Genomic DNA, 285,743 nt, shown 5'->3' on the forward strand with positions numbered 1-285,743 from the left:
AGTTAGCTTTTGTTTCTACACTTGCCTGTTTAAGCAGCAGTCAGTGCAAAAAGAATCATCAGGCCACTTCTTTGGCTATACAGATGAAGAAGACATTTGGACCATGAGGCAGTCAAGATCTTAGATACCCCAGTCTCTTGTTTGGCCCTTTTCCTTGATGCACAAAAGCATGCAAGGAAAAGGCCAGGATCTTAACCTTCACTGCAACTCAGCTGCATGGGTTGGTAAGTTGCTTACGACTCTCAACTTCATTTTTGCCGTTTTGTGAAATGAGGCTACTACTCGGTTACTGGAAGGATTAAAATAATGTAAAATTGAGTATCTTACACCTAATATGAAAATGAGGACCTTTCCCCCACAAGGTGGAAGCTTTGGGCTCTTAATAATAGTTGTGGAAAGGCCACAGAGAAATAGCCCCAAAGAATAGGCTTAAAGTTGCTGCAATCTCTAGCCCTTGAACATAATTTCAATCCTGGACCCAGGAGAAAGGCATTACTTGGGAAATAGGTCTAAAGAGCTCTTGAGAATTTCTATCCTTAAGGATACAGAACAGAGGAGAAACTGAACTGGATATCTTAGTCTTACTACCAGCCTTAGGGACTATGAAACAGAAGGGAATCAACCACTTCCATCCACCCCCAACTACCTCCCCAGCCTCCCTCTCCCTGTTTTGAGCTAACGGAATACCAAGTCTTTATCTTTAAAAGGACGGTAACTTTTTACATAAAATGTGACACAAAATAATGTGCAATTACTTTATGTGAAACCAACAACAGGAACTGTACAGCCAGCGGGTCAGGAGGGCTTCAGAGCTGCATTGCTTCACCAGGATCATCTTTGCTTGTTTCCAGTGGGATCTGAAGGGAGAAAAGTATGTCAGGTGGGTCATGCTTAGTGTGGGCTGAGGTCATTGCCCTCCTTGCCAAGAGCGGACAGGGGTAGCTGCATCCAATTCTGTCACCAAATGCCTCCGATCTCAGTTGCCAGAGGGGCTTAGCAGTATTGGAGCTGATGAGGCAGAGAAAGGCCAAATATCCAAGGTCCAACAGGAGGAGAGAGGAGAGAGACATGTGCCACCAGAACCATTACAAACCAGTGTTTACTTGAGGGAGAGTTAAGTGGGGTTCTTCGTGTGGGCTCGTCTAAGAAATGGTATTGAAGATGGCATACACAATGTCCCATGAGAACAAGACTAGGTCATCCTTTTCAGGCAGCTTTGACACTGGGCCTGAGAAATCTTGACCTCTACACCGCCAGTTTATTTGAAAGAGACTGAAAAAGAATAGAGGCTCTTAGGAAAATGTATGTAAAAGATCACATGAAAGACAGAGGGAAGTCTCCCAACTCTAAGTGGAAAGTGAATAGTAATAGAAGTGGGTAAGCTACATAACTTCTTTGAAATAAAGAAGAGGGTGTTTGTTTCTAAAGTTACTAGAGTTGGACTTTGATGCTTAATTCATTTATCTGGGGCAGTGGTTCTCAACCTTCCTAATGCCGAAACCCTTTAATACAGTTCCTCATGTTGTGGTGACCCCCAATTTCATTGTTACAAATTGAACATAATTAAAGCATAGTGATTAATCACAAAAACAATATGTAATTATATATGTGTTTTCCGATGGTCTTAGGCGACCCCTGTGAAAGGGTTGCTTGACCCCCAAAGGGGTCGCGACCCACAGGTTGAGAACCGCTGATCTGGGGGATCACATTTCAAAGTAGGAATAGAGAACAAAGTTGAGGGCACACTTACCCCTCCTGGGGGATACTTATATCCCTTCCACATTGTTCCTGCAATGAGAAGCATCCATAAGACAACAATCATTGTGGGCTTCTGGCTCAGTTGGTGGTGTGTGCAGGGGCAAATGGGTGTTTCTGAAAGGTGTGTTGTGTTCCCTGAGTCCTGGGAATTGGGCTGTCTTCATTCAAGGCCTGATGGTGGATGGCCCAGCATGATAGCTCCTGGCTGGAGCTTTGTGGTCTAGTCTGAACTGAAATGGCTTGCCATGGCCATTTTGGGGACAGGGCTCAGATACCAATTGTGACATCAGCTCCTGTGACCTTGGGGACCAGTCAGAGTGAGTATAGGATGGTTGGCCAGGATGCCAGATGTGTTGGGGCTAAAGAACCCTTATCAGGACGCCCCTGTTCCCTGGTGGCTGACTCTATGCAGTTGGGATCTAGCTGGCATCAGATCTTTATTAACTCATCACCTAACAATATTTTGACTTTCAGCTTTATGCAGTCAAATGAAAAAAAAAAGAATTCCTATGTAAAACACAAAACAAAAAATATCCTGGATTAACTGGAAGGGTTAATTGGCTAGATATGTTATGAGCAATTACTTTATATAAGATTGTTAGGACTATTCAAAGAAAAAAATTTTTTAATTATCGATTGATTTTTAGAGAGAAAGAGGAAGAGAGAGAGAGAAACATCAATTTGTTGTTCCATTTATTTATGCATTCATTGGTTGCTTCTTGTATATGTCCTGATGGGGGAATCTAACCAACTGGACTACCTGGACAGGGTGAAAAGTCTTGAATGTTGTGAACTAGCACAGTTAAACTTTCATGCAAGGTAAACCTCCTTACAATTTCCCTCAGAAGGGAAAAGAAGGAACATGGGCTATTACACTCAATTTATAGCTGGAGAAACTGAGGCACAGGATAATTTCAGCAGTTTGGTCAGGAACACAGTGTGGCAATGGCTCAGCTAAACAAGTGCCCAGGGCCTCCATTCTCATCCCCACCCCCACAGAGGTGTGACTGTGTTGTGCCAATACCCTCCTAGGAATTCTGGGGCAGAGGGAGGGGGGAAAAGCACCACCATCATGGCTTGCTCTTAGAGTATCTGGGGCTGGCTGAGACTCAATACCCCTGCCTTCAGCGTAGCTGCCTAGAAAACCTGCTCCTGTAGTCGGTACATTACTAAGACTCAGAAGTAAGTTTCTTTAACCGTGGTAACATCTTTGAAAAAAACAGGTCTGAATAGAATGGGTGGGGATGATTTGATTTGCTAAAAGGACACTCTTAATGCTTGCTGCAGGTAGGCTGGTCTAGCAGAATGAGTGTGAGAGGCTATTAAATCCAGAGATCTATGCTTACATCCCAGTTTCGCAAACAAGTTGGTCTGTGTGGCCTTGGATAAACAGTTGAGGTCATTGCCACAAGCAAATCTGGTTCATGATTGGTTGACTGGTTCATGATTTTGCTTAGTTTTTAAGTTAGCATTTACTAAATGCTAATTATCAAGCTTTGCATTAAATGCTTTACATGAATTCCCAAATATAATCCAACTAATAAGATCCTGAGATATCTCCATTACACAGATGAAGAAACTGCACTTCACAGAGATTAAAATTTCCCAAGTCACATAGCTAGTAAGTTGCACAGTTAAGACTTAACCCAAATTCACCTTAACTCCAATTCAGTATTTGCCAAAAGGGGCATTAAAATGCTGGTCCAATTTATTATAGAGCTTGTAAATTAATAGATGAGAACAGTTTTCAAAACTAATACCTTTCCTTTCAAAACAGACCAGAGTTGTTAACAAATCTTTGAACCTTGATCTGCTTTTTAGCAGTGCTCCCCAAATTCTAATTCCCTGCTATCTACCTCTAATCATTTCCCCTTCTATGGTTTATTATATTCTCCAGAGGAATACAAACTCTCCACTGAGATTTCAGGGTGTTTCCAAGTCCTCTGGAAAGGGAGGAATTCAGCCCAACAGACATGATCAGCACTCACAGTTGCAGATCTTCATCCAAAGCCTGGCTGTTCCGTCGGGCCTTGTTCTCCTGAACAGGCCACCTCTCTTTCCACCTCAGAGTTGGAGTCTGAGTCAGAAATAAATGCAAAGGCAGACATGGCTTCACTTGTTGGTCCAGTAGGTAACTGTCTCTGTATAGGACTGGTAGGATGGCTGAAAGTCCCCTCCAAGGCCTACCTTCCCTCTCCTGATCAGCAACTTGGCCTGGACTTAGTGAAATCCAGAAGGTGGGCACTATCTTTGGCAGAGCCCTTATAAATCCCATAATGCTTTGAAATAAGTGACGCTATATACCTAAGGGTAAGAGGGATTTAAAGATGTCCCAATGGGATGGGAAGTAGCCTGGGAAACTAACTTGGCTCCCATCACATCCTGACTTCTAATTCGTGGTGAGATCTCAACTATCTTTCCCATTTGGTCAGAAACCCCAGCTGGGAGGGTTAGCCAGAGCTAGGACTGACTACCAGGAATTTGCAGGCAGAATCATTACTTACCATAAACTCCGGAAACGTGCCCATGTAACATGCAAGGCCAACAAAAAGCATCCAGCCAAGCACGATCATGATAAAAGAATTTCTAAGACACAATTGCAGAGTGAAAGACTTTTCACCAAATCTTGGCAAAGGAGTGTGCTCAAAAAACCCTCAGTTGGTAGAGGTCTCGCATGTCAGTTCCAGTTCTTGGCTCCAAGGGATCCAGAACTCCCTAGTAGAGAAGTTGGAGTCTAGTAGGGCATTGTGACATCATTGGTCACATGACTCATACTCACTACACGTCAGGTCAGGTCATTCCTCTGTTCAAAACCCTCTCGTGGCTTCCTCTTTCAGAGTAAAAGCCTAACAAATAGAAAAGCAGCCCCTGACATTGGAACTGGTCTGACCCAGCTCTGTCTCAGTGTCGTTAGCTGACTTGGCACTCACAGCTAGGCTATGTGATTCTCCTGTCTCACAGAAAACCAACATCAGATGGGTCATTCAGACCATGACAAAATGAGACAAAACAAGGCCACTTCATAATTCTGTCTAAGTAAAAATAAGGTCACTGCATAACCCACAAAATACCAAACATCCTCTTCTCTCTGCAAATATAAGTAATTGCTGCTTTTTTTTTTTTTAACAAATCACAGCTCTATCATCACTCTAGGTTGCCCATTTTATAGATATTTTAGATAACCAATCATAGAATTGTCCTTTCTGACAGCACCCAACCCAAAGTGGAGCTTTGCTTTCTTACACGTCTCCCAAATCACCCAAAACCCAAATCCTATAATTATGGAGTCATCAACCCTACTTGTTTAAGTGTGAGTGTGTGGCTGCTGGTCCCTGGCTGAAGGGCATTGACAAGCCAGTCACAATTGTTTGCAAAGCACTCACGCTGGTTCTCACATTTTTTTCTTGCATTAGAATTACCCAGGCTTCTTAAAACAGACTGCTCGACCCCACCCCCCTAAGGTTCCGAGTTTGTAGGTTTGAGGTGGGGTCTCAGAATTTGTATTTTTAACAAGTTGTGGGTGATGCTGAGGCTGTAAGTCTGGGGACTGCATGGGGTAGAATCACTGCCTTAGCTCCCTCTTATTTCTCTGAGTTAGCCTATTTCTGCTTCCTCACTTCTTACTTCATTCTACTCCAGCCATACTGGCCTTGCTGTTTCAAGCCTCCCCAGGCTCATGCCTGTTTTAGGACTTTGATTTGAATATCCTCTATGAAATGCTTATTGTTTCCGCCCTCAAGGGGACCTATCCTGATCTCCTTATGCTGCCTTTTAAAATTGTATTTCCATAACACAAAATTACTTTATAACATGCACTCTCATTTACTTATTTATTGTATTTATCTTGCTCTCCTCCTACAAATAAAAGCATCAGCCTTAGGAAAGCTGATGTTTTTGTGTATTTTGTTCACTTCTGTATCATCAGACCTAGAAAAATAACTAGCCAATATCAATGCTTAACCAAAAGTTTGTTGAATGAATAAATGCTCCTTCTAGCCTTTCAACCTTCTTCCCCTAATTGAGTCACAGCATTCTTGCCTCTAGGTCTTACAATTAATACAATTACCCTACTGCCAGCCCAACCTCTTAATAGTTAAAAAGTATCTCCTGCTCCTGCTCCAGCTCCAGCTTCAGCCAAGAACACAAAGCAGGTAGCTCACAAGTCAAGATCACCAAACAAAGCCAGTATATTGCATAACTTCGCCTTCCTTCTTCAGGTGACCTAATCCACCAATCTACCGCCTCTCCTATTTTCAAAGTGTGTTGTTGTTTTTTTTCTTTCTCACCTGGCTGTTGCCTTTCTCTACCACCCATATGGTTACGGGACTCTCCCTTGATAAAAAAAGGCAACCCCTCCCCCGATGCGGCATCCTCCTCACAGGGCTGTCCCCATCTCCCAGTTCTCCACTACGCTCCTGCTGGCTTCCTATTCTAGGTCCCTGACATTCTGATTTTGAACTTTCAAGATCTCTTTCTTCCTAAATCCAACTACAATATTCGTCCTTGATCTTTTTCGATACTGAATTTAACACCTCTTTCTAGGAACTCTCTTCCACCTCCTTGACTGCTTCTCCTCAGGTCCTTGCTAGTCCTCTCTTCATAGATGTGCCCAAGTTCCTTTCCCGCAAGCTGGCCGCTACTTCCTTCGGAACCGCCGCGGAGTGTGGGCGTTGGAGGCGGGTTGACTTTCGAGCCGGGGGAGGGGCGGGGCCGTGCGCCTCCCGGGAAGTTTGGTCCTCGGCGGCCGCCGTCCAGGAGCCGGTGCGAAAGGAGGTCGAGGCGCTGGGGTCGCGGAGTCGGACTCGGGAACCCGCCTGGAGATGGAGTTCGACTGCGAGGGTCTGAGACGGCTGCTGGGCAAGGTGCGGGCAGCCCGCCGGGCTGGTGCTGGGGCCTCGGGGCGTTTTCACCCCCGGCCGGGCCGCCCCCCAGCGCCGTGCCCCCCTGCTTGTTGCGGGGCTTGGAGCGGAGGGGGCGCTGGCCTGAGGTCGGCTGCGGGGGGAGGCCTCGGGGAAGCCCCCGGTCTCTCCCTCCCGGGGCCGGGCTCCGGCTGCACCCGCGGCTCCGAGGCCCCAGCCTGCTGCGGTGTGAGACCTCCTCACGCCTCCAGCGTCTCTCGGCCTCTAGTAGCTTCTGGCCCCTGCCTGTCCCTGGAGCCGCTCCCTTTTCTCTCCGCTGAAATGGCTGGTTCCACCCACTCTTTGTTGACTTGCAGTGTTCACTCGGCCTCTGTAAGATCCAACTCAGATGCCAGTGCCTGGGAGACAGAGGCAGTCCATTCGCTCTGCTGGCTTTCGGAAATATCGATGATCCATCACATCGAGGGGTCATTGTGTCCCTACACACCGCACTCGTGCTTCTGAACGCCGCCCTCGCCCGTGCCTCCCCACGGCGGAGGTGCTCAGTGACCCTGCGGCGGAGGAAGGCCGGGAGTAGATTTAGGAAAGAACACGGGGCTGGAAGGCCCAGAGGAGGTCCTCTTAGCCCTGGAAGGTTGGCTGGAGGCCTGACCCACGAGTCTGACCTACATTTCTGGGGCTTGACTACCGCCAGTTTCCGGTTCAGACTCTCCGATTCCAAACCATTGGATAGTCTGAGGCAGCCCCTCTTCTCATCAGTTTTCTAGTTGTAATTCTTTTTTTTTTTTAAATACATTTTTTTAAATTGATTTTAGAGAGGGAGAGAGATAGAAACATCAATGATGAGAGAGAACCATTGATCAGCTGCCCTCTGCACGCCCCCCACTGAGGATCAAGCCCACACCCCTGGCATATGCTCTGGCCAGGAATGGAACCGTGAGCCCCTGGTTCCGCCGGCCAGGCTGTAGCAATTCTTTATTTTTATGACTGGATATTCCGTGTTATGGATATATTACATTTTATCCATTCATCAATTGATAGACATTTGGATTGTTGTAAATGATTCCTCAAAATCATTTTTAGAATGGTAATAGACTCTTAACATACTTGTTTTTATTTTATTTAATCCTCAGCACAAGTCTACAAGGTAGGTATTATTTCTCTTTGCAAATAAGAAAAATTCAAAGAAATTAGATGATTTTGCCTACAGGGCAACCAAGGTCACGTTTCTGGGAGTGCATCTGGATGAATGAGGAGACAGTTCACTCAGCCTGACTGCAAACCTATGCATGCTTTTTTTTTTTTTTTCTGTTCTCCCTTTGAAACCCAAGATGCAGTACCAGGAGGGTTGGAAGGGAAATTCAAGGTGTGTCAAGTGAATGAATGAATGAGGTATTCAAGAATAAGAGTGGATCTTGAACAGTGGTGACAGGAGTGATAGATACACCTGCCCTACTTCTTAAGCCTTTCAGCAGGTATTTGGAGGCAGTTTGATTTAGTGATTAAAGGCCCGGGTCCTAGGTTTCATCTCTGGCTTCCCTACTTAATTTACTAACTCAGCAGGTTATTTGTATTCTCTAGCTTTCATGTTCATCTTTATAGGGTTGTTATTACTACTCACGTTTGTAAAACTCAGAGCCTTGTACACAGTCAGTGTTCAGTTAAATGTTGATTGTAATTGTTCTGTCATCTATAGATTTATTCTTATTCCATGCTCATTTTTCTCTTTTCAGTACAAGTTCAGGGATCTAACTGTGGAAGAACTAAAGAATGTAAATATGTTTTTCCCACATTTCAGATATTCCATGGACACCTATGGTAAGAATTGTATTCTCTAGTTTTTGCTACATTATGTAAACTATTATTTGTTCCTAGTGAGCTACAAAATTATAATTTCTCTCTTTTATCCCCTGATTTTGAACTACACTTTGTGACCTGTGATTTCTGAAGAAATTCAAATGAATACATTTTACATTGTATTAATTTTCTATTGCTGCCATACAAATTAGCACAAATTTAATGACTTAAAACAACAAATATTTACTATCTTACAATTCTGTAGGCCAGAAGTCCAGCACAGGTCACTGTAGATGGAAAGTGTGGACTAAAATCGAAGTGTTGGCAGTTCTCAGTTCCTTTTGGAGGCTCTGGGAGAGAATCCATTTCCTTGCCTTTTTCAGTTTCTTAAAGTCATCCTCATTCTTTGGCTCCAGGTCTCCTTCCTCCATCTTCAAAGCTAGCAATGTTGCATCTCTCTCACCATCCTCTGTAGTCCGATCTCCCTCTATCTGCAGCTAGGAAAGGTCCTCTACTTTTAAGGACCAGTGTGATTCGATTAGGTCCATTCCAGTAGCACGGGATAATTTCCCACTCAGGTCCTTAATTACATCTAAAACGTCTATTTGCCAAGTAAGATGAGCATATTTAGAGGTCCCAGGATTAGGGTATTAAATATCTTTGGAGGTCATTATTCTGCTTACCACATACATGGTTGAAGTTTTAGTTATCTTGTTCACTTAATCCAGAGAGTCTGGCTACCTAAGAAAGATTTGATTTACTATCTTTCAAAAATTCTGACCACAGCCTACACTTGGAAATACATTTCATGTCATGAACCCATATACACATAGCTAAAATACTGTGGACTCTTTGGCATTTTTTCTTCTATTGAGTCCATTCCACTTAAAAACAAGTATAGTATAGTTACCGAGGTACTAAAAGGACTACATTCCAAGGCAGTATGATAGTTTGAAGCCAACGGTAGTCTTTTCTATATTTAGTTCAGAGATTAGGGCATTCATTCTCCATCAGTGTGTCCTAGTCATTGATGAAATTTCAGGGATGTGAAGACTGAATAAAGGTTGAGAATAATGTAATTAGAGAACCAAAGAAAATAATTACTGACCTTTCTAAAAGGTCACTTTCAAAAATAAAGCTAACATTTTTTTTCTTATTCTAAAACTTACAACCTGATTTCTGAAAGTGATTGTAACTGTTTTGTTACATGTGACAATTATTTAATAGTGTCCTCACATTTTATAATCCTTTACTTCTTTTTACATTATATCATTAGACCCTTATAACAACTTTATGATGCAGTCTTATTATCTTTATTTTATGGATGATCAAACTGAATAACCAAAAGTCACATGCCTTTAAGTGGGGAAGGTGGGCCTAGAACTTGGGATTTCAGTATCAAAGTCCTGTGTTTACTCACCCTCCTGCTCTGCTTTCTAAGAAAAAAAATGTAGTAATTTTCCTTTCTCAACATTTTTATTGATTCCTAGACAATGGTATTTAGAAATTATGTTTTCTGTACATGTGTATGTGCATATGTGCGTTACCTGCCATTGAGTCGACTTGATTCCTCTTCCTACTTCTGATTGCACATTTTGAGGCTTTTTTTTTCCCTTTCAGTTTTCAAAGATAGTTCCCAGAAAGACTTGCTGAATTTTACTGGTACTGTTCCTGTGATGTATCAGGGTAAGTGTGGATGTTGAGAAATTGTGGGAATTTTCTAAATGAGCAGTTCAATAAGAACTTAAATTTGTTTAGTGCCATAATATTCAGACCTGTTCTGCATTTCTTATGGTTAGATGTTAGAAAGAGAGGTAAGGAATTCCTACCCACCCCAAGGACTGGTTGATTGATTGAGTTCACAATTCTTACCATCCCAATAATTTCAAGGTATTTGCATATTAATGGAGGAGCTTGTGAATTTAAATAAATCATTGCTTAGTAGCATTTCAGTTTCTAAGACAATGTGGGAGATAACAGGAGGGCATAACAGTATCTTACTGCCATTGGTAAGATGCCCCTCATTGGCACTCTGACTCTCCTAGTGCCATGGAGTTATGTCATTGATTCTTATGCTGGCTGGGCCTTTCAAGGTAGTAATGGTACCTGCAATACCTTTTCATTGGAAGTACCTTTTTTCCCCTTTGCTTGTGACTAGAATTATATTAACTCAGCGTGATGCACACTAGTTACTTCTTGCTGATCAGAATGTCAGAATGTATTATCTTTCTCATTATCAAATGGGCCAATATAAATGGTTACTTTGTGGTGCTATGATCACATGACTTTATAATCACAGAGTTATCTACAGACCAATAGCTACTTCTCTCTATACCTGTATTGTAAATACTTAGGCACTATATATGGTGACAGATGTTAACTAGACTTATTGTGGTGACATACCTCAATAAAAACATTTTTTTAATAGACAAAAGTAGAAGAGGAGTATGGTTCTGGGAACTGCTAATATGAAATAGTAGACCAGGTATTAGGACATTTCTATAATGTACTAATTTTCAGTCCTAGCTGAACATCAGAATTACATGGGAATCTTTTTAAAAATGACATCCAGTCCCCATTCCATTGAATCAGAAACTTTAGGAGAGTGGCCTGGATATTGGTATGTTTTGAAGTTCCTTAAGTGTTTCTAATTTGCAGACACCTCTGGGTATCATTGTGCTTAGGGGAGCAGTAAGCAAGATGAAAAAAGTAACTTTTAGTGGAAGGAGGATTTCCTTAGTAAGAAAAGGTTGCAGTGGAAAAGAAAATATTTTTACTTATAATGGGCCTATTTTCAAAATGCAAACCCTGCCAACCCGTCATGGTTCTTACCATATCATATACTGTTCTAAGCATTTTACATACATTAATTAATTTTATCCTCACAATAACCCTATGATGTAGGAGCTATTTTCACATTTTATAGAACAAGGAATTGACACACAGAAGTTAAGTTGCCTAAAATCATGCAGCTAGTAATGAGTGAAACCTATGCATTCTTGCTTCTGAGCATCCATGTTCTTAAGTACAGCGAAAGACATATGCAATAAGGCTATGAAAGCAGGAATAAATATCAGGAGATAAAATAAAACAGCCAAGGTAATTGATGAGATTTCTAGTTGAAGTTTTATTTTTATACTTACATTAGGTTTCGCTTTGGGCTTCCTGACAACCAAGGCAGTCAGATTTTGGCTCTCGGTAGGCATGACATACATGATTACAATTGGAAGAACATACGTGCAACTTCCTTTCTCAGTACACTAAAATTTAAGAACCACTGGACAAGGTGACTATTAGGTTATTTTCAGCTCTAAGTTCTATGTATCAAAACTAGCTGGTATGTTATAGTACCTGCAATTAGTGAGCAACTTGAGGGCCAATATCAAATTCAACTTTACTCATTCATTTATTTATTAATTCAGTCATTCTTAATTATATAAGAGACTTGTATTGAGCAGCCAGTACGTTAGGCACTATCTTTAGTGCAGGGGTTATAGAAATGAATAATACATAATCCTCTCTTAGGAAGAAGTTTATAGTGTAAAGTGAGAAACAGAACTGTAAGCAACTAACTTCAGTGCAGAAGTATAAAAATACGTGTCCACTACCAGTCAAGATAGGTACTATAGCTCTGCTCGGGTAGAGTGAAGAAGATTACATATAGAAGATTGTCTCCTGACACAGTAGGTCCTTTATATATTTATTGAATTGAGTTGGATGTCTTAATTAAATTTCCTCAAATATTATGCTGATGATTTAACGGGAATATATTTCCAATATTAATGTAGATGAAATGGGAAAAATAGGCCTCAATTTACATAAGTCCTTTATATATAAACTTGACTACACATCTTAAAATGCCACCTAGCTATACCATACATAGTGTGCATGCCTTATTGTTTGAAGTATGTTTATTTTGTCTCAAATAGGTAATACATATAACATACCAATTCGTTTGTGGATTTTGGATTCTCACCCTTTTGCTCCCCCCATTTGCTTCTTAAAGCCAACTGCAAATATGGGAATCTCAGTTGGAAAACATGTGGATGCTCAAGGCAGAATATACTTGCCCTACCTCCAGAACTGGAGCCATGTAAGATCAATTTGGATTTTCTTTGAATAGTTCTTATTTTTCTGAGTATTTATCTTTGATCTTAGTGAATAAAAGTAACAAATAAGTTACTGAATTTTCTTTCAATGATATTTTTCATATGGTCATTAAGAGTAATTTGAAATTGAGCTCCCAGGGATACCTGAGTCCCAGAACCCTGATGACAGCAGCCTGCCTGAAGCTGCTCTCTTCGAGTCTAAGAGCCAGCTGTTGTTTGCTCCTGATCCTCCTTTATAATAAAAGGCTAATATGCAAATCAAACGAACAGTGGAACAACTGGTCGCTATGACACGTACTGACCACCAGGGGGCAGACACTTAACACAGGAGCTGCCCCCTGGTGGTCAGTGCGCTCCCACATGGGGAGCACCGCCCAGCCAGAAGCCCTGAACCAGGCTCATGGCTGGCGAGCACAGCAGCGTGGGGGGAGCCTCTCCCGCCTCGTGGGGCATTAAGGATGTCCAACTGCTGGCTTAAGCCTGCTCTCCATGGAGAGTAGGCCTAAGCCGTCAATTGGACATCCCCCCAGGGCTCCTGGACTACGAGAGGGCGCAGGCTGGGCTGAGGGAACTCCCCAGCCCCCAAGTGCATGATTTTTGTGCACCGGGCCTCTAGTCTTTTTATAGTTGTTTACTGCTTGATAAAGCACATGTAAAGTTACCAGCAAGTATTGGGCATTATTTCCTAGTCCCTCTCTATTGAAGAGTCTTATGTAATATACATATTTATTTGTAGTTTTGCCTGTTTTTGACCTTTGGTATATTAAATCAGATAATCTGTCATGTGCTTTGTTTTAACTGAGCATTTAAATGTTATCTGGATATGTAACCATTCTTTCCTTAGTCTTTTAGAGGGTAATGAGAGAGTTACCTGGAGCTTTGATATATATCCAGGCTTTGACACAGGACTGGAAAGTTCAAAAGTTTAGGTTTCCAGGCTCATTAAAACAAGAATAGAATAATTTCCTCATGCTTCAACTTACTTGATTTTAGTGATTTAGCAGCTTGACTACACTGACTCCATTTTATCTCTTTACTCTATTCCTCAGTATTTAGGATGAAGAGGTATCATATCTGCAGTTTACTCTTAATTGATTCAGAAAAATAAAAAGAGGGAAAGAGATCAAGAAAGCAAATGCAATATAATTTTAGTGATCTGGGTGAAAAGTACATGGAAATTCTTTTACTATTTTTGCAATTTTTCTTGGTTTACAATTGTTTCAAAGTAAAAATTTAAACAAAGACAGACTGCTCCCAAACATACGCTGCTCATAAGAACATTCATGTTATACCCTATATTTTGGATATGTGGATTTAGCATTTCTCCCTTCATTTTTCAGTTAAAAGAATTAAGTACTTTTTCAGTGAAAAGTATTGAAACAATTGAAGGTAAAAGTAATGAAACAGTTGAAGGTATAATTTCTATGGTAGTGTTCAAAAATGAGAACATAATACAATAGTTTGTTTTGGCTGACTATAACAATGTATAGATTAACAAGATAGTACTCGTTAGCAAAATTTTTGCATAACTCTTCCCTTTGTGTATATTCTGCAGCCTAAATCTGTTGTTGTAGGATTAATTAAAGAAATGATTGCCAAGTTTCAAGAGGAACTTCCCCTGTATTCTCTATCATCATCTGATGAGGCACGGCAGGTGGACTTGCTAGCCTATATTGCAAAAATCACTGAAGGTTTGTATTTTTATTATTCAGAGGGTTATAAGTTTATAATTTCTCACTGATAGCCTTTACTCTCTGCTACTTTATTTTTATAAATAAATACATGCATATGTACATATATACACACGCATATATACACACACAAGTCTGTATTGAATTAAAAATTCTTGTACATATATCATAGGGTAAGTATTACCTACTATAGTTCCAATTACCTAACTATACAGTTCTAAGGAATATGCTTTCTTAAAATGTAAAAGATTAGCCCTGGCCAGTGTGGCTCAGTTGGTTGGCGTGTTGTCCTGTAAACTGAATGGTCATGGTTTTTATTGATGTTTCTCTCTCTCTCTCTCTCAAAATCAATAAAAACATATCCTTAGGTGAGGAGTTTTAAAATATATATAAAAGATTACCCTTACACTGATAAATAAAATAGTTTGTATTTTGTATAAAACCACTTGAATATACAGGGCTGGGCAAAAGTAGGTTAAATTGCCAGCCATTATTACCTAAAAGATACATCGTAAATATGGATACAAAGTAATAATAACAACAATAACAATAAAAAGAATACAAATAAATATTACAGGGAAAACTCTGTGTTTCACGTACTCAAACCTACGTTTGCTGACCCCTGTATTAATGATCCCCAAACTTTTCCATTATATTTTTATGTATCTTTTTGCCTCATTTCAATATATTGGACCAGAAAATCTGTGATTCTCACTGAGTATAAAGTAAAATACCCATACTTGCAAAATTTTGTGAGGTGTTAAATATCTTTGCATTTTAAACCACAGCAGTAAGAATCAGAATATTTTCCAGAATTATGGAAATCCTGTTTTTAATCTTATTTAATATTTTTTAAATTTTTGGAAAGATATTTTCTTTTTAAAAGGGTTGTCTTTATTTAGTGGAATATTTAATAAGAGATTCCTAGCTTTCTAGTATACCATTTGTTTGACAGGTGTTTTTGAGTGCCTATTATGGGCTAGCACCATGCTTTCTGTCCTAAGTTATTGAAGCTTGGTGTATTTTTTTGAAAGATGTTAAAAAGGTTTTTGATATTATTTTTAAATTGTCATGATCATTCACTTTTCTTTCTAGGTATCTCAGACATAAATTCAAAGAACTGGGCAAATCATGAGAATAAAACAGTAAAGAAAATTACTGTGGTTGGAGGTGGAGAACTGGGAGTTGCCTGCACATTAGCAATTTCAGCAAAGGTATGTTAGTATCTTTTATAAGAAAAGGGTAATATGCAAATTGACCCTAATGGCAGAATGACCAGAATGACTGCTTGACCAGTCACTATGAGGCACACTGACCACCTCTCAGTCCCTTTCCTGGCCAGCTGGCTCCGATCGCCCAATGGTGAATGGGAAGCTGGGGGTGGGTGGCGGGGGACATGGGTGGTACCAGGCCATGGCCCTCGCCCCACCAGTCGCCCCACACACACAGGGCAACCCACGGCTGGGGCGGGGCCGGCGAGCAGGCGGGAACGGCCAACTTCAGTCCCTTCCCCCAGCCGTCAGGCTCCAATCACCTGATGGCGAATGGGGAACTGTGGGTGGGTGGTGGCGGGGGGCAGGGCCAGCTGCAGGCAGCCTGGGAAGATGGCTGTGATCCCAGGCCAGGCCTAGGGACTGTACCCATGCATGAATTTTGTGCACTGGGCCTCTAGTAGTAGTTATAAATATATATATCATATTGATATGCTTTTAGGTAGTTTATGTTTAATTTTTTCATGTGGAATAAACTCATTTTGCCTTAAAATATATTTAGTTGACAAAAAAATGGCTAAAAACTCATTAGGGATGTTGCCTCTTAATTAGCAGTTAGTCATGGAATAGGCTTTGAAAATGTGGTTTGAGTAATGGGGTCATCAACCTAATTCAAGGGAAACCTCAATTTGACATTCATCTAACTTGATCACAAATTCTTTTGTTTTAATTAAACTCTTATTTAATAAATTAATTTTAGCTTTTTCTAAAATTAAAATATTTTTTACAGTTGCCTTTTTTGTGTAATTACTCTGCTTTCTTCTATGATCGTAGTTCCTGAGTTGATAGTTTGAGATTTATTTTTATCAGTCCTTTTTTCTAAATTCTTTCCATATAAATTATTTTCAGAAAGGCATTTCAGTCCCTTTCCAGAGTGGTTCAAAAGACCCTCTAGGGCCCAGAATCATGGTAACAGCATGACTGTGTCATGTGAGGGATATAGCTCAGGATAGACTAGCTGTCCCTTCATATACTTATTTGGTAGTTGGCATTTGGTTTTCTATTCTATTAAAATTTGATTATTTGCTATCTAATTTCTTCCATTTAAGAATCACATATGTCTTGGAGGTAGGGTCTACTTCAGCAAATGATTACATTGTATCTAGGGAGCTAGAAAATTTTAAAGCTGGCTGCTCAGAACAATATATGCTAACTTTTGACACATTATAGTTTTATTTCCTCCGTCCTCCATCAGAATATACTGTTCCCTCTTAATTGGAATTGGAATTTTTTTCACTTCTTTTGTTACTGAATAGAATGCTTCTGTAAACATTGCTTTACAAGTTGCTTATTTTCTCATCTGAATTCTTTTTAGGTGTGTATAAAATCGTACTAGTGAGTCAGAGGACATGAATGGTTTTTATGGCACTTATTACATATCGCAGGATTGCTCTTCAGAAAGGCAGTACAAATTTATGCTGCTAATAAAAACGTGCATATCAACCAGATTTTTGCCATTCCTAAACTACTGAGTTTTATCAGTTTTCTTTGTTTTTGTTAAGTACAGGAAGGCCTCTTAAAGTCATGTTTCTTTAGTTGTTAGCAGAGTCTCACTGTCAGTATTTCTTTGTGAGCTGTCTAGATGGAAATTTTTTTCCATTTTTCTTTTTGAACATTAGTATTTTGATACAGTATAACAATATTCAAATAGTACAATAGTAGCCATAATAGTGACAGTAGTATGTAGCAGTGGTGGTAGCAGCAATAACTAACCTTTACTGAATGCTTAAGTAGGTGCCAGCACTTCACTCATTTTAAACACTTGACTCATTTTTACAGCAACTCTATGGCTTAGATACCATCATTACTGCCATTTTTACAAATGAAGAAACCAGGGCATAGGAAGGTTACCAACTTGCCAAAGTCACACTGTTAGTAAATGGAGGGAGGATTTGAAGCTAGGCAGTCTATTTATAGAACCTATATTCTAAAACCTTACTACTCAGATGTGGCTTTTAGACCAGCAGCATTGACATCACCTGAGATCTTATTAGAAATGCATAATCTCAGGCCCCACTCCAGACCTACGGTAGAAATCTGCATTTTAACAAAATCCCATGTGCTTCCCTGATCTATTAAATGTGATCTCTTAAAGCTTGAGAAGCTCTGCTCCAAACCACTATGTTAAACTGCTTTGTTGTTATTGTTGTTATTGATGGACACTTAAGTTGTTTCTAGACTTTTTTTTTTAAATGAGTTTATTTGAGCCAAGGTGATGACATATGCTGGAGGCAAGATCTCAAATGCTCTCTCTAGTCTTTAGAATATCCTTATATTTTTACATATTGTATCATTATCCTGCATGTACTAATAAACTTATAGGCTAATTTATATAAATGAGATTGATGGATTAAAGGAGTTATTGTGTTTTTCAATTTTGATAGAAATTGTCAAATTATCTCCCATGTCAACTATACCAGTTTATTCTCATACCCACCTTGTATGAAAATACCTGTTTTACAGTTGTTAAACTTTTGGATCTTAGCATGTATGATAAATTAAAAAAAGGTAACTCAGCTTTCTTTGCATTTCTCTTACCAGTGGTTAACAATAATAAAATTAATCGGTACAATTTAGAGGGGACTGCTCTCTGCCAGCCCTGTGTAACATAATTAATCCTCACACCGCATGAAGTAAGGCCAAGTTCAGTGACTTTCCCAGCATTACAGAGCGAATAGGTAGTACAGCTGGGTTGTTTTCTTAACTTCCACACTTCCTTCCCAGTAGTCAGGTAGATCCCTGGGGACTCTTGCCCCTGCACTCTAAGATAGGAGAGAGCCTTGAATCCCTTACTATTTTGGAAAAAGACCTTCCACAAAGGTAATCAGACTTTTAGGATGTTCCATGCTGTCATTTATAGTAATAAATGACAATAAAAAACACAATAACTCCTTTAATCCATCAATCTCATTTATATAAATTACCCTATAAGTTTATTAGTACATGTAGGATAATGATACAATATGTAAAAATATAAGGATATTCTAAAGATTAGAGAGAGCATTTGAGATCTTGCTTCCAGCATATGCAATCACCTTGGTTTCCAGTCAAGCCTAAAGGATCACAGTATTCATCATAATTTCTTGCTTGCATGTCCCTTTCATTATTATTGTGTTACTTTTGATTCCTAAGACAGCATATGACGCCTCTGCATTCTCCCTTAGCCCTCACTTCTGAGTGAATTTAAACTGAGTAACCGGACATGCCCCGTGTAATGCTGTTCTTTTTTTATTGTACTGTACAGGGCATTGCAGACAGACTTGTCCTCTTAGACCTCTCAGAAGAGACTAAAGGAGGGATGATGGACCTTGAGATCTTCAACCTGCCTAATGTGGAGATCAGCAAAGGTGTGGTTTCTCTGCTTAACAGATGTATGCCTCATTTGCTCTTGTATTTAAGTCCTGGAATTTTTAAATAAATTGTATTTTTTACAGCTGTTTTAGGTTCAGAGCATTATTGAGCAGAGGATACAGAATTTTCCCATATACAACCCCTGCTCCCACACATGCATAGCTTCCCCCATTGTCAACATCTCCTATCTAGTGATACAGTTGATAAACCTACCTGGAAACATTATTATCATTCAAAATCCATAGTTTACATTAGGATTCACTCTCGGCATTGTACATTCTATGGATGTGGACAAATCTATAATGACATGTATCCACCATTATTGTATCATAGAGAGTTGTTTCACTGCCTAAAAATCCTCTGTGCTCTGCCCAGAGTACTAGAATTTTAATACTGAAGGTACTTTAAAGATCACCTAGTCCAAATCCCTCAATTTACATATTTGGAAACTAAGGTTCAAATAAGTTAAGTGATTTACTCAGAGTCATACAGGGACTGCAACTGATTATATTAACAAGAGCCAAATAAGCAGATAATATTCAGATTGGTCAGAGGGATTTATTCTCTTTCTCTTTCAAATCACTTTAGGACACTGTTTAGTACATGGACCCTGGAGGTTGTAAGGCCATTTAGGATATGAGGAAACTGTTTCTTTCTATGTGTCTCACTTTAGTATGAAATATTGGTTAAGAATACTGGTCTTAGAGTTGGAAAGATGGAGTTTGCATCCTAATTCTGCCACATTATAGCTCTGACACTTGTCAGATTATATAATCTCAAAGTTCAGTTTTATCATCTCTAAAGTGGGAATAATACATACTTCTTGGTATATAGCAAAAGTGCTAAACCAATATTCTTTCTAAAAAGAATGCCCTCATATAAGATCCAAAAGTTTAGTTAACATTGCTTTCCCTAAAAATACATTGTTAAAATAAGTTTTAATAACAACAAAAAGGGTTTTGTAGCAATAGATAAAAATTTAACGTTAAAAATAATTTTATATTTTTAATGTGAAAATTTTGTATGTACTTTATAATGTGTGTAATATATTAGTGCAGACATATATCTTTAGATAAATGCTTTATTTGAGGATGTGAACTTAAAAATATTTTAGCCCTAGCTGGTTTGGCTCAGTGGATAGAACATCAACCCTCAGACTGAAGGGTCCCAGGTTTGATTCCAGTCAAGGACATATACCTCAGTTGCAGGCTTGATCCCCGGCCCTGGTCAGGGCCCATGTGGGGGGCAACCAATCGATGTGTCTCTCTTATATAGGTGTTTCTCTCTCTCTGTCTCACTTCCTCCCTCCACTCTCTCTAAAACTCAATGGAAAAATATCCTCAGGTGAGGATTAACAACAACAACAAAATAAAAAAATATATATACATATATATATAATTATTATTATTATCATCATCATTAGGGATGCATGATCAAAAAAATTGGAAGACCATTGAATTAAAAATTGTTTACTCCAACCTTCCAAATTTAGGTTATAGCAAAAGTCAGGTTGTAACATGTTGTAGTTGTTTGGCTCTCCTTTCCCTTTCCTTACTTGGGTCCCTTGTATTCCTTGACCATGTTTTCCAAATAAAATGTTGAGACATAATGGTTTCACAAGCTTAAATGTACTAAGAACAACAGTGGGTCAGAAAAGTTGATATAATACCTTTAGGTTATCAAAATTGGTGTAACAATTCTAGCAAGCCTCTAGATCCCTATAGGACACAATGAGTTAATTTTCCTTTTCTAGAAAGAGTAGAATAGTTGCTTTAATGATCCTTTTGTAGGCCTCATAAAGAGGATTCCTGGGGGAGCTGGATATTCTCTTGTGCCTGTCATTTCTAGGTACTGAAGTTCTTAAGGGACATGTAACTCTTCCAAAGTACTTTAGGGAACTGTTAGTACATGGGCCCTAGAAGTTGTGAGGCCACTTAAGACATGAGGAAATTATTTCTTCCTATGTATCTCATTAACCATCAATAACTATTGTTTTAGATCATTGAAAGTATAGAATCCTTGGAATAGATATATAGAGCATGGTGCTTGCTACCAAATAGGAAATTTTGAATGAGTATACACTATCTTGGGGCAAGTTTCATGTTGCCCATGTTAATTTTGGTTGCACATTCCTGATAATATTTAATTACTATGACATGAAGTAATTTAAAATACAATGTTAACTAACATTTCATAAATATATTCTATGCTATGAAAAAGTGCATTAATAATTTTGGGAAATTAAACTCATTTGGAAATTTTAGTAATGTTCCCGTCATAACCATCACTGATGATTGCAATTGACTGATCATCTTAGAGATGTTACTTTGCTCCATATGGATATTTTATTTAATTTTTGTTAATCCTCACCTGAGGATATTTTTTTTCATTCATTCATTCATTCATTCATTTATTTATTTTAGAGAGAGTGGAAGGGAGGGAAAGATGGGGGTGGGGAGAAACATTGATGTGAGAGAGACACCTTGATTGGTTGCCTCCCACATGCACCCCAATTAGCCCGGGGATCAAACCTGCAACTCAGGTACGTGCCCATGACCGGGAATCCAGCCCAAGACCCTTTAGTGATGGGCTGATGCTCTAACCACTGAGAACACCAGCCAGGTCATGTTGTTTGTATTTTTATGATTACAAATAATGCTTCAGAGAACATTGTAATGCAAAAATCTTTGTGCACTTCTCTGACTAATGGGATAAAGTAGGATTACTGGGTCAAAAGGGATGCATTAAAAAAAATTTTTTTTTAAGTTGGTACCTATTTATACTCTTACTAGCTGTGTATGAGGGTTCCTGTTTCCATTCTCTCATTTACTTTTGTTCATTGTTAAACACAGCTAATGGAATAATTCTCCTATGGTATTATTTTAATCATGTAATTTTCTGACTGAAGACACTATTATGCTTATTTCACTGCCATTATTTTAGGGAATCAATAACATGTTGATATTTTATATATATTTATAGTTTCTTACTCCTCTTACTTTATTTTATAAATGATTCAGAGAGATCGTGGCTTTGGTTACACAGTAAGGGGCTTAGCTTGGGTTTCAAACATATGTTTATTACCAATTTCTTATTTACTCCAGGAATAGTCTCTGCATATACAAGCATAAATATTTGTGTCTAGAGGTATAAGCATGTGTGCATGGAGAAAAAAGTGTTCAATAGTTCTAAAACTTAGCAAAGTAAAATTAACTCAATAGCCATTGATTCCTAAAACATGGTTTATGGATTGATAACTTGTGTCCAAATCACCTGAGGTGCTTTTTAAAATTACAGTTGCTTGGAAGCTTGACATATGAAGTAGGAAGCCTTTCTTGCACTTTTGAAATATTAGACAGCTTCTACTCTGTTCACTAATGATCAGCCTTGAGTATGAGGCATTTTTATCATTCAAAGTAGAGGAAGCTAAAGGGGGAAAAGAAAAGAAATGTTCCTGGCAAGGTAGGCTGATGCCAAATTATAGGATCATAAGTTGAACTATTTACTGATATTAATAATATTGACAAGCCACCTAATCTTTCCAGGTATCAATTTCCTCATCTTTATGAGGGTATAGGACTAAATCTGTAAATATAGCACAGTGCTAAACAGCACTCTGTAGCCAGACTGCCTGGGCTTAAATTCTGGCTCTGCTACTTACTAGTTCTATGACTTTGAACAAGTTACTTAACTTCTCTGTGCCTCAAATCTGTCAAATGGGGATCATATTAACTCCATAGTGTCTTGTAGCTTAGAGTAAATGAGTAAATATAGGGAAAGCTCTTAGAACAATACCTGACACACAAAAGTGGTAGGGAAGTGTTAACTATATCCCTTCCAGTTCTACAGTCTTCTAATTCTTGAGATTTTGACTGATCACCAGACACCTATTTTGAACACTAAAACACAGGAATTAATTTTAGTTTATGAAGAACCATAATTAAAATCCATGAGTCAGTTTTTGGAGCTACCATCCCCACAGTTGCATTAGATAATGAACTAAAATTGGGTAGTGCATTTCCCAGTGGACACATTGCACATAAACTTGTGTAGAAATATGGCCTTAGAGGCTTCATTAAGACTAAACCCTGGCATCTACTCATTGTCTCCCTGGGATGCCAGTATTCATTTACAAAGGTTGATTAAACTGATACCATTTTAGTTGCTTCATTATTTTTCTGTTGTATCTGATGTTGCTAATGTCTGGCCAATGTTTTGGCATGTACTTACTCTAAAACACACTGTGTTGTGCTCGCTTCGGCAGCACATATACTAAAACACAGTGTGTAACAGAAAGTAATGTTGTAAAATAGCATGTGTACGTTTGAGGATCATAGCAGTGAACTCCAAAACCAATGGTTGTTTTTTTTAAAAATCTCATTTGAGAACATGCTTAGAGAGAGAAAGAAAGGAAGGAAAGGAGAGAGAGGGAGAGAGAGAGAGAAAGAGAGAAACATCAATCAGCTGCCTTCCATATGTGCCCTGACTGAGGAGGATTGAACCCACAACCCAGGTATGTGCCCTGCCTGGAATTGAACCAGCAACCTTTTGGTGCATGGGACAATGCTCAAAACTGAACCACTCCAGGTGAGCAGCAGTGAACTCCAGAGAATAGCTTTTCCTAAGTCATAACAGTTGCTTATGCATTAAGTTCCATTGAAAGAAGAATCTAAACCCAACGACTCTGGGCTTCATTCAGTATAAGAAAAAGTCAGTAAAAAATGGGCCGAGACATTTTATCTTCATTTAAAGATTTTCAAACCATTTTTATCCCCTCTTTGGAGTAGAATCCTTCCTTAATAAATAAAATAGATACAGCAGAATTACTCTGCTTGGAGAAGTTGAAATAAATGGCCTGGAGCCATGCCTACCAGCCTTCTTTTCACTTATTCCCAGTCCTCCCAGATGGCCTCTGAATCACTTTTAAGGAACTTTAGGACACCTAAGCTAAAAGTTTAAAAATGAGTGATGTAATTGATTTTAAGTTTATTTTGCCTATAACATATTTATTTTTCCTAATAAAATGATGGATTAAATAAAAATTAATTCCTTTTTTGTGGGTTCTGGATCCTGTAATTTGTTTGGTTTATCTTTATTGCTCTCTTTCCCCCCTTGGAATACACTGTTGCTCTTAATTCTCTTTCTGGTGGCAAACTTCAGCACTTTGTATTACTTCCTATTGAGATAAGATTGATCTGGAGGTAGGTGTGCAGAAAAGGTCTCTACTTGGAGAGAAGAAAAATCTTCTTTATGAACACAAACTTGATTAAAACATATACCTTGAGCTCAGACTGTTTCTTTTTATTCATTAGATCTGTCTGCCTCTGCTCATTCCAAAGTGGTCATCTTTACCGTTAACTCTTTGGGTAGTTCTCAGTCCTACCTTGATGTGGTGCAGAGAAATGTGGATATGTTCAGAGCCCTTGTCCCAGCTCTGGGACATTATAGTCAACACAGTGTCCTGCTTGTCGCATCTCAACCAGGTAATAGGTTTCATTTTAAATGAATTTGATGATCCAATGCATCAGTAGAATTGCCATTACTGATAAAAGTCATAAAACTGGATTATAAAAGGATGACTAGTCAATTAAATTGCTCTTATAATGAACAATACAGTATTTCCATATCCTGTCATACAGTGACTTCTTATGACTAGCATTAACTAGAAGGTTACAAATTATAATTTTTATATTATACTACTATTATTATGTTCCAGGTTATTAGCCATGCTTTTCAGTGAGAAAATGGTTAAACTCCCAAGAGAAAAATGCAGTGGCTATGTGAAAGAGCTTTTTCTAATTCTAAAGTGTCATACAATGTTAGTGAGCATGCCAGAGTACATTTTTAACATTTTGAATTTAAATTATTTGAAACTGTTTTACTTTAAGAAAGAAATATTTTTTAAAGAGTTAGATGTGGTACTGGCCTCAAGTTGGTGAACAGATTTTTTTACAGGTTCCCCATGTAGGAGTATGGCATGCATTTCACTTGTTTTTCTTATAGTAATTGAGGAACTCTGGTCTCTTTAATTCTTGACATCCTTTTGGCATAGTAGAAAAAAAGTAGTTGTGTTTTTGTTCATAATCCTATATACCACATAGTGGTGCTATATGAATCAGTATTTTTTTTTTTAAATATATTTTATTGATTTTTTACAGAGAGGAAGGGAGAGAGATAGAGAGTTAGAATCATCGATGAGAGAGAAACATCGACCAGCTGCCTCCTGCACATCTCCCCCTGGGGATGTGCCCGCAACCCAGGTACATGCCCTTGACCGGAATCGAACCTGAGACCTTTCAGTCCGCAGGCCGACGCTCTATCCACTGAGCCAAACCGGTTTCGGCTATGAATCAGTATTTTAATTTAAAGATAGAAACTCAGCTTAAGATAGATATAAAAGATAACTTGATCAATGAAAAAAATTATCTTCTGGTTTTCTGTACCCGGTTTTTATCCTTCTTGCTTAACTATTCTAGGAAATTATTCTCCACTTTATATTTAGCAACAAAGTTATGTTAAATCATGCTGAAACCTGGTGGTTTTTAAAAAAATATACATTAGAAATATACCTTATAGTGCATTTAGGACCTAAGAAGAATATATACAAGTTCTAATATACTTATTAAAATAATATTTGTTTATGAACTAGGCTAGAAGTATGTTTTTTAAAATATTTACATTTTTACCTTGTGTGCAATATTTAGTGGAGATCATGACTTATGTGACATGGAAACTGAGTGCATTTCCTGCAAATCGAGTAATCGGAATTGGATGCAATCTGGACTCACAGAGGTTACAGTATATTATTACAAATGTTTTAAAGGCAGAGACTTCAGGAAAACCAGTGTGGGTTATTGGTGAGCAGGGAGAAGACAAAGGTAAGAAGTACATTTTTACTAGTTATATTGATAACCTAAATCACTAGTGGCCATGATATTCAGATATAACTGGGGACTCAAGAATTGTGGAGCTTAGTTGGGTTTTGTTCCACATTTGGGTGCCTTTTCTGTCTAGTGAATAGATACCTCAAATGTGTTATCCTACTTATATTTACCTTTCTGTAAGTTTACAATTAGGCAAGACTCCTTAGTCAGGTTTTATATTTCTTCAAAAGTATTTTCTTAAAATTTAAGGCTTCCTATATGCTTTGATGCCAAATATTAACAGCTGTTATGTCTGGGATAGAAGTAACTTTTAAAAATGTGTACTTTTCTGTGTTTTCTAATTTTGTTATTATGGATATGTGGTATTTATATAATTTTTAAGAAAATTATTTTAATAAAATACAGTAGTATTTTACATATGTCTAAATCTGCACTGGCTACCTAGAGAGTTCAGTGTTATAGAATAAGGTTTTACAAAGCCTGACAGTGTAATTCAAGCAGAAGTACTTTCCAGGTTCAAAATGCTAAATATTAATCAATAGGACCCTAGAAAAAGGTAGCAAACAAGAACTTGGAGCCAGATGTATTAAGAGTAATGAATGTGTAGGGATTCAAACAAACCCAAGACCTGAATTTTACTCACTACTCCATTTGAATTCCGGTCCAGATTGATCTTTTGCTTATCTGGTTATTGCAAATCTCCCAGTTAGTTTGCTCTTTCTCCTCTAGTCTGCCAAATTAATAATGATATTAGCCAAGAGCTGAAGACAAATTTCCATAATATTCCTTATGCTTTTATCCTACTTCCCTTTGGCCTTTCTCATAGGAAATCAATACTGCCTTCTATTACAGTCATTTCCTATATTATATGCTAAGCTTCCTAAAAACAGGGTCAGGTTCTTATACAGCTATATAGCTCTAACAGCAGTCAGCATAGTGTCTTAGGTTTACTTATTGTCACACCATCCTTTATTTTCTCTTTATAATTTGTGATATTAATGCAACCATATTTATGAAATGTTCTAATTCATCAAAAAATTGTAACCAATTAGAGGGACTGTTTAAATAAATTTTGATATATCCAGTAGTTAAAAAGAATGAAATGCATATATAGTAGTCATTTGCAAGTTATCAATACATAAAAGGGCAAGGTAGAGAATAATGTATGATATATATTTTATACATCTGCTTCTCTATGCACAGAACATTTCTGTAAGGTTACATAAGAAACTGCTAGCTGTGATTGCTTTTAGAGAAAGGTGTCTGGCATACAAGGGAGACTTATTTTTCACTGTATACCTTTTTGTACTATTTAAATTTTTTTGCGATGTGAATGTATGATTTTTTTTTTCAACTAGAAGAACAGCTTAATAATTTACACTTTTAATAAGGAGAAGGTGCAAACACAAAATTCAAACTGGATCAGAATAAACAGCAGTTTCACAAAAGAATAAGCATCGTGAGACAATATATGGTTAGTCACCATATAGCTAACAATAACTTTTAGCTCAAAAGACTGAAAAAAATCACTGTGGAGTGATGTAATCTGGAAAAGCTTCATAGTGTAATAAGGGGGGTTTGACCGAAATCTTGAAGGATGAGATTTAAATATGCTGAGAGAGGAGGAGAAGGGATTAGGAGGAGAATGAGGTGGGCAAAGATCCCTGTGGCTGAAGCAAAGCTGTAGAGTGGGTCTAGGCAGCACAAGCCCTGGGTTTTAGTCCTGGGTTTTAGACCAGGAAAGCTATAGGCCCCTGGGCAGGTCACTCTTACCATCCCTGTATCCATTTCTGGGTTCTTAAAACAAAGTGTAACTGATGATCCCTTGGGTTCCTTCCAACTGTTTAATAACATGACTACCTCCATAACTATAACTGCGAAGGAAAATTAGGGCATTCCTTGAATACTGTGGGACTCCTTGAATGCCAAGCAAAGGAATTTAATGCTTAGAGGGATGTAGGTACATGAGAATTGAGATTACTTAAGTATAATCCTATCTAATAAAAGAGAAACATGCAAATTGACCATACCCCTGAATGCTTCCCATTGGCTAATCAGCAGGATATGCAAATTAACTGCCAACCAAGATGGCGGCCGGCAGCCAGGCAGCTGAAGCGAACAGGAGGCTTGCTTGCTCCAGTGATGGAGGAAGCCAAGGAGGAAGCCAAGGTTCCCTGCCTGCCGCTGCCCAGCTCTGAGCTCTGAATGCAACAATGTTGCAATTATAGAAGCTAAACAAGCTCCAGAAACCTGCTTTCAGCCGGCAGCGGGCTCAGAGCTTAGAGCAGCAGTGATGGCAACAGAGTTTCAATTATAGAAGCTAAACAAAGCCCAGATATCTGCTTTCAGCAGCCAAGGCCTCAAGCTGGAGCCGGCCTCAGAGCTAAAGCCAGCTCTCAGCACCAGTGACAGCCATAGAAAGTAAATAAATCCCAGAATAAAAAAAAAAAGAAAGAAAAAAAGGAGAGGCTGGGAGCTTCAGTTACCCGCCAGCCTGAAAACGGCCCTCAGCCCCTCATCCAGACTGGCCAGGCACCCCAGTGGGGACCCCCACCCTAAAGGGGGTGCGGGCAGCCTAAAAACAGCCATCAGCCCGTCATCCAGGCTGGCCAGGCACCCAAGCGGGACCCCCACCCTGATCCAGGACACCCTTCAGGGCAAACCAGCCAGCCCCCACCCGTGCACCAGGCCTCTATCCTATACTACAGGCAGGGCGGGACAGCACGAGCTGCCATCCAGGCCCCATGTGCAGCCCTGGGCAGCGGGGCATAAGCTCCGCCCCCAGCCGGGACCCCTATATGCCACCTGAGCTCCCAGCCGGGACCCCCGTGCTGCCTAAGCCCCGCACTGCTAAGCCCACCCCCAGCCGGGACCCTATGACTATTGGAGAGCAGGAAAGTGCCGCTGGGCCCTGGGTCGCTGTGGTGATCCGGCCATCAGTAAGTAGAAAAGTGCGGCCTGATCAGGGAGCAGGAAAGCCCGGCCTGAGGGCAGCCCCAAGCTGGGCCTGATCCAGGAGCAGGAAAGCCTGGCTTGCAAGCAGCACCCCCATCCTGGCCATAGCTCAAGGGAGAGTACAACATGCAGTGGAGGCCAGGAGCCTGAGAGATCAACACAGAGGGGCTCCTGCTCCAAGCCTCCATGGTGTGGCTGGGGCCCCCAGCAGACACACACACACACACACACACACACACACACACACACGGGACGCCTGCTCCGAACTTCTGCTGCCAGACTGTGGCCATCAGTAGGACATCCACTGAGGGCTCCCAGACTGTGAGAGGTGCAGGCTGGGCTGAGGGAACCCCCACCACCCAGTGCACAAATTTCGTGCACCGGGCCTCTAGTATGTAATATTTGACACATACAAAAGTATATAATGTAATGTATATATATGTTTTAGAGCAGTGGTTCTCAACCTTCCTAATGCCGCGACCCTTTAATACAGTTCCTCATGTTGTGGTGACCTCCAACCATAAAATTATTTTCGTTGCTACTTCATAACTGTAATTTTGCTACTGTTATGAATCGTAATGTAAATATCTGATATGCAGGATGTATTTTCATTGTTCATGACCCACAGGTTGAGAACCGCTGTTTTAGAGCATGATAGAATAAACATTCCTAACTTGCAAATGACTACTTATATATATGTATCCACACTCAATGAATCCACACTTAATTATTAAGAACAGTACTGATACCACTGAAACTACATATGTACTCCCCAACCCTACCTTTCATTTAGATAACACTATCAGATCACTTTTTATCCTGTTTTCTATTTGTTTTCAGAGATAGTGATAGCAATGGATTGGTATACTTAGCTTGGCCCTGAAGCCAGAAATGGATTAGAGGCTCCCTCTGCTGGTTTTATAGATATCAACTGGTGATATTTTTGTATAAGTGATACTACCACAGTAATAGCATTTATAATTATACTAGAGGCCCTCACCTGGCCTGCACCCTCTCACAATCTGGGACCACTCAAGGGATGTCAGATAGCAGGTTTTGGCCCCATCCCCGCAGGCCCGATCCAGACAGGAGGGAGCCCAATCCTGTGCGTTGAGCATCTGCCTCATGGTGGTCAGTGCGCATCATAGTGACTGGTCATTTGGTTACATAGGCTTTTATATATATAGATTGAGTGGATACTATGTGTATTAAATGGTTTGCATATCTCAACTTAAGAAGGAGATGGTGGTTTTCCAAATTAATATATCAGAAAGCTTAACACTCAGGTTGACTAATTTGTTTGTGGTTACACATGTAGTAATGGCAAAACTGAGGTTTGAACCCTGGTCGACTCTAAAGCTGTGCTTTTTCTTGCTGTGACTTAATTAGATAATTTACTTAAAGCATTTAGTACAGTGTCTGGCATCAAGTAAACACTCAGTAAATAGTAGCTGTTATTACAGTAATCAGCAAGATGGTTATGAATAAAAAATTGGTAAAAACATGTAGAACTATGTTTTGCAGTAAAGCAACATTGGGATTTGGAAACATAATAATAGCAAGTGTGTAAGTAAAATTATTCTCCAACTATTTCAGAGACAAGTGGCAACTACAGCCTAGGGAGAAATCATATAACATACAAAATGCTTTAGGATCTGTTTCCTGCTTCCTTCCCCAGCTTCATCTTCTGCCATTCAGCCAGGCATTCTATGCTAGTCAGATGGTCAACTTGCAATTTCCTGAATGGTTCATGCACTCTTATGTCTCCCTGCCTTTGCACCTGATGCTTCCTTTCCCTGAATATTCATTCACTGGCTACCTTCTGCTTACCCTTCAAGACTGGGCTTGAGTGCCACCTCTCCCAGGAAGCCTTTCCTAATTATCCAGGTTAAGTAAGTTTATGCCTCTATTATAAACACTATCACACTATGTTATAACTGCATACTGACCAGTCTTACCCCACAAGACTATAGGTTCCTTGGAATGGTCTCAGTAAATGTGTTTTGAGATGAAGGGATGATTCTGACACCATCTTGTGGTCAAAGGTCATTCATATTATGCCACACCAAATTAGATAGTCAGCAAAACATGTACTTTGGAGCAGCTATTTTCAGCTGTGATATTGATATCATATGTAAACTGCAGGTAGCTCCTTCCAATGGTGTTCTAGAAATCCAAGGCTGGACCTCAGGACAGAGTGTTAGATCATCTGCTTTACGTACACATCCATCTTACCGAAGGGGAAGGTGTTATATGTAAAGGAAAAGTGCTGTCCCATGGTCATTTTTCATTCAAATTTTGGGCTCCAGAGGATTATTGTTCTTGAAGAATGGAACCAAAAAGATTAGGATTGATATTAGATACAATATTTAAAAGGGCTCCCTAAACTAGCATGGATTTACATTTAGGAAGTTTGAAATCTAGCCTAGAATAGATGGTGAAATTATTCCTCACCTGGTGAAAGAAATTAGTCTGTGTGGGTCCCAGCAGAACAAATACCAAGTGTTTGTAATACTTGAGAGCCTGTTATTCGCAGCCTGCTGAGGAAGGAAGGCTTTTTATTTGGACAGTAAAATAGTCCAGATAGAACTATTGTTGATGAGAGAGAACAGGTAAGGAGGCTGCAAGTAGACTTTGGGGGTCATGTGTTTTGGGGATTGTAGCTCAAAGTCTTACCCCAGCTGTCACTACAGCACATTTAGTGTCATTAGTGGAAAATGTAACTATTGCTAGAAGGTGGGTACCCTTGATGGCAAACAATCATTTATCACATCTTAATCCTAAAAGAGTTATTAACAAAATATAATTGATTTTTCACTTTTTAGTTACCAAATGGGGTGGCCAAGAAGAAGTCATGAGTCATAACTCTCAGGTGCAGCTGTCCAGCAGGTAACACTGAGTGTAAACTTACATTTCTCTAACTAACATTTACTTATCGGGCTCCTGCAGACAAAACTAGCTAGTATGGACAAATCCAAAAATACAAGGGAGCAATGTTTTCTATTGTTTCTTATCTGAAAATGAATCAGAGTGCTTTGCAAACTTTACTTCAGATACACACTTGACATTTCTTTAAATGTTGAACAGGTTCCTGATTTATAGACAGTGATTTACTGCTCCCATATCTAAACATCTAAGGATATTGACAATTTTCCTTTTTTAAAAATATATTTTATTGATTTTTTACAGAGAGGAAGGGAGAGGGATAGAGAGTTAGAAACATCGATGAGAGAGAAACATCGATCAGCTGCCTCCTGCACATCCCCCACTGGGGATGTGCCCACAGCCAAGATACATGCCCTTGACCGGAATTGAACCTGGGACCCTTCAGTCCGCAGGCTGACGCTCTGTCCGTTGAGCCAAATCGGTTAGGTCTTGACAATTTTCTTTAATGTAGATGAAAACTTCTCATACCACTTAAAATTTGAAATGTACTTATTAATCACACATAAATACATTTAGAAATTAGTCTAACACGAATGGATAAGCCATATTATAAGTGCAGGCAAAAACAAAGTATAATGCACAGATGCTTGTATCTTTTGCTTTATTCAGAGGCCTTCTGGGGGTATAGAGCTTATAGGTTGGACTCTACATATATTTTCACACCATTTGTTGTTTCACCATCATATAATGACATACTTTCCTACAGTCTGAGTGGTGGAGATTTTTAGCTTTTTAAAACTTCAGCATATAGTTCTTAACTGGAAAGAATATTCTCTTACTGATAAGGGGAGTATGTTGCACAATCCATTCTAACCTGATTCTTTATGTAAACCTGCATTTATAGCTTTTAAAAGGAAGAAATTCAAACATGTTTTTAAATTTTATATCATGTTTTATTAGTTACCAAAACAATGTGTACTATTATAAAACTGTAAATGCTGTTGATATCTATAAAGCAGGAAGTGAAAAGCTGGGGTAATTCCATTCTCTAAGAACCACTGTTAGCAGTTTAGTGCCCATATGTTCAAACATTTCTTTCAGTGCTTCTGCAAACATCATCTTTTATTATTTTTATTATAATAGATTTATGTTATTCATATTATCTTGCTTTGTTTTCTTTCTTTTTTAAAATATATTTTATTGATTTTTTACAGAGAGGAAAGGAGAGGGGTAGAGAGTTAGAAACATCGATGAGAGAGAAACATCGATCAGCTGCCTCCTGCACACTCCCCACTGGGGTTGTGCCTGCAACCAAGATACAAGTCCTTGACTGGAATCGAACCTGGGACCCTTGAGTCTGCAGGCTGATGCTTTATCCGCTGAGCCAAACCGGTTAGGGTGCTTTGTTTTCTTAATAATAAATCTTGGACATTTTCCATATTGCCCATATAAATCTACTTTATTCTTCTCTAGAGCTACATGGCACTATATTAGATAGAGATTTATTTAACTCACTTTTGATTAATTGTGTCCAAATTTTTTCTGTCTCAGACAAGGCAAACATAATTATATGTATATCTTTGCACATTTGAGCATATTGCTGTAGGACAAATTCCTGGAAGAGGAATTTCTAGATTAAATGTTGCCAAATCTTTCTCCTAAAAAATTGTATCACCTTATACTCTCACCGGCAGTTATGGGAATGCCTTTTTTTCTGTAGCTTCTCTAAAAGTAGTTACCGATTTTTTTTAATATTTGCCAATTTTGTTAGGCAAAACTGATGTATTGTTTCAACTCACATTTAGTTAAATAGTAGTAGTGGTAGAGCATCTTTTTATGTTAAGTTATTTTTATTGTCCTTCTATGAACTGCTTATCCAACATTTTAAGAAAACCTTAATCATTAGTTTATTTGTGGATTTTCCTAACAATTAGTGTATAACTCATATTTCTGTGTTATAAAAATATGTAACTAATACTTTAAATTGAAAGACTAAATGCATATTTTATTCATTTTCTGAATTGATTTTTTTTCCATAACCTAGAGCCATGGAACTATTAAAGGTAAAAGGTCAAAGATCTTGGTCTGTTGGACTATCAGTAGCTGACCTGGTTGACAGTCTTATAAATGATAGAAAGAAAGTGCATTCTGTATCAACTTTAGCAAAGGTAATTGCTATTCTCACTCTCTCATCATATGGTTAAACTTTTATATTATTAGCTTAAAACCTGAAAAGATGCTATTCATATTGTAATGAGGTATCTTCAATATTAGAGTAATACATGGAAGGGAAACAGTTTGGTCTAATCCCTCTCCTCTTGGCTATGGAAATTCTGCACTTCTATGTTTCTCTTCACCCCCATGTAATTTTGGGGAATTCCTAAGAAGCATTTATATATTCCATAAAGTCCTTCTGGTTGTCCTTTATCACCTTAGCCAGCCAGGTCACTCCAGACTGATGTGTCACCAGTCTTAGCTGTTCATCAGTTTGCACTCTCCGGCTCAGTTGTCCTTTACCACTTCATCTCAAGCACCACTAAGACAGGCACAAATGCTTAACCAAATCTTCTTGAAAACTTAGGAATTCCAGGAGAAATAAAACATGGAAAGGAGAACTTAAAACAGGTTATTACATTGGACTGTACCCAGAGCCCATTCTGTGCCACTTCCCTGGGAATCTATTCTAACAGTCTTTTTTCTTTGCCCCCAACTTGCTACTCATATTGCAGGGGGCTAGCTTCTCTTCCCATAAAGGGGATATCTTTGACCAAGTTCCTCCCATCTCACAAAAAATATTTTAAACAATAACTTGAATTTAGAAAATAAATGAACAATTTTTTTTCTTAAAGTTCAACTTTGTACTACGGCTATAAAAGCAAGAAAGTAACCATATTTATGATATTAACTTGTTTGTAGTGCTTTAGCTCTATTATAATCTAATTTTATTCATTTCAGGGATATTATGATATAAATAGTGAAGTGTTTTTAAGTTTGCCTTGCATCCTTGGAACCAGTGGGGTATCTGAAGTCATCAAAAGCACAGTGCAAGAAGACAGAGTGACTGAGAAGCTCCAGAGCAGCGCCTCCTCACTCCGTGATCTCCAGCAACAGTTAAAACTTTAAGTCCAAAGTTCACAGCTACCTGGAGGGAAGCGTCATTTAATTTTGCCAACATATATAGGGTTGAGAACTTCTGTATCTCATTATCCTTACAAACTGCTTGGTTAAGGTAGATGGTTTTTTGGTTGGTTTTGTAATTTGAATTCTTAGGGAGTTAGATAAGGAGGGGGAAAATCTGATTTTCTTTGTCGTTCTTTATATAACTACTAGAGGCCCGGTGCACGAAATTCGGGCCTCTAGTAGTTATATAGTTATATAGGGTCCCTAGGACTGGCCAGCAATCAGAGCCAGTCAGGGTCCCTGCCTCCCCGTCTCCCTGCCTCCTCCTTCCCTCGCTCCCTCAGTGCCCCGCCACTGCCACTGGTCGCCTGCCATGTTCCGCACTGCCCCTTGGTGGTCAGCACGTCATAGTGAGTGATCGAACTCCCAGTCGAACTCCCGAGGAGACACTTTGCATATTAGCCTTTTATATATAGATATTCTTTAAACCTATAGCGGAGATGAACTTTATCTGCAAAATGCATCATGTAAAATTATGTATCCTCAACTGGAAGCACATTCAGCACTTTGGGAATATTTTGAAAGTAATATATTTTTAGAAGAAAAGTACTCTTCAACTGTTACAGTAAACATACTAAGTCAAAGGGTCAGTATGGATTTGCCAAATCTGTGCTAGGTATATAGTCAAAGGATCCACAATTTAAGGTATAAAAATAAAGTTGGTAGTAATGGTAATAAAGCATTTTGTTTTCCTTCTTCAATTAATTAGCTACCAAACAATGGAAAAGAATTTTACATGTACTTTAAAATAGTAAAAGGGAAAGTGAATTTTTTTAATATATGAAAAAAAAGTATAGTTTACCTTCCAGTGGAACTGTCCTTTTTGAAATTTTCTATAACCTCTTTCTGGGCTATCAGAGTTCTAACATCTCATAAATTCACAGTAATATTAGTAGAATCATAGAGAAATGTGTATTTTCAGTGAAAATAGATTGTGAATGAAAGCCAAGCAGTTTACTTTTAAGCTAAAATATGAGGTTGTCATAAAAGCCATTGGTTTTAAAGGGGGAGAGGTTGGATGAACTGATTATTCTGAGCAGATCCTTTAACAATTCCTAAAGAAACAATCAGAGTACATACGCTTTGGTGATGGTTCAATAACAATATCTTCATATGTGAAAGATTGCATATCATTACTGAGGTGGCATACAACTAATAGTAACAACCAACATCAACACTTGATGTTTCAGGTAGTGTGATGAGCACTTTATTATTTTGTTGAATTCTCACTGTAAACCATTGAGGTGGGGATTATCATCCTCATTTTATAGAGGAGGAAACTGAGCTTTAGTGACCAAGATCTCATGGGTAAAGGGCACTTATCCATACAACCTCTACTTTTTCTAATTGCTAGTAGAGGGAAAAGGCCTAATAGCCAAAATAGTCACCACAGGACCCTAAAGCTGGGGTTCTGTACCTTCCATTCTCATGCAGGAGCTGACTTCCCCCACCCCCGGCCCCCCCAGCGTAGTTTTTAGAAAGATTGATTCCCTGACTTCCCAGATTTTCCCTCAGCAAATGGCAGAGAGGGGTATGCACTGCGGTAGGTGCTTATTTATTTGGTTATTCAGGTAGTATTGACTGGGAGCCCACTATACTGCAGCACTGCATTTTTAGGCACTGCAGGTACAGTGGTGAGCAAACCTGGGTTAGGTGCAAGCCCTTAAGGTCCTTATAATCTAGTATGCATACACAGTGATCGAATGTCACAAGTAAATAGACAATTGAAAATGTAATAAGTTCTGCGAAGAATTCCAGGTGCTTTGAAAGCGTATCATAAATAAATGGTCAGAGAGATAGGAGCCCAATGGTTTAAAGGACAGATACATCCTAGATAGAGAGGAAACCGTTGATCTAATGCTGATTTGGTACAATAATGTTTATAATGATGAGCTTAAATCATTAAGATGAGAGTATATTCAGTATATAATTCAGTTCATATTATATCCTCTGTTTAAAAAGTAGGAAAGTAATATGCTTGGAAAGATTCCCACCAGAATTAACTAGTATAAAAACCTTGGACATTTGAGAGAGATGAGCATTAGTTCTGGTGTAAGTTCACTGGATGGATAGATTATTTTGGTGTTACTCTAACAATGTATCCTCATTGTCCATTTGTATGAGATAGGAAAGTAAAACTGAAAGAACGATTCTTATGTTTTTTAGAAATACAACTAGCCTTTTCTAATATCAGATACCTAATGAGAAATTAGATAATTTTACTGTCTACTATGCTCTAAAACATAAACCTAACCACAAGATACTGTATTATAGATGAATTGCCAAGAATTTGCTACATTAATTATAGAAACATGACAATGCAACAGATATTTATTGAGCACCTATTATTATTCCAAGTACTATGTTAGAATCTGAATATTCAAAGATGAGAAACAGCCCTTGCCCTACAGAAGCCCACAGCATAGAAGTAATTCTATCAGACAGTTCCTTGAGTGTTGAATATTATCAGTTATGTTGTAAATTCCATATACAAGTCAAGAAGCAGTACCACCACCATCTCACTATGATTTGGTAATAATTTGACATTTGTGATGCTGCTATTAAGTTTCACTTTTTTATTTTTCCAAAATCATGCAATGTCTCTTGTTCTAAGTTTTGGTGATGCTTGGAGTAAAATGATTCTTTGATATTGTAGCAGAAATAAATATTTTATTTTTCCAGTTTTACATTGCGATTTTCCTTAAATGTCAAAAATTATGAAAAAAATAAACTTTGACTTTAAAATTACCGGGAGATGTTTAATTTATTGAATGGAAGGAAATTTATTCAGATTGAAGAGAAAGATCCTTTCTTATAATTCTATAGTCCCCAAGATATTTAGTTATTTCATTTTAAGTGGCTTAAGTGCAAAATGAAGAGACTGGATTTTGTTAATTGTTTGCAAACTTTAAAAAAATATTTTTAGCAAGAAAACTTTTTATTAATTGCACTCCCCTAATTAATAAAAGCATAGTTGCTCTAAATTAGGTGTGGGGAACCTTTTTTCTGCCAAGAGCCATATGGATATTTATAACATCATTTGAGGTCATGCAAAATTATCAACTTAAAAATTTGCCTATTATATGTGGTCAGACATTTAATTTACTCACCCCCAATTCCTTGGCAGGGCCAGACCAAATGATTTCTCAAGCGTTGTACAGCCCATGGGCGGGCTGGACGTTCTCTTTCCCTGCCTAAGCGAAGGTACTCCTGAGTAAGCTGTTTGAAGACCAGATTGCTTTTAAGCGACTTAAAAGAGGTGCAGTGGCAAGATAGACTGCTTTATAGTTTCCTTTGACGAACTGTATGCTTTACTAACGTATGGTGTCCATATTTTTAAAAGCAATATAGTTTTTGTGTGTGCATGCAACGATTTATAATGATGCTTTCACGTGGTTTCGATTATACCCTTTGTGTATGTGACCTTCACTTCAGTGCCATCTTGGAAGGGAATTAATACCACAACCTGTTCCTCGTTAGCACTAGGCTGAATCATCCAAATTACCATACTACAGTTTACAATACCTTGAATAACATTATACTTATAAAACTGGTAATGTTCAGTGACTAATATGACTATGAACAACTTTTATCCGAAGTAGAAATTCAGTTAAGATCAAGTACTCTTGTGCTGTACACAGTGAGCATCTGAAGACGAGCCTGCCCTCAAAGACTTGGACTTTGACAGTGGACAGGTTAGTATACAAATGTAGTGCAAAGTAAAATGCAGCCTGTGTTAGCATTTAGGTCTGGGCACAGAGAAGTTCTGACCCAGGGGAATGGTTTCCTGAAGAAATTACTGCCAGACTTCCTGTGAAGGAGGAATCTGCACTTGGCCCTTGGGAATGCAGTATTAAGAACTTCAGGCAAACACACACCCTGAGACACTGGGCATCATGTAATGCAAGCCGCCCGTGTTAGACGGTTAAAAACTTCGGCCCAGCCCTATCCGGTTTGGCTCAGTGGATAGAGCGTCGGCCTGCAGACTCAGGGGTCCAGGGTTCGATTCCGGTCAAGGGCATGTGCCTTGGTTGCGGGCACATCCCCAGTGGGGGCGTGCAGGAGGCAGCTGATCAATGTTTCTCTCTCATCGATGTTTCTGACTCTCTATCCCTCTCCCTTCCTCTCTGTGAAAAATCAATAAAATGTTTTTAACCCCCTCCCCCCCCAAAAAAAACACACAAAACTTCGGCCCAAGCCAGACGTGCACTTGCTATTATCACAAGGGTCACTGGCAGTTGTCTGGCGCACAGTCCAGTGCCCTCCCGTTCGATGAATCAGCCATTAAAGCTCGTTGGCAAGACCTTCAGTACTTGCCCTCCCTGCACCCGCCCCCCTAGTCTGAGGGCAACAGTGAAACACCTGCAGATCTGCCCCAGCCCCGGGTCTCGACCCTCGGCACCAGCGGCCCCGCAACACGGGCGCGACCAGCCGCACCTGAGCAGCGGGTGGGCGGGAACCACCCAGCTTCAGCGCTGACCTCGGAAGTGACGTAACGGAAGCGGAAGGTATGTCGTGGCGGCCGACTTCCTGTTGTTAGGGGCGGGGCGGCGGGGGTCTGGCTGCTCGGTGCTCAGTGCTGTGGGGCGGCCTGGGCGGCCCCGGCGCGGCTGACCCTCTACCTGCGGGGACGGGGCGGCGCGGTGGCCGCCATGGCCGTGTCGGAGAGCCAGCTCAAGAAGATGGTGTCCAAGGTGAGGCCGCGACGCGCTCGCCCCGGCGCGCGCCCACCGCCGCCTTCCGTGCCCGGGCCGGCATGGCCCGACCAGTCCAGCGAGCCTGCCCGGCCCACCGGCCGGGAGCCCGGTGTGGTCCTCGGGCGCCTGTGCGGCCCGGACCCAGAGGTCCCGGTCGCCTAGTCCCGTTCCCGATGCCGGGCCGGGGAGGGTGGGGGGCGGCGGCTGTCAACAAAGGCGCGGGCTGGAGGCCGTCTGCCACCTGCCGCCCGCCCCCTTCTCTTTGGGTTGAGTTTGGAGCAGTCTGTGGGGCAGAACAGTTTTCGTTTTCGTTTTTATAAACACAAAGAGAAGGTTGTATTTAATTGTCGATCTGGGGCAGCCCTGCACTCCAGTGTAGGGATCGTCAGCTCTGGCCCTTCCCTCGAAGCCCCGGAGATTGTGTCTCCCTGTTTTGTATTCCTCACGCAGCTCCGTCCCCGACCCGCGGGAGAGCAGTAACTGTTGGTGAACAGGCTCCATTTAGGCAAAAACGCCCAGAGGAGCCAAAATACCAGTCCCTCCCTACTTCGGGTGAAATAAAGAGAATTGCATTACCATGTCAGGGGCTTTGGTTTGCTCAGAGCAACTATCTTTTCATTTACGTTTTAAATCTTGTTTTTCAATTGCAGTTTACATTCTTTATTATTTTGTATTAGTTTCAGGTGCACAGCATAGTGGTTAGATAAGCAGATACTTTGCAAAGTGTTCCCTCTGATGGTATTTCCACCTGGCGCCATACATAGTCATTACAGTATTATTTGGTATGTTCTTTAGCTGCATTTGACATCCCATGACAGTTTTGTGACTACCAGTTTGTACTTTTTAATCCGTTCACCTCTTTCATCCAGCCTCCCAGCCCCCCTCACCGCTGGTAGCCATCAGTCTGTTCTCTGTATCTATGAGTCTGTTTCTATTGTTTGTTTGTTTTGTTCTTTAGATTCCACATAAAAGTAAAATCATATAGTATTTGTATTTCTCTGTCTGACTTATTTCACTTAGCATTAATGTCCTCTAGGTCCATTCATGCTGTCACAAATGGTAAGATTTCATTCTTTTTTATGACTGAGTAATATTCCATTGCGTTTATTCACTATATCTTGTTTATCCACTTCTCTATTGATGGACACTTGGGTTGCTTTCATATCTTTTTAAAAAATATATTTTTACTGATTTCGGAGAAGGGAAAGGGAGAGAGAGATCGAAGCATCAGTGATGAGAGAGAATCGTTGATCAGCTTCCTCCTGCTCACCCCCTTCTGGGGTTTGAGCCTGCCATCCAGGCATGTGCCCTTGACCAGAATCGAACCTGGGACCCTTCAGTCTGCAGGCCGACGCTCTGTCCACTGAGCCAAACCAGCTAGGGCGGAAAGTGACAGTTTTCAAAATATTTCTTCTCTTGGTTGTCTAGTATCTTCTAGTCTTCTCGGTTTTCTTTTGATAAAGTAGTTATTCTTAATTGTCGAGAAAGTTTTGGGGAGCCCTAAAAAATTGTGGCCCAGACCTATGTTGTAACATTTATATATCACTTTTTAAAAAACAGTACATTGTTTTACATACTGTGTGACTGAAGAGTGTCTGTTCCATGCAGTTTTTGATCTTTAAATTGATAACATAGTATTAAGTATATATGGACAAGAATATTCAGATATTGATTTTGAATTTTAAAACCATAATTAAGATTTCAAGGCTTCCTCTAGAGCAGTGGTTCTCAACCTTCCTAATGCCTCGACCCTTTAATACAGTTCTTCATGTTGTGGTGACCCCCAACCATAAAATTATTTTTGTTGCTACTTTGTAACTGTAATTTTGCTACTGTTATGAATCGTAATGTAAATATCTGATATGCAGGATGTATTTTCATTGTTACAAATTGAACATAATTAAAGCATAGTGATTAATCACAAAACAATATGTAATTATATATGTGTTTTCTGATGGTCTTAGGCGACCCCTGTGAAAGGGTTGTTCGACCCCCAAAGGGGTCGCAACCCACAGGTTGAGAACCACTGCTCTAGAGGAACCTGCCTCCCTCTCTGTCTAACCTCTCTTTACCCTAAGAAACAAAAAGGATGTAGGGGAGAGGTGGAAGAAGGCATTCTACCTATCTTTTAGTTTTTTGGCCCAATATCTGAAAAACTGAGTCTCCTACAAGTGATAATATTAATTCTGAGTATCAGCATCTTTTCTCCAGCCAATAAGTAGGTGGTAGGAATCTATAGCATCAATTTGTGAAATTTCATACTCTGGTGGAGGACTAGCTTCAGGTGTTATTCTTTCAGTTGGGCGTGGCTCCTGTAGGAATTGATAGCCAGGACCCTAGACACAGGTGATGGTTCTTGATTCTTTCTTTTTTTTAAATATATTTTATTGATTTTTCACAGAGAGGAAGGGAGAGGGATAGAGAGAAACATCGATCAGCTGCCTCCTGCACACTCTCCAATGGGGATGTGCCCGCAACCAAGGTACATGCCCTTGACCGGAATGGAACCTGGGACCTTTCAGTCCACAGGCTGACGCTCTATCCACTGAGCCAAACTGGTGAGGGCTGGTTCTTGATTCTTTGTCTGATTGGGGGACCCTGCACCCATCATAGTACTTTGCTCCACCTGTCTTGACCTATTTTATTTTGAGGTACAGTTGACATACAACATTATATTATCTTTTTATATATTACAGATCACTTTTTCCTTTGAACATTATCTTAGCTCCCAACTTAAATATAACTTTTAGTTAACACCCTCCTATGTCATTTTAGCAATTTATGGCGGTATATTTATACCATTAGTCCATCTTGCTTTATACAAATAACTAAGTTTTTCAGGCTTTAATATTAATGACTAGTCAGAACCATTGTACTTTTAAGAAGATTGCTATTAAAAAATAAGATTTGAAGAAAATTAACCTAGCAGTAAAATATGTACATTGGTTTTAAACTAAATTCTTGTGATTTTGCTTTTCAGTACAAATACAGAGACCTAACTGTACGTGAAACTATCAATGTGATTACATTATACAAAGATCTCAAACCTGTATTGGATTCTTATGGTGAGTTTACATAATAAAATATCAATCACTGTACTTTGAGTTTACTCCTTTTGTTAATTATTGTAGGTTTTTCATTTTCCTTTTAAGATTGTTGTTTTTTTCTATTGTAGGACTAAACCTCCACCTAATATAAGTGTTGGAGGGATAGAAAATTACAAGATCTAATAATAATGTCTTATATTTGTTTAGTTATTTTAAGTGTTAAAAATTTACTCTAAGATACAGCTCTGCAAATTTAGACCTAGCGAGGCTGTTAAAGATGTTTTAGTTAATCATTTCCCAAAGTATTATCCATAGTTGTGAAGAATGTTGCTGGGAGTTTGGGTTCTATGGTTAAGTTTGAGTAGTGACAGATTAAACAAAATTAAGTGGGCTTTTTTGCAGCAGTGTTGCAATGTTTCTCAGAGCCTTTAATATGCTACCTCACCAAGAGCGGGGAGAATATATTGTAGTGTATCCTAAAGTTAATTAGCTACTGACACATTCCTCCCTACTCCCAGCATCTCTGAATATTCTTAGGAAGACATTCAGCAACTATATGCTGGACTATCACTCATTTTGTAGATGAGGAAAACATTTTTAAAATATGATGCTTAATTCTGTAGAGTGCGTAGGTGACAGTTTTGTTATTGAGATGAGTGAAGTTGGGTTTTAAGTAAGAAATAACAATACCTAAAGTTGTTCCTTTTTAAAAAATAGTCTTTTTGGCCCCACACCTTATGTGCCAGGGCCAAGAGCTCCTGTCCATTAGGAGACCCTTGGCACCGAGGACAAGGAGCTGAATTTGTAGCTGAGACTCTCACTCTACACTCCCCTCACCCCTAGAGCTTTGAAAACATTAGGAGCCTGGTGAGGAGAGGTGGGAGGCAACAGAGGGACAGTCAGTCCTGAGTTTCCTGAACAACAAAGACGTGAACTTCAAGTTTTCTTTCAAACTTAGGGCACGATTCTACTTCATGTCCACGTACTGTACAATGGTACCTAGATCTGCAAAAAAAACTTGTATTACCAAAATTAGTTTATTTAAAACTGGCTTCAGTGGGGTGGGTGGGATGGAGGGGGACTGGAGCTAGAATTTTACTGTGACAGTTTTTACTTCATACTAAAAGAGTAACAAAGACTCCAACATCATTGAACAAACCTTACATTAGCGTTATATGGCCAGACCATGTCCAAACCATTATTATCAATATGCTTTTAGAATAAAGTAAGTCATAATTTAAATAAGATGTGTTTTTTTTAAAAAAGAAAACCAAACCACAAAATCAGAATAAATTACAGCATCGTTTATAATTGTCAGTAGTAAGTAAAAGAACTAAAGGTCAACAGTATTTTGTTCTTGTACTTCACATTACAGCCTTTTCCCTATGTGGTACAGAGTTAATACCAAATCATTACAAATAATAGCAGCCAATATAATACAAATGATGTGTGCCTTATTTAATCAGTCAGTTATAGTTAGAAAAACTTGTGTGATATGGTATGAGAAATATTCGTATTAAGAGGTGTCTATATTTCATTGTGAAAACTCTTTTTAAAAACTGGTTTGATGCTATGTTTGGGCTAAACATGGGGAATCTAAAATTTTATGATATTAAACTAACATTTAGTATGGTATTAGTTCATAGTGTTTTTTACATAATTTTATAATCGTGTTAGTTGGGGAGGCAGAGCTCATAATTACTGTGATTGTAGCACTCATATTCATTTTTCCAAGTAATTCAAAGCATCTTTTCTTTACTCATTTAAAAACTGATCGCATTGAGTGAATCAACAAAGGATACTCTGTTATTTGGCAAAATGGATGATACATTTAACAAGTTAACGCATTTCAAGGGTAATAATGAGTTTTAACCAGCACTTCTGAAAGAATAACTTAATGGGAACATCTACAATGCTCATGTTTAAATCATTATTCTTTCCTTTCAGTTTTTAATGATGGCAGTTCCAGGGAACTAATGAACCTCACTGGAACAGTTCCTGTGCTTTATAGAGGTAAGTATCTTATGTAATTTACGTTTCCAGTATAGATGCATTTTGATTCACATAATATATTGTCAAAGAGTTATAAGTAAATTAAACCTATTTCCTCATGATTTTCATGATGATGTAGAGATTTAACTTCTTTTGAAATTGAACTTCATTTGGCAGTAGCACCTACTATTTCAGCTTACTCTTTCCCTTCCTACCAACATACAGTATATCAATAAGTGACTCCTTGTCCTGACGTTTCATAGAATCAGAGAATCTTAAAACTAGAATCTTAAATGCCTCCTAGTTCAGCATCCCACCCCATTCAGACTTTTCTAACAGTGGTAGCTATAGAGTATAGTGGCTAAAATAGAGGCTTTAAAGTCAGATTTCTCAACTGAAAGAGATTCTATTACATAAAGCCAAGAGAACAAGATGACATCGTTGATTGAATAACTATCACTGAAAATGCCATATGAATTGGTCAACTTGTGGCCACCAATCAGCATCTGTTTGACTGTTGGATTAGCTTTGGCAACAGAATTTTATCACTTTCTGATAGGATACCATAATCCATGGTCTTCCTTGTATGACCCTTCTCAGTGAACATTATTAACTGAAATGTCGGGGGTCAAGTAGCAAAGAATGGATTGAGTTGAAAGATAATTCATGAAGAATGCTTTTAGGGCAGCAAGCACACACTTAGCAGAGTAGTGATCAGTTACCTACTGAATCCTACTGATGTATTTTACAAACTGAAAATTTAAGAAACTGATCTTAAACAGAACTTTGAAATATTAAAATATTTGTTGTGATTTTTAAAAAGTGTTGCTTACTTGTAGCTCTCTCTTGCTCGCCTACTAAGCCATTATTGAAAAATAATAAAAAATGGAGTAACTGTAGTTTCTTTCTCTCTCAGGTAATACATATAATATTCCAATATGCCTGTGGCTGCTGGACACATACCCATATAATCCCCCTATCTGTTTTGTTAAGCCTACTAGTTCAATGACTATTAAAACAGGAAAGCATGTTGATGCAAATGGGAAAATATATCTTCCTTATCTACACGAATGGAAACACGTAAGTATTAACAGTGTTCTGTGAATTTGTTGTATTTTATAAATTTTACTTACTGGCATCTACTTTTTGTTAATACACGGAGAGGATTCCAAGGAGGAGATAAGTTCATATAAGGTCACAATTGCTGAGCTGAGTAATCAGAAAAGGCTCTCCAGAACAAATATAGTCATGTGCCCTGTGACAACATTTCAACCAATAACATCACATATACGATGGTGGTCACAGAAGATAATGGAGCTGGAAATTCCTATTGTCCAGTGATGTTGTAGCCATCCTAACATTATAGCACAATGCATAACTCATGTTTGTGGTCATGCTGGTATAAGCAAACCTACTACATTGCTAGTCATATAGAAGTATAGCACATACAATTACAGTAGTAGGCGATTCCATCTAGGTTTGTGAAAGTGCACTCCGTGATGTTCACACAATGATGAAATCACTAACCACGCATTTCTCAGAATGTATCCCCGTTGTTAGGTGTCACGTGACTGTATATCTTATGTTTGTATAGAGCTTGGTAATTTACAGAATACACACAGTCACTTTTATTTGCTTGAATTGAACCTTTAAGAATAGGTAGAATTCACACAGTAGGAAGTGCATTTTAAAAAATAGTATACTGCCGTGACCGGTTTGGCTCAGTGGATAGAGCGTCGTCCTGAGGACTGAAAGGTCCCAGGTTCGATTCCGGTCAAGGGCATGTGCCTTGGTTGCGGACACATCCCCAGTGCGGGGTGTGCAGGAGGCAGCTGATTGATGTTTCTCTCTCATCGATGTTTCTGGCTCTCTATCCCTCTCCCCTCCTCTCTGTAATAAATCAATAAATATATTTTAAAAAAATAAAAAATAAAAATAAATAAATAAAAAATAGTATACTGATGACATATATTTGTCTAACTGTTCAAATCTCATTACTCAGAGTGTTCCTTTCAAGAACTAATAAGAAACTTTTGTTTCTGCCTCTGATGGTAAAGCTCTGGCAGACCAGTGTTCTTATCAAAATAACTAGAAAAAAAACAAAGTACAAACAACATCTCTAAGGCTTTGGAGAACTGTTGAGGCAATAAGACTTAAGGGACAAGAACCACTAGTGAAGAGAACTGCAAGGGATAAGCCAACATTCTGCCAATTTCCCCTGGGAGTATTTACTGATTTTTGCCACAGGGTAAGAGGCTGAGAATCTGGGCAGAGGGCCTTCGCTGAGAGGCAAAGAAACCTGCAGAGTTTCTAGCTATTTCACAAGGTTGAAAAGACAACAGTAGTTGTTCTGTATGCCAATACAGCCAATCCTTTAGGAACCAAAATTTGGGAGAAGGGGAAGTTACAAAGAAATAAACAGGCCCGGCCAGCATGGCTCAATGGTGGAATGTCGACCTACGAACCAGGTCATAGTTCGACTCCGGTCAGGGCACATGCCCAGGTTGTGGGCCCGACTCCCAGTAGGGGGCAAGTTGGAGGCAGCCAATCAGTGATTTGCTCTCATCATTGATGTTTCTATCTCCCTTCCTTCCTCTCTGAGATCAATAAAAATATATTAAAAATAAATAAATAAACAAGATAATCTGCATTTTCCCCTTAAGAGATATGCTGGATTCCTAAGCTTCAAAGACAAGATGCTAAAAAGCTAAGCAGCCCTGGCCAGTTTTTCTCAGTGGTTACAGCGTCGGCCCAAGAACCAAAGGGTCTCGGGTTCGATTTCTGGTCAAGTGATTTCTGAGATAGCCTGCCAGTGATTTCAGAGTTTATAATACTATCTTTAATAAAAATTAATCTAAGAATATGTGTTTCCAAGGTAACATCATCTTTTAAAGGCCTTAATATTTGTGACTACTGCTGTGTTCATTCCTGAATTTGTAACAGAGCACTAAATTTGTTCATTTGAGATATGTTTTGGTTAGCTCTATGGAGTCAGACGAATAATAATACTACCTGAATTTTGCAGTATATTCTTTTGGTTACTGCTTTTTTTAATATACTGTAGCCCCCTGTTATCCATTGGGGTTACATTGCAAGACCCCCAGTAGATACCTAAAACTTCAGATAGTACCGAAGTACATGTATCATGTGACTTTTTTCCTATACATTCATATTTATGATAAAGTTTAATTTATAAATTAGGCACAGTAAGAGATTAACAACAATAACTAGTAATAAAATACAGTTGTAACAGTATACTATAATACAATTTATGTGAACGTGATCACTTGTTTCAGAGAATCCCTTGATGAAGTGTTCAGAGAGGCTCAGTGCTTCCTGATGCAACATGTTACCGTCAGTTGGAGCACATTTTCTGTTCATGTCTTCTTTCCACAAATTTTATTTTTAAAGATTTTTTTATTGATTTTTAAAGAGAGAGGAGGGGAGAGGGAGAAAAAAAAACATCAATCAACTGCCACCTGCATGCCCCTCACCAGGGATGAGCCTGCAACTCTGGCATGTGCCCTGACCAGGAATCAAACCAGCAATCAACTAAGCTATGAGTCAGGGCTCCCACAAATTTAATGCCTTTTCCGTCTTTACTAAGCCACTTTATCACACACTGTGGCCATAACTTTTGCAGTTTGAAGTGTTGCAGCAAAACTAGCATGAACTTCTTTTTCTGTAGTTTCCATTTAATATTTAGGACCATGGGTAACAAACTGCAGACTTGAAACCTTAGATAAGTGGGGAATACTATACATGAAGCAGCAGACTTGCTACACATAAATAAGTAATACGTTTAAAAAGAAAATCACATAGCTCTATTAATTAAATGAAAATTTTGTGTTTGGGGGTCCTGTAAAGAATATTATCAAGCTGAGTTGAAAACTGGTAAGAAATGGCCAGACTTCCTTTTTGCTGAAAATTAAATCTGTAGCTGACTTAAATTTGTTTTTTGTTTTTAGCCTCAGTCAGACCTGTTGGGGCTTATTCAGGTCATGATTGTAGTGTTTGGAGATGAACCTCCAGTCTTCTCTCGACCTACAGTTTCAGCGTCTTATCCACCATACCAGGCAACAGGGCCACCAAATAGTAAGTAGAATTGAGATTTGGTTTTTAAACTCAGAAACAAAAGACAGAAAACCTTGTTAACAAAATGTTTTTAATGACTTCACTTTGCTTTCTAGCTTATCAAGTTAGTGGATTTTTTGGAGATATTCTGAGGCCTCACATCTGCATGTACAGATTCCCACCAAAGACTGGCATTTGGGCTTTCCTTTGTGGGTAGAAATCTAACTCTGGTGTGCTGCATTCCAAAATGGGGGAGAAAGAATGCTGGGATAGAGCTAGAATTTTTTTAAAATTATGCATGCCATAGAATAGCCTTATTTGGTCATTTATGGAAGCAGATATAACTTGAAAGGTAGTCTGAACTCTCCTTTTCTTTGCAACTCCAGGGTCAGTGTTGTAGATAAGAATCAAAAACAAAGTCATAAATCATTCACATTCAGCTATTCTGGGTATACACAATTGGACATCTAGCTCTCAGCTTTTTTTCTCTTTAGTACAGCCAATTCATGATTTTCCTTTGAGGGAAGGGCACGGGGGCATAGAGTCAATAACAATTCTCCCCCAGTTGGTGTACATTATCTCAACTATTTTTTTTTAATAATTCTTAAAATCACCCTGAATAATTGAGAATTGGTTGTACTTGTTTGATTTTAATAAACCTGCATTGATTTCATTGTTTTGAGTTGTGATTATATTTTACAAACTTTGCTTAAGATAATAATTACCCAGACTTATTTATCTTATAAGTCAGATTACATGAGCTTTAATTTTTCTGCTTAAAATTATTCTTCCTTTTTAATCCATTCTGTCTTGAGGAGTATCTTGACTCAGAAACTGAATGCGAATTTAATAGAAAGAACTTTCTGAACCCATTTACTTTTCCTTTCCTGCCTTCCCAGAGTAAGTTTGGTTTTAGAATTTAGTACCTCTTTTAATAAAAATTCTAGGTATTATTCATCTTAAATTCTGTTGTCTCCAGTACCCAAGACTATGTAATATTGCTCATATGTCTTTCAAAAAGCAAATATTTCTTATTTCATTATTCATGTTTATTTGCTCAAATAACATAGCAGTGACCACTTAAGATAAAGCTAGCCTTTTCAGAAATTTAGGCAGTCTCCTGAGCAACATTTTTCCCCTAAATTTTTTTCATTTTTATATTGACATTGGAAGCACAACATTGTAGAAAGAGACTACATTGAAGAGGGTACTATTGGAATTCAATTTTGCGAAGTGATCTAGAACTAGTTTAAGTAAATTACTAACTAAAAGACCAATTTATTGCCCATCCTCTCCAGTTTTAATATTTTTATACATTTAAACAATATTATTAGGTATAACTAAAGAAATTAAAGTTTGAATTTTGTTCCCCACATCAAGGAATAGCTCAGAAATTTGGGTACATACATAAATAAATATTATCTTCTAGTTGAGAAATCATATACTTCTTTATCACTATTATTATCTTTAGTCAAAACACTTTTTAGCCCTGCCTGGTTTGGCTCAGTGGATAGAGCATCGGTCTGCGGACTGAAAGGTCCCAGGTTCGATTCTGGTCAAGGGCATGTACCTTGGTTGCGGGCACATCCCCAGTAGGGGATGTGCAGGAGGCAGCTAATCGATGTTTCTCTCTCATTGATGCTTCTAACTCTCTATCCCTCTCCCTTCCTCGCTGTAAAAAATCAATAAAATATATTTTTTTTAAAAAAACACTTTTTAAAAAATACATTTTTTTATTGGTTTTGGAGAGTAAGGGAGAGGGACATATAAACATCAGTGATGAGAGAATCATTGATTGATTGGCTGTCTCCTGCATGAAAACACTTTTGATCTATTTTAGGATAACTTTCATGCTTTAAAAAGTGTTACGTTCAGATCTCGTTTTTGACAACTAACAGTCAACTTTTATTGAATGGGCCTGGCCAGCATCGCTTACTGGTTGACCTATGAACCAGGAGGCCACAGTTCGATTCCTGGACAGGGCCACATGCCCATTTTGCAGGCTTGATCCCCAGTGCGGGGCAAGCAGGAGGCAGCTGATCAATGATTCTCTCTCATCATTGATGTTTCTCTTCTCCTCTCTTCCTCTCTGAAATCAATAAAAAATACTTATTTTAGAAAAACATTTATTGAATGATAACAATGAGACACAGTTAAGCACTTCATATTCATTGTTATTTAATCCTTAAAATAACCCTATCCATTATGTGTATTTGTATCCCTTATATTCTGGCTCTAAAATGACTTCACTTCATTATATGATTCCCTGCCAGTGTTCACTCCAAATAGCATTTGTTTCCCAAAATCAAAATTTGAAGGCTTTAGTAGAATTGTTAGCTTTTCAGAACCTCAGAAAAGGAAAATTGCTTGCTTGTAACTATGAGGTGGTGGTTTATGTGTGTGAGAGAGAAACTAGCATGGGGGTATTAATTGATTATGTATGTTGCTGACACTTAATAGTGGCCTCATTCTTTGATGTTCATAAAGATCAACTGTGCTTTGCCCCTAGGAAAAAAGATACTTTATGTCATCTAGTAATTGTGACATTTTGGGAGGTTCTTATCTTTCTGAAATAGCATTGAACACCATTAGCTTCAGAAAAATTTTACTTAGGACATGGATAGATCCATCCTAACTAGAAGACTATGAACACTGGTACTCAGAGATGTATGCTCGGCAACTCTGATAAAGACTTCTGTGGTCCTGGGTCAGAGTCCAGCATACTTCTCCCACCTCTGTTGCCTTCATATACCATTCCTCTACTAGATCACTTTTGTTTACCCCACCTCCTAGGTTTAAATTACCTGCCTCCTATATGACTTAACACTTATCACTCTGTACTATTATTCCTTGCTTGCTTATCTCCCTGACTAGATTATAAGCAATTTGAGGCCAGGAATTCCTTTTTATTTTCCCATCAAATTCCCAGTGCCTGTCACATAGAAGGCACTAAAATACTGATTGGATTAAGGATAATTCACTGTTATGTTCAGTGAGAAAAATTTCACTGAAGACATTGATTCTAAGACAGCTCATTTCCATTTAACATCAAACTTCTGTTTTCTTCCTCTATGTTGATTAGCCTCTTGGCACGACTGACTAGTTCTGTCATTGGTTTTCTCTTTAAAATATATGTAAAACATTCTTTAAGCTTGCTAGATTTGAGCTTTTTTCCCCTAGTATTCCCAAGCTTTTGTTTTGTTTTAAACTATTCTAGCTGAATGTATGTTTTGTACAGGACTTCTCATAGTAATTTGAAGTCTTTTCAAGTCTTCAATCAAGCCAACAAAACCAGCTGTGCTAATCGGTCAACATAGTCTTAAAAGAAATATATTAAGATTTCTTAGATATAATACAGAGATCACTAAGAAGCTGACATTGGACCAGAGTTACCTTCTTCTAAATTCCAAATTAAACCAGTTCCTGTCTCAAATTGGAGACTTCTTGAGAGCTTGCAGAGCTGACCAGGTTGACCTATTTGCCAGTAGTCCTTGTTGGGATTGTCACCTATGTTGTCTTAACTCATGTTTAATGCTTTGAGAATTATGTGATTTACAGAGCATTATGCTTGAAGTAAAGAACTAATGTGGGTGAAGTGTTTGTTTTGTTTAGTGCTGAGATTTGGATTCTTTAAGTGTATGAAATTTTTGATTCTTTGTGTGAAATTTTGCTACGGTTTGACAGTGATATATCTCATGTGATCACTTATGTACCAGGACTATGAATATTATTTTAAAATGTTAAAACTTATTTTCAGCTTCCTACATGCCAGGCATGCCCAGTGGAATCTCTTCATACCCATCCGGATACCCTTCCAATCCCAGGTAATCAAAAATTCATTTTTTAAATAACTATTAGAAACTCTCTTGATCTAGAGTCAAAATAATAGGTGCCAGGGCATTAAACTAAATTTAGTTAACAATTTAATGAAAGTAAAATTGGGTGTATTGGTGGAATTTTATGGTATGTACATCGCTCTAAAGGAGTTTTTTCCATTTTAGAGAAACGTACCCTGTCCCATTTATAGAGAGGAAAGGGAGAGGACAATGACAATGATCTTTGATTGGCTTTGGACCTTGAAATTCTTGCTGCTTCCCTAGGGAACAGTGTAAGTGACTCAAAGGTTAAAGGAATACGACTTTTAACGAATTCAGCCAGGAGAATAATATTTTAATACCCTTTTTAAAAACTTAATCTTTCTGGCCTGGCCAGTGTGGTTCAGTGGTTGAGCGTTGACCTATGAACCAGGAGGTCACAGTTCGATTCCAAGTCAGGGCACATGCCCAGGTTGCAGGCTCGATCTCTTGTGTGGTCCGTGCAGGAGGCAGCCAATCAATGATTCTCATCATTGATGTTTCTACCTTTCTCTCCTTCTCCCTTCCTTTCTGAAATCAATAAAAATATTTTTTTAAAAAAACCAACCTCTTTAAATGTGTACTTGTTCCGTTGGAAATCTAGGAATAGTTTTGAAAGGTGGTCTTTGGGCAGACTTCAAGTGAAAGACTGGCATATACTGGTGCCTGAATGAGATTTCCAGCTACTCTAACAATTAACAAGAAGTTTTTAACCCTGCTAACTCTTCTTAGGGCCAGATAACCCTCACAGATAAATGCAGTCAGATTTCCTGAACAGATAACTGCTATGGCTAAATATATAGATTTACATATATAATATGTAGGATTTTATAACTTAAATTTAGCAAGCTTATTTATTTCTGGGTCTTTCTCTTAATCTCAGAGACTAGCTTTCTAAGGTAGTATGGGTTCTGTCACATTAGACAGGTAAGCAGAAATTAGATGAACATCTGTCAGGTGCAATAGAGAAGGATTCCTATGATTATAATATATAAGCAAGCTGTACGTTTTAGATTTTTTGAGGCCCTTAATTTTCTGATTAAGTTTTAGGTATGGAATTTTGTATGAAGTCCTGAAATTACAGCTTATAATTAGCAGTTGCTAGTAAGAAGGAACTTAAGATGTGTAGGGAATCGTTGTTGGAAGGACAAGAGGGAAATGGACTTCTGAATAATAAAGCCATTGCAAAGAAACTTGTCAATAAAAGTGAAGGCCGAAGATGTTGACAGAAATATAACCTTTACCCACTTATATGTAACAATAAAAGTGTGTTTTGTGAGGTTATTTGTAAGAAGTTTCTTTTTGAGACAGCTATTTTTCAAAGATTTGATTTTTTTTCCTATGAAACATAACTTTTCATCTCAAAGCATAACATGTTGATGATGTGTGAAGGTAACTATATCCACATTGCCATCGATGTCTTTCTGTATATAAGAAGTCTTGGCAGAAGAGCCAGAACCTCTTTCTCTTCTCCCTTTGTCCTGAAGGAGAATTAATAAATCAGTGACTGAAGAAGAATCTTTATCTTAAAACAATGGCTATGAGAGTCTTATTTTCTTTTTTTGAGAGTCTTTATTCTTGCTGTAAAAAGTTGGACTAGTTGATCTCTAAGGTCTCTTCCAAATCTTAAGAACTTTTCAGTTTTATTTAGCATCTGCAGGATGTATACAAGGAAACTAAAAGGTATGTCAAGCATGGTTGTCCCAGTATTGATATGTGTACTAGCAAGCATGTATTAAGAGTATTAGAAAACAGTTCCTGTGGTATCAGAAAAGACAGAAAATGGTAAGTGTTGTGATAAATAAACAGAGCTTTAAAAGAAGGTGTCACATCTTGTTTGGAAGTGAGAGCTTAGAGATAGCTTCATAAATGCAAGTACTGGTTTTTAATGATGACCTTAAGAAAATTAGGTGTTTAGAAGTAGATGGAGCAGCAAAGAGTAATAACATTTGATAACTGAGAGGAAATTTATTATCAAGTCCAGCCCACTCAAGTTTTATGCAAGCCAAAAAAAATAAAAATAAAAACCAGGAAAGAATAGGGAAACACTTTAGTGTGGCTGGAAAATAGTTATGAGTAGGGGAATTGAAGAGAATTAGGTAGGTACAACTTTCATAGGTATTACACATCTCCCAAAACCTTCCCTGATCTCCTCTAACTAGTATTGATTTTCTGCTCTCCTTCTCCTGAACTTTGATTTAGCATGTGTTATTTCCTTTATCCTATCAAGTTTTTTTTTTTTACAGGGATCTTGCCCTGTTTTAATTATTAGTAATATCTTGAGGAAGAAATGGATTCACATCTTAGCTTCTGCCTCAAGTACTGACACAGTGCCTTAAATATAATAGTAAATTTTGAAGAGGTACATAAAGAAAAAGGAACATAAAAATGTTGAAATTTTTTTTTAAAATACACTTATATCAAAAAGGGCTCTTTAAAAACCTAAAAGAGAGTTCGTACCTAGGAAATTAACAGTTCATAAGTTTTCAGCTGCATGGCGTTCTGAGTGCCATGATTAAATTTTGCACTGTCTCACTCCGCCTTGCCTAGGACATAAATCATCCCTTTGTCCAGTGTACCCATGCTGTATATGCTACTTACCTGTTAGTCACCTAGTAACCCTCCTAGTTATCAAATCAGCTGTCTCACAGTATCACAGTGCTTGTGTTCAAGTAGCTCTTCTTTTACTCAGTAATGGCTCCAGAATGCAAGAGGAGTGATACTATTGTCAGGGATATTGTAAATGGTATTTATGAAACAATGTTAGATAGAAAATAGGAGGAGAATGCTTCTAAGGAAAGTTCCTTCCAATTCTATGTGAATGCATGAATAACACAAAGCTTTTATAGAGTGAGAAGAAAAATTTTAAAACTATTTAGGTAGTATTTTCAGATCACATATTAACAAAGATTATCAATGAACCACAGGTAAAAACTAAATAGTGTAATTTCCCTATTTGATAGGAAATCAGAATGGAAAAATTCTCTCACAAAATATTTGTTGCTTCCCATTCTGATGCTGTTGAACTGCCCTTAGACTCAGCGGTTCTCAATTTGTGGGTCGCAAACAATGAAAATACATCCTGCATATCAGATATTTACAGTATGATTCATAACAGTAGCAAAATTACAGTTATGAAGTAGCAACAAAAATAACTTTATGGTTGGGGGTCACCACAACATGAGGAACTGTATTAAAGGGTCGTGGCATTAGGATGGTTGAGAACCACTGCGTCTAGTTGCTTTCTGTTGCTGTGAAGGTGACCTTCAGATAACCAGGGCCAAGCAAGAGCATTTTAACCATTCACTTTGAGAATAAAGCTAGTGTTATTTATGGAATTTTTTTTTTTAATTGGACATCCTTAGCCTCTAGAGATGAGGATGACATTTTTAAAAATATATATTTTATTGATTTTTTTACAGAGAGGAAAGGAGAGGGATAGAGAGTTAGAAACATCGATGAGAGAGAAACATCGATCAGCTGCCTCCTGCACACTCCCTACTGGGTATGTGCCCACAACCAAGGTACATGCCCTTGACCGCAATCGAACCTGGGACCCTTGAGTCCACAGGCCGATGCTCAATCCACTGAGCCAAACGGGTTAGGGCTCATTTATGGAATTTCTATAGAACGTTGCTTGAATAGACACCTGTAGCTCCAAAACTGTGAAGTCATGAACTAGTAAATGAATGACATGTCAAGTTTAACTTCCTGAATGGGGTTCTAAAGACACTGAAATGTTGGGTCATCTTAATATTTAATGTTTTCCGTTCTTCTCTTTAGTGGTTACCCAGGCTGTCCTTACCCACCTGGTGGTCCGTATCCTGCCACAACAAGTTCCCAGTACCCTTCTCAGCCTCCCGTGACCACTGTTGGTAAGTAGCCTTAAAAATCGTATTTCTCCACGTAAGGAGAGTGAGTCTCCTGTTGTGAAGAGTACATTTCACTTTTTTATTGAATAAATTTGACCTGTACCATTGTGTAAGTTAAGGAGTACAGCATGTTACTTTGATACATTTATATGTTGTAATATTGCCATTGTAGCAATGTCACTTTATGAAATTATAATACAATATAGTCCACACTAGATCTTTATGGCTTATTTACTCCTCATTACAAGTTTGTGTTTTTAAACACCATTAGTCTTATCCTTATCCTTCCCTGCCCCGCCCCTGCTTTTTATTTTTACATTGAAATGTTAAAATCCTCCTTAGAGAAAAAACTCTTAATTTACTTTTGAAATTATTTGCTTCAAAAGCCTCCTGAAAGGTTTCTCTGCATCTTCCTTGGCCTCCCACATCTGTTTATAACAGCAGCAAGAATGATCTTGTGAAAATAAATCACGTCACTTCTCTGCTCAAAACCTTTCATTGTTTTCCCAATTCACCCAAAGTTCAGTCCCAAATACTTAGGCCTACAAAGCCCTATGCGATCCTGACCTTATCTCCTGCTTTTCTTCTGTCTTGGAATTTGTTTACTGCCTGCTGTCTTGCATGGAGCAGTCAGGCCTACCAATCAACTACCACCATTACCACCAACCTCTGACACACACACACACACACACACACACACACCCCCATCATCAGAACAGTGTTTGATATATAGAAGTTCATTAATAAATATTTTGCCAAGTGCCTTAGTGAATGTAGGATCTTGTGAAGCTTATTTTTTCTGTTACATGTTCTGATAAATTATAACCATTCTGAAATCTGACGTAAATACTGCCCCCAGAAAGCATTTTCTTCCACTGTTTTTGTCATTGATACGTTCCAGTTGTTGAGATTCTAGTGTCATGGTTTTGATTTTTTTTTTAATGTTCTCATTTTACTGTAGCTCTTATTCTACAATATAATTTAAATAATGGAGTTAGAAACCCAAATGATGGGAGATCTTTCATCCATAAGCAAAGCACACTGAATCTTGTTACGCTGTTAATTTTGGTTCAGGCAGCATCAATAAAATGGGAATAGTGCTATTTTGTCACCCTATTTCTCACTGCGATGATACTGTATCCTTTGATTTGTGGAGGCCGTCAGTGTTAACTCATTTCAGTACTATAGGTATGAAGCATTTTATAGCTTAGAATAGATGATTACCATATATCCAAAAACAGGAACGTGGGAAAATGGCATATTCAAAGTTAAATCTCATATTTATGTTTTTAGAATAGGTTATCAAGTCAATATTTCATTGTATTTTTAAGAGTATTTTCTTAGAATGGCTAGAAAGAATTATTTTATGATAATCTAAGATATCCTTTAATGTATATCATTTTTCTAACCTTTGTGGCTTACCTGCTTGATTTTTTCATTATGTTTTAGTAGTACATTGTACAAAACATTGGTGAACTTCAAAATTGTAATAAAGCAAAGCAGGAACATTAATGTATCATTTGAATACCAGAGTTAACAAACAGTTACATTTTCTATCAGTGGTTATTAGGATTGGTGCTATTATTGTCTGTGCTGCTGTCGCCATGGGAAAGAATGAATGTGGTTATTTATCCTTCAAGTTTGTGGAACATGATAGTTTCCCTTTATAGGTTTTGATTTGATGGTGTAAAACAAACACCTGTTTAAAGGCACCATTAACTAACAAATGTCTTTTTATTGCTGATGGGGATGCCTGTGCAAGTGTTGTTTTTTTAACCATCTCCAACAATATTGAAGTAAATAAACCACTTAACAATGAAGTAATAGAGATGGCATCCTTATAGCAACCTCTTCTGAGAGAGTAGAGATGACTGAGGATGGATGCACATCTTGGGACTTAAAACAGCTCTTTCTGACTCCATTCAATGTAGTGTTTTGTTTTGTTTTTTCATCTTTATTGTTGAGAGTATTACATATGTCTCCTTTTTTCTCCCATTGACCCCTTCTAGCCCACCTCCTCCCTCTGCCCTGGCCTTCACCATCCTGTTGTCTGTGTCCATGGGTTATGCATATATGCATACAATTTCTTTGGTTGATCACTTCCCACCCACTCACCCTTCCACACCTTCCCTCTGAGATTCCTCAGTCTGTTTCATGCTTCCATATCTCTGGATCAACTCCGTTCATCAGTTTATTTTTTTGAACAACATTTAAAAGAATATCATATAATTTGTTTTGTCTCATCTTATTTTATAGCTTTTTTGTTACTTGGGCAGACAGCTGTCTAACCAGACTTAACATCACCTTCATGAGATTGGAGCTCACTGAGGGCATTGACCAAGCAGTGCTGGCAGCGTTGAATAATGAAAAACCTGTTGATGAGGCTTTTCCATCAGGCCTGGGCAATTGTAGTGGGGCTTAATACACTTGCATTATTTAAGGGAGGGGGAAGCTACAACCTGTAACTGAAATTCTTTCTTGAAGTCATTTTAAGACCAGGTATATTTTTTGGATGTCATCTTTGCAAGTGACTACCAAAAACATTTCTACTGGAAGATCAGTGGGAAAAGATGTGCAACTAGACAACTTTCCTTAGATTTTCTGTCCATTGCAGATATTAACAAAGGCATCAAAAGTTTACCACTTTTCTTGATAACAGGCTAAAACTTCAATTTTAAAAAACAAAAACATTTAAGTTTCTGTTTCTTCAGATTAAAGTATATATTTCTTTAGAGTGAAACATTTTTGTTAGGACTGGGCATATAACTTTGACGAAGTTGACATTGTGAAAACTGTAAGAGAACTTGAACTCTGGTTTTAAAGGTTTAAAACTACTTGGCCACTACCGAGTTATAGATACTAAATTTACAAGACAACATTAATACTTGTTTATATGTTCTCTCAATAGCAAGTGCTAGAAGAAAGCAGTGGCAGGTATAGATATGTGGTAATTCATAAGTTTTCAGAGTTGAAAAACAGGCACTTGAGAAGCTTTGGTCCCCAACTGGGCATTCCATGGAGAATGCCAAACTCCATTGGACAGGGAAGAGTGGCCTGATGTGGAATCAGTTCATTTCCACCTTGATTCACACATCACACCGTCTGAGAGATCCTGATGTGCTAGTGGTAGTAATCTGGGAGTGATGAAGTTGTTGGATATTATAATCCAAATTAAGAAAGATTTAAGATTTATCTAGCAAATGTTCAAGAATCTATATAAAAGCCTAATATGCACAGTGTCCCCTAACCAGGAACATATTTTAAATAAAATCAATCTAACTGGCAATATGTTTTAAATAAAAATATTTAATACAAAAAATAACTATATTTTTGTGGGTTTTTTAAAATATATTTTTATTGATTTAAGGGAGAGGGAGAGAGAGATAGAAACATTAGGTCTTTACTGCCACCACCAACACAACCCTGTCAAACAGAAGAGTTAAAAGTTTGGCAAGCCTTTAATCCCAATCTCAGCAAAGTGTGGAAGTTCTCTCTTGAAGGTTGATTTATTTCAGGAAGCTATGTAGATGTTGATTTATAATTCTGAATCCTAGGTCTTTAATGTACATACAGTATGATCTTTGGTTTGTTATAGTTTAATAATGGTAATATTGAAGAATGAGTACTTATCCCCACTTTTTTTCCCCCTGTAATCTTTCACGACAATCATTGGTTGGGAGCTATCAAGCAAGATGCTTAGGGAAATATATATTCAATTGATGATGCTCCTATCACATTAAGCTGGTACCTAGGATATATGAATAACTTATATGTGACAATTTTAAACCAAGATTTGTATTATAGCAAGGTCCACAGTAATACACCACCATCTTGTGTGGAATGATGCTTGAGTTTAATATAATTCTTTTTTCTTTTTAATCTTTGTCATTTTGTCTAAAATAACTAAAAGGTACAGCCTTGCCAAAACCGGTTTGGCTCAGTGGATAGAGCGTCGGCCTGCGGACTGAAGGGTCCCAGGTTCGATTCCGGTCAAGGGCATGTACCTTGGTTGCGGGCACATCCCCAGTGGGGAGTGTGCAGGAGGCAGCTGATCGATGTTTCTCTCTCATCAATGTTTCTAACTCTCTATCTCTCTCCCTTCCTCTCTGTAAAAAATCAATAAAATATATTAAAAAAAAAAAAAAAAAAAAGGTACAGCCTTAATTACTGGGTTGTCTTATGGTACAACACACCCAACAGAAGACAACTGGTTTCCATTCTTTTTTTTTTTTTTTTTTTTAATATATTTTACTGATTTTTTACAGAGAGGAAGGGAGAGAGATAGAGAGTTAGAAACATCGATGAGAGAGAAACATCGATCAGCTGCCTCCTGCACATCTCCCACTGGGGATGTGCCCGCAACCCAGGCACATGCCCTTGACCGGAATCGAACCTGGGACCTTTCAGTCCGCAGGCCAACGCTCTATCCACTGAGCCAAACCGGTTTCGGCTGGTTTCCATTCTTTACTAGAAAATTAAGAATGGTAACCCTAGTGTTAAAGCCAGTGCCTAATACAGAATTTCTCTTGGGAAATCTTCCTAAGTACTGTATATCTCAACCTCAGAGTTTAATAATGCGATTTTAAGATTTTGTTTCTAAATTCAATCAAAAACAAGAATCAGAAACAGCACGTTTGGAAAGGTATTATCAACAGACATTTGAAAAACCAGTTTTACCATTGAAGTCTTGTTTAAGGTGTCGGAGCAGAAAACCCTATAAATGCTGCAACTGAATTATTTCTTTTCTGTATGTTTCCATTCGTTGTTCTATACTTAATAATTAGAAAAAGAGCAGAGAAACACTGAAAGCTTCCTATTGAGTAACATTCCTGTGAGGATAGAAGCTAGTGAACATGGCAAGGTTTTCTTGACTGTCCTGTCCGATGCTATTCTTCCTTCTCTGGCCGCCCTGGATTAATGAGTTTGGCTTAACAGAAACTGTCCTTCCAGGGTATGGCACCTGGACACCCGGCTCATGTGGGTGGACTAGTGCACACTTGCTTGTGTGTGGGTTTGGGCATCTCATCTCCAGTCTTTGACACACTTCCTTTGGGAATACCTAACTCATCTTCAAGGTAGGTAGCACTTTCTTCCAGTCTTGGGCAGTCAGTAAATTATGAGTGCAAATATGCAGAGGGCTTGCTGTGCTAAATGTTATCTGCTTCAGTAATGATAAAATTTTGAAAGCTTTAAAAAAAAAAAGCCTTCATGTCATTTAACAATGGATTTTAGTTTTTTTAATCAACAAATGAAAGAAGGGAGAAGCTAATTCCTTTGGCTTCCTGTTGTTATTCCAATAGGATACCTCTAACATTGTAATTCTTACCCTATTTCACAAAATAATTTTAAGAAATGACTCTGATTCTCACTCATTTTTAAAGGATGGAATTTTACTACCTTTCAGATTATTTTTTGTGCTTATGCCTGCCAGTAGCATTTGTCATCTTTATGATGATGATAGTTGAATGATTTTGTAGCATCATTTTTTTTGTAGTTACTACTTTTATATCCTGTTTTAATAAGGTTCCTCCACTTTTGAAAACTTGATTTTATAATGTAATTTAAATCTTTCTTTGTGGTGTGTGCTTATTTTCAAGAAACGTAAACCTGCCGATGGCTTTCTATAAACTTTCTCATTGTGGTTATAGAAACTTTCCTGGGGCTTAATGAGTTAAGTTTTAAACTCTGATAGTGTTTAAAAAACAAACTGAGGGAGCCCCTTCTTTCTTTGAAAGAAGGTTCCATAGCCTGCACAGAGCCTGGCAATAGTTTAGAACTTACAGAGACTATAAATAAAAGCCTTTTGTGAGCAGCTTAATGAATTTGCCTGGTTGAGCTTAATAGTATGAATCAGAAGTGCTTGTATAGTTGTGTGAAATGTTCCTACTTCAGAGATTGACCTATTTTTCATTTCTGTTATAAAAGGAAATAGTGGGCTTGATCCAGTTTCTGAGTAGATGGTCAGTAAGCTACTGCTTGGGATTGCTTAGCCTCCATAGTTTGCTCTGTAGCATAATTGCCAGACCAAAGACTATTATGTGGGTCTAAGCCAGTAAGATCCTAAGTAAAAATGGTAGGCATGGGATTTGCTTTTGCCGGTTAGAGGTAAGGTCAAGAAAGTTACTATTTACATAGTTAACTTGTATTTAAGTTACAGGAAGTAGTGATCAGTAGTAAGTACTGTTACAAGATAAGTAAAACTGCCCTAGCTGGTTTGGTTCAGTGGATAGAGTGTCAGCCCAGGCAATGAAATGTCCTGGGTTCAGTTCCCAGTAAAGGGCACGCACCTCCGTTGCAGACTTGATCCCTAGCGCTAGTCAGAGCATGTGTGGGATGCAACCAGTCGAGGTGGACACATTGATAGTCCTCTCACTCTGTCTCTCTCTGTCTCTTTCTCCCTCCCCCCTTTCCACTCTTTCTAAATATCAATGGAAAAATATCCTTGAGTGAGGAATAAAAAAACAAAAAAAAAGATAAAATTGTTTAAAAATTGTTTTAAATCCAAATTGTGTGGTAGTGAACTTCGAAGATAATGACCTAAATAATTCATTGAACTATCATATTCATTGGGTAGAGTATTGGTTTCCCAATAGTAGAAAACTGTCTTATTTCCTAAGGACTAAGTTTAGTGATTGGATCCTGACATTTAAATGAGGTTTTTGCTTAGGACTTCCTCAAAATCTGTGTTGTTACTAATCTGGAATTGTACAAGGGCACTTGTGAAATCCGACTCTGCACGGGTAAAGGTCAGGATGTGGGGACTTTTGAGGTATGCTGGTTAGCCACACACAATTTTTTTTTTTTTTAATATATATTTTATTGATTTTTACAGAGAGGAAGGGAGAGAGATAGAGAGTTAGAAACATCGATGAGAGAGAAACATCGATCAGCCGCCTCCTGCACATCTCCTACTGGGGATGTGCCCGCAACTCAGGTACATGCCCTTGACCGGAATCGAACCTGGGACCTTTCAGTCCACAGGCCGATGCTCTATCCACTGAGCCAAACCGGTTTTGGCAGCCACACACTCTTAATCCAAGTTTTATTCTAGCACAAAAAAAGGTGGGGAACCTTTTTTTCTCCCAAGGGCCATTTGGATATTTATAACATTCGAGGGCCATACAAAATTATCAACTTAAAAATTACCCTGCTCGCCCTAACCAGTTTGGCTCAGTGGATAGAGCGTCGGCCTGCGGACTGAAAGGTCCCAGGTTCGATTCCGGCCAAGGGCATGTACCTTGGTTGTGGGCACATCCCCAGTTTGGGGTGTGCAAGAAGCAGCTGATCGATGTTTCTAACTCTCTATCCCTCTCCCTTCCTCTCTGTAAAAAATCAATAAAATATATTTTAAAAAAAAAATTACCCTGCTATATTTGGTCAAACGTTTAACTTTTACCCCTAATCCCTTAGCAGGGTCAGGCCAAATGATTTCTCGTGGGCCAGACGTTTTCCACCCCTGTTAGCAGGTATAAAAATACTAAAATTCCCTGTCCAGATTGTTCATTTGGTTAGAACATCTTCTTGATTCTCCAAGTTGTGTATTTTATCCCTTATCAGGGCACATAAAGAATCAACCAATGAATGCATAAATAAGTGGAACAACAAATCAATGTTTTGCTCTCTCCCTTCTTCTTTCTCTCTAAAAGCAATAAAAATGTTAAAGAATATTAAAAATTTTTCTTAAGATGTTTAAGGTGGCGGGGGGGTTGTTTTGTTTGAGAAGTAAACCAGAGGAGGAGAATCTTCCACCATATTTTTTGTTGTTTATGTAAACAATCTCTTTAAATGTCAGGGTTCATTGAATTTTGAACTTCAGTGTGGGTTTTCTCTTTTGGCATTTACATTTCAGATCTTAATTATAATTCTTTTTAGAAAGCAGGTGGATTTAAAGTACTCAAATATGCTGTATAAAATGGTCTGTGTGTGAGAGGAAAGGACTAGGTCTATCTTGGCATTTCTAGCCTCCACAGATGAATTGTGGCCTTTATAGAAAGCCAGGCAACTGCTGCCGCAGTGGGGTTCCCATTTTGAGTGTTAATGGCTTTAGCTAGAAACTTATTTGGTGCTATGTGGTAGCATTTGTCTTAACATATAAGAGAAACAGTGTAAATTCCAGGATTTAAATGTTTTTAGAAATGGCTATCTGAAACTTTATCCTAAGTATAACTTTTTGTAAATTAGAATGACCAGAGTTTGTTAATGGAAGAGGTAGAGCTGGTTATGGAAAAAAGCATCATCATCTAGCACAGCGGGCACCAGTCTTTCGGACCTCACGGACCACCGGTTTGGCGACCCCTGATCTAGCAGGTCGTTATTTACAGGACCTTCAAGAAGTTTGCCTTTCATAGGTTTTAATTAGCATAACTTCAGTGTTGTAGCAAGTGAAGATCATAAGTTTGGGAATGAGATTTGATGTGAAGGTCAGCAAGTAGAAGTTTACAGTAGCAACAAAATTTCTGGTAAAAATAAGAATTACAGATGGGTTATAGCAGTGTTTCTTAACCTCCGGAACCTTTTTAGACATTTTTTTCTTAATCATACCCCCCCCCCCCATGAACTGTTAATACCATAGTTTATACTGTATATCTGTTTATGTACTATATATCTCCAATTTATACATAAAAGGAGCAGGATTTTTTTTTATCTCCTCAAAGACAATTTTCATGAACTAGAGAAGCAATGTCACAGGCAGTGAGAATGTGCATGGATTACAGTGATGGTGGCTAAAAGTGGACTAGAACTCAGAGGTAAGAACTAGAGAAAATCGAGTTCAAAGATTATCTGAGGTTTGGGGTTAGGAAAAGAGGTAATAAATGGACCTTTCCTTAGCCAAGAACAGAGCTGAACCAGTGAACCAGAACAAAAGCAGAGGAGATAAGGCAGTCACTGTGCTTTTAGACTCGTGCAAATTAGAAAGAGGGATACATGAAAGCTTAAAAGCACCTGGTCCTTCAAAGGGATCTGGAAGAAAGCAAGTTGTCTTGCTGAGAAAGGTTAGTACTTTTGAAGTGTGAGGAATCAGGCACGTATTTAAAGGGGTCTGGATTCTTATTCCAAAGGAGAGGATAAGTGGAAGACTTCCATCTGATGGTTTCAATCTTCTTTGAAAATGTTCTGAGGATTTTTGTTACATTTTGGCAGGTGAGGCCTTTGGAGTTAGAAGTCCTGGTAATCTGATAGATCTGAGAGGGAAATAAGAAAAATTGAGTGAAGGGAGCCTAGATTTGATGCAGTAGCTGGTAAATTTTCCTGAGAACACTCTGGAAAAGTTAGGTACTAAGAAGCCATAAATAATAAGACCTCAGTTTTAACTGGGAAAATATGATTAGCCTCTAGCTTTACAATTCTGAACTCCAAAGCACAGGTTGTCTGAGTTAATACTTGTGTTTCTCAGAAAAATGAAATAAGCTGAAATACTTTGGTAAGATCAGAAATGAATTCTAGAAAGTATATACTATATGGATTTGTGTGTTAGTAATCAACCAAAAGCAGGAATTGCCTCTTGTAGGATGGATACTGTTTGGGCTCTCCTCAGCAATAAGTTTCTAGTGGAAAGAAGTCGAGACCCTGGTAGGTAGAACTAGGAATCTGATATTGGGCTCTTCCTTGTGCATAAGCAGTGTCCTTTGAACAGATGGACAAAGGACACTCCTCAGGAAAACCTGGCCATGTGAGACACTACTAATTTTCACTTGCAAGAGAAAGTCCAATTTAGAAAAAAATAGTTCTTCTGGGGTGGAAACAAGAGAAAGAGGTGGGGAGCAAAACTTTTAACACCCATGACCCCTGAGAACACCAAAGTCTCCCCATGTCATTTTCAAAGGCCCAGAAGAGCACTCAGGGTAACCTGGGCATGGAACAGCTTCTGGGAGAAGGCAACTTTATTCCTCAAAAACTAAAAAGAGAGAGACCGGTTTATGGAATAGTGGGAGTTGTGATCAAATGGGACATTGAAGAGCATGTGTGGAGCTGGTTGTGGTGTGGTTTGGACAGCAGGTTCCTTTTACATCTGTAACTTGGGACCGACCAGGAAGGGCTTGTAATAGATGGAAACAAGTGGTGAGAGTTTAGGTACATTCTTACAAACTAAAGAGGCTTTTTCCCTGATGAGTGAATTCATTGTCAAGGTGATAAAAATTTTCAGCTCAAAGTGGAGGTATACGTTCTTAGTCTGTAATCATTCCTATGCATTGGAGGCAATAAAAGGTAAACATACTTAGAGTAATTCCCCACATAGTATTCCATCATCAAACATAATTGAAAGTCAAATGCCATTTATACATTTGCTGATTTAGGACCTTAAGTGAAAAACATTGATAATTATAAAGAGAATCCTTACTTATGTTAAATGCAGGACATTTTGTGGGTGGTTGTTTTTTTTTGTTTGTTTGTTTTTTTGGTTTTAAATGTGTTGTTAGTGTTGAAAGTATTACAGATGCCCCCCCCCCCCCCCCGCCCCGCCCCGCCCCGTTTTTTTCTCATTGACCCCATCCACCCTGCACCCACCCTTCCCAGGCCTTCACCACCCAGGACCTTTTGAAGAAAATATCTGCAGCATTTATTTGATCTGAAATGTGCAAGGAAATTATTTAAGACACTGGTTAGGAAAAGTCATTTAGAAGAGAATAGTAAAGAATCTGAGAATAAGTTTATCAGCTGTTGAGTTTTTCTGGATGTCATTGTCTTGCTCATTGGTTCTGGTCAAGAGAAAGGAATAGCCCTGGCTGGTGTGACTCATCTGGTTGTAACATTGTCCCATGCACCAAGAAGTGGCAGGTTCGATTCCCAACCAGGGCACATATTCAGGTTGCCAGTCCCATCCCTAGTAGGGTGTGTATGAGAGGCGATTGAAGTTTTTCTCTCTCGCTTCTTCCTCCCTTCTCTCCTCCCTGTCTCCCTCCCTTCCTCTCCCGCTCTCAAAAAAAAAGTAAAGGAATAAAGCCTTGCAGAAGGGAAGCCTTATTAACCCGTACATTAGGGACTCTTCCTGGTCTCAGTCCTGTTACAGGCTTCTCACATGGGTTCCTGTCTCCTTCAGTTTAGCAGTGAGGCCTGAGAATGGTCTTGGCCTAAATAAAATGCTTTTCGTTGGTATAACTTTGTTGTTGAGAAATATATGAATTGATAACCTCTTGAAGGAAAAGTATTTCTGAATCAACTCAGATTTCAAAATTATTTATGGAATTGTAACATTTAAAAGTTTTTCTTTCCTCCTACTTCGAAAGTGTCAGCTTATACTTTGTCCTGTTTTTGAAGCTTCCTGTGAAAGAAACAGAAGGACTTGGGAAATAAGTGTTTTTTGCCCTATTCTCCTGCAGGTCCCAGTAGGGATGGTACAATCAGTGAGGACACCATTCGAGCTTCTCTCATCTCAGCGGTCAGTGACAAACTGAGATGGCGGATGAAGGAGGAAATGGATCGCGCTCAGGCAGAGCTCAATGCCCTGAAACGAACAGAGGAAGACCTGAAAAAAGGTCACCAAAAACTGGAAGAGATGGTTACCCGTTTAGATCAAGAAGTAGTAAGTAACTCACTGAATAGTTGAGATTTTTAGATTGAACGGTAGAGGCAGTGTTACCTCGTTACACTGGACGTTGTAGGATACAGTCAGTTCAGAAAATTATACATCTTCAAACATTTGAATATAGCTTCTGTATAGCTTTGTTTAAATGGAGCCTGTGTCTCATATCTGATTGGAAGGTGGATGGTATTTAGAGCATTTTTGCTGGCACCTTCACCCTGGGGGGGGGTGTTTTGACACAGAGGAGGACTGTGTGTTTTAGTGCTTGATTTTGCCAGTTACCAGGAAATAAGAATTTGAGAGCTCTTAGCCATGGTAAAGATCTGCAGACCCTGGTGCAGACCTCAGTGTTAGTTCTTTGTATTGTTTCCAAATGTTGTTTGCGCTATATTTAATCTCCATTGAGCCCTTCTGACTTAATTCAAAGATATAAATGTAGTTTTCAACCTTTAGTTCTTAAGCTTTCTTACATTTTATCAGCCTGTTGTGCCCTAGTCAGTCAGTATAAGTCAGCCATGTGACTTTAACAATGAAATAGAGGCAATAACATAATTTGAGTGCTAGCTTCACTCTCTACTTTCATCCCCGCAAGGGACAACTCATTCCAATAAATGTGCAGTTTTGGCTGAAACTGGTTTGGCTCAGTGGATAGAGCGTCGGCCTGCGGACTGAAGGGTCCCAGGTTCGATTCCGGTCAAGGGCATGTACCTGGGTTGCGGGCACATCTCCAGTAGATGTGCAGGAGGCAGCTGATTGATGTTTCTCTCTCATCGATGTTTCTAACTCTCTATCTCTCTCCCTTCCTCTCTGTAAAAAATCAATAAAATATACATTTTTTTAAAAAGTGCAGTTTTGATGAAAGGGTTAAGAGTTAGTGAATGTTTTGAGGGCTTTGGGGAGGTGATTTGTTATGTGCATATTAGTCTTACACAATGGTTCTAGTGTAAAGTGAGCTTCCCAGTAGCCAGCTATTTTCAAAAGTTCAGGAAAGTGACACCAGTACAATTCAGAGCTTGCAGCTACCACCTGTGATATCTTGTGACTTGTGTTAAACTGTGTAGGGTTCTGTCTGTTGAATCTCTGTAGACTGAGGAAGAGTTATCCCTTTGTGGCAGATGCCCACTTGTTTGAAAGAAAGGTATCTTTTGTAGTTTTCATGTAAAGAACCGCTGGTTGTAAAGTGTCTTGTCTGATGGTTTATTTTGCAATATCATTTGTCAGTGGTAAGTGATAAGGTTATCACTGCCACTGAAAGGGTTCAGCTCAAGATATTTCCAACATTATCCTGCTTTCACTCATCATACCTTCTCCTCTACCTTTGACCAATGTGCTGAATGAAACATTATTCTCATCCATGAGTTGAAGATATCTGACAAGCAGATAATTACACACAATTAGTATAAAGTCATCATGCTTGGACTGTTCTGTTTTCAGGCTGAGGTTGATAAAAACATAGAACTTTTGAAAAAGAAGGATGAAGAACTCAGCTCTGCTCTGGAAAAAATGGAAAATCAATCTGAAAACAACGATATTGATGAAGTTATCATTCCGACAGCCCCACTATATAAACAGATCCTAAATCTGTATGCAGAAGAAAATGCTATTGAAGACACTATCTTTTACCTAGGAGAAGCCTTGAGGCGGGGAGTAATAGACCTGGATGTCTTCTTAAAGGTATGTCTTCCTCACTCTGCTTTCCAAGATTTTGGAAATCTTAGAGACACTGATCTTAAAAATCACAAACCCAAGAGTTTCTCTGGAGGGTGTGGGTTAAAATTCCTCATTTTCCCCAAAAGAGAGCAAGTTGACATATATGGCAGTGTCTTCTCACATACAAAAGCTGAGGATCCGTCTGAGTAGGGGAAGAAAAGTGGACTAGTGACACCCCCCCCCACCCCACCCCCTAGGAGCATTAAACTGAATATCATTCTTATAGCTGAGCTTGGGTGGGTCAGGAGATACACTCACATTTCCATTGGTTATTTCTGGTCATACCATATAAATTGAAATCACTGACACCCTCCATCCCCATTATTTTTCTGATAATTTTCTTAAGTTTACATAATTTTAGACCAGTTTTTCCAGCCCTGCAAAGTTAGGGCTGCCTTGCTGGTACTAAAGCCCTCTGAATGAAGGTTGTTTCAGGCTTAATGCTGTTGTACAGGCACGAAGAAAAGATCCTATAAGCCAAATCTGACTACTGTTTTTGTTGGGTGATAAGCAGCATGGTTTTGGGAAGAGCAGTAGCCACACTTTGGATATTCAGTTTGGCTGCTGTTGATGGTTCACTGTACATGCGAGGCTAGTCGGGTCACTCGATGATCTTGCCTATCTCAGTGAGGGCCCAAACCACTCTAGGACCTTGTGCAAGCTCCTGATGGTTGGGTATAAACACGAGACCAAAGGGGACTCCCTTCCATATACTGTCCCCTGCTTAGGTGGCATAGCCGAGGGACAGATGCACATGGAGAGGAGGCAAGAGAGGTATGCTATTTGCTAAGCATGGGACAAAAGCTGGCCTTGTGTTGCTCATCCCTGCCCTTCCTAGCCAAGTGAGAACAAACAGTCATAGTTATCAAAGTTTTTTGTAACTTCATTAGGATCACAGTACAAATTTCCCTGGCATCTTGATAGTCTCAAGATGTAGCTCAAATTCCTGAGCTAGATTCTGCAATATGGTGCTTTTCTTGTGAAATGTATCTTTATACGGTCTCAGAAGATTACTTTCCTTAACACAACCTACCAGCATGAATCTAGTGGAGTTTAAAAAACCACATGTAGTGAAGTATTGGTTTCAAAGGAAGGTGATATAATGAGTTTAGGATTCTTAGGTCGCATCTATGTTACAGACTGTCTGATACTTTATACCTGGGCCAAAGCCATTCTAAACTGTTGAAACTTTCCCCCCACTTCCAGCATGTACGTCTTCTGTCCCGTAAACAGTTCCAGCTGAGAGCACTAATGCAAAAAGCAAGAAAGACTGCCGGTCTCAGTGACCTTTACTGACTTCTCTGACACCAGCTGGAGACGAGCTCTTCTTAAGGCATTCTTTTCTTCTCTTTCTTTCTCTGATCAGTAGGTGACCAGAATAAGTTATTGCAGTTTATCACTCAAGTGTAAAATATTTTGAATCAATAATATATTTTCTGTTTTCTTTTGGTAAAGACTGGCTTTTATTAATGCACTTTCTATCCTCTGTAAACTTTTGTGCTGAATGTTCGGACTGACTATGCTAAATAAAATTTGTTGCATAACTGTTCTCTTCTTTATTGAACATTTTTAGGAAAAGTCCATGAAACCTTAAGAAGTCCTGAGTGATACCCTCCTGCCAATCAGTCCCTACTTAGATTTGCTTCCTCTCTAGGCCTGACGAACCCATAACTTTTCTTTTTTTTTTTTTTTTTTTTTTTTTTTTTTTTTTTTTTATAATAATTTTTATTTCTTAAAGTATTACAAAGAGTGTTACATATGTCTCCTTTTTCCCCCCCATGACATTCCCTCGGCCCCTACCCCCCGCCCCCCCCCGTCCCGTGTCTTGTGTCCATTGGTTAATCTTATATGCATGCATATAGGTCCTTCAGTTGGTCTCTTAATCCCCCCCCCAACCCTCCCCAGGCTCCCCATTGTAGTTTAACATTCTGTTCAATGTTGCTCTGCTTCTGTATCTACACCTGTTCATCAGTCCATACTGGTCCCCTTTATTTGTCCCAGCCTCACTGGAGCAGTCTCAACCTCACCAGGGCCGTCTGAGCCTCACCAGGGCCGTTTCAACCTCACCGGGGTCGTCCCTACCTCACGGGGGCCGTTTCAACCTGACCGGGGTTGTCCCTACCACGCCGGGGCCGTTTCGACCTGACTGAGGTCGTCCCTACCTCACGGGGGCCGTTTCAACCTCACCGGGGTTGTCCCTACCACACCGGGGCTGTTACAACCTGACTGGAGTTGTCCCTACCACACCGGGGCCGTTTCAACCTGACCGGGGTCGTCCCTACCTCACGGGGGCCGTTTCAACCTGACCGGGGTTGTCCCTACCTCACGGGGGCCGTTTCAACCTGACTGGGGTTGTCCCTACCACGCCGGGGCCGTTTCGACCTGACTGGGGTCGTCCCTACCTCACGGGGGCCGTTTCAACCTCACCGGGGTCGTCCCTACCACACCGGGGCCGTTTCGACCTGACTGGGGTCGTCCCTACCTCACGGGGGCCGTTTCAACCTCACCGGGGTCGTCCCTACCACGCCGGGGCCGTTTCGACCTGACTGGGGTCGTCCCTACCTCACGGGGGCTGTTTCAACCTCACCGGGGTCGTCCCTACCACGCCGGGGCCGTTTCGACCTGACTGGGGTCGTCCCTACCTCACGGGGGCTGTTTCAACCTCACCGGGGTTGTCCCTACCACACCGGGGCTGTTTCAACCTGACTGGGGTTGTCCCTACCACACCGGGGCTGTTTCAACCTGACCGGGGTTGTCCCTACCACGCCGGGGCCGTTTCGACCTGACTGGGGTCGTCCCTACCTCACGGGGGCTGTTTCAACCTCACCGGGGTCGTCCCTACCTCACGGGGGCCGTTTCAACCTGACTGGGGTTGTCCCTACCACGCCGGGGCCGTTTCGACCTGACTGGGGTCGTCCCTACCTCACGGGGGCTGTTTCAACCTCACCGGGGTCGTCCCTACCACACCGGGGCCGTTTCGACCTGACTGGGGTCGTCCCTACCTCACGGGGGCCGTTTCAACATCACCGGGGTTGTCCCTACCACACCGGGGCTGTTTCGACCTGACTGGGGTCGTCCCTACCTCACGGGGGCCGTTTCATCCTGACCGGGGTTGTCCCTACCACGCCGGGGCCGTTTCGACCTGACTGGGGAACCCATAACTTTTCATCAAGAAGAAAGTGGCCAACCTCTACACCTAAGAACTCACGTTAACTAGGCAAGGTGGTCTGGCCACAACTGAGGAAGAAGGTGCGATGAACTACTCTTTTGTTGTTAATCCTCACCCAAGGATATTTTCCCATTTATTTTTAGACAGAGTGGAGGGGGGAGACATCGATTGGTTGCCAGGGATCGAGCCTGAAACCAATATGTGCCCTTGAGCAGAATCAAACCCAGGACCCTTCAGTCTGCAGGCCGGCTCTGTCTACTGCGTCAAACCAGCTAGGGCAATGAACTACTCTTCTATTGTCATTTGAAGTCCGCCTTCCTGGCAAGTGGTTCTGTTTGGGACCACCAAATGAACTGTACTGTCCTGCAGAGCTCATCTAGTAGAACAGAAGGCTCATGAGATTATAAAAAAATGAATGTCCTAATTCTGAGATGTTTTCAAGATATTTAGGGAGTAGGCAGTTTACTCCTAGAAATTTCTTAGACGGGTTGGTTATTTAAGGTAAAGTGCAGAGATCCAGAAATTAATATTAAATCAATTTTACCACTAACAGTAAAGTCTATATAGCATCAGTTTAAAAGCACATATTGTCAGTCAACAGTGAGTGCCTACTAGATGGCAGACACTGGGTTAGGCTCAGCAGTAAGACAGACATCACTACTTACGAATATATAAGGCACATGACCAGAATCGAACCCAGGACCCTTTGGTCCGTAGGCTGATGCTCTATCCACTGATCCAAACCAGCTAGGGCTGTGAGCTCAATTTCTTAGTCAAGCAAATGAGTGAAAGTCTAATGTCACATGCTTTCACATAGACGCTTCTAACACATGATACTATCATAAGCACTAGAAAAAGAAGCCTACTCTGGGTGGAGCAATTAAAAAGGGCACCTGGCTCTCACTGGTGTGGCTCAGTTGTTAGGAGCGTCGTCCTATTTCCAGTCAGAGCACATACGAGAGGAAACCAGCCATGCTTCTCCCACACATTGATGTTTCTCTCTCCCTTCCTCTCTAAAGTCAATAAAAACATATCCTTGGGTAAGGATTTAAAATAAAAGGTCACGTCTTCCTCTGAGTTAAGCCAGATAGGCCTCCCACTCAACCCTTGAACTGGACACACTTGTACAACCACATGTGGTAGCCTTACCTCCAACAGAGGAAACCTTGATTAATGCTATGGCACAAAGCACATAACTTTTAATAAGATGCTGATTGCACAGGCCATGCCAACTGCTCCAGTTCCTATAACGGGGATCTTACTGTGATGAATGGCCTTCTCTGAAGTGAAATTCTTAAGTTCATGCTTGGCAGTCGCCATCGTGGAAATCTAACAGAGGAAAACTGCAAAGTCACCGTCCACATCAAAAATTGGTCTGTAGAGAACTCCTGGGTGCCAGTGAGGAAGGAGGTGCTTCAGACACAATGTAATGACAAAGTTGACTATCAAGCTGGGTAGTTTCTGGCCAGCAGCCCAGCATCCAGGAGGCAAAGCAAGGAGAGGAAGAGGAAGGTGATTACAAGAGGGAATGAAGGAAGGAAAGGGGGCTGCTTCATCAAAGAGACTACAGCCAGTTGGCTCTTACTCCCCTTCCACCATCGTCCTCCCCCTGCCCTAGTTGTCAGCTCCAGAACCGAGCCAAGTATAGCCCAAGGCCAACTATAGCCAGGCACAAGGTACCTCCAGCCACACTCACACGGAAGAAAGGCCAGCCCCCGCCCCCAAGGGACCCAGGGTAAGAAATTTGCTCCCATTGCATCCTCTCTTCTGCTGCCCAGTGTATGGCCGCTACTGGAGAGGCAGAGGATGAGAATGCAGAAAAGCTGGCTGAGGTTCGAGGAGGAAAACCCTTGATTACTGAAGCTGTGCCCAGCTCGTGCACCCTTCATAGGGGCCTAGCACACCTGGCGTAAGCACGAGGTCTGAGATAGAGGCTCTGATGCCTGTCACCTGTGCACATTTGGTGGGCTGAGGTATCTGTAGTTGGAGATCTTCAAAGAGGCTCAGAGGCTCCTTGGGCTCCAACTGCAGGAGGTACAGCAGGCACACTGAACTAGCGGGCCTCAGCTATCAAAAGGAATACAGCTTCCCCAGAACCCATCCACCGGAGAGTCCAAGTAAAACTATTTCTAACCACCCTGACTGGTTTGCCTCAGTGGATAGAGCGTCAGCCTGCGGACTAAAAGGTCCCAGGTTCGATTCCAGTCAAAGGCATGTACCTTGATTGCGGGCACATCTCCAGTAGGTGTGCAGGAGGCAGCTGATCGATGTTTCTCATCAATGTTTCCAACTCTTTATCCCTCTCCCTTCCTCTCTGTAAAAAATCAATAAAATATATTTTTTAAAATGTTTTTTTTTTTTAAAAAAAAAAACAACCAACTATTTCTAACCAAACTTTGTCCAGATGTATACAATAAGGGTTTTTTACACTTGATTGGGAATTTTTCACCAGGGCTGTAGGAGAAAGATACCGCAGGGCTACTTTTTAAAAATATATGCATTTTTTATTGATTTCAGAGAGGAAAGGAGAGGGAGAGAATAAAAACATCAATGATGAGAGAGAATCATTGATCGGCTGCCTCCTGCACGCCCCCTACTGGGGACCAAGCCCACAACCCCTCAGGACTACTTTTTACCACTCACAAAAGTGAGCTTAAGTAGAAAAAAATAATTTTTAAACCCTCTATGCAATGAAGATTTTTTGTTAATTTTTAAAAATTGATTTGAAAGAGAAACATGGATTTGTTCTACTTGTTTATGAATACACCGGTTGCTTTTTTAATTTTTATTGATTTTAGAGAGGAAGGGAGAGGGAGAGAGAGAGAGAAACATCAATGAGAGAGAGAATCACTGATCAGCTGTCTCCTGCACACTCCACACTGGGGATTAAGCCCACAACCCAGGCATACACCCCGACCGGGAATCAAACCTCGACCTCCTGATTCATAGATCGATGCTCAACCACTGAGCCATGCCGGTCAGGCCACTGGTTGCTTCTTATATGGTCCCTGACTAGAGATGGAGCCTGCAACCTTAACATATGGGGAGCTACCAAGTGAGCTACCTGGCTAGGGCCTGCAACAGGATTTTTAAATAAGATATGAAACCCTAAGAATTTGATCAGTGCAGTGCTGATAACCATTTCTACAAATGGAAGGGAAAACAATTCATTATCTGAGTGTAGAATCCAAAATTCCCCACTTATCCCTTAGTCTGAAATAAACCAAGATTTCCACATCTCTTCTGCCATATTCTACATAATTAACTGTTTTTCTAATTCATTTGTGAATCATAATAGACAATACATATCTGACAAATAATTTTATAAATGTAGGGCAGTGTTTAACTTTTTTTTTTCATTATCTCTCCCTCAAGAGCTTTTTTAGACATTTTCCCCTAATCATTCGGTTCCTCCCACCTCATGAAATTAAATACTAAGTAATAAGATTTTACCTGGTAGGGCTGAGCTTTACAGAGCCAAACCCTTGTAATATCTAAGAGTCTCACTTAAACACACACACACACCAAAGGGTGATATTGCCCCCACTGAGAATACATGATATAGTTGTACTTCCTAGAATATTCACTGTAGAAACTATTTACAGCTTTTCAATCTCTGCCAGGATTTCCTAAAATGAAATCTTAATTTGGAATACAAAAAGGAACTTTTAAAACAAGGCAAAATCCACAGAAGATTCCCCTTTCCCTCGATCCTACCTAAACTCATTACTATATTTTGTGTATTCATGGGAAGTATGTGTGTGTGTGAGAGAGAGAGAGAGAGAGAGAGAGAGAGAGAGTGTGTGTGTGTGTGTGTGTGTGTGTTTAAAAAACAACAAAATAGCCCTAGCAGTAGAGTGGCGGCCTGTGGACTAACGGGACCTGGGTTCAGTTCCTGTCAAGAGCACATGCTTGGGGTTGCAGGGTCAGTCCCCAATAGGGGGCGTGCAAGAGGCAGCCGATCAGTAATTCTCTCACTGATGTTTCTCTTTCTCCCTCTCTGAAATCAATAAAAAATTAAAAAACAAAATAATAGGGAACGAATCATGTTTAGTAGTAGATGACTAGAATGAAAGCTATTACAATAGCCAGAGTAACAGGGTGAACTGTGACTCTTTGCAAATAGGTACACCTGCACTAGAGCCATGCAAGTCCTCAGGGCCGGCACAGCTGCCTTCTAACTTTTCCCACTGCTCTAGTCTAATTTGTAAATCACCTTGGTCCTGATTTCTTAGCTTTTGTTTCATTGGTATTTCCTACAGCTGCCTTAATTCTTTGTGGAGTAAAGGAAATATATATGTTACATATTATATGTATATACACATATACATATATACATATATCTGTATATATAAATCAAAAGAACAACATTCACTCCTAAATTGGACACAAAGAGGGAGCTATCAATTGACTTTTATAAAGCATTCATTAATAATTAATTAGTTGATGTACCTTAAATACTCACTGTAAGATACTTGAGGGCAGAAATCATGTCATATTGACTTATAATCATAACACAGCAAGAATAACAGTAATTTGCTGAACAAATTGGAAAGAAATGTAATCGATTTCCAAATTAAAAGTTGGAAATCAGAGGTTCCATATTTCACATTAGTTTCAGTTAATCACACAAACCAAGACAAATTTCCTTATATTTATTTTCCACAATGCTTAATTTTCACTTATATCTAATGTGATGGTCTAAGCTCCCTGTGTAGTATTTCAACAAAGACACCAAATCCACAATTTGAATTTAGATTAATTGGTATTATACTTGCAGGGTTGAAGATACTTAAATTTTTTTACACCAAAAAGGTATATTTCTGTTTTCCTTCTGAAATACATGGTCTTAAAAATAAGCACTCAGTAAAAATTATACATAGACACATGAAGCAATATAAAGTGAATATGCTGTTTCCCTAAGGGAAGAAAGCACAAGATAAAATTTCAATACTAGAAAAAGTGCTTGTTTTGTGAAAAAAATCAAGTTCTATATTATAATGGATTGTTATATATATTTTATTAAACCCAAAGGCCACTCTTACATTTGTACAAGTTGGATATTTTAGAATAGAGCAATGCGAGATTCATAAAAGAGGATAAATTTCTTTACCACTTCCTTTTTCTACCCTTGAGAGGCTGGAGTATGCTATAGGTCTCCGATGCCTTCTTATATTTTTCATATCAGATGAAAATACTTTCAAAATGTAAAATACACAGTTTGTTATCTTCTGTTCTATAAAACAGTGGAACATTAAAAGGCTTTAAAATACCAGGTCTTTTTGGATATTCCAAAGTGTGTTTGCACTCTTCTTAAAAAGGTCCTCCTCCTCAGAATTCAAGTTAACTTTCACAATATCTGAGATACCACTTTGCCCCAAGATACAAGGGACACTGAGAAAGATATCTTCTTTTATTCCATATAAGCCCTAAAAGGCAAAATTAGATTACTGTTCAGTTAAGCTGATATGGAAAAGCAGCTGTGCTAGAGAGCTTCTTAAGAATAAGAGTATGGAGCACAACAAGAATCCTCAGCGGGTGGTTAAGTGATCACTGACAATACCAAGAGCATCCTAATGTCCTATGACCATGTGGAACTTGTGTTCAGTAACATGAATATCGTGCCAGAGGCCTCAAAGGGACCAAGAAAGGCACTGTTTACTTTATCCCCTACCGGGTCATCCTTCTATCTAAGGGTAAGGGTGCCATGCAGTCGTTCATAATGTCATTTCATCTGATAGAGAACTGTACAATCAAGCAGCCTGTGTTTGAGATACATCAAGAGAACAGTGAATTCTGAAGCAGAAAGTGGCTGAGAAGGCTCTGTTTTGTATAAATTGACTTTTACACCATGGTGTGCCACTGAGTTTGGACAAAAGATGCCACAGATGGAATCTCAAGTCTCCAGAAGTGAGCCTCCAATGGAACCTATGGGTATGGGTACCCTCTCATGCCTACCTAGCAGGGCACCCACCAGTTGCCAATGGAATATACTCCTACCTTCCAGGATACCTCTACCCACTGCCCCAACCTGACTGATTGCCTGAACCTCCCATGATGTACAGGGCCCATGGCATAGGTGCAGTCATGACCACTGCCCTATCTTGGGCCTATTGAAACATTGGTCTCCGGCCCTAATATTCCCTCCACTCCAGCAGCTGAATCCAAGGCCACAGAAGCAGCTGCCAGAAAGTCTATTAAAACCTGCACAAATTGCCTGGTCCGCGTGGCTCAGTGATTGAGCATCGACCTATGAACCGGGAGGTCACAGTTCAATTCCTGGTCAGGGAACATGCCCGGGTTGCGGGCTCAATCCCATTGTGGGGCATGCAGGAGGCAACCGATCAATGATTCTCTCTCATCATTGATGTTTCTATCTCTCTCCCTCTCCTTTCCTCTCTGAAATCAATAAAAATATATTCAAAAAACAGCCCTGCACAACTCACACAATGCTTGCATTCTCATAAACTAGCCTCTGCCTCTCCCTACTATCCCTGGAAGATAAGAAGACCCAGTAGACCCCTCAGACCTCCCTGTCTCTCATCACTCATTACTCTTTCCTACCCCACCCTTGGGGTTGAGTCTAGGGTTGGAGGAGGTGACGGAAAGGTCTTGTTATTCCTCCAGGTCTGATTATAAACAGTTACCAGGAACTAGCATTCAAAGAAGGGCAAAGTCCCTTGATTCTAGAGTGGTGCCTCCCAGTTTCCCACAATAGCTCAAAGCCCACAGGCACTACTCAACCAAGCTTCCCTCTCACCATTTCTGGGCTCTCCTCGGGAGCTCAGGGTATACACCTTGTTCCTGTCTTGCTCTAGTCACCCACAGAGGGATTCTCTGGCCGCCTCCTCCACTAAAGTCCAGCTTCCTCATTTTGGTAGCCACTTTATATTCAACCTCATGAGCTCCATCAGACCAACCACACGTCTTTCTGAGGGCCCCTTACCAGGCTGTATTCACATTCACTCCACTCTGGGCTGAAAACAAGGTCCTAGACCCCTGGGGCCTAGCCTGGCCCTGTGTGATGACCATGACCTGCTGCCACCCCCTCAGCCTACCCTCTTCCTTTTGGTGGCCTGACTCTGCTTGCTTTTCCCTTCACCGTGCACTTCCCATTACTCCCTTTGCTCTCTGCATTTCAACAGATGACCCTTTTTATCAGATCCTCAAGTGTTCTCTGCTTATATCTACCTCAGATCCTCTTGCACATGTGTTCCCTCTGCTTGGAATATTAATCCAGCCTTCCAAATTAACTCCTACTCATTACTTGGATTAGGTCATTTTACTTCTTTGGGAAGACTTCCCTAACGACCACCCATGCCCCTTCCCAGAGTAGTTAAATTCTCTTCTTGTGTACTCTTAGCACTTTTTAGTTTTTCATTATAGCACTTAGTATAATTTATTATTAGGTATTTTCTTTTGTAATTGTTTTATTAAGTCCATTTTTCATTAACTTCTATAAGGGCAGGATCTCTGTCTTTTTTGTTCACCATTATATCCTCAACACCTTGTATATGCCTATAGTAAGGCACATAGTAAGGACTCAACAAACATTAATGATAATAAAGATCATTTAAGCCTACCTTAACCATAGTCGAAACTGAATGCACTCTCCTAAGATTTTTCAAAATGGATTCTACCAGATTTGTCACAGATAGGCCAATAGCCCAAGAGGTGTACCCCTTCAGCTTAATAATCTCATAGGCACTACAGTTGTAGAAAGTAAGAAAAGCAAATGAATGAGAAGTCAACTTAGAGAAAAGAATATATTGCAAGCATCCATTCTGAAGCAACCTACATATCAATGCCACTCCATTAAAATTTTCTAGAAACCAGTTATAAATAATACAAGTTTTAATACTACGCTCATAGACTTCATTATCACTTTAATAATTCACCGTCCTTTTATCATAAAGGCAGAATATTGAAGCATATATGCCATTCAAGATGAAAATTAGTTTTAAACTTTTTGTATTATTGCTTTTTTAACTTTTTTATTGAACTTATTGGGGTGACACTGGCTAAAAAAATACATAGGTTTTAGGTATACAATTCTACAATATATGATCTGTATGTTATATTGTGTATTTTATATTATTGCTTAAATATCCAAACATAGAATCTGTTCACCTTGAAAGTTAGCATATATATCTTGCTAGCCACTAAAAATTGTTACTGGGGTGCAATGTATACAATTTAAGCCATGTGCACATATTTTTCCTAAGAATATATCATTAAACCAGTAATATATGGAAATTTGGGGAAATGTTGATAAGTTTTCTTTATTTTTCTTTATTTCAGAGAGGAAGGGAGAGGGAGAGAAAGAGAAACACCAATGATGAGACAGAATCATTGATCAGCTGCCTCCTGCATGTCCCACACTGGGGATCAAGCCTGCAACCTGGGTATATGCCCTGACAGGGAATCGAACTGTGACATCCTGGTTCATAGGTCGACACTCAACCCCTGAGCCATACTGGCTGGGCCATGATACATTTTCAAAAGAAAATAACACAGTCCTAAACACTATGTAATTTCTCATCTCAAACTTGTAAAATACACAATACTTTTATTTTGTTGTTAATCCTCACTGGAGGATATTTTTTTCCATTGAGAGAGAGTAGAAGGGACCAAGGGAGATGGGGAGAGAGAAACATTGATGTGAGAGACACACATCAATTGGTTGCCTCCCACATGCTGTGATCATGGCTGGAAATAAACCCAAAATCCAGGTATGTGCCCTTGACCAGGAATCAAACCCACAACCCTTCAGTTCGCAGGCTGATGCTCTAGCCACTGAGAAACACCAGCCAGGAGAGAACATAACACATTTTTATAGAAACTTTAGAACAGTATCAATCCACCAAGTTATTAATAGTGATTATTTTTTAGTGACAGGCTTACAGGTGCTATTATTTTCTTTTAAAAAAATTTCATTGCCGTGGCTGGTTTGGTTCAGTGGATAGAGCGTCTGTCTGCGGACTGAAAGGTCCCAGGTTCGATTCCGGTCAAGGGCATGTACCTTGGTTGTGGGCACATCCCCAGTGGGGGGTGTACAGGAGGCAGCTGATCGATGTTTCTCTCTCATCAATGTTTCTAACTCTCTATCCCTCTCCCTTCCTCTCTGTAAAAAATCAATAAAATATATTTTTTAAAAAAATTTCATTAAATTCAGAGAGGAAAGGAGAGGGAGAAAGAGATAGAAACATCAATGATGAGAGAGAATCACTGATTGGCTGCCTCCTGCAGGCCCACACTGGGGACCGAGCCTACAACCTGGGCATGTGCCCTGACTAGGAACTGAACTGTGACCTCTTGGTTCATAGGTCAATGCTCAACCATTGAGCCACGCTGGCTGGGCTGCTATTATTTTCTTTATGCTTTCCTGAATATTCTTGTTGTCTACAATATATATGTATTATATTTTTGTACTGCCACCAACAGTGGTCTCAGGTTTGGATTGACTCAAAAGACAAGCAAGTTTTAAGATAGCACTGAGTTTACTTTGTTTTGAGAAAAGAATATACGATAGGAAACACAGAATGTACAGCATCGTTATTCCTATCAGGTTATCTAACAACCACCTACACATAATTTCAAGGCACGAGGACTGCACATAACATACTTGGTTGCAAAATATAAGACTGATGTGTAAATGGAACATCTCAGCACATAACAGTTGGACTGTACTCATTGTGGTGTGCTGGGATTTGACTGTCAATCCAGAACCAGGGGTACTATTAGAATTCATGCACATTAGTGTCAAATTAGAATTAGCTTTCAGACTCTTAATTGGTGTCAAATTAGAATTAGCTTTCAGACTCTTAATTGGTGTCAAATTAGGATTAGCTTTCAGACCAAGCATCTGTGGGGTAAGTAAAAAGAAAGGGAGGAAGATTATGCCTAAAAGGTAATTGATGGTATATAAGTAGAAAGCTCTGCATAGATAACTGGGGACAAATCTTACCAGTGGAATCTGGATGACAGATCTATCCTCTCAGGAATTAACAAAATCGCTTTGAGAGCCCTAGTCGGTTTTGCTCAGTGGTTACAGCATCAGCCCTCAGACTAAAAGGTCACGGGTTCGATTCCCAGTCAAGGGCATGTACCTCAGTTGCAGGCTTGATCCCCAGTCCTGCTCAGGGTACATGCAGGAGGCAACCAATCCATGTGTCTCTCTCACATCAAGATTTCTCTGTCTGTCTCTTGGCCCTCTTCCATTCTCTCTAAAAATCAATGGAAAAATATCCTCCAGGTAGGATTAACAAAAAATGGCTTGAGAAAGAGGATTGAGAAAAAATGGCTAAAAACATAATCTTTTACTTGTTATTAATCATCCTAATGAAAATAAAATTTTTGGTATAAAAGGAAAGCTAAAAGGAGCAGAGAGAACAAGCAGTTCTAAGGCTGATATTTTAAGACAACTGATCCATGTTCTAAATTACATGATCTATTGGGAACCTGGAAGGACATCTTATTAAATCCTGATGTCACTCCTCTGCAATTATTGGTTAGGTACTGGAAAATCAAAGATTATAAAAGAGTTGAGTTAGTTTTTAGATAAATACTAGCAGTACTCTGATGATTTTTTTTTTTTATAATTATAGATCCTCTGCTAAATGACTAAAAGGCAAATAATTCCATTTTGGCCACTGCATTGTTGAGAGGACTAATTGGAACAAGTACTGATCTGTAACATGTTATAGTATTTGGTACTTAAAACATACAAGATAGTGATGTGGCCTGAAAGCTACACATGAGCACTTGTAATACCTCCTTAAAATGCTAATACTCTATAACAGTGAAGGCGAACCTATGACACGTGAACTCATTTTTTTGATTTTTCTTTGTTAAATGGCATTTAAATAAATAAAATAAATATCAAAAAGATAAGTCTTTGTTTTACTATGGTTGCAAATATCAAAAAATTTCTATATGTGACACGGCACCAAAGTTAGGGTTTTTCAAAATGCTGACATGCTGAGCTCAAAAGGTTCGCCATCACTGCTCTACACTGTGTTTTTTGTCCAGTGTCCTTTCACCAAGCTTGATAAACTTAATGCTAGGTTAAAGCTTATTATGCTTCATTAACTTGACAGTCTGAACTTCAAAACACTATGTATAGCCATGTACTTTATTTTCTTTTTTAAACAGTGGTAAAATTGGCCATTTTAACCATTTTGAGTATACAGTTCATTGGTATGCTATCTAATAAAAGGGTAATATGCAAATTAACTGTCACTCCATGACAAAGATGGTGGTGCCCAGTCCTCTCAGCCCCACCAGAGTGCCCCAGTCCCGGGGAAGCGGGGGCGGCCACTGAGAGCGGGCAGCATGAGCAGCCTGGCAGAATTCTTGCTTTGTCGCTGTGCCCGGCTCAGGCCGGCCCCCTGGAGCCGGAGTGGACACGGACAGGGACAGGGGGCCGGCCTGCAGCCTCCGCGGCCGAGGGCAGGCCCAGAGAGGAGATGGCGGGCCTGCCTCCCGCGGAAGCAGCACGGCTCCCTCCCACCTTCCGCGGAATGAATGCGGCTCCCGTGGAAGCAGCGCGGCTCCCTGCGGTTCCCGCAGACTCCCGTGTAAGTGGCGGGTGGTCTACTGCATATGATATCGCATGATGGGCTACTAGTTAAGTACATAAACACTGTTGTATAACTATTACCACCATCTTATCCAGAACTTTGTCATCTTCCCAATTGAAACTCTGTATGGATTAAGGTGATCATGTGATTTTATGATCAGAAAATTATTTTTTTAAACTAAAAGGCATTTAAAAAATAAAAACTTGCCCATAATCACTGTTGCTATATTGTGTACCTTTTTAGTCTCTGCCCTAATTATTATACATTTTTGTAGAGTTGACATCCTAAATATACATTACACTTGAGCTTTTATAAATTTAATATTCCAGTTTAGAATATCCAGAAGTGATTTTTAGATTGTGTAACTTTTACTAATATGTGACTTGGCTAAAGCATAAAGGGAATCATGTGGGCTGTTAGAGCTGATTTACAGAGTCAGACACTTCATTTATAAATACACCCAGTTAACTTCTGATCATCTGCGTCGGCTTTGTGTTGTTTTTTTCATCAAGTTATTTGATGAATCCAAGTTCTAGGTGCTATTCTAAGCATTTTATGTGTATTAACTCATTTACTCTTCATAACAGCCCTCTAAAGTGAGCTCTATTATTATCCCCATTTTAAAAACTTGGAAACTGAGCTTCTGAAATTTTAAATGACTTGGCAATATCATATTACTTAATAAATGGTGAAGTCAGGTTTCAAACCTAGGAAAACTGGTTCCAAAGTGCTCATAATTACTTGCTAAATTACCCTCAAACACATATGAGTTCTTGTAATGCACATTTGCTTTGTGAAAATGCCCCCAAATAAAGCAATGGGTAATATAAGTCTGAATTCAAGGATTTTCATAAGATTAGAATCATTTACCACACAAAACTCAAAGATCAACTATATTTTTTTCTGTGACATTTGTTCTTACTACTGATTATTAATGCTTTAAGAAACTTAGTGAGTACTTTACCTCTGAACAACTTGTCCATGGATATTTTTCCATTGGTCCTTGTCTGAATCGGTTCCTAAGTTAGGGTTTAGAGTCTTCAGAGCAACACCAGCGACATTCACCCCACTCCATAAGGGCACTAAAAACAAATGTATCTCAAAATGAATTCTTCTTCCTAGCACTGCTTCAGTTGTTTTAGTAATTTCTTATAAACTTAGATTACTACCTTATACCATATAATAAAAATAAGTTTCAAATGGCCAAAAAGGGAAATGTAAAAAATAAAATTATGCGTTAGAAAAATATGTAGAATTTATTTATAACTATGTGACATAGGAGGTATTTTAAAGCAAGGTACAAGTACAGAATCCACAAAGAAAAGGATGGTTAAAAAGATAAAATATTACAAGCAAAACAGGAAAAGAGCAACAAATTAACACCAAACTTCTCAACAGTAACAAAGAACTGAGGGGGAACTACTGTCAATCTAGAATCTCATATCCAATTAAAGAATGAGGCGAAGCTAACATGGCCAAATAGCATATTTGATATACCAAGGTTGTAGGTTTAATCCCCAGTCAGGCCAAATATAAGAATCAACAAAAGAATGCATAAATAAGTGGGACAACAAATCTCTCAATCTAATATGTCTCTCTGTCTCTCTCTCAAGTCAATAAATAAAAAATGTTGCCCAACCAGTGTGGCTCAGTGGTTGAGCATCAACCTATGCATCAAGAGGTTGCTGGTTCGATTCCCGTCAGGGCACAGGAGGCATGCAGGAGGCAGCTAATTGATGTTTCTATCTCTATCTGCCTCTCTCTTCCTGTCTCTCTAAAAATCAATTTAAAAATAAATAAAAATATATATTTTTAAAAATACACTGCTTCATTTTCAAATAAAATAATGTAATATTAAAAGTGAGAAATAAAAACATAACTAGGAAATTTTATTTTTAATGACTTCCAGGAGAAAGAGCTGAATTAGTACAGTAACACAAACCAATAGGTCAAATTAAGTATTTGTCTAAGTCAAATCAAAAGTATTTGTTATAATACTGCACCCTCTCGCAATCCAGGACCCCTCGGGGGATGTTGGAGAACCAGTTTCAGCCTGATCCCCGCAGGCCTGGCTGAGGGTCCCCACCAGTGCATGATTGGGGCTGGTGAAGGACCGTGGGAGGGCTCCAGAGCGTGTTGGCCTGTCTCACCCAATCCCGTTCAGTCGGACCCCAGCAGCAAGCTAACCTACCGGTCGGAGCGTCTGCCCCCTGGTGGTCAGTGCGTATCACAGCGACTGGTTGAACGGTAGAACAAACAGTTGGACACTTAGCATATTAGGCTTTTATTATATAGGATGACATTTGGAGTAAAAAAAACAACAACAGACAAGCCCTAACCGGTTTGGCTCAGTGGATAGAGCGTCGGCCTGCAGACTGAAAGGTCCCGGGTTCGATTCAGGTCAAGGGCATGTACCTTGGTTGTGGGCACATCCCCAATAGGAGGTGCGCAGGAGGCGGCTGATCGATGTTTCTCTCTCATCGATGTTTCTAGCTCTCTATCCCTCTCCCTCCCTCTCTGTAAAAAATCAATAAAATATATTTTTTTAAAAAACACAACAGACAAGAAGGACTTATTAAATGTTTTAACTAAACAAATAAATAACTGAATCAATGGTCCTTATTCTTAATGGGTTTACTGCCACTGTGGAAAGACGATTCAAACATGATACAATTAGAGAACACTGTAAGAAGTATAAAGTTCTAATTGTGCTGCAGAGCTTAAATGTTTAAGTTCAGAAAAGAAAAAGATTGGTATGGCCTAAGTAACAGTTTAAACACAAATTATATAAATTTATTTAAATGAAAAGTCTGGAATAAACAAAGCTACAGAATCAGAAAGTAAATTAGTGGTTGCGTGGGGCTGGGGTGGGAGTGAGTTCAGGAGCAAAAGTTTCTTTCTGGGGTGATGAAAATGTTCTATAACTAGATTGTGGTCATGACTGCACAACTTGGTGAATATACTAAAAACCAGTATTGTGCCTTTGTAATGTTTAAAAAATAACAATAAATGAAAGTGCTCCAGATAAGAGAAACATTCACTGACTTTTAAAATAGTTATATGCTCTATGCACAATTTAATGAGTGGTAACTAAATCCATGATGCAAAAAGCTGAAAATAAAGAAATCAAAAAAGATAGTGTATACCAGGAAAATACCAATAAAACAAAAGTTACACAGCTATATTAATATCACAAAAAATAGACTTTAAAGAAAATAAAGCATCATTATAGATAAGTGTGATTACATAATGAAAATGGGTTTATACTTACCACTAGAATCACCATGTTCTCCAATAATCCAACCGTGGCAGCTAGTGGGATGGACACCCAACTTCTCTCCAATCAGGTAACGGAAACGGGCAGAGTCTAGATTACAACCACTTCCAATTATACGAGTGGCAGGTAAGCCACTTAGCTTCCAGACCACATATGTCAAAATATCCACTAGGAAGAAAAATTTCTTGTTACAAAAAGATTTACAGTAACTTCCTTTTACAGTTTGCTTTTCTGAATAGACAGATCAAATGTCTTAGTCAAATATAAATTTATTACAAAGTTTGAAGCAAAGCAATTCAACAAGGAAATATTGATAATCTCTCATGTAGGTTTTAAGAGGTTAAATTATTCACTATTAGAATTTTTTAAATTCTCTTTTAAGATAATATATGTGCCTATCTGTATATTTTATAGTTAGTTAATTCTACCTCAAGGCTGCCTAGATTTTTCCTCTCTATCACCAAAGCCTCATCGAAGCTACCAATATTTTCTACCTAGACAAAAGTCACATGCATACCCAGGGCAGTGTGCCAGTGTGTGCATGCTCAGGAAAAACATGAGAAGATCCTAAGCTTAAGCTCTGTATGACCTTGAGGCTCTGCACAAGCAGGAAGTGAAGGGCACAGCTGTAAAACTGGCTGAGTGTTGAAGGCATGCTCCAACATGCACACAGAGGCCTACAGCAAAGACTGGGAAATACTTTTTGATTCCATTTTTTAAAAGTTCCGTTCAATCTTTAGCTGAACACTAAACAAAGAGATAAAAGATGTCTGTGGCCACGCACAACAAAGAATACAGACTTGCAGAATGAGTGCACAAAAGTCATGAAATAAACAAAAGGCAGCTGCAACAAGCGTCAACAACAAAAATCCCTAGAAGAATTTGATTTATACAGTTTTCATACTATCATTTTTTTAATGTTCAGTTTTTAACAAAAATTATGAGGCATGAAACAAAATAAGGTAGTTTGCACCAAAGGAAAAAAAGCATCAATAGAAACTTAGAAAGCCCTAACATTGAACTAACCTATCTTCAAGTCTACTGACTCCTCCTTCTGCCTTTTCAATCTGATGTTATACCCTATATACTGAATTTTCATTTAGCTTTCAACTTCAGAATTTCTATTTAGTTTCTTTTTTTAAATTTCTGTTTATTAATATTCAATATGTAGTGAGACATCAGTCTCATATTTCCTTTACTTCTTTAGGCTTGGTGTGCTTTAGCTCTTTAAACATAATAGTTGATTTAAAGTATTTGTCTGAGCCCTAGCTGGTTTGGCTCAGTGGATATAGTGTGGACCTGTGGACTAAAAGGTCCCAGGTTCGATTCTGGTCAAGGATGCATGCCCAGGTTGCAGGCTCTATCCACAGTGTGGGGTATGCAGGAGGCAGCCAATCAATGATTCTCTCTCATTACTGATGTTTCTATCTCTCTTTTCCTCTCCCTTCCTCACTGAAATCAATAAAAAAATAATATATTTAAAAATAAATAAATAAAGTATTTGTCTGATAAATCTTTGTTCAGTGACTCTGGCCAGAACTTCCAGCATGATGTTAAATGGAAGTGGTGAAATGACATCTTTGTCTTACTGATCTTATTAGCAGGGAGAAACCTTTCAAGTCTTTCTCCACTGAGTATGATGCTAGTTATAGGTTTTGCACAAATATCTTTTATCAGAATAATTTCCTTCTACACATAGTTTACTGAGAGATTCACTTGTAAAATCATGATTGGGTGTTGAATTTTGTTGAATGTTTTTTCTGTACCTATTAACCCTTTTGTCATTACGTAATACTAGAGGCCCGGTGCACGAAATTTATGCACTCGAGGGGGTCCTGCATCTCAGCCTGCACCCTCTCACAGTCCGGAAGCCCTCAGGGGATGTCTGACTGATGGCTCAGGCCCACTCCCCACAGAATGACCAGAATGACCAGTCGACCATTCGCCATGATGCACACTGACCACCATAGGACAGACGCTCAATGCAGGAGCTGCCCCCTGGTGGTCAGTGCGCTCCCACAGCCAACCTCCTGCGGCCCCTTTTCCCTTGCCAACTGCCCTGCTCATAGGCCCCAATCGGGGGGCCAGCCAGCCAACCTCCCAGAGTCACTCCCTCCGGCCGGCCAGCCCCCCTGATAGGCCTCGATCACTGGCCAGGCCGAGGGACCCTACCCGTGCACGAATTCGTGCACCGGGTTTCTAGTATAATGATAAAAGGATCAATAGATGCAGAAAAAAGCATTTGATAAAATTTAACCCCCATACATGATTTTAAAAAAACTCTCCACAATTATGAAGAGAAGTGAATTTCTAGGGGGAAAAGAGCCCACATTAAACATCATACTCAATAAGACTGAAAGTCTTTGCCATGAAATAAAGAATTAGGCAAGTATGTCCACTCTCAACACTTATACAAGGTATCACAGATACTAATACTACTACCAGTATGTACTACAAGAGGGCATACATATAAATAGTATTTACTGGAAAAATCTTAGAAGCAGAGAAGTAGGGAGCCACTCTATGTACACTGACTTCTCATTATTCCACAGCATAGGCTAGGCACAGATCTTCTGTATACAAAATGGCCAAGTGCAGAGGAGCCTCTCTTGGCAGATGTGCTGGTTGTTTTCTTGAAACTCCTCTGAGAACAAAAATCAGCCCCACCAGCACATTGTGTTACATATCTGTATATAGCTTTGGAGGGGGAAGTGAACCCCTAGTTTCCTTAAATAACAAGAAATTTATCAAAGGATAGCTGGGTCTGTGAACAGTGGTAAGCAGCATGCATTTCCAGAACCAAGATATATCCTTAGGGCCCTGAAAAGAACCTTGCATGCCAAAAATACTGACATTAGTTTAAGACCTTGCTGTTTCTACATAGGCTGGCTCAATGGCTCAATTTAGCTGATCCAACTCTCTAATAAGCTACCAAAACAAAGGGAGGACCCTAGCCAATTTGGCTCAGTGGATAGAGCGGTGGCCTGCAGACTGAAGGGTCCCAGGTTCGATTCCAGTCAAGGGCACATGCCTGGGTTGCAGGGTCGATCCATAGTAAGAGGCGAGCAAGAGGCAGCCAATCAATGATTCTTTCTCATCATTGACGTTTCTATCTCTCTTTCCCTCTCCCTTCGTCTCTGAAATCAATAAAAAAAAATTTTTTTTTAAAAGGGAGGAAATGAGCCTCCAGGGTGATGTACATTTGTCTGTCATTACTACTTACATTCACCATTTTACTAGAAGTGCTAACTAGTGATATGAGGCAAGAAAGTAAAAAGGTTTTCAAATTGGAAAAGAAAGAATTAAAACTAGTAAAATTGTATTTGCAGATGACACGATAATATATAGACCAGCGGTTCTCAACCTGTGGGTCGTGACCCCTTTGGGGGTCGAACGACCCTTTCACAGGGGTCGCCTAAGACCATTGGAAAACACATATAATTACATATTGTTTTTGTGATTAATCACTATGCTTTAATTATGTTCAATTTGTAACAATGAAATTGGGGGTCACCACAACATGAGGGACTGTATTAATGGGTCGCAGCATCACGAAGGTTGAGAACCACTGATATAGAGAGTATCCCAAAAATTTAAGGAGAATTACTAGAATTAAAAAGTGAATTTGGGAGGAGGAGACCAAGATGGCGGCGTAGGTAAACACCAGAGACCGCTGCCGCAAACAACCATTTCAAAAATACAACTAAAAGACTGAACGGACATCACCCAGAACCACAGGAAGGCTGGCTGAAGAGAGATTCTACAACTAGAAGGAAAGAGAACAGCAAATCGAGGCTCAGAGGCGGCGCAGTGTGGAAAATACAAAGGTACCGAGGTGCGCGCGCAAAGCGGGCTGGTGGCTGAGGGCGCGGTTGTCGTTTTCTGTCGGGAGTGAGTCTCAGACTCTGGGCTCCAGATCCGGGCGAGTCTCTAGGGACCCAGACTCAAACGGGAGAAGCGGGATTATCCGGCATCAGTTGGAACCTGAGGGCAGCTTTCTCTCTGAGGTTTGCAGCGGCTGCCGGGGTTCTGAGAAGCAGAGCCTCTGGGAACGGGACTGAGCGCGGCCATAACTGCTCCCTCCGCCCGCCCTGTTGATCCCGCCCCGCCCAGGCCCTGCGCACAGCCATTTGCCGATCGCCTCAGGCAAAGGCTGGATTAGCGCCTCCCCAGAAGGCAGACGTTTTCCATACAGCTGATTCCTATAGCCAGTCGGCCTGAGGGTCAAATCCCTCTAGTGTTAACTACAACAATTAAGGCTTGGCTAGAACAAGACTGTGCACCGAGACCACAAAGGGGTGCACCAAGAAAGCATAAAAGATGCGGAGACAAAAAAACATGACAGAAATGGAGGCTATGGAGCTAAGAATCGCAATTTTGAGGGCTTGCCATAAATTTGTGCAGAGCCTCACGAAAACTAATGAGACCCTCGATGCTACGATAAAGAAATTAGAAAGTAAGCATACACGGACTGAAATAAAGAATATTATACCCAATAGCAGACCAGAGGAGCACAATAATCAAACCAAAGATTCCACAAAAAACACCCAATTGGAAAAGCAAAATGAAAAAAGAATCCGAAAGTGTGAAGATAGTGTAAGGAGCCTCTGGGACAGCTTTAAGCGGTCTAATATCAGAATTATTGGAGTGCCAGAAGATGAGAGACAGCAAGATATTGAAAACCTATTTCAAGAAATAATGGCAGAAAACTTCCCCCATCTGGAGAAAGAAATGGACTTACAGGTCCAAGAAGCGCAGAGAACCCCAAACAAAAGGAATCCAAAGAGGACCACACCAAGACACATCATCATTAAGATGCCAAGAGCAAAAGACAAAGAGAAAATCTTAAAAGCAGCAAGAGAAAGAGGCTCAATTACCTACAAGGGAATACCCATACGACTGTCAGCTGATTTCTCAACAGAAACTTTGCAGGCCAGAAGGGAATGGCAAGAAATATTCAAAGTGCTGAATACCAAGAACCTACAACCAAGATTACTTTATCCAGCAAAGCTATCATTCAGAATTGAAGGTCAGATAAAGAGCTTCACAGATAAGGAAAAGCTAAAGGAGTTCATCACCGCCAAACCAGTATTATATGAAATGCTGAAAGGTATCCTTTAAGAAGAGGAAGAAGAAGAAAAAGGTAAAGATACAAATTATGAACAACAAACATGCATCTATCAACAAATGAATCTAAGAATCAAGTGAATAAATAACCTGATGTACAGAATGAACTGGTGATTATAATAGAATCAGGGACATAGAAAGGGAATAGAATGACTATTCTTGGGGGGAAAAGGGGTGTAGGAGATGCGGGAAGTGACTGGACAAAAATCATGCACCTATGGATGAACACAGTGGGTGGGGAGTGAGGGTGGAGGGTGGGGTGGGAGCTGGAAGGAGGGGAGTTATTGGGGGAAAAAAGAGGAACAAATGTAATAATCTGAACAATAAAGATTTAATAAAAAAAAAAAAAAAAAGTGAATTTGGCAATTTTTCAAGATACAAGGTCAGCCAAAACCGGTTTGGCTCAGTGGATAGAGCGTCAGCTTGCGGACTGAAAGGTCCCAGATTTGATTCCGGTCAAGGGCACGTACCTGGGTTGCGGGCACATCCCCAGTAGGAGATGTGCAGGAGGCAGCTGATCGATGTTTCTATCTCATCGATGTTTCTAACTCTCTATCTCTCTCCCTTCCTCTCTGTAAAAAATCAATAAAATATATTTTTAAAAAAAAGATAACAAGGTCAATACATAAAAATCAACAGTATTACTAGTTACTCACAATAAACAAAAATGAAATGTGAAGAACTCCTTTTATAGCATCAAAAATATAAAATATTTAGGGACATTTTGTGAGGATGTGGAAAAAAGGGAACCCATGTGCACTGTTAATGGGAATATAAACTGGGACAGCCACTATAAAAAGAAGGAGTATGAAGGTTCCTCAAAAAATTAAAAAACAGAACTACCATATAATCTAGCAATCACACTTCTTGGTATATATCCAAAAGAAATTAAATCAGTATCTCAAAGATACCTGCACTCCCATGTTCATTGCAGCATTATTCATAATAGCCAGGATATGAAAGCAACCTAGGTGTCTATCTATGAATGAATGAAGAATATGTGGCATATTGTCTGGCGTGGCTCAGTGGTTGAGCATAGAGATTATAATGCCTATGTTTTCTTCAAGGATTTTTATAGTTTCGAGTCTAACATATAAATTTTAATCCATTTTGAGCTTATTCTTATGTATAGTGTAAGAAGGTTGTCTAGTTTCATTTTACTGCACATACCTGTCCAATTTTTCTAACACCATTTATTGAATAGACTATCTTTATCCCGTTGTATGTTCTTGCCTCCTTTGTCATATATTAATTTATTATAAAGGTGTGGGTTTATTTTTGGGTAACGCAAAATTTAGAGACAAATAGTATCCTATATAATAAAAGTCTAATATGCAAATTGACCAAACGGCAGAATGACCGGTTGCTATGTCACACACTGACCACCAGGGGGCAGATGCTCAATGCAGGAGCTGCCCCCTGGTGGTTAGTGCGCTCCCCTGGTGGTCAGTGCGATGCTCAGCTAGAAGCTGGGCTCACAGGCTGGCAAGCAGAGTGGCGGTGGCAGGAGTCTCTCCCGCCTCTGCGCAGTGCTAAGAATGTCCGATTTTGGTATCCACTGCGGTACCAAATGCCCTTAGAATACCAAGAGATGACTGTATGTGTTGAAGTTGTTAACTAACCCTACTGTGGTAATCATTTCCCAATATGTAAATGTATCAAATCATCATCACACTGTACACCTTAAACTTGCATGTTATATGGCAATTATATTTCAAAAAAGCTGGAAAAAAACATTGTATTATATACTTTGAATGGGTAGTTTATTGTGCATAAATTTTACCTCAATAAAGTTGTTTTAAAAAAAGAGAAAAATTGTATTTTAGAATATAATAGAAGTAATCCTGTTATTTGCAGATTTTTAATATTGCCTACAACTTTTGTGATACTATGTTAGTACAGTTTTGGTATTATTATATTTAAAATCTTTTTTTCTTGAAATATTAATTTTTATTGCATGTAACATTGTATTTAAAACTGTTTTTCTTGAAAATAAAATATATATATATAAAAGCCTAAGCAACCATTATGACCGAATGACCAGAACGACTGGAATGACCAGTCACTATGATGCACACCTACCACCAGGGGGCAAATGTTCAATGCAGGAACTGCCCCCTGGTGGTTAGTATGCTCCCCCAATGGGAGCACTGCTCAGCCAGAAGCCAGGCTCCCGGCTGGTGAGTGCAGCTATGGCAGTGGGAGCCTCTCCCACCTTGCGGCAGCGCTACCAAGTGGCAGTGGCAGTGGCAGGCACAACAGGGCCAGGATGAGTGGCAGCAGAGCTGTGCCCGGCCCCGGCTGGGGTTCTCCCCAGCCACCTGCCACTTTGGCACTGCTACACCCCTCAGGGGGATGTCGGACTGTTGGTTTCGGCCCAATCCCCGAAGGCCTGGCCGAAATCGGCAGTCCAACATCCCTCCAAGGGGTCACGGATTGCAAGAGGGCTCAGGTCAGGCTAAGGGACCCCACCCATGCACGAATTTGTGCACCGGATCTCTAGTAATAATAATAATAATAATAATAATAATAATAAAATAAACTCTTAAGATAAAGAACCCAGTACATGCTCTCTCTCCAAAGCCTGCCCATGCCTTTATTCTTCAAGCTTGTATCTTTCTTTTCTTTCTGTTAGGGTCCCCACAAGACTTGAAACTAGGGGAGTATTGGGCTACAGGAGCACATCCTGGGCTAACCCCCTTCAAGCCCCTTCTTTTGCCTCTGTAACTTGATTCCTGAGTTCACACAGCCCAGCTGGCTCACTTCTTCTGCCTCTGTGACTTTCTTTCTAAAGGGCCAAGGCACCTCTCTGAGCATTCTGCCCCAGTCTTCTATTTAAGTGTACTTTTGCTTTGCATGCTAAATAAACTTCCCCTTGCACTAGGGGAAAAAAAAAAAAAGGAATGGTCTGGAAAGACCATCCTTATGCAGTTAAAGAGAAAAGACTCACCTGGATTTGAGACAATAAGCATCTTACAGTCGGGACTATACTGGACCAGGGCAGGAATAACTGATTTCATGATATCCACATTACGTTGAACCAGGGAAAGACGACTTTCTCCTTCCTGTTGCCGTACACCTGCTGTGACAATAATTAATTTGGAGTTTGAAGTTACACGATAATCTAAAAGAGAAACAAAAGACAATATTTGGATCATGACTGCCATAATCATTGTTCCTTAATTCTTTAAAAGAGTATTGTATGATCTTGGTATTAAAGCATTTATATACCTTCATGTCTGGCATTTGGAAATGAATAGACTTTCCATGTAGTAATATTATTTTGAATAACCTGAAGGAAGTCTTGCCACTATGACTTAAAAGTTTCAAACAGCTTTTTTTAAAAAAAATAGAACATACTATGCTTTTAAGCAGACATTCTCATTTGTTATTAAGGCCTGAGGCAATGCAAATCAACTCTCTGGCTTCTTGGAAACACTCTCTCTCTCTATATATATATATCAGAAGCTTAAAACTCTGAAAATGTATATATCTGTTTCAGGATTCCAAGAGTAGGAATGTATTTATTTCTAATTAGAAGGGACTGGATTTGAGATCACAGGCACATTCTTGATCCAGAAAAGAAAATAAACTACCTTCTAAATCTGATGATCAGTTGTAAAATTGTTTCATCTATGAACAAAAATAGATATAGAGGCAGCATCGAACAGATTGTCAAACTACAGCAGAAAGGCTGGAGAGGGTCTGGGGGGGAGGTAAGAGATCAACCGACGGACTTGTATGCATGCATATAAGCATAACCAATGGACACAAGACATTGGGGGGTAGAGGAGATCGGGGGAAGGTCAAGGGAAAAAAAGGAGACCTATGTAATACTCTTTGTAATACTTTAAGCAATAAAACAAAATTTTAAAATAAAAAAAAATAGCCCTGACCGCTTTGGCTCAGTGGCTAGAGCGTCGGCCTGTGGACTGAGGAGTCCCAGGTTCGATTCTGGTCAAGGGCATGTACCTTGGTTGCGGGCACATCCCCATTAGGGGTTGTGCAGGAGGCAGCTGATTGATGTGTTCTCTCTCATCAATGTTTCTAACTATCCCTCTCCCTTCCTCTCTGTAAAAAATCAATAAAATATATATTTTTTTAAAAAGCACCTTGTCTAGGCTAGTCTTGGACTTCAATTTCTGAATGAGATTTGAATAGTTATTACACAATGTATCAACTGAATTGGTAATATTTCACTGGGATGCACTAATGTTTGTTATACCTAAACTCTTATTATATTTCAAAATTAGTATTTTAAAATAATTGTTTCTATGAATATTAATTTGAATATCTTAAAAGGACATTAAAAGCAAGTTGTTTAAAAATTGTCCTGCCCAGCCGATGTGGCTCAGTGGTCGAACACTTACCTATGTCCTAGGAGGTCGCCAGTTCAATTCCTGGTCAGGGCACATGCCTGGGTTTCAGGTTCAGTCCCTAGTCGGGTCATGTATGGGAGGCAACCAACTAATATTTCTCTCTCTCTCCCTCTCCCTTCCTCTCTCTCTAAAATTAATAAAAACATATATTTTAAAAATTGTCCTTTTAAGTATGAGAAAAATAAAAGTGAAGGAAAACCATAAGAATTTAGTAGAGCCCTAGCTGAGTGGCTCATTTATTGAAGCATCATCCCATACACCAAAAGGTTATGGGTTCGATTCTTGGTCAAGGCACATATAAGAATCAACCAATGAATGAATAAATAAGTGAAACAACAAATCAATGCCCCCCCCCCCGAACTCTCTCTCTTCCCTGTCTCTCAAATCAATAAATAAAAATTTAAAAAAAAAAACACTAAAATTAACCTTTTCCACCAACAATCTTTGAAGTAGCAAAGAAAAGACTGCCATGCTGAAGATCCATCATTTCTCCCTTCAACTTGTCCTCTGCGACATCAACAAGGGCGAGTTCATCAGCCAAATCCTAAAATACATTAAAGTTATGAATAAGATATTCTGGAAAATGTTCTTATTTTAGGAGAATGAGAAAAAATTTTGTGTCGCTATTTTATACTCAAAGGAGAGTTATATATATATATATATACTTTTAAATACATTTTATTGATTTTTTACAAAGAGGAAGGGAGAGAGATACAGAGTTAGAAACATCGATGAGAGAGAAATACCGATCAGCCGCCTCCTGCACACCTCCCACTGGGGATGTGCCCGCAACCAACGTACATGCCCTTGACCGGAATCAAACCTGGGACCTCTCAGTCCACAGGCCGATGCTCCATCCACTGAGCCAAACTGGCTACAGCAGGAGAGTTATATTTTTAATAGAAAAAATTATATAAAAATGATAGGGTTTTTTTGCTGTGTTTTATTGCTTAAAATATTACAAAGAGTAGTACATTTGTCTCCTTTTTTTTCCCCCCTTGACCTTCCCCCAGCCTCCCCTACCCCCCAGTGTCTTCTGTCCATTGGTTATGCTTATATGCATGCATACAAGTCCTTTGGTTGATCTTTTACTGCCCCCCCTCCAAAAAATGATAGTTTTTTAATATGCCTAGAATGGGCCAGAAGTCAAGGTAAACAACAGAATATAATAAAAAGTCATTGTTTTGCCTTCATATAATTATTAATTTTGTTAGAATTGAGTTTCTTCCACTTCAGATAACAGTTTAAAACTGTTGCCCTGGCTGGCTAACTCAGTTGGTTGGAGCATATCCAGATACACCAAGGTTGCAGTAAGATGACATGGTCAAGGCACAAACAATCTATACATATAAGAGCCCAGCAACCGAATGGCAGAACAACCACAATGACCAGTCGACCAGTCGCTATGATGCACACTGACCACCAGCGGCCACGCCCCCCACCAATGCACAAATTGGTGCACCAGGCCTCTAGTCTATATATATAGAAGGCTAATATGCAAAGTGTCCCCTCAGGAGTTCGACCAGGAGACTGGGAGTTTGATCACAATGACATGCGCTGGCCACCCGGGTTGGCGCGGAACGAAGGAAGTCCCTGGCCAGCAGCTGGAAGGCCCCGATCAGCCCTTGTCGCCAGCCAGGCTTAGGGACCCTGCCTGTGCACGAATTTTGTGCACCAGGCCTCTAGTAAATGCATAAATAAGTGGAACAACAAAGGGATGTCTCTGTCTCTCTGTCTCTATCTCTGTCTCTCTCCTCCCTACCCTCCTTCCTTCCTTCCCCTCTTCCATCCCTCTCTCCCTTCCTCTTTCTCTCTAAAAACCAATTTAAAAAATAAAGCCTATGAGGATTTTACTATATTTAGCCCATATGCCTTATTTCTAAATTGGCTAAAGTTGTTTTCAGTATGCATCGTTATGGCCAAATAGAAAAGTAGCCACCTATAGGAACCCTTTCCATGTAGGTCAGTACAGTACAATTAATATCAGCCCTCCAACCTAACAGTAGATGTGCATATAACCAGACCCAACCAATTGTTCCTTCTGGTCACAGAAATTAGTTCACAAATGGGCATATGGCCCAGGCATAACAAATGGGCACAATGTCTATAAGGTTTGAAAGTGGAAGATGGAAAATTAAGTGTCATTTTTCTTTGGAATCATAACTCTAAGAATGACATAAGACTCTTAAGAATAAACTGTATAGTCATCTTTACCACTACACAGAAAGACCCTGCCTGAGAATTAAGCCAATCGAGGAAATATAAACCAAGATATACAAATACTGTGTCTCAATATGTATGAATTCTAGAATCTAGTAGTACCTGAAGCTAGCTCTGCTCTTAGATTTTCTAGTTATGTGAACAATATATAGTCTCTTTATATGCTTACTCTAATTTGAATTGGGTTTTTCATCAGATTCAACAGAATATAAAACTATATAGAAGGAGTGTATTCCCTTAGATTCCAGTGGCCAGATTCCAAAGGTGAGCAATAACAAAAAAGGATACAAGTCCCTATTTACTAATGGTTTTTTCTCAAATCAGATACCATGTCATCTTACTGGACAACTGTAAATTCTAAAATTTACTAAATTATGTGTCATATATCAGGAATAGGAGGAGGATAAGGAGTTTCATCCAGAAGAATGAAACTTTTGGCTAGCTGATTTTTAAAAAAATATATTTTTATTGATTTCAGAGAGGAAGGGAGAGAGAAAGAGAGATAGAAATATCAATGATGAGAGAGAATCATGGATCGGCTGCCTCCTGCATGCCCCCCACTGGGGATCAAGCCAGCAACCCAGGCATGTGCCCTAATGGACAATTGAACCCAGGACCCTTCAGTCTGCAGGCTGATGCTCTATCCACTGAGCAACACCAGCCAGGTCTAGCTGATTTTTAAAAAACTATGTTTACAGATCCATTTTTACATCAGTCTATATATCTGTCTGGGTCTGGAACAGGAAAACAGAAACCATTCTAAGCATTTCAACGGAAGGAATTTAATATAGGGAATTGTTTAGACAGATGTTGAAGAGATGAAAGAAGAAAAAGGTAACACTTGAGATAACCCAAAGATTGTAACCACAGCTGGAAACTACCACCCCTAAGGCTGAAGGCACAGAAAGACTAAAACATAAAACAGGTGCTTCAGGAACTAGTCTCAGAACTCTGGAGGAGGCAAAATCTGGCTGCTGCTGCTGCTGCTGCTACTAGCACTGAACGGGCAAGATGAGGCCAATGCTCGAGCTCCAAAACAAACTGGGGGCAAAAAAACCCCCACAAATTCAGAAAAAGGGAGAGAGGGAGGGAGTGGGGAGGGAGAGATGGAGGAAGGAAAGAAGGGAAGGGAGAAAAGGGGAAGGGAGGGGAGAGAGAAGGGGAAAGGAAAGGGGAGGAGGAGGGAGAAGGCATGAATAGCGAATCTTGAAAAATAACAGTTAGAGGTTTTATGCTTCCTGATTTAAAAACTTATTACAAAACTACAGTAATCTAAACTGTGAGGTAATAGAATACAGACATATAACGCAATGGAACAAAATAGAGGGCCTAGAAATAAACTCTAATGCATATGATCAAGTGACTTTTGGCAAGGGTGCCAAGAGCATTCAACCAGGAAAGGATATCTTTTTAACAAATGGCATATTTTCATATAAAAGAATGAAGTAGGAGCACTTACTTTATACCATATACAAAGTTAACTCAAAATGGATCGAAGATCTAAAACTATAAAACTCTTAGAAGAAAACAGAGAGGAAAAGCTTCATAACACTGAATGTGGCAATGATTTTTAGATATGACACCAAAGCACAGGCAACAAGAGTAAAAATGATAAACTGAACTACATTAAAATAAAAACATTCTGTGCATCAAAGGACACAATCAAGAGAGTAAAGGGAAAGCAAGGGAATGGGAGAAAATATGTAAAAATCATGTATCTGATAAGCAGTTAACATCTAGAATATAATAACTCTTGCAACTAAACAACAAATAACTGGATTTTTAAGTAGGCAAAGGATTTTTAAAATTTTTTTTTATTGATTTCAGAGAGGAAGGGAGAGGGAGAGACAGAAACATCAATTAAGAGAGAATCATTGATCAGCTGCCTCCTGCACGCACCTCACTGGGGATCTAGCCCGCAACCCGGCATGTGCCCTGACCAGGACTCGAACCATGACTTCCTGGCTCATAGGTGCAGACACTCGACCACTGAGCCATGCTGGCCGGGCAAAATGGGCAAAGGATTTAAATAGACATTCCTCCAAAGAAGATATACAAACGGCCAATAAGCACATGAAAAGATGCTCTGGAAACGGAAAGGAAAATTAAAGAATTTCCATTTCAAAATAACTTTGTTATTTTATCAAATCGTGTACTTTTTGTTTTATAATGAGCATGTCATACCATTTTTTTTTAATTGTAAAGTGGAAGCCACTAGGAAATACAATTTTCACCCATTCCTCCTCAAGGAAGACAATTCATGGATTGAATTGTTACAATGCAATGTCATAATGCTTAACAACGTTCCTACAAATAAATCTGAACTAGTCTAAGAATGGTAAGCTCCAAGTAAATGTTTCTTTTTAAAAAAATATATATATATTGTTGATTTTTTACAGAGAGGAAGGGAGAGGGATAGAGAGTTAGAAACATTGATGAGAGAGAAACATCGATCAGCCGCCTCCTGCACACTCCCCACTGGGGATGTGCCCGCAACCAAGGTACATGCCCTTGACCGGAATCGAACCTGGGACCCTTGAGTCCGCAGGCCGACGCTCTATACACTGAGCCAAACCGATCAGGGCTAAATGTTTCTTAAATTGCGTCAAAATCAGAGGAGAGGAATATGACCAAGAGGGGGAAAAAAGTCAGATGAAGAGGATACATATTTGTGGCCAAGGAATTAGCCCTGCAAACCTGAACTCATCCATCGACAAGGCCCCGAAGCGCTTGACCCTCAGCCCCAGAACAGGCTGATCACTTACCTTCAATAAGATACAAATGGCGCAAGCCATGCCCACCGCACCGACCCCGACGACGGTGATCTTCTGTTGGGAGGTTTTATCTTCCACAACCAGGTTCTTAATAAGCTGCTCCTTGACCGTTGACATTGTGAGAACCTGAGAGAGACGACGCCATTTCAGTGGAATCGAACTCCCTAAATAACGCTCGTCGCGAGCGATGTACTTAGTCACACTGACCTAAGACACCACCTCGGAGTCTGCACCGGGGGGAGCCGGGCTGGAGGGGAAGCCCAAGAGAGGATATCCTGGTCAAAGGGGACGAGAGGTAGTCGGGCCGGGCAGAGGCACCGGCTTCCTGAGCTCGCCCTGCCCCAGCCACCATTTCCGCCCCAGCGCCGGATACTCACCAATGCTCTGCTTGGCGCAACCCACTACAGACCCCCCGGAAGCATAACACACAGCCTCGCAGGACTTTGAAAAGAGTGACCCCGGAGCGCAACACCCACGGCAGTTGAGGTGCGAAGCCCGGCTGCGGTTATTCCCCGCCCGACACGCCAGCACGCTCCGCGTACGTCAGCACGCAAGCCCCGCCCCCGCCGGCTGGCGCAGGCGCATTGGCAGACGCTCGAAGTCCTCTAGGTGTGAGCTGGTTGCTGGGGTGCCTGCGATTGCACCCTGCTGCTGTCCGTGTGAAGAACTGAGAGACGATCTTGGAGAGTGTGCAGTCAAGGTGATCGGAGTGTGGTTTCGTTTCCTTCAGGCGGCCTGGGACTGATTTGCGGGCCCTGACTCTTTGGAGACCCCACAAGCACCCGGCTAGGCGCTCCAGGACCCCGTGGGAAAGAACCTTCCTGGGAGCACCTCCAGTGTTTAGGGTGGTGCCAGCTTAAAGCAGTAAAATGTGGACTCGGGAGTGACCAACCCGACTTGGAGGAACATACATTTTGGTGCACTTATCACACCTACGTCCAAACATTCATTTGCAGGAATTTTTAAAAATTATTAAGCTAGGGAACTTCAGGATGGAGTGCTGAAATAATGTTTGAATGAAAATGAGCTCAGCCGGTGTGGCTCAGTAGTTGAGCATCCACCCACGTACCAAGAGGTCACTGGTTTGATTCCCAGGGCACATGCCCAGGTTGCAGGCTCAATCCCCAGTCGGGGGTGTGCAAGAGATAACCAATGGATGTTTCTTTCTCATCAGTGTTTCCCTCTCCCTTACTCTTTCTCTAAAAATCAATAAAAAACGTTGTTGGTTTTTTTTTTTTAAATAAAAGAAGCCCTAGCTGGGCCTGCGGACTGAAGGGTCCCTGGTTCGATCCCAGTCAAGGGCACATGCCTGGGTTGCAGGCTTGATCCCCAGTGAGGGGACCTGCAGGAGGCAGATGATCAATGATTCTCATCATTGATGTTTCCATTTCTTTCCCTCTCCTTCCCTCTCTGAAATCAAAGATATATATGGCCGTGTCTAGTTTTCTAAGAGTGATTTCTTTTTTTTTAAATTTAGTTTTTACAGAGAGGAAGGGAGAGGGATAGAGAGTTAGCAACATCTATGAGAGAGAAACATCAATCAGTTGCTTCCTGCACACCCCCTACTGGGGATGTGCCCGCAACCAAGGTACATGCCCTTGACCGGAATCGAACCTGGGAACTTTCAGTCCACAGGCCGACGCTCTATCCACTGAGCTAAACCGGTTAGGGCAAGTGATTTTTAATTTATAACTCACACAAAGGGACACAACCGCTGTCATTTTTTGTCATTTGCATTTGAATCTTTTTCAAAATCTAACGGGTAATTCATTTTCTGTATCAAAGCCTATGATTAATATAGTTCAGATCATGCAATAACTGCTTAAAACCCTTCAATATTTGCAACAGCATGGATGGAACTAGAAAGCATTATGCTAAGTGAAATAAGCCAGTCAGAGAAAGATAAATATCACATGATCTCACTCATTTATGGAATATAATGAACAACATAAACTGATGAACGAAAACAGACCCAGAGACAGAGAAGCATTGATCAGACAGTCAAACCTCAGAGGGAAGGTAGGCGAGGGTGGGGGTAAGGGGGAGAGATCAACCAAAGGACTTATATGCAAGCATATAGGCGTAACCAATGGACACAGACAACAGGGGGGTGAGGGCATGAGGGGGGGATGGGGGGTAATGTGGGGATAAGGACACATATGTAATACCTTAATAAAAAATTTTAACAAACAAAAACCCTTCAACAGCTTTCTGTCACACTTTAAAAAAAAATTGCCCTGGTTCGCGCAGCTCGGTTGGGCGTCCTCCTGTTCCATCCCCTGGTAGGGGGCATGCAGAAGGCAGCCCATTGCTGTTTTGCTCTCACATCAATGTTTCTCTCCCTCTATCTCTAAAAAAAATCAATTAAAAAAAAAAAAGGAAAAAATAACCAATTTTTACAACCTATGATACATTAAAAATTTGACCTCCTCACACCTCTGCAACTTCATCTCAAAACACTCTTCATCACACTCTTCCCCCCAATTTTTTCTTGGCTGAGAACTTCTTGCTGTTCCCTGTATCTGGAAAGTTCTCCCCCAGCCCTTCTCAAAGTTGATTGCTCATTTTCAGTTTTGAGCACATATGCCACTTCCTCTAGCTTTCTTGACCGATGTGTCAACTACCACCACCTCCCTACTCCTGTTCCTCTTAGGGCCTTGAACCTACTGCCAGCCCCAAGCAAGAGGTTTCTATGGTGGATAGCAGTGGCAGCTGTTGTTGGTCCCGTACTCACACTTACTTGTGTGCTTCCACTGCAACTCCCTGCCTTTGAACCTCACTTACCAGGGGGCTGAGAGGGAGACACTGCTGGCCTAGATGACCTCAAAGCTAAGCTCTACATCTGCTTCATACCCCTGTTGGCCTAAGGAGTTATCATCCGGTAGTGACCAAACTCCTGTTCTGACGGAAGAAAAGCTCTTCATTCATACCTGCCCAAGGCCTAGGGACATTGGCAGGAGCTAGACATCCTCTCTGCCTGGGTGGGTTGTCTGGTGGCCATGAGCCCAGCTAACTTCCCATTTTGTTATTTTATGGCAATGTAAATACAAGAGAGCCAAATATGCAAGATTTTTGCATATTCCCACATCTACCAAAGTACAGTAAGCACTCAGCAAAGGATTAGAAAGAACATGGCTTTGAAGTCTTGATAGTTTTATTTTCTCAACATAGGTTTTAGTGGGGGGAAAAAATACCTATCTACACAGAGAGAGAGAGATATATAGGCATATCTATCTATATGAAAGGAGGACCATGTTGTGACCATTCCATTTTTCCCCCCCCACTAACTAGCAGTTTGCATGAGATGGCGGCTAAGAACTGCTTAATCCACTTCACAAGGCATTAAAACTAAAATGAGATCATATTCCATTAAAAAGACTCAGAGCTCCCTGCAGAGTTGGCCTATTCCTTGCCTGGGGCAGAAAGATCCAATGTGTACCTGGAACACTTACTGTGCCAGGAAGCAAGGAAGCTTAACAGCTTAAATCTGAAAAGTCTATGAAAGTTTAAACGTCTCTCTTAAGCATTATTTTTCAGTCATGTTGGTGTTTACTAATTTATTGTATCAAACAATTTGATACTAAGAAATGTAAATTAAAAAAAAATTTTTTAAAGACTGAAGGTGCTGCCCTAACTGGTTTGGCTCAGTGGATAGAGCATCGGCCTGCAGACTGAAGGATCCCAGGTTCGATTCCGGTCAAGGGCATGTACCTTAGTTGTGGGCACATCCCCAGTAGGAGGTGTGCAGGAGGCAGCTGATCGATGTTTCTCTCATCGATGTTTCTAACTCTCTATCCCTCTCCCTTCCTCTCTGTAAAAAATCAATAAAATACATTATTAAAAAAAAAAAAAAAAAGACTTAAGGTGCCTAACGTAAAAGGCTGTAGGACCCTAGCTGGTTTGGCTCAGTGGATAGAGCATTGGCCTGCAGACCGAAGGGTCCCAGGTTCGACTCTGGCCAAGGGCACTTGCTTGGGTTTCGAGCTCAATCCCTAGTAGGGGACCTGCTGGAGACAGCTGATCAATGATTCTCATCATTGATGTTTCTCTCTCCCCCTTTCCCTTTCTCTCTGAAATCAATAAATATATTAAAAAACAAACAAACACAAAGGCTGTAGGATTACATAGACTTTTTTTTTTTTCCAGTAAAGTGAAAAGTCCCAAGATTAGTGGTTGGAGTGCACAACTATGTGGATCCACAGAATCCTACACTTCATGAGTAAATTTTATGGTAAGTTATAGCTTAAAGTTGTTTTTTAGAGTCTACAGGAAAGCAAATTAATAGTCAAGACTACTTAAGTCAGCCCTGTCATTTTACATTTAAGACACATTTTAAAAAGTGTAATTATTTTCCTTAACTAGCTCTCAGGAAGGAAATTTTGAGGAAAAAATTCTAGAAAAGGGATGACAATAAAGTTGCTCTGGAAGTACAGTTTTTAGGTCTGGATAAGGGTCATAGTTATGGGCAATTTTGTTTAAAATCATTAAAGATAGTAGTCCTGCCCAGCCAGAGTGGTTCAGTGGTTGAACGGCGACCTTTGAACCAGATCACGGTTTGATTACCAGTTAGGGCACATGCCTGGGTTTGGGGCTCAACCCCCAGTAGGGGGCGTGCAGGAGGCAGCCGATCAATGAGTCTATCATTGATGTTTCTCTCTCCCTCTCCCTTCCTGTCTGAAATCAATAAAAAATAAAAATAAAAAAGTTGTCCCTCCACTTATCCATGGTTTTGCTTTCCATGGTTACCATAGACAAACACAGTCTGAAAATATTAATTGAACATTCCAGAAATTATTCGTTTTAAATCACACACCATCCTGAGTAGCATGAGGAAATCTTGTGCCATCCCACTTCATCCTGCCTGAGCCATGAATCATCCCTTTGTCGAGATTATCCACATGGTACACACTACCCACCAATGAGTCATTTAGTAGCCATCTTGGTTATCAGCTCAACTCTGTATCACAGTGCTGATGTTCAAGTAACTCTTATTTGACCTAGTGCCACATTTATAACTTTAGTCTTGGTTATAATTGTTCTATTTTATTGTTAATTTCTTACTAATTTATTTAATTATTTTTTTATTGATTTTTTACAGAGAGAAAGGGAGAGGGATAGTTAGAAACATCGTTGAGAGAGAAACACTGATCAGCTGCCTTCTGCACACCTCCTACTGGGGATGTGCCCACAACCAAGGCACATGCCCTTGACCGGAATCAAACCTGGGACCTTCCAGTCCGCAGGCCAACGCTCTATCCACTGAGCCAAACCGGTTAGGGCTTAATTATTCTTACTAATTGTTTCCTAATCTATAAATTAAGCTTAATCATATTCCATATGCATGATAAAAAACAGTATACATAGGGTTTGGTATTATCTGTGGTTTCTAGCATCCACTGGGAGTCTTGGATATATCACCCATGGGTGAGGGGGGACTACTGTTCCATTGTTACTGGCCTCCAGAAAACGAAGTTTCTTAAATATCTGTGTGTTCCCCTGTGTTGGTAAAGTACCACTGCTTATGTTCAGTTGGCAAATGTCTTTTACACTAGTTTGTAGTATGTTATATACATGAATTGTAGGGTACAATTATGATTAGCACTATTATCAAGTTAACTTATGTAATACCTTAGGGCTTAGTTTATTAAAATAATTTATTAAAATGGAAATAGTACCAAAATAACCTAATCAATCTAGCCACAGCCTTAATCTGTTAATTCAGATTAAACTAAAGTCTGGTCAATAGTAAATATTCCTTAAAAAAAAATCATTGCGCCAAAACCGGTTTGGCTCAGTGGATAGAGTGTCGGCCTGTGGACTGAAAGGTCCCGGGTTCGATTCCGGTCAAGGGCATGTACCTGGGTTGAGGGCACATCCCCAGTGGGAGATGTGCAGGAGGCGGCCGATTGATGTTTCTCTCTCATCGATGTTTCTAACTATCTCTCTCCCTTCCTCTCTGTAAAAAATCAATAAAATATATTTTTAAAAAAATCATTGCAGCTCAATTGGTTCAAGCACTGTCCCATATACCAAGGTTGTGCATGGATTCAGTGCCCAGTCAGAGCACTTACAAGAATCAACCAACGAATGCACAAATTAGTACAACAAATAGGTGTTTCTTCCTCTCTAAAATCAACCAATAAAATCATTGCAGTTGCCCAAGAATAACGCGTAGTAGCTCCCAATAATGTAACGAATAGTAGCTTTATGGTTTTATATCATAACAAATTAACAGAGTAGTCACTGTTCAAGGTTTATTTGGCATTTTAGTTGGTATGACACTTGGATAGTTGGCTGTATTATTTATATGTAGACTTTTCTTTTTACATTATATGGCAATGTACACTAATCTGATCCATATAGTACACAGAATAAGATCCTTTAGAACAGTTATGCACAAAACATGCAATATTGGATTTACATTGGCTCCCAGGATGTGCCTAATTATAGAAAAAGGAACCACAAGTTATATAACACACAGTGAACACACATCTAGTCTGAAGGGCAACTGTAGCGTGAGCAACATTGGCAGTGGTGCCTTTGAGGAGGTGGAACTATTTCACACTAACCAGTTTAGGGCTACACAAGATAAGGACCCTCCAGCATCAGGATGCAGATGCTGGGTTCTATGAACCATTACTAGTTCTATCTTTAGGAAACTGACGTTCTTAGTCACAGATCAGATAAAAAGGACAATATGCATAATCTCCAACTAAAATCCTGCTGTAGCCTAGACAGTGAGGTGGTGGGACATCAGGAGACTTTAAAACTGCAGCTCTTTCTGGATCCCCCACAGTGTGTCTGCACTCTTCTTCAAACGGGCCTCTTCCTCAGGTGTCAGGGTCACCTTCACAACATCTGAGATTCCATTCTGTCCCAAGATGCAAGGAACACTAAGGAAGACGTCGTCCTTTATGCCATAGAGACCCTGGAGACAAAATGAAAAATACTTTATGTTTTTTCTATACATTTTGGGGTCTCCCAAGACTTTCATTCTCTACAATTATGAAGCTTATTTGATATAAATGGATAAGTAGAAATTCCTTTCCAGATTTTCAGTTAGGATGTAATCAACAGTGTAAAATAAAGTCATTAAAATTGCAGCAAGATTTCCATTCTAGACTCTGGCCAGATAGCTCAGTTGGTTAGAGCATCGTCCCGATAAGCCAAGGTTGCCGGTTCAATCTCCAGTCAGGGCACATACAAGAAGCAAGCAATGAGTTCACAGATAAGTGGAATAACAAATAGATGTTTCTCTTTCACTCTCTCTGAAATCAATCAATAAAAAATTTAAGAAAAAATTTCATTCTAAAAGAAAATCTAAGCTATTGCTATTATCCATAGTACTTTCCAATTTTTACTGATAACACTTTGGTAACTGTAAAATGGTTTCCATTTTTCCCAAAAGAAGAAATTCTGTTTCTTTTAGTCTTCCACCCATCTGAACATAATTGGATAGATTTTAAGTCAACAAGTTATCAAGTATCTATGTGCTAAACACAGTGCTAGTGGACATAAATCTTAATGCTTGCCCATGTTTCTTCCAAAAAAGAAAGTTACAGGTGCATTAATTTCTTAAATCAATGACTGAGGACGTACATTAATCTAATTGCTTTCTCAAAAGAAATTGTTTTTAAAAATATAAATGACATTCAAGTACAATGTATCACTACATAGACCTACCTTAATCATGGTGGAAATTGGATGCACCCGCCTAAGATTCTTCATCATGCTTTCTGCTAAATCAGCCACAGATAGGCCAATGGCCCAGGATGTATAGCCTTTCAGTTTGATTACCTCGTAAGCACTGTAGGGTAGGAAATCACAGGGAAGGGCAGGAAAAAGTAAGATAAGAGAAACAAACAAACAAAAACAACACACAAAGCTTTTTTTTAAAAAAAATATATTTTTTATTGATTTTTTACAGAGAGGAAGGGAGAGAGATAGAGAGTTAGAAACATCGATGAGAGAGAAACATCGATCAGCTGCCTACTGCACATCTCCTACTGGGGATGTGCCCGCAACCCAGGTACATGCCCTTGACCGGAATCGAACCTGGGACCTTTCAGTCCGCAGGCCGACGCTCTATCCACTGAGCCAAACCGGTTTTGGCAACACACAAAGCTTTTACTGAACATAAGCTTTACAGTGAATAATGCCACAAAGATGCATTATTCACACAAGAGTTGACCTTTCGCTCTAGCCGGTTTGGCTCCGTGAGTAGAGCGTCATCCTGCGGACTGAAGGGTCCCAGGTTGCGGGCTCAGTCTCCAGTAGGAGGTGTGCAAGAGGCAGCCAATCAATGATTCCCTCTCATCATTGATGTTTCTATCTCTCTCTTCCTCTCCCTTCCTATCTGAAATCAATAAAAATATGTTTAAAAAAAAAAAAAGAGAGAGATCTTTCCATGTATACAAGGATATTATGTATAAGGATGTTCATAATAGGATTGCCAGCAATAGCCAAAACCTGACAACAAGCCCAATTCTCTCCAACAGAAGAATGAATAAACTATGGTATACTCATACATTGAAATATTATATAACTATCAAAACAAATAACTATAGTGTCTTGCAACAAAATAGATGATTCTTTAAGATATAACATTGGATTTAAAATAAATCCAGGAATACATAAACATGCTTACTTAGGATTATCTCAAGAGTGTGAGGGAGCTGGGGGTTGGAGGAATGAGTGAGAGAAGCAGAGATTTCACTCATTTCCAAGCACCAGCAGACTAGTGATTCTAACCCAACAAACACTACAGTTAGTTGATAGCTACTGTAAATGTTTCTTGGGTTGTGCGGTGGGTTCACAGGTTTTACTTAAACAAACACAAGCCATTGAAGTAAAGACTGAATCTCAAATAGGGTAGACTTAATCTAACTTAATAATTTACAATATAAGCAGAAAGATTTATCATACTATAAATTGGGAATTATGGCAAAAGATAGACTGTAGCATTAATAAATGTCTATAATTTTTAATATCTTTACCTCTTTTTACAGTATGATCTTTAACAAGGCTTTAGAAAACAAGTTTTCTCTCTAACAAAACATACTCAAATGCAAATGCTAGTAAACTTTTAATATTTTAAACAATAACACAAACAATAAAGTTTAATCTCACATGCTGCCAAATTATGAGACATATTACCTGTCAACCACCTGTTTGTGAACTTGTTTCCACTGTTCCTTATCTGCATCAGTGCCTAAATCAGGGTGCAGATTCTTTAGGGAGACACCAGCAACATTCACTCCACTCCATACAGGCACTAAAAGAAACAGTACAAAATTCACTTATTTCCAGGCACCAGTCAGCAACTAGTAATTCCGACCCATTTTTCTAATTCTCTTTTATCTGGGGAGTATTACCCCTTTTAGTAGATACTCAAGACTACAATACCTAAAATAAAAAGAAATGAAAAAGAAAAAAAAATAAATGAAAAAAAGACTACAATACCCTTATTTTTAGATTTTCATTTGTTTATATTTTATTTTAAAATTAAGAATATTTCTACAATATTCTAACCTATTTTCCTAACCAACTGGGATGCTTCATAGACATACATTGGCATATAAAGATAGTATAAGATTATAAGGAGAATTATCATGGCATAAGGAACTGAGAATACTGCAAAAATTATAGCACTTCCACTGTGATAATAGGATTTTTTCATACTCTCTATTTGACTTGACTGACCTTTTCAGGGCTAAACAGTGCAAGGCAATTATAAACAGCTATGATATTGAGTGATTGAGGTCTTATGTAATGTCCATGGTTAAGAAGTAAAATAAATTTCATTCCCCACCCTGCATGCCAGGTAAATGTCATGTAAGATGGCTAAAATCTTAACAATTCTTAGCATTAAATTACACAAAAAGTAGATTTCTGAAAACCATTCTACCTTGATGAATGGATATCTAATTTAGGCTCTAATTTAATAAAACTGTCAATTTTTTACACAATCTTTTGAAAACAGAAAGAGGAAATAAGGTATGCTTACCACTAGAGTCTCCATGCTCCCCAAGGACCCACCCATGACAGCTTAATGGGTGAACTCCCAGCCTCTCCCCCATCAGGTATCGGAAACGGGCTGAATCCAGGTTGCAACCACTTCCAATAACACGGTTTTTGGGAAAGCCGCTTAACTTCCAAGCCACATAGGTCAAGATATCCACTGTGAAGAAAACATTTAGGCAAAGATACCAGGAGAATGATTAGATAATGATTAGCCACTGAAGATATATGGCGGAGGCCTGCCTGAGCTTTGCTGCTGCTGGTGTAGCCACTGCCTTTGTTTACGCCTCCACCATGCTGCCCTACACCATGGTTTACTTCCCTGTTTGAGGGCGCTGTGAGGCCATCACGTGCTGCTGGCTGGCCAGGCCCAGAGCTGGAAGGAAGAGGTGGTGACTGAGGAGAGCTGGCTGCAGGGCTCCCTCAAGACCTCCTGTCTGTACAGGCAGTTCCCCAAGTTCCAGGCCGGAGACCTCACCCTGTGCCAGTCCAATGCCATCCTGTACCACCTGAGCTGCTCCCCTCGGGCTACATGCGAAGGACCTTCAGGAGGAGACACTGGTAGGCGTGATGAGTGACAGCATGGAGAAGCTCTGCTGCAAATACATCACCTTCATCTACACCAACTGATAGGCAGACAAGGAGGACTATGTGGAGGAACCATCTGGGCACCTGAAGTCTTTTGAGACCCCGCTGTCCAGAACCATGGGTAACATGATCTCCTTCGCAAACTACAACCTGCTGGACTTGCTGCTGAATCACCAGGCCCTGGCCACCCACTGCCTGGACTCCTTCCCCCTGCTCTTGGCCTACCTGGCTCGCCCAAGTGCCTTCCCCCAGCATGTGAGCCTCCCATCAACAGCCATGGGAAACAGGGAGGGCTTGTGCCACCCTCAGCAGGTGGCAGGGGTTGCCTGCCTCCCTTTCCCAAGGACCAATACAATTTTCAAGAGAGAAAAAAGACATAGGGCTCTGTATGGATCTTGATCATGATCATGGTCAATGTTTTTGTTAATATTTGTAAACCTCTATAACATGTATAATATAGCAAAACATTAAGTATCCAATAAATGTAATTTAATCAAAATAAGCTATGTATCAATTAAGAGGATAACATATTAGCCATAAACTTATACCTTATCCAAGGTGTTCTTGCACAAATAACTAATTTTAAAGTTCCAACTGCATTCAGAGGCATTGTAACCTATCCCCTTTCATGCTTTAAATTTAACTGTTTTACAAAAAGAAAAATCCACACCCAGGAAGAAAGGTGAGAGGGTGCAGGCCAGGCCGAGGGACCCCACTGATACACTATCAGTTTTACTCTAGCTCATGTATTGTTATGCAATTAAAAACCTCACCTGGATTGGAAACAACAAGCAGTTTGCAGTTGGGACTGTATTTTACAACATTAGGAATGATGAATTTAAAGATGTTCACATTACGCTGGACCAAATTAAGGCGGCTCTCTCCCTCTTGTTGACGTGCCCCAGCTGTGATAATAACCAGCTTGGAGTTTGCAGTCACACTATAGTCTAGACAACAGAAAACAATAATTAGATTAAGGCCTTTAAGAGATCTCCAATACCTAGCCGGCAAAAATTTTTTCCATCAACTCTTTTTTTGGGGGGGGGGGGGGGGGGGACGACAGTGGTTTTTATATATGGCAGAAAAATGTCTTTAATGCCCCCCAGACTTCTCTCCTTTAGTTTTTGGAGTTTTATCATTGTGGCCACTTACATGGATGAAGAGTACATCAATGCCCCCTTTTTGTTTTAGTCACATTGTAACTAAACTACAACTGGGGGGAGCTGGAAGGAATAAAACTTAATAGATTCTCATATCAAATGAGATACATTGCCAAGTTTTTGGCCACCTGAGCTCAATGCTCATACTCTTCCACACTCCTGCTTCTACTTAAATACTTAATTGTGGTCATATCAGCCCAGGAACAGGCCTTCTTTTTAGAAAAGCAGAGGCAGCTTTACACTTGTCAAGTACATCTTGCTTCTAGATCCCTATGGCACAGGATGGTTAAGCGAGGGATGAAGATAATGAAGATACCTATCAGGTAAGTTGTCAATGATTTTCAAGTGTCAAAACAGATACTATTATTATGTTAGTGTGCAAAAGGAAATATGGAAAGTAAATAAATTGAAACTTCGGTATCAGTAGGTACTGATGCAAAATTGTTCAAAGGCTCTCTTATCCTGCATAAAAAAGTGTTTGAAGAGCTAGGATTTTGAGCCTGGTAAACAATTAAGTCTAGCATGGACTACAATATAAATGTGTTGAAATTAACCTTTGCCAGAGACAATTTTTGGTGTTTTAAGGAAAAGGCTGCCATGTTGGAGATCCATCATTTCTCCCTTTAATTTGTCTTCCATGACATCAACAAGAGCAAGTTCATCTGCCAAGTCCTAAAACACAAAAATTTTCGTTAAATCAAAATTGCTTCCAAAGGTAACACCTCAAAAATAAAACATTTTCAACAACAACAAAAATCAAACTTGCTACTTCCAAATTTTTATTTTTATTTATTTTTTATATATTTTATTGACTTTTTACAGAGAGAAAGAGAGAGAGATAGAGAGTTAGAAATATCGATCAGTTGCCTCCTGCACACTCCCCACTGGAGATGTGCCCGCAACCAAGGTACATGCCCTTGACCGGCATCAAACCTGGGACCTTTCAGTCCGCAGGCCGACGCTCTATCCACTGAGCCAAACCAGTTGTTTCCCTTCAAAAATTACTTTAAAATAATTTTAGCTTGTTTAAAGGGACTCTCATTTGTAGGCGATTCATGCATGTTAATACAGCAGAGTGAATTTAAGAAACTGTGTTGCCAGTCTAATAACCTTGACTTTTTTTTGGTTCTGATATCCTTTTGGCATAGCATATTTCAAAAGTTTATTTCACATAAAGTTCTTTGAATGAGTGCATGAACCTCAATATTTGCATATACAATGTGATCACGCAATTATTAGGGAGTGGAGGAGTGGGTGGGGTCAAGTTTTCCTTGCCTTCCAGAGTGATGGACTCTCACTTACCTTCATTAAGATACTGATGGCACAAGCCATGCCAACAGCACCAACCCCAACAACGGTAATCTTATTCTGGGGGCTCTGTTCTTCCTTAAGAAGATTCACGATCAGCTGATCCTTGAGTGTTGCCATTTTGGACTTGGAACCAAAAGGAACCTATTGCGGGGGAAACATGAACTGTCACTGCACACTTCTTAACCAAAAGGTGTTCGGGAAAAGCTTATTTCACTTCCTTTTGAAGTACCTGCCACTAGAAATCACAAGGAACGACTAAAAAGGGGGAAGAGGGCAAACCTAAAGACAGCCAAAGGCGAGGTGAAAGGCCTAACTAATGCCAGGGTCTGGTCTGGTCTGGCTAGGAACTTGGTGTGGAAAAACCTCACCTTCGCATGTAAAATAAATATCGACGTCTGAGTGTAAGTATATCCTCCTGAGTGTTCACCCATCTTGCTCTCTTAACCCCAAGCTGGGCCGGCCTTTCCTCAAACAAGATCACCAAGAGCCGTCCACTCCAGAGGTACGTGCAAAAAGTACCATTAACTGCTTAACTGCCTCGCTGGGGCAGCGAGGCGGGCAGGGAGCTCTGCTCATGCGCACTCCCCCCCCCCCCCCCCCCAGGGGAGATCGGATCGACTGCGCGGTCCCCAAGCGCCCTCGGGTAGGGTAGTAATACCCAGACCCGGAAGTTGAGCAGCCCGCCCCTCCCCCACCACCTGAAGCGCTTGCGCATTTCAGAGCTGGGACTGGACTACCGAGGTCCAGAGGCCGCGGGCAGTATGTAGAGAGGTGGGCGCTGGCCCCGCCCCGTGCAGAAAAGATGAGACACTCTCCCGCCCCGAGGGTCAGAGGGCGCAAGCTCGGAGTCAGACTTTAGACTTAGCTAGAAATCCGAAGCAGACCGGAGCCACGTGAAGCCCGGCTGGCAGCCTCCTGGGCCTGGCGCCCGGCCAGAGCCAGGCTCTAAATCGCAATTCCAGGGGCTGCTAACCAACCCTGGCGCGGAGGTGCCTGGTGTGGCTTCCGCAGCGATCCTTGTTGCAAAGGAGTGAGGCCCGGGATAAGGAAACTTTTTGTCGTCCAGGAAGTGCAGAAATAGCTACAGAGGCCTGAGGCCTGGAGTCCTAGGCTTAACACTTAATGGAACCCTCGATTTCCAGAGCTTGGGAGGGAACACACATTGGACTCTGTTCATCTAACCCGTCACTGCATTCGCTGGATCTAGTTTTGACAGCGTTCCAACGGGCAAATATCCAAGAGGGCTTACAGGCAAGCAGCCGGGGTCGCCAGGCTGGGATCGGGTCTCTCCTTTCAAATCTCTGCTATTTCTGGACAGCCTTGCAGGCTCCTGCAGCCCAGCAGGGGGGAGGGAGCAGTTCTCCCTCCAGAGACCTCCTGGCTTCACCAAAACCTAAGCTCTGGGCTCCAGCACTTCCTCCAATGCGGGGACACGTGTGGGAGTGCAGCTCTGCAGAGAGAGGGTGTGCTCCCCAACTCTGCCACCTGCCGTGACCTTAGAGACGCCCCAACCCTCTCCCAGCTTTAGGCTTCCCCATTTGCCAGAAGGAACGGTTCGGGATGATTCTCCTCTCCATAGACCGTGTGAACCGCGGAGAGCTGATGCACAGGGCTTAGCATAGCTACCTCAGTCGCTGCTTAATAAATAAATGCAAGTGGCGCAGAGAGCGCTCTGTAATCTACAGGCGGCGGCCACTCCCAGGGAGCCCGCTTCCCCAGAGTCCCCGGGTTAAAATCCGACTCAGCGGCTTTCGGGCTTCCAGGAACCCACCCAGGCTGCTGAGGCTTTTTTGGCTCCACGGGGTCCTTTGCCGAGTTCCAGCCCAGAGGTCCACCCCACCCTTCAGACCCTTGTCCTGCATCCCCCTGGACTTTCCACCCCAGGTTAGGTGCGGCCACCTCCTGCGTTCCCCAGCCAGGCCCGATGCCATAGTGCGCCCTGGGAGCAGAAGCTGAGTGCGGCGGGCTCCGCGCCCACGCCGGGCGGGGGCCACCGCCCAGGGCTCCCCACTATGCTTCTGGAAAACAGCGCCTACACCCCCAGGGAGTGGGGGACCGCTGGGCAGGTAGCGCCAGGCCACAGAGGCCCGGGCCAGCTCGCTTGCCCGCCCCATCGGGCGCAGAGCGCGCCGGGCCCTACCGTACCGGGCGTGCACGGCGGGCGGGCGTCGGTGGCGCGCGAGGGAGGATCCGGACTTGGCGGCTGCAGCTCCGGTACTTTGAGCCTAGCTCGGGAGGGGCCTTAAATGGAAGGGTGAGGCTGACGTCAGGGGGGCGGGGGGAAGCGGGGCGGACGTGCGGGAACCCACGTGTGGGTCCGGCTGGGGGCGGGCTCCCAGCCGGGCCGGGCAGTGGGGAGGCCCTGGCGGCGCGCGCAGCCGGAGGACCCACAGGCAGACCCACGTGCGCTGGCCGCCCGGAGCCGCTCGGCCCTCCGGTTACAAAGACCCCAGCCGGAGCCACCAGCTGGATCAACTCGACCCTGTTTCCTCTTCCGTAAAATGTGGAGTTTACCCTCAGAGAAGGCTTGATTTGAATCTTGATTTCCCAGTGCCCAGGACATCTGGCACGAAATAGTCACTCGACAACTATTTGTTGAAAGAAAATGCCTAGCACAGGGTCAGTCTGTCTTTCTCACCTAAGTCGAATGATCTCCAAAAGTTGACCTGCTTTTCCCCCTCCTGCTAAACCTTCCAAGCCCCACAACTCACAGTGAGGACTCAGCCCCTACGGTCTGCTCTCCCTACTGGCCTACCCCACCCAGCACCAAGCATTCCAACCACACCCAGGAACTGTCTACGTTATTTGTTTGTTTTTTATGTTTTTGTTTTTAAACATGTTCTTTTTACCTCCACTCCAAGCCTTTGCTCAGGCTGGTTCTCTTGCCTGGCCTGCCTTCCTCTTCCATCTCTTGTTTAAACTACCAATCTCCTGGTACTCCCCACCCCATACACCCACAGCGTTGGTACCTCCCTCCTATCTGCTTCTACCTCACTGATCTGCATCCCTCAAACCCTCTGGCATTAGAGGTGTGTGGCTCTGCTCTCCTATCTGACAGTGAGTCCAAGGGCATAAATGAGTCTATTTCCTCCTGCACCTGGGACACACCAAAGCAAGAACAATCCATAACTGTGAGTTTCTGGGTTGTGAAGGGAAAATTCTAACCTCATCTCTAGAAAAGCAAGGCATCTCTCTACCATGTTCTAACAGTTTTCCCATCATTCTAAGGCCCAGAAACCTAGGTGCTCACAGAAACACACAGCTGGCAGGGCTGAGGGCCAGCCACAGGTTCTCCAGGGTTCCTCAGGGCAGGGCAGATTGCAACAGTGTCTGTGGTTCCCCAGTGTTTGCAACAATGTCCTCACCCAGTTAGGCTGGGCCCCTGCCTGCCTGCCTGCCTACCAAAGATGACCACAGCTGCTGGGAAGAGGAGGCCAGAGCTCAGAGAGCGGGTATTAGGCTAAGGAGACAGGTAAGTGCCCTCACCAGAAGGGCTCTGGGATGACCTCTGAAGATAATCTGGGTAAGGAGTTTGCTGTCCCCTAAATTAAAACACTTAAAAATAGCTCACTCCAAGCACAACTTCCCTTTTCTTATGCAGAACAATAGCCTCTAACTCTGCAAACATGAATAAAATAAATACCATTTAATGACACCTCTTATGTGTCAGGCAGCAAGCTAGGCAATCCCCACGCTCATTTCACTTTAATTCTTTGTAACAGTCATAATGGTCTCCATTTTTTTTTTTCAGATAAGGAAACTGAGGCTAAGAGAGATTAATGACTTTGCCACGGTCATAGAACTAATAAGTGATTTCAGCAGGTACTTGACCCGGGACTGACTTCACCCCAAAGCGTATGATTTTTTTCTCTATATGTTGTCCCTCCCCCACTCCTTGACTCCGCACTCCACAGAGGTGAGGAAATTATGTAGGGAGCTTCTAGCCAGTCCCATGTTCAGAAAGTTGTTTTCAATGGGAGACAGTGGGTATTAGTGGGCATCTCTGCCTGTCTGCTTGAACTGAGAGATTGAGTTTTTTTCAATGGGGAGACAGTGGGTATTTAGTGGGCAATCTCTGCCTGTCTGCTTGAAACTGAGAGATTGGTCTTTTCCCACCACCGGGTGGAGAATGTATACCACCTGCTTTCCTGAGTCTCCAGCTTACAGATAACGACAGATCCTCCATAGTTGTCCCATGAGCCAGTTCTTTACATTAAATCTCATGACACACACACACACACACACACGCACATGCACACACACGCACACACATGCACATGCACAACACACACGCACACACACACACTGTTTCTCCGAAGAACCCTGACTAATGCAATCTAACAGAAAGAATTTCTGTACCGCAACCAAAGCAGAGGGAGGGGGCCCATAGGATGGGTCAGGAAACACAGTTTCATGGGGCCAAAAACAGACTTCTCAACCTAAGTGCTCTTTGGGGGGTGGCCTCTTTCAAAGAGAAAATCTCACAGAAGTGGTTTTGATCAGGGTATCCTTGGCCTCAGAGAATGGGTGCTGCTCAGCACCCAGTACAAGATTTTTTCTAAAATGGACCTGGACAAATAATGCTGTCCACCCAAAACACAGTGCTGATTCACTCCTCCATTCACTAACTATTTGTCACACTCCTCCTCAAGAGCATTCAATGGCTCCTCATGCCATTTTATTCCAGGATAAAATCCAAATTCCTTGGAAAGGCACACAAGGCCCTCCATGGGACCCAGTGCCCACATACCTTCTCTTGCCTTATCTCCTGTTTTGCCTTCATGCTTCCTATATGCCAGTCCAAGGCTACTTACCACGTTGCCCAAATGTGCCAGGTAACATCCACTTGGGCCCGTTTCCTTCAACCCGAAATGTTCTTCCCCTTGCCACCATCTCTGCCCACCCAAACTCCACATCTTCTTAGGCCAAATACTGTCCCTTGGGCTTGATATTAAATTGATTCTTATAGCTGTGTATTTTCTTCCTCACTGTCAGCTCCTAATGGACAGAAACGCTTTCATTTGTCTCCATAGCCCCAGCATGTACACTTACTTGTTTAATACATGTATGTTGAATTACGTGCCCGCTATGTAAATGGTACTGTGTCAGGTGCTGGGAATACAAAAATGAATGAGACTAATAAGCCTTCCAAGACTTACCATTAAGTAGGGGGGGGGGGGGGGGACCAACAGCATCCCATCAATAGTTAAAATGCAAGATAGAGTGTAACACTGTCACAACAGAAGTAGAAAAATGGCTCTAACATTCAGAGGAGAGAGGGGGTCCCCTTGGCCGGAGATACCAGAGAAGGCTTCTTGGAAAAGGTGGGCATCTGAGCTCAGCCTAGACAAAGGTTAATGGAAGATCCGGCGTGGAGAAAGCGGAGCACACAGCATGAGTAAATGCAGGGGAGGCAGGAACTTTCAGATGTGTCAGGTGCGTCTTTAGCTTTAAATGCCAGGATAAGGAAATTGTTGTGTTTTGTTGTTGTTTTTTTTTGGTGGCCAGTGGAAGTCACTGATGTTTTTGAAGAATGGGAAGAGATAGGGGGAAAGCAAGGTAGTTGAGAGGTTGTGGGAAAGGAGGTCAGCTTGTCCTTTAATAATACACAACAAGAAGCTCAGAACATATACCGCTCCAGCCACATGGGCATAGAACACCACATTTCCCGGACACGTCCCACCAGCCCCGCAGCCCCTCTGAACACTCACTGACAGGCAGACTCTTTCACCTTTTTTCATGGTTGCAAAGCTGATGGCTTTTCCTGAGTTGCAGGGCCCAGGATGCAGATGGCCTCATTTGTTTCCTTCCCTGACCAGCAGGGCCTGATGTGTACGTGCCAAAGCAGAGGTTTCTCCTCTCTGGCAAGACAGCAGGCGCCTGCCCTGGGTACTAGAGGGGAGGTACTGTCATCCCCCCAACTTCATCCATCTCTCACATGATGGGAGTGGAAGCCAAAGACTCCGCCCCACTCCTCAAGTTCTCCTGGGGTGCCTTCCCCATCTGCCCCCCCCACCCCCACCCCACGCCCCTCCATCTCCTCCCCTCCTCTAGGCTAGGCCTTATCTTCAGGTACTAGATCAGCCGTGGGCAAACTACGGGCCTGCGGGCCCGGATCCGGCCCGTTTGAAATGAATAATAAAACTAAAAAAAAAAAAAGACCGTACCCTTTTATGTAATGATGTTTACTTTGAATTTATATTAGTTCACACAAACACTCCATCCATGCTTTTGTTCTGGCCCTCCGGTCCAGTTTAAGAACCCATTGTGGCCCTCGAGTCGTGGGCAAACTACGGCCTGCGGGCCGGATCCGGCCCGTTTGAAATGAATAAAACTAAAAAAAAAAAAAAAGACCGTACCCTTTTATGTAATGATGTTTACTTTGAATTTATATTAGTTCACACAAACACTCCATCCATGCTTTTGTTCTGGCCCTCCGGTCCAGTTTAAGAACCCATTGTGGCCCTCGAGTCAAAAAGTTTGCCCACCCCTGTACTAGATGCTGCCTCTATTTCCCTCTTTGTCTTGGACTGTCATTACCTCCAGAGTTCATTCCTCACATGACCCCCTAACAAAATCCACCTCAGAAACTCTATATTCATCCTGGCGGGGTTGCTCAGTGGTTAGAGCACCAGCCCTCAGACTAATTGGTCTTAGGTTCAATTCCCGGTTAAGGGCAGGGCACACACCTCGGTTGCCAGGGGTTGATTCCTGGCCCTGGTTGGTCGGGGGTGTGTACAGGAGGCAACCAATCAATGTGTCTCTTTCACATGGGTGTTTCTCTCTCTCTCTCTCCTCTCTCTCTCTCTCTCTCTCCTTCCTCCCCCCCCCCGACCCCCACCCCGCCCCCCCCCCCCTCCCCCCGCTCCGCCCCCCCACTTTTGGGAAATGATTAGGGGCTGCTCCTGGGGTAGAGGCAGTCAAGGAGGGAACCAGCCCCACCTATGGAAATCCATGCCTACTATTCTCTTGTCCCCTATATTAGTTCCCAAACTGGATCCAAAATTCCAGTTTGGATGTTGAATTTGTGTATAAAAACAGTCTCACAGGGCTTTGAAAGCAGATTACTGATAACAGAACCCATCTCTCTGACTCCTGTGTAGTTAGTTTTAAACCTTTAAACCTTACCAAATGGGGAATTATATTCCAAGTCCTAGCTAAAAAAAAAGAAAAAAGAAAAGTAATTACCTATACAATTCGAAGAGGATCAAAGATCAAAGCAATTACAAGTGGGAATACAGCCAGAGGAGACTTTGCCATTTCCTGGGAATGGGGTGGAGGGGTCGGGGGAGGAACGGGAGCCTTAGCTGTGCAGCTGCTGACTGCAGAGCACCCTCACAGAAATTTGGCAGAGAGGCCCTGGGTTTTTGTTTAAACTGCTGTACAGAGTCACTCCTCACAAAGCAGGAGTGAAAAGGTACCCCCACCTCATTTTTCTAGGGGTCCCAGAAGGGGACCTGGGATTCTGTTAAGAGGCGGGATCTCAGGCTGTGGTGGGGCCGGTTCAGACGAGGAGAAGGCTCCGCTCTCAGCTAAGTAAAGCTCCCTGGTCCTTCATTTGTGCGTAGCTTAGGGTGGCTTTTATAATTATCCTTTTAAAAAATTGTGGTAACATTGGTTAATAACAGTCTGCCTTACAAACCTTAAAAATTTTATTGGTTAATAAAATTATATAGGTTTCAAGTGTACAATTCTATGATATATCACCCATATATTGCATTATTTGCCCACTACTCAAAGTCAAATCTTTTTTATTTTATTTTTTTAAATATATTTTTTATTGATTTCAGAGAGGAAGGGAGAGGGGAGAGAGAGATAGAATATCAATGATGTGAGAGAATCATTGATCGCTGCCTCCTGCATGCCCCCTACTGGGGATTGAGCCTGCAACCTGTGCATGTGCCCTTGACTGGAATCGAACCTGGGACCCTTCAGTCCCGCAGGCCGACGCTCTATCCACTGAGCCAAACCAGCTAGGGCAGTCAAATCTTTTTTTAAAAAATAAATTTTTGTATTGATTTTTAGAGGAGAGGAAGAGAGTGGGAGAGAAACATCGATGCGAGAGTGAAGCATTGATTGGCTACCTCTTGCAAAGCGCCCCGCCCCCCCCCCCCCCCCTGCCCACCCGGCCCAACCACCACCAGGGATTGAGCCTACAAACCAGGCCATGTGCCCTGATCAGGAATCAAACCATCAACCTTTCAGTGCACTGGACAGCGTCCAACCAACTGAGCCACACTGGCCAGGGCCAAAGTCAAATCTTTTGTCATTATACATTTGACCCCTTTAAAAAAATGTGGAACAGCCCTAGCTGGTTTGGCTCAGTGGATTGAGCGTCGGCCTGTGGACTGGAGGGTCCCCGGTCAAGGGCACATGCCCGGGTTGCGGGCTCGATCCCCAGTAGGAGGTGTGTAGGAGGCAGCCGATCAATGATTCTCTCTCATCATTGATGTTTCTATCTCTCTTTCCCTCTCCCTTCTTCTCTGAAATCAATAAAAAAATAATATTTAAAGAAAATGTGGAACACTTCAGGAATTTGTGTGTCCCCCTTGCACAGGGCCACGCTCATCTCTGCACCATTCCAATTTTAGCATAGGTGCTGCCGAAGTGAGCAGCATTTCTATTCATTCATGGCATTTCCACCTCAACTAGGAGAGGAAAGCAGAGCTGGGATTTTTATCTCATTTTACCAGTGAGACTGCCAAACCTCGAAAAATGTAATTGCTTTGGGCCAGCCACAGCTGGGAAAGCAGCCTGGTGGATTTCGAGTCCCCGGATCAGTTTTCCTTCCCCTACACTCCTCTGCCTCTCAGTCTTTCCGAAGGTGCTTCACAGCTTCGGAACAGCCAGGCCTCTGTTCCCTGGCTATCAAAGGGCAAATGTGCTGGATATTCCTGAGCCCCTCGCCCAGGGCTGCAGGAAGGTCCAGGCAGCTCACCTGCCCCCCGGGGCTGCTCCAGGGGCCCTATCCGGTCGGCCTCCCTCTCCCTGGCACTCACTCCGCTAGCCTTGCACAGCCATGTGTATGAGGGCCAAACTCTGCCCTTTGCACAAGCCCACTTGCAGCGTCAGGCCCCTCTCAAAGGACATTTTAACTTAGCTCATTCTCCAGTTTTAGCCACAGAAGGGATGAAAGCCTAGGAGAGGCCCTCACAGCCTTGGCCCTCCTTTGCCCGCACCTGCCCCTCACACCCGCTAACACTGCCAGGAGGGATGGGGCTCTCAGCTACTCAGTCCACAGGGCGAACATTAGTCTCACAGCTGGGAACTAGGGCTCCGAGGGGAGTGCTCTTGACTACCTCAGTGATTCAGAACTGGTGACTCAGGGACTGGAACCTCCCAACTAGTCTAGTGCTTTCTCCTCTGCACCAGACACCTTCTCCACTAGCCTGGGCTCTTTCCTGTGGGCGTGGCTCTCACTTCCGGCTCTGACTCCTGGGTTTTTTCCACTGTCAGAACCTCTTCTAACAGCCCTTGCTGGGTTTGGCAGGCTTTGGCAGCGAGGCCTTACTCTGCCAAAGGCTAGCCACAGCCCTTAAAGCTGCAGGATTGGCAGGAGGCCACTTAGTGGAGTTCGTTCTCCCAGACCTCCCAGCCTCACTCTCCTCTCCAGCCCCTTCAGGGCTGGCTCATGATGTCACAGAGTACCCCCAGGCTCAGCTAGTTCTCAAGCAACCAAAGTTCTCCTCCTTTCCTAAGGGAGGCTGTCAACCACAGATGGGCACAGGCTCTGCCAGCATCTCCATGGTAACCAGAGGCTGCAATTTCCTGCCTTGGGCAATGATCCAGAGCCAGTACCCTTGGCAGGGCTCCCTTGCAGACTCCTGGAAGGTTCCAGGCCCATCACACTCCACTGTCATCCCTGAAACTTGGGGACAGCCTAGGGAGGCGGCCCAGATGGGTTGCCCTGAAGACTACAGACCCAGCAGGAGTTCTCCGCAGAAGGTCCTGAAATGGGGGCAGGCTGGGAAGGCCTTCCTTTGGAGGCTGTCCCCCTCCCTCCCCCATAGAATTGATTGTGGGGACAGGCTTATGGGATTTGTTTTAAACCCTCCTCAGGGCAATAGGTGAAAGTTGACAATTCCAGTGTGTTAGTTGGCTTTAGACTTTGCTCTCCCTGGTGGACAGGGTGGTTGTTGTTTGGGAGATAGATTGCAATGGATTATGCAATAATCCCAGTTCCTTGCCACCTTCACCCCATAAAATAACCCCTAGGGCAGTTGAGGAGCTGGACAGCTCTCATGCAGGGCGGGGGTGTTTATCAATGTGGAGGCAGAGACTCCAGAGTGACAGGGTGGACAGACCTGCTCCTTGTGGGTTCTCCTCAGGGAGGCAGCGGGCTGGCAGGGCACCCCAGGAACAGGGATAGAGCTGACCTCACTGCCACAATCTCAATAACTGGGAAGGTCTCCTCAGAGAGATTCTGTTTCCAATATAAATGCGAATCAGAATGAAAAGGGAACTGCTCCTGGCTCCTCCCACCCCTTCTCAGCTCTCTGTGCACAGCTCTGCTTCCAACAGCATTTGGGCTTGGTGGAAGAGGACAGGAGGGAGCCTGAAATTGATTGTAAAGATATTGTACCAGGTGAGGGGTCACAGCCTTCCCTGACCCCTAGGGTATTTATTTTTTCCTGTTTGACTTCTTTCCCAATCTCTATGACAGCGGTTCTCAACCTGTGGGTCGCGACCCCTTTGGCGGTCGAACGACCCTTTCACAGGGGTCGCCTAAGACCATCCTGCATATCAGATATTTACATTATGATTCATAACAGTAGCAACATTATAGCAACGAAAATAATTTTATGGTTGGGTCACAACATGAGGGACTGTATTTAAAGGGCCAGAAGGTTGAGAACCACTGCTCTATGGGGAGTTTGGTCTTTGCTCAAGTTTACTTGAGCTTTTGTGATGCAGAAATAAGAATACCTGGTGGGGCCCTGGATGAGAAGCAATCTGGTTAGAGTATGATCTTGATATGCCAAGGTTGCAGGTTCCATTCCTGAATGTATAAGTAAGTGGAACAACAAATTGATGGTTCTCTCACTCTAAAAAAAAAAAAAAAAAGGTATCTGGTAGTGAGATGGTAGGTGGGGAGAAGGATTTTGGTCCACAGGCTGTGGGAGATTTAGAAAGAGATGCCCTAACTTCTGTGGACAGATGGAAGTGGATCAGAGAGGAAAGGAGTTTTGGTAACCATGGCTGTGGACATCACTGTGATCACCACTCTCATTTTGTCAGAGAGCAAACCAGAGATCTGAGCTACTTTGAAATTATTAGTGATTGCTGAAGGGTGCTTCTCAATCAGTGCTGGGCCACCAGACTTTGTGGGTCTATGCGAATTGCAATAATAATCACACGAATGTCTACTGAATAGTTAATATGTACCAGCACTCCTGCCTTATCTAATTTAATCCTCACAACTACCCTGTGGAGTAGGGAACATTATTATCCCCATTTTACAGGAACAGGAACTGAGTCTTAGGGAGGTAAAGGCATTTGCCCAGAGTCACACACCCAGATGTGCTGTAGCCAGGCTTCATGAAATCCAGGTGGCATCTGGGCAGGCTCCCGGCTTGGAAACCAGCAGCAGCTACGGCACCTAATAGCAGGGACACTGGGGAGTTCCTCCAGGAGATTGCTAGACCTTGCTGGAGAGGGCTCTCTGCCGGAGCTGCAAACCCTCACTGACCTAATGAAGCAGAAAATCAATGAGGTTTACACAGGCATCTGCATGGAGGCCGCTCCCTCACTGATCGGAGCAGCAGGAATGTGCCTGGGGCCAAGTGACCATCTGGGCAGCTCCTGCCAGCCTGTTTCTGTGATGTATTCTTAAGTCTTGGGGACAGAGAGGGTGGGGAACAAAAAGCCCAGAGGGACCCCCCTCTAAGGAGACCCCCATCTTCCCATCTTTCTGTCCAGGCTTTTCAGGATATAGTCATCCCCTTTTTGTCCCCACCCCTTGGAGAGATGCTCTTCATATCTAAGGGATGAGGAGTAGACAGCAGGGCTCCAAGTGCACTGCATTCCTCTATGTTGCACCAGTCACCCAGAAAGAGGGTCTCAGTAGGAATCTCAGGTTTGGGAGCCAGACAGACTTGGCTTCCATCCCTGACTCTGCTCCTACTGCCTGTATGTTTGTGGGCAAGTCACTTTCTAAGCCTTATGCGTCTGTGAAATAGGAAAAATAATAGTGCCCACCTAATAGGGTCAATACCAACATGACTTGGTACGGGGGAATTGCTCAATATTCCTATCTCAGGAAATGTGCTGAGGAGAGAGGCAAGTTGTGGTCACTGTTCTGACAGTTTGTTTCATCTATTTCAGACTGTAACTGGTTGGTGGAATTCTTGGCCTTGGACCAGGCCTAGCCTGACCCCTTCCTTAGGTGAGGGCTGTTCCAGAACCTGCACATAATGCCTACTTTTCTTTCTTTTTTAAAAGAGGGATGCCTTACAGTGGTTCTCAACCTTCTGGCCCTTTAAATACAGTTCCTCATGTTGTGACCCAACCATAAAATTATTTTCGTTGCTACTTCATAACTGTAATGTTGCTACTGCTATGAATCGTAATGTAAATATCTGATATGCAGGATGGTCTTAGGTGACCTCTGTGAAAGGGTCGTTCGACTGCCAAAGGGGTCGAGACCCACAGGTTGAGAACCGCTGCCTTATTATTTAGCACTATAGTCAGTTATACACTTGGCTGGTCTGGTCAGGGAGGGGTTACCAGTTTCCTCCTTTTCCATGGTTGATGCAAGGCTTAAATGTAAAGCTCCACACCAGGTAGGTGCTCAATAAATGTTAGTCCCTTTTTCCATCCCTTTGGGACAATTTGGAACGTTGAACTGAAGACATTTTCTGGGAAGCTTTCAAGAGTCCAATCTAAGAAGAGGGTTGGTCCCCACGAGCCAGTAGAGACCATGATACCACCTGCTTCCCAACCTGCTCTCCCTTGTCTGGGCTGGAGCTGTGCCACGGGCAGGTCTGAAACAGGTGACCAAGTGCCTTGTATTCTTTATCTGTTCTCCTCACAATAACCCTATCAGTCAAGTATGACTTCAAGTAAGAACCATGTTATTGATGAAGAAACGGAGACACAGATTCAATAAGTTGCTCAAGGCTGGGATTTGAACCCAAACAGCCTAGGTTCTAGTCTGTGCTCTAACAGCTCTGCTATGCCATGTCTCCACTACTGTTGAGGTTGCAATCCATCCTGGGAAGGCATATTGAAATGCTACTTTTTCTCTACTCTTTGTATCTGTGGGTCTAAATGTTCTTGGGTGATGGGATCTGACTGTACATGTAAAATTCCAGGAACTTGTTGTATTGAGGCCAGGTCTAGCCTGTTTTTATGGATCACCAAGTGCCAGAAACAGCATACTAAAGGCTAGGACCAAAATTCACAAAAAATTGGATGGGGCCACAAATGGAGATGAGCCCCATTGTCGAGGTTTATCTTAAAAGGCATCAATGTGTGCACAGGTGTCTCTTTGCCAGAAAATCCTGTAGTTTAGAAAAATAATTTAAAGTGCATAGAAAATGTCTGGAAGAAAACCTTGATAAAGTGAGATTGGGGGTAAGGGTACAGAAACATTTTGTATTTTATATACTTCAGTACTACTTAAACTTTAAAAAATATACTTTTATAATTTAAAAAAATCCTCACCTGAGGTTATGTTTATTGATTTTTGGAGAGAAAAACATAAATGTGAAAGAAACATCAATCGGTTGCCTCCCGTACATGCCCCGACTGAGGATTGAACCCACAACCGTTTGGTGTATAGGACAGTGTTCCAACCAACCAAGCCATCAACCGAGCCACCCGGCTGGGGCTACTTTTGTAATTTTTTTAAATGGACATTAATGGTCAATGATTTCATATTTGTCATTCCCTTTTCACTGCTCTGTCCACCAGACATTTAGCTACTAGAACCAGAAATAAATTTGGGCAATAAAAGCCTTTGAACGGGAACACCTAGTGAACCTGAATTTGACACATGATGGGAGGGCAAATCCAGTGAGGTAAGTGTAGACATTTGTGTGATTATAACTAGCATTTAGTTGAATCATGTTTTTTGATCCAATCTGACAATCTTTCAGAATATTCAGTTTGTTTACATTTAATGTAATTGCTGTAAGTTGGCTTTAAGTCTACCATCTTACTATTTATTTCTATGACTACCAGTAAGTAAACTTTTAAATTTAAGCCAGAATTGCCCTGGCCTGTGTGGCCCAGTTGGTTGGAACATCATCCGGCACATCAAAAGGTGGCGGGTTCGATTCCTGGTCAGGGCACATACGCAGGTTGTGGATTCAATCCCCAGGCAGGACACACGAGACAACAGTGAGACAACTGATGTTTCTCTCTCTAAAATTAAGAAAAAATAAAAACTTAAGCCAGAATTTACCTTATACTTCAGCTTCAGCCTGCTCATTATCAGCCACCCCAACAAACAGCAGGTTGGCAAGTGGCCAGAGAGGATATTTGTTTTTTATCCTGTACTGTTAGAGGAGTGGGAGGAGCTGGGTCATTGGCTCTGCCTCAACAGGTGCAATTCCATGTTGGTCCTATGTATTAGTGATTGATTCTGTGAAAGACTATGAAAGCAGGGTTCTGTGGTACAAAGTTTGAATTCCAAAGTCGTTTCTGTAACTTTAATACACAGCCAGGCAAGAATATGGATTAAAAGTAAGGCTGATCACTCCGGGACCAGGCTCTAGGCCAGTGATGGCGAACCTTTTGAGCTCGGCGTGTCAGCATTTTGAAAAATCCTAACTTAACTCTGGTGCCGTGTCACATATAGAAATTTTTTGATATTTGCAACCATAGTAAAACAAAGACTTATATTTTTGATATTTATTTTATATATTTAACTGCCATTTAACAAAGAAAAATCAACCAAAAAAATGAGTTTGCGTGTCACCTCTGACACGCGTGTCATAGGTTCGCCATCACTGCTCTAGGCAATGCTCCAGCTCTGGACAATTTGAGCTGAAAATAACTAAGATTATCCTGGTCTCAGGAACTGGGAGAACAGCTGAGCTTTGAAGAAGCTAAACTGGGAAAGGGCAGAGGTAATGCAGAGGAATCCCACAAGTCTTGACACTGGAGACAGCAATTCTAAGTTTAAAATGGGCAGCCTTCCACCTCAGGGCCACTCCACTGTTGGCTCCTGACGATACATGCACCAACAGGAAATCACTTTCAGGTTATCTTTCTAGATACAGATGTTTAAGCTTTTTTGGTGTGTGTGTATGTGTGTGTGTGTGTGTGTGTGTGTGTGGCGGGGGGGTGGGGGGTCCAGACTGTTGTGGTTATCACACGGTGTCCTACTCATTTTGCAGTGTAAGTCTAAAGCAGACTAGCACTACTGACTTTATGCTTCTTTCCAGGAGACACACATTTTCCTAAGGCAGGACATGGTTTCATTATATTATATTCTGCAGCCTTCTGGGCTAATGGGACCTACTAAGCAGACTAACCCCAAAATGTGCTTTGCCATACAAGAAGCACAGAAGAGAACTGGAGGCAGGAGTGACTGACAGGGCAGTAAAAAATACAACGAGGCAACAGGAGCACAGGCTGGGAATCAAAGCTTCCGACTTCACAAGCATCTTAACCCTGAGTGGTTACAGAAGCTTAGCAGTTTAGGGTCAATTCCAGCTCTGCCATTTACTGTGTGCACTTGGATAAATTAATGCCCACACCATTTACAATCTATAGCACCATCTGATGCACTGGCTGTTGTGAGAATGAAGTGAGATACAGCAGCAAAGGTGCTTGGTACATGCTGGTTTAGAGCAGCCCTCAGTCATCAATGGCTATCATTTCCATAGTGGGAAGGTAAGGCCATAGCAGGCCTAAATGGCGGCCAAAGTTCACTTTTAAAGGACTTGAAGGATCAAATATTTCAGAAGCAAAGTAGACATAAAATTGAGAGCTATCTCTGGTGAAATCGCTTAAGTCCTTCCTTCTCTATGAGTGACTTGGTCACATACCTTTACTCAGTCCTTTACTCAGTCTTCTATTTACCAGAACTCTACTCTAATTCAGACCAGTTTCCAGTCTGGATTGTTGCAAAAGCATTCTAGGTTTTAGCCTCCCTAACTGCCAGACTTTTTACTGAGAAAACCTTAGCAAAAAAACACAAAAGACCTTCAGAAAAAAACATATTTGCTCAAATTTTCTCCCAGGGGACCCCTTATGCCTAATGGGTAAGGCCTCAATTTCTGACCTTCATACACAAAGCCATTAACGTAAACTGATTTTCCAGCCTCTTGGCACCACTGACCCTGCAATCTAATAAATACACTGTTCCTTTAACACACTGGGGTCTTTCCAAGCCTTCATACCGTCATCATTCTTTTCCCTATTCAGTCTTCAAGGCTCAACTACAATGTACCTCTTCAGTGAAGCCTACTCAGCTCCCCCAAACAGTTTCTTTTTTCTGGCTTCACTGTATTTATCACTTAATCGTTAACAGAGCATTTTTTTTTCTTTACATCTGCCTTTCCCAACAGACATATGCTTTTATTTCTTGTCTTTTTATTGATTGATTTTTGGAGAAGGAGGTAGTTGGGAGAGACAGAGAAACATAGATTTGTTGTTCCACTTATTTATGTATTCATTCATTGGTTGATTCTTGTATGTGCCCTAACTGGGGATTAAACCGCAACCTTGGTGAATTAGGATGATGCTCTAACCCAGTGGTCGGCAAACTCATTAGTCAACAGAGCCAAATATCAACAGTACAACGATTGAAATTTCTTTTGAGAGCCAAATTTTTTAAACTTAAACTATATAGGTAGGTACATTGTTATTAACTTAATTAGGGTACTCCTAAGCTGGCCTTTGCTAAAAATGTCCTCAATCTGATTGAGGTACGTTGGCCGAGGTCGACCCCTTCCAACTCTCCCATCCACACTCTTGTATACTTGTTTCGTCTATCTTTTGTCACCTGCGCGCGATTTGCGGACACGACTAGCACTAACCACTGCACAATGAGACTGCTGACTGGCTCACTCAACTTGTGCATGAATCACGTGCGTACCCCCCCCCCTCGCTGTGTATCCTGCTGCCCGCCTGCGCCGCATCTCCTCCTACTTCTTCTAACACCACTTCTTCAAAATAGACTCGCCCAGGCCAAAAACCGACTTCTGCGCATGGGCCATGAAGTTTCAATCGCACTGTACGTGCGCGCCCGCACGTGATATTTTGTGAAAGAGCCACACTCAAGGGGCCAAAGAGCCGCGTTTGCCGACCACTGCTCTAACCAACTGAGCTACTTGGCCAGGGTCCATACTCTTCTATTTAAAACATTTTTCTATCTGCTCCATTGCTATTGCTTAGAGTAGTTGTGGTGATAATATATTTTTAAAGTACTTTGTAAGACTGTAAGGGGTAAGGGATTACACCATTACTATCCTGATATGAAAGAAACAGGAGGAATGAAGCAGAAAGTGATGATGCCTCTTTCCTTTTACCAGTTCAGTCTGAACAGGGTTTGACCTACTGTAGCCATTATATTAAAGATAACCAGCTTGCATAATGGCTTTAAAAAAGAATGAATAGCCCTGTGCAGTGCACCCAAGTAAATATAAAACATAATGAGAAACCACAAGATGTGTTACAGTTAAAAGTGCATCTATAAAAGTTTTACTTTTTCCTGTAACTTTTAATATAAGACATCTAAAGTCTTAAACAGTTGATCCTATTAGGAACAAAATAGGGCACAGCATGGATTCCAGAAACAAGAACATATCTTTTTTTTGCATTTGGGCTTTTCAGCAAAGATTATCAATTTGCCAAGGATAGTAACAGTCAGATACTGGAGAAAAGAAGATATGAGAAACATCTTTTATTTTTCTAAAGAAGTGAAAATAAGATCTCTTATATTTCTCACTCATAAGATTTTTAAACTTTAAAAATGCAATTTCCTTTTTTCAAAGCACATGCCATCTTAAAAAAAATCTTAGCAATGTACATTTGCACTCAAAGAAGAACATGCAGCACCATTGTCTTCTGACAAAATTCTGCATAAAACCCCACACAACTTTCTGCAAATTCTGTTCCCTCTTTATCATTTAGGGATTTAAACCACAAACATTCAGTGCAATATTTATTTTTTCTCATTTCCGTAGGAAACACAGGACCAATGATGTCTTCTGAGCACAACTGTTTCCTGATGGTTGAGCAACAGTCTCCCTCTGCCCTGCTTTAAAGGACTCTCTTTAACTTACTGATGTAAGGTACAACTAGAATCCAGTAAAACTTGAGGATCCAAGTGGAGGATGGAGCAGAAATACTTAAGGTGTACCCTGTGCCATAAACTTAGAAAAAAAATTTACACAGAAAACAACAAAAACCTCGGATTTTATCAACGCACCCTTTTAAAAAGTGTTTTGTTTTTTTTTAATTTCTGAAAGCAGCTTAATATGAATCAAAAGCAGTTCCTGAGTAACTGCAGTAAACAGTGTCTTTTTAAAAAATATATTTATATATATATATTTGCAACTTAGCTCATTTTGGTTCTGCCTTAGTTTACCTCCCCAGCTTTTAGTTTAATCAGTTCCTTTCCTTTCAGTTCACAATGTGCAAGTACAATAGCATCAGCTCTGAGAGTTGGCGTGGTGCAGACGTTTCTTGCACTTCTGTTGATCATCTGCATGTCTGTCAGGCCAGGTTTCCAGAGTCACTGTAGGTCACAGTTCTCTCAATCTCACAAAACCTGTAAGAGCCACAGACACCTCACGTTTTCTTCAGCAGACGCCGTGACTGCCACGTGTGGAGCTTGTTGTAGGCTGTCTGGAGCATCTCTTCTATGTGACTTACCAACTGAAAAACATAGCAGGACATTTAAACAACTGGGCTGGGAAGTCAATGCCTTTGATTCAGATCTGGCATGTACTTCAGAGTGCAGTTTCAAAGCTCACTTGCATTTCCCCAATAAGGCAACGAGCAAGCCCTCCGTGAAGGTGTTATCAGACACATTTTGTACAGAAACTTGAGATGATGGGGTACAGTAGAGGCTGGAAATTCACCTGTTCTGTCTAGGTTGTAATGTTTGCCCTGTCATTAACCAGTTACAGGACAACCTGAAAGTCTTAACTGTGTGATAGGCCTCAGTTTCTTCTGTCAAATGAGGCCAGGATAGTGGCATTCCCATTACCTTATAGAACATTTGAAAAATGCCTCATTCCCCTGAAGACTCTGATGTAGCAGGTCTGAGATGAGACCCAGGAATCTTTGATTTTCAAAAGCTCCTGCAGTTAATTTTGCTGCATAGCCAATCTTGTGAAGCACTTTCCTATGTTTTTTAGGGCCTTTCCAGCAGCTTGGAGTATCTTTGTGCAGCAGGGCAAGGATGATTGAGTTATCATTGAGTGTGTGTGTGTGTGTGTTGTTATTTAGTTCTGTCTGGAACTAAAAATGATACAAAAACCATCCTTGCCCTGCTGCACAAAGATACTCCAAGCTGCTTTTCTGGTAACTAATACTGTTATATTTTGAGAAAAACAGCTTAGAATGTTTAGGGTATAAAGACTTACTAAAAATCTTACTGATGCAGATTTTTCAGCTTTCAATTATAAAACTCCTCCTTTTGATTGTCTTACTTATGGATATATTGAGTCCTAAGTGTGTATATACTATTTTTTCCTATCATTTCTGAAAGGATTTGCAGCACACACACAAAAACAATCTTTTGTGGTTGCTCTAGTCTTGCATTAAAAACAAAGCTAAGCCCTAACCGGTTTGGCTCAGTGGATAGAGCGTTGGCCTGCGGACTGAAAGGTTCCAGGTTCGATTCCGGTCAAGGGCATGTACCTTGGTTGCAGGCACATCCCCAGTAGGAGGTGTGCAGGAGGCAGCTGATCGAAGTTTTTCTCTCATTGATGTTTTCTAACTCTCTATCACTCTCCCTTCCTCTCTAAAAAAATCAATAAAATATATTGAAAACAAAATAAACAAACAAAACAAAGCTAAGCCCTGGCCAGTTTTGCTCAGTGGATAGAGCATTGGCCTTTGGACTGAAGGGTCCCAGGTTCGATTCCGGTCAAGGGCACATGCCTGGGTTGTGGGCTCGATCCCCAGTGGGGGGTGTGAGGGAGGCAGCCAATCAATGATTCTCTCTCATCACTGGTGTTTCTATCTCTCTCTCCCTCTCTCTTCCTCTAAGAAACACACACACAAAAACAAAGCTAAAAATCCTGGGCACAAAGTGACACTTTTCATTCAGTACCTCATCCAGTACCCCACCCTGATGTAAACAATCAGGGGCTGTTGAATTTACTATCATAGTGGCAATTCTGCCTTTCATTGCGTTGCTAAGTTCATGCTTACTACTCTGGCTTTCAAAATATTTATCTCTTGTTGTTGTTATTAATCCTATACTGAGGATATTTTTCCAGTGATTTTCAGAAAGAGTGGAAGAGACAGTGAGAGACAAACATCGACGTGAGAGAGATACATCCATTGGCTGCCTCCCACACCTGCCTGGACCAGGGCCTGGGATGGAGCCTGCTACCAAGGTACATGCCCTTGACTGGAATAGAACCCGGGACCCTTCAGTCCATGGGCCTACACTCTATCCATTGAGCCAAACTGGCCAGAGCAAAAATAAATTTTTTAGGAACACATACATAGGTTGTAAATCTATAAAGAAAAGCATGGAGATGGTTATTAGAAATGCCTCATTAATCATGACCTTGATTATGAGTGAGGGGTAGGTAACTGGCAGGGACCCTCAGGGAATAACTATGGGTATGGAAATGTTCTATTTCTTTTTAAAAAAAAATATATTTTATTGATTTTTTACAGAGAGGAAGGAAGAGGGATAGAGTTAGAAACATCGATCAACTGCCTCTTGCACACCCCCCACTGGGGATGTGCCCGCAACCAAGGGACATGCCCCTGGCCGGAATCGAACCTGGGACCCTTTAGTCTGCAGGCTGACACTCCATTCACTGAGCCAAACCGGTCAGGATGGAAATGTTCTATTTCTTACTGTGATTGGTGGGCACACATATATTATTTTAAAGTTAAAAAACAGTATTCTGAGTTAGAGAAAAACAATGTATTCTACTCATTTACATGAAAACAAAGTTAGTCTCATTTTACTACATAGAAAAAGAAAATCAGGCCAAAATCAGATTGTTATCTTACGTTTGTGCTTAAATACTGTCTTCGAATTTTTTCTTGGAATGGGCAGAGCTTTGTAACCTGGAATCGTTCCAAATTACTTTTCATTTTCACTACCTACAAAAGGTGAAAGAAATAATGAATTACAATCTCAAAGCATTTATAGAGATCAAGATAAAAACGCACAAAGGAAGGTTACTTTATTATTATTTTTTTAAAGATTAACTGGCTCCACCAGGCAGAGAAGCAAGATACAAAAACATACTTATTATATTCCACCATTCATAGATCATTAATACTTTGGTCCATAACTCATATCCTTCCCGACATTTTTTAAAGTTTTATTTTATTATTATTGTTTTTTTTTTATTGTCTAAAGTTTTACATATGTCTCCTTTTCCCCCGATTGACCCCCTCAGCCATTCCCATCCCGGGCAAGCCCCCACCGCCCCAGTGTCTGTGCCCATTGGTTACGCTAATATGCATGCATACAAGTCCTTTGGTTGCTCTCTAACCCCAACACATCCCCTGCCATTTGTCTCTGGATCTATTTTTGTTCATCAAATTATGTTGATCAATATATCCCACATATGAGTGAGATCATGTGATATTTATCTTTCTCCGACTGGCTTATTTCACTTAGCATAATGCTCTCCAGTTCCATCCATGCTGTTGCAAATGATAAAAGTTCCTTCTTTTTATAGCGGCATAGTATTCCATAGTGTAGATGTACCACAGTTTTTTAATCCACTCATCTGCTGATGGGCACTTAGGTTGTTTCCAAATCCTAGCTATTCCTTCTTGACATTTTTTGTGCATGTGTATAAATGTATATATGCAGAAAATATACAGTGCATACTATTTTAAAATTTCACTAGGTTTAATATGAACATCTTTCAGTCATTAAATACTCACCCAAGTCATCATTTAAAATAGATGTATAGAAACATCAACGATGAGAGAAAATCATCGACTGGTTGCCTCCTACACAAGCCCCGACCAGGGCCCGGATCGGGGAGGAGCCTGCAACTAAGGTTCATGCCCTTGACTGGAATCGAACCTGGGACCCTTCGGTCTGCAGGCCGATGCTCTATCCACTGAGCCAAACTGGCTAGGGCTGGGTCAAGTCATTTTAAAAAAAAAAGATCATTTTAAGTTTTTTGTTCTTTCGCAGATTTTAGATGAAAATGCTCTTTGTTATCTTTAAAGATAATTTATTTGAATACTAGTGAGTATGAAAATTTCCTCTTAGGTTTATTGGGCCACTTGCATTCTTCAGTGAGTTAGTTGTCTGTTAAAATTCTTTTGCCTATTATTTTTAATAGGGCATTTGTCTTTCTCTTAAAAAAATTTAAAGAATAATCTATATAGTAAAACTACTACCATTAATACTATACTTTTCTATTTGCCAACTTTCCTTTAATTGGTTAACAAGGTTTTAGTGTTAAATAGCAAGTACTATATTTGTCATCAATCTCAGTTTAGATTTTATTACTCCTAAAAAGTATACCAAATAATTAATTATACTGATGTGACTTGTTTTAGGTCTCTGTTCTTTAATCATTCCTAGTGGCTTAGAGGTAAATACAAATTTTAAGATGTATGATCATATGTAATGGACCTGGTCTGGCCCTAAGTTTCTTAATCTTTAAAACTGGTATCAATACCTACTCCATCAGGATGCTGTGAGGCTTAAATAACACATGCAAAGCAGTTATTCCACTGTCTGTTACATGGTAAACAATACAAATTTCCATTTTCAAAATAATATCTCACTAAGTCACACTACTATAATAGCTGGCTGTGTTTGGAACTGGTTCTACCTTTTCTTCTAGGAATGGCGTATTCACAGGAAAGCAGGACCAAAAGTGCCGAAGAAGTTCCCCAACAGCCACATACAGGTGTTTCAATTCAGACTGAATATCATTTGGCACCATCTCTGCAAAAGAAAAGCCCATGGGATAAAAGCTGTTTTCCCGGATATATAGTCTTGGAAAGAAGGACATGCACTGGTTGCCAATGCCAAACCAGGATGTGCTATTCTGAGATGTTACTGATTTTGTGGCTGACAGATCACAGAATTTAAATTCCTTTGGGATTCTGGAAAAACTTTTAGGTTTCCCTTTATTCTAAGAGGTAGGTGAGGAAAAAGGAAAGCTTTTAGGGTGATATAGTGAGACTACGAATGTGCCACTTCTTGTAAAATTAAGACAATTCTGAAATCAAAGTTATTGTCTAGATATGTTTCAGGATTTGGATGCATAAAAATTACAACAAAAAACATCCCAGAAAATTTCCGAAGAAACACCAATAAACTTTTAGCCCTCCTCTTCTCAAAGTGTTCTTTTTAGACAGCAATAGAAGGTGGTCCAGCACATACGGTTTATGGCTTGCTGTGTCCCTCCCTGCATAAGTGCTCCTCCAGGTGACAGTGCTGTGATGGTGCTGGTGGCGGCACTACTTGAGAGAACCTGAAAGAAAACACAGAAAGTAGTTTCCCTCTTTTTTGCCATCTTTCTTAACATTTCAGTTTTATAGCAAAATGTTGAGTTTTATTACTGTATAAATATATAATTTATAGCAACCAGAGTGAACTACTACTTTTTACATAGAAACACGGTCTGTGTAGAAAGTGACTATATACCAATCTTCCAGGAATACTAAGCAAGTCCACAGGTACCCCAGAACTCACACACTTTTGCCTTGTCAAACCTTTTCTTAAGCACCAATTCAACTTAACTTGTGAACTCTTACCATTGAAGGTAAAACCGAGTTTAAGAAAAAGAAACAAGTAAATCAACATGTATCCTTGTTGGCAGCTGGGGGATCGAGGTGGGGTGGGAACACAGCAGAAATACATAATTTGTCATCAAAGAACTGAATATACTTAGCTAAAAGAGGAAAGAATGTATTCTGCACTGTGTCAGTATCAGCATTCTGGGACATAACTGACCTACAAGTGCCAGGCACTGTGGCTACAGAGGAACAAATCATTTGCTGAATAGCTTCAAGTGCAGGATTAGTGTGTCCAAAGTTTTTCAATGGAATTTTTGCAAGTATAAATCCATGTATGTATGGGCTGGAGAAAAAAAATTATGCTTGGTATCGAGTATAGCACATAACAACCATGAGTCAAGGGGACATGGAAGTTTACTTTGCTCCTATTTCCTTTTGTGAGAATATTTATAATGCATTGTAACCAAAAACTTGTGATTACTGAGCTTGCTGACTAGCTCCTGGCTGCACTCAGGTATATACACCTAAGGACACATAATCTCTTGGGCCTTCATGCCTCAATGTTTCTCAGAGAATAAAATCAAATCTGGGGGGGCAGAGAGGGTACATATGGGGAAGACTAGAAATACTTAAGACTAACCACAGGTTTAAAAAGTTAGGGGGGTTTCTTGGGCCCAATGGCCAGATATTGGACAATTACAATCTAGAAGGAAAGAAATGGTCAAATAAGCCCAAATGTGTGTGTGTGATATATATATGTGCATATATTTATTTCCTAGCTCTGTCTGCTGAGGAGACAATAACACAAGTAGCAAATTACACCCTAATAGCAATGAGTACACCCAATACTGGGATCTTGGTTTCTAAATCTACTCAGTACTAAAAGGAAGATTCTGTGACTGGGGCAGGGAAAGTATAAGATGAACCTGAAAAACCTATCCCATTGTGCCATAAAACATAAAATAAGGAGATGCTCAAAAACTGATGAACATTATCAGAAAGATACAGAAGCCAGTGCAAAGGGCTTAGAAAAGGTCTGACTACAAAGGGGCATGGGTACATTTGGGGGGGCAACAAAACTTTTTTTATCTTGATTGTGTTGGTGGTACACAACTGTGTATGTTTATTAAAAACCATAGAACAATACACTAAAAAGGGTAAATTTTACCTTAGTTTATAAAAAGAAAAAAAATAGCAACAACTTATAACCTATAGAATAACATAAGAATCCATGCTGATATAAGTAAATACAGGAGGAGGGAAGGAAATTCTTCTCTTAGTAGAATGTCAATTGATAAGACTGGATAATGAATTTAGAAAATCACCATTTAACCACCACCATGATAATAACTGTTTTCAGCAAGCATCATCAATGGATTCTAAAAAACTAGTGGGTAAAAGTTTGATGAGAAATAGAATATTTACAGTCTTAAAATAACCCACAAGATAATTATTAATTACAAAGGGAAAAATAGTAACTTTTTGGTGGAGAAACCAGGCCAATGCTACTCTAACCAAATGATCAAAGTTAATATCACAAGTTAGGACAAATAAGTATGTGCCTGCTGATGTGAGGATGACACATCATTTACAGGTTAGTTCTGTGGTGTTTCTGCTAAAAATACATAATGTGAGTCCAATGTTAAAGAAACATTAAGGAAACTCAACTGAGGGCATTCCACAAAAAAATGGCTTGTACTCTTCAAATATGAAGGTCATGAAGGCAAAGAAAGATCGAAAAATGATTCCATTTTAAAGGAGACTAAAGAGACATGAACCTGGCATGGATGCTGGACCAAGAAGTCTTCTTTTGCTATAAGGGACATTAGTGGTACAACTGGCGAAATTTTTGTAAGAACTTTAGGTTAGATAATACTTTATTAATGTTAACTTATTGTTTCTATAACTTTACTGTTATTACTTATAATATCTTGTTCTAGGAAATACGCACTGAAATATTTAGGAATAAAGGGATCTACTCTCAAAATTGGTCAGAATACATTTTTTGTAACTTCCTGTCAATCTAAGATTACTTCAAAATAAAAAGTAAATATAAGTCCCAATATGTGATGAGGACTACAGTAAAGTCAGGCAGGAACTCAGTGCCTCAGTATTTATAAGAAGAGAAATGGAAAAAACTCATTACGGGGTATGTTAAGGATTGCTTTACAGAGGCAATGAAATCTGAGGAGAGTCTTGAATATTATTAGTTTCCCATGGCAGAACAGATTAAGGGCATTCTAAGAAAAGAGAAAGCATGACCAAAAGCACAGGAAGCATGAAGATAGTATGATCAAACAACTCTGGGTAGTCTAGTGTGTTAGGCTGGAACACAGGACTCTTTGTTATGTGTGGAAGTGAATGGTGGAGATATGGCTGCAGGCAGAACAAGATGTGGGTTAAGGCTAGATTATAAGGGTCTGGTATACCAGACAAAGGGATTCAGATAATTGCTATGGCAACAAAAGGGGACAGTGAAGGTTTTTAAGCTGCAGAGTGATCAGATCAGATTTATGGTTTTAGAAATATAATTGTAATGGCAGTGTGAAAAACTGATCAGGTTTGCATAAAACAAGGTGATGAAATATGATGATCAACTAAAGTATAAATAAGGGTGGGGAAAAATGAAGAACAGATAATGAGCTCTGTTTTACATATTTTATATACTAAGGTCATGCAGAATAGGTAGAGAGTGATGACCAGAAGATATTTTTTGGAAGATTTACCAACAAAATTGTGTATATGGAAGGAAAAATTAGCAATCACAAAAGTCATTATTTTTTCATTATCGTATTATCCTCAATGTTTCTTGAATAAGCCAAATACCTTTTCTCTCTACCTCTTGATTTTTTGTATTTATTTAGAAGAAATATGTTTTTAAACACAATTAAAATATTAGTTATATAGTTGGTTGTGCACATAAAATAAGGAAGTAATTGTGTGTGTGGGAATTCTGATTTTCAAACAATACAAATAACCCACCTGAGTTAATTTGGGTGTATAAGCTTCCATTTCTTGTCTAATACTTTGAAAAGAATTAATAATATCCTGACTTGTTGCATACTGTAGTGACTGGATTGGAGTTGGACCATGATAATACCTAAATGTTAGCAAAGAAGAAAGAAATTACACAGAATAAAGGTGCTTAACATTTGTTTTGAAATATTTTAGCAATCTCAGTACATTTCCCTCACAGCAAAAAATGATAATACGGTTAATGAGATTTCAATAAGATGATTTATTTCATAAAAAGACAGTAAGATGAAAATAGCACAGAGAGCCAAAATTTATTTTCTTTGTTTTGATAATTTAGGATCCTTTCCTGAAATGCACAAAGTACATTTAAAAAAAAAAAAAAATACTGCACTTTTATGGTAACAAACTAATTAAATTTGAATACTATACTTGCAGAATATATTCTGCAATGACTTGTGTTATATAACTATTCTGCCTCAACTTAATTTAATATTGACCAAACTTACCTATCTGACTTCTTGAGGTTTAGCGCAATCGTTTTTATGGAATTATTTTTTCTCAAGTCTTCATATTCAATGGACTCTTGTAACTTCGCCTATAATTATTAACACAACACTTTTAATCATAACTTTCCCTTGTGAAAGTAATGAACATGAATGAAAAAGTAAAACTGTATGGTCTTCATAACATGAACTTCACTTCTAGAGATGACTGCTGTACAGGTGGTTGAACCCATTTTCTCACCAACCAATTAGAGAGAACACTTGTTTTCCCACACTCCAACCATTCTAATTACTACTAAACTTTTAATTGACAATTTGGTAGGTAAAAATGTGTATTTTACTATTTCCCCCCAAGTAAATGACTAATTTATACTTTTTCTCCAATTTAGTGTTTGTTTTTTAATTATTCCCTTTTTGCTTATTTTTCTGTGGATTAATTTTTGCTTAAATCTTTGATCCACTTGGAATTTATTTCAGAATAAGAAGTAAAGTAGGTAATCTGAGTTTCTTTTTACTAAATTATTAATGAGTCCTCCTAACTCCATTTGTAGAATAATCTGTTTTTTGCCCACTGATTCTGAAATGCCATTTTATCATATATTATATTTAATTCTTCCAAGTATTTGGGTTTACTTATGAACTCTTTTTAAAGAACAATTTCCTTTTTTAAATTTATTGTTTGATTTTTGGGGAGGAGGAAAGAGAAACATATTCCTGGGTGAGGATTAATTAAAAAATTTTAGGTTATTAAATATATCACAAAAAGGTCAATTTGAACACTTAGTATTTTATTTTATTTTATTTATTTTATTTTTATTTTTATTTTTTTTTATATATTTTATTGATTTTTTACAGAGAGGAAGGGAGAGAGATAGAGAGTTAGAAACATCGATCAGCTGCCTCCTGCACATCTCCTACTGGGGATGTGCCCGCAACCCAGGTACATGCCCTTGACCGGAATCGAACCTGGGACCTTTCAGTCCGCAGGCCGACGCTCTATCCACTGAGCCAAACCGGTTTCGGCGAACACTTAGTATTTTAAATTGCTCCTATTTTAAGAGTCTGAATAGTTCTCTTGTAGTACAGGAATAAATCTGATTTCAGCATATTCAGGGTAATACATCCATGAGTTGCACCTTACCTAGAGTCAGCCTATTTTATACTTTCTCAACTCTATACCTTTTAGCCAACTTCAAGGCATACTAATGTCATTACTTCTCACATATGCCAAGCTCATTTTGATTCCTGCTGTTGCCTTACCTAAGCTGTGACCCTATCAAACCTCCCATAATAATCCAAATCCTAAACTTCTGCCAGAGCATAGTTAAGTCACCTAACTTTCATACTTAACTGAAAGCTCCATTAATGTAAGAACTCTATCAATACTTCTGAATCTCTCATCCTACAAAACCCTCTTTAGAACAGAGGCAACTCTTGACTTCAAAGAATATCTAGAATTAGAATTTATTATTCAACATTGTGAAAATCTACACAGTAATTTGTGACAACTCTTTGACTACCAAGATCAACTCTACTTAGTGCAAGAATATTGCAAAGAAAAGCATCACTTCCTAGATTTCTTCTTTAATACCTATAACTTACATTTTAGTTTCACTTTTCTTAGTTCAGAAAAAATTTCCTATTGGCTTTGTTAATTGTAAAGTTTGTTCAAATACCTGTACAAACGTATTATCAAAATGTATTAAATAAAGCATAAGACTCACCCGCAACCCCTTTACAGAAATATTACCATTTAGCATGCTCTTTTAAAGGACTTTTTAAAGTTCATAAACTTCTTTTTCCCATGTGAAATTATCGGATACAATCTGCTCTGTGAACTATTCTACTTCATTCATTCATTTTATATTCTCTTTGGTTCCTATTGTAAATAACACAACTAGTATACTTTAAATTTTGTTTTGTAATTATTTTTTTGATATTTGCCTTATCTACAGACACTAAACTCTTTGAATACAAGAACTGTCTTACTCATTTTGTTTCCCACCATCTAATATTTTAGGCAACTCAAAGAGTTTTTTGAATTTAATGTTTCATAAACTGAACTACTGTTATGGCATATATTAACTCTTTTTAATTCAATTTATCATTAACTCATTTAAAGTCCTTAACGACTGCAGTGATCTTCATTATATGGATGTACCATAGATATTAGGATGTTAGCCATTTTCTCTATTATCTATAGTAATAAAAGTGAAACATGCTAATTAGACCGATGTTCCTTCTGGACGAAGCCGGGGCTGTGAGGGATGCCTGGGTCCAGGGTGCCAGAGGGAAGCTGATGCCGGCAGCCAGGGGAAGGAAAGCCTACTTGTGCACGTTTTTCGTGCACTGGGTCTCTAGTAATAGTATAATGAGCATTTGTAACTAAACGTTTGCACCTCTTTATTTTTAAAAAATAAATGTCCAGAAGTAGAATTAAGGGCATAAACTTTTAAAATTTCAATACATATTGCCCTAAAAGGAAACTTTATTGTAATTTATTTTTGTAACTGGGGAGGGAGGAACTTAAAAACCCACACAGAGTAATAGCCCTAGCAGGGTGGCTCAGTTGGTTGGAGTGTTCCACACACCAAAAGGTTGCAGGTTTAATTCCTGGTTGGGGAGCATGCAGGAGGCAACCAATCGATGTTTCTCTCCCACATTGATGTTTCTGTCTGTCTCTCTCCCTCTCTCAAATCAAAACATATCCTTGGGTGAGGATAAAAAAAAAAAAAACCACACCAAAAAATGACAAGCAAGCAAACAAAAACAGAGGAATAGAGTAACCTGGCAAAGTTGCAAGGAAAGAAGGAATATGCAAGTAGATAACTATCAATATTTAATAAAAAGACATATCTAGCCTTGAAATGCCAGGTTTAATATGAGGGCCAAATCCTATCTTTTAAAAACATTATACACAAAACTTTAGTTTTTCTTTCTCTCACACTGCCTTTGTTGAATACTCTTTCCCAGAAAACAGAACTATATGTCAGTATGTGCATATGTGTACATGTCATGGGGGGGGGGAAACACAAACAATAAAAATAGTTAACAGACTTGAGTCCATGGAAAGCTGGCTGGCAAGCCAAAACTGGGAAAGTACTTTTTACAAAGTTCTTCAATTTAAGCCAAATACTTAATGTGTTGGTTTGAAGAACTAAGTCATTTGATATAATTAAGTGTCAACATAAAGTACTAGCAATTATACATAAGGTATCTGGAGAAACCTGAGCCCTAAGCGTTCCCAACTTTTTACCCATACCCTTTTGACTGCTGGCTGAAAGCAGTCTGCATCTCTGGAATTTCCATCAATGCTGCTGGGCTCACCATTTTGTTCATTTTGTGCTTCTCTAAAAACAAGAAAAAGAAATTGATGTTAAAAACCACAGAACAAAATCACAACTCATTCTATCTTGAAAAGCTCAGTCATTGCACCTTGCATGTATACTTAACTGTTTCCTGAGACCTGCTGCTAGGACCATGGCACTGTGATGGTTAAATCTCTTGATGATGGCAGCATTACTATTCTCCTTTATGGATTTAGAATTGGAAGTAGATGGCACAGAGGATATGCCATAGCCCTACAAGAAACAATTTAGTAGATTAAAAATCAAAATAAAGTTCTAATTTTCTTATCTGTTACATGTTAAGCTGAAAAACATTTCTGTATGATGGGACTTTATTAATTCTGAACACTACTAAATATTTATAGGTAAACATTTAAAAGTGACAATATACACAAAAAAAATTAAGAAATACCACTAATTCCTTTACCATCAACAAAATCTTAACTTGCACTTGCATTTTTAAAGAGCAATTTTGGTCTTAGTTGGCAAGATATTAAGTAACAAAATACAGTGAAAAAAAGCACAGACTTTTGAAGTCAGATAGCTATGAAATAAAATTCTGACTTTATCACTTTTTCAATGTTTGTCTAGGTAAGCTCTATAAAATGGGATATTTGGAGACAAATGTTATAAAAAAAAAAGAGGGTGAGATAATGTAGTAACTGGATTGGGAAGAGGAGCTATTTTAGATAGGGAGGTTAGAAAAAGTCTCTCTGGAAAAATGACATTAAAATAGATATCTGAAAGATGGGTAGAAGCTAGTTAAGTAGAAGAGCAGGAAGAAGGAGCAGCAGGTGTAAAGACCCTGGGGTAGAAAAAGCTTGGGATAGATCTGAAGGTCATTATGTCTGGAGCATGAATGAGGAACTAGCCCAAATTGAAAAAGTAGTAGCAGGTAGAGGCCAAATCAAGAAAGGCCTTGTAGGAGTTTTGATTTTATTCTATATTCAATAAAAAGAAATTGAGGAGTTTTACATAGTGGAACATTATGAGTTAATTTATAACTCTTATTCCTAGGAGAGAATGATCTATGACAACAAAAGTGGAAATAGGAAGATCAATTAAAAGGCTAATGCAAGCAATGAAGCCAGAGATGGTGGTAGTCTACAGCAAGAGGGTGTAAGTATCTGTGGAGATCAAGAGATGTAGACAGATCAGAGATGTATTGTAGAGGACTTGACACAAAATGAATGTTGAAGATAAAGGATGGGGGGAGGGGGATCAAAGAGATCTTCAGGTTTTGGCTTGAGCAAGTGAGTCCATGGTATGTTCTTTAACTGAGATAGGGAAGACCCAGGAAGAAATGGTTTATGATGATGGGAATCAAAAGCTCCATTTTGGACATGTTACATTCAGATGTCTGTGAAATATCTAAGTAAAGATATCAAGTAGCCAGAAGGATATATGATTTTGGAGTTCTGGGATTGACAGACCAGTGCTATTTGGGATTCATCATTACATATTTAGTATTTCAAGCAAAGGCATGTAGAGAATGTATTCAGGAGGAGGCCCAAAGACAATATCCTGGGACAGTAACAACTAGAGGATGACAGGGAAAGAGGCACCAATGAAAAAAGGAATCAACCAACATTTCTTTCTTTCTTTTTAAAAAAATATTTTTATTGATTTCAGAGAGGAAGGGAAGGGAGAGGGAGAGATAGAAACATCAATGATGAGAGAAAATCACTGATTGGCTGGCTCTTGCACACACCAGACTGGAGATTGAGCCCTCAACCTGGGCATGTGCCCTGACCGGGAATCGAACCATGACCTCCTGGTTCATAGGTCGACACTCAATCACTGAGCCACTCCGGCTGGGCAACCAACATTTCTATTAAGATTATACATCCATACAATGGAATATTATGCAGGCACTAAAAAAATGTAGATAACAATAGCACCTATGACTTATTGAACACGTACTTTGTACTAGGATCTCTTAAGTCTTGTAGCAATCCTATCAGGCCAGTTCTTCCCATCCCCGCCTGCATTTCAAAAACTGAAATACTGCGTAAGTTTAAGGAGTATGATGTATTGATTTTATTTGAATATTGTAATATGATTGCTATGAGGTTAACACCTCTGTCATTGTTACATAATTATTTCTTTGTTTGTGGTGAGGACATTTAAGATCTAGTTTCTTAGCAACTCTGAAATTTATACTACGGTATTGTTAACTGTTCTGTGCATTAGAACTCCAGAACTTATTTATCTACTAGTTTCAAAGTTTGTACCCTTAAACAACACCTCCCTAATTATCTACCGTCAGTACTATTAACCTCATTTTATAAGAAAACTGGACTTAAAAGTGTTAAAAAAAAGACAGAGTCTGATCCATGTAATGTTTTTTAAATATATTTTTATTGATTTCAGAGAGGAAGAGAGAAACATCAATGATGAGAGAGAATCATTGATCGGCTGCTTCCTGCATGCTGCTAGTGGAGATCGAGCTGCAACCCAGGCATGTGCCCTGACTGGGAATCAAACCCGGGACCTCTTGGTCCATGGGACAACGTTCAATCCATTGAGGCACCACAGCCAAGTGCTAATTTGGTTTTAAAGTGTATAAACTTAATGATTATGGTATATTTAGCTTAGACTGATATTGGTAATAGGCAAAGTGAAGAAGTTACACATATGCATGTAAAAATATACCATCTTTTCATTAAAAAAAAAAGCCCTAAAATGTCTTTTCTCATCATATTAAGTAAGCTGTAATCTCTAAGCTTCCCTAAACTTCATTTTGTCAGGATGATTAAGAGGGTCCTATTTGTAAGCTGTTGAGAATCAACAAGGAAGTGACTGAGTGCTAAGAATCACCGAGAAAAAGCTGAATTTCATTATGGAAAAGACTCACATGCGCACCAAAATTTATATTCTATTAATATGTAATTTAGGCTATAGGACAAAATTTTAACATGGGTTTTCTCAATTGGTGAGTAAATACACTAACTTAAAATTAGAGGAAAAGTTAGGGAAAAAAAAAGATAGGTAGGTGGGAGCATGTATATATAGCTAACAGAAAAGGAGCCAAAAAATGGGCAAGAAAATTACAATATAAGAGTGTGAGAAGAATAACTGAGAAGGCAGTTTCCTCTTACTCCAGAAGATAGAGATAGGTAGCTGTGACTAGAAGATATAACCTCATTTTCTATAACTGGGTAAGTATGCAAATCTAGAGTTATGATGCTAAGGTAGGTAGCTCATATTTGAATGTGTGCCAGTTGAAACATATTAGGAATAGTGTGGGTAAGGATCATGAGTGAGTTCATGGGGGGTAAATAATGGGCAATCAGCAAAAGCTTACCTTTTCCTTGTCTATTAATATTTATCCACATTACTAGAGACTGTTAGTTAGAGCATAAAGCCAGACTCATCAATATGTTAAGCTTTCATTATTACCTAGAGCAGTGGTTCTCAACCTTCTGGCCCTTTAAATACAGTTCCTCATGTTGTGACCCAACCATAAAATTATTTTTGTTGCTACTTCATAACTGTAATGTTGCTATTGTTATGAATTGTAACGTAAATATCTGATATGCAGGATGGTCTTAGGGGACCCCTGTGAAAGGGTCGTTCGACAGCCAAAGGGGTCGCGACCCACAGGTTGAGAACCGCTGATCTAGAGACTTGTTGATTAGAGAGCTAGAAAATTGTTTTAAAGTTTTAGCAACTCATACAGGAATTTGTTTTCCGAGCAATTTTAATAGTGAACAGTACTACTGAAAAGCACTTCTGATAAATCATTCCAGATAACAGTATTTTGTTTGATTTACATTCTCACAAGTAAAACATCCTCATGTAAGGCAATTTTAGAATTATAAAAATGTTGAAGACTAGGAAAAGACTGTGTTTTCTCATAAATCCTTCTACTATAACTTACCTCATCTAATGGTTTATCTTCCAAAGCTGTCAAATCAAGTAGTGGGTTTTTCACTCCTAAGGAAACCATTGTTTTTAACCCTAGAAAATAAATGAAATAAAGTTGATCAAGTCTTACCTTTCTCAGAAATTAAAAAACTCACTAACATCACTAATAAGTAGAGACCAGCAAAATAAATGATAGTGTCAGGGGTAAACAGTTACCTTTTTCATCTATTTTGGCACATTCTGCAAACAGGTCCTTTGACCCTGTATTTAGCCGGTCCCTGTGAAAATAATGGGACTGAAAAAAACGTGTCCAGAATTCCTTTTCTGTCATGCTGTGGGGAACATTTTCTACATATTTCATTTTTACTGTGGAAGAAAAACCATAATGGTTACATGCTGCATTTCCATTTCTTAAAACCTCAAATTAGTTGAAATATAAACTAATAGCAAAAACTAGATTATAAAACTGTTCAACTATATATTCTGTATACAATAATCTAATTATAAATATGAAATACAACTTGAGAAATAAGGTGAGGTACTATCTTTACGAATCTTAACAATTACAAACAAAACCTTATTTTGTACCAAGAGATTTGACAAGTTTTAATAATAGTACCTACTTCATAGGGTATCTATTTATATAAAAGCCTAACTGATCATCGCAACTGAACCGACGACCAAATAGGCTGTGTGGGGCAACCTGGCCGGGAGAGGGGTAGTGAGGGACGACCAAAAGACGGAGCAGTAGGCTGTGTGGGGCGACCCGGCCAGCAGGGGGTTTAGTGAGGGGCGAACAAATGAGTGAGCAGCAGGCTGCGTGGGGCGACCCAGCCAGCAGGGGGGTTAGTGAGGGGTGACCAAACGACCAAGCAGCAGGCTGCATGGGGCGACCAGGCTGGCAGAGGAGTTAGTGAGGGGCAACCAAACAACTGACCAGCAGGCTGTGTGGGGCCACCAGACCAGCAGTGAGGGGCGACCAAACAACTGAACAGCAGGCTGCATGGGGCGACCAGGCAGGGGTGGGTGAGTTGGGGATGATCAGGCCAGCAGGCAGAGGCAGTTAGGGGTGATCAGGCTGGCAGGGGGGCAGTTAGGGGTGACTAGCCTGGCTGGGGGGGGAAGGGGGGTAGTGCGGGGTGATCAAGCCAGCAGGCAGAGGCGGTTAGGGGTGATCAGGCTGGCAGGCAGGCAGGTGAGTGGTTAGGGGCCAGTGGCCCAGGATTGTGAGAGGGATCCCAGATTGTGGAGGGTGCAGGCTGGGCTGAGGGGACGTCCCCGCCCCCGTGCACAAATTTTGTGCACTGGGCCTCTAGTTTGTGATAACTAAATGAGTCAATATACATAGAGGCTTTAGAATGGTGTCTGGCACACCATAATGTTATTATCAGAAAGATATGCAAATAATTATATTATAACGTGATAACTCTGAGGCAGACACAGGCACTACAGAAGGCGAGGGGGCTCATATCTATCTGAAGAAGTCAGAGGTGGTAATGAGGCAATGCTTGAGCTGAGTCCTGTGGGAGAGGTATGTTTCCTAAGGACTAAAGGTGCACGAGTGAGGAAGTGTGAAGAACAACATATGGCTTAAGAGAGCACTGGTTGGTTAAAAAATGACTAAAGCAGTGACTCTCAACCTTGGCTGCACAACATAAATCACCAGAGCTGGGGTGATCCTATTAGGATGGTTTCTGCAAGGGAAAAGATTACGTTAGAAAGGGCGCTCTGGTAGAAGTATAAAGGATGATTTGAGTTAGTGCTCTAGAGACTCATTTATTGATGCCTCTGGAGGATGTCATCTTGCTCAGGTATGGTTAAGGGGAAATCAAGTTTAAGAACTACTGATGGACAGAATGGGGAAGTCATCATACCAATTAATTGATGATAATACACTATATACTAAAACCCTTAATATCTACCACATGTCAAAACTAGGTACAGTACTTCACATATTTTGTTGTACTTGATCAAGAATAAAAGTAAACTTTTTGTTCTTCATTGAAATATTACTGAATTCATCCAAATAAATATTTTAACTATCTGAAAGAAGTGATTCGTCTTACCTGCGGGATAGGTCCTAAATATGGACTCAATAATATCAGAGGTTAAATTATATCTCAGACCATTACATCCATCTGTTTGGGGCCGGACATCAGCCTAAAATAATGATTATATATTAATTAAAATACCGGGGAAAGATGTTAAACACACAACAGACACCGGACCAAGATGGAAAAACAGATTTTCTGAATACGTTACAGAGGCAAAGGAAGTCCTCATCTTTACTTTTGCAGAGAGACAAAGAAGCCTGGCCTGTTTCATATAATCTTAGTGACCTATAAAATCTGCTTCCTTGAAAATCCTACATGGTCAAACAGGCATGTTTATGTGTGGCCAAAAACAGATGGGTATAGGAGCTTTATCATAAACTTTTAAGTTACCAAAATTATAACATACTTTACTTACTAAATAAACAAATATTATCTGACTAGTTTATTTAAGAAAGGCCTAATTAATACTAAGCACACAGAAAGATGCCAAACATATAATTCGTATTCAAATTTTTGTTAAATGTGTAAATACTGCCTTTGTTCCACCAGAGTAGAGACATTTTCTAATTCTACATGTAAGGTACTCCCAATTTTTCTCTAAGATACATTTGATAACCCTTACTTTTTCTATACTATGATAGTCACTATACATTTAACTTTTTTTTAAAAAAATATATTTTATTGATTTTGTACAGAGAGGAAGGGAGAGGGATAGTTAGAAACATCAATGAGCGAGAAGCATCGATCAGCTGCCTCCTGCACGCCCCCTTCTGGGGATGTGCCCGCAGCCAAGGTACATGCCCTTGACCGGAATCGAACCTGGGACCCTTCAGTCCGCAGGCTGACGCTCTATCCACTGAGCCAAACCGGTTAGGGCCATTTAACTTTTATTGTAAGTAAAATATAGCAACCATAAAAAAGTTATCAGAAAGCCCTAAATTTAAAAGTAACAGGGGAAATAAATATTAGTCCAATGGCTAAAAGATTCTTTTAAAAGTCCATTTGATTACCAGCAAGTTAGGGTCAAGTCCAGAAACCAAGAAAAATAGCAAAAATATAAATTAAAAAAATACTGTATGTATTTAAAAATATTTTAAAAGACCATGAATATGGAAATGCCCATGAATTTACTTCAAGGAAATACTAAAATTTATCAAAGAAATGGCATTGTTAACACACAATCAGGGTTTTCCTTAACCTCCGCCCCCCTTTTCAGAAATCTAGAAGGGTCACATACCAGAAATGCTGCAGAAATGCCAACATCCTGCTTATGATTGGATGTGGAAGAACTTTCTGTTGAGTTCACATTTAAACGATTGGCCCAGAACTCCTCAGCACTGATCACTTGACTCACAACAAGGTCTTTATAAAGCTGAAACAAAACAGGATCTTCTTGCAGCATCCTGGGGATAGAACATTGAATATACTGAACTTTATAGAACAAAACACCATTTAGGTAACATTTTAAAGACTTTAACACAAAATACTGAAACACACAACTTTCATTTTGTGATGATTGAGCAGCAGCAGATCATTTTGTTCATTTGTTAATAATTAAAAGCAAAAACAAAACAAAATAAAAAAAACCCAAAACTACTCCACATTTTTGGAGGAACAAATAAAAGTGGAGATAAATGGAAGTTTGAAGAACCAAAGGCTAAAACTCTTTGAGGGCATGGATATCCCAGTGATACAAAGGTCATTGTATCTGTATTTGCACTGTATTCTTTTTTACAAATAAAGGTGAATGGAGAAGAGGAAGCATGCTTAAGATTTTCCAGCAACAAATTTTTCATGGTGATAAGCACTTGGAGTCATAGCACAGATGGCTGAGAGACTGGTGATGGAATTCATCTTATCAGAAATTCTCATCATTTTACATGCTTTCTCAAGTTTTTTTTTTTTCGAGAATAAAAAGATTTTAAGTATAACAATATTACCAAAACTGTACTGACATAGTATATCACAAAATCAACTTTTTAACAGTATAATTTCCTTCAGGTTTCTTATTCATAAACACACTTCTAATGGTTTAGTATCTTTTCTGTGAAGAGAACTGGGAAAAGAAATTAAGGAACCTTGGCACCTTTGAATCTCAGTTCTGTTCCTAATCAGATGTTAGGTTTCAGGCAGTTAACATCTGAGTTTAAACATTCTCATTTGCCCATAGCTAAGTAGCTAGTAAGAAGCTAAAGTTAAAAAAACAACAAAAAACACACACACAGAGGTAAAGATACCACAGCTATATTTTTCTATATTATACTATCAAAGTACAAGAGATGATAAATAGCAAGCTATTACTCTATGAGATAGGAGAGAACCTAGTTCTTCAAAAGGCTACTCTTTTCCTCCTTCACCTGTTTTTCTCTTCAAGTTCTTTATTAGCTTTCCTCTTAAATTTGGGCAGCAGTTGCTGAAGAAGGTCTTTCACTGCATCTCGCTCTTTGACTGCTGTGCTTTCATTGGAAAAATGGAAGTTAGTTGTGTCCCCTGCGTGCAGAACCAGCTGAAGCTGAATTTTAGCTTTTCCTTCTGGACTGATTTTCTGACCTAAAAGGAAATATGAGGTTAATTAGATGACATACACATTGTGGAAACTGCCATACAACAGGTTACTTACTTTGCAGAAATGCACTCTTCTTAAATAATCCAGAGCACGGTTCAACAAATTCATTGCTAACAATCTGCTTTCTCCTTTAGTATTCTTTTTGTGCGGCACTTCTCATCCATGGCTTCCATCTCCAGATATTAAAGAGCTTTTATTTCCATTCAACTGAGGCAGATATCGTTAAAGCTTCCTAAACAGTCAAGTAGGAGTCCCAAATCCACCCTGAACAGCTACCTCCAATTAACATTATCATTAATAAAAATGATTTGTCATGATTCAAAAAACTCCCAAACACAACCCATGGTTTACTTACTAGTTGCAAAGGAAGATATGAAATTTTACATTTGAGAGATTTGGTGTCACCACTTTAATCGAGTGATCAAAGCAGGACAACCTGACACAACAGGCTTTCTGAGGTGACAGAATAGGATGTAACCACCACCCTTACAAGTTAAGACAATTAGGCATAATCATAATGTGTGATATTCTACAACCCTATACTCAGAGAAGAGGCTAAAGAACTACAATTATAGCCCGGCCAGTGTGGTTGAGCGTGGACCTATGAACCAGGAGGTCATGGTTCAACTCCTGGTCAGGGCACATGCCTGGATTGTGGGCTCAATCCCCAGTGGGGGGTGTGCAGGAGACAGCCAATCAATGATTCATTCTCTCTCATTATTGATGTTTCTTCTCTCACTCCCTCTTCCCTGAAATCAATTATACACACACACACACACACATGGATATAAGAACTATAATGATATACATGAATCTAGATTGAATATTGGTTTAAAAAATCACATTTCTAAAAGCATTACTGGGACAATAGGGGAAATATAAAATGGCCTGAATATTAAAATTTTTATTGTGTGATATTATAAGCAGTCAAAGTATACATAAACAATAAAGCAAATATGGCAAACTAGTAACTATACTTTTTTTGTTAATCCTCATCCATGGATGATATTTTTCCATTAATTTTTAGAGAGAGTGGAAGGGAGGGGGAGAGACAGAGAAAGATTGATGTGAAAGAGACACATCGATTGGTTGCCTCTCACACACGGCTCCAGGATCAAGCCTGCAAGCTCTCTACCCTCAGTCTGCAGACTCTATCCACTGAGCCAATCTGGCTAGGGCAATAACTGTACTATTTAGGTGGGATATGTTATATAGCATATGTTGTACCATTCTTTAAAATTTTCTAAATGGGTGACTCATGGTAGTATGAACATGCTGCCTAGAATTCTCAGCCCTAACCAATTTTTTTCAATGAAGATGCTGCTTCCAGACCAACAGTTCAGATGAAATATCTTATTGTCAGCAGCAGCAATATGAAACAATTTACACTGTCAGCCAGCCTGTCCCTGTATCCAATTCCTCCAAAACAATCACCCCTACGCTTCTTTTCTCAGTCACGGCTTTATCCTTGCTCTTGCTTAGCTCTTGCCTCTGAGAGGCCTAATTTTGAAGTTTTTTTTTAAAAACAAGATTAACTGCTAAATTTCACCTTAGTAATCTATTATTGATAACTTTCAATAGTTTCAGAAATGGGCATTCTATCAATAATTCACCTTAAAATGAAAAAATGATCTGGTGCACATCTAGGTTTTGGTATGTGTTCTCCTCCTCAAGAGCCTAGAATTGTGGAGACACAGGAGGTAGGCATATTCTTTATTGCACACTGGGGATATGAGTGTGTTTTACAAATCTATTAAGGGCTAGCGTGCTAATACAGGAAGTTCCTAATTTATGAGTCTATTGTAGTACAAATGATAGTTTGTAAGACTATTATCAGGAACTTGGTGAGGCATTTTCCCACAGAAACAAAGTTTTATAAGGAAGTAACGCTACCAGGATAGTGGACAAAGACTGGATATTTTAGGCAGTACTGAATTATGATAGGTTTTAAATAGTATTTCCTTTTGAAATTAAGATTCTAAATTATTTCAATGGAGAAAGATGAAGATCTTGGCCATTTCCAGCAACAAGTAGAGATCCTTGGGCAACGGTTCATACACAAAGGACATTTGTAAACTGAGCACTTCTAAGTTGAAGGTTGTCTATTTTTCGAGGTGTCATGTTTCTTGAAATTTACGCAAAATTTTATCCAGGTGAAGAATTTTATATCCAGGAAAAAAAATAAATCCATATTAATAGTCACAGTTAAGATAACCACAATTTGTCAAGGACTTTGTTGCCCAGACTTCCTTGGAGTCACTCTTATACAAGATCTTTAGCTAGGTGACCTGCAGAACTCCCTTTCAGAGTAAAGGTCCTAAATCTCAGGATTCGCTTGGTGTTTTTAAACCTAATTATTATTGAGCCATCGAGTACGGAACCTTTTGAGTAATATTTCAAAGTTATTCTTGCTAATTTGGAAAGAGAAAAAGAATATAAAAATAATATGCTCTTTATTTCTCTCATCTATAGTCAGTATAAAATTGAGTATCTTCTCAACAGACGATAGCCACAGAACTAAAAATTAATTAGACAACTTGCTTAAATGATACAATTTTATTAAAGGGCAATCTGGTATCATCTATCAACATTTTAAGTGCATGAACCATTTGAACCAGTAAACCCAGTGCAGAGATATATCCCATACATCATACATACAACCTCACAAAGGTATTAGTACACAGATCTATACAACATTATTTGCAACAACAAAATTCTGGAAACTTCCTAAATGTCCTTCAACAGAGGACTGGTTAAATACATAATTGTGTATCCATTTGGTGAAGGTATATATAGCCCAGCCGGTGTACCTTAGAGGTTGAGCATTCACCTATGAACCAGGTGGTCACAGTTCGATTCCTGGTCAGAGCACATGCCCAGATTGTGGGCTTGATTCCGTGTGGACACGCAAGAAACATCATTGATGTTTCTCTCTCTCTCCCTCTCTGTAATCAATAAAAATTTATTTAAAAAAAAAAAGATACACAGATATCTTTACATGTGGTAGATTTACATATGTAAAGTTTTACATATATACACATTCTATTAAGTGCAAAAGGCAGTTTATAAAATAATATATATTCAGTAATCCCACTTTGTAATTATTTTTATGTGGTTGATTTTTTTTGGACATTAAAATAAAAAACCCACAAAGATTTTTATAAGCAATCTTCTAAAATTACTAAGAAATATGACTTACATTTAATATCTCCATACATATGGCTGATTGTAAATCTATCTTTGCCTTCAGGTGCCCAAGCAATTCTTTCAGCCATGAGGTATAGAGCTCCATCCTGCTTCTTTTGACGCACCTTCTTTACAATCAGCAAGACTTCTTCAGATGAAGTTGCCATGATGGCTAGAAGGTGCTAATGGAGACAAAAAGAGTTCACATCTCAGTTAGGGCCTGATTTATTGACTTCCAAAGTCCCTTACAAATCTAAAACCCAAACTAATAATGAGGGGGGAAAATCTCTTCCTTCATTCAAAGTTGAAAATACAATTATATGGCATTATTCCTTAAAATAAAAATTTTTTTCATACTATCGGTATGAATTTACATAACAGTTTATAACATTTGGCAGTTATAACATTTTCAAACCATTCCCACATATGCTAATCAGAGTATTTTCAAATTATTTTTATTTTTCCCAGTTATATTCTTAAAATCTTAAAATGTATGATTTGACTACAAATGTGGTCTTTTATGTAATCTATATTTAGAATTGTAGAACTTCAGAATTACGTAGGAGTCTAAAAAACATTTAGTTCAAATTATTTCAATTGAAACATCTAAGGGCCACAGGCTTTCTGTAACTACTCCAGAACCATTCCCAGAGCTGAAACCACCTGCACATTTCCTAATTCTTGGTCTAGGTTTCGTCCAGTATGCTTGAAAAATGTAAAACCGAGTCAAAAAAATTTTTTCTCCTTTTTATTATTCAAAATGTTACAGATAATGGCACTGCATTTTGGACTATAATAGTCAAATCAAAGATTGTCTTCCTAACTACAATCTTGTTTTCTTATTACTAAATGAAAAGTATTAAAATAGCAGCTGTGAAGAGAAAACAGAGAAATAGGGCTGTCAGATACAATATAAGATGCTCAGGTAAATTTGCTTTTCAGATAAACAAATTTTTAGCTAAACTATTTTCCAAATATCAAACTTATTAAATCATTATTTGTTGTCTATCTAAAATTCAAACTTAACTGAATTTTGTGTATTTTTATTTGCTACATTTGGCATCACTTTATAGATTCTAAAAGGCTGGGGGTAGCTCCTGTGTTGAGCGTCTGCCCCCTGGTGGTCAGTGAGCATCACAGTGACCGGTCATTCTGCCAGTCAGTCTATTTGCATATTAGGCTTTTATTATATAGGATTAACATGCACTTTCATGAAGATGATGCTTTACAATAATTTACAGTATCAACTTTTCTGCCCTCAAAAACCTCCAAATAAACAAAACCATTTCATTAAGTTTCACAGTGCAAAAATTCTTGTCATTTGCTGTTTTCTACTTTTTCTTCTCTATTGGTTCTCCGGTTTCTACCTTGTGTTATTTATTTGGTTAATCCTCACCCAAGGATACTTTTCCCATTGATTATTTTTTTTAAATAACAAGTGGATTTTTTTTTCTTTATCGATTAAGGTATTACATGTGTCCTCATCCCCTCATTGCCCCCCAAGCCCCCCACTCATGCCCTCACCTCCCTGGTGTCTGTGTCCATTGCTTAGGCTTATATGCATGCATACAAGTCCTTTGGATGATGAAACATCAATGTGAGAGAAACATCAATGTGGTTGCCTCCCACATGTGCCCCGACGGGCTGGGAATCGACTCGGCAACTGAGGTACATGCCCTTGATCAGACTCAAACCTAGGATTCTTTGGTCTGCAGGCCAACACTCTAACCTAGTGGTTCTCAACGTGGGGCACACGCTCCATGGGGAGGCAATTCGAGAATGAGTTATTAACAGTGAATTTTTTGCACTTCTTATGGTTCTTGGGGCCTCATATACAGTATATATATATATATTTTTAAAATATATTTTATTGATTTCTTACAGAGAGGAAGGGAGAGGGATAGAGAGAAACATCGATGAGAGAGAAACATCCATCAGCTGCCTCCTGCACATCTCCCACTGGGGATGTGCCCACAACCCAGGTACATGCCCTTGACCGGAATCGAACCTGGGACCTTTCAGTCTGCAGGCCGACGCTCTATCCACTGAGCCAAACCGGTTTCGGCTACAGTATGTGTGTGTGTGTGTGTGTATATGTATATATATATGTATATACATACACACACACACACATATTTATGTATTTCAGTTCTCTATTATGTTTTGAAACGTTGCTATTTTTCATATCATTTCATATTATTATTTTTTTAAAAAATTTCTTAGTGATTTCTTCCTTAGTAATTCAACTGTCCTTTTGTTCTTTTATTTTTCTCTTTCATGGGTGCCATGTTCTTTGGAAGTTTGTTTAAACCAAGTTAATGGCCTTTTAGGCTTCCTCCACATGAATAGGAGTTCAATTTTTGAATATTAAGAATTATATGTCACAGGGATATCAAGATTTTAGAAATGCTTAGGTGGGGCATGGCCAAAAAGAGGTTGGGAACCATTGCTCTAACCACTGAGTGAACTGGCTAGGGCTATTTTATGCTTTTTAGAAGTATGTTCATCTTTTTAATGACTCCTCCATCTCTTTCCCTTCTAGCTTTCTTATTGTTTCCTGGGATGTCATCACCATTGTCCTCATATATGTTAGACCATTTTATTGCCATATCTAGCTCTGGGTGGGGAGGTTTCGTCTCAGTAGTGTAAGTCTCCAAAGGTGGTGCAGTTTGACTTCCACATTTTGAATTCCTTTGGAGGCTTCTCAGGTGTCTTGACACTGCCTCTCCCAGTCTGTTGATCAGACTACAGAGAAAGACTGGGCCAGTCATGCTCCAGAATAGCTTATGGGTCCTGGCAGCCACTGTTCTGTCTTGTTCCCACAACCACCCACTGCCTTTGCAGGATCCAGGGCCCTGGGACTGGTCTCCTCCAGCTGGTTGTTTTCCTCCTTGTTAGAGAAGCTTGAGGTGCTGCTTCCATAAGCCTCAAAAGAGCTCAGAGGGTCCTTCTCCTCAGCCACCATGACAGCAATATGCCACGACCCAAAAGTGAAAATTTAATACTTAATATTTCAGATGCCACTTTCCCCATCTTTTAACAATCAAATGTCTTCAAATGCTCTCCATATCTTTGAGAGTCATTTGTATATATGGCTAATCTGTTACCTAGGAAACAGCCTGGTGACCTCCCACCTTTCTCCTAAATCCTGGGAATCTTAAATGCCCAACACAAATGCTAGAGGTTTGAGTGTGAATGTCTGGAATATGAGGCCAAAAAGGACTCTGAGGAAAGATCCCATGATTGATAGTGATGAAAAATGCCACATACATGCCATTTCTGAAGTAATGAATAGTTTTCATTCCCAAAGAAACAATTTAAAATATAATTTTAAAACATTTACTTCTTCCAGCTCTGGAGGGGAAGTTTCTAATTTTAGAGAAGCGAACACATCTAGGTGTCATAATTTGCCCCAAGCAAACAAGAAGCTTTACTGAATTCTTACTATGTCCAGGTATTGGACTAAATTCTTTATAGGTGTTATCTCATTCAGTTCCCCGGTAACAATCCTGAGACAGGTGCTATTATTAGTTCCATTCTGTGGATAAAGGAAACTGGGTCTGAGAAATCAAGGTATTTTCCCAATACATCAAGGAGTAGGAGAACTGGGTTTCAATCTGGGTCAGACTGACCTTGGAGTTCTACTACGCTATTTTGTGAACATTTAGAATTAGAGGAATGGATATATACCCAATTTAATAGTGGTTACCTACAGTGACAGGATTACAGATGATCTGAAAATACCTTTTGTTTTCTGAATTTCTACAATAAATACATTATTTCGTAATGAGAAAAGTAGTTTTTAAAAATGTCTTTGCAGAAAAAAATGTCTTTGCAAGAGTGTATCCCTATCAAACCATATGTTTGTTAAGGAAACATGGAAAAGTGTTAGGTGTCTTAGTATGGGTAAGAATTAAAACTATTTTCAATTTCTGTAATATATGTGTATCAATTATTTTATTTAGCTTTAAAAATTTAATCCATAAAGGAAAATTTATAACATCTATGGAACCATTAAATACTCTTAATATTCATTTTCTAATATTCATTTTAATAAACACGTAAGTATCAACATTTAATAAGCCTGTCTGTATTATGTAAAATTATACTAATAGAATTTTAGGAAATATGAATTAAAATCTGAGAAAGATGGGAAGGAAGGATAAGCAGATAACTATAAGATAATTTTAAGTATGTTCATATATGGAGGAAAAGCAGTGAGCAAGGACAGTTGATGGTCCCCAGTTAACTGGGCTACAGGCACATAAGTATTAGCTTTGGGGTAAAAAAACTTTTCTGAGATGGAAGGTAAGGAAGAAAAGATGAGTTAAGAGAGAAACTGAAGTGGAGGAAAAATTAGATGAATAGAATTGACTTTATTAGCTATTTTAAATCAATTGGGAAAAACATAGCCTCTTATGTACAGCATGGGACAAAAGTAGTTTTGCAGTTGTTCGTATGTAAATTAATTAATACAATAATTAATATAATAAACTTTTTTATACGCACAACTGTAAACAAACTGTTGCCCCACCCTGTATATAGCATGTAAAAACATTTATATGAAGCCTTAGCTAGTTTGTCTCAGTGGGTAGAGCGTCAACCTACGGACTAAAGGGTCCCAGGTTCGATTCCGGTCAAGGGTACATGCCCAGGTTGTGGGCTCGATCCCCAGTGGGAAGCATGCAGGAGGCAGCCAATCAATGATTCTCTCTCATCATTGATGTTTCTATCTCTCTCTCCCTCTTCCTTCCTCTCTGAAATAATAAGAAATATAAATATATATATTAAAAAAACCCATTTATATGAAAATCCACTAAGGGGGAACTTTAAAAATAAAGTTTGCTTGTCAAATTTCCCTGGTTATCTGTAGTAATTTTAATTGTACTAGGACCAATTTTAGGAAGTTTAATAGAACCAGTAGGGGTATTAGTAACTTGATTTCTAGACTTTTCTTGAAGATAGTTCCTTGAGTAGCAAAAACTTCCCAGTAGAGTTCTATAAGAGTCACAGAATATTTCATTTATGAGAAATATTGTAGTTACATTTAAACAAATTGGTTTGCTGAAGATCTGACTTTACTTACAAGATTATTTACTTTATGAAATAATCTGCCATGAGACTTCTTTAAATAGCAAGATCCTTTGGTAAAGTCATTAATTCATTTTCAGTGAAATATTTACTTGCCTGAAGCTAAATGTACATGCCTTGCTCTGAGCATTTGTACATTCTCCTTCCTTCCCATTAAGTAACTTTTACTCATTTTTTCCCTACTGTAAGCTTCAAAATTATTAGGCAAGGTCTTCTATTCTTCTCTTTATAGCACTTGTCACAACTATTATTAATTTTTAAAGTAATTATTTTAATGTCGATCTTCCCTTGACACACTGCAAGCTTCATAAAGAAGGGCAGAGACTACTGTATTGTGTTCAGTGCAATACAAGCACCCAGCAGCCTATTTTGGCCTATAGGTAGAGTTTAATAAATATCTATGATACCTTCTTAAGATCTTTGTTAATAGAAGGATACAATCTTGGTAAAACACAAGAAACCTTTGCACATACATCTGCGGCTAATTCCAGGAAGCACTATTACTTTCTTCTCACAAATCAGAGGATCATTCTTCATAGATTCCAATAACTGGCTTATAAGAAAACAGGGATAGGAAGAAATTGAAAATATTCAGCAGAAATCTTTAAATTACTGCATCTCTATATTTCCATTACCTACATCCCCTTTTCCAATGGCAGAGGTAAATGGGGCAAAAAAAAAAAGAAAAGAAAAGAAAAAGTAAAAGTAACAAGTGAAATATAAACTCCTTATCACCCTCTAAAAGAGCTGCTGTACCTGCCAGCATACAAAATGGAGATTTGGAATACTGTTTGCCATTAGGCAATCAGAACTTTTTTAAACAACTCAGTATTACAGGGAATAAGACCTTGAAAGTATGTAAAGAGTAACCTAAATGTATTGTTTTAAGGGTAGTTACACACACAAAGCAGATATTAAGAGGGAATAACTAATGTAGCAATTTTAAGACTGAGCACTTTATCTTACAACAGTACAAGGAGAGGAAGGAGGAGGAAAATGCTACAGAGGAATGCAAGATAGAGGGAAAGACATGCTCATATTAACTCATAAATACTGCAAGAGGACAATACCAAAATGGAGAGAACAATCGGCTGGCAATCACAGCGGGGAAATGAGGGTCTATTGGATGGCTGACACCGCCACAGCGGTGGTAGGAAAGAGGAAGGAGGAAGGGTACACAAGACGCCTCTCGCAGCAGTAACCCCGAGATAAAAGTGGTCAGAATGCTAGGAAAGCAGAAGGTACGCTTGGCAACGTTCCAATGGTAGGGAAAAAACCAGCAGCACAGGAAAACGGGGCTGAAAGGTGGACAGACCAGTAGGTGAAGACATGCCTCCAGGGCAGTGCACACAGGAAGCAGTCACAACTGACTGGAGCCCATCATTTGGTTCACTGCTTTTAACCGACTCCTGTCTCCCTGCACCCACCTCCCTAGTATTTTTAAAAAGCTGTCTTTACATCTGCACTACCACATGTATTTAATACCACCTAGGAGAGACTCGGTATCACCCATCGATCTGCTGCAATGCTAACCAGGTGTACTGGCCCCAAATTCTCCCTCCCTCCTTGCCAAATGCGGGATTCAGGTCTGCTAAAAGGCACACGTTCTCCCCAGAGCCCAGTCCTTCTGAAAGCCGTGGGCCCGATGCTAGAGGTTATCTTCCCTCCTGCGGTGACATTTCCATTTCATCTGTTCTAGTTGTGACTTTGCTTTACACATGAGGATTCCTGGTAAGATTTCATGGAGAGGGATTGTTCCACTTCTTTTTGGAGTCAAAGCACTATGCTTTTGTATGTTTCAAAATTGGATCTTCTAATGGGGAAAAGGTTAATTTTTAAAAATCTCTCTCTCCCTCCCCATTTCACAGGCCCTAAAACGGATGTTTGAGAGTCAATTGCATAAACGTTCTTTAGGCAATAATTACATATCCCCATGTGTTGGTGATCTATTTTTAAGACGATCAAGTCGGGCCCAGTCCAAACCTGGGAGGGGTGTGTGGGCTGGCACACGAGTTAAGGCTTTCAAAGCGGTAGGACTGACAGGCGAAGCACAGCGTGCAGGCACCGAGGCGAAAGCTTTTTCTCTTACAGAAACCGAAAGACTTAACAGCACATTTCCTAACGGGAAGGGCTCCCTTGCGAGGGAGAGGCCTCCACGTCCTTCATTCCCATGAGCCGTCCCACCCCGGCTTTGGGGGAACCTTCTGGTCCCTACTCTCAGTAGAGGGGTAGGCTTCCTGCAGGCAAGTATATTAAGGGTCGCTTCTTCCCCGCTTCAGGATAATAGCGGGCTGCCCGGAATGCAGCGTGGGAGTTGCGGGGACGGCGACAGGGACACAGGAAAAAGGGGCAGAATCCGCGCCGTCCAGCGGAATCCCAGGCCTGTCAGCTACTCACCCACCCACCCATTCCCATTCTTTGGTCTAAACTTACCAGGTGGGAGCTGCGGCCCTGGGCAGGGAGTAAGAAAGTGGGATGGGTCCGGTCGAGTTGCGCTGCGCTTCTTAGCGACGCTGCCGGGAAGAGTCTGAAACCCAGTAGCCGCCGCAGCCTCCGCCACCGCCTCTGTTACTGGGGGGTCTCGCCTCCATCGCTGGCTGCGAGAACTCTGAGGGCACGTGACCGGAAGTGCCAAGGCGGGCCGGCGGGGCACGTGACCCCAGAGCACGGCCGCCATGACACCTTCCGCTGGTTCCCTCCCTCCCCCGCCGGAACCCGCCTGGTTTCATTTTCTCTCGCCGGCTTCCAGCGGGGAAGGGTCCCGGGATCCCGGCTGGCTCACCCCTTTGGCCTAGAGTTCCTCCGGTCCCGGTCGGCGCTTTCTCTTCGGCCGGCAGCGGCCCACTACCTGCAGGCCGCAGAGAGCGTAATTGCGATGGCGGACTGAGGGGGAGGGACCACGCGGAAGCAGGGGCGTAGCCCGTCACGTGACGAGGAAGTACCGTTAACTGCGCTGTCCCCCTAGTCCTCGACGCTCAGGGATGACGTAAGCCTGGGCGGGGAGGAGTGAGGGGCGGGGCGACGGGAGAGCCCAGCTGCCTTGTGCCTCTAAGTGTTCGGTGAGTGTCCGGCGCCCAGCCTGGAGGGACGGTGTGAACCGCTGCAAATTGGGGGCTACTGTCCTGGAGATAGTGGTGCAGGGCTGGGACTTGGATTTGGAAATTGGTTACCGAGGCTCCTTCCCTTAAGAGATGAAGACGGCATTAGAGTTTAGCTGTTAAAGTTAGTAGTTCCGCTAGGCGGGGAGGTTTTCTTGTCGGCAGGGCCTGTCTCCCCCGCGGGTACGAGGCACATTGAGTGCGCCAATGAGTGAGTCGCTATTGCTGTCCGCGGCGAAGAGTTCTCTGATTGTTACTTCTTGGGTGGGAAGACCCAAATCTCCTCCTTTCCCTTCACACAATAACTTTAACGTTTGCTTCCTTTCTTCTCTTTTGCCTCCACTTCCATGCGAAAAAGGGGGTGCTGTGATTTGGATTTGGTGTGAGCAGCAAACGCTGGTTCATTAGCAAAGTGAGTACAGTACTAGGGTGATGAGAGAACTTTTTCTCGATCCTACTACTCGATTGTAGCAACATGGAAAGGTGATTAGGTTTTGGACTCAGGAGAAGTGGATTCCAGTCTCAGCTCCACCTTTAAAACCTCTGTGACCTTGGGCCAGCAAACCCCTCAAGAATTTGTTTCATTAACTTTGGTAAGCATTTATGACTCCCTTCTGTTGGCTTAGTTTTTTTGCTAGGCTGGAGGTGCGACAGACTTAACAGAAGAACTATTTAAACTTAGGTTTCCAGGAAGATAGGATTTTGTTAGACGGAGGGAGATTCAAGAAACAGCCAATATTAAAATTAGGGAGGCACTGAATGTTGACGGGGTGAAAGAGGAACAAAAGATAGCTTCATGTAGTTGGAAAAGAGGAGAGAGGATAGGATGGAAGATGAAGCCGGAGAAATAGGGCTAAGATCATAGTTTCTGTAAGAAGGGTAGCTGTTGAAGGTTTATATGGAGCTTTAAAAAAAAAAAAAAAACTTACAGAAAATTTTACACATAGATAAAAATAGGATAATTTAATGACCCTCATGTACACACCATCCAACTTTAACAATGATCAGCATTCTACTGTTCTTGTTTGTACAGAGCTTTTCAATTTCTAGGTACTTTTTATAGCCATTGTCACATTTGATTAATAGCAGCTTTCAATTTGAGCTCAATTCTACTCTGTGTAGGTAGGTACTGACCATTTTATGTGAAAATTTCTTTGAGTTGTAGTTGACCACTTGCTCTGTTGAATCGAAGTGTGGTATGGCAATTTTAAAAACACATCTGATGCTATTTTAGGTAGTAAGATAGAAACTTAGTGTCCATATCAAGTAGGTTAGTGTTTCTACTCTATTCTGTTATCTAACTACTTAAGGAGTATTATGTTCAGTTCTAGGCAACACATTTTCGGGTAAACTAAAGTGCCTGTGTAGAAGGTTGACCAGAACAGAGAAGAACTGGAACATTGTCATGTAAGAAATGACTGGAAAGCTGGGAATGTTAAATATTTAGAAGACCTGATAACACTTTTCAAATACTGAAGGGTTGTTATGGAAGGAATAAACTTATTCCCATAAACCAGCGGTTCTCAACCTGTGGGTCGCGACCCCTTTGGGGGTCAACCGACCCTTTGACAGGGGTCGCCTGAGACCATCGGAAAACACATATATAAATACATATTGTTTTTGTGATTAATCACTATGCTTTAATTATGTTCAATTTGTAACAATGAAATTGGGGGTCACCACAACATGAGGAACTGTATTAAAGGGTCATGGCATTAGGAAGGTTGAGAACCACTGCCATAAACTATAGAATCCACAGTTAGGAATATTTAGTAAATGCTGTAAGTGATCAAGTTTCAACCCAATATTTAGAAAAAGACCTTATAATACTGAGAGCTGGAGAAGTGGAATGGGCAGCTTCAAGAGAGGAAGCATTCCTTTTCCAGTGCTGAAAATGTTTAGAGGTCCAGGTTACAACTAATTTCTGAGTTAGGTGGGTGTATGCACTTTGAATCTTTTTCCACCTTGAGAATTTTGGGAAGTGGGACTTATAGTAAGCCTGAAAGGCTGGGTGTATTTGAATAAGTAGGTGTGGAGGGAAAAGGAGTCATTTCAGGGAGAGAGAAAAGTATAAATTTGGATTTGGCTTAACACTGTCACCCAACAACTGCTCTTGAGAACTGATATTGCTTATGTTGTTTCTTTTCCATCCTTATCTCCACTAAGTCTTAAGAACAAAATGGTTTTTTACTCCATTAAATCATAACTTCCAGGACATTCTCTCTTCACTGAGATCAAGGCCAAATGGCCTATCAGCCGCAGTTTGAAGATCACAAGTAGAAGAGATCGATACTGTGGCCTTGATGTCAGCCCTTTCTTCAGGATCTTGTACTGTGGTTTTATCTTTTTCTTGTATCTTCAGATCCTTTCATTTTAGAGACTCTTTTGTTTTAGCTAGTACCTAAACTGTTTTGAGTTTTGCCTGGTCAGAAAGCCAAGAGTTTGTTTTCTTTCCACCAGATTTCTTTAGTAATTGAAAAGGCCTTATCTTTACTTCCTCACCATCCATCCTTCTCACATATCTACCCACAGGACTTCACAGAAATTATGTGATCATCCAACAAATTTTTCAATACCTTTGTTGCCTTCCAAATTAAAATTTGTTCAGGTTCCTTGGTTTGAGATTCAAAGTGTTTTGTATCTTGTTCTTGAATTGCTATTCCAGCTTTATCTTTCATTATTCTATTGCTTGGATCCTGTGTTTCAAACAAAGATTAAACTTATATTCTCCAAACATATTCTATACTAAAGGCCCACTGCACGAAAATTCATGCACTCAGGGGGGTCCCTCAGCCCAGCCTGCGCCCTCTCACAATCTGGGACCCCTCGGGTAGGGTCCCTAGGCCTGGCCTGAGATCAGGGCCTATTGAGGCTTTTCTTCCCCCGGCTGCAGGCAGCTGGCCCCACCCCCACCACTGCCACTGCTTGCCATCTGTGCAGCGCTGCCTCCCCTCCCCTGCCACCAGTGGCCTCCCTCTGCAGGCGACAGGCTGGGGTGTGATGGCTTGGTTGGCCTGGGCCTCCCTCTTTCTTTGTTGGGGAGCAGGCCCAGCCCTGTGAGGGGCCGTCTGCCTACCTGATTGCCCCTAACTGCTGGCCTGCCTACCTGATCACCCCTAACCACTCTGCCTGCCTGCCTGATGGCTCCTAACTGCTTGCTTGGGGGCGGGGTCAGCCCAGCAAGGGGCCCTGGTGGTTCTGGTCTCTGGTCGTTCGGTCATTCTGCTTATGGTGGCTGGCTTTTATTATATAGGAGGATATCTTTTCTTATTGCTCCCAACCTGCTACCCCCACCCATTTTCGTCTGATAAAAGCCTACTCAGCTACGAGGGCTACTTCCCCTCAGCAAGTTTTCCATGGTTCCTTTGAACTCATGATTATCTCTGTTTTTGAAGTTCCAACATAGCACTTTGCTTATGTTGTCCTTGTGAGAGATGTGCGTATGTGTGAGAGAGAGATTTTTCTCCCCGCCCCCCCCATTTGAATTTAAAGTGATTGATTTCTGGTATTTTATTTGCCTTGTTCCCACTGCTATGCCTCATATTTTACTAAGTACTCAATAAAATGAATGAGTGGGGAAATAAAAGATTTTTCTTCGGTCAGGAATTCTGAAATATTTTAAGTATGGACATACCTCATTTTATTGCACTTTGCTTTATTGTGCTCCACAGATGTTGCGTTTTTTACAAATCGAAGACAAGCCCTTCCACCAGTAAAAAGATTATGACTCATTTTATTACTGTACTCACTTTATTGTGGTGGTCTGGAACCAAACCCAAAATATCTTGAAGTATTCCCGTATAGGATGCCTAAAGATTTTTCTTTTTTTGAATATTTTCTCCCTGCAGAGGTCAAGATGTATTACGAACAGTGTTACTAGCATATGCTAGATATTTATTGCTAGAACATAAGACTATATTATGTGTATGCAATAAAAATATCTTAAGCTTGTATGTGCTTTGTCACTAGAAGGTATGCTCCATGAGCGTTAAGACTTTGTTTTCTCTTTTGTTGTCCCTGGGACCTAGAACAATGCCTGGCACGTAGTTTGTGCCAGGTACATATTTGTTGAGTAAATGAATGAGTGAATTTATGTGTCTGAAAAAACACAAAGTGTAAATAATTAAAAAAACAAGTATAAGCAATTGTTTCTCTAAAATTATTATTTTTTATTCATTGATTTTAGAGAGAGGAAAGGAGAGCAATCTAGCGAGAAACATTGATTTGTTGTTCCACGTATTTATGCATTCATTGACTGATTTGTGTATATGCCCTGACTAGGGATTGAACCCACAACCTTGGCATATCAGGACGACGCTCTAAGCAACTGAGCTACCCGGCCAGGGTATGTATTTGCTTTATATTCTTAATTTGGCAGGTAACAAAGGATTGGGAAAATTTAAAATTAAGGGGTAGACTTTTCTTAACTTTTATTTATTTCCTTTCTTTGGAAATTGATGCAATTTGACAAAAATGTATACTTGAGAGTTGTTGAACAGTTAGGAACTCTTGTTTTAGTTTACAAAGTCCTCATTGGGTATTTGGCATTTGCTACCTCCCTATCAGGTCTCTTACTAACATCCTTATTTCTCTTCAAGCTGTAATTACCTGCACTTGACTTCTCACTTACTTAGTAGGTGCGTTCATTTATTCATTCAGCAGATACTTAATGAGCTCCTGATAGGCAGGAGAAAGAGATCCAGAGGTCTATTCCTTTAAGCACTATTAAATTGTTGACTGATAACCATTGAATTTACTGATAAGGATTTATAGTTAGAGGCCTTTTTTGAAAATTGCCCTTTAATAAGGAAAATTGCCTTAATGAGAGACACTTAAAGACAGAAGATGATTTACAACTTAAATGCAACTAGGGTTGCTATTTTACCGTAGAGGAGCTTGACCAATTTTCCTCTTAAATCCTGCAGTGTTGCCCAGATGGTGTGTCTCAGTGGTTGAGTGTCCACCTATGAACCAGGAGGTCAGGGTTTGATTCGAGGTCAGGGCACATGCCAGGGTTGCAGTAGGGGATACGCAGGAGGAGCTGATTGATGTTTCTATCCTTCTCTCCCTCTGCCTTCCTTCTCTAAAATTAATAAAAACATATTTTAAAAAAATCCTGCAGTGTCCATTCTACCTTCTCACACTGTTAGATGAGTGGGGTAGGATTATGGAGGGCCTTGAGAATCTGGACTTACTCTGGGAGGTTTAGAATCAGGAAATGATGCAGTACAAGCTGATGTTTGCATGTTACCTATGCGTATTTTCTTTCCGCCTAAAGGCTGAACACCTCCAGAGTAGGGATTCTTGTCCCTTTATTTCCTGTGTTCTTTACATACTCATTAAATGCATGTCAAACCAGTGCTGAGCTTCTGAAATTATGTTTTTTCAGGTTTAATTCAGGAATCCTGTGCCTATTACTCAAAGTAGTTTCAACTTTCCAGCTAAATGACTTTTGTGCCAGTCATACCAGAGTCCTACACCCATGTTCTTGCAGAGTTTGAGTCTCTGGATCCATTACTTTCAGCCCTAAGGCTGGACTCAAGTCGTTTAAAGGTGAATTTCTTGATATGAATGATTCACATTCATATTCATATGTTTGTGTGCTCTCTGTTACATGTGCCTCCTGCCCTTTAGTTCTTTATGTTTTATGGAAACTTGAGTATTACCTATACTAGTATTAAGCGTTACTGTCTATGTAGCATGTTCATAGCTTTCTTGTTTTATTTTTTGAGCTATCATTTGAATTCTTTCCTGTCCTTGGAAACCATGATATTGATTGCTGATCCCCCCGCCCCCCTCAGTAATCTTTCTGTCTTCTCTCAGGAAGTAATGTATTTGATTGAAAGTAAAATAGTATAAGTGAGTTTTGAGCAACATGAACCTCTGCTGTTAAACTAAACTCATTCCAAAACAAGGAATTTGATGTACACTCCATTTTAGGGAACAGAGCAAAAGTTAATAGCTCTGTAGCAAAAGTCATTACCTCTATGTGCTTCCCTCAAATCCTGAGTTCTTTTGATAAACTCAGGAATAACATGATGAAGAACAAGTCTCATAACCAATTTTAAAATAATTTTACTTTTACACTTTTGCTCTCACCCAAAGTACCATTTTAGCCTCTGAGCAAAGGGAGAATAAGAAGTAATGGGCAAAGTAATATGAGCAACAATTATAAGGGTTGATATCAGACATGTTTTTAGCTGCAAGTTACAGAATATCTTACCAATAGTGGCTTAAGCATTAATGGTGTTATTAACCTTGTTGGAGGTTAGTATTTCTGGGTTTAGTGTTGTGGCCCAGTGATTTCCATGAGGACATAGGCTCTCCGTTTTCTGTTCTACCATCATCCATATGTTGGTTTTTAGTCACAGTTGCAAGCTAAGTATCCTGGCTCTAATCTTGATGTGTCCATTAGGATCTCAAGCAAGAAAAAGGGGCCAAAGGTTAAGGCTTTCTTAGTTTTTGGACTCTGACTTTTATCTGGGAAGGTGGGGCTTTCCAAGAAGCCCCATCGTTTTAGTTTTATTAGCTGAATTTGAGCCACATGACTCCCCATAACTGCAAGAGAAACTGGGCAAGTGAGTGTTTAGGTTTTCTAGCTTCTATGGTGGAAAGCAGCAAGGTTGAAGAGGGTTGGGGATGTCTGTGTGTCAGCCAAGCAACAATTTTACCAGGGATACAGCCTTGCCACTGCTTTCTCTGGTGGATAAGGAGAGGAATCATCAGTGAGGGTGTAGGGGAAAATAGTACGTAGTGATCTTTATCTGTTTCCTCTGCAGTCTCACTTGCTCTACAAGCTTGGGATGTTTGTGTTGATTATACAAATGTGAAATTATTGAAGTGAACAAAAGATTAAAGTGGTGGAGTATCCCCTGGAGACGTAATTGATCTTCCATCATTGTGCTCAGTGTTGGAATAACCAAGCTAAATTATACAAAAGATGAATTACTCATTTATATAATTGAGCCTATTCAGCCATTTTGAGATTCAAAAATTAACAATTTAAAGCCAAAATGTTCTTTCTTGTGTATTTTTCAGTACACTACAGTGAGAGCATGAGTGCCATTTTGTGGTATCCAGCTGGGCAGGGGTGGCTGGGAGAGGAACCTGGTACACAGATCCTCAGTATGTATTTCCAGTGCATAGTTTATTTGATTAAATGACTGTGGTGATCTTACTCTTGTCTGTTTACATGTTTTTAGTGCACGAGCATAGCTGTATCTCGGAAATGGTTGGCTTTGGGCAGTTCAGGAGGAGGTCTCAACCTCATTCAAAAAGAAGGCTGGAAGCACAGGCTCTTTCTTTCACATAGGGTAAGATTAAGGATAGCTCTGTCATATACCATTTGGAGTATCTTTCATAAATGCCAATTTCTCCATTATAAATACTCATTTGGAATAAAAGAAAAATATAAAACTTGAGATTTAAAAGTTAAAAAAAAAACACCATTTTTGTGCAACTGCCTAAAATTTTTCCTTTTTGTGCTCTAGGAAGGAGCAATTTCTCAGGTTGCCTGTTGTTCACATGATGATGATTATGTTGCTGTAGCTACCAGGTGAGAAACTGTTTTAAAACTATCTGACTTTATCCAGATGCATTTTAAATGAACAAATGTAGCTGTGTGTAGGGTGACCAACCATCCTGATTTGCCTAGGACTGTCCCAGTTTTTAGCACTGAAAGTCCTGTGTCCTGGGAAACCTCTCATTCCCCAACAAACCAGGATGGACAGTCAGTTGCCCTAGTGTTTGTGGAAACTGCTAAAATGAGGCAACAACATTTCAGTGGTCTTAAAAGGGAAAGGTAACAGATAATTTAGAACATCTGAGTTCTGTTATGTTCGATTGGTGGACTAATGCAAGGAAATAAATACATTGACTTTCTATTTCCTCTTTTCTAAAGAACAAGTTTACATATATATTTAGTATAGTTGATACTGTGATGCAATTAAATTGTACCTTTTTCACCATTGCTGAAAATTTGCTTCTTTGTCTCAATTTTTGCAGTCAAGGCTTTGTAGTTGTTTGGGAATTAAATCAAGAGCGTCGTGGGAAACCAGAACGAATTTATGTGTCTTCAGAACACAAGGGCCGAAAAGTTACAGCTCTCTGTTGGGATACAGCGATTCTTAGAGTTTTTGTAGGTGATCATATGGGGAAAGTTTCAGCCATCAAACTCAACACTTCTAAACAAGCAAGGGTAAGAATCAGTCCAGTTATTTGCAAATGTGGGTGAGATAAAAGGTGTTATGTCACAGAATTTCAAATAAAGGACACAATTTTATCTACCGAATTTTTGGGGGGACTGATCTAGAACCCAGAATATTAATTTTGAGAGACTTGTTAGTATGTGGTACATATGGGAGCCTGGTTTAGCTTGATACTGTTGCAGAATGGCTTCTGTGAGCTAACTTAAGTCTGTTATAGTACTTCATAATTTATCTGTATGGCTGACTTAAATAAAGCATTATTTAATACTCAGCTATTAAGAAAGATGCCAGTTTATTAGTTGTGTGAATAAAATGGCATCAATTGCCCAGGCTCCTTTGTAAGGGTAGAAGAAGTTCATGGGTCTAGGTATATTTTCTCTGAGGATGGTGAGAATGGAATCTTAAAGGCACCTCCTGGATTATGCTCAGCTATGGAGGATCCCAGACTTCGTGTCATAGTTATTGTTGGGATGGAAGAGTTGAGTCTCAGGTTACCCGACCAGAATGCTTCAGTCTGTCATTAAGCCAGCTTCGCACTGTCTCTCTCCAAAGGTTATTTATTATATAGGAAGTGGGTAACTTGTCTTTTCATTGCCTTATTTCCATGTATGATCCTGGCAGAAAAGAGATCTAACTACCATTGGCTAAATTATTTTAGTTACCATATCATAATATTCTTCTGGTTTGCTCGTAATGACCCATCAAGTTATCACTTGATTCTTTATAGTCTTGATCCAAAATATAATTGGAACCTGACACATAGTACAGCCCTAATTTGTCTTTCTTCCAAAGGGAGAAATGCTGTCTACAAATGAAAAATTTCCTTACATATTTGAAAACTTGCTTCATCTTTTCATTCCAGCCTCTTAGTTTGGATCATCACTAAGAGAGCCTTAAGACTTCTCTTCTGCAGTTGTATGCCAAATTATTTCACATAACTTTGATATTCCAACAGGCAAATTAAATTTTGATCCCTTTAAAGTTTTTATTTTGCTATTCAAGGTATTTGCATTTAAAAGGTAGAGAAGGAGGTTATGTGTATATATAATGATAAATAAACTGTATTTCTTTGTTATGTTCCTTTTAGGCAGCTGTTACCTTTGTGATGTTTCCTGTTCAGACAATAACAACAGTTGACTCCTGTGTTGTCCAGTTAGATTATTTGGATGGAAGACTACTTATATCTTCACTCACTAGATCCTTCTTGTGTGACACTGAAAGGTATATTGACCAACCATGTGTCATAGGATATACAGAATTGAAGAACTGGAAGGGACTTAGAAATAGTCTAACCCAGTTCCCTCAATTTAATTATACAGATATTCATAAGGAACCGGCTGTGTGCAAGCTGATGTTAGAGAGTAGAGAAGAGATAGAGGATACTGATTCAGTGAAGTGGGTGACCAAGAGAACTATTAACTCTATGTGAAGCATGGTCTAAGTGCCATGAAGAAAGGCCAAATAAGGCTTGTTTTAATATGGGGAATCAGGGAAGTTTCCTTAATTGAATTTGTTGCATATTTAATGGAATTTTACTAAAGTGTAAAATTAGATGAAGAATAATTAAGAAATTGTGAAGCTGACAAATACTCTACCAAAATCTCAAGGGTAGAGCCAAAAGTCCAATGAATGGCAAAGGAATATATTAGAGGTATCTGTGCAATACCAGGACAGAATAGGAAATGAATATATATCACTGTGCAGAAGTTCCTCAGCCATTCTCACTGCAGGGAAATTTTCACTGGCTCCCCTTCCCCCTAACCCTCTCCCCCTGAAAAAATTCCTTAGGACCTTCCCATTTAAAAATATTTTTGTGAGTTTTGAGCATACACAAGAGAGAATTGTATAGTGAATCTACTAGCCAGCTCCAGTAATTTTGATGAGGATTTTTGGAAAATGAAGTCTGGAGGAAAAGGTACAGGGGGGATATTCTAGCAGGAAGGAATAGCCCTTTGGGGAAAAGTGAGTAAGACATCAGCATATTCTAGAATTTGCCAATCTGGATTAAGTAGAGGAGTTGTAGGAAAAAAGTTGTTTAATTGGCACCACACTGAGAACGACAGCTTTTTTTTTTTTTTTTTTTAAATATATTTTATTGATTTTTTACAGAGAGGAAGGGAGAGAGATAGAGAGTTAGAAACATCGATCAGCTGCCTCCTGCACATCTCCCACTGGGGACATGCCCACAACCCAGGTACATGCCCTTGACCGGAATCGAACCTGGGACCCTTCAGTCTGCAGGCTGACGCTCCATCCACTGAGCCAAACCGGTTTCGGCGAGAACGACAGCTTTAAATACCACACTGAGTAGGTGGGTTCTCAGGTCATTTTAAGAAAGTTTACATATAGAAAATCAGAGTTTGGAAATTGATTCCTTTAGAACTATCCAGGCTTGGAAAGTCTGTATTTCCAGGGGTTCATGTATCTCAGGAGACTGCTCTTTGAGAATGCAGGAGGATATTTATTGCAAGAGGTTTGAAGAAATGTGTGCTGTCAGGGATGGTAGAGGAAAGGATGAAGAGAGATGTACTTTGCTTTTTTTGCTTGGGATAAGAAAGGCACATGGGAAGGAGGCCAGTTATAGCAGGTGGCAGGTGTCTGGTATCAGAGAACCTAGCTGGATAGCAGAGAGGCAAGGCTTTGAGATACAAGTGGTCAGTTTACATGCAATCAGTAGGAAGGATGATGCACTTGCTTTGGACTTATTTCAGACTATAGTTCAGTGGTGAAGTTAGACTTACAGAACTGGAGATCATCTTGTGTTACCCTTTAATTTTTGTAGATCAGAAAGCTGAGGCTTAGCTGGGAAGAGGCTAGAACCTTTCTGTCCTGATACTGTGCCCTTCCTGTTACCTCAGTTACCTCTAATACATCCTTTGACATTGGACCTTTGGCCATTAACTCCACCCTTGAGATTTTATAAAATGCTTGTTAGTTTCACGAAGTTTTTAATTATTTTTCATCTGTAAGCTTTCAAGTTTATCAGATGGCCCAATTCAGAAATTTGGCTGAGCCCTAGCCAGTTTGGCTCAGTGGATAGAGCATCGGCCTGCACACTGAAGGGTCCTGGGTTTGATTCCTGTCAAGGGCATGCCCGGGTTGAGGACTCAATCCCCAGTAGGGGGTGTGCAGTGGGGCAGCCGATAGTTGATTCTCTCTCATCACTGATGTTTATATCTCTTTTCCCCCTCTCCCTCTCTGAAATGAATTAAAAAAAATTTTGGCTGAAATTCTAATAGTCAGAACACTGACTGAAAACACTTTATTAGGATTGTTTGGAGGATCTGATGAAATTATATATATGAAACACTTTAAAATTAAGAGCTAAATAAGTGGAGGTTTATTTTTCCCTCTGCAATAAACCTAGAGTTGCTAATCATTATTTTGCCATTTCACAGGGGTGTGGCTAGAGTTGGTTATGAGAATAACATAGAACTTACTGCTAAAATAACATATTTTAGAAATGCCCAATTTTAGTAAGTTAGAATTCAGTTTTGGGGACATGGATAGTACCATAATTTTTTTCTTTTTAAATATACTAGAGGCCTAGCACATGAAATTCATGCCAGGGTAGGGTCCTAGGTCTGCCCTGTGATCAGGGCTGATCTTCCCCAGCTGCCGGCAGCCAGCCCCAGCCCCACCCCCGCCACGCCACCATGTCTGCCGGGGTGGGGTGAATGGGGGGGGTGGGCCCCAGCGCCACCTGCATCTGCCGCCACCCACCCCGGTTCCCGGTTCCCCATTGGGCGATTGGTGCCTGCCGGAGGAGGGACCAAGAGGTTGACAGTTCCTGCCCGCTCGCTGGCCCTGCCCCCTGCCGCCACCTTTCGCCTTCTGTGTGGGGGGCGATCGGGGCCATGGCACCGCCCATGTCTGCTGCCACCCACCCCTGGTTCCCAGTTCCCCATCCGGTGATCGGGACCTGTGGGCTGGGGGCAGCTACTGCGTTGAGCGTCTGCCCTCTGGTGGTCAGTGTGTATCAGCCAACTGGTTGTTCCACCGTCTGGTCAGTTTGCATATTTTATATATATATATATATATATATATATATATATATATATATATATATCTTGATTGATTTCAGAGAGGGAGAGATGGAAATCATTGATCAGCTCCCTTCTGCAGGCTCCCTACTGGAGATCTAGCCCGAAACCTGGGCATGTGCCCTGACTGAGAATTGAACCCGGACTTCCTGGTTCATAGGTTGACGCTCAATACTGAGCCACACAGGCGAGGCTAATTTATCAATCGTATGCACCCTGACTGGGGATTGAACCCAAAAACTGGGTATGTGCCTGGCTGGGAATTGAACTCTTGACCTTCTGGTACACAGGACGATGCTCCAACCAACTGAGCCACACTGGCCAGGGCTGGTTCTGCCACTTTTTATTTATTTTTTATATATTCTTAAAATATATTTTTATTGATTTCAGAGAGGAAGGGAGAGGGAGAGATAGAAACATCAATGATGAGAGAGAATCATTGATCAGCTGCCTCCTGCACACCCCCTATTGGGGATCAAGCCCACAACCCAGGCATGTGCCCTTAACCGGAATCGAACCCAGGATCCTTCAGTCTGCAGGTGGATGCTCTAGCCATTGAGCCAAACCGGCTAGGACAGTGGCGGCAAACTGCGGCTCGGCAAACCGTGGCTCACTAGCCACATGCGGCTCTTTGGCCCCTGGAGTGTGGCTCTTCCACAAAATACCGACTTCTGTGCTTGGGCCACGAAGTTTCAACCCCACTGTACGTGCGCGCCCGCATGTGGTATTTTGTGGAAGACCCACACTCAAGGGGCCAAAGAGCCGCATGTGGTTCGTGAGCCGTGGTTTGCAGACCACAGGGCTAGGGCATGATTCTGCCACTTTTTAAGCTTTGCAAAATAACAGTTTCCACTTCCAGAATGTAGAGATAGTTTTCAGGATTAACTAAAGTAATGTATATGAAGTGCCTGTCATATATAGTTTGAAATTGTAGAAAACAAGATTAATGAGCAAACAAATGAGTTGACTGTATTTCTTCACTTGGCAAACACTTATTCTACTTCTCTGGATCCTTAGCATTGTATTAAGCTTCACAGACGATATAAAATAAGCAAGAAATATATTTTATTTCCCAAATAAGGAACATAAGTAATAAAATATTGCACATGTCTAAGGACTTTCACATTCACATTCTCAGAGTAAGGCTAATGTATTTTATTCATGAAGGAAATAAGGACAGAGTTATTTATTGAATTATCTAAGTCACTAGTAAATTCACACTAAAGAGCATATTAGATCGTTCTCTAATAAAAGGGTTTGATTGTATTAATCCAATGACAAAGCCAACAACTTTACAGCTAACAAAAAAGGGGGGGTGGTTTGAGTATACAAAGCACTACATTATATTGAGTGCTTTCTATGGGTCAGATGCTGTGCTATATACGGGGGATTCAACCAAAGAGGAACAAGAAATGGCCTTTGTCTTTGAGAAAGTCATAATCTGTTCAAATAGACACAATTACCATATATAATGTTGTAAGTGCTATGAAAACATAGCATGGGAAGCATGTAATTCAGCTTATGGGAGTCAGGGAAATCTCAGAAGAAGAATGATGGCACTAAGTCATGAAGAGTAAGAAAAGGAGTTTTTAGAAAAAGACATCTTCATCATCATCACCTTCCATGTTCCAGACAGTGTGTTAAACTCATATGTATCTAACTCATGTAATCATAAGGGAACAGAGTTCCAGAAGGATTTAGCATTTTGAGGAAAGAGTAAGGAGATTATTGGGTGTTTGTGGCAGGGGAGTGGCTTGGAAACAGTGCTGGAGAGGTAGATTAGCTTTTTCATGGAATGGCCAAAGAACAAGGTGATTTGGGAAGCAATCAGTAGGAATTACAGATGTATGAAAAGGTTTGGTAAAACTCATTTTTTTAGATTTGAAAGGATCATCACATTAATTCTGCACTCCTCCTTCTGTGGATAATAAACATGTGAAATGGTTTGCTTCCTGTCACAGAAAGAGTTAATGGCAACTCCATTGCTAGAACCTTGTTTTGACCTTTCCACTCTGTGTTCTGTCCAGTAGTATACCGTTCATATGAATAATGAGAGGACATTGTGGGTAGAATTATTATGGCCATGCTGATTTGTAGTGCCATTGTTTTTGACTTTTTGTAGGTAAACATGCTTTCTCTTCCTTTTTGGGTATTAGAGAAAAATTTTGGAAAATTGGAAACAAGGAAAGAGATGGAGAATATGGAGCTTGTTTCTTCCCTGGAAGGTGTGCTGCGGGCCAGCAACCTCTAATATATTGTGCTCGTCCTGGCTCCAGAATGTGGGAAGTGAACTTTGATGGGGAAGTTATAAGTACACATCAGTTTAAGAAACTCCTCTCATCGCCACCTCTCCCTGTGATTACTCTCAGGTAAGGTGATTTGTATGCCTGGTAGGGAGTATTTGAGGAACTTTCATGGAGATGTTGGGTTGAAGTCTCTGATTTTTTTTTTTAATGTATTTTTATTGATTTCAGAAAGGAAGAGAGAGATAGAAACATCAATGATGAGAGAGAATCATCAATCGGCTGCCTCCCGCACACCCCTACTGGGGATGGAGCCCGCAACCCAGGCATGTGCCCCTGACCGGAATTGAACCTGGGATCCTTCAGTCTGCAGGCCAACACTCTATCCACTGAGCCAAACCAGCCAGGGCGAAGTCTCTGATATTTTATATGTGTTAAAGATTATGCCTTAAAAGATTCAGAGAAACCAAAAAGTCTTTCCACCAATTATCTTTCATATGATTTAAAGCAAATGGAGTAAGGGCACATGTAATTAGGCATTTGGGTTTGTTTGGAGGCAAACATTTTCCTATGGAGGGAAAACATGCTTTTATGTTGTGATGAAATCAATGGGTGTGTTTACTTCCTAGATCAGAACCTCAGTATGATCATACAGTTGGATCCTCCCAGTCTTTGGCTTTCCCCAAACTCTTGCATCTTAGGTAAGTTTCTCAATTTGATCCTTAAAACGCGAAAGCAAATTTTATGCTTACTTTTTGAGTACATTGGTATCACTTTCCCTTCTTAAACAATGCTGTTAGGCTTGTGTCCCAGTCTGTTATCAGTGAAGGGATAAGGGGATGAGGGATATATAAATTACAAAGTATCAGCTCTTATCTATTCCCTAATCACCACCCCCAATCTAATCTAGTTTGCTACTCCTAAGGGATCTTTCCAAGTTGAATATCAAGTTTAGTATCAAAATCATGATCCTGTATCTCTTTATTCAGGGATCCTCTAGCCTCTCATTTTTTCTCCTTTGGCTCCTGAAGGCAGCCTTCTAATTTTACTTACTTTAGACTAGGATTCTGACCATATTTTCCATCTTTGTGACAAAGATCTGGCTCTAATATTGGCAAAATGTTTAATATTTGTGTTAAATATCAGTCTTAGTTTCATTGTTACATGGTACAATTTTTAGTACTCTTGGGTGCATTAAAAAAAAAGTCCCTGATCTCAAGGTTATATTTTGTTGGAGAGATGTGGTTTATTTCTACAAAAAGTTTAACAACAATAAAAAAATAAGAGTTGTGACAGTGCAGTACATGATTAATGCCACATGATCAGGGTTGGCAAGAGGTAGTTTGGGTGCAGGAGGAAAAGCAATTGCTGTGAACCATCAGAGAAGGACTTTAGAGGTGAGTACAACTTCTGGTCCTTGAGAGGTGGCTAGAATGAGAACATTGTAAGTTGGGGAATGATGCCCGGGTGAAGCCAAGAAGCAGAGATTACCAGTGGTATGTAAAAAATATTAGTAGCTTTGAGAGAGTAAGTGAGATATATGAGCAAAGGATTATAGAAAGAGATGATCAGAGATGAAGAGAACCAGAGCAGGAACTGGAAAGGAAAGTGGACCAAGAAAGTGTCCCAGAGTCCAGGGAGGTGAGATTCTGGAAAGAAGGACAGCCAGCAGGATTGGCCCTTGCTTAGGGATCAAAAAAGGAAATGAGGAAGGGTTATTGGTTTGGCAGTTAGGAAATCTTTTTGAGAAAGTAGTGAAGAGGAATAATTTGGATTCCAGATAACAGTTGGAGAGGATAAATAAGGGAGGAAGTAGATTTTGGGAGGCATAGAGAGAAAAGTCTAGGTTTTGGAGCCAGAGGGTTCTTGGTATAAATTCTGACTTGTTGGGGTCCAACCCCAGCAGGTCCAGGGGTCCCCAAAGGTGTGGACAGAGTCGGCGAAGAAGGAATGACACGGAGGCTGCGTTCAGTTGATCGTCATAGTCGGGTTCTCTTGTCAGGGTCTCCCGCCATATTCTGTCTAGGTTCTCCAGCCAGGTTCTATAGCCAGGTTCTGTCCAGGATCTTTTGCCATGTTCTCTCCCTAGGTTCTCCCTCTAGGTTCTGTCTCTAGGTTCTGTCCAAGTTCTCTTGCTAGGTTCTGTTTCTAGGTTCTGTGTTCTGCTGTCTTGTTACATCTGTATTTATACCAGTTGATTTTAATCCTATCAATTTCTATTCCAAAGGTTAGGGCGTTTCTTATCTCCATTCCAGGGAGTAAAAGATTATGTAGCTTAAGCGTGATTGTTCGTAGTTAAAGTGATTAACTACCCACCTGGCACTTAGTTAAGGGGTTTCACTCCCTCCCTAACTTCAGGGGAAAATCCCCACCTGGGGAAACAACCTTTCTCCGAGAGGTGACCTTGGCCAAAACACATAGTGCTAAGGGGAGCAAACACATTAAGAACAGTATGCTATATATGCCAGGTCCCTTGAAACACATGCTGTGCAGATGTTTCTTCCCTGCAGCAACTGTGTCAAGCAGCAAGGATGGACTGGCTCCCGGCACTGACTCTTACTCATTCATGCTGAATGGCTTTGGGCATATATTTTCATGCTTCTGCACTTCAAATTAAAAAAATAAATACAGACAACACACTTACCTTGATGAGTTGCTACAGGGTTAGATAATTTAAGTAGAATCTTCAGTAAAGCTCCTGGCACATAGTTGACTGGGAGTTTCCAACCTTTCTTGCTCACACACAACTAAGAATATAAAAATATTACCATCCCTTAAAGTAGCTCCCTGGAGCAGTGACTGGTGGGGAGGTGCTATGCTTAGTCTTTGTTTTAAATGTTTCCCTGTCATAACACATGGGAAGTTTAGCAGCTTTAACAAACATCAGGAAAGATACCAGCCTTTTTTTTTCTTTTTCTAGAAGATATTTAGCATATATAATTGAATTTTTCCCAGTGGGCATTATATAACTTTTTTTAGCAGTTGTTACAGACAGAAAAGTTGTTTCAGGACTTGATTGGCTGATACACTTTTATATTTTCTTTGTACAGGCTAATTTTACTTTGATAGCTAATATGAGGGTCTGAATGCAAGGAATTATATCATAAACTGTATCTGAGCAAACTAGAATTCTCTTGATTCCTTCCTTTTTCTCTTGTAGTGAGCATTGTGTGTTGACTTGGACAGAAAGAGGAATTTATATTTTCGTTCCTCAGAACGTTCAGGTTCTTCTTTGGAGTGAAGTCAAAGGTAATTATATTTTCCTTTCTTATGTAACTTACAATCTCATGCTTATGAAAGAATTGTAAGGTAGTTCACAAGCATATATTTGTGAATTTGTATTCAGTTATCATTTTCTGCTTTGTAAAAAAATAAAAAGAAAGAAACCATTACTTACTGATTCTGATCAGCATTGACTTCTTATGGATTAAGTACCCTAAGGGTATCCCATGAAAACTAATTTGTTTATGCTTTTTAGACTTTCAAAAATTGACATATACGTTGTATATGTTTAAGGTTGTACAATGTGTTGGTTTGGTACATTTATACTATATTGCAATATGGTAAGATCACTTAAGGTCTATCTCTTACAATTTTGAAGTATATAATACAGTATTTTTTACTATAGTCACAATGCTGTGCATTGGATCTCTAGAATTTATTCATCTTCTATCTGCATGTGTTTATCCTTTGACCAACATACCCCAATTCCCCCACAACCCCAGTCCCTGGAAACCACCATTCTACTGTTTCTATGAGACCATCTTAATAGATTCCACATAAGTGATATTAAAACTAGTTTTTAAAGTCCTTTCGTGATAGTCTACTATTAAGTACTTTCATGATATTCTGTGTTTTTTTTTCATAAACTGTTTGTTGATTTACATAGTATGTTAAAATCCATTACTTGACACTAGATGATAACTCTCATAAATGTCATAGTCTGGTCTCTAATGTAGAGTGTCCTCTTTTAAAGTCCCAATTTCTTTTCACAGAAAATAGCATTTCAAAATAGGACTTTGGATCAGAGAGATGTGTTTCTTTCTCTGTTTCTTTTATTCTTGTTATTTTTAGAATAGTGTCTAAAATATTATTTCTTCATTGAAATGAAAATATAAGAAGATATTCAATCAAGCCAAACCTAATGAAAAAGTGAATTTATTAGAATAATTTCAACCCTTGCAAAAATGGAAAAGGAATATTTGTTTAACATCCGGTGTGCTCACCCCACCTTTTGGTTTTTGTAGATATTCAGGATGTGGCTGTCTTCAAGAATGAGCTGTTCTGTTTGCATCTAAATGGGAAAATCTCACATCTTTCCCTCTTATCTGTGGAACGCTGTGTGGAACGCCTGCTAAGGAGAAGCCTTTGGAACCTGGCTGCTCACACTTGCTGTCTTTTCCAGAATTCTCTCATTGCTGGCAGAGTGAGTCAGAGAGCTTACATGTTCATCTGGGCTGTTACAATCATCCTAGCTTGCACGATTGTGCTACAAAGTTTTTTGGCTTAACTAGCCCTTTCTATATGACCTATAGATAAAGCAGCAGTAAACTCCCCAAGGAAGCATGATAAACAAATCTAGGGGTGGGTGGAGGGTAAGAAAAAGCGTATACTTGCCATTAAAAAAAAAAAATCAAGTTTACTCACAAATTTATTTGAATTTCAGATTTTGTTTTAAGGGGGATGATTGTGCAAACAGTAAATCCTAATTAAAGTCTTAATTCCTAAGGTAATTCTCATTAAGTCTTTCACTCTCTTGTTAAGCCTTTTTAAAGCACTTTGGAGGTTTTATCTTCTATGTTAGACCTCTTTAAATATATGGGCCATTTGAATATAGATTTAGTTACATTTAGTAGGCTATTCTATTGGATTTCTACTTACCCTTTTATTAGGGAAGAAAATCATTGACTGTAGATAAATTGGAACACTTGAAATCTCAGCTGGACCTCACAACCTGTAGTGATTTGATTTCTCAACTAGAAGAATTGATCTTAAAATTTGAACCTTTGGATTCAGCTTGCAGCAGTAGAAGAAGCTCCATTTCATCACATGTAAGTATTCTCACTTTTAAAGGGTTTTTCTGTACAGTAAGATTTTCTACTTTAGGTTGTACTCATCTCTAGAATCCCAAAACTTATCTTTCTTTCCATATAGTAGATTTTTGGAGGGGGGTCAAAGGGAGCTTTATGTTAGCTGCTGGATAGCCCTATGAAGCCTTTGTTTAGGTTTGTCTTGGAACCACATTTTGTGTTGTCATTTTTAATTATATTCTTTTTGCAAATGCACCTCATAGAGCCTCCAACACAGTTAAGTTGTTCTGTTCCTAATATGCGATTATTTTAGATTCTTCATGCTAATTGGAGTCTCAGTGCAGCTCAGGATTGCCTCATTCAGTCCCCATTCTCACTGCCAGGCTTTATGGAGACAAGCTAGAGAAATATGGTAGCATGATCCCACTTAGCTGTAACCCAGCTGCCAGGAGCCTAGACCTTGTTCACCAGTTTGTACTAATAAGCCAGAAATGTTATTATTGACTTGCTGTTTTTACCATTGATTTTTCTCTTAAAAAGCTACATTGTGTTATAAAGGAAAGTTTTACTTTGATTTTTTGGAATTCTTTTTCATTTTTAGGAAAGTTTCAGCATCTTGGACTCTGGTATTTATCGTATTATTAGTAGTAGAAGAGGCAGTCAGTCAGATGAAGACACTTGTTCCCTTCACAGCCAAACCCTCTCAGAAGATGAGAGACTTAAAGAATTCATCTCACATCAAGAAGAGGACCAGGCAGATCAGTGTTGCAGCTCACACGGAAATGAGGGTGATGAGTGTGTCTTTTTATATATATATGTATATTTTTAAATATTTTTACTGACTTTTTAGAGAGAAAGGAAGGGAGAGGGAGAGAGAGAAACATTGATGTGTGAGGGGAACATTGATCGGCTGCCTCCTGCCTGCCCCCTACCAAGGAATGAGCTTGCAGCCTGGGCAAGTACCCTGACCGGAAATTGAACCAGCAACCTTTTGTGCACTGGACAACACTCAGCCAACTGAGCCATACCGGCCAGGGCCTGAGTTTGTCTTTTATTGGTTGCAGATGTGAAGCACTAATTTTCTGTCACTTTTATTTGCCTGGATTATCTTGTGCATAGAGTTTCCTATAAGGTGTTGATTTTTATTATGTTGATAGACTTTCCATCCAGTCCTGTAGATCTACTCACCAGTAGAAGAGTGGATTTGTGTGTAGTTGTTCCCTCCCCGCCACGTTTAGGCTAACATTGGTAAAGTACCTAATTTTAATCATGATCAAAATGCTGGAAAGGTTAAGAAAGGAGGTCATTAACCAAAAGAGCAGGGCAATTTTATTCTGACTAACCAAATTATTTTCCATTAGGACTGAAAAATTACTACAATTTTGGGGCCATTGCCTACAGTTTTTGATGTTTGAGCATTCCTGTGACCGAAGTGTTGAGAAGAGATTAATAGAAACTTTAACTTCCTTTTTGACTTGTGGGGATTCAGGGTTAGTAGGAAAATGAAGGTACCTGCTTGAGTGTTTTATATGTGGACCATCCCATGCATCTTGTAAACCTGTGTTCTGCTCATTTGTATCTGGGTCAGTTGTGATTTTGGTATTGAATCTTTCATTTCCTTTGGTTTATTTATTTCAGAATTTCTTTAAAGGTTAAAAAACTCCCATATGATTAGACTTTGTTTCTTTCCCTTGATTTAATTCATCAGACAATGTTTCTCATGTTCCAGTGACGTTTGAGACAGATAAGAATGAAACTTTTCTCCCCTTCGGCATTCCATTATCATTTCGCTCTCCATCTCCTCTTGTGTCTCTTCAGGCTGTCAAGGAAAGGTAAACTAATTAGTCTTGTCATTTAATCCCATTCTGGTTTTACTTTCTTTGTCTCCTTAGGTACTTTTGTGCTGAGAATGGAGAGCCATTTTATTTTATTTACTAGAGGCCTGGTGCACGAAATTTGCGCATGGGTAGGGTCCCTAGGCCTGGCCGGCAATCAGGGCCAATCTGTGGGGTGACCCGCGGGGTGATCAGGGACCCCTGCTGGCATCCGCCTTGGCTGGCCTGGGGCCCGTGGGCTGGGGGCGGCTCCAGCATTGAGCGTCTGCCCACTGGTGGTCAGTATGCACCATAGTGACCAGTTGTTCCACTGGTTGTTGCACTGTTTGGTCGATTTGCATATTAGGCTTTTATTATATAGGATTTTAAAAAATGCTTTTAATGATTTTACAGAGAGAGGAAGGTGAGAGTGTGAGAGAGGAAAAACATGGATCAATTGCCTCCCTGGAACTGAACCTGCAACCTGGGCATGTGCCCTGACTGGGAATTGAACTGGTGACCTTTCAGTGCATGGGACAATGCTAAACCAACTGAGCCACACCAGTCAGGACTGGAAAGACATTTTAAATGAGAAAAAGTAAAGGCTCTAGGTTATTTCTCATATCACCTGTTATATGGAGCTGTTAACTTCTCATTTCCATCTTGGGGAATTAAGCTTCCCTCTTTGAGTAGCTGGATATTTGAGTTGTTATAGATGTGGTTTCTTAACCCACAGACAGCAAAAGTTTAAAAATCTGATATTTTTCTCATCCCTCATAGAAACAGTTTATATATATCATTAAGTCATTGCCTTTTCCTTTTTCTTTTTAAAAAAAATTTACTTATTGATTTATAGAGAGAGAGAGAAAAAAACAACCCCACGTTGGTTTGTTGTTGCACTTATTTATGCATTCATTCATTGAATCTTATATGTGCCATGACTGGGGTTTGAAACCTTAACCATGGTGTATGCGGGGGAGGGGGGCGGGTGCTCTTACCAACTGAGCTACCTGGCCAGGGCTATCATTAGTCAATTTTTGATCCTTTCTCAGTTTGGGCTCAGAATTGGAGACTTCAGAAGTCTTTCTAGCTAATCCATGGGACCAAGATTGGCATTTGAGTTTGAGAGAGAAGACTTTGTATAACTACTTAACTGCTTATCTGTCTTACTGGATACAAATTTTGCTTATCAAGAAGAATATGTTGTGACTAGTTGGCAGCTGAGTTTCATGAAGAAATGTTATTAATTCTCTGGCTAGGGTGGAGCAGGTGGTCATATGGCTTTCTTTGCTTAAATTGACAGAAACATCACAGACTGGAGTTGAAGACCTTTTCTTAAAAAAAAAAAAAAAAAGACCTTTTCTTTAGCACTTAAGGCTGTTTAGTAAATGAAGTGAATTCTTATATTGTAAATTTTACGTGGACCTTATGTGAAATATATAGTTGATTAGGGAAGTTGTTGTAAGCAGTCAAGCAGTCTTTCTTTTATTAAGTCCAAGTTGCCTTTCTGGGACTAATAGAAACATAGACAACTAGGTACTGAGTTTTTCACTTTTGTTAATAATTAGATTTCTTTTCATGTTAGTTTTTTGGTATTTGACTTCCAGTGTTTCTAGCTTTGTACGTAAAACTACTGAGAAGATTGGCACCCTTCATACAAGCCCTGATCTGAAAGTGAGACCAGAACCCAGGGGTGATGAACAGTTATGTGAAGAAGATGTGAGTCCTGTCACTTGCTCAAAGGAGGAAGACACTGAGTAAGCACTTGCATATAAATCTGTGTAAATTCTTTAGGGGTCATCTATCAGTGTGAAGAAGACCATAGGCTATGGAAGGTATATATATGATCCTGCTCATTGTTGATTGCTAAGGTAGCTCATAAAAATGGTGACTACCACAACCCTAGCTGGTTTGGCTCAGTGGATAGAGCATCGACCTGCAGACTGAAGGGTCCTGGGTTCGATCCCAGTCAAGGGCACATGCTCGGGTTGTGGGCTCGATTCCCAATAGGGGGCATGCAGGAGGCAGCCAATCAGTGATTCTCTCTTATCATTGATGTTTCTATCTCCCCTGTCCCTCTCTGAAATCCATAAAAATATATTTTTTAAAAGTTGTGAATACCACAAATTAAATGTTAGAAAATTACATCTACCCATAGCAAATCTGTTAAGACAGTTTTAATTTAGCACAGTTGTATCTATCTCCTTCACAATTTCCTCCTTTCCAAATCTCTTCCAAGTTTTGGGATGTTAGAGAAGGAGTATTAAATTAAGAGTAAGATGACCAAGGATCTAGGCCTTGTCCTGGCTCTGCTTCTGACTAATATGTAACTTTGGGTAGGTCAGTAATACTCTAGCCTATAAAGTGAGAGCATTGGTATTGATGTCTTGCCTTATACTTTCTTATGATATGCTGGTGGCATAGTCCTTGTTCTGGCACAGTGTGAAGTGCCTTGTCTATCTGGTCTCTGCCTTATCTCATGGTTCAGGGAATCTGAGCATTAGAGGCAAGGAAGCTCAGCACTCATTCAGGAATTGAGAGAGAGACCTATAGGCCCAGTGTGTCTGGACAGTGAGATGAAATAGAAGGCGTGTTATTCTCAGAATAACTTAGTGAATCTATATATACTTATAGGAAAAATGTACAGATATGCCTAGGCATTTTAGGCAGCCCTCAGCCTGACCTTAGCTCACCTTTCCAGCCTCATTTTTAAATTTCAGTCCTGTGGGAGAACTAGGTATGTATACTTCACTGTCTTTCTTTGTGTTGTTTTCTTCTACTTGCAGTATTTCTCCCCATATTTTCTGACACAAATACCACTTCCTTAGGAAAGTTTCCATTGTTTGCCTCATCAGAAGAATTACTTCTTTTTTTGTGTGCTTTCATAGCACAATGTATGTGCTGCTCTTTAGCATTCATTTTATTCTCTTTTAGATTATAGTTAGTTATTTGCATGCATTTCTTTTTGACTTGAGCCATTGACCATTTTGTATACTCATCTGTTTATTTCATTTAACATTAAGTACAATACCTGCCACTTAGTAGGCACTTAGAAATATTTGTCTAAGGAAGCTATAATCCCATCTAACTCTTTTCACTCTCTTCTAGGGGAATAAAAGAAGTAACTAGTCAACCTCCAGAAGAAGATAAATTCCAAGAGCTCAAAATAGCAACAGCAGAAGCAATGTGAGTATTTATGAAGGAGGAAGTTTTATAGTGAATGGGAATGACTTTTTGGGATCATCCCTAGTGGTCCCGAGACAATGTGGGGCAGAGGCTCTCTCATTTGGAATTGAAATTTGAGGATTAGTATACAGTTAATGTTCTCTGTGTTGTCATGTTGCCTAGGTAGTTGTTAAAGAGTAGAAAAGTAATACTTGTATTCCAGATTAGTATGCTGTATTCATTAGGTTTATTTAGCATGAAATAATTTGTTTAAAAAAACACACATAAAACAAATTTCATATTTGTTTGTCTTGTATAGGACCAAGCTACAGGACCCACTGGTTTTATTTGAATCTAAATCTCTGAGAATGGTTTTACAGGAGTGGCTGTCACAGTTAGAAAAAACATTTGCCATGAAGGACTTTTCAGGCATTTCAGGCACCTGCAACTCATCCACGACATCGAACGAGGATGTGCTATTGTTTGATGAGTCAAAAAATGGAATATTGGTTGAAGATAATGAAAAAGAAAAAAGGGACTCTTTAGGCAATGAAGAAACTGTTGATCATAAGGCACGTGAATCTGTAAATAGTCTGAGGGATGACCTCTTTCGAATATGTTCTCCATGCAGCATAGCAAACGGTCTCCGGAAGGACCTGGCTGAATTGACAACATTGTGTTTAGAATTGAATGTACTGAATTCTGAGATCAAAAGCACAAGTGGACATGAGGACCACACTTTGCAACAGCACTCTTCTGAAATTCTGGCTTGTCAGTTCCTAAAGAAGTACTTTTTTCTCCTAGACTTGAAGAGAGCAAAGGAGAGTATCAAGCTTACTTACGCAAACAATCATTGTGTTTGGGATACTTTTATCGAAGGATTGAAAGGTAATAGTCAGATTGCCTTACTAAAGGTAGAAATTGATATAGAGCACTTTGGCATTTTTGAGTTGAAAATATAAGAATTAAGTAGAAAATTACCTCTGTTCTGGTTAACCTCCATTCTTCTTTACACTCAATTTAATTTTTAATAGTTCTTCAAATATTGCTTTAATTTGCATCTGTATCATAAGAAATTAGTTTTCTTTCTTTCAACCATATTTAGAAAGTGACAGCAGTGTTAGAGAAGTTGGGGTTAAAGTAAGATTTTTATAAGTATAGATATATAAAAATGAAAAAATCCCTCTGAGTAACTTACTAATATTTAGTAATATTAGTAATGTTTACCACTTATTGAGTACTATTGTGTGCCACTATTTTTGCTAAACACTTTCCAGGCATTGTTTCGTTTTGTCCTTACATCAGTCTTCAGAGGAGATGGTGCTATTCCATTTAATAGGTGAGGAAACAGGCACAGGGAGATTATAATCATTAAGTAGGTTACACTGCTGTACTATCTCATGAAATATTAACTCAGATATTGCAGAAGTTTATTTCTTGCTTTTATACTAGTTCAAGGCAGATGTTTCAGGTCAGTAGGCAGCTCTCTTCCATATGGTAATCCAGAGTTCTGAATTCCTTTCATTTTTTTTGAGTTCCATCCGCCTTTGGGTTTGTGATTGAGATTGGGTTGTTAGAGAAAGCACATGGAGGGTCAAACATGCTCTTACTTATAGGCTTGGCCTGGTGGTCGCTTACATCTCTTCTGTTTACTTTTCATTGGTAAGAATTCTATCACTTGATCCCATTTAACTGCAAAGGAGACTGGGAAATGTAACATATCCAGGTGTCCAGAAGGAAGAGAATGGATGTGGCCGAAAAGCTTGTATGTCTGCCTTGGAGATTTGGTTGACAGCCAGCAGTCTTTTACACTTGATTGAAGGTCACACTATTTGTCATCCTCATATAGAAACAAGCTGTCATACTCCAGAGACCATGCATGCGCTTTCTACTGCATAGGCCCATGTTTTTGAAGAGGTGAATTTTTTAAATTCAACATTCTGCTTGAATCAAAGAAGCCGGGTGTCTTATACTTGGTTTAGACTTTAAACACACTTTTCATTTATTAGAAAAGTGAATAGTCACAAGTCAAAATACATTTTTATATTATTGACTTAAAGATCTTTTTGTTTTCTAGAAAATAGATTTATAATATCTGCTTCAATTGATATTTAGCTGTTAAAAGTATAAGAAATTATTTCAATTTCTTTTTCTGTGTTGAGGCAGACTTTTATTTGCTATGTATGTTTCTATTATGTAATCATATCCAACCCTGGTCACAGGAAAATAACAGAAAAGAGTCTCTTCAGCCTGATTGGTTGTTAACTTATTAACCAGAGCTGCCTAGAGCAAGGCTGGTAGTTAGTTTGAGATTATACACTGCTTGCTTGAATTGAGGGTTACATTTGGCTTAGCTTCCACCCAAACTAAAGCTTTCCCTTACTTCCCAAGCTTTAAATGATGGCCTCCTCCCTGAATTACCTTAAGTACTTATTTCCTGATACAGTCAAATAGGAAATAATAAAACTGAGAAGAAATGATTTTTTAAAAAATCAGAAATTGAATGTTGGTGTTTTAGAAATGGGTTGTTGAACAGGCTCCACCCTTGCAATGATGTTGTAATTATTGAAAACAGCATTTTAACTACAAGTGGTTTTTAATTAGATCATAATTCACTTTATTTACCATACATGGCTTTAAATGAATTGGCTCTTCCCAAAAGTCAAGTCTTTGTTCAGAGAAAGAAGTTTTCCTATACATGTTTAAGAAAAAAATAGGTCAGTCCAGTCGATGTGGCTCTCAGCAGTTGAGCATCAACCCAGGAACCAAGAGGTCATTGATTCGATTCTCAGGCGGGGCACATGCCTGAGTTTCAGGCTCCATCCCCAGTAGGGGGCATATAGGAGGCAGCCAATGATGATGTTTCTCTCTGTCCCTCTCCCTTCTTTTCTCTAAAAATCAATAAAAACATATTTAAAAAATAGGTCAAAAATTTTAAATTCATTTAATTAAATAGAAATAACTTATTTTGTTTCAAAAGATGGCAGAGGGGCACTGGTTCTAGAAAAATAGGAATTTGGCATTGATAGTATACATATATACTGTATATCTCTTTTTCAAGGGTAATAGAGACATATATTGGTGATCTCTTACTTTTTCTTGTTTAAAACTTGTAATATGCTTGGCCTCCCAATTTGGTTTTAAGGTTCTTAAAAGCAGAGGTCGTATCTTGTTCTTGTTTGTCTCTCCTGCAGTGCTCAATGAGCATAGGGCCTTGCACAGGGTAGGTGCATGAGTCATGGTTGTTGAACCAATGTGTCCATGAATTAAATATTTACAGTTATGAGTTGAAGGGAGAAGGGTATGTTTTATCTTTCAGAAATGGCAAGTTCCAGTCCTACATATATGGAGATGGAAGAAGGAGATCTACCAACAAAATTAAAATTAGTGGATGACTCGGTCCCTTTTGACAGTCCTTTGTTGATTGCTTATGCTACCCAGTAAGTTGTTGTGTATGTTGTTTATATGAACTAAATCACATGCATTTTTTTTTTTTTTTGGTCTTAGTCTGTAAAGTTTTATTCAGTTGCATGTTGGTCAGTTCTTGTTGGTATATTTATTTCTAATAAGTACTTAGATAATGTAACCAAGCTATATAATCTCACTGGAGTTGGAGACTAATATGTTTTGTTTTTAAATGCAGATTGTATGAGAAGTTCGGGGAATCTGCCCTTCGATCCTTGATCAAGTTTTACCCATCAATTTTGCCTTCGGATGTCATGCAACTTTGTCATCATCATCCTGCTCAGTTTTTGGCCTATTTAGACAGTCTAGTGAGATCAAGGCCTGAAGATCACCGGTAAGAAGGCGAGAATTACTAGTATTTATAGACTTTTCTTTCTTTGGATAGGGTATTATCTCTCTTGTATAAGCAGTTGTAGCATTTTTACTGTCAGCTGCCATAGAATTGAGGCATCTACAATGGAAGAGAAGGATTTGGGCAGTTGAAATTAGACTGAGGTCTCATTTTCTATCTCCACACAGCCCCTGTTATTGAGACTGGCTATTCTTCCCACCCTGCACCACCACCCCTCTTCTTCCTTCGATTGATTGATATTTGCCATACTGACTTTTATTTCTCTTTTTTTTTTGGCTGTTTGGTATTTTCCTTATTATCTTGGGGCTCACCTCTTCATTTCTAATAGCAGACTTTCACCAGCTTTTCTAGACATTTTGTAGCAGAAGTTATTTTCTTTTTTTTTTAAATATATTTTATTGATTTTTTACAGAGAGGAAGGGAGAGGGACAGAGAGTTAGAAACATCGATGAGAGAGAAACATCGACCAGCTGCCTCCTGCACACCTCCCACTGGGGATGTGCCTGCAACCAATGTACATGCCCTTGACCGGAATCGAACCCGGGACCCTTCAGTCCGCAGGCCGACGCTCTATCCACTGAGCCAAACCGGTTTCGGCACAGAAGTTATTTTCAAGTTATTTTATTCACTATATGATTCCTCAGTAATATTTTCACATCCCCACAATTTATGTTTCTTTTCTCAGCATGAAAAGTGGTGATTTTTCTCCCCTATTTTCTGTCTCTTAGGCAGTCCTTCCTTGAGTCCCTTCTACAACCAGAGTCTTTAAGATTGGATTGGCTGCTGTTAGCAGTGTCCCATGATGCTCCCCCAAGCACAAGCACTATGGATGATGAAGGAAATCCCAGGTATAGAAATCCTCTTTTTAAGCTCTGATGTTCCTTTGGAATGGAGCTGGTTTATTCACATATAGCATTCTGGGCTTACTTCAGGAACAGCTCTGGAAGAGACTGAGCCAAGTTATGGTAGTAATGAGATTGAGTGCACTTCTTAGTGGTTCTGAACATTTTTTAGTTATAGATCCTATTAAGAACCTGATTTCCCCTAGAAAAATGCATATCCATGCAAAATTTTGCACAGAAAACAAAACTGACCCTTTTAAGCTATTTCATGGACCCACATTAAGAGCTCTTGATAACCAAACCTGTGTTAGAAGTGTTACATGCACCTCTCATAGACACCAGAGAGGTGTTACCGGAAAGCCCCCTGAAGAGGGCTGTCCCCACCTTGATTCTTGTCATGCTCATAAGAATGAATTCTAACGAGTGACTCCCAGATAATTGTGTTGTGTTAAAGTGAATTTATTAAGAAAGTAATTTAAAAAGTAAGGCATGCAAATTTATTAAAGGAACAAGGCAAGCAAATTTATCATTCTGCATAATGCACAAATGGGCTCTCTTGGCTAATCCCAGGAGTTAGTGGGGTGGGGATTGGGGGCGGGGGGAGGGTTTGCCTTATATACTTTTTTGTCTATAGATTTTAAAACTTCTCTGCCAAATATCTTGGCTAATTTTTAAGGTCCCCTTTTTACTTTGTTTTGGCTTGCCCAGAATTTGTGAGAAGCACCTGGTAATTTTATCTTGCCAAGCCCCGAGACTGCTGGCTTTTCTGTTTAGGGAATGGGATGAGATAAGACTGCATTCTTCCTTCTTCTTTCCCCTTCCTCATTTCTCTATGCTGTCTTTGGAGACACATTAACCATTTGCTCTCAAATGTCCTTAGCTGGGGAGGATAAGGGCTTGTTATTTACAAGCTAGCTGCAAGCTGTCCAAACTGCTTGGCCTTATTTTAATTTTCTTGTCTCAGTTTTCCTATTCCTCCTGCCCTGGAATTTTTGTAGTTTTTTGCTCTCCTGTAACAGAAGGGAAAAAAATTGTGCATATGTGTTTGTGTGTATTTTCTCCCCAGAAATTTCTAGACATTTCTAGGATTTAAAAAATAGAATTCATAAAAAATACACACTGAGACTTACAATGTATCACAAATGATTCTTGTATTTTCCTGCAGAGAAGCTTTAAAAGCCCCCAAATACCTACCCTATATGCCTAAACTAAAGGTCTGGAAGGATATACAGTGGCTATCTGAGTGGATGAAACTATAGGCTTCTTTCTTTTTGTTTTTGATTACCTAAAAATGTCTAATTTTAAATAATAAGTTGATATTTGTGATAGGAAAAATGTTTTTAATTTTTCAAAATCCAAGTAAAAATGTTTGAAAAATATAATAATGGAACAAATATAATTACATTCTGCTCTTACCTATTAGATGACTAATAAGCATTTTGTAGAATGTATTTCCTATCTAATTTAGGAAGTTTTTCATTTCACAGGCCTCATTCACACTTGTTTTCCTGGGGTTACAGTCAGCTGATCCTTCATCTAATTAAACTACCTGCAGATTTTACAACCAAAGAGAAAATGACTGATATCTGCAGGTCTCGTGGGTAAGAGAATTTTCTTAGAAGCTGAAGTTAAGATTAGAATCATTTCAGTTAATAACTTTGTAGTAGTTAAGGGCCTGAATTGATATACTTTATCGTTTGCGAATACTCTTTGCTACAGGAAAGTATCTTAAGTAATAGTTAAGTACACAAACTTTTCCTTTTAATTTTTGTGCATATTTTTTCATATTTGTGCACATTTGTGGGTTGGTGGGGCCACAACATTAGTAATAAAGAAACAGAATTTCCAGAGGATGAGGCCCAGAAATCAGGATTTTAAAAAGATTCCCAGGTGATTCTAATGTGCAGCCAAGGTTGAGAACCACTGACTTAGTTGCTAACCCCAGGCATACAGATGGTATTTAATTAAGCTCTAGACTGTGATTTGAATTATAATTGCTATAGGGTTGTCCAAATTGGAAGGGATCAGAATGTTCTCAGAGAATTGCTAGTGAAGGACTCAGGGAGGAGATGAAACTTTGGAGGTAAGCCCTGAAGGCTGGATAGGATTTGTATTTAAAAGGAGCCAAGAGGAGGGCTGGTGAGACTTAAACAAGAATAAGGGCAGGAAAACCTGACATTACTTTTTATTCATACCACATATTAGTCAGTTACTGATTGCCTAGCCATGTTATCATATGGCTCTCCCTGGATTATACTCTTTTGAAGATAGGGACCTGTTTCTTCCTTTTCCCTTATAATGGCAGGTACTTGATACATGTGTATTTATTGATAATGAAGGATGAAACTTGCCAGGTGGTGGGTGATGATATCATGGAGGACCTTGAAAGTTGGTCAGAAGAATTTAGTCATCAGTAGAGACCTTTTAGACTTTTGCGTATGACATAAAAATGGAACTTTCTGGAAATCACTTTTGGTGTCATACATGAGAAAGGTTGGAGACAGAAGGGCCAGCTTAAAAGCTATGGCAGTAATTCATTCTTAACTGAATTGGTGATTAGTAAGGCAGCAAAAGGACCACATCCAAGGGACATTTAGAAGGAAAATGCAGTGGGATTTATAATACTGGATATAGCAAATGAAGGGGAAGAAGAGTCAAGGAGAACTTTCACATTTGGAGAAAATATGCTAATTTGTTTTGAATCTTTACATTTATAAAGTATGTATATATATATAAAGTAATAATTGGTGCTTGGCCTTGAATGTCAGTATTTACCACTAGCTTTTATTCTTTTTTCTTATATACTCCAGATCAGGGCTGTCAAAACTTTATGGTAATGGAAATATTCTGCACTGTCCAATATGATAGCCCTTAGCTACCTGTGACCATTGAGTACTTGAAATATGGATTGGTCAGCTAAAGAACTGACTTTTAAATTTTATTTACTTTTACTTAATTTAAATTTAAATAGCCACATGCACTTAGTATCTTTTGTAATGGACTGTGTAGCTCCAGATAAATTCACTGCCTTTTATTCCTTTCTTCAACTTTGGTTTCTTTAAAGTTTCTGGCCTGGATATCTTACTCTCTGTTTGGAGCTGGAGAGAAGAAGAGAGGCCTTCACCAACATAGTATATTTGAATGATATGAGCCTGATGGATGGGGACAGTGGTATGTAAATCCCATTTGTTTACTTTTGGTTGTATTTTAGAAGTCACTTCAGACCTTCAATAAAGAAATTTGGTGGACATTTCAGTGATCATGTATATAATTCTAGCTAGCTGTCAAATTTGTAGTTTGTTTTTTAAAATTCTGTATCACTTGGTAATTGTCTATACTAATAAAAGGGTAATATGCTAATTAGACCGGGTCAACCGGACATTTTCCGGATGTCTGACTTCCTTCTGGACAAAGTCATGGTGGCAGGGGCCGAGGTGGAGGCGGTTAGGGGTGATCAGGCCGTCAGGGGAGCAAGCAGTTAGGGGTGAGATCAGGCCGGCGAGGGGGAGCAAGCAGTTAGGGGGGCAATCAGTCCAGCAGGGGAGAGCAGTTAGAGGGTGATCAGGCCAGCAGGGGAGAGCAGTTAGAGGGTGATCAGGCCAGCAGGGGAGGGCAGTTGGGTGCAATCAGGCCGGCAGGGGAGTGGTTAGGGGATGATCGGGTCAGCAGGCAGAGGTGGTTAGGGGTGATCAGGCAGGCAGGCACGTGAGCAGTTAGGAGCCAGTGGTCCTGGATTGTGAGAGGGATGTCTGACTGCTGGTTTAGGGCTGGTCCCACAAGGGGTCCCAGATTGGAGAGGGTGCAGAGGCCGGGCTGAGGAACTCCCCCACCCCCCACCCTGATGCACGAATTCCGTGCACCGGGCCTCTAGTAAATATATAAGGATAGTGCATTTATGTGTTTATCTAAGATCTGTCTCCTTTGCTGTAAGTCCCAGAAGAGTTCTTCATTGCACATTCAGTGCCCAGCATAGAATATGCCCTGGGTAATTAATGAGTCAATGAAAGAATATTGAAGTTAATTTTGTGACTTTTCCTTGTCACGAACTATTTATTCAGCAGATGTTCAGAAAACATCTTTGTGTTAGGGTGATGAGATTATGTTCTCTAATATTTGTATGTTGCAACTAAATGTTTTCATAAACTGTTTTGACTGTCTCCTATGTGCAGGCAGAGTACAAAGAGCAGTCAGAGCCAATATTTCTATGTTTTTGTGTGTTTGTGTAGGTTGGATCCCAGAAACCATGGAGGAGTGGAAACTTCTACTACATCTTGTTCAGAACAAAAACACAAAGCCAGACCCCCAGAATTCACCAAATGGGAGCTTCAGTGATGGGCCTTCCCCTGTTAACCTGGAGAATGTAGCACTGCTGTTAGCTAAGGCCATGGGTCCAGATCGGGCCTGGTCACTGCTACAGGAATGTGGTTTGACACTTGAGCTGTCAGAGAGGTTTACCAGAACCTGCGATATCCTAAGGATTGCTGAGAAAAGACAGAGGTAATACCTGTCTGTCATGCCCTCTCCATAGGTGCTTCAGGAATGTGGAAACCCAAGATTTTCAGAGGGGGATGGGACTAGAGAGATCATCCAGTCCCAACCCCTAACAACAGATGAGGGGACTGAGACTCACCTGTTGATTAAGGTGATTAAGGGAAGAGGCTAAAGTAATATTATGTTCTCAATCATGACCAAGGCAGTTTGGATTAATGTGAATGAATATCAAAATCTGATGTGTACTCAGTTCTTTAAGAATATTATTGGTATCAAATACCTAATTGTCTTAGGTTTTTTGTTTGTTTTTTTAGTTGTTCAAGTACAGATGACATAAAATTAACCATCTTAACCATTTTTTAGTGTTTGGTTCAGTAATGTTATGTGTATCCATATCATTGTGCAGCTCAATTCCAGAGCTTTTTCATCTTGCAAAGCTCTCTACCCATTAAACAATAACTTCTCATTTTCCCCTCCACCCAGCCTCTGGCAACTGCCATTCTACTTTCTGTCTCTGTGATTTTGACTATTTTAAGTACCTAATTTAAATGGAATTATGCAGTATTTGTCTTTTTGTAACCGGCTTATTTCATTCAGTGTAATGTCCTCAAGGTTCATCCATATTGTAGCAAGTGTCAGAATTCCCTTCCTTTTCTAAGGCTAAATAATATTCTATAATATGTGCATACCACATTGTGTTTATGCACTCATTTGTCAATGGACATTTGGGGGTTGCTTCTACCTCTTGTCTATGTGAGTAATGCTGCTATAAACATGCTTGTATAAAATGTCTCTCTGAGACTTTGCTTTCAATTTTTTGGAGTATGCCCAGAAGTGGAATTGCTGGATCATATGGTAATTTAATTTTTTGAGGAACTGCTATAACTGTTTTCCATAGAGGCTCACCATTTTACATTCTTGTTCACAATGCACAAGGGTTCCAATTTCTCTACATTCTTTTCAATACTAGTTATTTTCTGTTTTTTTGTTTGTTTTTTTGGTGTGTGTGTTTAATAATTGTTGTCCTATGGTGGTATCTTATTGTGGTTCTTATTTGCATTACTCTAATAATTAGTGATGTTGAGCATCTTTTTAATGTGCTTGTTGCTATTTGTATGCCATCTTGGAAAAGTACCTATTCAAATAGTTGCACTATTTGTTTTTTTGTTGTTTGAGTTTGTATACATTTTGTATATTAATCTCTAAAGATATATGATTTGCAAATGTATTCTATTCTGTAGGACAGGATGCCTTTTCACTCTGTTGATTGTGTCTTTCGATGCTTAGAGTCAGACAGCTTTTGAATCCTCTATTTGTAGTTTTTAAAGTTTCTTTGTAAAGAATGCACAATGAGAACTAAATTTACTTGTTTCTTTTCTTTGTGATTTCAGAGCCTTGATACAAAGTATGCTTGAAAAATGTGATCGGTTTCTCTGGTCTCAACAGGCCTAGTGGAAGAAGATTCAACAGGATGTCATAACATTTTAAGGAAAATGGAATCATGCTCCTGAATCTTCCGAATGTGTTTGTTATTGAAGGAAAGGCACCACTTGAAAACCCTGCTGCCTTATTGGGAGTACTTTGGCCAGTGTCTGTAACCTGTATTTATGGCTTATCTGTGACCTTAGTGATTCTCAACCAAAGTTGAATCTTGAAAGGAATTGGTCCTTGTTTGCTGATATGAAGAGTTCTGTAATCAGAATGTGAATGCTCACAGCTATGCAGTCCTTACTAGTATTCTGAACAACAGTGTTATTTATTTCTTGCTTGTGGATTGTAGGAGCAGAAGTTTCTCATTGTGATCACATGAAGACAGATCATTTAATTGACAGGAGTTGAATTCTTTTTATTCTTGTCTAGGGCAGTTGAGAAATTACTGAAATATGACCTGGTGTAATGGAATTAATACAAAAAAGAAGTGAAACACTGAAGACTCAAATTAGATATGTAAGTGAAATGGCACCATATTTAATTTGAACTAATTTAAAATACATTTTTTTCTAGTATTTGACATTTTATAATCTGAATTTGACATTTTATACAACTGATTAATTCATTACTGATAATGTTTTAACTTGAATTTTTCCTAAACAGAGTAGTTAAAAGAAATCATGCACTTTTAGAAATTATTTTTTTAAAGTCACAATAAAGAAAGGCTAAAACTAATGAAGACTGAAGCAAGTGCTTGTATTATTTACGCCAAGTACTAGATTGCGATTTGTCAGACTTCTATAGATATAGCATGTTATATTAATAATAAATGTAAAATCTGATTAAAGTTTTCATTTGAATAGAATATAGACATGAAGTTTATTGTGAGCAATTTGTAGGAAGGTATGGGTTAGACTCAGTGTGGAGTAAGCAAAGTGTTGGGTACTTGAACGATTCACTTTTTTTTTTTTTTTTCATTTATAACACAGCCAGAGATCTGTAGACAAAATTACTGTCATACTTTCACATGACATTTAGGTATGATGTAACCTTATGGGTTAAAGAGATTGTCAGAGAAAAAGTTCACGAAGCTTCTTAGAATTTTGAGAAACCTCACGATTCTGGGCAACAGTGTGTGGTGGCAGTAAGGGTGTGGGGTGGTAATGGTGGTGGGGTATGTGTGTGTGTGGTATTTCCCCATTCTAAGTTCTCCACCAGCTTGGTGTCCTACAATTCAAATCAATTCTTACACTATCTACATGGAGATAGCATCAGATTCTGTTGGTTAAGGGATGTTAAATAAAAACCTTTGTAGCCAAGAGCTGTTCTGAAAGAAAGGGCTTGTTGAGCCCTGTGCTAGTTGGAAAAAGGACCCAGTCCTGGGACATATAGTCGATACCACCAGCAGCAGGGCGGGATGTAGAAGATGAATATTTGTCCGCAGTCTTGGAGCTGATGGAGCTTTTTTTATTTTTTTAATCCTTACCAGATGAGTGAAGATACCTATTTTTTTAGAGAGAGTGGAAGGGAGGGGACTAGAGAGAGAAACATCGACATGAGAGAGACACATCAATTATTTGCCTCCCGCTCTCACCCTGACCAGGGCAGGGATTGAACCTGCATCCGAGGTATGTGCCTTTGACTGGGAATGGAACATGAGACTCTTTGGACCGAGGGCCAGCGCTCTAACCACTTAGCAACCGGGCCTAATGGAGCTTTCTAAAAATGGTTTGGGGAGGGAAGACGCAAGTTGTTTTGAAAGAATTTATATTGGCTGTAGAAAACAGAGTTGGGAAAAGGTGAAGTGGGGGAAGTTCTAGGTTAGGTGCATAGTCCTTAAGGAAGAATTGTTTACTACTTCTGGGTTGGTTGTGGACAAAAGTCCAGAAAGTTTGTGCCTGGGTAAGCAGGATGCAGTGGTGTCTGGAAATCTGCTATTATTTTTAGATAGCTGCTAGGAAGTTGATTCAAAGTTTCAATATGCATTCAGGAATGTGAATAGTCTTTGATTTGTCTCCAATTATAGCTGTTAACTGAATAACTCCAGTTGTCTCTTTCTCCCTGTCTCTGGCCACCTGTAATTTAATTTAGATATTTCAGAATTTTTTTCTGGTCAGAGCTCAGTTTCCCAAGACTGCCCTCCACTTCGGACCCAGTCCCAAGTCCAGGTTGTTTACTGTGCTTCTGACTGGCTACAAGTCAGAGGCTCCCACAATTCTCTCCTCGTGTTTGATTAATTTGCTACAGTGGCTCACAGAGCTCAGAGAAACATTTACTTACTAGATCACCAGTTTATTATGAGAGAATATAACTGAGTAACAGTCACATGGAGTTGTTGCATAGGACAAGGTGTAAGAAAAGGGCAAGGAGCTTCCGTGCCCTCTCTGAGCTCCTCTCTCCCTGAATCTCCACATGTTCACCAAACCAGACGCTTTGGAACCCAGTCCTTTTGGGTTTTTATGAAGACTGAATTGCATAGGCGCAACTGATTAAATCATTGGTCATTGGCAATAGAAATTCCGTCTCTAGCCCCTCTTTCCTCCCTGAAGGTGGGGCCTGTGTGGGGGGTGAGGCTGAAAGTTACAATACTCTAATCAGGTGGCTGGTCCCAGTGGCAACCAGCCCCCAATATTAGGTGCAGTCTACAGTCACCTCATTAATACAAAAACGACCTCTCCCTCAACTCATCACTTGGAAAATTTCTAGGGTTTTAGGAGGTCAGTTTCAGAAACTGGAACCAAGACCAAATATATGCATATTTCTCCTTATAACTCACAATCTCATACCCACTAGCATCAGCTGGATTTGGGCTGTATGGATTATATTGAATATGAGTCTACTAAGGTAGAGAGTCAGAGATCGCCCTTCACTGTCAGCTTTTGTCATTACAACGTGACTGTCCAAAAGACAACCCAGAGGAAATCTCGGAAGAAGGAGACAGCCTGACCTGGCGCGATTGTGCAGTCATTTCCCAACATATATTTCTAGAGTATATTACAGCAATCCTCATTTACCAGAAGGGGACAGAGGGAAATTTTTAGCATTAAAAAAAAAAATCTCACATCATCAGAATTCATTTTCCAAGGCAAACTAAAAACAAAAAACCCCTTTAGTTGAATATTTAAATTTGAACAGTCAATCTGGATATTAGGCAATGTTTTCAAATGCAGCTTGTATCTGTGACTTGCTAAAATTTCTAGGCAGGCTGTGCTTCATGGTTGCCTCACTTTTACTTTTGTTTATACACTGGACAGCAGTTTAGGAGGGCTGCAGGATAGCATAGTGGTGAGAGTCTGAGTTCTGAGACTCTGGCTTTGAATGTCCTGTCTTTTTCTATCTAACCTTTGGGAAGTTATTTATGTTCCTCTAAGTTTCAGTTTCCTCATCTATAAAATGGGGCTAATGTTAGCACCCACTAATGAAGTAATAAGTATGAAGCACATAGTACAGTACCAGGCACATAGAAAGTTAAGGTCAGAGATACCTAGTAGTGACCATTAAATGAGACTAAACTGGACTGCATAGTGACATGCTATATGGGTGAGAAATGTTAGCTGTTGTTTGAAAGGTTTAGACTATCATTTCACTCATTGGTGATCAGACCCATGTAAATTATTTTACACAATTCCGAGAAAGTGGGAAGACCAAAATTGAAGTTCATACCTTCCTTGCACATATTAAATTTGTCACTGCTCTGGTCATGGCTTAAAACCTGTAGTCACCTTGCTACTTCCCCCTTCTCAGCCCTCCCTGCTGTTAAAGAGAAAACCAAAGACCAGGTCACAGAGACTGAGCAAATATGCCACACCAAGGCCCAGCAGAGCTGCAGAGTGGTAACTGAGAGTGATACTAATGCCTGATTTTTTTTAAAAAAAAATTTTTTTATTGATTTTTTACAGAGAGGAAGGGTGAGGGATAGAGAGTTAGAAACATCGATGAGAGAGAAACATCGATTCAGCTGCCTCCTGCACACCCCCTAATTGGGGATGTGCCCGCAACCAAGGGACATGCCCTTGACCAGAAGCAAACCTGGGAGCCTTCAGTCTTCAGGCCGATGCTCTATCCATTGAGCCAAACCAGTTAGGGCTAATGCCTGAATTTTTATCGTATCTCTTAATTAAACTGAGTGTCTGATCAAAAGGGAATTGTTAAAGAGAAAGCAGCAGGCTCAAAAAGGCACATGCTGCCAAATCTAGATTTTAAAACTTGATCCAATTGTACTTTCAGCCTCTCCTGGAAACATAACCTTAATCAACTAGTCTGGAATTTTCTGGTTAACACCAAGGAGATAATCTGCACTGTGGACCCTCTCCACCTCCCATAGAAATAAGAGGCAATCTGCATGATGAAAACCCTTCCTGATCTCTTCCCCTAAAAAAGATGTCCTGGCCCACAGACTCAGTTGATTTTTTTCTTCTAACATTGCCAATTACTAGGTAAATCCTCTCAATTCTATGTGGTGATATTTTTCCATTCTCTTGCCACCACCCACATTCCCATTACCTCTTGCCTAGACAGCTGCAGCAGTCTCCTGAGAACCTTCTTCACTTCTAAACTCTGCCTTCCCACCACCACCTCTCAGTCTCAGTGCATGGAAATGTAAGCAACCTTAGGGACCATCCAGTCAGCTGATTGACAAACCTGCTACATCAGAATCACCACAGCAGCTTGATAAAAAGGGATAGTGCCCAGACCTGGAACCTGTAGGTCTGGGGACTAATTTAATCTGCCTCAACTGCTTCCCACCTCGCATTGCTCCTGGATTTAGATGTAGAGTTATCCTTCTTGGTAGATAAACCAGGGCCCCCCGAGCAGGAGTGCTTGTCTTGGTGTCAGGAAGTGAACAGGAGATCCACTGTCAGAATTCTTGTCCACTCAAGGCACAGCCTTGATCAGAAGCTCTCGGTGGCTCCCCTCTGCTTTCAGAGTGAGGCTAGAGAAGGGGTGGGCAAACTTTTTGACTGGAGGGCCACAATGGGTTCTTAAACTGGACCGGAGGGCCGGAACAAAAGCATGGATGGAGTGTTTGTGTGAACTAATATAAATTCAAAGTAAACATCATTACATAAAAGGGTATGGTCGTTTTTTTTTTTAGTTTTATTCATTTCAAACGGGCCGGATCCAGCCCGAGGGCTGTAGTTTGCCCACGGCTGGGCTAGAGCCACAGCCAGCTTTGCCCACCCATCATGTAGAAGAAATCAGGATTCAGGAACTTCCTGAATAACAACCCAGAGCTGCTGGCTGAGATGAGGAGCCTGAAGTTTCCGGACAACCCTGGTCTGTGGATCAAATACAGAACACAAGGGAGGCCGGGAAAATCCCCACTTGGTGGTTCTTCCAGAGGCTAAGACAAATACTAACGGGCACAGCTCTGTCCTCAATACGGAGGTTTTCCCAGATTGTGGCTCCCGTCTTGCCCATTCCAGATGGATGATTCTGACTCAATCTGAGTTCAGTTACTGTATCTCCCCTGGTGATCGAGGCATATTTACACCTGATGTTTGGAGGCAAAGCCTGGCTCTGGTGACAGTCTCAGTGCTCTCAGCCCCCTGGCTGTGGAGCTTTTCCCAGTGAACTGCCTGTTTCACGGCCTGAGGCCTGTGCGGCATGCAGAGCCCCAGCTTAGCTGAGCCCTGAGCTTGGCTTAATGCCTTGCTTTCACCATTTTAGAATTTTTTTATAAATTAAATTTTTTTAAATAAATATATTTTATTGATTTTTTACAGAGAGGAAGTGAGAGGGATAGAGAGTTAGAAACATCAATGAGAGAAACATCGATCAGCTGCCTCCTGCACACCCCCCACTGGGGATGTGCCTGCAGCCAAGGTACATGCCCTTGACAGGAATCGAACCTGGGACCCTTCAGTCTGCAGGCCAATTCTCTATCCACTGAGCCAAACCGGTCAGGGCACCATTTTGGAATTTTTAAGAATTTGTGAACAAAGGTCCCACGTTTTTGCTTTGCACGGCTGCCCACACGCTCTGCAAGTGGTCCTGGCTGCCACAGGGGACCAGAGGGAGGTGGGGCCTGAGATGTTGCATTTCTGATGGGACCCGGGTGGTGCTGAAGCTTCTGGTCCCTGACCCCCTCTGAGCAGCAGGGTTCAGTCTGAGTCTGGTAGAGCAGGAACCTGGTAGGAATCTGAGACAGTGCAGAGCCCAGGCCCCTGGTAGGGGATCACTCACCACAAACTTATGTGAAACATAAATTTCTGTATTTCTTAAGCTTCTGTATTTTCCCCAGCAACTTAGCCTTAATTAACTAAAGGCATTGACATAGAGCAGTTACACAGCTTGTTCTGTTCTCAGTTTATTTAGACTTGAATAATTTTGGAGAAATGGCTTTCTGTGAGGTGTTCCTGGGAACTGGGCTCCACTGGGTCAGACACCAGCTCTGGTTCTCTGGTTCCCTCCTCCCAGGCTTGTGGGTGCTGATTGGCATGGCCTTCACGCCCTAGGGATTGGAGATGGAGTTTGGAATTAGAGGAGACACTATTTGGACTTTCAGCCCAGACCCAGCAGTGCAGCCCAGCCTCCACACACAGTTCAGCTTTGAAGTTTGGGGCCAACCCCTAGCTAACAAAAACTTGCTGGTCATTAGTATCAGAACCTATTGCCCTAACCGGTTTGCCTGCGGACTGAAGGGTTCCAGGTTTGATTCTGGTCAAGGGCATGTACCTTTGGTTGCGGGCACATCCCCAGTAGGAGGTGTGCAGGAGGCAGCTGATTGAGGTTTCTAAATCTCTATCCCTCTCCCTTCCTCTCTGTAAAAAAATCAATAAAATATATTAAAATAAAAAGAACTTATCTCCATTGGCTCTGTCTGCGTGGGGTCACAGGGTTCATGGCTGGTTCATTTCACAAGTCCATGGTATTTACATTTCTCTGTCCTTCCCAGAGGCGCCTGCCTCTCTCCCCTCTTGGCTGACCAGTGCAATTTCCTCTTCTTTCTTTTATTCTCAGCCTGAGATTCCATCAGTCCCTTCATTCCTGAGAGAATGTACCGTGTCCACACCTTGGGGAGGCGTGTGCTATTCCGCAGGCTTTAGAAAGACACAGGGTGTGTGTATCAGACAAGGCTATGCACCCCTTCAGACGCTCTGCCCCTGGGCGTTTCCAGCCACTGCTACAGTGAGGAGTTCCACATGGCTTTGACCCTTCTCATGAGGTGCAGCCTGGCAGCACCTGGCTTTGCGGCTGCTCCATGACTGTACATCCCGCCCCAGGAAAACTCACTGGGCACTCACACGTGCACAGCAGTGAAATGTAAGCAAGTGAACATTCGAGGGCCCGCCCCTGACAATGGCGGCGGAAGCCGGTTGATAGGTGCTTGTATTTCACTCCCGGGGATTGTGCTGGGTCACCTTCTACTCTGTCCCTCGGAAGTTCCTGGTGGGATGAGCTCCAGCTCTGAAGCTTTATTCATGTCTGACTATAATACAGAGGTCCTCAAACTTTTTAAACGGGGCCAGTTCACTGTCCCTCAGACAGTTGGAGGGCCGGACCATAGTTTAAAAAAAAACTATGAACAAATTCCTATGCATACTGCACATATCTTATTTTGAAGTAAAAAAACAAAACGGGAACAAATACAGTATTTGTATTTGCATGTGGCCCGCGGGCCGTAGTTTGAGGACCCCTGCTATAATACCTCCTCATGTTGGCCTTGCTCTGGCCCTGTGTTGCTCCCCAGTCTGTCACTACAGCAAATGAAGCAAGGCAGTGGCCCACACTTAAGAAATTCACTGGTCTAGCCATGAAAAGCTGCCTCTGAGGGGAGAGGGTGAAGAAGATTTCACAGATGTGAGTGAAGGGCTGTGGGAACCAGAAACTGCCCCAGGATGTGGTGCGTGGGCTACCGGGAAGCTCTTCCAGAAGCAGAATTGTTATGTGAATATGAATTCAAAGACAGTGGGAGTGAAGATGTGACAAATTAATAAGGGAGAATGAAAGCAACTTCTGCAGATGTCATCAGGGTAGGAGCTGGCATTGCAGAGGCCAAGATATCACTTGTCGGACTCCTGGGATTAGGCTCCCAGAGACTACTGGAGAGGGGCCACTGAGGGACCAGGCTTGGAGGCAGAGCAAGGGTCAGGACACAGAGAGGCCTGGGAAGAGCAAAAAAAATAACCAGAGAGGCCTCAGCATGACCTGGGTGAGAAATGGTTGGAGGCATCAACACTGAGTCTGTGTTGCCGGGGGAGCCCTCGTGGAAGGCCTTGCACTTGGAGACCCCTTTTTCAGTCAGGAGAGAGAAAGCAGCCAGGAACCTGAGGAAGGAGGGTTAACGTCAAGATATACTAACTAGTAACTGGAGATTGACTTCTAAGGGATAGCAAACACAGTGTGTGCACACTAGATGGCAGAAAAAGCTTGCTGGGTGCCACTAGCCAAAGTTGACAAACTTTGGGGGGTCTGGACTGAGCTACTCTGATTAGGGGAAGGCTTGATGCAGGGCATCTGCCCTGTATGACGCTGAGATTGTGTCCCCTAGACCAGTGGTTGGCAAACTGCGGCTCGCGAGCCACATGCGGCTCTTTGGCCCCTTGAGTGTGGCTCTTCCACAAAATACCGACTTCTGTGCATGGGCCACGAAGTTTCAATCGCACTGTATGTGCGCGCCCGCACGTGGTATTTTATGGAAGAGCCACACTCAAGGGGCCAAAGAGCTGCATGTGCCTCTTGAGCCGTGGTTTGCTGACCATGGCTCTAGAAAAACACTCAGGCACAGGCTCTGCCTTCATGTGGGTGTCCATCCCTCACCCCGTGGTACCAAATGGGCAGTCCGTATACTAAAGAATAACATGAAGTTTTCAACGTTCAAACTCTTGAGCTTTTATTACACAGATATGTGTGCCCTCTGTCAGCATCTGGGGATATAGAACTCAATGACTAGGGGTCCCTGTCCTTAGGGGCTCACAGCCCCGTCTCCTGAGAGCAGAGTGAAGGAGCTCAGTACTTGGCAGGCAGGCCAGGAGGTCTGTAGCGATTGGGGTCTTTGCCACTCCGGCCCCATCTGTTGGCTTCCTGGTCGGCCGTTCGGTCCTCCAATCCATGGCCGCTGTCTCCATGCTTAACCAAGTCAGTGAGTCTCGGATAAGTCTCTCTGGCATCACTGGAATGGAGGAGGGCAGGTAGGAGGTGAATCAGGGGCTGAGGAGAAATAGCCCCACCCTCCCCTTTCCAAGGGATTAATGACTCTGAGAGGAGCCTGGAATGAGGCTAAGCAATCACCCTGCCTGGGCCCAGCTCACTCAGTCCTGGGGTGACCCCTCCCCCTGGGAGAACAGCACCTGGGGGAGGGGAATCAGTCCTTGGCTCTCAGTTTATCTTTTTGGGGGACAGGCCCACAAGCCATTCTCTGGCTCTGCTGGCAGCCCAGGCCTTGCGCTGGGCAGGGATGGAGAAGGTGGAAGAAAGAACATGAGGAGGAGCCCACAGACCCAACAGGGTCCTTCTTTAGGGCCTACACCCTCCACATCCCCAAAGTCAGCCAAGCTCTGCTCACACATCCAGCATCCCCAGGAGCCAGGTTACCTGATCACTTTGGTAGCCCAGGCACCACCAGGTCCCCTTTGGGCAGCGTCATAGTTCCCCCGGGCGTGGAAGTATTTGTCTGAGTTTTTGTAATTGGCTTCTCTCATGTCAGAGTAGGCTCTCCACATGTCTTTGGCTCCTGGGAAGGAAAATGTGAGATGAAGGTAATCACATCTTGGCATAATAGAGGAATAAAACATTTCCTTCTACTGATTGCATGATTTCAGCGTTTGACTAAACCCTTGGAGATTATACTAGTTTGAGATAAATATATATATATTTTGCATTTTAGTTTCTGGGTTAATGTTATTAGAATCACACTTGGTACAAGTTTTATTCTGTTAGGCCCCATTCTCATATCTGCTGCCACTTAGTGTTGGCTGTGTGATGCGTGCAAGGGAGAGGCGGGGTGGTCCTGAAGGGATGTTTAGTTGTACAAGAAACCTCCACCTGGACAGGTGTGAGAACAAAGGTGATTCTGAGGGAGGTTCAGAAGCACAGTGCTCCCAACCTAGTCAATGGGAGACACTCGTCCCCGTGGGCAAAGGGAGGACAACTTGTCCTGAGTACATCTGAACATCTGGGCACATTTGGCACCTTGGCAACTGTCAGAGTTCAATCCAGGCAATAAAAGTGCTGTGTTCCTTATGAGAGCTTTAAAAAAGGGGGATAATAGGTATAGAACAAGGGCAACTGACCCACCAGCTCTAAAGGCCAGTGTCCTCCCAATAAAATGGCCAAGTACTGCCTCTCCCAGAAGAACTGAGAAAATTCTGTATAATGTTGAGAACATTGTAGGTGTTTAATATACCATCATTTCTCTAGTCTGTAGGAAGGGGGAACAAAAAAATGAACTAAACTGAGATGAAGGTCAGAGAGTTATGGATGGAAGGAATCTGGTCAAGCTAGAATAAAAAGGCAACGATTTTTAAAAATTAGCTGAATAGAAAAAGCGCAAAATGCAATGTACAATTGAATTTATAGCTTATATAATACCTCCATGAGGTAAGTTATCTTCATTTTATGCATTTCTTTCTTTTTGGTGTTCAGAAAGATAGCTTTATTGAGAGGTGCAACATTTTTACTCGGAGTTACTCATTTAAACACATTCTTGGAGTCCAGACTTGCATAATAAGTATTTCACAAGTGCCCAACACATTTTGTCACTCGCGGGCAGCAAACCTGGAGGGGTTTGTGCTCAGCCTTTAGTGTGCACAGCGCCAGCTGGGGTGCTCAGAAAAGGCTGGATTTCAGGCTCGGCCGAAGAATTGGAATTTACCGAGGGGTGTGTGCACCCAGGTGTCTGCATTTCACAAAGCACCCCAGAACCCAGTGATTCTCATGTCGGCTCTCCTAACATTGTAAACAGGGACAATCACAGAAAAATAACAGCAGAATAATTCTGTGAAATAACACCTTCTTGCCACTTTACCATGGGTGTATAGCTCTTGCTGGTTTCTGGCCAGGTCTCAGCCCCAGCAGAACCACCATCAGGCAATTAATTGTGGGAGAGCAGCTCTACAGAGTTGCCTTCCAAACGCACCCCATCCCCACCATTTGCCATTTGCTCAGATAAAGAACAGAATACGTGCTCACAAATCCCTCACTCTTCCACGTGCAGTCTTGTCCGGGAGGCAGTCTACTGCGTTAATAGCAACGTCTTCGGAGCTCTATGACCTGGGCTAAGTCCTGCTCCGCCTTGGGACCATGTTAGGTATCTTATTCTCTTGGTGCTTCTGTTTCTCTATTGAGTGGTGATGGTACCTACATTGCAGGATAAGGATTAATTCCTGAGGATGAAAACGTGTCCATTCATTCATGGAAATCTCCTATAGCAGTGCCTAGCAGGTGTTAAAAGCTCAGCTAACCTTGGTTGTAATTACTAAGTGGGTGAGGTGTGGGAACACACTCTAAGTTTGGCTCACCAGCTTCATGGCTACCTGAGATTTAGAAATGAGCTGTTCCTGAGTTCCCTCTAGGGGGCCATAGAGCACCATTTGTATTTAGGGAACATGACCCCCCTGAGTCTAGATCTCTTCCATACTTGTGATGAAAGTTGGGGCTTATACTTTATGTGGACTCAGACCTGGGGTCCCCATAAAAGGATGCAAAGTTATCCAGAAAAGCCTGGAGTTGGGGGTAAAGGACAGATGTTCTTTAAGGATACAAACTTATGTACAACTAGAATAAGCCCCAGAGGTCTAATGCACAGTACAGTGAATATAGACAACAATATTGCATGATAATTATAAAACTTGCTAAGAGACTAGATCTTAACTATTCCAACTACTAAAATGGAAGGATAATTATGTAATGTGATTGAGGTGCTAATTATCTCTACAAAGGCAATCATATTACAATATATAAATGCATCAAGAACATGTTATATACCTTAAATCTATATAATGATATATATTAAATATATTTCAATTGAAATAAAAGTCTGGGGAAGTCCTATCATAAAAATAGTAATTCTTTCCTACCCACTGTGGCCTTTGCCCAGTGGGGATGTGGCCTTTACTCACGTAAGTCTTGGGGAAGCCAGATGCAGCCCCTACAGCCTCTGGCTCTTACCTTGACCAGCTTCCTTGAGGAAACTTAGCCATCTCTGGCTGCTGACGCCCAGGATGAGGGAGCAGAAAATGATGATAATGGAAAGCTTCATCCTGCTGCACAGTGAAGGAGACATACCAGGAATAATACGTTTAATTTTTTTTTTCAGGGGATAATGTCGACCCATTCTTGTATTCCAAAGATAAACCCAACACAATTAGATATATAAATATATGTTGAGAATATATATATACAGATATAGATATATAGATATATATAGATATACATATGTAGATAGATAGATAGATAGATAGCTGATATATGTAGTTAGACAGACAGATAGGATTCCAGAGGACCTAGTTCTCCATTTGTATGTGTCTCACTGGAATCCCAGTGATTTCTTGTATGAGAGACTGCAATGGGCTTTTGTATAAACCAATTTTCATTTCAGTCATCTCCTGTCAGCCCTAAAATCCAACTGTACAGACCTTCCCCAAAAGACATTTGCAAATTTGTGTCCAATATACCTTTCCATCACGTGAGATGAGCTAATTTATAAATATCAGTAGGATGCCTGTTCTACCCATCACTACTTCACACAGAAGACACATATGACAAATCTCTATCCCAAAAGTATTCCCATCTGGTGAAATCTAATCGTCAGAACAGTAGATTCAGGAGAGATGCAGAGAGCTGTGGTGCAGCACAAGAAAGCTGGTGGAAAAAAGAACCCCCAAAGAGGAAAAGTGCTGGAAAGTTCTAGCACTTCACCTTGGCTGCTTGGTCCTGCTGACACCCCTGCTGAAGCTGAGCTGCCTGTGCCGCCGCCTGGGAACTGTGCCTGGTGCTATATATACTGAGGCTTTGCTAGTGGGACAAATGGCAAGAGAGGTTTGAAGCAAAACATTGAAATGTGGGAAATTCCTCTTGGTCAGAACCCAGCATCCAGGACACGATGGTTATTTTCCACACACATCTCAGTTTCCCAGATTGTGCAACCTGGCAGCTTTCAGGGATGTAGCAAATTGGGGTTTTCTGCCCATTTTCAGTCTCACACCTCGTGGGGAAGGTTTATTTTCCCTAATGTACTGACATTTGCTGTGAAGGGTAATCAATGTTAAAAAGATTTGATTGAACAGTGTGAGACTATAGGGCAAGTGGAACAGCAGAATGGGCTCCATTGCAAGAAGACAGCTCAGGATGAAGCTGGGACCCTAGGGTGCAGGATGAGGAAAGGAAGGACAGACAACCCCTGAAAATAAAACTTCCAGCACCCCCGTATGATGGACTCTGCGCTGGAAAAGGGGGTCCTCCAGACTCAAGTGTGCTCACCATTGGTTGCTATGGAAGGTCATAATGGCAGGTTATATATGGAGTTTACTGTAACCCAGGAATGTTGAACTGTAGTGTAAAAACTTGCCCAGCTGGCAGGGCTCAGTGGTTGACCCTATGAACCAGGAGGTCACGGTTTGATTCCTGGTCAGGGCACATGCCCAGGTTGTGGGCTTGATCCCTGGTGTGGGATGTGCAGAAAGCAGCTAATCAGTGGTTCCCTCTCATCATTGATGTCTCTATCTCTCTCTCTCCATCATCCTGAAATCAATAAAAATATATTTAAGAAAAAGCCCAGCCAGTGTTGCTCAGTGGTTGAGCATTGACCTATGAACCAGAAGGTCATGGTTTGATTCCTGGTCAGGACACATGCCCGAGTTGCAGGCTCAGTCCCTGATGTGAGGCATGCAGGAGGCAGCTGATCAATGTTTCTCTCCCATCATTGATGTTTCTATCTCACCCTCCCTCTCTCTTCCTCTCTGAAATTAATATATATCTATATATCTACATATATCTACATATATCTACATATATCTATATCTATATCTATATCTATCTATCTATCTATCTATCTATCTATCTATCTATCTATACACTAATGAAAGCGTAATATGCTAGTTAGACCGGATAGCTGAATGACATTCCGGACATCCGGACATCCTTCCAGACAAAGATGTGGTGTCGGGGTGAGGCAGAGGCAATTAGGGGCAATCAGGCAGGCAGAGGAGTTAGAGGCGATCAGGCAGGCAGGGGAGCAGTTAGGGGCAATCAGGCCAGCAGGGGAGCAGTTAGGAGTGATCAGGCCAGCAGGCAGAGGTGGTTAGGGGTGATCAGGCAGGCAGTCAGGCAGGGGGGTTAGGGGTAATCAGGCAGGCAGGCAGAGTGGTTAGGGGCAATCAGGCAGGCAGGCAGGTGAGCAATTAGGAGCCAGCAGTCCTGGATTGTGAGAGGGATGTTCAACTGCCAGCTTAGAAACTGGCAATCAGACATCCCCTGAGGGGTCCCGGATTGGAGAGGGTGCAGGCTGGGCTGAGGGACCCCCTCCTCCTGTGCACAAATTTCATGCACCAGGCCTCTAGTTTGTAAATATATGTATGTGTGTGTGTGTGTGTGTGTGTGTGTGTGTGTATTATGAAACTTGCTATAATGTAGTGTAGGAGTGACACACAGGACATAGTGACATTCTCTGAAGTCTGTTTTATTGTTATAAAAAACTGCCTTGTTGGGAATGATTTTAGCAAATACAGTTTTTATTACCCTTTGTGCTATTCTTGTAGCAGCAAGAACAGAGTGGACATTTTCTCCTTTTTATCGTGAAGAAACTGATTTTACCAGACATTAGTTGAGATTATAGATTTCAAGGCTCAGTGCTGGAACACACAGTTAACCCTCAAATATATGTAGGCCTGAGAGGAAACAGAATCTACGGAAAAGGAAGAGTTGGATAAGATTATGAACAGAAGGGCCATGGGCCATGGAAATTAGTGACATCCTTTTTCTTTGATCTTCCATTATACATTTTTACATGTGACCCTGACCCATTTATCAAATTTTATTTCGTTGTCATCTATATTAGTGTGGATGCATTGTTTATATTTATGTATGTGTTTGCACCTTTAGTGTTGTTCTGGTTTTTGTGTGTGTGAGGACAGAGGCAGAGGCACACACGTGTGACTGTATTATGAATAGGCATGTGCTGTTTTTCTATATCTCAACATTGGAATAACAGTGAGAATAGGACCTGGGTGGTTGCTTTTTTCACCATTCATTATTAGTGCCTAGGAAGGTTCAATGAATGAACAGGTTCTTAGCTCAAGGCTCAGGTTTCCTGAAAAATGTAAAATAAGTATAAACAAAATTTCACCACCTAGAGGGGCAGGCGGTAGGGAGAACCTCTGCAGACCCTTCCTGTTTGGCCTCCAATCTATTTTCTAGGTGTGTGTACATGTACGAATACGTGAAGACGGAGGATATAATACCTGCCATTTTACATTCTGCTTTTCCACTTCACTTCTTGTGATCATTTGTCCAGGTTACCACCCACACTGCCACAAAGTCAGCGGCAGACCTGAGATTCCAACCCGGTCTGTTAGGGGTGAGCGTGAGATTCCTTAGCCATCTGCTGTACAACTGCCACCCGACCTCGGCAGCAGTAGAGCACGTGAGCAAATACGCGTCCATTGTGATTCACTTCAATTATGTTCAACGCTGAAGCTTCATAAGAACTCTCCCAGTGGAGTGTTACCTGCCTGAGAGCACTGATCCTGTCTGACTCCCTGCCGTATTTCCAGGACCTCGCACCGTTCCTCCCACATACTGGGAGTTCCGTAAGTAGGTGTCGAATAAGTGAATGGATGCATGAACAGGTTTTGCAAGCATCGTTATCAGAAAGGAAAAGAGGCTGAGGTTTGAAAAGGCTCTGTGTTAGACTATTTGGACAGTAAAGGAGGACGGCAATGGGTTGTGGCTCCCTCCCAGGCCGACAGATCGTTCAGGAAAAAGGCTCGCTGGCCCAGCCTACAGGTCTTGTCAATGTGCCAATTCTTTCAGCAAAGGAACAAGTGGGTCATTGATGGGAGGTTTTGCAAACATGTTTTAGACGGCATGGTTTGACAGGAGTCCATAAAAAATGAGTTTGTGTGTACACCAAGCATACTCTTCACAGAGAGGACCTGGATTTCACCCCATAATTACAAGTGAAATCTGGGAAATCAGAGCATTGTGAAAGGGCTCCTTTTGCACCCACGTTTAAGAAGCAGGCTGTTTGTGATGCGTCTTTCCTGTGGCCTTCGGCTGAGGACAAAGAGACTTCAAGTACCACATCCCAGAGAGAACATCCAAGAAACACGGCCAGATCTCTTGAGCCAATGCTGACAAAGAGGTGGCCATTCAGGCCTTCATACCAACCACCTCCCAGAACAAAGTCTGAGGACACTTAGAGTTTGGAGGAGATGAGGTAGACCCAGCTAAGGAGATGAGAAGGAAAGTAGCCCTGGCCTGTGTTTCTCAGTGGTTAGAGATTCAGCCCAGGCACCTAAAAAGTCTCAGGTTTGATTCCTGGTCAAGGGCATGTACCCGGGTTGCAGGTTCGATCCTGGCCCCAGTCAGGTTCTCTGTGGGAGGCAACCAATAGATGTGTCTCTCTCATATTGATGTCTCTCTCTCTATCTCTCTTAACCCCCTTCTTTCACTCTCTCTAAAATCAATATCTTTGGGCCTGGCCAGTGTGGCTTAGTGGTTGAGTGTCGACCCATGAACTAGGAGGTCAGGGTTCAATTCCCGGTCAGGGCATATGCCTGGGTTTGGGGCCTGATACCAGTATGGGGCATGCAGAAGGCAGCCAATTAATGATTCTCTCTCATCATTGACGTTTCTATCTCTCTCTCCCTCTTCCTTCCTCTCTGAAATCAATAAAAACATATTAAAAAAATATATATCCTCAGGTGAGGATTAAAAAAACACACACAACAACAACAAAAAAGAAAGAAACTAGAAACACCAGGAGAGTATGATATAATGAACCTTCTAGGAAGGAGGGAGAGGGTAACTGTTGAATGTTGGTCAGAGGCCTACTGATGAGAGGAGAGAAATATGTCGATTGTTTTTGGTAACATGGAGGTCAATGGTGACATGAGCTATTTAGCTGGAATGGTGAAGGCAGAGGCCAGGCTGGAATGGGTTCAAGCGCGAGTCAGAAGGGAGGAACCAGAAGAGAAACCAAGATGGCGGCATAGGTAAACACTGGAAATTGCTGCCTCCCACAACAACTTCAAAAATACAACTAAAAGACAAAATGGACATCATCCAGAACTACAGGAAGTATGGCTGAGTGGAAATTCTACAACTAAAAGGAAAGAAAAAAGTACACTGAGACTCAGAGGAGGTGTGGAAGTAAAGTGCAGAGGTATGGAGGTGCATGCGGCAAGGCTGGCAACTGAGGATGTGGCTGTCTTTTTGAATCAGGAGGGAGTCTCAAGCCCCGGACTGCTCTGAACTCCAGTTCCAGGTGAGTCTCTGGGGACCCAGACTCATATGGGGGAAAACTGGACTGTCTGGCAGCGGGCAGAACTCAGAACTCGAGGGCAGCTTTCTCAACACTGAGATCCTGGGCCTCTTAGGGCAGGGCTGAGGATCAGCCATAGCTGCTTGCTCTGCCCTGTTGATTCCCTGAGACCCTGCCCCACCCAAGCTAAGGCAGAGGCTTTTGCATATGAATGGTCTGGCCCTTTGCAATCTGAAAATTACCTAACAAACTGCAGCTGGGCCAGACAGACCCAGAACTTCCAAGAGAAGGCCCAAGGCCCCACAGCAGCTTGCATTGCTTCACAGCTGGGCCTCATCTGGGCACCTCCAAACCCCAAACAAGGAAGGGGAATATGCAGATCTCTTTGTAGCTCCTGCTGGGTAGCCTCAGGCAGAGGCTAAATTAGCACCTCCTTAGAGATCCAAGAGCCAGTGTACCCAGTGGTCAGAGTGGGACCATCCAGATTACAACTCCTCATATCCATATGGAACACACTCAGGGGGCCGACTCAGTGAGCAACAAAGCCCCACTGAAGCAAGTCTTGCCCCATAAGGGTGTCTCCAACACACAAGTTCTCCCACCATAGACACAGCTGATTCTCACAGCCAACTAGCCTGGAAATCAATTCCTCCCAGTGATACCTACAACAATCAAGGCTTAACTACAACAAGACTGTGCACAAAGCCCACAAAGAGGTGCACCAAGAGTGTCCACCTCAGGTAATTGGGGAGGCTGAGCCACTGGGCCCTATAGGACACCTACCACACAAAGCCACTCTATCAACACAGAGAAGCAGCCAAAATGCAGAGACAAAGAGACAGGTCAGAAATGACAGAAATGGAGAAAGGCAAACTACTGGATATAGAGTTCAAAACAACAGTTATAAGGTTTTTCAAGAATTTTCCAGAAATCGCCGGTAAATTTAGTGAGATCCTCGATAAATCTAGTGAGACCCTTGAGGATATGAAAAAGGACCAACTAGAAAATAAGCATACACTGACTGAAATAAAGAATATTATACCGAGTTCCAACAGCAGACTAGAGGATCACAAGAATAAAGTCAAAGATTTAAAATATGAAGATGCAAAAAACACCCAACCGGAAAAACAAAAAGAAAAAAGAATCCAAAAATATGAAGACAGTGTAAGGAGCCTTTAGGACAACTTCAAGCAAACCAACATCTGAATTATGGGGGCGCCAGAAGAAGATAGAGAGCAAGATATTGAAAACATATTTGAAGAAATAATGACAGAAAACTCCCCCTATCTGGTGAAAGAAATAGACTTACAAGTCCAGGATGCACAGAGAACCCCAAACAAAAGGAATCCAAAGAGGACAACACCAAGACACGTCATAATTAAAATGCCAAGGGCAAAAGACAAAGAGAGAATCTTAAAAGCAGCAAGAGAAAAACAGTCAGTTACCTACAAGGGAGTACCCATACGACTGTCAGCTGATTTCTCAACAGAAACTATGCAGGCCAGAAGGGAGTGGCAAGAAATATTCAAAGTGATGAATAGCAAGAACCTACAACCAAGATTACTTTATCCAGCAAAGCTATCATTCAGAATTGAAGGACAGATAAAGAGCTTTACAGATAAGAAAAAGCTAAAGTAATTCATCACCACCAAGCCAGTATTATATGAAATGCTGAAAGGTATCCTTTAAGAAGAGGAAGAAGAAGAAAAAGGTAAAGATAAAAATTATGAACAACAAATATATATCTATCAACAAGTGAATCTAAAAATCAAGTGAATAAAAAATCTGATGATCAGAATAAACTGGTGCATATAATAGAATCAGGGGCCTAGATAGGGGGTGGACTGACAATTCTCTGGGGGTGGGAAAGGGGTGTGGGGGTGCCGGTAGAAACTGGAAAAAGATCGCGCACCTATGGATGAGGACAGTGGGAGGTGGTAAGGGCAGAGGGTGGGTGGGAACCGGGTGGAGGGGAGCTATGGGGGGGGGGCAAAGAGGAACAACTGTAATAATCTGAATAATAAAGATTTAATTTTAAAAAATAATAATAACATGTTACTGTAATAACACATAATTACTCTTTCTGACTTCTGCAAAGAATAAATTAAGAATTTTCTTGGTTAAATCACAAGAACTAAAATTTGTAGTAACATTACTTGTGCCCAGAACAGATCCAAATTCCTTTCAGCATTAATCATTTCATAATCACCACAACCCTATGAAGCCAGTAACATTACTTTCCTCATTTTATATTCATGGAACTGCTCACCTTTCTTCCTACTGTACCCAGTCTGGGACTTAGTCCTCAGGTGCCATTCTTGGTCATGGTATCTTGTGGGACTTTTCAATTTTTTTCATTTTGTTTTTCTGACTCTTAATAGCCTTGGTAATCTATTCTTTCACTTAAATCAATTGTATCAGGCAAATGGAGGTCTCTTGAGCCTCTCAACAGCCTGGTCACACATGATTATTAGAGGAGGGTTACTGTCTAATTTACTATATAAACAAGGTCATTTTTGAGAGTGAAAAAGGGGTGTCACTATTAACAATTAGGCTGGGACAACAGTCACTGAGACTGTCCCAAAAAGCAGGACTCACTGACTTACAGAGTCTCTTGGGACATCCATTTGAGGGCTGGAGATTCGATATCAACATGACAGGATGGCTTTATTTTACATCAGAAACAAGTGAAAATAGCTGGCTGCCACTACTGCCTATTGTTCTAAGAGTGGCCCTTCCCAGAAGACAGAATACGCAAGTGACAAAGGAAGAGGACTTGTGAAAGTCCCTATGAGGAGTTGGTTCCTCTTGGTGTCTACAAATTGTACTTGCTTTTTCTCCAGTGATTCTATCAAAGAAGAGAATGAGTAGAATACATTTTTTAAAAGGGGGGTGGGGAGTGCATATCTAGCATTTATTGGCCCGAAGGCAGTCAAGGAATTATAACAGAATGTAATCACTGGCCCACCATTTCTGCCCTGAGGAAAGTAGGAGAACAAGGCTGTGGACACCACATGCCCTCCTCTAGAAAACAGTCCCCCAAGCACACCCATGACCAATATCTGTGCATGGCTGACAACTGCCCCCTTTCTCCATCATGTCTACTCCTAGGACCAAGTGAGCCAAGGCAGCTCAGGTACCTGGACTACCCGGACCTCAGGAATCTACCTTTCCCAGGAAAGGAAGTTGTGTGGGGAATATCTGAATGTGGCTTAGATTGCTTTTCATAAGGACCAAAGGCATAGGGAAGTCCTCAACAGCTATCTGCCTTATAATTTTCATCTCATTTTACCTATTAGAATTAAAAGATGACCCAGCCCTAGCTGGTTTGGCTCAGTGGCTAGAGCGTTGGCCTGTGGGCTGAAGAGTCTCAAGTTAGATTCTGGTCAAGGGCACATGCCCAGATTGTGGGCTCAATCCCCAGGAGGGGTCATGCAGGAGACAGCTGATCAATGATTTTCTCTCATCACTGACATTTGTATTTCTCTCCCTTCCTCTCTGACATCAATAAAAATATATATTTTTAAAGTGACTCAGACCCAGAAAGAGGCATCTTTTCTAATTTTGGAGGCTCAAATCTAAAAACAAGGATTTCCAAACACCAGTGTAATCTTGGCCTGATTTGTTTCATCCTGGGTCACCACTGCTCTTTCTATCGTCCTACTTATAATCCTTCTAGTCTTGTGAAAACGTTGGAAGTCCTCCCACCTTCTTCTTCTCTGGGTCATTAGTGGAGCACAAGTCCCACCTGTTTCCTGGCTGCTGTTTACCATATTCAACATCTCAGTGCTGTACTGTCCATGCCTTCTGTTATTTAAGCTGTAGAGAAAGTCTTTGCAGTTCTCAGTTGGAGAAACCGAGGTTTAGAGATACCTGCTTAGGCCATAGAAGGGGCAGAGTTAGGTTGCAGGCTGGCATGTCTGACTCCAGAACTTGAATGTGCTGTACAAGGCCAAGAGGATGGGCTCTGGAGACTCCCTCCTTCCCGGATCTCCAGCACTCGGTGTAAATGGTCAAGAGAGCACTTACACCGGGAGACGCCTGACTTGTTAAAGGACAGGCAGCACACCTTGTTCATCCTTGTGTACACAATGCCAAATCCAGGCACTCAAGAACTGCTTTCTCAAATGACCGCACAGAAAACCCTGACTTTAATCCACATCACTCTTCACTCTTGACATTTTCCTCTTCTTAAGAGTCAAACATCTTGAAAGAGCTGCCTTTTCTGGTTCCTCCCTTCTTTTTTTTTTTTTTTTGAGCCCTATAAGCTTGAATTTTTTAAAATTAAATCTTTATTCTTCAGATTATTACAGTTGTTCCTCTTTGCCCCCCCCCCCCCCCCATAGCTCTCCTCCACCCAGTTCCCACTCCAACCTCTGCCCTTACCCCTTCCACTGTCCTCATCCATAGGTGTACCATTTTTGTCCAGTCTCTTCCTGCACCCCCACACCCCCTTCCCCACAAGAATTGTCAGTCCACTCCCTTTCTATACCCCTGGTTCTATTATATTCACCAGTTTACTCTGTTCATCAGATTTTTTACTCACTTGATTTTTAGATTCACTTGTTGATAGATATGTATTTGCTGTTCATAATTTTTATCTTTACCTTTTTCTTCTTCTTCCTCTTCTTAAAGGATACCTTTCAGCATTTCATATAATACTGGCTTGGTGGTGATGAATTACTTTAGCTTTTTCTTATCTGTAAAGCTCTTTATCTGTCCTTCAATTCTGAATGATAGCTTTGCTGGATAAAGTAATCTTGGTTGTAGGTTCTTGCTATTCAATCACTTTGAATATTTCTTGCCACTCCCTTCTGGCCTGCATAGTTTCTGTTGAGAAATCAGCTGACAGTCGTATGGGTACTCCCTTGTAGGTAACTGACTGTTTTTCTCTTGCTGCTTTTAAGATTCTCTCTTTGTCTTTTGCCCTTGGCATTTTAATTATGACGTGTCTTGGTGTTGTCCTCTTTGGATTCCTTTTGTTTGGGGTTCTCTGTGCATCCTGGACTTGTAAGTCTATTTCTTTCACCAGATAGGGGGAGTTTTCTGTCATTATTTCTTCAAATATGTTTTCAATATCTTGCTCTCTATCTTCTTCTGGCACCCCCATAATTCAGATGTTGGTTTGCTTGAAGTTGTCCTAAAGGCTCCTTACACTGTCTTCATATTTTTGGATTCTTTTTTCTTTTTGTTTTTCCGGTTGGGTGTTTTTTGCATCTTCATATTTTAAATCTTTGACTTTATTCTTGTGATCCTCTAGTCTGCTGTTGGAACTCGGTATAATATTCTTTATTTCAGTCAGTGTATGCTTATTTTCTAGTTGGTCCTTTTTCATATCCTCAAGGGTCTCACTAAATTTACCGACGATTTCTGGAAAATTCTTGAAAAACCTTATAACTGTTGTTTTGAACTCTATATCCAGTAGTCTGCCTTTCTCCATTTCTGTCATTTCTGACCTGTCTCTTTGTCTCTGCATTTTGGCTGCTTCTCTGTGTTGATAGAGTGGCTTTGTGTGGTAGGTGTCCTATAGGGCCCAGTGGCTCAGCCTCCCCAATTACCTGAGGTGGACACTCTTGGTGCACCTCTTTGTGGGCTTTGTGCACAGTCTTGTTGTAGTTAAGCCTTGATTGTTGTAGGTATCACTGGGAGGAATTGATTTCCAGGCTAGTTGGCTGTGAGAATCAGCTGTGTCTATGGTGGGAGAACTTGTGTGTTGGAGACACCCTTATGGGGCAAGACTTGCTTCAGTGGGGCTTTGTTGCTCACTGAGTCGGCCCCCTGAGTGTGTTCCATATGGATATGAGGAGTTGTAATCTGGATGGTCCCACTCTGACCACTGGGTACACTGGCTCTTGGATCTCTAAGGAGGTGCTAATTTAGCCTCTGCCTGAGGCTACCCAGCAGGAGCTACAAAGAGATCTGCATATTCCCCTTCCTTGTTTGGGGTTTGGAGGTGCCCAGATGAGGCCCAGCTGTGAAGCAATGCAAGCTGCTGTGGGGCCTTGGGCCTTCTCTTGGAAGTTCTGGATCTGTCTGGCCCAGCTGCAGTTTGTTAGGTAATTTTCAGATTGCAAAGGGCCAGACCATTCATATGCAAAAGCCTCTGCCTTAGCTTGGGTGGGGCGGGGTCTCAGGGAATCAACAGGGCAGAGCAAGCAGCTATGGCTGATCCTCAGCCCTGCCCTAAGAGGCTCAGTGTCTCAGTGTCCCTTGGTAATCGCTGCAAGCACCTCTGATAGAAAGCTGCCCTCGAGTTCTGAGTTCTGCCCGCTGCCAGACAGTCCAGTTTCTCCCCATATGAGTCTGGGTCCCCAGAGACTCGCCAGGAACTGGAGATCAGAACAGTTGGGAGCTTGTGACTCCCTCCCGACTGAAAAAGACAACTGCATTCTCAGTTGCCAGCCCTTTCCACGTGTGCCTCTGTACCTCTGCACTTTACTTCCGCACCTCCTCTGAGTCTCAGTGTGCTTTTCTCTTTCCTTCTAATTGTAGAATTTCCACTCAGCCGGCCTTCCTGTGGTTCTGGGTGATGTCCCTTTTGTCTTTTAGTTGTATTTTTGAAGTTGTTGTGGGAGGCAGCAATTTCCGGTGTTTACCTATGCCGCCATCTTGGTTTCTCCCAGTAACACATTATTAATACATTAATAAGTAAGATTACCAATCAGAATGACAGAATTAAAGATTAAGGTTTCATTTTACAGGACTTAAAAATGTTTTATTTTACATAACATACCCCTAACATTAATGTGTGCAATCTCCACCAAAGTACATGTACACCAGCGTTACTGCAGACTTACCCATAACAGACTAAATTTAAAACGTCTAACTATCCAACCACATAGAATGGGTTAATAAAGCATGGTATACTTATACAATGGAATACTATGCACCAATGAGCAAGAGCAAACTATTGATACAAGCAAAATGGATGAACGAATCTAATAGATATAATGTTGAGTGAAAGACAGCCAGATACAAAAGAGAAAAATTTTTAAATTTATTTCATTTGAAGATCAAACGTGGGCAAAATTAATCTATAGTGAGGTCAGAATGGGGCTTGCTTTAGGTGGGGGGGTCTTACATGGCAGAGGGCAGGAGGCATCCTCTGGTGTGCTGGAAATATAATACATCTTCATCTTATGGTGGGAACATGGGCTTTTAGACATACAAAAGTTCACTGAGCCTGTAAGTTATATTTCAATGAAAAAAAAGTTTAAAAATGAGATTAGTGGGCCCTAGCTGGTTTCACTCAGTGGAAGGAGCATCAGCCTTTGGACTGAAGGGTTCTGGGTTCAATTCTGGTGCAGAGAACATACCTCGGTTGCAGGCTCAAACCCCTGCCATGGTAAGGGTGGGTGCAAGAGGCAGCCGATAGAGGTGTTGCTCTCACACGGATGTCTCTCTCTCTCTTTGTCTCTCCCTGTCCCTTCTACTCTTTCTAAAAAACAATGCAGAAAATATCCTTGAGTGAGGATAAGATTAGTGGGAAAATAGATGCTGAAAGCACATGTAAGTCAGGAAGAGCTGCCAGTGCCTAAATTGCTCTATCAATAAATATTTACTGAGTCCTGCTAGGACTTACATGTCAAAGATTTCTTTAAACTAACTCATTTGGAAAAAAGAAAGATCATGATGTCTTAATTTTTCTTTATGTGCTTTGTTCTATGGAGATTTTCTTAATAATTTCATATGCTTAGTATTTGATGATTCTATGGAATAGTCTCTCTGTGTCAGGGCATAAGGACTGTTCTTTCTGTGATGGCTGCTTGACATTCATTCCATGTTTCCCTGATAGATGGGGCGTTTTCCCCAAGTACCTCTCACTAGGTGGTAGAGAAACCTGAGAAGCTGTTCTCATTGGTATTATGCACAAAATAATCTGAGGCAATTGTTCAGAGTGCTGATTCCTAGCTCCACTCCTCCTCCGAGATCCTGGCTCAGTAGCTATGAGAGGAGGCTCAGGAATGCACCCTTTCTACAACTTTCCAGCAAAGTGAAATGTGGGTGGGCCATACAACAAATTCTGACCTAAATGATCCAAGGGAGGAGAAGACAGCCTTCATTGTGTGCAGAAGTACTTAGCCACTGCCCCACAACCCTTTTTCGAAACTACTACACAGAGAATATAATATCATAAAGAGCAACAACACATGAAGTTGAAAGTGCAGAAAAATTGAATTTGTCAACTTTCAATGGAAAATTGATACAATATTCAATTGCCAAATTAATAAGATCAGCTTCACTTCTGCATGTAAGGAGCTTGGAAGTCACCACTTCATCCTAACAACAAGGGAAAAGCTGAACACAATGAAAAATCAGATCTTCTTGGATTCATATGAGAGGTGAGGACACAGGGCACTGCCCCTGCAATTGGAGACAGATGGATTCAGGGATCCAGGCTCACTGGAGTTTGGTAGCTGAAAACCGCTGGGGAACCTGAACTAGAATTGGTGAATTGCTGGAGCTCAGTGGGGATAACTCTGAGAGTTAAAACCTCTGGGGGACTCAGTTATAGGGGGTTCTCTACAATATTGAGAAATTTACCTTCAGGAGCTCAACCAGGTTCTCATAAAAAAATATCTTAGAAAAAACCCCTCTGTCTTCCAGCAGGGGTTGCACTCTGTTCTTAACCAGGCCTACCCTCAGGGGAAACTGTATGATGTGTGTAATTGACCTGGGGAAGGGAAATAACCAACTCCAGCCTACTCTAGTTATCCTGTTCCACTCCAGGGGGATAAAAAACCTGAGAAATACTAGTGAAGAGTTCCACACTGGTGACCTCATGTAACCTTAATTATTTCCTTAATCCAAATACAGCCACAGGGGAAGTTAGGACTTTAACATATACATTTTTCTGGGGTTTGGGGGAGGAGGCAGAGACATAATTCAATTCAGAGCACTGGCCCTTTCACAGCTAGCTTCTAGGCAGCCGTGGGCAAACTACGGCCAGCGGGCCGGATCCAGCCAGTTTGAAATGAATAAAACTAAAAAAAAAAAAGACCTTACCCTTTTATGTAATGATGTTTACTTTGAATTTCTATTAGTTCACACAAACACTCCATCCATGCTTTTGTTCGGGCCCTCCGGTCCAGTTTAAGAACCCATTGTGGCCCTCGAGTCAAAAAGTTTGCCCACCCCTGTTCTAGGGAGTTCAGAGGCTCTCTAGTCCCTGCCCACACGTGGTCTGTGAGTTCAACTGCAACCCGGGGCAGTTTCCTGTCAGGTGTCATTGGAGGAGTCCTTGCTTACCAGCTCTGACTTCTGACTCCCAGCAATCATTATCAGCCTTCCAATGGGCTACAGACTTTCCAGCCTGGTGTATTCTTTAACCCCTTAGCAGTGGAATCCTATTATCAGTTAAAAATCCTCTTATGAAAATTTCCCTCTTCAAATGACCACCTGGTTTCTGTCTCCTGAGTGGACCCTGACAGATAGGAGGTGTCTTCTCTATCCTGCTCTCTCTTCACTACCGATTCCGTGGTTTTGAGCTGGTTAATATGCAGAAGCTGGGAGGAAATATTCACAAGTAAGGTGGCATTATATCTGCATTTAGGCTTGAAATGAGGCAATAAAAATACCTTGGAGGAAAACTGCTATGGAGGCATTTCTTAGATGGCAAGGACAGAAATTGCTTAACAATTGGATTTGCCCAGAAATGAACAGAATATCAAGGTGGCAGTTGCTAGAACAGGATCCCGTGGTCTAATCTGCCATGGCTGTGTCTCCCGCCCCCCAGACGGAGACCACTGAACGACTTAATTTTAATGAGATTAACACCTTGGGAAAGTGACAGTGACTGGACAAACTTGACAGGGAGTTAGGAGGCCGGGACATGAAAGGGCCTGAAATAGCACAAAGCAGAGGGGAGAGGGTGTGATTCCGGGAGAGTTGGTGCAGGGTGTCTGCCTTGTATGACTTGAGATGGTGTTCCATACAGCCAGACACTCAAGCACAGGAGTGATCCTTCTATGGCTGTCCATCCATCACCCCATGGTATCAATGACCAGTCCTTATAGCAAATAACAACACACAGTTTTAACATTCAATCTCTTAAGCATTTATTAGACATACATTATGTGCCCTCTGTCAGCATCTGGGGATATAGAACTCAATGACTAGGGGTCCCTGTCCTTAGGGGCTCACAGCCCCGTCTCCTGAGAGCAGAGTGAAGGAGCTCAGTACTTGGCAGGCAGGCCAGGAGGTCTGTAGTAATTGGGGTCTTTGCCACTCCGGCCCCATCTGTTGGCTTCCTGGTCAGCCATTCGGTCCGCCAATCCATGGCCGCTGTCTCCATGCTTAACAAAGTCAGTGAGTCTCGGATAAGTCTCTCTGAAATCACTGGAATGGAGGAGGGCAGGTAGGAGGTGAGTCAGGGGCTGAGGAGAAATAGCCCCACCCTCCCCTTTCCAAGGGATTAATGACTCTGAGAGGAGCCTGGAATGAGGCTAAGCAATCACCCTGCCTGGGCACAGCTCACTCAGTCCTGGGGTGACCCCTCCCCCTGGGAGAACAGCACCTGGGGGAGGGGAATCGGTCCTTGGCCCTCAGTTTCTCTTTTTGGGGGACAGGCCTACAAGCCATTCTCTGGCTCTGCTGGCAGCCCAAGCCCTGCGCTGGGCAGGGATGGAGAAGGTGGAAGGAAGAATATGAGGAGGAGCCCACAGACCCAACAGAGTCCTTCTCTAGGGCCTACATCCTGCACGTCCCCAAACTCAGCCAGCTCTGCTCACCCATCCAGCATCCCCAGGAGCCAGGTTACCTGATCACTTCAGCAGCCCAGGCACCGCCAGGTCCCCTTTGGGCAGCGTCATAGTTCCCCCGGGCGTGGAAGTATTTGTCTGAGTTTTTGTAATTGGCTTCTCTCATGTCAGAGTAGGCTCTCCACATGTCTTTGGCTCCTGGAAAGGAAAGGACATGGCACTGAGACATCGGATGAAATATCCGAGAACCGTGACATCCCTTAGAGAAGAATCAAGGAATGAAAATGGACCACTGACTCAGTTTCACCCTGTGGTCTAAGCACCCTGGAGTCCACAGGTTGAGAAGAACATTCTCCAGGCCCAGTTGGCTTCCCCAGGTGACTTTAAGGAGAGACATTTAGGTGGGAGCACAGCTGGTTTGTACCTGGTGGTCTGATGCCTGTCAAGCTATCTGTGGGCTCCAGCTCACTGAGGCCTCTGGGGCATATGTTTAAAGGAGACAGGGAGGCCACATTACAGAACAGGATTTCAATGTCAGCGCTGCTGAAATTTAGGGCCAGAGAATTCTTTGTGTTCAGGGCCTTCCTGAGTAAGGTGGGAGGCTCCCCAGCATCCCCACATCTCTGCCCAGTAGGTGCAGCAGCCTATCCCCATGTGACAACCAGCAGTGTTTCCCACATGGCCACGTGTCCCCGGGGCACCAAGGGGCTCAGGATCAAGAACCTCTGGTATATGGAGCAAAGCTACATAGGCTAGTGTTCAGGGGACTCGCTGAGCCTGGTGGTGACATGGGAAGCAGATTGTGAGAAAGGCGCAGGCGGACAGCACTTCTGCCTGACGCCTAAGAATCGGAGTCTCACAGACAGAATGCAGGGAATCCTGAAGTGAGTCCCTCTGAGTGTGAGGGGCATATGTGGCATCCTGGAAACCGCCCACATAGACTGGACTGAGGCTGTGAGCAGGCAAGTGCCAGAGCAGAGGCCTGTATCTCAGCCTTGGCTGCACCTTCTCATCGCCTGGGGAGGCTGTGGAAGGCCAATGCCACATCTCAGGCCCATCACCTCAGACTCTGTGGGGGTGGGTCGCAGGCCTCTGTCGTTTTTAATGTGTCCAGGTGATTCCAGCAGGTAGATGGGAAGGTGACCCCTGAGCTTTAGGAAGCGATGCTCAGACACATCTGCCTGGCAAGAGCTGTGGTCTCCTGCACAGCTGGGTTCACACTCTGCCCTGCCACCTGCTGACTGGCAGGTAGTCCCTGGTCCCCTGAGTCAGCTGCTCTCAGCTTCAAAGTAGGGGAAGATGCCTGCCCACCAAGTTATTCTCACTTAGACTGGTGACCAACTGTCCCAGGTTGACCAGATCTGTCCCTGTTTGCCTAGAACGGTCCCAGTTAGCACTGAAAGTGTCATGGAAAACTCCCCAGAGCCAGGCACACAAGGAGAGTTGGGCGCCCTAAATTTCATGGAAGTGCTGACTTCCTAGAGGGGGCTGGATGGATGTTACCTTTGATCAGTTAAAAAAGCTGGAAAAGGGTAGGAAACAGACTAAAACAGGGACACTGTCACCAACTACTGGAAGCCCCAGCAAGAGCCAAGCTGCAGGTCTCACTAAACTATCCAGTTAGGAAATGGAAGGGAGGGAGAAAGCAAGAGAAAGGGAGGGGAGGAGGGGAAGAAAAGATGGGTGGCTTTAATTACACTTTGTGCAGTTTGGTCTGAGGGAAATAGTATAACATTTCAAGTCTTATTCTGCGTATTCTAGTCAAACTTACCTTTCAGCTGATTGTTCTTTCTCTATTAACTGATTGAAGTAAGACCTATGGTTTTTGCATCTGTTCGATGAAAAGCTCCCAAAACACCCGACACATTCCACCACATTGGGCAACACAAGCTAACACAGTAGCTCCAACCCTGAAGGGCACTCAGGGTGCATCCTAGTGGTCATGTGTTCCACCCCTCACCCCCACTCCCTCCAGTGCCATTACCGTCATAAGCCTGGCCAAGGAATTCAAACCAGCCCTGGCTGCTGACTCCCAGGACCAAGGAGCAGAACACGAGGCCCGTGAAAAGCTTCATGGTGCTGAAATGAAAAAGGGAGGGTCAGGGAGACACAGGCAGGACTGGCACACCTCCTTTGGGATTTGTATGTCAAAGACAGCCCGGCTGTGCATTTCCATTTGTTCTCTTGAGATCCTGGCTGCCCATCTAGGAAACATTGCAGTAGGACCTCACTCAGAGCCACAATGCTGAACCCATCAACCCTGAACCCAAGACTGTCTAGGAGGTCACCAAGGTGGCACTGAGGGAGCAACAGGGCAATTAGGACCAAACCCCCTGAGCAGCCTGTAGTGAGACCAGAAGCATTACCCTGTGCACTCGGCCGGCACAGACCCCATGCAGCACAAATGCAGAAGAGAGTAATTATTTTAAATGAATGCACAGTCTTGCTGGAAAGAGAAAACAGAGTAAAGTTTGTAGAGCAGGCCCTGCTGGGAGTGGCCCCTCACCTGGTCTCTGGTGGAGCCGAGCTGCTGGTCCCTGCCTGCTGGGGACAGCTGGCTGCTATTTATTGATGCTGAGCCCTCCCTGCTGGATCATGGGGTACGAGGTGGGTAGGAGAGAAGCCAGATTTGGCACCTGGGGAAAGTCCCTTTGGATCATTTCTCCTAAAAAGGTGCAAAGGACACTTACTGGACAGCAGTGGTTGTCTTCATCCACAGGTCATTTCCCCGTTGTGCAACCCTGAAGAAACACAGTAGACTCGCTCTACCCACAGCCACTGGTCAGGGGTGGCTCTGCTGTCAGAGTTGAAGGGGCCAAGGCAGGGCCCCCTGGATGTGGAGAGGAAGGGTGAGGGGCTCTAGGGTGGTGCACCCAGGCTGTTGGAAGGTGTGCAGTTAGGGGCTATCTCCTCCTGCCAGGACCTTGCTTTTCTGGTCATTCCCTCAGGATGGTCCCTGCTGGGCCAGTTGGCAGATGTGTCAGAAATGAAATCCCTTTGAGTTCATTCTAAAGCTCTTGAGCTTCAAAGCTGACAGGCTAGCTCACCAAATCTCCCAGGTGCACTGGAAGATGCTTCCATCACTCTGACTGTATATGCTCTGCTCTCAGCTCCAGGGCACAGAAAGGCCTGCTCAGCTGGCTCAGCCACAAGGAAGAGTATTATCTGAGCTGGCTCCTGACTGGGGGCAGTGGATGGCGGTCCTCTGCTTTTCATCCCCAAATCCTGGAGACCCCTCACAGTGGGAGTGAGATGCTGTATGATGAATTGTCAGGCCGCCTGGGAAGTGCCAGGCTCCCAGTCAGGGGAAAGGAGGGGGCGTGCTCTTTGTGCCCAGTATTACCCTATGGGGACCCTGTCTGCCCCTGGTCATGATGAGTCTGGAATGTCAGCAGGTCAGCACAGCTCCTCAGGGGCTGCTGGAGGAACCAGAGGGTGGAGAGGGGTCAGTGCTGGGGCCCAGCAGGGGTGAGGCCAGGGTAGGAACTGAGGCTGGGGAACATGTCAGCGCCTGCTGGTTCCATCATCCCCAATCCATCTTCACACCCCGAGGGTCAGGCATTTACAATACCAACAAGACATCTTGCAAAGGGGCAGGGCTAGGGAGGTGGTAAAGGAGACCAAATGGCCTGGAAACAGCCTATGAATGTCTTCATCTGGATAGTGGTGGTATCTGCTCTCGGCCACAGTGGCCACTCACATGGTCCCCCTCACTGGATACTACATCCCAATACCATACCACTGAGTTGGTCCATGCTAGGATGGGCCCTGCTCACACACTCACGCACATTCTAGGCTAGCGAGCTGACTTCCCCAGGAGGCATGAGCTCACAGGGCAAAGCTACCATGCATCCAAGTAGCACAGTGGTTCTGAAAGAAAGTCAAGTTAAAAAATAATACTAAATCCCCCAGAATTAATGGGTTGGAGAGAACCAAAGAAAATTTATAAAAAATAATAAGTATCATCAAAAGGGGTAAAACAGAATATGAAGTAGGAACTATCTGTTTTGAAGAAGAAGATAATGAAAATGAAATTATAAATATAATACTTAATAAAACACCTTAATAAAGAAATAAATAACAGATCAATACAACTGAATAATAAATTATCTGGCAGGACAGCCCCAGGAACTTTCCCAAGAGGCAACAGAAAGACATAGAGTTGGAAATTATTCAAAATTTTCCAAAGATGTAGGAGAGCTGCAGAATTATCAATATTAATCTCTAAGGAGTAAAAAATAGAAAGGTAGAAGTAGTAGAGTTCATGACTCAAAAAGAAAAGAACATATATTAATAAATCTGATAACCTAAATAAAGTAAACGTATTTCTGGGAAAATATAAATTCTAGATGGGTAAATGAAGAAATAGAAAAATTAAATAGAATAATATTTATAAGTAAATTGAAATGATAAAGACTGTCCCCTCAAATTCCTCCAAAATGTAGACTCAGCTTCACCGTTTGCTATTAAAACTATTAAGGGAATTCAGTGAGATTGTCATATTCAAGATAATTTAAAAAATCAAGTGTTTCTCTGCAATAATTATACCAGTTAAAAAATACAATATATAATAGTACCAAAACTATTAACTATCTAGGAAACAACCTAAAAAATTCACAAACTTTTACAGAAAAATTTGAACGTTCACTAAGGAATAAACAATTGGCATGTATGTCCTGTTCATGGAGAGGATGTTTTACTGTAGTGAAGATTAATTATCTTCCCTGGCTGGTGTGTCTCAGTAGTTTGAGCATCATCCCTTGCAACTAAGGGTCTCGGGTTCGATTCAGGTCAAGGACACATACCTGGGTTGCAGGTTTGATCCCTGGCCTGCTATGTGTACAGTAGTCAACCAATCGATGTGTCTTACATTAATGTTTCTCTCTCTCTCTCTCTAGCTTTCTCTCTCTCTTCTCCCCTCGATCCTTTCTCCTCTCTCTAAAAGTCAATGGAAAAACATCCTTGGGTGAGGATTAACAACAACAACAAAAAAGATAATAATTCTCCCCAAATTAATTTATACATTCAAGCAATGTTAATTAAAAAACTCCCAGTGGAACTTGTAAAGGAATGCAACAAATTCACGCTTTAAAAAAAAAAAAAAAAAGATATATATTTTATGATTTCAGAGAGGAAGGGAGAGGAATAGAGATAGAAATATCAATGATGAGAGAGAATCATTGATCACTGCCCCCAGCTCGCCCCACACTGGGGTCAAACCTGCAACCCAGGCATGTGCCCTGACCAGGAATCAAACTGTGACCTCCTGGTTATTGGTTGATGCTCAACCACTGAGCAACACCGGCCAGGCAACAAATTCATTCTCGGTGGATGAATAAAGGCCCATGAATAGTTAATTAATTAAAAAAATAAGGGCAAAGAGGGGCCATGGACTGGACTCTGAGATTCATGAGCTTGGGTTTGACCATGTCTTTGGGGCAGAGGGTGTCAGGGGGATAGAACTGAGATGTTTGCAGCACCAGTTATGTCCGAAATAGGCAGCAGGAAAGGAGAGCCACATAGGTTCTCCTTACCCCAGGCCTGAATGAAACAATTTCATGTAGAGCAATTGGGGCCCAAGGAGAAGTGTGTGCACCGTGCCCCCCGCCCCCCGCCTTTTTAAATCTTCACCCAAGGACATTTTTTCCACTGATTTTTAGAAAGAGTGGAGAAGAGAGGGAAAGACAGAGAGAAACACATTGATTGATTGGCTCTTGCATGAGCCCCAACCAGAGCCCGGGATTGGGGAGGAGCCTGCAATCAAGGTGTGTGCCCTTACCAAAATCAAACCGGGGACCCTTTGGTCCACAGGCCAATGCCACTGAGCCAAACCGGGTAGGGAACAAACTATCTTTTCATGTCAGTCATCTCTTGACCTGTTGGCCTCACCATGGCTGAATAATAATAAAACCTATATTTTAAAACAGAAATCTGTTGTTACAAGTATTTCAAGCAGAAAAGAGAGCCCAAAATGTTGAAAATAGAGAAAAAGAAAACAACAACAGGAAACCCATACACATTATTAGTGGAAGGGAAGCATGTGTAGTCAGCCAGGCAGGGACACTAGTTGAGAGGCAGGATGAGGTGTTGGCCCTGATGCATCAAAGAAAGTCAGAAAGAAAAAAGAGTCAGGATTTGGAGGTTATAAGTCTCAATGGTGATGGGATAGTGTTGGGGTGAAGGTCTGAGGAACACAAAGAATTTCCTTCCCTGATGTTTCTCCACCTGTCTGAGAGGGCCAGCAGGATTAGAGTTGGAAAAGTAGAAGGCCAGGAAGATGAGAAACAGATTTGGGACATGCTATAGCCAGTTAGAGCACAGGAAGCCACAGACTCAATTCTCCCTTGACCCTGAAACCTTCTCACTGGTCCAAATGCCAGTATTCCACACTTTCCCAAGTGTGCAGGGCCTGCAGGTAAGCACATCTGTATGCCAAAAAGGGCAGTTATACCAAACAGGGACTCAGGTCATCATTACCCCAATCTTTATGAGTGGTACCTGCCCCAGCTTCCCTTCTAAGATCTGGTGGGGTCAGGTCTCCTGGCTGTGAGTTCCCCATCCTTGGGGCTTCAGAGAAGGGAAGGCCCTGATTGTGGGTGGTATGTCTACTCAGGCGGTCTGACCGGAGGCTACAGTTTTGGGATTATGGAAAGAGAGGTGTGAGTCTCCATTTAAGCAGAGAATCAGTTTTAATTCAAGGAAAATTGGAAGGCAAATCACTTTAACCTGAAAGGACTTTTTGTTTACTGAGCCACTATGTTGTAAGCCATGTCTCTCCGAAGGTAAGAGAAACCAGGGAGTCCAAAACAGGACCCAGAAAGCCAAACAAGCACTCCTCATTTTGCTAACTCAGCAGATTGAGACAGGCTCTCCAGTAAATCTCAAAATTTGACTTTGCTCAATCAAAAGCGGTAAATTCCCCATGTTAGATGTTCCTGCCAATGGATGTACAGGAAAAGGAGTCTCGTTTTGGCACAACATTTTATTGTCCTCCTAGGTTGAAAACCTTTTCTATTTATAAAATTGGAGAACATTCTTAACAGTCTAGATTTCTGAATAGCTTAACTGGTACAGAAGCTTTAATGATGATTCATAAGATGTACTTATTGTTGATTATTTGAAATTTTAATTAAAACTTAAGAGGAATTATTGACACTTAAAAAGTATTTTCCTGAGGTTGAAACGGCCCAAATGAGTTCTTAGTTTTACCAATACTATACAATTCCAGAAGAGATTTGGGGTTTTGAGTTATCTATAATTCACTACTCCTTTTCACAAATATTTAAAAAGAAAAAGAAAATATTTTGAAACACAATGTAGAGCCTTTTTGTGCATTGATAATACCAGTTCTGGACTCTAAGGGTGGCCCTGCTGTTGATGATGGTGGGCTGGTGACGACCCCATCATGTCCCCCAGCATGTCCTTTTCCTTGCTTCTTCCCATGAGGTAGAGTCCAGGAGGCCTCAGAGGAGCAATGAGGTTCAGCCACCAGCCTCTGGGAGAAGAGACAAAGAACTGAGTACAGACAGGTTTGAATTCAGGTTTCCTGGTGCTTAGAGAATTCGAATGGGATGCGCCAAGCTAGGAGGAAAGTGTCCTCTCTTCATCAGGGGGTATGGGCTTTATAAGAATGGACACAGCAAACAGAATTAGGAGTCCCTGTACTTACTCAAATAGTTGGTCCTTTTACATTCCTGCTGATTAGCTCGTTCAGTAGGAAAACCAGGAGGGAAGTCATATCTTCTGTCCTCCCAATTCCAGAATCATTGGAGGGAGGACAGGAAGTAAAGTTCAGGGGACCTTTTGACAGCTGAGCCATATCTGATATTATTACTTTCAAGGAGGACAGGATGGGATGAGTAATGATATTAGTCCCTGGGGATAGATGTTCTTTGGGGAGTCAACAATCTTAGGAGGATTAGTAACACCTTGCCTTCTCTTTCATTATAACTTTTGTACACATAATCTTTCCCATTTATTTATTGGAATCTTACTGATTTTATCATCAAGTAAGTATGATGTTTTTCTATGCATGTATAATCATTTTCCTCTCCAAGTACAGGTCTCATTTTCATGAAAGCATAGCCTGGATCTGCTTATTCCCTCCACCCCCATCTCCATGTATGCCCAACATCTAGTGTAGTGGCTGCTGCATAGAAGGCACTCAATGAAGAGTTGATAAATGAATAAACACGGCATTATAGGGAATTCTGACAGCCCAGAATAACATAACACTTCTCACTAACTGGAAACATGGATAGTGTTTGATATGCAACTTCCTAGGTTGTGTTTCACTATGGGAAAATGTGTTTGAACAAAAAGGAATCAAATTTCATGGTACTCATTTTCTCTTAAGGCATCACCTACACTTCTCCAGGTCATTAAATGTTCTTCCACCACAGGCGCCTATGGCAGAGCAGAAGTCATACTAGATCTGTCTGAATCCAGGACTTGGCTCTTCTATGCCATGCTGCCTCCAAGTCCAGGTAGCTTGGTTTTAGAATCTGTGATGGGAACTCAATGTCACAATCTCTACTGGAAATCTGGTATTTTATAAGGGGACTTTCTGTTATAGATAAGCATAAAGAAATGAAATGGGGCAAAGTCTGGGTTTTTATTGCCAGAGGCAGAGAGAATTGTGTCTGATGGCCTTCTTCCACATCATATCACCCCATCAGGAATTACCATAAATTGCCCCTCATGTTTTCAAGCATGTACAAGTTTCTAGAAAAGAACATCTGTCAAGGTATGGAGGCAAAGAATGGGAGTAGAAAGAGCTCTGACCAAGGCATTGTGTGTGTCATTGGTCTGGTCCTTGAGTGAGCCATCTATATCCTCTGTGACTTCTCTATCAAAAGGAACTTTGCAGATGGATGGGTTCTTTTTTTTTTTTTTTAATTAATTTCAGAGAGGAAGGGAGAGGGAGAGATAGAAACATCAATGATGTGAGAGAATCATTGATTGGCTGCCTCCTGCTCACCCCCTACTGGGGGGTTGAGCCCACAACAGGAGCATGTGCCTTTGACCTGATTTGAACCTGGGACCCTTCAGTCCACAGGCTGACGCTCTATCCACTGAGCCAAACCAGCTAGGGCGATGGATGGTTCTTAATGAATAAAGGAGAGCCATTCCTAGGAGATCTGGGGCACATGTTAGCAAGAATGAATTGACTTGCCTCTATGAAAGTTTAATTCATAGATAAACACCCCTGTCCTAGGGAGAAGAGTTAGATCCTCTTTCCAGTAATTAGAGATCTCAAAAGGGGAAAGACCTGGCCTATTGGACTTATTGCCTCCAAGTTTGAATGATGTGTGTCAGCTTGAAAAAGTAATTTCTTATTTATAAATTTTTCATGTTAAACATTTGTTCAGAGTACACCACATCTACCCTCATTCACCACTCTTCCCTACTCTCCTTCTTTGTCCCTCCATTCTCTCTGGAGCTCCTATTAATAGTAGCCTTCAGACCTTTTGGGAGGAGATCAGAAAGGCATCTCCATTGTTCATTTGACAGTCCATTTGGACTTTGGGGAAGCAGTTCTACTGCCTCATAAGTATCAGCTTTTCAAAACAGAGCATCCCACACTCAGTCCCAAAGCAATAAATCATCTCAGTCTGCTGTCACTAACCAGTATACTATACCACTGTTTCCTTTAACTCTCCTATCCTGTCTGCTTTCACTTAATGTAGATGCATTTTTCTCTGTGTCAGTCTCAACTCTCTCTAGATCTGCCCTACCACGACTGCCTTCCAAAGAGCCCTGGTGAGAGGCTCAGGTAGTGAGTATCCTTCTTTAACTTTGCCTATTTCCTTCCCTTGTTATAAGACTGAAACTTGCCTTTCCCAAGTTGATTCCACCTATAGTTGTCTTCTCCCATGGAGTACACCTCCTGCCATTCCTGAACAATAGAATGGAAAAGAGGGTCTACATCTTCTTTATTCCCCACTGCCATTTCCACATTCTTCTCTCCCGCCTCCCCATGCTCTTTGAGTGCCTTTTCCTAGGCCCCAGTCAAAATATCTCATTTTTCTTCTTTTTAATATTTGCAAAAAGGAGTAGTGAATTATAGACAACTCAAAACCCCAAATCTCTTATGGTATTGTATAGTATTGGTAAAACTAAGAACTCATTTGGGGAGGAAAATACTTTTTAAGTGCCAATAATTCCTCTTAAGTTTTAATTAAAATTTCAAATAACCAACAATAAGTACATCTTATGAATCATCATTAAGCCTTCTGTACCAGTTAAGCTATTCAGATATTTAGACTGTTGAGAATGTTCTCGCCGAAACCGGTTTGGCTCAGTGGATGGAGCGTCGGCCTGCGGACTGAAGGGTCCCAGGTTCGATTCCAGTCAAGGGCATGTACCTGGGTTGCGGGCACTTCCCCAGTAGGAGATGTGCAGGAGGCAGCTGATCGGTGTTTCTCTCTCATCGATGTTTCTAACTCTCTCTCTCTCTCCCTTCCTCTCTGTAAAAAATCAATAAAATATATTTAAAAAAAAAATTTTTAAAGAATGTTCTCCAATTTTATAAAATAGAAAAGGTTTTCAACCTAGGAGGACAATAAAATGTTGTGCCAAAACGAGACTCCTTTTCCTGTACATCCATTGGCAGGAACATCTAACATGGGGAATTTACCGCTTTTGATTGAGCAAAGTCAAATTTTGAGGTTTACTGGAGAGCCTGTCTCAATCTGCTGAGTTAGCAAAATGAGGAGTGCTTGTTTGGCTTTCTGGGTCCTGTTTTGAACTCCCTGGTTTCTCTTACCTTCGGAGAGACATGGCTTACAACATAGTGGCTCAGTAAACAAAAAGTCCTTTCAGGTTAAAGTGATTTGCCTTCCAATTTTCCTTGAATTAAAACTGATTCTCTGCTTAAATGGAGACTGACACCTCTCTTTCCATAATCCCAAAACTGTAGCCTCCGGTCAGACCGCCTGAGTAGACATACCACCCACAATCAGGGCCTTCCCTTCTCTGAAGCCCCAAGGATGGGGAACTCACAGCCAGGAGACCTGACCCCACCAGATCTTAGAAGGGAAGCTGGGGCAGGTACCACTCATAAAGACTGGGGTAATGATGACCTGAGTCCCTGTTTGGTATAACTGCCCTTTTTGGCATACAGATGTGCTTACCTGCAGGCCCTGCACACTTGGGAAAGTGTGGAATACTGGCATTTGGACCAGTGAGAAGGTTTCAGAGTCAAGGAAGAATTGAGTCTGTGGCTTCCTGTGCTCTAACTGGCTATAGCATGTCCCAAATCTGTTTCTCATCTTCCTGGCCTGCCACTTTTCCAACTCTAATGCTGCGGACCCTCTCAGACAGGTGGAGAAACATTAGAGAAGGAAATTCTTTGTGTTTCCTCAGACCTTCACCCCAACACCATCCCATCTCCAATGAGACTTATAACCTCCGAATCCTGATTCTTTTTTTTTCTTCTGACTTTCTTTGATGCATCAGGACCAACACCTCATCCTGCCTCTCAACTAGTGTCCCTGCCTGGCTGACTACACATGCTTCCCTTCCACTAATAATGTGTATGGGTTTCCTGTGTTGTTTTCTTTTTCTCTATTTTCAACATTTTGGGCTCTCTTTTCTGCTTGAAATACTTGTAACAACAGATTTCTGTTTTAAAATATAGGTTTTATTATTATTCAGCCATGGTGAGGCCAACAGGTCAAGAGATGACTGACATGAAAAGATAGTTTGTTCCCTACCCGGTTGGCTCAGTGGCATTGGCCTGTGGACCAAAGGGTCCCCGGTTTGATTTTGGTAAGGGCATGCACTTGATTGCAGGCTCCTCCCCAATCCCGGGCTCTGGTTGGGGCTCATGCAGGAGCCAATCAATCAATGTGTTTCTCTCACATTGACATTTCTCTCTTTCTTTCCCTCTTTTCCACTCTTTCTAAAAATCAGTGGAAAAAATGTCCTTGGGTGAAGATCAAAAAAAAAAAAAAAAGAGTGGGGGATGTACACCCTTCTCCCTGACCCCAATTGCTCTACATGAAATTGTTTCATTCAGGCCTGGGGTAAGGAGAACCTATGTGGCTCTCTTTTCCTGCTGCCTATTTCGGACATAACTGGTGATGCAAACATCTCAGTTCTATCCCCCTGACACCCTCTGCCCCAAAGACATGGTCAAACCCAAGCTCATGAATCTCAAAGTTCAGTCCATGCCCCTCTTTGCTCTTATTTTTTAAATTGATTAACTATTCATAGCCTTTATTCATCCACCGAGAATGAATTTGTTGCCTGGCCAGTGTCCCTCAGTGGTTGAGCGTCAACCAATAAACCAGGAGGTCACAGTTTGATTCCTGGTCAGGGCACATGCCTGGGTTGCAGGTTTGAGCCCAGTGTGGGGCGAGCTGGGGGCAGTGATCAATGATTCTCTCACATCATTCTTATTTTTCTCTCTCTCTCCCCCTCTTCCTTCCTCTCTGAAATCATAAAATATATATCTTTTTTTTAAAAAAAGCGTGAATTTGTTGCATTCCTTTACAAGTTCCACTGGGAATTTTTAAATTAACATTGCTTGAATTTATAAATTAATTTGGGGAGAATTATCTTTTTTGTTGTTGTTAATTCTCATCGAGGATATGTTTTTCTATGGACTTTTAGAGAGAGGAGAAGGGAGCGAGGGTAAAACAGAGAGAGAAAGAGAGAGGGAGAGAGAGAGAGAGAGAGAGAGAGAGAGAGGGAGAGAGAGAGAGAGAGAGAGAGAGAAACATTGATGTAAGACACATCAATTGGTTGACTACTGTACATACATCAGGCCAGGGATCAAACCTGCAACCCAGGTATGTGTCCTTGACCTGAATTGAACCCGACACCCTTAGTTGCAAGGGATAATGCTCAAACTACTGAGACACACCAGCCAGGGCAGATAATTAATCTTCACTACAGTAAAACATCCTCTCCATGAACAGGACATACATGCCGATTGTTTATTACTTAGTGAACTTTCAAATTTTTCTGTAAAAGTTTGTGTATTTTTTAGGTTGTTTTCTAGATAGTTAATGTTTTTGGTACTGTTATATATTGTATTTTTTAAAAATATATTTTATTGATTTTTTACAGAGAGGAAGGGAGAGAGATAGAGAGCTAGAAACATCGATGAGAGAGAAACATCGATCAGCTGCCTCCTGCACATCTCCTACTGGGGATGTGCCCGAAACCCAGGTACATGCCCTTGACCGGAATCGAGCCTGGGACCTTTCAGTCCCCAGGCCGACGCTCTATCCACTGAGCCAAACTGGTTTCGGCATATATATTGTATTTTTTAACTTAAGAATTATTGCAGAGAAACACTTGATTTTTTAAATTATCTTGAATATGGCAATCTCACTGAATTCTCTTAATAGTTTTAATAGCAAACGGTGAAGCTGAGTCTACATTTTGGAGGAATTTGAGGGGACAGTCTTTATCATTTCAATTTACTTATAAATATTATTCTATTTAATTTTTCTATTTCTTCATTTACCCATTTAGAATTTATATTTTCCCAGAAATACATTTACTTTATTTAGGTTATCAAATTTATTAATATATGTTCTTTTCTTTTTCTTTTGCATCTTGCTTTTTTTGTTTTATTGCTTAAAATATTACAAAGAGTAGTACATTTGTCTCCTTTTTTTTTCCCCCTTGACCTTCCCCAGGCCCCCCCTACCACCCAGTGTCTTTTGTCCATTGGTTATGCTTATATGCATGCATACAAGTCCTTTGGTTGATCTCTTATACATACCCCCAACCCTCCCGGACCTTCCTGCTGTAGTTTGACAGTCTGTTCGATGCTGCTCTGCCTCTGTATCTATTTTTGTTTATCAGTTTATAATGGTCTTTATTATCCATAAATGAGTGAGATCATGTGGTATTTTTCTTTCATTGACTGGCTTATTTCACTTAGCATAATGCTCTCCAGTTCCATCCATGCTGTTGCAAATTGTAAGAATTCCTTCATTTTTACAGCGTAGTATTCCATTGTGTACATGTACCACAGTTTTCTAATCCATTTATCTGTTGATGTGTACTTAGGCTGTTTCCAAATCTTAGCTATGATAAATTGTGCTTCTATGAACATAGGGGTGCATAGATCCTTTCTGATTGGTGTTTCTGGTTTCTTGGGATATATTCCTAGAAGTGGGATCACTGGGTCAAATGGGAATTCCATTTTTAACTTTTTGAGGAAACTCCATACTATCTTCCATAGTGGCTGCACCAGTCTGCATTCCCACCAGCAGTGCACGAGTGTTCCTTTTTCTCCACATCCTCTCCAGCACTTGTCGTTTGTTGATTTGTTGATGATAGCCATTCTGACAGGTGTGAGATGGTACCTCATTGTTGTTTTGATCTGCATCTCTTGGATGATTAGTAACTTTGAGCATGTTTTCATATGTCTCTTGGCTTTCTGAATGTCCTCTTTTGAAAAGTGTCTATTTAGGTCCTTTGCCCATTTTTTGATTGGATTGTTTATCTTCCTTTTGTTAAGTTGTATGAGTTCCCTATAAATGTTGGAGATTAAACCCTTATCGGTGATAACATTGGCAAATATGTTCTCCCATGCAGTGGGCTTTCTTGTTGTTTTGTTGATGGTTTCTTTTGCTGTGCAGAACCTTTTTATTTTGATGTAGTCCCATTTGTTTATTTTCTCTTTAGTTTCCAATGGCCTAGGAGCTGTATTGGTGAAGAAAATGCTTTGGCATATGTCTGAGATTTTGTTGCCTTTGGATTCCTCTAGTATTTTTATGGTTTCCCGTCTTACATTTAAGTCCTTTATCCATTTTGAGTTTATTTTTGTGTATGGTATAAGTTGGTGGTCTAGTTTCATTTTTTTTGCATGTATCTGTCCAATTTTCCCAACACCATTTATTGAAGAGACTGTCTTGACTCCATTGTATGTTCTTGCTTCCTTTGTCAAATATTAATTGAGCATATTGGTTCAGGTCGTTTTCTGGGCTCTCTATTCTATTCCATTGATCTATATCAGTGATGGCGAACCTTTTGAGCTCGGCATGTCAGCATTTTAAAAAACCCTAACTTAACTCTGGTGCCGTGTCACATATAGAAATTTTTTGATATTTGCAACCATAGTAAAGCAAAGATTTCTATTTTTTGATATTTATTTTATACTAGAGGCCGGGTGCACAAAAATTTGTGCACTCGGGGGATCCCTCAGCCTGGCCTGTGCCCTCTCACAGTCTGGGACCCCTCGGGGGATGTCCACCTGCTGGTTTAGGCCCGCTCCCCGGGGGATTGGGCCTAAGCTGGCAGTCAGACAGCCTTCTGGCAGCTCAGGAGCCCTCAGGGGATGTCCACTTGCCAGTGGGGAGCAGGCCTAAGGTGCAGTCGGACAACCTTAATGCTGCTGAGGAGGTGGGAGAGGTTCCTGCCAACCACCGCTGTGTTGGAAACCATCAGCTTGGCTTGTGGCTGAGCAGAGCTCCCCCTGTGGGAGCGCACTGATCACCAGGGGGCAGCGCCTGCATTGAGTATCTGCCCCCTGGTGGTCAGTGTGTGTCATAGTGACCAGTCATTCCCAGTCATTCTGCTGTTAGGGTCAATATGCATATTATCATTTTATTATATAGGATATTTAAATGCCATTTAACAAAGAAAAATCAACCAAAAAAATGAGTTCGTGTGTCATAGGTTTGCCATCACTAATCTATATTGTTCTTTTCTTTTTGAGTCATGAACTCTACTACTTCTACCTTTCATTTTTTTCTCCTTGGAGATTAATATTAATAATTTTGCAGCTCTTCTACATATTTGGATAATTTCCAACTCTATTTCTTTCTGTTGCCTCTTGGGAAAGTTCCTGGGGCTGTCCTGCCAGATAATTTATTATTTAGTAGCATTGATCTGTTATTTATTTCTTTATTGAGGTGTTTTATTCAGTATTTTATTTATAATTTTATTTTCATTTTATTCTTCTTCAAAACTGATAGTTCCTACTTCATATTGTGTTTTACCCCTTTTGATGATACTTACTATTTTTTATAAATTTTTTTTGGTTCTCTCCAACCCATTAATTCTGGGGGATTTAGTATTATTTTTTAAGTTGACTTTCTTTCAGAGCCACTGTGCTACTTGGATGCATGGTAGCTTTGCCCTGTGAGCTCAAGCCTCCTGGGGAAGTCAGCTCGCTAGCCTAGAATGTGCGTGAGTGTGTGAGCAGGGCCCATCCTAGCATGGACCAACTCAGTGTTATGGTATTGGGATGTAGTATCCAGTGAGGGGGACCATGTGAGTGGCCACCGTGGCCGAGAGCAGATACCACCACTATCCAGATGAAGACATTCATAGGCTGTTTCCAGGCCATTTGGTCTCCTTTACCACCTCCCTAGCCCTGCCTCTTTGCAAGATGTCTTGTTGGTATTGTAAATGCCTGACCCTCGGGGTGTGAAGAGGGATTGGGGATGATGGAACCAGCAGGCACTGACATGTTCTCCAGCCTCAGTTCCTACCCTGGACTCACCCCTGCTGGGCTCCAGCACTGACCCCTCTCTACCCCCTGGTTCCTCCAGCAGCCCCTGAGGAGCTGTGCTGACCTGCTGACATTCCAGACTCATCATGACCAGGGGCAGACAGGGTCCCCATAGGGTAATACTGGGCACAAAGAGCACGCCCCCTCCTTTCCCCTGACTGGGAGCCTGGCACTTCTCAGGCGGGCTGACAATTTACCATACAGGATCTCACTCCCACTGTGAGGGGTCTCCAGGATTGGGGGAGGGAAAGCAGAGGACAGCCATCCACTGCCCCCAGTCAGGAGCCAGCTCAGATAATACTCTTCCTTGTGGCTGAGCCAGCTGAGTAGGCCTTTCTGTGCCCTGGAGCTGAGAGCAGAGCATATACAGTAAGAGTGATGGAAGCACCTTCCAGGGCACCTGGGAGATTTGGTGAGCTAGCCAGTCAGCTTTGAAGCTCAAGAGCTTTAGAATGAAATCAAAAGGGATTTTATTTCTGACACATCTGCCAACTGGCCCAGCAGGGACCATCCTGAGGGAATGACCAGTAAAGCAAGGTCCTGGCTGGAGGAGACAGCCCCTAACTGCACACCTTCCAACAGCCTGGGTGCACCACCCTAGAGCCCCTCACCCTTCCTCTCCACATCCAGGGGGCCCTGCCTTGGCCCCTTCAACTCTGACAGCAGAGCCACCCCTGACCTGTGGCTGCGGGGAAGAGCAAGTCTACTGTGTTTCTTCAGGGTTGCACAATGGGGAAATGACCTGTGGATGAGACTGGTCACTGCTGTCCAGTAAGTGTCCTTTGCACCTTTTTAGGAGAAATGATCCAAAGGGACTTTCCCCAGGTACCAAATCTGGCTTCTCTCCTACCCACCTCGTACCCCATGATCCAGCAGGGAGGGCTCAGCATCAATAAATAGCAGCCAGCTGTCCCCAGCAGGCAGGGACCAGCAGCTTGGCTCCACCAGAGACCAGGTGAGGAACCACTCCCAGGAGGCCTGCTCTGCAAACCTTACTCTGTTTTCTCTTTCCAGCAAGACTGTGCATTCATTTAAAATAATTACCCTCTTCTGCATTTGTGCTGCATGTGATCTGTGCCGGCCGAGTGGCACAGGGTAATGCTTCTGGTCTCATTACAGGCTGCTCAGGGGGTTTGGTCCTAATTGCCCTGTTGCTCCCTCAGTGCCACCTTGGTGACCTCCTAGACAGTCTTGGGTTCAGGGTTGATGGGTTCAGCATTGTGGCTCTGAGTGAGGTCCTACTGCAATGTTTCCTAGATGGGCAGCCAGCATCTCATGAGAACAAATGGAAATGCACAATCAAAAGGAGGTGTGCCAGTCCTGCCCGTGTCTCCCTGACCCTCCCCTTTTCATTTCAGCACCATGAAGCTTTTCACGGGCCTCGTGTTCTGCTCCTTGGTCCTGGGAGTCAGCAGCCAGGGCTGGTTTGAATTCCTTGGCCAGGCTTATGACGGTAATGGCACTGGAGGGAGTGGGGGTGAGGGGTGGAACACATGACCACTAGGATGCACCCTGAGTGCCCTTCAGGGTTGGAGCTACTGTGTTAGCTTGTGTTGCCCAATGTGGTGGAATGTGTCGGGTGTTTTGGGAGCTTTTCATCGAACAGATGCAAAAACCATAGGTCTTACTTCAATCAGTTAATAGAGAAAGAACAATCAGCTGAAAGGTAAGTTTGACTAGAATACACAGACTAAGACTTGAAATGGTATACTATTCCCCTCAGACCAAACTGCACAAAGTGTAATTAAAGCCACCCATCTTTTCTTCCCCTCCTCCCCTCCCTTTCTCTTGCTTCTTTTCTCCCTCCCTTCAATTTCCTAACTGGGTAGTTTAGTGAGACCTGCAGCTTGGCTCTTGCTGGGGCTTCTAGTAGTTGGTGACAATGTCCCTGTTTTAGTCTGTTTCCTACCCTTTTCCAGCTTTTTTAACTGATCAAAGGTAACATCCATCGAGCCCCCTCTAGGAAGTCAGCACTTCCATGAAATTTAGGGCGCCCAACTCTCCTGGTGTGCCTGGCTCTGGGGAGTTTTCAATGACGCTTTCAGTGCTAACTGGGACCGTTCTAGGCAAACAGGGACAGATCTGGTCAACCTGGGACAGTTGGTCACCAGTCTAAGTGGAGAATAACTTGGTGGGCAGGCATCTTCCCCTACTTTGAAGCTGAGAGCAGCTGACTCAGGGGACCAGGGACTACCTGCCAGTCAGCAGGTGGCAGGGCAGAGTGTGAACCCAGCTGTGCAGGAGGCCACAGCTCTTGCCAGGCAGATGTGTCTGAGCACCGCTCCCTAAAGCTCAGGGGTCACCTTCCCAGCTACCTGCTGGAATCACCTGGACACATTAAAAACGACAGAGGCCTGCGACCCACCCCCACAGAGTCTGAGGTGATGGGCCTGAGATGTGGCATTGGCCTTCCACAGCCTCCCCAGGCGATGAGAAGGTGCAGCCAAGGCTGAGATACAGGCCTCTGCTCTGGCACTTGCCTGCTCACAGCCTCAGTCCAGTCTATGTGGGCGGTTTCCAGGATGCCACATATGCCCCTCACACGCAGAGGGACTCACTTCAGGATTCCCTGCATTCTGTCTGCAAGACTCCAATTCTTATGCGTCAGGCGGAAGTGCTGTCCGCCTGTGCCTTTCTCACAATCTGCTTCCCATGTCACCACCAGGCTCACTGAGTCCCCTGAACACTAGCCTATGTAGCTTTGCTCCATCAGAGGTTCTTGATCCTGAGCCCCTTGGTGCCCCGGGGACACGTGGCCATGTGGGAAACACTGCTGGTTGTCACATGGGGATAGGCTGCTGCACCTACTGGGCAGAGATGTGGGGATGCTGGGGAGCCTCCCACCTTACTCAGGAAGGCCCTGAACACAAAGAGTTCTCTGGCCCTAAATTTCAGCAGCGCTGACATTGAAATCCTGTTCTGTAATGTGGCCTCCCTGTCTCCTTTAAACATATGCCCCAGAGACCTCAGTGAGCTGGAGCCCACAGATAGCATGACAGGCATCAGACCACCAGCTACAACCCAGCTGTGCCCCCACCAAAATGTCTCTCCTTAGAGTCACCTGGAGAAGCCAACTGGGCCTGGAGAATGTTCTTCTCAACCTGTGGACTCCAGGGTGCTTAGACCACAGGGTGAAACTGAGTCAGTGGTCCATTTTCATTCCTTGATTCTTCTCTAAGGGATGTCACGGTTCTCGGATATTTCACCCGATGTCTCAGTGCCATGTCCTTTCCTTTCCAGGAGCCAAAGACATGTGGAGAGCCTACTCTGACATGAGAGAAGCCAATTACAAAAACTCAGACAAATACTTCCACGCCCGGGGGAACTATGATGCTGCCCAAAGGGGACCTGGTGGTGTCTGGGCTGCTGAAGTGATCAGGTAACCTGGCTCCTGGGGATGCTGGATGCGTGAGCAGAGCTGGCTGAGTTTGGGGATGTGGAGGGTGTAGGCCCTAGAGAAGGACCCTGATGGGTCTGTGGGCTCCTCCTCATGTTCTTCCTTCCACCTTCTCCACCCCTGCCCAGCACAGGGCCTGGGCTGTCAGCAGAGCCAGAGAATGGCTTGTAGGCCTGTCCCCCAAAAAGAGAAACCAAGGGCCCAGAACTGATTCCCACCTTCCCCTCCTGTGCTGTTCTCCCAGTGGGAGGGGGTCACCCCAGGGCTGAGTGGGCTGTGCCCAGGCAGTGTCAGTGCTTAGCCTCATTCCAGGCTCCTCCCAGAGTCATTAATCCCTTTGAAAGGGGAGGGTGGGGCTGCTTCTCCTCAGCCCCTGATTCACCTCCTACCTGCCCTCCTCCATTCCAGTGATTTCAGAGAGGCTTATCCAAGAGTCACTGACCTTCTTAAGCATGGAGACAGCGGCCATGGATTGGAGGACTCACTGGCCGACCAGGAAGCCAACAGATGGGGCCGGAGTGGCAAAGACCCCAATTACTACAGACCTCCATGCCTGCCTGACAAGTACTGAGCTCCTCTCTGCTCTCAGGAGATGGGGCTGTGAGCCCCCTAAGGGCAGGGACCCCAAGTCATTGAGTTCTACATCCCCAGATGCTGATAGAGGGCACACATATGTGTTTAATAAAAGCTGAATGTTGAAAACGGTGTGTTATTCTTTGTTGTAAGGACTGGTCATTGATAACATTGGGGTGATGAATGGACAGCCATGGGAGGATCATGCCTGTGCCTGCGTGTCTGGGTGTAGGGGACACAATCTCAAGTCAACTCTCCCCAAATCAGACCCTCTCTCCTCTGCTTTGTGCTATTTCAGGCCCTTTCATGTCCAGGTCTCTGAACTCCCTGTCAATTTTGTCCGGTGACTGTCTCTGCCCCCAGGGTGTGAATCTCATTAAAATCAAGTCGCTCAGTGGTCTCTGTCTGGGGGGCGGGAGACACAGCCATGGGAGATTAGACCACGGGATCCTGTTCTAGCAACTGCCACCTTGATATTCTGTTCATTTCTGAGCAAATCCAATTGTTAATCAATTTCTGTCCTTGCCATCTAAGAAATGCCTCCATAGCAGTTTTCCTCCACGGTATTTTTATTGCGTCATTTCAAGCCTAAATGCAGATATAATGCCACCTCACTTGTGAATATTTCCTCCCAGCTTCTGCATATTAACCAGCTCAAAACCACGGAATTGGTAGTGAAGAGAGAGCAGGATAGAGAAGACACCTCCTATCTGTCAGGGTCCATTCAGGAGACAGAAACCAGGTGGACATTTGAAGAGGGAAATTTTCATAAGAGGATTTTTAACCGATAATAGGATTCCACTGCTAAGGGGTTAAAGCAGTGGTCAGCAAACTGTGGCTCGAGAGCCACATGCGGCTCTTTGGCCCCTTGAGTGTGGCTCTTCCTAAGCCTTAGGAGTGCCCTAATTAAGTTGATAACAATGTACCTACCTATATAGTTTAAGTTTAAAAAATTTGGCTCTCAAAAGAAATTTCAATCGTTGTACTGTTGGTATTTGACTCTGTTGACTAATGAGTTTGCCGACCACTGGGTTAAAGAATACACCTGGCTGGAAAGTCTGTAGTCCATTGGAAAGCTGATAATGATTGCTGGGAGTCAGAAGTCAGAGCTGGTAAGCAAGGACTCCTCCAATGACACCTGACAGGAAACTGCCCCGGGTTGCAGTTGAACTCACAGACCACGTGGGGGCAGGGACTAGAGAGCCTCTGAACTCCACAGGGGTGGGCAAACTTTTTGAATCGAGGGCCACAATGGGTTCTTAAACTGGACCGGAGGGCAGGAACAAAAGCATGGATGGAGTGTTTGTGTCAACTAATATAAATTCAAAGTAAACATCATTACATAAAAGGGTACGGTCTTTTTTTTTTTTTTAGTTTTATTCATTTCAAACGGGCTGGATCCGGCAGCTGGCCGTACTTTGCCCACGGCTGCCTAGAAGCTAGCTGTGAAAGGGCCAGTGCTCTGAATTGAATTATGTCTCTGCCTCCTCCCCCAACCCCCCAGAAAAATGTGTATGTTGAAGTCCTAACTTCCCCTGTGGCTGTATTTGGATTAAGGAAGTAATTAAGGTTACATGAGGTCACCAGTGTGGAACTCTTCACTAGTATTTCTCAGTTTCTTTATCCCCCTGGAGTGGAACAGGATAACTAGAGTGGGCTGGAGTTGGTTATTTCCCTTCCCCAGGTCAGTTAGACACATCATACAGTTTCCGCTGAGGGCAGGCCTGGTTAAGAACAGAGTGCAACCCCTGCTGGAAGACAGAGGGTTTTTTTCTAAGAGATTTTTTTGTGAGAACCTGGTTGAGCTCCTGAAGGTAAATCTCTCAATATTGTAGAGAACCCCCTATAACTGAGTCCCCTAGAGGTTTTAACTCTCAGAGTTATCCCCACTGAGCCTCTAGCAATTCACCAATTCTAGTTCAGGTTCCCCAGTGGTTTCAGCTACCAAACTCCAGTGAGCCTGGATCCCTGGATCCATGTGTCTCCAATTGCAGGGGCAGTGCCCTGTGTCCTCACCTCTCATATGAATCCAAGAAGATCTGATTTTTCATTGTGTTCAGCTTTTCGCTTGTTGTTAGGATGAAGTGGTGACTTCCAAGCTCCTTACATGCAGAAGTGAAGCTGATCTTATTAATTTGGCAATTGAATATTTTATCAATTTTCCATTGAAAGTTGACAAATTCAATTTTTCTGCACTTTCAACATCATGTGTTGTTGCTCTTTATGATATTTTCTGTGTACTAGTTTCAAAAAAGGGCTGTGGGGCAGTGGCTAAGTACTTCTGCACACAATGAAGGCTGTCTTCTCCTCCCTTGGATCATTTAGGTCAGAATTTGTTGTATGGCCCACCCACATTTCACTTTGCTGGAAAGTTGTAGAAAGGGTGCATTCCTGAGCCTCCTCATAGCTACTGAGCCAGGATCTCGGAGGAGGAGTGGAGCTAGGAATCAGCACTCTGAACAAGCCTCAGATTATTTTGTGCATAATACCAATGAGAACAGCTTCTCAGGTTTCTCTACCACCTGTGAGAGGTACTTGGGGAAAACGCCCCATCTATCAGGGAAACATGGAATGAATGTCAAGCAGCCATCACAGAAAGAACAGTCCTTATGCCCTGACACAGAGAGACTATTCCATAGAATCATCAAATACTAAGCATATGAAATTATTAGGAAAATCTCCATAGAACAAAGCACATAAAGAAAAATTAAGACATCATGATCTTTCTTTTTTCCAAATGAGTTAGTTTAAAGAAATCTTTGACATGTAAGTCCTAGCAGGACTCAGTAAATATTTGATTGAGCAATTTAGGCACTGGCAGCTCTTCCTGACTTACATGTGCTTTCAGCATCTATTTTCCCACTAATCTTATCCTCACTCGGGGATATTTTCTGCATTGATTTTTAGAGAGAGTAGAAGGGATGGGGAGAGACAAAGAGAGAGAGAGACATCCGTGTGAGAGAGACACTTCTATCGGCTGCCTCCTGCACCCACCCTTACCATGGCAGGGGATTGAGCCTGCAAGTGAGGTATGTTCTCTGCACCAGAATTGAACCCAGAACCCTTCAGTCCAAAGGCTGATGCTCCTTCCACTGAGTGAAACCAGCTAGGGCCCACTAATCTCATTTTTAAACTTTTTTTTCATTGAAATATAACTTACAGGCTCAGTGAACTTTTGTATGTCTAAAAGCCCATGTTCCCACCATAAGATGAAGATGTATTATATTTCCAGCACACCAGAGGATGCCTCCTGCCCTCTGCCATGTAAGACCCCCCCCACCAAAAGCAAGACCCATTCTGACCTCCATCGCTATAGATTAGTTTAGCCCGCTTTTGATCTTCAAATACAAGAAATTAAAAAAAAATTTCTTTTGTATCTGGCTGTCTTCCACTCAACATTATATCTATTAGATTCATTCATCCATTTTTGCTTATATCAATAGTTCCCTCTTGCTCATTGGTGCATAGTATTCCATTGTATAAGGATACCATGCTTTATTAGCCCATTCTATGTGGTTGGATAGTTAGGCTTTTTAAATTTAGACTGTTATGGGTAAGTCTGCAGTAACGCTGGTGTACATGTACTTTGGTGGACATAGCACACATTAATGTTGGGGGTATGTCATGTAAAATAAAACATTTTTATGTCCTGTAAAATGAAAGCTTAATATTTAAATCTGTCATTCTGATCGGTAATCTTATTTATTAATGTATTAACAATGTGTTACTGTAATAACACATAATTACTCTTTCTGACTTCTGCAAAGAATAAATTAAGAATTTTCTTGGTTAAATCACAAGAACTAAAATTTGTGGTAACATTACTTGTGCCCAGAACAGATCCAAACTCCTTTCAGCATTAATCATTTCATCCTGACCACAACCCTATGAAGCCAGTAACATTACTTTCCTCACTTTATATTCATGGAACTGCTCACCTTTCTTCCTACTGTACCCAGTCTGGGTCTTAGTCCTCAGGTGCCATTCTTGGTCATGGTATCTTGTGGGACTCTTCAATTTTTTTCATTTAGTTTTCCTGACACTTAGTAGCCTTGGTGATCTATTCTTGAACTTAAATTAATTGTATCAGGCGAATGGCGGTCTCTTGGGCCTCTCAACTGCCTGGTCACACATGATTATTAGAGGAGGGTTACTGTCTAATTCACTATATAAACAAGGTCATTTTTGAGAGTGAAAAAGGGGTGTCACTATTAACAATTAGGCTGGGACAACAGTCACTGAGACTGTCCCAAAAAGCAAGACTCACTGACTCACAGAGTCTCTTGGGACATCCATTTAAGGGTTGGAGATTCTATATCACCATGACAGGATGGCTTTATTGTACATCAGAAACAAGTGAAAATAGCTGGCTGCCACTACTGTCTATTGTTCTAAGAGTGGCCCTTCCCAGAAGACAGAATACGCAAGTGACAAAGGAAGAGGACTTGTGAAAGTCCCTATGAGGAGTTGGTTCCTCTTGGTGTCTACAAATTGTACTTGCTTTCTCTCCAGTGATTCTATCAAAGAAGAGAATGAGTAGAATACATTTTAAAGGGGGGGGGGGTGCATATCTAGCATTGATTGGCCCGAAGGCAGTCAAAGAATTGTAACAGGATGTAATCACTGGCCCACCATTTCTGCCCTGAGGAAAGTAGGAGAACAAGGCTGTGGACACCACATGCCCTTCTCTAGGAAACAGTCCCCCAAACACATCCATGACCAATGGCTGTGCAGGGCTGACAACTGCCCCCTTTCTCCATCATGTCTACTCCTAGGACCAAGTGAGCCAAGGCAGCTCAGGCCCCTGGACTACCCGGACCTCAGGAATCTACCTTTCCCAGGAAAGGAAGTTGTGTGGGGAATATCTGAATGTGGCTTAGATTGCTTTTCATAAGGACCAAAGGCACAGTGAAGCCCTCAACAGCTATCTTCCTTATAATTTTCATCTCATTTTACCTATTAGAATTAAAAGATGACCCAGCCCTAGCTGGTTTGGCTCAGTGGCTAGAGCGTTGGCCTGTGGACTGAAGGGTCTCAAGTTTGGTTCTGGTCAAGGGCACATGCCCAGGTTGTGGGCTCAATCCCCAGGAGGGGACATGCAGGAGGCAACTGATCAATGATTTTCTCTCATCATTGATATTTCTATTTCTCTCCCTTCCTCTCTGACATCAATAAAAATATATATTTTTAAAGTGACTCAGACCCAGAAAGAGGCATCTTTTCTAATTTTGGAGGCTCAAATCTAAAAACAAGGATTTCCAAACACCAGTGTAATCTTGGCCTGATTTGTTTCATCTTGGGTCACCACTGCTCTTTCTATCGTCCTACTTATAATCCTTCTAGTCTTGTGAAAACGTTGGAAGTCCTCCCACCTTCTTCTTCTCTGGGTCATTAGTGGAGCACAAGTCCCACCTGTATCCTGGCTGCTGTTTACCATATTCAACATCTCAGTGCTGTACTGTCCATGCCTTCTGTTATTTAAGCTGTAGAGGAAGTCTTTGCAGTTCTCAGTTGGAGAAACCGAGGTTTAGAGATACCTGCTTTGGTCATAAAAGGGGCAGAGTTAGGTTGCAGGCTGGCATGTCTGACTCCAGAACTTGAATGTGCTGTACAAGGCCAAGAGGATGGGCTCTGGAGACTCCCTCCTTCCCGGATCTCCAGCACTCGGTGTAAATGGTCAAGAGAGCACTTACACCGGGAGACGCCTGACTTCTTAAAGGACAGGCAGCACACCTTGTTCATCCTTGTGTACACAATGCCAAATCCAGGCACTCAAGAACTGCTTTCTCAAATGACCACACAGAAAACCCTGACTTTAATCCACATCACTCTTCACTCTTGACATTTTCCTCTTCTTAAGAGTCAAACATCTTGAAAGAGCTGCCTTTTTTGGTTCCTCATTTGTGACTCACGATTGAACCCACTCCAGCCTGTCCTCTGCCTTCACCACTCCAGCTAAATAATTCATGTCACCATTGGCCTCCATGTTGCCAAAAACAATAGACGTATTTCTCTCCTCTCATCAGTAGGCCTCTGACCAACCTTCAACAGTTGCCCTCTCCCTCCTTCTTAGGAGGTTCTCTCTCTTGACTTTATAATATCACACTCTCCTGGTGTTTCTTTTTTTTCTATTTTTTGTGGGTTTTTTTGTTAATCTTCACCTGGGGATATATATTTTTTAAAATATGTTTTTATTGATTTCAGAGAGGTAGGGAGAGGGAGAGAGAGATAGAAACATCAATGATGAGAGAGAATCATTAATTGGCTGCCTTCTGCATGCCCCCTACTGGTATCAGGCCCAAAATCCAGGCATATGCCCTGACCGGGAATTGAACCCTGACCTCCTAGTTCATGGGTTGACACTCAACCACTGAGCCACACTGGCCAGGCCCAAAGATATTGACTTTTAGGTAGAGTGAATGAAGGGGATTAAGAGAGATAGAGAGAGAGACATCAATGTGAGAGAGACACATCTATTGGCTGCCTCCCGCAGAGAACCTGACTGGGGCCAGGATCGAACCTGCAACCCGGGTACATGCCCTTGACCAGGAATCAAACCTGAGACCCTTAGGTGCCTGGGCTGAATCTAACCACTGAGAAACACAGGCCAAGGCTACTTTCCTTCTCATCTCCTTAGCTGGGTCTACCTCATCTCCTCCAAACTCTAAGTGTCCTCAGACTTTGTTCTGGGCTCTCCCTTTTTATTTCTCTATACACTCAAACAAATGTAAATAGTATCTATATGCTGGTGGCTCTTCAATTATATTGCCACCTCAGAACCTCCTTTCTGAGCTCCATGCTTGTATATCCAATGGTCCTCTTGACATGTCTGGTTGGACAGCTTCCAGAGATCTCAAACTTAACATGTCCTAAAGTGAACTCTCATTTCAGTCCAGAGCTTTCACCTAGTAGGCTTCTCCACTTCAGTAAATGACAGGACCATTCTCCCTGTTGCTCACTCCAGAAATTAGAGAATGTGCTTGATGCATCCCTTTTCTTCAGCCTCATATCCAATCCACTGGCAAGTCCTGATTCTACTTCCAAAATTCATCTCTAATCATCGGCACTACCCCATGTACATCCATGCTACTGGCCACATCATTTCTCACTAGGCTTAATGCAGTAGCCGGCTAACCAGTCATATAATATATCATCCAAACCAATTCCTTTTCCAGAATGAAAAGGGGCATTATTAATAATTAATCCATTCTAGATTAAGCCCACAGGGGTTAATCTAGAATGTCCTTGCAAAACAAAACATGTAGTTAGCCTACCTCTCAGTCTAGCATACCGTAATAATCAGATCACTTCTCTTAAAATTCTTGCTTAAAATCCTTCAGTGGATTCCAATTTCCCTTACAATAAAATCCAAGTCCTTATCTTGGCCTACACAGCACAGTGTTATCTGTTCTTGAAACCCTTCAGCATCACCTGATGGCACACCCACTCATGCTTCCAGCCCTCAAATCCCACCAGCAAACCAAGCTCTTATTTGCCACAGAGCCTTGCACATGGCATTTCCTCTACCCAGGACACTCTTCTGCTTGCTCTTGACATGGCTGGACCGCTCTCGTCTTGTGGGTCTTTCCTAAGTCACTCTTTCTTAAGAGATACCTTCCCTGATCACCCTGGCAGGCTTACCCTGTGTAGTCTTTCCTTCTTAACAATTTCTGTAAGTGGGATTATTTTATTAATTTTTTTGGTCATTCTTCTGATTTTTGTTTAGATTACCTTCTGGTCCACCTTCTTCCCTGGAGTATAAAATCAATGAGAGAAGTGACCATTTCTGTCTTGTTCACCCATAAATATCCAGTACCGTGCCAGTGCCTGGCATATAATGGATCTCAACAAATGCTTATTGAGTGAATGAATGATTGGATTAATTTGTTAGTTACTAATAAAATGGTTTTCTTTCCTAATAGGTCAATATAGTTATAAGGAGCTAATAAAGAGGGAGACACTAAAGATAAAGAAGGAGGAATAACACCAGCTTCAAGGGGACCCAAGAGGCAGTAGGTTTAAGCCCACAGGGGATGGTTAACCCCAAAGCAAGCAGGAACGTTTCTTGCTCTGAGAAAGGGAAAAGGATATTGAGAGTGAGGTCAGGGGATGAGACCATTTGAGAGGGAGGACAGGAGACCTGTGGGAGTCCAGCTGTGCTTGCTGTTGCTGTACTTGATGTTCCTGAACTCGTCACACTCCACTGCGTTGGCTCATTTGCTTGTCTGACTTTAGGGCACGTAGGCAGGAAACCCAAGGGAAAAGGAACGTCTGTCTTTTTGTGTGTCATCCCTGTATCCACAGTACCTGTCACAGCACCTCGCATGTAGTATATACACTTACTAAATACTTGTTGAGATGAATGAAGTAGAGAAGTATAGTTTAGAAGTTGACAGATCAGGGTGGACGATTTGGGAGTTGGAGAAAGCATGCATGATTGATACAATTTTTGATTTGCAGGACATGGTAATGAGTCACTTTACAGTAGTGATGTAAATCCATATCAAAATATCTACTACAATACAAACAAAAATAACATAATTTTATTTTATCATATAAATTTATTTTCTCTTGAAATGCTTTACATGTTCTCACATAGAAAAAAATTTAGGACCCTAAAGTGTAATAAAGTACTGTATTAGTCATCATGGTATACGATGAAAAGCCTTGGGAGAAAATAAATACTTGGAATTTCCACTGTGCTGACTATCAGAGGGGTAAGTTAGCACAAAACACTGGGAAACTAGTGGAGGGAGAACAAGGACAGACACACGGTATTTCTCTAAGACACCAGGACTAAAAAAAGCATCATTATTTACATACCGCCAAGGAAAAAATTGCTGTTAATTCAATTAAGACATAATGGTTTCTTATTACTCAGAATTTTCATTCCACATTTATTGAGAAAATTCTCTTGGACCCACTTAGACATAGATTTTTATCTTACATCACTCTCATGTATATAAACAAAAAGGAAAACCTACATAAATTTATAAGTTTTCCTAAAGCAAATGACAACTATTTCATTAGTATAGCCTGGTCATTAGTGAATGTAAGACACGTCCTAATTTCAGAAATTTATAATCAAAGCATGTGTGTTTTAGAAGTGCTGAAACGCAATATTTAAACTTAAACTACAGATTCTCTCATTATACTTATTGAAAGAAATTAATCAGCTTTGAGCCATTATTGACCACAAAGCATGATGATGGTGCTCCTGAGGTCAAGTTCAGCTTCACACAGGCCGCTCAGACATGGGGAACCTCCACTGAGCCAAACCAGGTAGGGCTGGGGTAGTAATTTAGTAAAGAAGTAGCAGGGTTTGTATGTACAGGCTCTCCTGAACTCTGGTGTTAAGGGTGTCTCTCTCAGCCCCCTGGAGCAGGGAGGGTACCTTGTACAGGGGAGATTTATTTTTGCATCCAGGGAGATAAGGCAGGGTTGGCGTCCCTTTCTGCATTGGCTGCTTGTCAAGTGACTTTAATTCAAAGGAATCAATACACCATTGTGAGATATTTTGGAGCAGCCTGCCCCAGGCCCTGATAGTTCCTGGCATCTAAACGCTTCCTCTCCCATTATGAGGCGGGGTGAGCAGAAGCAAAGGTCCCACCACTTGATTGCCCACAACTAGGAAGCCAGATTATTATTTTTTATTTATTTATTTATTTATTTATTTTTTAAATATATTTTATTGATTTTTTACAGAGAGGAAGGGAGAGGGATAGAGAGTTAGAAACATCGATGAGAGAGAAACATCGATCAGCTGCCTCCTGCACATCTCCCACTGGGGATGTGCCCGCAACCCAGGTACATGCCCTTGACCGGAATCAAACCCGGGACCCTTCAGTCCGCAGGCCGATGCTCTATCCACTGAGCCAAACCGGTTTCAGCTATTTTTATTTATTAATGAAAGATTTTTTTAAATTAAAGTGTAGTTGGCATATAATATTATATTAGTTTGAGGTGTAGAGTATAGTGATTAGACATTTAGATACCTTATAATGTGGTCACCATGATAAGTCTAGTAACCACATGTCACCGTGCAGAGTTCCTGGAATAACATAAGGGAGCCCACTCAGATAATACACTTCCTCATGGCTGAGCCAGCTGAGCAGGCCTTTTTGTGGTGGAAGCACCTTCCAGGGCACCTGGGAGATTTGGTAAACTAACCTGTCAGTTCTGAAGTTCAATGCTTTAGATATGAACTCAAAAGGGATTTCATTTCTGACACATCTACCATCTGACCATGCAGAGACCATCCTGAGGGAATGACCAGTAAAGCAAGGTCCTGGCAGGAGGAGACGGCCCCTAACTGCACACCTTCCAACAGCCTGGGTGCCCCATGCTGGAGCCCCTCACCCTTCCTCTCCACATCCAGGGCGCCCTGCCTTGGCCCCTTCAACTCTGACAGCAGAGGCACCCCTGACCCGTGGCTTCGGGGCAGAGCGAGTCTACCGTGTTTCTTGAGGGTTACACAATGAGGAAATGACCTTTGCATGAAGACAACCGCTGCTGTCCAATAAGTGTCCTTTGTACATTTTTAAGAGAAATGATCCAGAGGGACTTTCTCCAGGTGCCAAATCTGGCTTCTCTTCCCTACCCATGATCCAGCAGGGAGGGCTCAGCATCAATAAATAGCAGCCAGCTGTCCCCAGCAGGCAGGGACCAGCAGCTCGGCTCCACCAGAGACCAGGTGAGGGGCCACTCCCAGGAGGTTTTGCTCTACAAACCTTACTCTGTTTTCTCTTTCCAGCAAGACTGTACATTCATTTAAAATAATTACTCTCTTCTGCATTTGTGCTGCATGTGATCTGTGCCGGCCGAGTGGCACAGGGTAATGCTTCTGGTCTCATTACAGGCTGCTCAGGGGGTTTGGTCCTAATTGCCCTGTTGCTCCCTCAGTGCCGCCTTGGTGACTCCTAGACAGTCTTGGGTTCAGGGTTGATGGGTTCAGAATCGAGGACCGTGGCTCTGAGTGAGGTCCTACTGCAATGTTTCCTAGATGGGCAACCAGCGTCTCTGAGAACAAATGGAAATGCACAGCCGGGCTGTCTTTGACATACAAATCCCAAAAGGAGGTGTGCCAATCTTGCCTGCATCTCTCTGACCCTCACCTTTCATTTCAGCACCATGAAGCTTTTCACCAGCCTCGTGTTCTGTTGCTTGGCCCTGGAAGTCAGCAGCCTGGGCTTGTTTGATTTCGCTGAGCAGGCTTATGACGGTAAAGTCTCTTGCGGGGTATGGGGGATGGAACCCAAGGCCACTAGGATTTCACCTGAGAGCCCTTCAGGGTTGGGGCTACTGTATTAGTTTGTGTTGCCCCCTGTGGTAGAATGTGCTGGGTGTTTTGGGAGCTTTTCATCAAACACATGGAAAAACCGCAGGACTTATTTCAATCAGTTACTAGAGAAAGAACAATCATCATTCCCAGGTGAAAGGTAAGTTTGACTAGAAGACTCAATAGGTATTGAAATGGTATACAATTTCCCTCAGAGCAACTGCACAAAGTATGATTAAAGTTATCCATCTTTTCTTCCCCTCCTCCCCTCGCCCCCTCTCTTGCTTCTCCCTCCCTTCCATTTCCTAACTGGGTAGTTTAGTGAGACCTGCAACTTAGCTCTTGCTGGGGCTTCCTATAGTCAGGTACACTGCCCCTGCTTTAGTCTGTTTCCTACCCTTTTCCAAACTTTTTAAAAAATATTTATTTTATATTTTTATGGATTTCAAAGAGGAAGGGAGAGAGAGAGATATAGAAACATCAATGATGAGAATCATTGATCAGCTGCCTCCTGCATCCCCCTATTGGTGATTGAGCCTGCAACCCAGGCATGTGCCCTTGGTCGGAATTGAACTTGGGACTGTTCAGTCCCCAGGCTGACATTCTATCCACTGAGCCAAACTGGCTAGGGCCTCTTCCAGCCTTTTAACTGACCAAAAGGCAACCAGTAACATCCATTGAGCCCCCTCTAGGAACTCAGCACTTACATGCAATTTAGGGCGACCAACTCTCCTGGTGTGCCTGGCCGCTGCTGAAGGAGGGGCTGAGGGCCTGGGTCACTGGGGGGCGTGGCCAGCCTGAAAAAAGCCCTTAGTCCCTCATTCAGGCTGGCCAGGCACCCCAGCGGGATCCCCACCCTGAAGGGGCTGTGGCCAGCCTGAAAACGGCCCTCAGCCCCTTACCCAGGCTGGTCACACCCCCATGAAGTAAGAGTCCCCACTGGGGGGCATGGCCAGCCTGCAAACAGCCATCAGCCCCTCACCCAGGCTGACCATGCACCCATGGGGTGGGCATGGCCAGCCTTTCTCACAATCTGCTTCCCATGTCACCACCAGGCTCACTGACTCCCCTGAACACTAGCCTATGTAGCTTCGCTCCATATACCAGAGGTTCTTGAACCTGAGCCCCTTGGTGCCCCGGGGACATGTGGCCATGTGGGAAACACTGCTGGTTGTCACATGGGGATAGGCTGCTACACCTACTGGGCAGAGATGTGGGGATGCTGGGAGCCTCTCACCTTACTCAGGAAGTCCCTAAACACAAAGAATTCTCTGGCCCCAAATTTCAGCAGTGCTGACATTGAAATCCTGTTCTGTAATGTGGCCTCCCTGTCTCCTTTAAATATATGCCCCAGAGGCCTAAGTGAGCTGGAGCCCACAGATAGCATGACAGGCATCAGACAACCAGGTACAAACCAGCTGTGCCCCCACCTAAATGTCTCTCCTTAGAGTCACCTGGGGAAGCCAACTCAGCCTGGAGAATGTTCTTCTCAACCTGTGGTCTCCAGGGTGCCGTGACCACTGGGTGATATTGAGTCAGTGGTTCATTTTCATCCCTTGATTCTTCTCTAAAGGGTGTCACAGTTCTCAGATATTTTACCTCATATCTCTGTGCCATGTCCTTTCCATCCCAGGAACCAAAGACATGTGGAGAGCCTACTCTGACATGAGAGAAGCCAATTACAAAAACTCAGACAAATACTTCCACGCCCGGGGGAACTATGACGCTGCCCAAAGGGGACCTGGCGGTGCCTGGGCTGCTGAAAAGATCAGGTAACCTGGCTCCTGGGGATGCTGGATGGGTGAGCAGAGCTTGGCTGACTTTGAGGATCAGGAGGATGTAGGCCCTAGAGAAGGACCCTGTTGGGGCTGTGGGCTCCTCCTCATGTTCTTCCTTCTACCTTCTCCATCCCTGCCCAGCGCAGGGCCTGGGCTGTCAGCAGAGCCAGAGAATGGCTTGTGAGCCTGTCCCACAAAAGAGAAACTGAGAGCCAAGGACTGATTCCCCTCCCCCAGGTGCTGTTCTCCCAGGGGGAGAGGTCACCCCAGGGCTGAGTAGGCTGTGCCCAGGCAGGGTCAGTGCTTAGCCTCATTCCAGGCTCCTCTCAGAGTCATTAATCCCTTGGAAAGGGGAGCCTGGGGCTGCTTCTCCTCAGCCCTTGATTCATCTCCTACCTGCCCTCCTCCATTCCAGTGATTTCAGAGAGACTTATCCGAGACTCACTGACTTTGTTAAGCATGGAGACAGCGGCCATGGATTGGCGGACCGAATGGCTGACCAGGAAGCCAACAGATGGGGCCGGAGTGGCAAAGACCCCAATCGCTTCAGACCTCCCGGCCTGCCTGCCAAGTACTGAGCTCCTTCACTCTGCTCTCAGGAGATGGGGCTGTGAGCCCCCTAAGGGCAGGGACCCCGAGTCATTGAGTTCTACATCCCCAGATGCTGACAGAGGGCACATAATGGATGTCTAATAAATGCTTAAGAGATTGAATGTTAAAAACTGTGTTGTTATTTGCTGTAAGGACTACCTGTCAGTACGAAGGGGTGAAGCATGAACACCCACATGAAGGCAGAGTCTGTGCCTGTGTGTTTGGGTGGAGGGGACACAATCTCAGTGTCAAACAGGGCAGACACCCTGCTACAATCATTCCCTGAGTCAGACTCGCTCTTCTCCAGGCCCCTCTGGTTACCTTGCTATTACCAGGCCTTTCGGTGTCCAGGCTTTGGTGTACATTTCTGTCAGCCCCCAAACCTTTCACTTTAACAGGAAATGCCTCCATAGCACATTGCTCATGCCTTCTTGAAAATGCGTACCCATCCTTGTGAGTTAGTCCTTTTGCTCGTTGTTTTTAAAGCTCTTTTAACACCAGCTAGTAGGAGTGGGATGTTAATAGTCAGAAAATTACCTGTGGGCCAGATATTTCTCTAAGTGTTTTCTTGTGTTATCCCAGGGGATCCTCGCATTTCATAGCTGAGGAAACTTGAGGCACACACTGTTAAAATATATATCCAAGTTACATTGCTAGTTTGATGTAGAACCACCATTCTTAACCATTTGCTATCACTCACATTTGTATTGAAGTTTAGAGTTTATAAAACACTTTTATCTATATTAGTTCACTTAGTCATTCTTTAAGTGAATGTATTCCATGTACCACCCAGTTTATCTATGGGGGTAAATTTATATGGGGGGCAGAGGTAATAAAGGGCTGAGAAAAAAGCAAGCAGCAATTTGGAAGAAATTGCATCATTGTGTCAAGGCGACTGTACAAATATGTAAATAGCCATTTCCTTAGAGAATGGCATGAGCAGAGTTCCTCCCCAAACTTGTCAGTTCTGGGGACAGATGGAGACCTAGACCTTAGTTCTGAACAAGGACAGCATTGCACCCAGCCCCATTCCCACTCCAGCGTTTGGATATCTCTAGGGAAATTTTCGGTTGGCACAATTATGGGGGCATTTAGTGGACGGGCCATCCATTAAACCTTACAATTTACGGGACAGTGCTGCAAACATAGAACCATCCTGCATTCTGCATGACTTTTGCAATGTCCTATCAGGCATGCATATAGGCAGCATCAGGTTTACTGTGAAGCTGACAAAGCTTCAGCTTCAAGGGCTCTTCACTTATATGGGACCATTCCGAGACCCTGGGAGGGGCTCTGAAAAAGTGTTTACATGGTCGAACCCCTTTGTAAAATCTAAAAGAGCAATATTTTAACTCTAAGCAGTGAATGCCACAGACTCTGTCCATTCCAACATCCCACCATTACATTTCTCCTTGTGTTGAGTGACCATTGGGGTGGTCACAGACATTTTGGAGATCTAAGAAGTTGAGTTGGGATTACAACTTGTTTGCATTTAAGTGGGACATTTATGTGGTTTTCAGCCACTTCCGAGTATAATTGAGTTGTTGGTCGCCACCCTGGAGTAGGAATGGCTTCTAGACTGCCTACTGTGGGGCAGAGGTCATATGGCAAAATGAACATGTCCTGTACAGTCCAGCACAGCATATGTAGGAGATGAAATACACGGTCCAGTGAGGGTGACCAATAACAATTATGACTGTGACCATGCCTGGTAGAGTGGGGGGAGTGGGAGAGTCTGAGTCATCTGAGCTCCTATCCCTGATGGGAATATTGGGCGGGCATTCAGCTCAGCAGGGCTCTGGGCAGCAGGGGGCGCTGTGGCGAGAGCAGCGCCGGGCCCTCTGGCGCCAGAAGGCGTCTCGCCTCCTCCGGCGGCTTCCGGCGCGGCCCCTGCAGACCTGTAGCGGCCAAATCATGGACCGTAACCCCTCGCCGCCGCCGACGCCGCCCAGGGACGAGGACGAGGAGGAGGTGGCCGGGGGAGATTGCATAGGAAGCACGGTGTACAGCAAGCACTGGCTCTTCGGCGTCCTCAGCGGGCTCATCCAGGTGTGGAAACTCGCGCCTCGCGTGGGCTCCCCCTCCATCCCCCGCGCCCGGCCCGCCCCTCCTGCCCGGAGCCCGCGGTCCCCACGGCGACCCCTCCTCCGCGTCCTGGCAGCTCCCCCGGACCCCTCAGCTCTAAAGGAGGCATAGAGACAGGATTGCCGGAGCGCTTGCGGTTTTCCAAAAATACGTGGCCATGTAAAGGCGTTGCCCGGGTTTTTGCTCCCCATTTCCACGGTCGTTTCCGAAGTCTAGGCCCTCATAATCTATTTCATAGACATGTGTTGTACTAAAGTGTTGATTTTGGAGTCAGAGCTCTGATACCAAAAGCGCGGCTTCGTCGCCTCCTTGCAGGGTGACTCTGGGCAAAGCTGCTAAGCGCTCAGAGCCTCGGTTTCTTTCCCAGTTTCTCTACAGTGGGATGGTAACGTCTGTGTTGTGGGATATGGGGTTAGGTTATTGTGTAGGTTAAATAAGATCATGGCCATCGGGTGCTTACCCTGGCCTTTAGCTTATAGGAGGCTGCGAACGTTTCTTTCCCTACATTTCCCCAGCTGTTACCTACTAATCTCGGTCCTTTCCAGTCCATCTCTACACAGTTGCCAGAATAATCTTCCTTTTAAAAAACAAATAGCCCGGCCGGTGTTGCTCAGTGGTCGAATGTCGGTCAGGGTTGGATTCTAGGTCAGGACACACGCTGGGTTTCTGGCTGGATCTCCAGTAGGGGGCGTGCAGGAGGCAGCCGATCAATGATTCTGATCATTGATGTTTCTCTCTCTCTCTCTCCCCCTCTCCCTTCCTCTCTGAAATCCATAAAAATATATTAAAAACAAACAAACAAAAAAAACTCCTCATAGTTCCCTTTGCCTACAGGAGGAACATGCATATATTTTAGCTCAGAATCCAGGGCCCTTTGCAAACTTTCCAAGTCTCATCTGCTCATGACATGAAACTGCTCACCATTCCCAAACATGCTAGGTCCTTAACTCTGAACTCTCCTACTTTCCTCCTCTTCTTCCTCAGAGGTTTAGCTTAAATATCACCTAAGAGAACTTTTCCCTAACTTCTCCCAGGCATGGGTCATGGGTCCCTCATTTCTGCCCTCACAACTTTTTTTAATTAAAAAAATCTACTGATTTCAGAGAGAGGCAGGGAGTGAGAAAGAGAGATAGGAACATCAACGATAAGTGAGAATCATCCATCGGCTGCCTCCTGCACACCTGAGGAGTCGGAAACCCTGGGCATGTGCCCTGACCGGGAATCGAACTGTGACCTCCTGGTTCTTAGGTGACACAACCACTGAGCCACGCCAGCCGGGCTGCCCTTACAACTCTTTGTCCACAATTCAGTTGAATCACTTAGCCTTTTCTGTTCTGATGATCTGTTTACCCGTCTTTTACCCACTATACCCTAAACTCCTTGAAAGCAAGGGATTAAATCTTATTCATCTTTGTATTTCTACCCCAGTGCCTAGCAACAGTATTTACTCTATGAATGTTAAATGAATAGATCTCCGTAAGATACTGATTTTTAAAAAGGTTTTTGCAAGAGAAAACACTTTGAGGGTAGTATCTTTGTGACTTCTAAATGATTATGGGATAATATTATTTGAGGAGTACTGTGGACAACTTTCATTCATTTCTCTTGTTTTCTTTTGTGTTTCTGAAGATGGTTAGCCTTGAAAACACCAAATCCAGCTCAGATGATGAGGAGCAGCAGATGGAGCTTGATGAAGAAATGGAGAATGAGATTTGCAGAGTATGGGATATGTCAATGGATGAGGTACAGGGTAGGAAATGAAAGTGAAAGACCGTTGGGTGATTTTTTTCTTAAAGGTTGGTCTTTAAATCTCTGGGGAAAGACATTAGTGTCTGTAGTCACTCCTGTATGTGGTACAGGGAATGAGGTTCCAGGAGCTATAAATGCTACAGGTTTGTCTTTTAGGTTTGTGCCAAATATAGGGTATCCCAATACCTGGTTTTGTATACACACACTAATTATAAAGATAGTGTATATTAAATACAGTTTTTTTTCAAAATTGAGCTATCAGCTATTAAAGTGTGTATATATATATTTTTTTTTTTTGGACACCCTGTATATAGGTTTTATGAAGGCCAGAACTCTTGTAGCCAGGAAGGTTCTGACACTTACATACCTAAAGAGAACACTGACCTCGTATTTGAGAGCAGGGTAGGAGTTAGGAAACCATTGATGCACCAGGATTAAATTAGAGGAAAGGGACAAGAAGGAATTGCATGTATATAATTGCAGTAATGTTTTAACATTTGTATTGTACTCTATAACTCAAGCATTTTCATGTATATAATTCCATCTCTTGTTCACAATAACCTTGTGATACAGGTGGTACTCTTACTGTTAAGAGAAAAGGCGAAAGAGATCGACTCACATAAGCTCATTTTATTAGTTGGTCTTTGCGATAGATTTCTGATTAAAATCCTGTTTTAGTCTCTTTCACTTCCCTTCTGTCTTTCACATTGCCACTCAAGTTATCTTTTTCCTAAAACACAATCTAATTATATTCTTCTGTCTTAAAAATTGTTAATGGCTATTCATTGTCTTTAGCCATTTTTTAAAACAGCTTTATTTAGGTATCATTAACACAAAATATACTTGAGGCATAGTTGATGAACAAAAACTGCACAGCCCTAGCCAGTGTGGCTCAGTGGTTGAGTGTCGGCCCATGAATCAAGAGGTCACTTGTTCGATTCCCAGTCAGGGCACATGCCCAGGTTGTATGCAGGAGGCAGCCAATCGATGTTTATCTCTCATTGATGTTTCTATCTCTCCTCTCCGAAATCAATATAAATATATATATTTTAAAAATGGTCAGATTTTTCCCCCAAAATGTTTTTTACATTTAACATTAACATAAGCAGTATGTGATACTATTCCAGTTCTACTTTCTCCTCATCCAACGTGGTATGGTCAGTCTTTTTAATTTTAGCCATTCTGATAAGTGTGTGGTGATTCCCATTATAATTTTAACTTGGATTTCCTTAATTACTAATAATGTTGAATGCATTTTCATGTGCTTATTTGCAGTGTTATCTTTTTTTGGTGCAGTGCCTGTTTGAATCTTTTGCCCATTTTTAAATTGCATTGTTTTCTCTTTTTTTTTCTTAAAAATGGTATAATTTTAGGTTTTATTTATAAATCTATGATCCATTTTGAGTTAATTTTTGAGTATAATGCAAGGTATGGATGGAAGTTCTTTTTTTTTTTGCATACGGGTATCCAATTGTTCTAGCTCATTTGTTTAAAAGACTGTCCTTTTTCTACTGAATTGCCTTTACACCTTTGTTAAAAATTAGTTGTTTGTACATATACATGTGAATGTGTTTTTGGACTCTTTTCTGTTCCATTGATCTATTTGTCTATTTTTACGCCAATCCCACACAATTTTGACGACTAATATTATAATAAATCTTGAAATCAGGTAGTGTTAATCCTCCAACTTCGTTCTTTGTCAAAGTTGTTTTGGTTGTCATTGGTTCTTTGTATTTCCATATTAGTTTTAGAATCTAAGATTGAGTTGAATTAATAGATCACTTAGGGGAAGAATTGGTAAATGAGTCTCTTAACCATAAACAAGTTATATCTTTACATTTATTTAGGTCTTCTCTAATTTCAGCAAACTGATTTAGTTTTGGGGCCCACATTTCTAACAAAATGGGGTCACATGCTCACTCCAGGTTCCTTTCCCTGTGTAGTGTGTCCTGTTAGGTGCCGTGGACAGGGCAAACTCTCTAGGAAGGAACCGTGAAGCTGCTGCAGTTATACTGTGATCAGAATTTTTTTCTGTTGAAGATTTTGGAAGCACAAGTTCTGACTTTGTGCATAACCCAGTAGGAGTTTTCACCTGTTTCCCCTATTGTGTTTTTTAGCTCTTAGAAGACAGAAATTAAGAGTGTTACTTGTTCTTTATTCCCAGCTTCTAGCATGATACCTGGCAATCAGGAAATGTGTTTGAATGAATGAGAATGCCTGGTGTGTAGGAAGACCATTAATGTTAATATATTCAAGGCAGGAAAAGAGGACAGCCTTCTGGAATATCATAAGTAGTTTAGATTTCTTTATGGAATTGTTCCATGGCCTTGGGATCAGCTACCACAAAGACTTTCTAACATTAATGTTGACACAGTTCCTAACTTTTTCTTATGCCTGAAAGTAGGTATATGTGGAATTAAAATTTTTTTACAGTTGCCTAAGCTATGGGTTTAAAGAGGAACATTCAACATCCATGTTAATTATCATTTTTATTTTCAGGATGTGGCTTTATTTCTCCAAGAATTTAATGCTCCTGACATATTTATGGGTGTATTGGCCAAATCCAAATGTCCTCGATTAAGAGTAAGTATGTACATTTTTATGGCCTCCTCTTTGGAGGAATAACAGATAATGCTGGACAGTTTTTAATTTTTCTCACTTTAATTTTCTTACTGGCTACAAATCAGTTGCAAGTGCATATTGAACATTACCAGGTACTAGGTAATGTGTTATTTAAAATTATTAGAGTCCTGGAATTTTAGATTTGGGCTAGACCAGGGAGCTCAATGCTTTCAGATAAGCATAACTGAAGTTATGCTGCTAATATGTGGCAGGACAGGGAACAGTGCCTGGACCTTCCATTTCTGTTTATTGCCCTTTTTTAGGCATAAAATCCTCCATTGCTTAAAAATCTTCATTCTAAACTCAGCCTGTTATTCAAGACTTTCCATAACCTGAATCTAATTCATCTTCCTAGCATAAAATCTACCCTTCAGATTTCCTCCTAATTTAGCATCTCAGGAGCTTACTGTGATCATCACCATCTCAGGGCCTCCCTTTCCATCCCCTCTCAATATTCACATCTGTTATCCAAGATGATACTTTTCTTCCAACATTTTCCAAAGAAGTAAGCTCTCAGTGGCCATTGCTGATAATAAACTCCCAAATAATTACCTGTACTTCTCATTTACTCTTTATGTTCTGTGCAATGTATTTTGCTCTAGTGCCATTTAGGTTGCTATGTGTTATGCATATTGTAGGTGACTAATGTCTGTTAAGTAATTATAATTATGAATAACTGAATATTTGGTTTTACTACTCTATGAGGTAGGCATTTATCTCTACTTTACAAATAAAAGAATTAGGTCTCAGCTTAAGAAATTTGTCTAAGGTCTTACAATTAGGAAAGAATAGAGTTAGGGTTTGAGCCTAGCCTGCCATTCAGTATAACCACTTTATTTATTGTCTCTCTTTCTTTCTCCCTTTGAAATTATGAAGTGGAGAATTTTATAGCAAGTTTTTGCAAATTGAATGTTGAATTAAAATTTTATTTAATACAGTGCTGTACTGGTGGGGTCCCTCAGCCTGGTCTGTGCCCTCTCATAATCTGGGACCCCTCAGGGGATGTGGGACTGCCAGTTTCAGCCTGATCCCTGGCAGTCCAACATCCCCCAAGGGATGTAGTAGTATGTGAAGCAGCAGGAGGCTGGGGAGGAGGAGGAGCCTCAGCCTGGGCCAGGCGCCATGTTGCTCCCACTCCTGCTCATCCGGCCCCAGAGCACCTGCCGCTGCCGCTGCTTGGTAGCGCTGCTGCAGAGGCAGGAGAGGCACGCACCGCCACAGCTGCACTCGCCAACTGTGAGCCCGGTGTCTGGTGCCCATTGGTCAGCTGAGCGAGCTGAGCGACGCTCCCACTGTGGGAGTGCACTGACCACCAGGAGGAAGCTCCTGCATTGAGCGTCTGCCCTCTGGTGGTCAGTGTGAATTGTAGCGACCAGTTGAACTGTCAAACGGTCGATTGGTCACTTAGGGTTTTGTATGTATAGATAAAGACTTGACAGTTATATGATTTTCTCATATTTTTCTAACTTAAATACATTGATTCATGATTAGTACTTAAAATAAACATGTCAGGAATGGCACGTTTCAGGAATTAGTCATATCATTATACATGTCTGTAAGCTACTTGGCCACACGTTAGAATCACTGAGGATGGGGACTCTCAAACTTCAACATATCCCAGGATCACTGATTACTGGGCATACCCCCGAGTTTCTGATCCAATAGGTTTGGGGTAGGATCAAGGATTTTGAACAAGTTCCCAAGTGATTCTACTGCTCTGGACCAAGGCCCACATTTTAAGAAGCTTTGCCCTAAGAAGCTTTTAAAAATCCTGACCCTGCCTCTGAATGGTTTTGCTCAGTGTTTAGAGCATCAGCCTGTAGACCAAAGGGTCACGAGTTTCATTCCCAGTCAAGGGCACATACCTGGGTAGCAGGTTCAATCTCCAGCCCCATGCTTAGGCTTTTATATATATAGACGATACATAGAAAGTGCTTAGAGTAGTGCCTGGGTATAGTAAGTGCCAAATAACGTTAGTTATTATTATTGAGTTTTTTAAAGTTTTTTCAGTGCATTTTGCTGCCAGAGTCATCTTCCTTAAATATCGTTGCAGTATATTGTCCCCCTCCTTGAGGATTTCATGGCTCCACTTAACCTCCTAAATTAAATCTAAACTCTTCTTGGCATTCAGGACCCTTAGTCCTGATCCTTTTTACCTGCTGTATTTATCTCATGCTGTTCTCTCACTTTATGCAATAGCCAGACTGCTTTCCTTACTGTCCACTGTATTAGCCATATACATTATTCCCTGATACTTTGCCCCTTGTTTAAATGTCTTCCTTATTTGCATATCTAAATCCTTCCAATCGCCCAGCCGGTGTGGCCCATGAACCAAGAGGTCACTGGTTCAATTTCTGGTCAGGGCACATGCCCAGGTTGTGGGCTTGATCCCCAGTAGGAGGCAGCCGATCGATGTTTCTCTCTTATTGGTGTTTCCATCTCTCTACCCCTCTCCCTTCCTCTGTCTCTGAAATCAATAAAAATATATTTAAAGAAAAATAAATCCTACCAATCATTTAAGATTCAGTTTATCCATAAGATTTTTTCTTCCAGCCCTAACTGGTTTGGCTCAGTGGATAGAGCGTCAGCCTGGGGACTCAAGGGTCCCAGGTTCGATTCCAGTCAAGGGCATGTACCTTGGTTGTGGGCACATACCCAGTAGGGAATGTGCAGGAGGCAGCTGATCGATGTTTCTCTCTCATCGATGTTTCTAACTCTCTATCCCTCTCCCTTCCTCTTTGTAAAAAATCAATAAAATATATTTTTTTAAAAAAAGATTTTTTCTTCCATAACTTCTGCCTACCTTTGATCTTCTTCTCATGTCTCCCATCCCTTCCTATATAGTCTGAGCTTGTTAAGATTGGGGTGCAGGCAATATACTTCTGTATGTTGCCTTCTGTTCTATTGCTTAAGGTTCAACGAAAGTTTTTCTTCCAGTGTTTATTCTTTTATGTGTCTGACAACTTAGAGCTATCGTGACCTGTGAAATTTGATTTGACAGGAAATCTGTGTGGGAATTTTAGGTAATATGGCCTGTTTCCAGGAGATATGTGTTTCCATCAGCAGTGATAAAAATCTTGGGTAAGTTTTACTACCTAATAAGTATGTTTAAAAAAATAGATTTGTATTTCATATCCCTAAGGAACTCCTGATACATAGGAGAGATAGGAAAATATTATGAAATGTAGTACTTCCTTTCTCTTGATGAACACTCTCCAGAAATGTCATTGTGTGTATGTTTTTTAAAATATATTTTTATTGATTTCAGAGAGGAAGGGAGAGGGAGAGAGAGAGTAAAGAAACATCAGTGATAAGAGAGAATCATTGATTGGCTACCTCCTGCACACCCCCTACTGGGAACCGAGCCCACAACCTGGGCATGTGTCCTGACTAGGAATTGAACCGTAACCTCCTGGTTCCTAGGTTGACACTCAAGCACTGAGCCACGCCAGTTGGGCTCATTGTGTTTTGATGGTAGCTAGGAGCTTTCACACTATTTATGGTCATGAGTCAAGATTTTTATAGGAAAGGGATCTCTATCATCAGCAGGTGGTAAATCAGATAGGATAAGAACCAGTGAGTCAGAGCTTAGACATGGGGTACCTGATCAGAGTCCAAAGCAGTTTAGGCTCAGGGACCCAAAGGCTCAGAGAGTCTGATAAACTAGACTTGTTGACAGAGTTACCCTGAGAACTCTGACTTCAACAGACCAGAACACACAGGATTGCCTCTGTGGTTCAAAGGCTTTTGTACTGTGCTTGGAGGCTAGTTGTCTTCTCCAGGCAGGAATGTTTGGGGTAGAGGGTTTTTTAATGGTGGAAACCCTGGTTACTTTAAGAGGTTTGAGAACACATATATCTAGCCCTGGAAATATATGCTAAATTTTGTGAGTGAATTCATATTCTAGGCAAAGACTTCATGGCTGTTAATCAGAATCGCAAATAAATTTGTGCCCACAATAGTTTAGAAACCTGTCTTGGGCAGTATTGCCAGTTAGGGCTGTAGGGTTTATTATGGGATTCAAGTGATATAACGGAGGTGGTTGATTACCTCTTCTCGGTGTGGAGGGACTCAGATCCTAGCTATTTATCCCTCAGTAATTGATAATCATTCATGGAGTATATGACTCAGGACTGTGCTTGGTCTCTAGTGGTCTCCATCAAAAATCTGAGAATGAGTAATGTTAAGTTTTATTAATTCAATAAATGCTTATCTTAAAATTATTCTGGAACAGTTTACATTGATGACAGGATATGAATTTGTTCAACTACTTTGCAACAGTTGGGCATTATCTAGTCAAGTTGGTAGGTAGGCATATATTGTGACCCAGCAATGCCCCTAGCAGGTATATGGTAAGAGAAACCATGTACACATACATTAGGATGCTCATATAAAAAGTATCGTAGGAGCATTGCTTGAAATAACCACAAATTGGAATTAACCCAAGTGTCAATCAGTAATAGGCTGGAAAAATACATTGTGTTATATTCATACAATGGAATGTTCTGCAGCAATGAATCAAAGAACAGTAGCTATAGGAACAACTTAAACACATGTTTAAGTGTCTTATTTGCATATCTAAACTAAAACTCACAAAAATGCATGCAATATAATTTCATATAAAGTTTAAAACCAACATATATTAAATAATAACAATATAGAGTAAAGCAAATAAATGACTGCTGGAAAGTCAGGATAGTAATTTCTAGATGGGAAAGAATTGTGATTTGGAATGGGCACATGGGCTATGGAGATGCAGCACTGTTCTGTTTTCTGCTTTGTATTTATTCATTAAGTGTACATTTTATCACAGGCTTTTACATATATATGCTATATTTCACAATTAAAAACTTTTAAAAGTTAAATGAAAACTCTGCTTTGATATTTAAAATGAGAGAATTAATGCATATTGGTTTAACTATTTTGTTTTTGTAGCCAGGTATTATTGCACTGTTTGTATGATTCAGACCCTCCTACTTTGCTGGAAACAAGCAGGTATGTTTTCCTCTTTTTATGGATTTTATGTACTCACCCAGAAGGGAGGCTAATAGAGTTAACTCTTTATTCTTGAATTTCCTTTACTGTTTTTGAAAGATAGATATTAAGCTCACATTTATTTATCCTGTAGATTGTTGCTTACATGCCTTTCCCAGACAGAAGTGGCCAGTGTCTGGGTTGAAAGAATCCAGGAACATCCAGCTATTTATGATAGCATTTGCTTCATCATGTCAAGTTCAACAAATGGTAAGTCACCATGTAATGTAGAAAAAAATTAAAAAAACAAACAAACCTTTTTGTTTTAATCCTCACCTGAGGATATTTTTTCTGTGGATTTCTAGAGAGAGTGGAAGGGAGGGAGGAAGGGAAGAGAGAGAAAGAAACATCGAAGTGAGAGAGACACATCAATTGTTGCCTCTCACATGTACCCATACTGGGGCAGGGGACCCTGCAACCAAGGTACAAGGTATGTGCCCTTAACCAGGAATCAGTCCTACGACCCTTCAGTCCATGAGCTGATTCTCTAATCAGCGAGCCAAACCAGCCAGGGCTAGAAAAAATTTTTGATTATTTTTTGTTAGGAAACCAGGTAACTATTTCTGGAGGTCATCTAAAGGCTAACTGTTAGGAGAGAAAGTACTTCAATTCAAGATATAAAATTTCTTATATAATGTTAGATGGGTACTAGATTTATCAGGATGATCACTTTGTAAGATAAGTAAATATCTAATCACTATGTTGTACACCTGAAACTAATGGATTGTATGTCAACTGTAATTTAAAAATATTATTTAGAAAAAGATACAAAATTCTTTTAAAATTTTTATTCATTGATTTTAGAGAGAGAGAAAGGAAAGGGGTGGGGAGAAGGAGAGAGAGAGAGAGAGAGAGAGAGAGAGAGAGAGAGAGAGAAAGAGAGAGAAACATAAACATAGCTTTGTTGTTCCACTTATTTATGCATTCATTGGTTGATTCTTGTATGTGCCCTGACCAGAGATCAAACCCGCCACCTTGGTCTATCTGGATTACACACTCTGACCAACTGAACTACCCAGTCAGGGTGTAAAATTTCTTCTTAAACTCCCAAACAAAGGAGGCAAACTTACTGCTCTTGGAATAAGTAATGCTTTGGCAAGATTGGCGTTGTTCAGATAGCTTTAGGAATTTTGATTAACATTACTGCTTTCAAAAGTTTGTTTCTCATTTCAGTATCTGATTTTTTCTCTGCAGTTGACTTGCTGGTGAAGGTGGGGGAGGTTGTAGACAAGCTCTTTGATTTGGATGAGAAGCTAATGTTGGAATGGATTAGAAATGGGGCAGTTCAGCCTCATGACCAACCCCAGGAAGATTCTGAAGAGCAACGAGTGTTTAGAATTGTGCCCTGTGTGCTGGAAGCTGCCAAACAAGTACGGTAGGTGAGCTTTTTTGTACAAAATATTCTGGGAAAATCTAGTTGCTACAAGTATCCTTAGATAATAAGTCATCTTAATTTCCTTGCGACGGGATGAATAGCACATAGCTGATCTTTGTCAGGCTTGGTTTACTACTAGTATTTGTGGTGACAGTATATTTGGTCTGTGCAAGAATTATTAATGGTTACAAAGTACCTGTTCTAATACTAATTAGCTGTAGGCTATTGTCAGCATTATCTTTAGTGTCTTAAAATCTTGAGCAATTTTGTGTAATATAAATCAAGTAGATAAGATTTTCCCGTGCTTTATTTTCCATTGGACATTTAACAACTTCTTCAGCTAATGTCATATATTTGTTTTCTTCTTGTAAATATATGCCAGTCTTGGATAAGTGACTGGCTTTTGGAATCTTCCCAAGAGTGATTACTAGGTCTTGTAGGTTATTGAAACTGTTTATTGTTAGTGACTAGAAAATTAATTTATGAATTGATCTGTTTAGTGGTCAGTTGTGCATTCTTAGTGCTTAATAACCCACATTAAAGCCTATTAATTTTATGACCTTTATCCAAATGAGGATTAAATTCATCATTTCCCCCAAATTTTCTTCAGTATTCTCAATCTCAGGGAAGAATGTGGAAGCTGTTGCCAATTCTTCACCATCGCACTCTTTTCCCATGGCCACTCAACCTCCAAGCCTTGGTCCTGACTTTTTCTGGGATCCTGTCAGGCCACCATCAGGCCACTGTCTCTCACCTGGACAACCGCAACATTCTTACCTGAGTTCCCTTGTTCGAGGCTTGCTCCTTGCAGAGCACACTGTAGTGATCATCCCACCTTCATGCTTCAAACTCTTCAGTTGCTTTTCTTAGGAAAAGGTTCAAAGTTTTAAAAAATTTGACTTAAAAGTTCTTGCATAGAGCTTCTCCATACTGACTCTTTGTACTCTGTGTTTCAACCATATGAAATTTCCTTTATTTCTTCAACGGAACCAAGCTCTTGTAACTCAAGGCTTTTGCACACTATGTCTCCTCTACTTCAAACATTTCTTTGCCCCTTCAGGTTTCTGTGTCGACAGTATTTCTCTTAAGATACCTTTCCTGATTCTCCAAAGTAAATGAAGTTTTTTTGCTATGTGTTCCTCTGATACCTTGGACTTCCTCTAGAATTACATTCTTATTACTTTGCTATTGCCCCTTTATCGTCTTTCCTTTTAGACTGTAAACCTCATGAAGGTAGAAACAGTGTTTTATACATCTCTGTTTTCCCAGCCCCTAACAGAGTACCTGTAAACAGTAGGTACTTAAATATTTGCTAGACCATCTTTTAATTACTATGTTTTTACATAATTGTTTGGTTGAAGAACTAGGATTGTGAGTTTCTAGGAATCCAAGCTGTTGAACACAAAAATTATACTTAACATGGTTTTAGTATTCTGAGTGAGGGAGCTAGGATAATTCTGTGAAGTTTTAAGAACTTCATTATTGTCAATGCTTGGTGTAGTGGACCTTACATTCATTCTATAAAAATTATTTTCCCCCCTCCTGATTATTCAGGTGAACCAGAATGATAAAGTATCACCTCTCAGGTTTCTGCATTGTTGTTTTCATGGGACAAGGTGAAAAAGTATTTTTCTTCTTGTCTTGTTCATGTTGATTATATTATAGGGATATTTGTTTTTTTTACTGATTTCCCCATTAGAACGAACTAGTAAGCTCCAGTGAGTACAGAGATTTTGTCCTGTTCCCTGTTTTATCTTTAACACCTTGGGGAGTGACTAGTACAGAGTGATGAGTATTTGCTGAATGAATGGATGAACAGTTACAATCCTGTAGATAGTAAAGTTGTTGATTCAGTGCTTTTGCTTTTTATATTTAGTTCTGAAAATCTGGAAGGACTCGATGTTTACATGCACATCTTACAGCTACTTACTACAGTAGATGATGGAATGAAAGCAATTGGTAAGATGTTATATGGGGAAGCACTATATCTACTCATTTAATTGTTTTCTGTTTTTAAAGTACTATTTTCTTTATCATTTTTATTAAGTACAGTGTCCTGATACTGGAAAAGACACTTGGAATTTACTTTTTGACCTAGTCTGCCATGAATTCTGCCAGTCTGATGATCCACCCATCATACTTCAAGAACAGAAAACAGTGCTGGCCTCTATTTTTTCAGTATTGTCTGCCATGTATGCTTCACAGGTTGAACAGGAGTATCTAAAGGTAGAAAAAGGCAAGTATCATTTTAGTGCACTAAATTAAATTCTGTCAGATTTTAAAGTCCATGTTTGTGTTTGTTTGTTTTTTTTCTCCCTTTTTTAAAAAAATGCTTACTAGAGGATATAGGTTTTTAAAAAATTTTTTTTAAATTGATTTCAGTGAGGGAGAGAGAGAGAGAAACATCAATGATGAGAGAGAATTATTGATCGGCTGCCTCCTGCACGCCCCCTACTGAGGATAGAGCCCAAAACATGTGTCCTTACAGGGAGGGAATGGAACCGTGATCTCCTGGTTCATAGTTGATGTTTAACCACTGAGCAACACCGGCAGGGCTTGCCCAACTTTCTAAACTCATCTTGTGCCCTCCTTGCTCACACAGTGTAAGTCACTGGCCTTTTAATTTTTCAGACCTTCCACGACATTTCCTGTTTGGGGCTTTTGCACTTGTTCCCTCTGCCTGAAATATTTTTCTGGGCTCTTTGCATTGATTCTTCTTATCCTTTTGTTCTCAGCTGGGTGTCATCTCTTCAGAGAGCCTCCCCTGCCAGCTGCTTTATTATAGTCCCCTTTAATTTTTTTCATAGAACTTAACCAACATCTGAAATGAATCTTTACTCATTTGCATATTTGAGAATATAAAAATATAAGTCTCTTGAAGGCTGAGGATTTGATGATCTTGTGTGGCACTATAACTGTAGTACCTAAAGTATCTCTAGCACTAATAGGTATTCAGTATGAATGAATGAATGAATGATGAGTGAATAACCAAACTTAACTGGCTAATCTCATGCCTCTTGATTTGTTTGTACAGTAGATCTTTCTCTAATAGACAGCCTGATTCGTGTCTTACAAAATGTGGAACATTGTCAGAAGAAACCAGAGAATTCGGCAGAGTCTAACACAGAAGAAACTAAAAAGTTTGATTTAACCCAGGATTATTTCCACTTGAAAATCTTAAAGGATATTTCGTGTGAATTTCTTTCTAATATTTTTCAGGCATTAACAAAGGTAAGAAAGACATATTAATGGTTTCTTCAGCAAAAGAAAGTATGAATTGCTTAATGTTCCCAACTTTATTATTACTGTTATTATTTTTGGCAAAATGAAAGAACTTGTCACCATAAGCTTATAGTTTTAAACCAGCAGCTGATGTGGTTTGGTATATTTTTATATATGTATATGTTTTTCACCATATTTATAACCTGTATATACAGTTTTCACTTAACATTACATTGTAAGCATTTCTCCTGACTAGATCAATTCACTGAAAGACTTTTTACCGAGCCAGTTTAATACCTAATTTGCCAAAAAATCAATTTATAAAATTGATTGTAAACTTTTTTTAAGGAATAGTTTTCCTAAATATGTTCAGGTTTATTAGCCTATTCTTCCTTTGAGCATATCCTATTGTCCATATATTTTAGGGTAAAGATATATGAACATAACTCGACTATATATTCATATTCCTTGAAGTTTTTTCAAGAATATTTATCAAAACAAGTTTCTGTTATTCTGGTGATTTATTTTACCTTAGCATAGGTTTTCAGAAGTTAGGTTACTAGGTTTGACATTATAAATGTGAAGATGACTGAGGCATCATGGCTACATTTTTTGAAAAGGCTTTTGACTTGTGAAATGTTGATTGTACTTGATCCTTATTATTCGGTATTATAATTTTATGTCAAGTAAAATTCAAGAAGTGATTAAATTGTACCTTATTTTCATTGGCATTTTTTATTATTAGTGAGTTTGAATATCTTTACATATATTTGTATATTGGTTGTGTTTCATGCTTTATACATTTATTAGTTTTGATTATTGGCATGGAATTCCATGGGTAATGCTATATCTCCTGAATATCCATTGCAAGTATTTTTCCCATTGTTTGCTGTTCCTTTTGTGTTTTTGGAGAGAGGGACGTAGATGTTTCTTAATTTTTAAGTGGTAGAGATATAGGAGAAAGGTGGGCTGAGACTAAAGCAGAATGTGACATGAAAGTTCCTACATGTCATACTTAATGGAGTTTGGATTTAATCTGGAGGAAACTAGGGAACTACTAAAGGTTTTTTTAAAAAGCACCAAGGGGTAAGATCTGTTTAGAAAGATTACTCCAAAAGCAAGAGAGAGAAGATTAGAGACAGTTGAGGCTGGAGGCCCAGAGACCAATCAACAGGCTTTTGTGACTGTAATCTTCAAGAATAATCTAGTACATTAGTAATTTTTATTACTTTTTATTATTTTTAAAATTTATCTTTATTGTTGAAAATATTACAGATGTTCTCCTCTATTCCCCCTTCATTGTCCCCCCTCTACCCTCACACTCCTTCCCTAGATGTTCACTACACTATTGTCAGTGTCCATAGGTATGTGTATATGCATATAAATTCTTTGGTTAATCTCTTTCCACGCCTACTTTCCCTCTGAGATTCATCAGTCTGTTCTATGCTTTTATAATTGGCATACAGTAAACTATACATATTTGAAGAGTGCAATTTGAAAAACTTTAGCCCAGTGATTCCCAAAGTGGGCGCTACCGCCCCCCAGTGGGCGCTGCAGTGATCCAGGGGGGCGGTGATGGCCACAGGTGCATTTGGGGGCGATGAGTAACTGCTATTAAAATTTAAAAAAAATTAATTTCCAGGGGCTGAGTAATATTTTTTCTGGAAAGGGGGCGGTAGGCCAAATAAGTTTGGGAACCACTGCTTTAGCCTATGTATACATCTATGATACCATTACCCAATCAAAATAATAAATATATATATACTCAAAAAAGAAAAAAAAGAAGAATCTGAGAAATGAGAGCCTATCTAAACAATGAAGTGTGAGTGGAGAGGAGGTGTAGGATAACAGATTATTAATAGAATGAACACTCAAGGGAAGGGGTCAGCAGCAGAGGAGGACGAAAAGTCTTGGCTGTATTCCAGGTTTTTGGTGTGTGTAGTAGGGCAGGTAGGTATGTGGTGGTAGCCTTCACTAAAAGACTGCAATGGAGCACGTATTTGGGTTACACAGGGAGGAATGATACTGGGTTCAGTTTGGGACATTTGAAATGCCTGTAGGATCAGTGGAGAATTGTATAAATGGATTTGTATTTATTCACCAGATACAGCTTTAGAAATTTTCCTTTCTTTTTGTTTTATTTTATTTTAGGAGACTGTGACTAAGGGACTGAAGGAGGGCCAGTTAAGCAAGCAGAAGTGTTCCTGTGCATTTCAAAACCTTCTTCCTTTCTATAGCCCTATGGTGAGTGTGAGTAAATGTACAGGTGACTGAGTTTCAGAGGATTACTTTATTTTTGAGGCCATTGTCAAAAAAGATAATGCATACAATTCACATGACTTACTGCCTTTGCCAGACAGATGACTGCTGGATAATTCATGGGAGTATCCTGAGGAATAGTGCAGGTTTTAAGAGAAAGGAATCAACACTGAATTTACAGTATTCTTTTCTGTTAGGAAGTAGATAATATATATATTAATCAAAAATAAGGTTCTTAGATAAGTACAGTCAGTAGGTTTCTCTGGTTCTTCGAATTACATCACATTTGCTTGCTTTCATTAGAGGCAATTTCAAGATAGGAACTTTTTTTTTAGGAAAGTGAAATATGAAAATATGAGAGTGAAGGGACATGGCGAGAAGGAGGATGGAAATAAAATTTAATTAATGGACCCTAAAGGGGAATCAGTGGGAGGATAAATACTAGTTTAAGAGTAAAATAAAATAGATCTAGTCACTTCCTGATGTTTCAGGAAGTTCTGTTATTGTCATCTGGGCATATATCCTCATTTCTTTTCCTCTGGGCTATTTAAAAATCACAGGCAGAGCATTTTTATAGTTAGTAATCAATATCTTAATTCACCATTTCCTCTACTTATGTTATTTGATTCTTTTGTTTGACTCACAGGTGGAAGACTTTCTTAAAATCCTATATGAAGTTGATAAGACCCTTGCTGGTGACCTAGAAGAAAGCTTCCCAAGTTTAAAGGTTCAGACTTAAAAACTGAATTGTAATTCCCTCTGCCCAAGAAGTAAACTTTATTTTTGTTACTGACAGTTGAAATTGATGTATAGGAAGTATTAGATAAAGCCTGTATAAGACCATAGTTGTTTGGTATTACATTCATGCACTTCTTCCTCCCCCGGCCTTATCTCACTTTTGTTTAATATTGGAATCTGGAGTTTCATCACTATCAAACACCCCTGCCCCCTTTTTTTGGGGGTATTGGTTATGTGGTATTTGTTATCTTCAGGTAAAAACAAAAATACAAGCTTGTCATTGAGGGTTTTTTTCAAGAATATTTGAAGGGTTGGTGAGGATTTTTTTCCATAAGTCAATTTGATTTTTATGTGAGAATTTTATATTTGTGTCCACTACAAGCATATTCTGCTGCACCAATAGAAAACCATACTATAATAGCTTTTATGCATTATGCAGTAAGAAGTCCAGAGGTAGGTAGTCCAGACCTGATATGGTGGCTTAGGGACCCTAGCTCCTTTCACCTCCACGTGTTCTGCCATGTAGACCTGTGTGCTCATGTTTATTGTCTTGTGGTTAAGGGGACTATACGATCTCTGGTCCTTTCATCCACATTCAGGGAAGGAAAAGAAGAAAGGCAAAGGGGCTATCTTTGTTGACAGTCAGTTGACTGTGTGTGGGTTTATTTCTGGGCTCTCTGTTCTGTTCCATTAGTCTATGTCTGTTTTAAAACAATCCCATTTAATTATATATATATATATATATATATATATATATATATATATATATATATAAAAGCCTAAGCGACCGTTATGACTGAACGACTGGAATGACTGGTTGACCAGTCACTATGATGCACACTGACCACTAGGGGGGCAGACACTTAACGCAGGAGCTGCCTTCTGGTGGTCAGTGCGCTCCCACAGCCAACCTCCTAGGATCCCTCCCCTCGGCCGTCCAGCTCCCCGATGGGCCTTGATTGCTGGCCAGGCTGAGGGACCCCACCTGTGCATGAATTTGTGCACCAGGCCTCTAGTAGCTATAATAAAATGAAATGCTTACAAATAAGCTTAACCAAGGAGGTGAAAGACTTATACACTAAAAACTGCAAAACATTGACAGAAGGAATTAAGGGAAGCACAAATAAAATGAAAAGACATCCCAAGATCATGAATTGGAAGAATTAATATTATTAAAATATTCATACTACTCAAAGTAATCTACAGATTCAATACAATCCCCATCAAAATCCCAGTGGCATTTAGAAAATAGAAATAGAAAGAAAACAATCCTAAAATTCATGTGGCACCATAAAACACTCCAAATAGCCAATGCAATTTGAACAAAAAGAACAAAGTTGGATACATTACACTTTATGATTTCAAAAAACAGGGCAGTGCAAAAGTAGATTTACAGTTGATCTATGGAAAATAATACAATAATTTATAAATAATAATACAAGAATAAACTGTTTTGAGTACTCACAACTATAAACCTACTTTTGCCCCACCTTGTATATTATAAAGCATTTTAGGTTTCCTTGAATAAGATCTGAAAAGTCTCAATAATCTGAAAATTCTACAACCACATTTATTTTTCACTAGAGATGAATTAAGTGAAGATATACCACACGATACTTCATTGCAAATAAGATTTTTACTTAGAACATTAGAGCTCTTTAGCTACAGTCTTACTGTATACCTCTTGCTGCCTCTAAATACCTTTCCTTGTGAAATGGTTTTATTTTTATTTTTTAAAAATTTTATAATTATTTATTTGAGCCCCGCCAGAGTGGCCCAGTGGTTGAGCATTGACCTATGAACCAGGAGGTCAAAGTTCAATTTCTGGTCAGGGCACATAGCCAGGTTGCTGGCTTGATATCCAATGTGGAGTGTGCAAGAGGCAACTGATCAATGATTCTCTCTCATCATTGATGTTTCTCTCTCTCTCCCTCTCCCTTCCTCTCTGAAATCAATAAAAATATGTATGGAGTTTTTTTTGTGTGTTTTTTTTAAAGAATTTATTTGAGCCAAACTGATGACATGCTGGGAACCAAGATCACAAGTGCGCTCCCCTTATGAAATGGTTTTAGATTAACTTTTAAACTCTAGCTTTCTGTGTTCCACTGCTAAGGCTACAGCATATATTTATGAAAACTTTTCTGCTCACTAGGACACCTCGTTAATTATACACTGAGCTTATATCAATATTGGGCTTGTTGCCCTGCAGGCTGTTTAGAAGTGAAGCCTTACCAGACCATCTGTCAATCCCTGTCATTGGAAATGCTTTTCTCTGTTACTGTAATGAAATCACTAAAATCATTTCCTGTTCCTAGTCCTTGTTCAGATCTTCTATCTATTGTCAATAAGAGGATATTAAACTCAGCAAAGTCCACATACCCTTTTCATATTGGTTCACAGCGTAGCACATGGCTTTGTGTTTTAGTGTTGGAAATAGTAAATAATGACGTCAAGCCTATTGTAATAAAAGAAGGCTGCTTATTGAACTCTAGCTGTTTTTCCTTTGACATCATGGGATCTGTTTATAATGATTTTGAGTTTTTTCTCCTTACAAATCAGGGTTTGTATGATTACATTAGAAATTGAACCGTTTGGGGGAACGGTCCTTTCATAGAATTGACGTCAGGCCCTTTGGGCATGCAGACTCCAACAATGGGATTACGGGAAGAAAGGATGAAGAGGCTTTCTGTATTCTCCTGGAGGAGTTTGACTTCCTGAAGTATGAGCTTGCTTCCAGGAAAGAGCGAAAGCAAGGTGGATGGGTGGGTGGGGGACGTATATTTCTCATAGTCCACAATTCCAGAGAATGCCTATTCTCTTTATTATAAGTCACTTAACGTGGGAGCATGTAGTTTTGCTTTAAATGGTGCTTGTTGATCCCATTCCATTTGGCATCTCTGGAAATTCACTCTTCTTTTGGGACTGTACTTGGGGAGGCTGGTTGCCTTTATAAATCCATGAGTGTGCCTTCTTCAAAATACAATTGATGTTGGACTTTTCCTACATGTTCCCAGGAGCAAGCAGTCAGTCACCTGGTCAGTCAGCAAGCACATCTCCTGGAGGGAACCTCAGTCCTTTAACTTCCTTGTCACGGAGAAGTCTGTACTCTATTTCTGTCATCATTGGTAGAAAAAGAAATCTGATGATGTGGACCCTGGAACAAAGTCCCTAAATTGAATTCTTTAATTTCTTTTCATGTGTGTTTTAGGTTTGGACAAATCAGGCAGCTCTCCTGTTTGTCCTAAATAAGTTACAGAAGTTATTTCAATTTTTATGATTATAGTATTCAGTATTTAAAGCAATTTTCGGGGGGAAGAGGGATGACAGGAGTAAAGCAATTTGGAGACTTCTTGCTCTAAATGCACCCATTTGCTTGTTGCCCACATCAAGTGATCTCTGGTCTTTAAAGATCCACATTTTACCTTTTTAGATGAGCCTTGAGTCATCTGAAAATCTTTGATTTCTCTCTTCCACTCTATTTGGACATATTTCTTAGAATAAAGTTTTCTAGAACAACTCACAAAGCACTGAAGGATTATTTTATCTTTTAGAAATTGCCCAGATTGCACCCTGAGCACTTCTGGCCCCTAAAGAAACCTGGAGGATCGTGCTGCACAAACCCTTTGGAGGAACGTGCCAACTGCTCCGTAACCACGAGTTGGCTCTTCTTT

General features: G+C 41.1%; 11 protein-coding genes, 1 non-coding gene and 3 pseudogenes across 37 annotated transcripts; 7 read left to right on the forward strand and 8 right to left on the reverse strand.

Moving 5' to 3' along the window:
- Positions 1 to 710: 710 nt before the first annotated feature.
- MISFA (mitochondrial sheath formation associated) lies at positions 711 to 6,433 on the reverse strand. 4 transcript variants are annotated; one of them, XM_070426656.1, is made up of 5 exons: positions 6,291 to 6,433; positions 4,263 to 4,473; positions 3,747 to 3,835; positions 1,751 to 1,788; positions 774 to 857 (listed from the first exon to the last, which is right to left on the reverse strand). In XM_070426656.1, exons 2-4 carry the CDS (start codon positions 4,329 to 4,331, stop codon positions 1,767 to 1,769), a joined length of 180 nt encoding a protein of 59 aa, XP_070282757.1. In that variant the 5' UTR covers positions 4,332 to 4,473; positions 6,291 to 6,433; the 3' UTR covers positions 774 to 857; positions 1,751 to 1,766. The 4 variants fall into 4 exon arrangements, with proteins under 4 accessions (XP_070282755.1, XP_070282754.1, XP_070282756.1 ...); XM_070426654.1 differs by lacking the exon at positions 1,751 to 1,788 and having other exon boundaries at positions 711 to 857; positions 6,315 to 6,433; XM_070426653.1 differs by lacking the exon at positions 1,751 to 1,788 and having other exon boundaries at positions 711 to 857.
- Positions 6,434 to 6,518: 85 nt separating this feature from the next.
- UEVLD (UEV and lactate/malate dehyrogenase domains) lies at positions 6,519 to 37,490 on the forward strand. Of its 5 annotated transcripts, XM_070428176.1 has the most exons (12): positions 6,519 to 6,620; positions 8,351 to 8,435; positions 10,035 to 10,100; positions 12,344 to 12,507; positions 14,079 to 14,214; positions 15,310 to 15,428; positions 18,730 to 18,832; positions 24,149 to 24,319; positions 25,541 to 25,714; positions 31,501 to 31,564; positions 33,606 to 33,729; positions 34,517 to 37,490. In XM_070428176.1, the coding sequence occupies exons 1-12, from the start codon at positions 6,579 to 6,581 to the stop codon at positions 34,682 to 34,684; spliced, it is 1,416 nt and encodes a 471-aa protein (XP_070284277.1). In that variant the 5' UTR covers positions 6,519 to 6,578; the 3' UTR covers positions 34,685 to 37,490. The 5 variants fall into 5 exon arrangements, with proteins under 5 accessions (XP_070284277.1, XP_070284280.1, XP_070284276.1 ...); XM_070428179.1 differs by lacking the exon at positions 24,149 to 24,319; XM_070428175.1 differs by lacking the exon at positions 6,519 to 6,620 and having other exon boundaries at positions 6,730 to 8,435.
- Positions 37,491 to 39,283: 1,793 nt separating this feature from the next.
- On the forward strand, positions 39,284 to 71,052 carry TSG101 (tumor susceptibility 101). The gene is made up of 10 exons (XM_070428180.1): positions 39,284 to 39,435; positions 42,419 to 42,503; positions 44,433 to 44,498; positions 45,394 to 45,557; positions 48,446 to 48,572; positions 52,309 to 52,375; positions 56,189 to 56,280; positions 67,596 to 67,798; positions 69,233 to 69,472; positions 70,715 to 71,052. Exons 1-10 carry the CDS (start codon positions 39,394 to 39,396, stop codon positions 70,802 to 70,804), a joined length of 1,176 nt encoding a protein of 391 aa, XP_070284281.1. The 5' UTR covers positions 39,284 to 39,393; the 3' UTR covers positions 70,805 to 71,052.
- On the reverse strand, positions 64,845 to 102,541 carry LOC139019033 (L-lactate dehydrogenase C chain). 7 transcript variants are annotated; one of them, XM_070428182.1, is made up of 8 exons: positions 102,414 to 102,541; positions 102,028 to 102,162; positions 97,469 to 97,586; positions 95,614 to 95,745; positions 87,531 to 87,704; positions 85,224 to 85,341; positions 80,261 to 80,384; positions 73,876 to 74,138 (listed from the first exon to the last, which is right to left on the reverse strand). In XM_070428182.1, the coding sequence occupies exons 2-8, from the start codon at positions 102,151 to 102,153 to the stop codon at positions 74,007 to 74,009; spliced, it is 924 nt and encodes a 307-aa protein (XP_070284283.1). In that variant the 5' UTR covers positions 102,154 to 102,162; positions 102,414 to 102,541; the 3' UTR covers positions 73,876 to 74,006. The 7 variants fall into 7 exon arrangements, with proteins under 7 accessions (XP_070284284.1, XP_070284285.1, XP_070284283.1 ...); XM_070428181.1 differs by having other exon boundaries at positions 95,614 to 95,787; XM_070428188.1 differs by lacking the exon at positions 73,876 to 74,138 and adding an exon at positions 77,681 to 78,106 and having other exon boundaries at positions 95,614 to 95,787.
- Positions 78,221 to 78,938, forward strand: LOC139019034 (WW domain-binding protein 2-like; annotated as a pseudogene).
- A 6,165-nt stretch (positions 102,542 to 108,706) lies between the features above and the next one.
- Positions 108,707 to 117,366, reverse strand: LOC139019035 (L-lactate dehydrogenase A chain). Its single transcript, XM_070428189.1, has 8 exons — positions 117,261 to 117,366; positions 115,107 to 115,256; positions 114,359 to 114,476; positions 113,418 to 113,591; positions 112,043 to 112,216; positions 111,193 to 111,310; positions 109,720 to 109,843; positions 108,707 to 108,964 (listed from the first exon to the last, which is right to left on the reverse strand). Exons 2-8 carry the CDS (start codon positions 115,230 to 115,232, stop codon positions 108,800 to 108,802), a joined length of 999 nt encoding a protein of 332 aa, XP_070284290.1. The 5' UTR covers positions 115,233 to 115,256; positions 117,261 to 117,366; the 3' UTR covers positions 108,707 to 108,799.
- LOC139017607 (glutathione S-transferase P pseudogene) lies at positions 112,278 to 113,043 on the forward strand (annotated as a pseudogene).
- A 6,261-nt stretch (positions 117,367 to 123,627) lies between the features above and the next one.
- Positions 123,628 to 123,730, reverse strand: LOC139019089 (U6 spliceosomal RNA). The gene has a single exon (XR_011472990.1). It is a non-coding gene; the product is annotated as a U6 spliceosomal RNA (small nuclear RNA).
- A 9,784-nt stretch (positions 123,731 to 133,514) lies between these two features.
- On the reverse strand, positions 133,515 to 165,479 carry GTF2H1 (general transcription factor IIH subunit 1). 3 transcript variants are annotated; one of them, XM_070428196.1, is made up of 15 exons: positions 165,016 to 165,479; positions 157,505 to 157,673; positions 154,097 to 154,289; positions 152,977 to 153,142; positions 151,752 to 151,845; positions 149,902 to 150,051; positions 149,699 to 149,778; positions 145,922 to 146,049; positions 145,731 to 145,818; positions 142,472 to 142,560; positions 141,972 to 142,089; positions 138,634 to 138,724; positions 138,077 to 138,192; positions 136,278 to 136,370; positions 133,515 to 133,949 (listed from the first exon to the last, which is right to left on the reverse strand). In XM_070428196.1, the coding sequence occupies exons 2-15, from the start codon at positions 157,656 to 157,658 to the stop codon at positions 133,863 to 133,865; spliced, it is 1,647 nt and encodes a 548-aa protein (XP_070284297.1). In that variant the 5' UTR covers positions 157,659 to 157,673; positions 165,016 to 165,479; the 3' UTR covers positions 133,515 to 133,862. The 3 variants fall into 3 exon arrangements, with proteins under 3 accessions (XP_070284297.1, XP_070284298.1, XP_070284299.1); XM_070428197.1 differs by lacking the exon at positions 165,016 to 165,479 and adding an exon at positions 162,990 to 163,072; XM_070428198.1 differs by lacking the exons at positions 133,515 to 133,949; positions 136,278 to 136,370 and having other exon boundaries at positions 138,102 to 138,724.
- LOC139018019 (UPF0690 protein C1orf52-like) lies at positions 158,759 to 160,582 on the reverse strand (annotated as a pseudogene).
- Positions 165,480 to 165,571: 92 nt separating the features above from the next.
- On the forward strand, positions 165,572 to 201,628 carry HPS5 (HPS5 biogenesis of lysosomal organelles complex 2 subunit 2). 5 transcript variants are annotated; one of them, XM_070428195.1, is made up of 25 exons: positions 165,656 to 166,273; positions 167,006 to 167,087; positions 169,867 to 170,025; positions 171,070 to 171,233; positions 172,883 to 172,993; positions 173,171 to 173,235; positions 173,685 to 173,877; positions 174,975 to 175,108; positions 180,087 to 180,299; positions 180,803 to 180,874; positions 183,334 to 183,422; positions 184,421 to 184,599; positions 185,066 to 185,224; positions 185,805 to 185,991; positions 186,933 to 187,035; positions 188,625 to 188,774; positions 190,126 to 190,203; positions 190,502 to 191,070; positions 193,502 to 193,622; positions 193,826 to 193,981; positions 194,728 to 194,847; positions 196,329 to 196,442; positions 197,906 to 198,012; positions 199,068 to 199,338; positions 200,724 to 201,628. In XM_070428195.1, the coding sequence occupies exons 4-25, from the start codon at positions 171,126 to 171,128 to the stop codon at positions 200,782 to 200,784; spliced, it is 3,360 nt and encodes a 1,119-aa protein (XP_070284296.1). In that variant the 5' UTR covers positions 165,656 to 166,273; positions 167,006 to 167,087; positions 169,867 to 170,025; positions 171,070 to 171,125; the 3' UTR covers positions 200,785 to 201,628. The 5 variants fall into 5 exon arrangements, with proteins under 5 accessions (XP_070284293.1, XP_070284296.1, XP_070284292.1 ...); XM_070428191.1 differs by having other exon boundaries at positions 169,962 to 170,025; positions 186,912 to 187,035; XM_070428192.1 differs by lacking the exons at positions 165,656 to 166,273; positions 167,006 to 167,087 and adding an exon at positions 165,572 to 165,641 and having other exon boundaries at positions 169,962 to 170,025; positions 186,912 to 187,035.
- A 7,959-nt stretch (positions 201,629 to 209,587) lies between these two features.
- LOC139019041 (serum amyloid A-2 protein-like) lies at positions 209,588 to 213,666 on the reverse strand. The gene is made up of 4 exons (XM_070428206.1): positions 213,625 to 213,666; positions 212,875 to 212,969; positions 210,301 to 210,439; positions 209,588 to 209,878 (listed from the first exon to the last, which is right to left on the reverse strand). Exons 2-4 carry the CDS (start codon positions 212,963 to 212,965, stop codon positions 209,716 to 209,718), a joined length of 393 nt encoding a protein of 130 aa, XP_070284307.1. The 5' UTR covers positions 212,966 to 212,969; positions 213,625 to 213,666; the 3' UTR covers positions 209,588 to 209,715.
- Positions 213,667 to 216,428: 2,762 nt separating this feature from the next.
- Positions 216,429 to 263,119, forward strand: LOC139019038 (serum amyloid A-2 protein-like). Of its 5 annotated transcripts, XM_070428203.1 has the most exons (6): positions 246,730 to 246,824; positions 248,612 to 248,750; positions 260,468 to 260,520; positions 262,083 to 262,127; positions 262,253 to 262,391; positions 262,813 to 263,064. In XM_070428203.1, exons 1-6 carry the CDS (start codon positions 246,734 to 246,736, stop codon positions 262,973 to 262,975), a joined length of 630 nt encoding a protein of 209 aa, XP_070284304.1. In that variant the 5' UTR covers positions 246,730 to 246,733; the 3' UTR covers positions 262,976 to 263,064. The 5 variants fall into 5 exon arrangements, with proteins under 5 accessions (XP_070284301.1, XP_070284302.1, XP_070284304.1 ...); XM_070428200.1 differs by lacking the exons at positions 260,468 to 260,520; positions 262,083 to 262,127; positions 262,253 to 262,391; positions 262,813 to 263,064 and adding exons at positions 216,429 to 216,516; positions 249,177 to 249,428; XM_070428201.1 differs by lacking the exons at positions 260,468 to 260,520; positions 262,083 to 262,127; positions 262,253 to 262,391; positions 262,813 to 263,064 and adding exons at positions 246,312 to 246,326; positions 249,177 to 249,428.
- Positions 228,304 to 230,963, reverse strand: LOC139019040 (serum amyloid A-2 protein-like). Its single transcript, XM_070428205.1, has 3 exons — positions 230,873 to 230,963; positions 228,948 to 229,086; positions 228,304 to 228,526 (listed from the first exon to the last, which is right to left on the reverse strand). Exons 1-3 carry the CDS (start codon positions 230,961 to 230,963, stop codon positions 228,364 to 228,366), a joined length of 393 nt encoding a protein of 130 aa, XP_070284306.1. The 3' UTR covers positions 228,304 to 228,363.
- A 1,767-nt stretch (positions 263,120 to 264,886) lies between the features above and the next one.
- On the forward strand, positions 264,887 to 284,046 carry SAAL1 (serum amyloid A like 1). Of its 3 annotated transcripts, none has more exons than XM_070428207.1 (12): positions 264,887 to 265,037; positions 266,703 to 266,816; positions 269,322 to 269,405; positions 272,446 to 272,525; positions 274,380 to 274,439; positions 274,573 to 274,688; positions 275,673 to 275,853; positions 277,730 to 277,812; positions 277,901 to 278,089; positions 278,888 to 279,084; positions 281,227 to 281,319; positions 281,981 to 284,046. In XM_070428207.1, exons 1-12 carry the CDS (start codon positions 264,903 to 264,905, stop codon positions 282,071 to 282,073), a joined length of 1,425 nt encoding a protein of 474 aa, XP_070284308.1. In that variant the 5' UTR covers positions 264,887 to 264,902; the 3' UTR covers positions 282,074 to 284,046. The 3 variants fall into 3 exon arrangements, with proteins under 3 accessions (XP_070284308.1, XP_070284309.1, XP_070284310.1); XM_070428208.1 differs by having other exon boundaries at positions 278,891 to 279,084; XM_070428209.1 differs by having other exon boundaries at positions 266,703 to 266,792.
- The last annotated feature ends 1,697 nt before the right edge of the window (positions 284,047 to 285,743 follow it).

The sequence above is a fragment of the Myotis yumanensis genome, unplaced genomic scaffold (genome assembly GCF_028538775.1).
Source record: "Myotis yumanensis isolate MYYU_CA2020_CCGP unplaced genomic scaffold, mMyoYum1.0.hap1 SCAF_10, whole genome shotgun sequence".
Lineage (NCBI taxonomy): Eukaryota > Metazoa > Chordata > Mammalia > Chiroptera > Vespertilionidae > Myotis > Myotis yumanensis.

What these genes read in the sequence shown, in the direction of transcription:
- MISFA (XM_070426654.1), bottom strand. Translation starts at nt 4,331, where the DNA reads ATGATCGTGCTTGGCTGGATGCTTTTTGTTGGCCTTGCATGTTACATG. An exon ending in GCACGTTTCCGGAGTTTATG is followed by an intron (nt 3,836 to 4,262) that starts GTAAGTAATGAT and finishes TTTCTGACTCAG; the next exon opens with ACTCCAACTCTGAGGTGGAA. An exon ending in TTGGATGAAGATCTGCAACT is followed by an intron (nt 858 to 3,746) that starts GTGAGTGCTGAT and finishes TTCTCCCTTCAG; the next exon opens with ATCCCACTGGAAACAAGCAA.
- UEVLD (XM_070428175.1), top strand. Translation starts at nt 8,204, where the DNA reads ATGTTCATCTTTATAGGGTTGTTATTACTACTCACGTTTGTAAAACTC. An exon ending in ATATTCCATGGACACCTATG is followed by an intron (nt 8,436 to 10,034) that starts GTAAGAATTGTA and finishes TTTCCCTTTCAG; the next exon opens with TTTTCAAAGATAGTTCCCAG. An exon ending in ACCTCCAGAACTGGAGCCAT is followed by an intron (nt 12,508 to 14,078) that starts GTAAGATCAATT and finishes TATATTCTGCAG; the next exon opens with CCTAAATCTGTTGTTGTAGG.
- TSG101 (XM_070428180.1), top strand. Translation starts at nt 39,394, where the DNA reads ATGGCCGTGTCGGAGAGCCAGCTCAAGAAGATGGTGTCCAAG. An exon ending in AGTTCCTGTGCTTTATAGAG is followed by an intron (nt 44,499 to 45,393) that starts GTAAGTATCTTA and finishes TTTCTCTCTCAG; the next exon opens with GTAATACATATAATATTCCA. An exon ending in ACCTGGATGTCTTCTTAAAG is followed by an intron (nt 69,473 to 70,714) that starts GTATGTCTTCCT and finishes CCCCACTTCCAG; the next exon opens with CATGTACGTCTTCTGTCCCG.
- LOC139019033 (XM_070428188.1), bottom strand. Translation starts at nt 102,153, where the DNA reads ATGTCAACGGTCAAGGAGCAGCTTATTAAGAACCTGGTTGTGGAAGAT. An exon ending in CCATTTGTATCTTATTGAAG is followed by an intron (nt 97,587 to 102,027) that starts GTAAGTGATCAG and finishes AATGTATTTTAG; the next exon opens with GATTTGGCTGATGAACTCGC. An exon ending in CAGTTTCGACTATGGTTAAG is followed by an intron (nt 78,107 to 80,260) that starts GTAGGCTTAAAT and finishes TTTGCCTTTTAG; the next exon opens with GGCTTATATGGAATAAAAGA.
- LOC139019035 (XM_070428189.1), bottom strand. Translation starts at nt 115,232, where the DNA reads ATGGCAACACTCAAGGATCAGCTGATCGTGAATCTTCTTAAGGAAGAA. An exon ending in AAAAATTGTCTCTGGCAAAG is followed by an intron (nt 113,592 to 114,358) that starts GTTAATTTCAAC and finishes TCTGTTGTCTAG; the next exon opens with ACTATAGTGTGACTGCAAAC. An exon ending in CACAAACAGGTGGTTGACAG is followed by an intron (nt 109,844 to 111,192) that starts GTAATATGTCTC and finishes CCTACCCTACAG; the next exon opens with TGCTTACGAGGTAATCAAAC.
- GTF2H1 (XM_070428196.1), bottom strand. Translation starts at nt 157,658, where the DNA reads ATGGCAACTTCATCTGAAGAAGTCTTGCTGATTGTAAAGAAGGTGCGT. An exon ending in ATTTAGGACCTATCCCGCAG is followed by an intron (nt 150,052 to 151,751) that starts GTAAGACGAATC and finishes TTTCTTCCACAG; the next exon opens with TAAAAATGAAATATGTAGAA. An exon ending in AAGATAAACCATTAGATGAG is followed by an intron (nt 146,050 to 149,698) that starts GTAAGTTATAGT and finishes TGTTTCTTGTAG; the next exon opens with GGCTATGGCATATCCTCTGT.
- HPS5 (XM_070428192.1), top strand. Translation starts at nt 171,126, where the DNA reads ATGACTTTTGTGCCAGTCATACCAGAGTCCTACACCCATGTTCTTGCA. An exon ending in TGGACTCAAGTCGTTTAAAG is followed by an intron (nt 171,234 to 172,882) that starts GTGAATTTCTTG and finishes ACATGTTTTTAG; the next exon opens with TGCACGAGCATAGCTGTATC. An exon ending in TCAAAGGAGGAAGACACTGA is followed by an intron (nt 188,775 to 190,125) that starts GTAAGCACTTGC and finishes ACTCTCTTCTAG; the next exon opens with GGGAATAAAAGAAGTAACTA.
- LOC139019041 (XM_070428206.1), bottom strand. Translation starts at nt 212,965, where the DNA reads ATGAAGCTTTCCATTATCATCATTTTCTGCTCCCTCATCCTGGGCGTC. An exon ending in CCTCAAGGAAGCTGGTCAAG is followed by an intron (nt 210,440 to 212,874) that starts GTAAGAGCCAGA and finishes TTTCCTTCCCAG; the next exon opens with GAGCCAAAGACATGTGGAGA. An exon ending in TGGGCTACCAAAGTGATCAG is followed by an intron (nt 209,879 to 210,300) that starts GTAACCTGGCTC and finishes CCTCCATTCCAG; the next exon opens with TGATGCCAGAGAGACTTATC.
- LOC139019040 (XM_070428205.1), bottom strand. Translation starts at nt 230,963, where the DNA reads ATGAAGCTTTTCACGGGCCTCGTGTTCTGCTCCTTGGTCCTGGGAGTC. An exon ending in CCTTGGCCAGGCTTATGACG is followed by an intron (nt 229,087 to 230,872) that starts GTAATGGCACTG and finishes TTTCCTTTCCAG; the next exon opens with GAGCCAAAGACATGTGGAGA. An exon ending in TGGGCTGCTGAAGTGATCAG is followed by an intron (nt 228,527 to 228,947) that starts GTAACCTGGCTC and finishes CCTCCATTCCAG; the next exon opens with TGATTTCAGAGAGACTTATC.
- LOC139019038 (XM_070428203.1), top strand. Translation starts at nt 246,734, where the DNA reads ATGAAGCTTTTCACGGGCCTCGTGTTCTGCTCCTTGGTCCTGGGAGTC. An exon ending in TTGCTTGGCCCTGGAAGTCA is followed by an intron (nt 260,521 to 262,082) that starts GCAGCCTGGGCT and finishes CACCTGGGGAAG; the next exon opens with CCAACTCAGCCTGGAGAATG. An exon ending in CTCAACCTGTGGTCTCCAGG is followed by an intron (nt 262,128 to 262,252) that starts GTGCCGTGACCA and finishes TTTCCATCCCAG; the next exon opens with GAACCAAAGACATGTGGAGA.
- SAAL1 (XM_070428207.1), top strand. Translation starts at nt 264,903, where the DNA reads ATGGACCGTAACCCCTCGCCGCCGCCGACGCCGCCCAGGGACGAGGAC. An exon ending in GAAGCTGCCAAACAAGTACG is followed by an intron (nt 275,854 to 277,729) that starts GTAGGTGAGCTT and finishes TTTTATATTTAG; the next exon opens with TTCTGAAAATCTGGAAGGAC. An exon ending in TTCCTTTCTATAGCCCTATG is followed by an intron (nt 281,320 to 281,980) that starts GTGAGTGTGAGT and finishes TTTGACTCACAG; the next exon opens with GTGGAAGACTTTCTTAAAAT.